The sequence below is a fragment of the Xenopus tropicalis genome, chromosome 3 (assembly GCF_000004195.4).
Source record: "Xenopus tropicalis strain Nigerian chromosome 3, UCB_Xtro_10.0, whole genome shotgun sequence".
Taxonomy (NCBI): domain Eukaryota; kingdom Metazoa; phylum Chordata; class Amphibia; order Anura; family Pipidae; genus Xenopus; species Xenopus tropicalis.
Genome location: NC_030679.2, coordinates 49,962,715 through 50,222,998, shown reverse-complemented (window position 1 = coordinate 50,222,998; position 260,284 = coordinate 49,962,715). Strand labels below are relative to the sequence as shown.

Below are 260,284 nucleotides of genomic sequence, written 5' to 3'. Positions count from 1 at the left end.
TTCAACCTTTTTTGGGCAAAGGCACACTTGTTTCATGAAAAAAATCACGAGGCACACCACCATTAGAAAATGTTAAAAAATTTAACTCTGTGCCCAGCAGCAGTGCCCCCCTAGTACATTGGTGCCCAGCAGCAGTGCCCCCTAGTACATTGGTGCCAAGAGCAGTGCCCCCCTAGTACATTGGTGCCCAGCAGCAGTGCCCCCCTAGTACATTGGTGCCCAGCAGCAGTGCCCCCCTAGTACATTGGTGCCAAGAGCAGTGCCCCCCTAGTACATTGGTGCCCTGCCTACGGCACACCAGGCAACATCTCGCGGCACACTAGTGTGCCGCGGAACAGTGGTTGAAAAACGCTGATCTAGGTGATCCACGGAACAGCGGCTCCGAAATGGGGTCAATCTCTGGTGCTTGGAGATGGATAACCTTAGCTTCATGCCAATGTTGTTAATTGGGAAGGAAGATTAATATATAAGAAGGCCAGTATTTTTTAGCAGAAAAAGGGGGGCAACCCTAATTTTGCTGTACGTGAAAAGTATGTGTTTATGTTTATAGCTCTCCAGGACACTTATCAGGTGAACTGATAAAAAAACAATGTCAATATTACCACATTTCTTTGACCATGGCTCAGCAAAAACAACACAGTTTTGCAATGCGGACATTATTTGTAAAATGTGCTAAAAGCAAGGGGACTAAAATACAAACTGTATCCTAAAATATAGCGGGTACTCTGAAAGAATGTCAGACCAAAATTAACATCTATTGGTAGATGGAAACTATTTAGGATCTGTACCACGCCTTGGTACAGGGAAACACTCCTTTTCCCTTCCAAACTGGCCTGGCAAGTTACAACTGTCTGTAACTTCCAGATAAGCATGCGCTACATGGTGGGCCCCTGTAGGTATGAGGAAAGGGGCTTCCACATTTACATGCTTTACAGATGCTCAGTACCTTGGGTACAAGCAGTTCTTTAAAACAACAATTGACTGTTGGATGTCAAAATGGTACAAGAAGTGTCCAGTCCCAAAAGTACAAGGCCCTCACAGTGGTGCTTCTTCAGGGATCTGCTGTCTATGATCCTGACCACTTAAAGGGATACTGTCATGATTTTCATGGTATACTTTTTATTTCTAAATTACACTGTTTACATACCAAATAATTCACTCTACCATTTAAAATGTTATTTTTGAACCAACAAATGTATTTTTTTAGTTGTAATATTGGTGTGTAGGCAGCCATCTCAGTGCATTGTACCAGAGTCGTAGCTTTCAGAAAGAGCCAGTGCTACACATTAGAACTGCTTTCAGGCATGCTATTGTTTCTCCTACTCCCATGTAACTGAAGGAGCCCCAAGCTGGACTTGGACTCTTACTATTGAGAGTTATTCTGATATCTACTGGGAGCGGCTATCTTGCTCCCTTCCTATTGTTTTGCTCATCGGCTTATTCCTTATTGCTTTTCTCATTGGAGCCTCTGACTGCTTTGCTAACTACCCTTAGCCTTCAGCAAGTGGGTTCCAAAGAGACAGAAACAAATACTAATCATAGCAAATAAGACTTCATCAGCTAAAAAACGATTGCTCTGTGAGGCTACAATTTAATTGTTATGCTTAATTTTTGTTACTTAACTGCCTATTTAGTACCTCACCAATTCATATTCCAGTCTCTCATTCAAAACACTGCCTAGTTGCTAGGGTAAATAAGATCCTAGCAACTAGATAGCTGCTGAATGCTAAATAACTGCAAATTGTCTCAGAATATCAATGTCTACATCTACCAAACATTTCTTTTAAAACAGATAACAACCCCTTTATGTACCCCTACAGTGGCTGGCATGAAACACTGCAAATATAATTTTTTGATGGACTTTAATATTTTACAATAATGATTACATAACATTAGTTCATGTTTATTGCCGTTTATTGTATAAACATTTGTCACAGTAAATGAAAAAAACATCTCTTCAGCATACTTTTATAAAAAGCAGGCATTTATTTCAATATTGAAATGTTAAACATTTTGAAATGCTAGAAAGTTTTTGCAATTATTTTAGTACATAAAGGGGAGAATTCAGTTAATGTAATGTGAAAGCAAACAATTAGGTTCATAAAAATCAATCCCCTAAAACTTGTATGTTGCCCTTCTTTCCAGTTTTTCTCAATCTCATATTGTCTTCAGTAACTTCTTTCCTGAGGTCACTATCAGAACTTTCGTCTGAACTGGTTTCTTCTTCATCTTCACTGGAATCAGAACTGCTCAGTTCTACCAGAGCCACATTCTATGAATGGATTGAATTTGTATTTTGGTCAGTATGAATAAGGTAGAAATTATATATCTGTCACTACTAGAAACTACCAGAAAACATTACTAGAAAACAAATTTCTCATTGCCAACAGCCAAGGTCACTATAACTATAAAATAAAGGCACATATTTGGGCCATGACTGATTGCACACTTTTGTTTTCTACTTTTTTCCCTCATATTTTTCTTTCATGGCTGTTTAGCTAGCTGTACCACCTAATTAGGATAAAAAGAAAAGGCAAAATAGTGAAATTAATATAAAATGGTATGAATACTTTGCATCTGTTAGTACTAGCTTTTCCAGTGTACTATTCTTTAACAACCTTACCATTTCAATTATCTTCTCTTCCTTCTCATCCACGTGTTCAATGTCAAAAGTGCCAACTGGAGAAGATTCTATTTCCTTACTAAGACTTTCATTGGCCTTAGCCAGCTGAGGTAGGAAGTTCTGTACTCTGTCCAGAACTGAAAAGTAAGCAGCAACATCTGTAACCCTTACAGAGTAACATCTGGTTGTAAGAATACTAAGCATTATAAATCCAATGAATTAATGGAGTAATCTAGTGCCTGGCCAGCAGTACTGGATTAGACTTTGAAATGAGTCTACCCAGTCCTCAGACACCCTTAACAGTATAGGGAGATAGAGTAAACATCATGAAATAACAATTCTTCCTTTGCCAGCCCCTGACCAACAAATATAAAATTGTGCCATATAAGAAATGAGACTTAAAAACTATCTGCAACTGAACAAGTCAGTACTGTGAATGAGGCCTTAAGTGCTGCAAATTAAAACAAAATGTTCAGGTCTTTACAGCAGAACATGTTGTAATCATGATTTAACCATTTGAGCTGAATCTATTATAAATCCATTCATTCAGGCTGCCAGTATAACGCAGACCAACCACTCTTGACCAAGACAGCAGCTTTTTGGCCTACGTATGGAACCAAAATGATGGCTTTCCCTATCTAGTTGAACCTCCTGTTTGCCAAGGACCAGGATGTAATAACCCACCTATGTGAATGAATACCAGGCCAAACAAGGGGATCAGCCTGATTAGGCCCACAACCTAGAGAGGATATTATATATGAGAACATGGACATACCTTTTCTAAGTGCAATAGACAGCTTAACTGTTTCAGGTATACAGTTAATGCCCTGAAAACTGACCCCTGGCACTGCATTAGACATGAAATAACTGCACATATTGGCCCCATAATTGCTAGATGTAGCATAGAGCTTCAATAAATATTAAATAGTACAACAACCCTATTAAACTAAGAGCAAGCATTTGCCAATTTCTATAAGCTAAACATTCAGATTGTAATGTCCTTTTAACCATTATTATTTGTTTTTTTACCAGTGTAAACAGATTTTTATACATACTTGCAACAAAAGTTGTGTGTTTATTGAAAGGGGCAGAGAACTAATGTTTTAGTCTTTGTCTAAGTGTGCGCATATATATAATTAATATTATGCATATACTGGTAGGCACTGGCAATTCTATATATCTAAAGAAACAATCTGAATGTTACTTACTGCTGCTTCTAGGCATTCTGGTGATTGGTGAATTGGATCCTTGTTTATTGCTGTATTTCGGATTTATCAGAAGCTGATTGTAAAAGCCTAAACAAAAGGGAACAAACTATTACAACTATGAACTCGAAAAAAATAAATGCATATCCAACACTTTTCCACTAACAGAATGCTACCTGTAGTAATACATTGCAACATACAACTCTGGGCAGAAGAAAACTGCAATGCATTCTCTTTGATATCTAATATTTCCATTGGTTTACCATTTTTGAAGCATTAAATCCGTGGTGCCCAGAAAATGAAAAGTAGAAGTATTGCATCAGGATGTATTACACTGAAGTGTGACATTGCCAGTTTGCCATGGAAACTGCTACTTTTGATCTAATGGTACTGCTTTTGGACAGTACAAGGCTGCTGTATTGTACGGGTCACTAGCTGCATATCAGGCACCCCTGCTATAAGTTCTGGTATACAAACACTGAACCTACTTGCCTGATTGTCCCCATTATATTCATTGTTAAAACCTGGTTCTACTAAAATGATTATGTTGTACAAAATCTGAGCCCTTGAACAGCCTGGGTTTACTGCTATACAACCCTGGTATAGGGCTACTGTTACACAGTTAAGAAAAGGGTTTTCATTAAATGTTTCTCTCATACAAAGAAATAGACATATGTAACCAGAATTCTTATCACGGACTGATGCATATTTGATAGCATTCAACAAATTTCTACAAAGTGTTAAATACATTTATATATTTTTTATTTATATTTTAATACCGCATTTTTATTTTATCAATTAGAGAAACATAATTACTGTCAAATATAGATAATCACCCTGAATACTTTCTTTGTATCTACACTGTAGGTAGGTAGTGGTATAACCAATCATAAAAAAGCCATGTCCTGGAAATACATTATAGGTTACCCGTGAATACCGTCAGATAGGAAATACATGTACAGATGTATGTATGTATGTATGTATGTATATCTTTATTTATAAAGTGCTACTTATGTACGCAGTGCTGTACAGTAGAATCTTTATCAGACAGACATTTCCCATCCTGTACGATTAAATAAATGATTGATCGCCATACTATGAAAACTGTCAGTATGATATTTCCAAGCACATACACGGTCCAAAAATCATTCAAAAAGTTTTGTATGATATCGGTGCATGTATGGCCTGCTTAACCCATGGGTTTTCATCCAAATTAAAATAGTTCCATGCGTAGCAAGACATATTGAGAAGTCCTCAAAGCACAGCAAAAGACAAGGTATGATCTGCAGTTCCTGTTTTCTAAGATCTGCCCTACTACCAACACGTTAAAATGCAGACGTGACAATTAGCAACTCCCTGCAAGCAGTACATTTGGAAGGAAAGGCTACTTTTAACGCAGTTTTTGAGGCTGCCACCGTTACCTCCGCCACCACCGATATTAAGAAGCTCCTTTGAGTGCCCCTCCTCGACATTTCTACCCTCCGCTTTCTCCATCTACACGAGGAGAGGGTTCTAACAGCGTCCAACCGATCCAAGACAAACCTCAAGGCTTCCAGACCCACAATACTGACGTCACTGTGTAAACTCTCGACGCCCATTTTAGTTATTGGCAATTATCGTTAGGTTGAATAAATATGTTCCTGAATCTATAGATTTTAATATACGATATGCATCCTCCGTAATACCAATAACAATCGGTGCTGTTTATCGCAACTACGTGGTTGCATTTTTTCTGTGTTACATTTATGGTCAAATATTGCCAGTTTCTAGTATGGGTACCGGAAATACAATCAATCGCTTACTTTGGGTTACTACTTCCTACAAATGACTGCTGAACTGTATTGCAATTACTAGAGGAAAACTTGTTTAGGCGCCCTCTACTGGACATAATAGCAACACGTGCTGCAGACTTTTATACAGTAAATATTGACATATCGCTTGTTACCATTTCTGTGACTAATCTCCAATTAGAGAGCCTAGTTTAGTGTATAATTCTCGCCTACGTTGCTATTATTATATGACATGGGCGAAAGACAGCCTGGCCATTTCAGCTCGATTACATTTTGGCACTTGCAAGCATTACATTTATCCCTTATTTTGCCGGAAGGACGAATAACAGAAATGCCCCGCCCACCTGGGATGATAATTTGACTAAGGCGTGGGTAGGGGGCTTGACGTCAGGCCACATCAGCATTTGTGCCAGGCCTACTGGAGTGAGTTTGGCGCTTGCGCAGTAATTGCAGACGCTCCGCTGCTTAGAGACCGGGCAGAGAGGGATGAGAATATCGAGGGAAGCAACGCTATGGCTGGGGTATGCCCCTACTTGGGCAGGTAGGTGGGGAGGTTTCATTTATTGTGCGAGAGTCCTATGCGGGCTCTTCATTTTGTGTTTGGAGGGTGAGTTTTGTCACCTGTCTTCTGGCTGAGTTGTCCCGGTCCCGGGTGGGGGACCTGTGTATTAATTACATCATAGGCAACGTCATCCATGAGTAGAGAGAACCGTGACATCTGCTTGGTGTTGGGGTTAAGGAAGTCCTGCTGTGGGGGAATGAAAACAAATCCGTAGGGTTGAATACCGCCTGACTAACAGGGGAAACATTGTCAGCTCCAGGAAACAGCGTATTGTGGGGCTCTGTCCTTAGGAAATACATGATGTCTGATAGATACAGAGGCGAGGGAAACTACTTCTCTAGCGATGTTCTACTTATCCTTAAGGCAAAAGCTAGGGCCACACCTGTTGGTGATAGGGTAATGACAGCTAACTGGACAGAATAGTACTGCTTTAGGGAGCAGGTGTTTTTAAGGAAAAGGCATTCAGTTTGGTAAGGATACACGTCTCTAAATGACAGTGGCATAACTAGATGTTACTGCCCCACAGCAAATTTAATTTAGGGTCACAAAAAGCCAAGTTAACCTATAATATCAATATATATTAAAATGATTCATTAAAGGAGAAGGAAAGATAAAAAACATTCTGGGGTGCCCCAAATGTTAGGCACCCCCAGTGACTTTAATCGCTTACCTTTTACCCTGGGCTGGTGCCCCTTTTGGGAGAAAACCACACCTGCCCGGGTGCAGCTGGGTAGGCAGAAGAGGCACCTGCCTAGGGTGCAACGATTGGGGGGCGCCAGGCAGGACCCTCTCCTGCCTTCCCCCATTCTGCGCTCCCTTGTCGTTGCTCCCGCCGCCTGTCATTACGTGGTGGGGGCAATGACCACCCCACCCGCTCCTGCATCCAGGGTAAAAGGTAAGCAAATAAAGTCACTGGGGGTGCATAACATTTTGGCACCCCCTCAGTGATTTAGCCTTTCCTTCTCCTTTAACTGGTGCCTCGCTAGGTCCTCTACAGTACTGGGCTTCCTGCAGCTGTAGGCTCTGCTTCCTCTGTAGTTACACCCCTGGTGAAAATAGTACATCTTCTGTGATGGCATTTTATAACCATAAGCATTTAACATGTTCTATAAAGTAGTTGTGGAATTTGATCCCCATTTTGGTCCGATTCTCATGTAGAGTAAAGACCCAATACAAAGGTTGGATTTTTTTAGTGTTAAAAGTTACAGTAAAAAGGTCGCAAATATTTCTAGATTTACTTTGCAACAAAATGGCTAAAATCCAAATCCGACAATTCGCCACCTTAAACTTGCTGAGATCATGTAGTAGTCAATGGCGTATGTCCCTTCCCTTTGATCCTTCGAAACTGCAGAGGGGATTTTTGACTTTTTTTTTTTTTTGCGACAATTTGAAAAAGTAGATGTTTCAATGCGTCAAGTTGAAAAATTTTCCCTTGCAGACCTTTTCAGTTCATACTTTTAAGTAAATGTTAGACATTTGTGGAATGCGATTGTTTGAAGTTTGAAAAAGAAAAGAAAAAACGTTACGATTTAAATAAATGTTCAAATGTTAGGAACTATAAAGTATCTGGATTCAGTATTTTGTGGATTTTTTTTCTTGTTTTATATAAATCCCATTTTTCATCTGCAGTGAATTTTACATTTTAACTTCCTAGACTTCCCCATTTTCCAACCTACAGAAAAGGGCTTATTAAATATAGAAGACACTGTGCAAAACCTCTGCAAAGTAGTGGCCCTTTAAACTTCTGCATGGGTGTGCATCCTTTCATTAAGATATCAAAACTGTGCCCAGTTGGCATGGTAGTTAACTTGGTGACAGGCTTCACGGAGCACTTCAGGGAGTCTGGTTATTAGCAGGGTTTTGCGGCTCTTCTTCTTTAATTGCTTCTTAGGCACAAAACAAAGCTAAAGATTTAGGCATTTTGCCCTTGGTTTATCCCTGTTATGCTTTTAACTTATACAAAAAATGCTTTTTGTTTGTATTGTTCAATTATATTATTAGTACAGGTATCTGACCCCTTATCCCGAAACCCATTATCCAGAAAGTTCAGAATTATGGAAAGGTCATCTCCTATAGACTCCATTTTAATCAAATAATTCACATTTTTAAAAATAATTTCCCTTTTCTCTGTAGTAATAAAACAGTAACTTGTACTTAATCCCAACTAAGGTATAAATAATCCTTATTGGAGCCAAAACAATCCTATTGGGTTTAATTACTGTTCAAATAATTTTGTTTAGCAGCCTTAAGGTAGGAGATCTGAATTATGGAAATACCCATTATCCGGAAAACCCCAGGTCCCGAGCATTCTGGACAACTGGTCCCATACCTTTAATATTATTTTCTTGATTGCTTATAGTTATACCATTGCAATGTTGTATTGGTAGTCAGCTGCTATTCACGTCTCTGATAACAGAAGTGCAAAGGAGAATAACAGAAACGTGTAAGGCATTATGGGAATCTAAATCTTGGGTTGAGGAGAGTTGCTTTCTGATGCAGTTTGAGTTTAGAGAAGAGGGGCCCTTGACAATGCTGGTACAGGTATAGGATCCCTTATCAGGAAACCCGTTATCCAGAAAGCTCCGAATTACGGAGAGCCTGTCTCCCATAGACCCCATTTTAATCAAATAGTTCAGAATTTTAAAACTGATTTCCTTTTTCTCTGTAGAAATAAAACAGCACCTTGTACTTGATCCCAACTAAGATATAAATAATCCTTATCAGGGCCGCCATCAGAAATCACAGGGCCCCTCACAATAAAGTTTTCTGGGCCCCCCCTCCTCCCACACCCCCAATGGCCCCTCCCCCAGTGACCCCTCCCATCAATACAAAGGACATAAAACTTTGGTAGCCAGGGCCCCCTAAAACATTGGTGTCCAGGAGTTACGTTTTGCATTGGTGCCAGGGCAGGTACCCCCTAAATCATTGCTAGCCAGCCCAGGGCCCCCTAAAACTCAGGTAGCCAGGCCCCCCCTAAACAGGCCCCCCCCAAAGCATCCTCCAGCTTCCCCCAGGCCCCCCCAAAGCATCCTCCAGCTTCCCCCAGGGCCCCCCCCCCCCAAAACATCCTCCAGCTTCCCCCAGGCCCCCCACCAAAACATCCTCCAGCTTCCCCCAGGGCCCCCCCCAAAGCATTTTCCAGCTTCCAACAGGGCCCCCCCCAAAGCATTCTCCAGCTTCCCCCAGGGCCCCCCCCAAAGCATTTTCCAGCTTCCCCCAGGGCCCCCCCAAAACATTCTCCAGCTTCCCCCAGGGCCCCCCCCAAAGCATTCTCCAGCTTCCCCCAGGGCCGCCCCCAAAGCATTCTCCAGCTTCCCCCAGGGCCCCCCCCAAAGCATTCTCCAGCTTCCCCCAGGGCCCCCCCCAAAGCATTTTCCAGCTTCCAACAGGGCCCCCCCCAAAGCATTTTCCAGCTTCCAACAGGGCCCCCCCCCAAAGCATTCTCCAGCTTCCCCCAGGGCCCCCCCACAAAGCATTCATGTTCCACTGACCAGGAGAGATCAGGCAAAAGTCTATAGACTGTATCATCACTGGCTCTTTTATAGAAGGCCAAAACTATCCTGACAGATAATATGGCCAAACGTATCTGGACTTGTGTCAGCACAAGAGGTATGGTGTTTTATGGACAGTCACCCACAAGTCTGCTGCCTGCTGCCTGCTTCCGCGGTGTCCTCCGCTGTGTGCCGCGGCTCCCCGCTACTTCTGCGCTTTTATATGGTTGCGCCCTGTGCGTGTGACGTCAGCACGCACGGGCGCAACCTTATAAAAGCGGAGAAGTAGCGGCACAAAGCGGAGGACGCCGCCGGAGGAAGCGAGGGCCCGGGCTTGATTAAAGGGGGCCCGAGCTCAGAAAACTTTAGCGCGGCCGGGCCCCCTTTAAAGCCAAAAACGTCCGGGCCCGGGACGATTGTCCCCCCTGTGCCCCCCTGATGGCGGCCCTGATCCTTATTATAGCCAAAACAATCCTATTGGGTTTAATTACTGTTTTATTGATTTTTTTAGTAGACTTAAGGTATGAAGATCCAAAGTACAGAAAGACCCCTTATCCGGAATACCCTCGGTCTCGAGCATTCTGGATAACGGGTCCTATACCTGTACAAGAATAGAGCAGCACTTACTACTTTCGCCTCTCTTAAAACATGGCTTGTATTCTAGAAGTCTAAAACCAACCACGTCCTGATGCGATTTGTATCTAATGATACGTAGTCATAGGCACACATGCTGTTTTTTTTTATTTCATTTGCACACCATGGCCAGCTTGCTGCACCTGAGCCACTTGAAAATATTAGTGAGTGCTTTCTAATGGATTTTGCCATATTATACATAGGCTGGTTCAAAGTGGAGGGTCAGCGTTTTAAACTGAGCTGCTGTCTCATTTTTTTAAAAATTTTTTACGGACAATGTTTTACCCAAATTTATATATTGGGTGTAAGTTTGACTGCCATGATAAAAATACTTAGGCTGATCAGCTTAAAATTAACTTTTTGTATGACATAAACTTTGGTATTTTGTGTGTTTTAATTTAGCTAGCTTCCAGCATCTCTCCAGTGTTGATTTCAGCAGCTATTTAATTGCTAAAGTCTAATTTATACTAGCAATCAGACAGTGGTTTAAATGTGAGACTGGAAGGGGAATAGGAAAGGGCCTGCATAGAAAACTAAAAAAAACAAAAGTAACAAAACAGTTGGAGCTTCAAATAGCAATAGTTTTTTGACTGCTGGTGTCTGTGATTCCCAACAATAAGATAGCTTTCTTAAATAGCTGGAAAGAGGCAGAAAAGAAAGGCAAATAATTTAAAACATCAAAATAGTAAATGTTGATTTATAGGTGAACATCCTCTTTAAAAGGTTTTCTGGTTCTGACCTTTTTAATCACCGTATGATAATTGTAACACGTTAAATGAATATATTTATATGTTTCCTGGCAATTTACCAATAATAAGTTACTTCTAGACCATTTCACCTATAGACTTTGTGGCTTTAATTTAGTCATAACGAAGGACCTAAAGAATTGGGTTACATTGCTCTGTGTACTGTGGATGCAATCACAGTAATTATTAATAATTATAGTTTGTTATGGTCAAAAGGTTAAAAAACACCTTCAATTGTTAACTGACAGTAGGGTTTTTAGCTTTTGCTAAGCAGGTTGGTTGTGTTTAGTAATGTTAATAATATTTTAAGTATCTTTAATAATCTAACATCGACACCAGGAGCTGACAGATTGGAATGTGCATTATCTGGGAAGAGTATCTTGTGGTCAAACCAGTTTTATTCTGTTTATGTATGCTCAAGGTAAAAGGATACTAAAACAATTTGCAGAACAAAGATTAGTTAAAAGGTGACTTATACCACATTTCCCTTTTCTTCATTTATTTTATTTAATTTTGTCTTACTTTTTAAGATGCTTAGGGCCTGATTCACTAAAGTGCGATTTAACGTGCGCTATTTATAGCGTGCGTTAAAATTTTTACCGCGTCTTAATTTTGGCGATTTTTCGCACGATTCACTATAAGCATACTCGCGCTTTTTTACTCGCGATATTGCATGCGTTATTTAACTCGCGAAGACTATTTCAATGCGGTATTTGCTGGTACATGTGCTAAATTACGCCCGCGAATAGTCACCGCATATGAATGGTAGCTTAGAAATAGTGTATAAAAATTGTCGCCGCAAATAAATGGTGTATATAAATATTAGCCACATATAAATGGTAGCATATAAATGGTATCATATAAATAGTAGATGCTTATAAATAGTAGCCACTAGTGATGAGCAAATGTGTTCTGGTTATCTTTAGTGAAAATTAGCAAATCTTTCGAAAGATCCACGAAACGGCAAAAATGTTGTGCGGGCAAAAAAATTGTTGCTGTGACTATTATTTTTTGACGCTTGTATAAATTTTTGTATGTGCGGTGAATTTTTGCGTAATAAATAACACTGTAAGTCCATATTTTATTGCAAAAAATCATTTACTGTACTTTTGTATAATTTTTCGCCTGCCTGTAGTAGGTGTTAATTTTCGCATAGCCGAATGCGATATTTAGCGCGCAAAAGTTATAGTGAATCATGCGATCATATTCTTTTCAGCACGGAAATGAACGTATGCGGTAAAACTAGCGCGAGAAATACCGCATGCGAAAATGCGACTTATCGCATGCGGTAATGCTGTAGTGAATCGCGCGCTAATTGTCGCGTCTTTTTTACCGCAAAAAAGCGTGCGATAAACTTTAGTGAATCAGGCCCTTAGAATCTTGCAGCTATTACTAAAAAAGGTTTATTTTGTATTTTTATCTACATTTTCCTTACTGATGAAAAACAGATAAAATAGCCTTTAGCCCTACAGATACTCTGATGAAAGCTGTGGACCTAGTGTTACCTGCAACCCCCCTCCACTAACTCCCATTATTACAAACTTTAAATGCATTTTATTATGTCTAACTAAATAAAATTTAATGTTTGTGTAGCTGTAGTGTAATATGAGGGAAATGCGTGTAGTTTGTATTGAAATTTTGGAGCCATAATTAGGTGAAAGCCCCCATTTCCTTTCACATTTGTGAACTATTGTCTCTGCATGGAGCTTATTATAATAGTACCCAGTGCACGCCCGAGGTCTGAGGTTAGCAATTACATATGTTTTAGCTCTGCTGTGCTATAAGAGACACAACTGATTGTGTTGGAGGAAATAAATATGCTCTTTTCTCTTTCGCAATATTAGTAACAGCTATAAAGTGCAGCCACTAAAACTGAACTTTGCATTGTATAGGATAAGGACTTTGACAGCTAAGAAGGTGATAAGCCTAAGAACCATTCAGAACTGAGGCTTGCATTTGCAAGCCCTCATTCCTGTTTCTGATCATTACTGGTTGTACCTGTGTTTCCGGAGCTGCTACTTATTGGCCTTTTACTTTTATTACTTGACAAGGTTTGTGGGAGACAGTCTGTGGGCAAGATGTGTAAAGTGACAAACAAGCTTTGTTGATTGTTTCAGGCATGGATATACCTTCTTGTTTCTTTTCTTCATGTAGTTTCGAGTTGGGTACACTTGTGTACCTTCACCTGCAGTAAAAATACTTGGTAAGGATACAATATAATTTACTGTATTTGGACAAATGTAGTGAGACTAATATTTTTACATTCATGTTTAAATCATTGAAAGTTCCTCCTCCATCAAGCCTTTCTCAATGTTTTCTTATAGCAACATGCATTTTTTATATAAGTAATATACAAAATAACCTGTAACTTATATATCTTGTAATAAACTGATCTTAGCAATGACTAAGGAGATTCTTAGTAGCTTCTCAAATTCTTCTGTTTTGCTTTAAGGGGTTAATTTGAGTATGTGTATTTGAGAATTATGAATGGGTATAGTTTCCTTAAGGAGAAATAACACAGATTTGAAATTAGTAGCAGTTTACAGGATATTGCGGTCTCTACAATGAATGCACATTTTTATTGGCAGTAACAATCCTAATAATGTGTCTGAAGCAAGCACTACAGTTCTACACCTGCAGGGTACAAAGCATTGGATTTGAAAGTTAATTAAGCTAGCCCTTTAATATTGCTGTATTGATGTAATTATCTAACATATTTTGCATTAGAGAATCATCAGGTATTGGATTCAGCTACCACCTTGCATTTTATGCTAGGTTCAAGCTTAGGTTAAACCATAGTGTATTTGTTTTTAATCTATTAAAACCACAGAGTTTCATTTGGCACATCATACTGTTCCATAGACATTTATTTGGCGCATCATAGTGTTTCATAGACTCACATCACATCTGTTTATGAATATTCAATGTTGTTATACTATAGGAAAAAGTGCCCCAGTTTAGGCAAGTCATATAATAGCCCCTCTAGTCTGTGCCAGGTGATATGCAACAAATCCTAACTGAATGGGAAGACATCTTAGAGAAGTAACTGCATTTGATCACTGCCATAAATGCTACAAAAAACTGTGATGCCATAAGCGTTTTCTAACCTTTCTAGCTTTGCCACCCAGCTGGTATTTTAATGGCCCAGGAGCTAAAACACCTGCTAAGGCCGGGCCTGTATTTTAAATTTACTGGCAATTTAGTTGAGCCCCTGGCCTGCCCCCTTACGTTCCAGATATAACCCGTTCACACACCATTGCTCTGCCCCTTTTACTTCACAACTCATCCCCTTTCTTTGCTGCCTCTCTTCTGGTTGGTAACAAATTTGATAGATATCTGAGCAATTTTTGGCTAGATGACAGAAAGGCATGCAACATATGGCCATTAATGTATGCCTATGTATGGCCAGCTTAACATGGACAAATGTGAGGCACACATTGCAGAGCAAAATATGTTTCTTTTGCTTGTTGATTACAGGCTGTTATTATTTTGCTGCCCTGAACAAGACTTTTACATAGGTCAACAAAGTCTGTTAAAGCAAAGTTAGTCACACTTTGTTTTAAGTAAATATTTTCAAAGCCTTTCTTCTTAAAAAAAAAAAAAACAAATGATTTCCAATTGCTAAACATACTGTTCAACTTGGTGGCACTTAATGCATAAGCTTTTATAAACAGGGGGCCCTCTGATGTGCTTTTTGAATAAAAATAATTTGGTGTCTTTACCTTTTGGGCTTGTTTATCAATTTTCGAGTTTGTTTTTCTAAACCAAATAAAGTCGCAGATTAAACGATTGCTTATTTAATAATAAGGAAGACTTGCTCGAATAAAAAACTTGAATATCTCAAATATCTCAAATTTTTCGAGTTTATGAGTTGGAAAATATGGCTTGACTTTTCCTATGACAACTGCCATTGACATCTATAGAAACTTGCAAGCTTTTACATGGTGAATTTTTACATTTTTTTTGGGGGGTTTTTGCTCTTAATAAATACCAGACATTTGAGTTTTGGAACCATAACTTGAATTCAAGTTTTTTTAAGTGCAAAAAAAACTCAAATTTGATAAATCACCTCCTTTGCAATTCTTTTTACACTTTCTTCGATTGCATGCATTCCATTAAGAAACCATTTCAGTGGACATAATAGAACACTTTTTACAGAAACTCGTAGGACTGGGCACTGTGCAGAAGCGCTCAGTTCTGTTGGCTTTGTGCCATGTTCTGCTGGATGGTGCTTCATGATAGAAAGTAAGGAGGCTTACCACAAGGTTATGCCCATGCTACTGGGGACAAGAAATCTTCTATATTTTAATTGTGACTTGCTTGAGTTTTCTTGCTAACAATATATTTTTTGGATCTTACAGGACCTTTCTTTACAGTATTCCTCCAGCTCTGAGAGCACAGCTAAGAGAAAATGACAGTCAACCATGGAGAACCGTGTAGAGGACTTTCAGATGAAAGCCCTGTCAACTGGAAAGTTAACGCAATTCAATCAGACAAGTTCTTATCTCTTCTTTTGAGCATGGTTCCTGTTGTGTGCCAGAAGGGCCAAGAAGAGAGAATAAAGAAGGTCAATGGAATGACACCCATTGGTTATGGCTTTAATATTCGAACTGACCAGCACTTGGAATACCATAATTTCTCAGAACCCAGTTACCATGGAAATGGCCCCCATTGCTCCAGCCTTTGCAGTACAAATTATGACTTTGATGGTTATGATTACTGTGATGGAATTGATGCATCTGAAACTGATGCTATGCTGCAGGACAGCAGGACATCTGCCGATGGAGATAAAGATGCCCCTGTTGAGGGAAGCAAAAAACAGACTAAAGAGTCTAGCATTGCCATGGCATTGCAGATACTTCTGCCATTTTTGCTGGCTGGCTTTGGAACTGTGTCAGCTGGCATGGTGTTGGACATTGTTCAGGTTGGTTTCAGATTATCATATGTTTGTTTACATGTTAACTCTAGTGCAGGGAAGATGTATTTTGTAATGGATGAATAATGTAATATCCAACTACTTCCCATTGAACATTTGGTCAAACATTAACAAAATTTGACTCTACAGACAGATTGTAAAATCACCCTGATTGCTCAGATGAATGTGCAGCACATTCCAGATTGGCGTTCATGGTTTTCTGTTGCAGCCAATGAGATTTGGTACACAAGATTTGATTTTGGGGTCAACAGATGACAACAGAGCATGATCAAAAATATTCTGAATTTTACATTGTATAACATTTACACATGCACAGATGACTTAAGTCAATAAACTGATATTACAGGGGTTGGTGTATGGCATAGTATAATGCTATACCTAATTTTTGTAAGTAGCCAACATTTTCCCAGTTAGTCCTTCATTACTAAGCATTGTAGTTTAGGGCTACTGCACACAGGACTATTATTAAATCAAGAACACTCAACTTTGTTTCTAGGTGCCAGTCAGCAGAACAATGGAAAGGTAGCAGTTGATATCAGAATAGCATTCAATAGTAAAAAATACAAGTCTGGCTTGGGACTCCTCCAGTTACATGGGAGTAGGAGATACAATAGGTTACCTGAAAACAGTTCTAATGTGTAGCACTGTCTCCTTCTGAAAATTTAGAATCAGGCACAATGCAGAGATTGCTCTCTACACACCAACATTACAACTAATAAAAAAACAAACAAACATTTTTTGGTTTAAAACAAAATTTTAAATTGTAGAGTGAATTATTTGCTATGTAAACAGTGTCATTTAGAAATTAAAAGTATGCCATAAAAATCATGACAGAAAACCTTTAAGGATTTTTTTCATATTGGAGGGTTTTTTGCAGGATTTATTTTCATATACTGATTTCATCTTTAGGTTATTTTTCAACGACAAAACAGTGCCAGATAAGATTATGCTGCAGCATAATACTAAAGGAAACTTGTAAAAAGTTAAACCTTGTAAACTTTTAGCAAGTTGGAGGCGTGTGCTCGTTCCCCATTTATTAATACAAAACCCCCCCCACAAATGTAGAATCTCAAGAGACGGCAATTTAGTGTCAGCAAAGTAGTTTCTATGTTGTTGGCAGTTAAAGGGTTAATAGAAACACACCTATTTTCCAAGTCTGTGAGACAAAAAAGGATCCATTTCTTATCAAGGCAGCAGTTAAAAAAAATGGATAAATTAGCAATTAATAAAAATAAAACATCTTATTTATGAATTTTTCAACAGCACTGGGAAGTATTCAAAAATCTTACAGAAGTGTTTATCCTGGTTCCTGCACTACTTGGTCTAAAGGGAAACTTAGAAATGACATTAGCATCCAGGCTTTCAACTGCAGTGAGTATGACTCTAAGAAATGTATTTAAGCAAGTCTATTCAAGTTTCGCATTACAAATAACTTAAACCTAACTTTATAACATCGGTGTAAGCAAACTTGGCAGCAGGCTGTGTTGTGTTCTTTCTGTCACTGTATATAAAAAATAAATGATCGTGAATAGAATTTGACTATCACTGGGGCACTTGCCCTCCAGCTCTAGATATAAGTTTCCTCATAAATGTAATCTCCATTATTTCTTGCCTAGCTTCCATAGACTTTTTAAGACTCCAGCACGACACACTGTCATTTTGACCAATACCAACGCTGTTTTTGCTGTTAGGGGCATTTTGACCGCTGTTGTTTTTTGCTATCTGCTTCACATAGTGATATATTGGAAACATGCTGCCTAAGATTAATGTTGTGGTGACAGACAGACTAGCAAATATTTGTTTTATGTAGAAGCCCCCTGTTACCTCCACATTCATTTTAGACAATTTTTCCCATGTATCACTATAACAGAGGTTTTGCTATCTGTTTACAGCAGGGTTTTTTAAAGGGGAACTCCACCCAAGCACAAGTTAAGCTTTTTGAAAAGTAAATATAATTTTAAGCAACTTTGCAATACGCATCAATTAAAGAAAATCTGCAACCTTTTTCAAGATTTTTAATATAATAATATTGTTTGGAACAGTTACTTAAGCCTGGTTTCCTGTTCCCCTGATGATCTGGCTGACTGCTTTGAGACTCAAATAAATGTAACAGTAGTCGACTGTCCGCAACCTGCCTTCAGCCTACATCCTGAAGTAGTTCTGAATTTCCTGCATGCTGTCTGTAAGCTGTGGAGAAGATGTGAAAATTTATAACATCAATGTTTCAGTCCCTGAAGAAAGCGGCTCGCAAAGCACCATGGTCAGCCAGAGAATGGATAAAACTCGAACTTTATTTACATTCTTAAAAACCCAGAACGCCTGACGCGTTTCGTGCGTGCCCGCACTTAATCATAGGCATACATTCTGAGACAGTAACATGGTATATAAAGCCTATCAATTAATGACAAATTTTTTCTTTTTTTCTCCTCTTAACTTTATGTGTATAAAAATGAAACAGAACGAAATAAAGAAAGATAGACTAACATGACATATACAATTCTCTGGCAACATCACTTTGAGGGAACATAACAATTAATATCAAATATAGAATTCAAACCATGTGGTTGGCGCGTGCCCAATGTAAATATCCATTTTACTTCCCTCTGCAAAAGTTTCGTCCACAGATTCCCACCTTGTTCATCTGGAAACACCCTGTCAATAACCTGAATCTGCAGCAAAGCAACATTACTATTGCAACAGTCGATAAAGTGCCTAGAAACTGGACTATTACTTTTTTTTGCAACAATATGTGCAATATGCTCCCGCATCCTATGTTTAAGTGGACGAATAGTACAGCCCACATACTGAAGGGAACAATTCATACAAGTCAACAAATAAACCACATGGTGTGTGTTGCAGTTAGCATAAAAGCGCATATCAAAAGAACACTTGGTCACAGTGCTTTCAAAAGTAGTGGAACGCTTGACATATGTGCACGTAATGCATCTCCGCGCACCACAGGGATATGTCCCCTTAATATTAAGCCATGTGGCTTTAGCTTTCGCTGATTTCAGAACTGTTGGAGATAAATAATTGCCCAAAGTGGGGGCTCTACGTGAAACAAATTTACAACCATCCACTACCACAGGGGCTAATTGGGGGTCATTGAGGAGAACTGGTAACAAATTTTGAATAATCTTTTTGATTCTATAAAATTGCCCACTATATGTAGACACAAAGATGGGAACATCTCTTTTGCCCTCCATTATAAAGGGTCCCCCCTGAACTCCACTGGCCATTTCCCCAGATCTTTTATGCAACAGAAGCTGCCTGTCCATATTAAGCGCTCTCTCAAAGGCTGGTAAAAGGTGTTTCATAGTGTAACCCTGATTAAGAAAACGATCCCTTAACTGACAGGATTGCTTAACGAAACTGGCCTCAGTACTGCAATTCCTCCTTAATCGACAAAACTGTCCTAAGGGAATCCCTTTGAACAAATGTCCTGGATGACATGAGTCAGCCCTCAAAAGGGAATTCCCCGCACAAGGCTTCCTATAGACATCAGTTTCAATAAACCCGCCGTGACACCTTAATTCAAGGTCCAAAAAAGTGATCCGAGTTTTACAATACTCGCTTGTGAATTTTAAATTTAAATCATTCATATTCAAAAATTCCACAAATTGTGAAAAAGCTAAATCAGTACCCCTCCATACAAAAAGGAGGTCATCCACAAACCTCCTATATAACACCACGTGCTGTAATAAAGGTGCCTCACCACCAAAGATGCGGGATTCCTCCCACCAACCCATGTACAGGTTGGCATAGGTGGGCGCAAATTTAGCACCCATTGAGGTCCCGCATCTCTGGAGGTAAAAGACACCCTCAGATTTAAAAAAATTGTGCGTCAATAAATATAAAACAGCATCCAAAATGAAGTCCTTAAGAACGCTATCATATGAACTATAATTATCCAAGTGGTAAGAGAGAGCCTGCAAACCTTTGTCATGGGGGATGCAGGAGTAAAGAGAAGTGACATCTATCGTGCCCCAAGAAAAACCATCCTGCCACTCAAAATCACCTAAAGTCTGCAAAATATGTTTTGTGTCACGAACATATGAAGTCAAACGTAACACTAAAGGCTGCAACAAAATGTCTATAAATTCAGATAGTCTTTCATTTAGGGACATGATCCCCGAAGTCGGAGTTCCCCTTTAAACATTGTGTATTGTGCTTTGTTTCTTGGCTGGTTTCAGGCTGCTGTCTGGGCATGCCCCTTTCAAGCAAGATGAACTAAGATTATTTTTTTTTTCATATTTTTGGATGTATTAAATGAGGGAAAAACAGCACGTCAAAAGGAATGCAAATATTCTTTAAGGGTGTGGGACATTATCTGCTCACAGTGTGCCTTCCTTGGATACCTACATGTGTGGGTGCAAAATAACACACTTATGCAAAACTCTAAGGAAAAAATGTGGGATTCACAGCACTGTTCTAAAAAATATCTTAATTCCATTTTCTAAAGTGTGCACGGCAAAAAAACCTTTTGCTTACTCCAAGAAATTAGAATATGTGGGCCCCTTTAGTGACTGACCCCCATTGCCTTTGTTAATACTGTATGTCTTAACATTCCCTGTCCGTTTTAGTACCATAACACCATTGCTTTCTAATTTTAGTTTTCATTTAGCATATTTCCCAGAATTTCAGCCTAGTTGTTGCTATACAATTTTCTAAGCTAAGTTTGCATAGAAATATTTGTATTTATTTATATGTAGTGAACTGTAGTTTCCATGTCTTAGCTGCCATCAAACCACAATATCTTCTATTTTTATAAAAGCAAGTTAAATTTATATCCCTGATTCGGCTATACATTACAATTAGTTCCTGGTTAATTACATATTGCACTAATCTTGACCCATTCATCCACTGGAATGTGACCACCGCTGTTTATTTACTTTTTTCACACATAATAAGCACATGAATGTTTCTTTGTTTCTTACGCTGCTTATATATAAATATATATTTGCTATTTTTCTATGATCATTTTGCAACTTGTGTATGTTTGTTACTGGTACAGGAATAACGTTCAGTTTGCAATTCTATTCCTAAGCTAAACATCCTATTCCCAAATTCTGTTAACAATACATATGAAATAGTGTACCTGTGTTTGGGCAACAGACCCTTATTAAATGACTATTATACTGATCAGATAATTGGTTAAAAGTTTGTTTGTAAAAGCCAAGCAAGGATTCTAGTTTTGCATAATATCTGAAGGGAAATGTTGCGCTAACATTTTTAAAAGATATATCAACAAAGCATCAGATAAATAATGTTCTGGCCTGATTAACATCAAAATATATGATATGCTAAATATTTATGAAAACATAAAAATTAAAGTAAACTTCACCAATGGTTACAATGTATTTTTAAAAGTTATCTTTTTAGTTTCTAAGCAGGGCTGTTCTACCCAGTTATACCTGTTCTTGAGAGTACTGTTAAATTTAAATATTTAAATGTTTGCTATTTCTTGTTGCATAGGTTAATGTTGGAAAGATGGACTCACCTATTGAGAAGTGGAACCTAATTATTGGTAACTTAGCTTTAAAGCAGGTAATTATTAGAAATTTACATTTTAAGCATTGTAGGTCACATGGGGTCCCCATTGCTCAGTATGGGAGCAAAATTAAAAAAAAATCAGCCGTATATAAATAAAGTTTTTGGTTTTTTTTTTTTACTGTAAGTTTGTGGATGTTGAAAACAATGTTAAGGCTTTGATTTTTGAGCAAATAAGGTAACCAGCACTATTCTAAACGTTATTCAGCAAGGTGTGATTTGCTTAATTCATTTATTAATATGAGTTTAAACAATACGTGTGAGAGCTATAAATTGTTGCTCGTAACTGGCATGACGTTGCTATAGCAAGTATTCTTCAATTTTTCATGCTTGATAGCTGGAACATGCTGTGCTAGCAGCATCTATAGACGAGAATTTATTGTTGTTCATCAGGACAATCAAGTATTAAATAAATAATATAAATTACATATTGCCATATACAATTCAGAATAGAGCTAGGTAAAATACAGTAAAAAAAAAAAAAAAGCTGTGTAGTTTTAAGTTTTATATTGATCATGATATTCCTTAAAGCAGTGATCCCCAACCAGTGGCTCCTGAGCAACATGTTGCTCACCAACCCCTTGAATGTTGCTCTCAGTGCCCCCAAACCAGGTAGTTATTTTTGAATTCCTGACTTGGAGGCAAGTTTTGGTTGAATTAAAACAAGATATATACTACCAAATAAAGCTCCTGTAAGCTGATAGGGTGCATAGAGGCTGCCTAATAGCCAATCACAGCCCTTATTTGGCTCCTCCATGAACTTTTATGGTGCTTGTGTTGCTCTCCAAGTCTTTTTACATTTGACTGTGGCTCACGAGTAAGAAAGGTTGGGGACCCCTGCCTTAAAGGATTGAGACTGAAAATTGATATTATGTATGTAGAACAGTCATGCTTGTATTACAAATTTGATAAATTATGTTGATTTTCCTGAAATCAAGTTAAACAGAAATACATTTATTATTACTTTATCAAGTGAAAACTTTAATAATACTGTTGTGTCTTCTAGGTACAAGCAACAGTAGTTGGCTTTTTAGCAGCTGTGGCTGCTGTTATATTGGGCTGGATCCCAGAGGGCAAATACCAGTTAGATCATGCAGTCCTTCTGTGCTCCAGTAGTGTAGCTACAGCTTTTATTGCATCTCTTCTGCAAGGTATGATCATTTATTCAATACCACATTCATATTTTCTGTCAGAGTCTCTGAATTGCAGTTAGGTTTCTAGTATGTTCTTTTCCAAGCTGGTAAGAATAATTTCTGTTTCTCATCTGTGATTTGGCATTTATGTAGAAAGCTTGATAAATATTTACTATATAAATAATAAATAGACAGAATTTGTATATGTTAACATATTCTAGGTCATTTATTTACAATTGCATTTAAGAAATTAAAATAAGTTATATGGAACAGGGGATTGTAAACAGGTCACCTAATTTTTAGTTCAGAAGCAGAGATAAATCAGATCCATGATTTTGGAATTCAGTCACATTTGAAATGCTTCACAAAAAATATTGCCAAAATTAATAACGCATATTTACAAAACACCAACATGTTCTTCAGCGTTGCTTAATAAGTGGGTGTATAAATTAAACATACAAGAAAACATACAAAACAACCAATAACCTCCACAAAAGGTAAAGCGGGCCCTGTCCAAAAGAGTTTACAATCTAAATATCCTCATGTATGTTTGGATTTAAGCACAGCCGAACCTTATCTTTGAGAAATATGCCCCACTCAGAATCTTCAAGAAAAAATCATTTTGGTTTTGTCCCCATTCCTGGGTTTGGCGTGTCCTTCTTTACTAAAGTTAATGCTTGGTAAAACTAAGTAAGTATTTTGCCATTCTGATAATCTGGCGGCCAGTTTCCCAGGAACAGTCACCAGATTGCAACTCCAAAATATTCCTTTCTAGCCACATACCATTCATGTGTACAGTGTAGTTCTCAGCTGCCCTAGTTCTCAGCAAAATAGTGATTAACATGCTTGTCTCCCTTCTTTCTGTTTACTTTAAACTATCAGTTTGTGACTGCTGACGTGTCTAGTAATGCATACTGTGTAATTGCAATGCTTCTTGTAACCCACCTTCATTGCCAGTGACCTCAGCCTACCTCACCTTAATCATAGTCTTTTGCAAAAGATTTACAGATTAACTGTGATATGCACAACGTGGTGGGCAGTCATGGATCGCAGATGTGGGTCTGGCACACCACTTGTTGCCTTAAATCACTACTCTATACTGTATAGCACAACAGTTTAAGAGCTTGTCCATTAGACAATAGACATATTTGTAAGAAAGTAGGTTAAAAAAATCAGATTATGACAAATTTTATCAAATAAAAAAAATACCTCAAACAAAGTGAAAATGTAAAAAAAACTCAAAAATCTTGAATTGAAAAAATGACTTGAATTTTGCATAGGACAGCTTCCATTGACATCTACATAAACTTGCAAGCATTTAGATGCCAAAGTTTAAAATTCAAGTTTTTGAACCATAAATCAAATATATTGGGAGTTTTAGTGTCAAAAAATTTAAATAATGGAAAAAATTTAGTGGAAAGCACCTGAAAGAATGGTACTGTATAATGTTAGGATGTTCTTTGTATACTTAATTTATGATGTTCCAAAACCCCCTTATCTGTAATATCCCAATAATAGATGCTGTTCCAACAAATGTATATATTATGTACATCTTTATTGAGAGCCACAAACAATGACGCATGATGAAGATAGCCAATAAAACTATTCTTTCACAGAGAAATCGCCTCAAAATACATACTAGAAAACAATCAAGCAATTACACATATTTTATTTACACATTTATGTTTTGGCTTAAATGACATGGACATGAACAGATATATCTAGCAAGTGTGGGAAGTATGAACCTCAGAGCTCAAACACAGCACTGCACCTGGTTGCAGTACTATATGAAACTGTTATTGTAACTATGAATGAAAGATAAATCACAGTTTAGCCCTTAGTGTAGGAAAAGGGGGGTCATTTTGTCAAAAGAGAAGACTTGATACTTATAGTCAAGGTAGCCATAACTGTGACGGTGTGTGGCCAGGGTAAGGAGAAAAAACACAATCCATAAATCTTTTCATAATGTTGCTTCCCCAAGGATGCAAGCTGTACTGTAAGTGCAAAATACAAAAAAGGAAGTCACGATTCAGTAGGTGCAAAAAACTACCTCCATGCAGGTTTATTGGAGTAATCAGTGAGAAGGATACATACGTTTCGGGATTCAGGAATTTAAATTCTGTTCACCTGGCGTGGGTGTTAGGGAATGCTACATTGAAAAAGGGAACGAGAGGTTCCCGAAACGTCGGTATCCTTCTCACTGATTACTCCAATAAACCTGCATGGAGAAAGTTTTTTGCTCCTACTGAATCGTGAGTGACTTCTTTTTTTGTATTTTGCACTTAATATGTCTATAGCTGGAAGTCACAGCTTTTAGGAATACGCACTCCAAGTTAACTTTACTATAGACTCTATTTTGGATAGCACAACCAATTTTTTCTTTTTGCAAGCTGTATTTTAGTTTCTCTGTTCATTACACTTGCTACTATTTCATCGATTTATGGAGAAATGTAATTGTTTATGAAATATTTAAAAGTTAAATATCCAGCACAGAAAGTGAATCTCTAACATAATATAGTAAAATGTATTTATTTTTCTAATAATTCTGACTTATGGATGGTGAAGATTTCATGCACAACAAATGTTTCTTGTAGCGAAATAGCACTTATATATATATATATATACAGTAAACACCAACTTTTTTTTCTTTTGCTCCTCTCCCATGAATTCAGGCATAATTATGGTTGGAGTCATTGTAGGATCCAAAAAGACTGGAATAAACCCAGACAATGTTGCTACACCTATAGCAGCCAGCTTTGGGGATCTGATCACTCTGGCTATATTGGCTTGGATAAGTCAGGGACTTTACAATTGCCTCGGTAAGCACACTTCATATATTGCTTGTAAAAACCTGTGGTTGGTATACGAAAAGGAAGCATGTGTGGTATAAATTCATTGCACTATTGGAGCTACACCTCCTGATCCTAATCATATACTGGTGTATTAATAACATTCCTTTTTTCTCCTGATGTGTGGTAATTTTGGAATATTTTAATAAGTCTATTTGGCATTTGTAGAAAAAAATACCCTTCCCTTTAAAGTGTACTTTATGCGCTTGGAGCTTTGAAGTATTAATTTTTAAACCACTGAAAAATTTGCACCCATATATATTTAAAGTTGGTTACAATTGGTTTTCATTATGCAAAAGAGAACCCCTTCAATATGAAGATGCAAGTGCTGGTGTGCTCTGTCCTTTGTGCACCATTTTCTTGAATCCACCGATTGGGCAAGGCAAGTGTGGTATTCTCCAGTTGCTAGAGAAGAACAGGAGATCCTACCCGCACACCCTTAGCTCTCCAAAAAATTACCGCTCGGTGCACACTGCTTGGAGGGATCGGTACCCTCCCGAATTCCAATAGCCACAAAAAAAGCACTAGCACTCAAAGCTGCAAAAATGGGACAAGCCCTATAAAAACCTTTAATGCGGAGGTGCAACGTTTCGGGGCACAACAACCCCTTTATCAAGCAGGGGTTGATAAAGGGGTTGTTGTGCCCCGAAACGTTGCACCTCCGCATTAAAGGTTTTTATAGGGCTTGTCCCATTTTTGAAGCTTTGAGTGCCAGTGCTTTTTTTGTGGGTATTCTCCAGTTGCACCTTTATATATCCTGTAGAGGGCAAAGTGTAAAGTAACCTTGGCCATAGTTGAACTTTAAATTGCCTTAAATGGATGCTAAGTCCTGTGCATTTGTCAACAGGTGCTCTAGTTTCACCTACGCAAGTACTGGCTTTAATTTTGGACTGTATTTTGCTTGATAATCATAAAAAACCATTGGGCAGCTGTGTGCATTGAAGTTTACTGGAGCAATGTCCATGCTCAAGTGAAAATGTTCCCTCAACATATACTAAAATATTTTAAGCCATCTCCTTGATCTGCCTTAGTCACACATATCTGAGCCCAACTAAAATTGAATTACTGGAAGTGTACAAGCCACTTGTTGTAGTTTATATATGCCACCAGAGAACCATATTTTCCCAGACAGTAATTTGCTCTTAATGTTGGATCTGGAAAACATCTGTTTTTTTTTTTTTTTGTTTTAAGTGCATTATCTAAATGCAAGTAAAGCCCACATGTTGCTAAAAAAGTTGAGTGCAACATTCCAGTACAGTTGCTAGTCTAACATAAAGGTACTTTTATACACCAACAGTCCATTTATTTCTTCAGGTGTGATCTGATTGCCCAGTGACAGATGTTTTTGGGGCTAGAACCGCAAATTTGTGCATTATGTGACAGTTGTTTTCAATTCATGTGAAAGCACATGTTGTAGGCCTGTATCGTAGGCAATAGCTGAAAGTCAGAGCCTCATCAGCAATCATGGGGCTCCATACTAAGTTAGTAGGGTCTTCCCCAAAGGGGGCCCCAAATACTAGACTGTTGGATATTTGGCCCCCCGGCTGGATCAGGGTACGGATCCAGTGTGCATGGTTTCCCATTCACAATCTGCGAATTGCACTTTTATGTCTCTTGTGGCCCCACCTGCCACAGGATCCTTGAGTGGTGTTTCTTGGTGAACCATACTCCCACTTCAAAGAGCAGTAGTGTAATTCTAAAGGGAGCAGATGCTGCTACTGCTGAGGGGCCCAGCGGGGCACTTAAAAGTCTTATTGTATAAGTTTACTGGGGCCCTTAATTATTTTGTTGTGGTCCTAGTAACCTCTGGTAATGCTACTAGCAGATAGCTTATGTTATGTTCACTCACCCCTGGTAGAACAGATTTAGCTGCAATTATTAACCCCTTCACAACCATTTACAGTTCATTTCATTGGTAGCATTCACTGATGGTCAGCATTCAACTAGAGGAGCAAGCCTAGCTTCCAGCTAAGATATTTTTCTCTTCCTCTTGTTTCATTTGTGTTTTGTCGTAGCCATAAGGATCTCAACCCCTCTTTACAGGTATCTATCAAAGTTGACGAGACTGTTCGCCACAAAATTAAACAAACACTTTACTTTAAAGTCAATGCGCCAATTATGAATTGAGAATGTAGTTTGTAAAACCAGCTTCTTTTTTCCTTTGCACCACACAGGCTTTGTTATTTTTTTATAGATGATTATTGTAGGACCACTCTAAATGAGAATATACAGAGAGCAAGGAGGAAAATCTGCTTTAGAATAATTTGCCTTTATTTCAACATTAAATTCTCCATGTTTTCACTTTTAAATACTTTGGTGGACTCCATGAAGCTGGCGTATATTGTCAGTGTATACAAATTGCAGGATATTATTTTATGCCAGCAGTGACAGCAGCTATAGTATTGTCCTAGCCTAATCTATTAACTTCAGTGGAAGGTTATTAGCCAGTTATGTGGAACACTTTATTTTTACTACTGCAAACATTATTGGACTTTGCTTTTGATAAGCACTTCCATTTAATAAAACAAAAAAGTCAGTGTCTCCACATACAACTGTGTTCTAACATGAAGCCATTTATTCACCCAGAGCTGTAGGACTGTCTTGAAGGGTATTACAGGATCTCTCAGTAGACCACATAGCTCATTTCTATAAATATACAAGGAATTTTTTTCTGGTGATAATTTGTGCTAGATTAATTGGATAATTAAAACATAATTAGAGATTACTAGGTAAAACTCATCTATAACAAGCTGCAATTTGTGCAAGTCTTTTTTTAAACTTATAAATGAAGAGACTGAAATTGCCAAAATATGTTTACTTTAATTTGTATTATTCTAAAAGTGTGACGGCGACTGTTGTGGTAGACCACAAACAAACCTTTTTCAGGGACCTTGTATATAAATATTTTACAAATATTCATTAAAATTTCTGTTGTAATTTGAAGCATGCTTTTGACTTGAAGAGGATGCATTTTCCATATTCTTTTTTAAAATATAGCATGTTCAATTTCTGCAGCATTGTTTTTATACCACAATCCATGTGTTACATGTTCTGACTCTTAAGAACATGGTTGGGAAGATGTTCTTCCTTCTTTCCTAGGTCACATAGAGAGCTGTGTATCTACCTTAGTTCTAACAACACATCATGAAGCAACAGCTCAACTCATGAGAATAGATTAACAAGCTTGATTCCTCTAGGTTATACATTTCATCTAATTGCCTCCACATATCTAATTAGCTTTCCCTGCTTGCAGTAAATAAAGTCACAAAATGCTTGGCAGATGATCACTTTCCCACAAGTCTCCATCTCTGGAGGACGTTCGTAGCACTTCATTTTTTTCACTTAATGTTTTATCCATGCATTTTTATGGTCTTAATTAAAACATGTTATGCATCACTCATGCACTTGTGTCTTGATCCATTCAAAACTTTAATTGGGAAACTCGACAAGATTTCAGTTGGAAAAAGGCAACAGTCCATTACCATCAAAAATGTGTGTGTATATATATATATATATAATGTCTGCAGAAAATCGGCACTCACCACTCCATAAACATTGGCCGGGTGCTGACCAAGAAATACAAAGCACAGATGTAGAAAGCACTCACGGCAATAGGTATATAAACAGTCCGCTATTCAAGCATCGCATCTACGCGTTTCGGGTCGAAACGCGTAGATGCGATGATTGAATAAACGGACTGTTTATATACCTATTGCCGTGAGTGCTTTCTACATATATGTATATAATAATATACACACACACAAAACTACCTGTATGTTTTGAGTCTGTAGCCCTGGAGCAACTGTTAGAGGGATTCTGCCATCGGAAATTAGCCTAGCAGGACCTTCCACAACCTCAGTGTGAAGAACTATTTGTGTTTCTTCATGAGTCTAAAGGGTCTGCCTCTTGTTTTCTGTCTGTCTATAATGCCATCTAATGTACTTATGAGGAGTAATCATGTCACCTCGCAAACACCTTTTCTACAGGGAAAACTACCCCTACCTTTTACTATGTGTTCCCTGTCCCACGTTCATCAGCCTAGCTTACAGACCTAATCCAATTTCAAAAGTATTTATGTCTGTTCTTTACATTTTATTGCTGATTTTCGCTGCACAGTATTGCATGTTATGGTGCATGTCTTGTTCTACCCTCATCTATATTCTTTGTTCTAGGTTCTTACTCATTTGTATCCCTATTAGTCGGGGCTTTCTTCTTAGCAATGACCCCAGTATGGATTGTTATAGCCTCTAAACATCCAGCCACAAGAACTGTTCTTCGTTCTGGATGGGAGCCGGTCATTACTGCAATGCTTATTAGCAGGTTTGTTTTATTATGCAATTTTATGTTCTTAGAAAATCAAATCAAAGCATCTTGTTGGCTGCTATGAGCAAAATCACTAGTAATGTTTTAATCCACTTTTTGCACAGCATGATAAATATACCCTCTAGGTGTAATGTTATAATAGAGTGTATCATTGCCATAATTTCTGTACATAGTGTCAACAGGTTATGCGGAGCTTTTTACAATAGTGTTTTATGTCCCCCTAGTTTGGTGCTGTCCAACTTCTGTTGTGCCGAGGGCTGGAATTTCTCTAGCATACATAGTGGAGGGCTGCTAATTGAAGCCAGTTTTGACCCTCCCCCCCTTTTAAACCACACTCACTTCAGACCACACCCATGTTATCACAATGGTGGTAGCGCAGCAAATTTCCTAATGCTTGGTCCTCACTGTGGGTATATCAACCATCATTCATATGTGAAAGAATTATATTATGTCATATTAAGACACACCCTTAAATCCATATGCCTTACATGTTTAAACAATAAAGGGGGGGATTACAGCCTGAACCTGAGGTGTGAACCATGCAGGGGGCCGGTTAATCTCAGTACTGATACCATTTAAAGCTTACACAAAGGTAAGGCATCAAAGCAGCCAGGTGGGGGGCCACACAGAGGGGGGTCGCGGGCCGCCAGTTGGACAGCACTGCCCTAGTTGATCAGCCAGCATAGGGTTTTTTTTTTTCTAACAATATAGAACTGGAATCAAATCTCCATATGTTTTACTTAATGTTAGAAAAACTGTGTAAAGTGTGTTTTAATGCCTTTTGTTTTGATGCTTTATGCATAAAGAAAACTATACCCCCAGAACGAATATTTAACCAACATATTAGATTTTGTTAAGTGACCTATTAAAGAAGCTTGCCAAATTGGAATATATATATATATATATATATATATATATATATATATATATATATATATATATATATATATATATATATATATATATATGTTGCAAGAAGACAGGCACTCACGTATAAGTAGGTCCAAGGGAGCCTGGGTGCAGTCCCAAAATAATAGATGGAGTAGCTGTAGAGAGTCCGCACTCACAGGTCTTACAGAAAATGTATAGGTGTTTATTCAAATCAACATCTAACGTTTCGGCTGCATCCACAGCCTTTCTCAAAGACAGTCTTTGAGAAAGGCTGTGGATGCAGCCGAAACGTTAGATGTTGATTTGAATAAACACCTCTACATTTTCTGTAAGACCTGTGAGTGCGGACTCATATATATCAGTAAATATTGCCCTTTTACATCCTTTCCCATGATCCACCATTTGTGATGGACTGTGTGCTCCCTCAGAGATCACATGACCAGAAATAATACTGCTCTAACTGTAACAGGAAGTAGTGTGAAAAAAAAGTCAGAACTCTGTCCATTAATTGGCTGATGGGGCCTAGCATGTATGTGTGCCTATGATCCTATGATCCCAGGAGGGATTCCTAAAATGGCAATTTTCTATTTAGCATTACCCAATAGCACATACTACTAAATCTAATTTAGATGAAGCAGGGTTTTACATATGAGCTTGTTTATGCATTATATTTATATAGAGACCTACATTGTTTGAGGGTATAGTTTTCCTTTAAAGTGTGTTTTATATTTCATTTCTTCTTATTACTGTTAATTTGGTATTAGAACAATAACTGCAATTGATACTGTTTTTCTTTGCAGTAAGAAGACAGCAATATTTTTAGTTCAGGTCTGTTGTTGTCTTCTCCCAAAGGCAGTTGCAGTGATCTGTACTGCAGGAAAGCAGCATGCATATTTGTTGATCACATAAAGGGAATCTAAACCCCCCCAAAAAACATTGCAGTTTAGCCTGTGGTGCTGGCCAACAATGATGTTTGAAATAGGCACTTTACTAAAGCAAGCAGGAGTTTGTCTCTCTATTTAGGGTTGGAATAAAATTAGGTGTATGCTCTCAGGGAAGTAATGTATTCCCTAAAGCTGTAAAATGTCATGGCATCTTGAGTGAATGTGGTGGCCAGTACCAGAACATCTTTGCTCTGTTTAAGCTTTAGCTCCCCACCCACTATTTATTGACTGAATAATGATGTACTCTTACGGAGCAGGAATATTGCCATCTTCAGTAGACATTTTAACTATTACATATGTCCCACAATGTAATCTTTTTTTAATAAAGCAAACCTGTTTTCACCCTTAATATTTGTATTAAAATAAAAAGTAGAATAAAAGTTTATTGCTAAATCACATTGCAGGGCTCGCACACACCACATGGTTCATATACAGTGGCTTGCAAAAGTATTCGGCCCCCTTGAACTTTTCCACATTTTGTCACATTACAGCCACAAACAGGAATAAATTTTATTGGAATTCCACGTGAAAGACCAATACAAAGTGGTGTACACGTGAGAAGTGGAACGAAAATCATACATGATTCCAAACATTTTTTACAAATAAATAACTGCAAAGTGGGGTGTGCGTAATTATTCAGCCCCCTTTGGTCTGAGTGCAGTCAGTTGCCCATAGACATTGCCTGATGAGTGCTAATGACTAAATAGAGTGCACCTGTGTGTGTAATCTAATGTCAGTACAAATACAGCTGCTCTGTGACGGCCTCAGAGGTTGTCTAAGAGAATATTGGGAGCGACAACACCTTGAAGTCCAAAGAACACACCAGACAGGTCAGGGATAAAGTTATTGAGAAATTTAAAGCAGGCTTAGGCTACAAAAAGATTTCCAAAGCCTTGAACATCCCACGGAGCACTGTTCAAGCGATCATTCAGAAATGGAAGGAGTATGGCACAACTGTAAACCTACCAAGACAAGGCCGTCCACCTAAACTCACAGGCCGAACAAGGAGAGCGCTGATCAGAAATGCAGCCAAGAGGCCCATGGTGACTCTGGGGGAGCTGCAGAGATCTACAGCTCAGGTGGGGGAATCTGTCCATAGGACAACTATTAGTCGTGCACTGCACAAAGTTGGCCTTTATGGAAGAGTGGCAAGAAGAAAGCCATTGTTAACAGAAAACCATAAGAATTCCCGTTTGCAGTTTGCCACAAGCCATGTGGGGGACACAGCAAACATGTGGAAGAAGGTGCTCTGGTCAGATGAAACCAAAATGGAACTTTTTGGCCAAAATGCAAAACGCTATGTGTGGCGGAAAACTAACACTGCACATCACTCTGAACACACCATCCCCACTGCCAAATATGGTGGTGGCAGCATCATGCTCTGGGGCTGCTTCTCTTCAGCAGGGACAGGGAAGCTGGTCAGAGTTGATGGGAAGTTGGATGGAGCCAAATACAGGGCAATCTTGGAAGAAAACCTCTTTGAGTCTGCAAAAGACTTGAGACTGGGGCGTAGGTTCACCTTCCAGCAGGACAACGACCCTAAACATAAAGCCAGGGCAACAATGGAATGGTTTAAAACAAAACATATCCATGTGTTAGAATGTCCCAGTCAAAGTCCAGATCTAAATCCAATCGAGAATCTGTGGCAAGATCTGAAAACTGCTGTTCACAAACGCTGTCCATCTAATCTGACTGAGTTGGAGCTGTTTTGCAAAGAAGAATGGGCAAGGATTTCAGTCTTTAGATGTGCAAAGCTGGTAGAGACATACCCTTAAAGACTGGCAGCTGTAATTGCAGCAAAAGGTGGTTCTACTAAGTATTGACTCAGGGGGCTGAATAATTACGCACACCCCACTTTGCAGTTATTTATTTGTAAAAACTGTTTAGAATCATGTATGATTTTCGTTCCACTTCTCACATGTACACCACTTTGTATTCGTCTTTCACGTGGAATTCCAATAAAATTTATTCATGTTTGTGGCTGTAATGTGACAAAATGTGGAAAAGTTCAAGGGGGCCGAATACTTTTGCAAGCCACTGTAGATGGGTCTTCTGTCAGTCATTCAATATCATACAATTAGTTTGTTACCAGCTTAGCAATATGTTTGGGAAAAAGTTTTCCTCTGGATACATTATACATTGCATTTCATTCATTTTTGTCTTTTTGCGCATCATCATCTGCTCAGAATTATGTGAGCTATGGGTTTCAGTTGCATTGCTCTTTCTCTGTACTCACTCACTCACTCTCTTTCTCTGTACTCACTCTTTATTAGCTTTTGTTAATAGCATACACTACCCAGATTATCAGCTTTGATTAAAAATAGTATAGTTGCCACTGCAAGACACCCCTTTGAACTTATTCTTTTCAGTACCTATTTTATATTTTAGTATGGTATTCCTAGCTAATTAAGCAAAAAGCCCAAAGAAAAGTGAGTTTGTAGGAGGCAGACTACAAAGGAAGTTTAAACCTTGATGCATTACTGTGACAAAGCTGTGGAAATCCCTGAAGAACTAGCATTCATTTGAACTTGTAGAATTGTATATCAGGTCTTTAAATAAATCATTAGATACCTGTGGCACACTGCTCAATTAAACGCCTTTTGTGTTTTTTTCCAGCATTGGTGGCCTTATACTAGACACTACCGTATCTGATCCAAATCTTGTTGGGATTGTTGTCTATACTCCAGTAATAAATGGTAAGGATGCAAAAATACTTTTATTAAGCCTATTGCCACTTTGATTGCTAGCATGCTGTGTAAAGGTCAAAGTAGTATGAGTAATATAGAAACATGCAGAAGTATTCATTTGCTCACCTTAGCCTCTATTATTAATGACATGCCTACCCTGATACAGATATAGTTGTTTGCTTTTCAGCTCATTCAGTATGTATTCTTACATTTATACAAATGTTTCGCTTTAAACAGAATGTAACAATAAGTTTATTAACATTTAATCAGCCCCAGAGCACTCTTGATTACTCTGTTTACAGCCTGTAGTCCCAGAGAATGTAAATATCGTATACAGAAAGGAATCTGTGACACTTGTTGTTACATCCTTTCCTTCCAATTACTCTGAGATCCACATATGCATGTAAAGTTACTCTCTTTTATCTTCTATGTGGGCCTTACATAACTGGAAGTTAAAGAAATTTACATCCTGCTGTGATTTTAATAAAAGTTAAACTTTTTCATTGGGTGTAGTCTTTCCTTTTAGTGTGCATCTAAATCGTATATCTTAAAGGGCTACTATGCTTTTAGATTTACCTATTCAAATAAATATAGTTTAAAACCCCATCGGAAGCCTCTCAAATTTGCTGCAGAGGGCAAGACTTCAAAATGGCAGTCGGACCAGTCCCTGGATCAACTTGTTCTAAGAACTATCTCCCATAACCCTGTATTCCTAGTAATATATCACCAAGTCACTGTAAAAAATAATTTCCAAATATTTAAACAGAACCTCCTTTGTTCTAAACGGAGTGGGTGCCCTCGTGTCAATTGTAAGGACCTATTGCTAAATAAAACATTAGAGAGGTTATTATATGATCCCCTTATATATTATATAAGGAAAGACTAATAAAGAGTTAATCTCAAGCTGCAGGCATATACCTTCAGTTCTCTCAGTAGTGCCCTTAGGTCTCCCCATATTTCTCTTGTTCAGATGATCAGAAGCCTCTTAGAAAAAAAAAACCCACTGAGCTCTGTAAAGTTCTCCTAATGCCTCATGCCTCGCTCCTGCACCAAGACCGGTGTACATGCTTAGTTTGTAAGATTATGAGGAAGCTTCCTGCTGATTGGCTCAGATCACACATTCCTAAGGGGGGGAGGGAGTTCTTAGCATTCTTGAGGGAGGGGGAAGCAGGAGAGAGGAGAGAGCTGCGTGTCTCTGATTTGTTGTCTCTCTGTTTTCTTCTGCCAAAGAAAGACAACAAACAAATCCTGTTTCTTTGACAGAGAACTCAGTGCACTGTTTTTTGTGAGTGCTTATGGCTGTATTTACATAGACCTTTATGATAAAGCTTACTTAGTTTTTACCTTTCCTTCTCCTTTAAGAGCCTCCAGTGTAAACAAACCTACCTTGGCCAGTCTTTCTTCATAACTAAGACTTTCCATACCCCTTACCAACTTAGTTGTCCTTCTCTGGACCCTCTCTGATTCAATAATGTCCCGTTTGAGACCAAAACTGAACAGCATATTCTAGATGGGGCCTTACCAGTGCTCTGTAAAGTGGAAGAATAACCCCCTCATCATGGGAATCTATGCCCCTTCTAATACAGCTCAAAACCTTGTTTGCCCTTGCAGCTGCTGCCTGGCATTGCTTGCTACAGCCAAGTTTATTATCTATATGGACTTTGCCACTTACCCGCCCAGATTGCAGTTTGTCAAGATCCTGCTGCAAGGATGCCACATCTTGTATGGCATTAATTGGGCTGCAGAGTTTTGTGTCATCTGCAAACACTGATACTTTACTTATAATACCCTTCCCTAAGTCATTTATGAACAAGTTAACAAAAGTGGACCCAGTACAGAACCCTGAGGGACCCCACTGAGAACCTTACTCCAAGTAGAGAATGTACCATTAACAACCTCCGTTATGTTAATTCTTTCTTGTGAAGTTTTTAATAAAAACACATAAAAACCCTCTGTACCTGATCCTGTAGCCAGTTTCCTATCCATGTTCAAAGGACTTCAGTAAGACCAATAGTAGGGAACGGTATCAAGTGCTTGGCAAAATCCAAATAGATCACATCAACTCCACCTCCACTGTCCAGCTTCTTACTAACCTCGTCATAAAAAGCATTTCAATTTGTCTGACATGACCTGTCCTTCATAAAGGAAGTAGAAGTGGGGAAGAAGATGTGTTTGATCATGTCATGGTGGGACAGATCTTGATTGCTGCTTAGGTTAGGAAGCGAGATTTCTGGTTCCCAGAAACCATTGTAATTGACTTCTCTCCTGAACGAGATGCATTTAAAACATTACCCAATATGAAGATCTGTCCTCCAGTGAAGAGCTCTCTAGATTCAGAGAGGTTTCTGACGCAGAGCAATGATTGCTTTGAGTCTACGAGTATATTTTTTTTATGCTTAGAAGAAGTTTCAGGGCTCACTAAAATTATCTAAAGGCATCTTAAATCATAAAGCTGTTGTTCCTGCCAATGTGGCCGTTAAACAGAAGATAAAGTCACAGTAGTGAAATCTTGAAACTGCCTTTTTATAAGACGTGTTTTAGCCTCTTCCGATTTCATTCAGTTAAGTTTAAGAGCTGACCAATGTCCTTCAGTAGCCTAATATCTTTTGTAGTTTGGCAGGAAGGCAGAACTATGCAGCAGAACTTCTGAGTGAGCATGATTTTATATCTATTCCTGCATATGCTTTCCTGGAGCAGCAGAAAAAAATGATATACCAGGCATGACCAGGAGGTGGCAGCAAAGTATAATCAAAATCTGTACTTGCATTTACTGAGTATATTTTAAACATGGCAAGAGAACCTGGCACAGAATTACAGTGGTTTCTTTGTATAAACCTATATCAGAGGTAACACAGCTGGCAACTTTTACTACACAATTTATAATTATTCCAGTAGAGGGCAGCTCTTGCTTTTTTATATAATTCATACTTGGTGTAAAAAGTAGTCATAAATCCTCCAAAACAATTCCAGCTGTAATGGGCAGCACTCCTTGAAATATGTGTTAAAATGATGTTTATTTTGCCAGCAACAACTGAAACTGCATAGCAACTCTGAGAAGTTGGACATGTACAGTGAAACAAGTGCGCAGTGTTTCAAGACTGAGAAGGAACTAAGACAGATACTGCAGTTGCATTTCTGATAAATCTGCTCTGTTTATTGATTTATTAGGGCGCACATAAAATTCACTTATCTTAAGGAATTTATTTTCTAGAACACAGCCTTTTGCGTCATTGGGTGCCGTTTCTTTGTCTACCGGCAAATGGATATGAAAAGATGTGCAATACAGCTGTGCAGTAGCACAAGGGAAGAACAAATGGGATAGCTAAAAACAGGACCTGTAGGGCAATAATAACTTGGAACCAAGCAGTGGGAAAGTTAAAAAACCTTTTAGCCATACCTGAGGTTTCATGACCAAAATCATGAGTCATATATTGCATTACAATCTCCTGGTTGTATATTGTGACCTGAAAAGCAGCACAGCAGAGCATGAATGAGCACATTCCTTGTCCCAGACACATCTGCTTTATGATATAAGTCTGTGCCTTGCTGCAGTTATACACATTCTGGCAATTTCATGCAAATGAAGACAGCTTCACTTATCCACTGGCATGTCTAAGCTCATTGCGACTGCTTCGACCCATTTAATAAAGTGATTCATGTGAAATCTTGTTATTCAGGCAAGGTCAAACTGACCGCATCGGTAGTGAAGACAGAGTTTAAATTTCTCTCTGCATCTGTGTGTATCTGCTTTGTTGTTCTGTTTGTTATTCTACGGGGCCCAAATAACCCACTAACATCCTCTCAAAGTTAAATATCGGGCAGGGTGGAATGTCTTCAGTGAATCCCTGCCGTGTACAGCCTACCAGAGGCACAGGGTGATAAAGTGATTTTCCCACGATCGCAAACAATTGACACAAGAATCCTGGATCAGAACCATGTGAGAGCCAGTGAGCCCCTGATTCTTACTCTGCTCATTATTCTCAGTGATCCCTCTCTCTGGAGATGCTATGTGGATGGCTAGGCTGAAACATGGAGCTCATGGCATTTCGTTATCATTATTACAGTGTGCAGTGAACATTTCTGTCACTTCTTCACTGACCATAACCTCTTTGTGTACCGGATATTCAATATAAATATTCCATGCTATAATATTTTATGTCCTTTGGCACTGGAAAATGAGCATAAGTATTTCATTTTGAGTTTTATTAGGTTATATGTCTGCAGTTTTCTGTTTGGCCAAATTTGAAAATAAATGGTGTTCACTGTACTTTGTTTTAAGTAGCTGGTTAAAAACCACATTTGCATGTGTTACCGGTAAATAGCAATGAAAACCGCAAAGCCCTCAACAATGAGAGGGTTGTTTGCCTGCTACTGGCCTATTACCTGTGAAAGCTCAAATGCAGAATATAGATTTAGCCTCAGACTCCTCACAGACTGGGGGCCACTCTAGCAGTTAATTTATTCATAAAATACTTGTACTTTGTAAATATAAATTATTATTATTTTTTAAAGGTTTTATTCTACAATGTTTTATAAAATATCAAGTGTTATTATTGTTACTGATTGGTGCCATATAGACATCTATGTGGATGACCAAGCTGAGCAGTGCCATTTCAGGGCAATGCTTTATTTAAAAGTCTTATTTGCAGCGCAGAGTAGCTTTTGGCACACTTCTTCTGTGGCCCAAATAATTATCAGTTGCTGGAAGAGTGATACAGGCATTCAACTGCAGAAAACTTCTACTACTCCTTCCCAAAAAATCCAACCTAAAAAAATGTATATGCACTTTTAAAGATTATAGCATATGCCTGTTGTATTCTGATTGAACTATGTTTTTTTTTTGTTTTGTTTTTTTATTATATAAAGGTACCAAAATAAATCCCTTTGGATGCTTGGAATATGAATGTCTGTCCCATGCCTAACTTTACCATTCAGTTGGGCTTATGTAGAAAAGGACTGTAAACACTGTCAGAACTTCCAATATAAATATTATTGAAAGCCTGTAAGTGCTTCAGTTTCAGTCTGAATATACCGACTGGCCAGGGGGCAGGCCTAAGAGGGGGTGGTCTATGGGTGGAGCCACATCATCAAGGTGGAGTAGGTATGACATTAAGGGCTGGAGTCTTGCCCTTGAGAATTGAATTGTGAGGGGATTTGATGAATTCATGGATGCAAAGAGTTGAGAATGTGGCAGGGTGGGCTGAGGGCAATCTGAGGTGGGCCTGTGGCAAAAGAACTAGCTATTACAAATTTTCCAGGAATGTACTTTACCCGTAAGTTTGTAACCGGCCCCAGCCAATTTTACCTGCTGGGCTGGCCAGGTGTCCAACCCTCTATGGTAAGCATAGGGACTTTAAGTCCTATCATTAATCTCTTTTCAGTGGAACAAAATGAGGGAGGAGCTGCATTACATGTTCAAAAAGTTGGATGGGCTTGACTGGTCAACTGGACCAAACTTGTATGGGATGATCAGATATTCCAGACTTTTTTAAAATAAACCCACTTTATTTTGTCTAGAAATAATCTGGATCATTGCAAGTGATCAGTCACATCTATGTGCAAATATATATGCTATATATATATATATATATATATATATATGTGTGTGTGTGTATATATAATACATATATAGCAGTGCTGTCCAACTGGCGACCCCCCTCTGTGTGGCCCCCCACCTGTCTGGCTGCTTTGATGTCTTACTCTTGTGTAAGCTTTGAATGGTATCAGGCTTTACTGCGGTCTTTGGCAGGCTGCCAACCTATAGGCTAGCCACTATCTAGTCTCAGTACTAACATATGACCTATATGGAAAGGGACAAAGAGCTTAATATGAAAACAACTTAGAAAAATGTAGCTTTTAGTATCAAAAAGAGGGCATATGCATTCTTCTGTACATCTATAAAAATCTGCCTTGCTTTGTGGATTAAAGAAAAGATGAGTCAAATGTCTTTTGAAATCCACTTGCATAAAATAACCAGTGGCCTTTCATATTAATGCACAGAAGATATAAACTGTAATGAGCAGCCAAACAGTTGAACGCTAATTTAGAACGACCAGAATGAAATAGAATAATATGTTGCTATGTTTTCAAAGCCAAAATGGGGAAAAAGTTCTTAGGCATAGTGAAAACCAAGAGTGTGCAAATTATCATAGCAATGTCACATTGTATTTATACTGCCAAACTAAGTGGAGTTTTGTGCACTTGAGCAATGATCAGTTTGTTATTGGCATCATTTGGAATCTTGTAGCTCTTACACAAAAGGGGATGCAACTTCCCTTTGCCAGCATTGTACCTTGATTTCCTGGGTAAAAAGGTTGATGTATACCTTTTGTTAGGGTTTATTTTAAAGAAAATCTAAAGCTTAACTAAAGGAGTAGAGCAGGAATGTTGTACATTATGGTTTAGGTTCTGTACCAGCCCAAGGCACCACAGCCCTTTGGCAGGGAAGATCTGTGCCCCCAAAGATGCCCCAGTAGCTCCCCATCTTCTTTTCTGCTGATTCCCTGCACATGCCCTGTGCTGCTGTCACTTACTGAGCTGAGGGACCGACTCATAATATACTATATATATAGAATATAAGTGTCACAATATCAATAATACAGAATATTAGTACATGACATCTCTGAACCCAGTGCAGTTAGCATCAGAATTGAATAATCAGCCTTGATAATTTGAGAAGACCCCTAAGCTTAGCTTTTCAGAGCTCACTAAGCATGTGAGTGTCACTGACATTCCTAACAACATCCAAGATGGGGAGCTCCTGTGACCACTTTAAAGGCCTTGATCATTATTATTATAGAGGTACCAAGCATTTAGGCTGGTGCAATAAATTAAATTTTTTAGGCCAGATTTTGGTCGGGTAGGTCTATCAGGGGTGCCCATACACAGACAGGCTGCCAAACCGGTCTGAAGGACCTGAATTGGCAGCTGAAATCTGCCCATGTATAGCCACCTTAAAGGAGACATATCCTATAAAAATTATGAATGTATCAGTGAATTATACTCCTCTAGATATAGAAGGATTGTGCTTAAAAAAGTTGTGTTTTTGACTGATTTATTGAGAAATTCCACAAAAACCCCACTAGTCCCGCCCATCTGTTCCACTTCCTGCTGGCTGAATTCTCTGGATGAGCTGGGGAGCCGGTGGCCCTCCGTACACTGCACTGTAGGATAGGAACCAATCAGCAGCTAGGCTGACCTGATAGGGAACTGAAGCCTGTCTTTGCTTGTGTGAGTGCAGGGCTGTGATTGGCTATCCCCCTCCTACTGTGCTTCTGGCAGGGACCGTTAGGACACGCCCACTCTCCATTTCACACTGGACAGAGAAGTGATACGATCTATAGGGAGCTGCAATAAAGGGGCCATTTTTACAGAGAGGATTCATTCATAATTGCCTACAAAATTAGCGTTTTTCCCATTTATCCAATATGTCTCCTTTAACTATAATGTATGGATGCTGATGATAGTGGCTCCCTAAAGCAACATTAACTGTAGCACATGCTGGTATTCATTATTATATGTCTACACTTTTTTGACATTATGATATTATTATTTAGTTCTAAAGAAAACTTATTGAAAGGAATTAGCCAGCCATTTATATTTACGTTATCTTACTTATTCTTTTTGTTGTCTTCTTCTCCAGGTATTGGTGGTAATTTGGTGGCCATTCAGGCAAGCAGAATATCGACATATTTGCATTTACATAGCATCCCTGGGGAGCTACCAGAAGACGCCAAGGGTTGCTACCACCCTTGCAGGACCTTCTGTGGAACAGGTTCAATATAATTTATATATAGATATATATATATATATATTTTTTTTTTTTTATCATAGACTCATTCTGTAAATGACTTTCACAGATCCCTTTTTAATTAGGATATCTGATATTGTCTGTGAGAATACTCGTCTTGGTGCTTAAGTTCCAAGAATAATTTTTAAAAAGTTTTAAACAGATGATAAAATCCCCTGGCTTCATCTCTCTGCTGCATTTTCAGCTTCTGTGAGGATCTGTGTTTCTATAGCAACCACATATAGATTCCGTTTTAGTGTGCACTGAATAAAATGGTGATGATGCATCATTCTAAGGACACAGAAAAAGTTGGTGAAAATAACTTGTGTGTCAAAAACACGTGTTTTACAAAAATCTGCTAATTTGGTTATCTGGTTTGTTCGCAGCATTTAGCTAGAGCCTTAGTAGCCTTCATCGCTGTAGCCCTTGCATAGACCTGCCCAGTTCTATCTTTAATATTATTTGTTCCTTGCCAGAGCCAAACAAAGTCATATAAGCTGGGGAAATTTACTAAAAACATGCCCGTTGATTGAGTCTTAGCAGCCCTGGTTGGTTATTTATTTATTTTTACTTTCAATATGCATTGGGGATGCACCAAATCCCAGACAAGTTTAGTATTCAGCCTAATTTGAGCTTTTCTTGGGAAGGATTCTGCCAAATCCAACTGCCTACTGATCTGAATCTAAACCCTTAAGATTACGTTCCCTTAAGATCACATGATAAAGAAATTAGGAAACAATTTTCCTCCTTCCTTCCCTTAATTTGCATGTGGAAATTAGGTATGACTGTGAGCCAGTGCTACCCCATTACAGACATATGGACATATGTTTTTTGATATCAGTGCACTGCCCAGCAGTTCACTTTTATGGGAAAAGTACTATCTGTGTAAATAGAATTGCACATTGCTCCATCTCTATTTTAATGTTGTCCATGGAAATCCAGATTATTCAATTATTAGTGATACACCAAACCCAGTTTTTCGGGTTCAGCCGAACTCCTGAATCCATTGTAAGGGATTTGGCCATATACCGAATCTGAATTTGGATTTGGAAGGGTTAGATGAAAAATTTTCCACTTCCGTGTTGATGCAGACATTTAACCCTTCCAAATCCTAATTAGCATATGCTAATTCAGAGTAGGTTCGGCCAGGACCGTGGATTCGGCCGAATCCAAACCCTGCCAAAAAAGGCTGAATACAAAACCAAATCCTGAATTCGGTGCATCCCTATCAATTATAGATTCTCATTAAGTTTCAGAGAAGCAAGAAGCATGTTTCCATATATTTGTGTATATATATCAAATTTTATGAATATTGTTGCGCTTATGTATAATTCTTTGTTTCCAATATGCCAGAAGTGGGTTAAAGAAATATTCTTAAAAACAATCAGGTCTCTAACATGTGTTTTGCTTTGCAGGAGTTAACAATAAATCGGCTCAAGTTCTACTGTCACTAGTGATCCCGGGTCATTTAATTTTCCTGTATACCATCTATTTAATGAAGAGTGGTCACACATCCCTGACACCCATCTTTATAGCTGTTTATTTAGTAGCAGCTTTGCTACAGGTAAAGGAAATTTTGCCACAGTTTATGGTCATTACAAGTCACTGTAACCAGTTCTCTTCTTTCAGCAGCAAAATTGGTTTTGTTTGTGGTTGCTTGCCATTTAATTACTTCAAACCATGTTCTACAATATTGCTAATTGGTATAATTAATGGCAGCATTTACAACTTTTTTTTTTTTGTTTGATTGGTCACATATTCATTCCACTTCTGTGAAGCATATAAGTAGCAGATGACTGACAATGAGTGTGCAGTAGATTCCTAGACAGCTGGGTCTCTCATATTCCAGCCTGTGGGGAGCATGATTCATTACTTCTCTAACTTGGTTAAAATTAAAAAAAAAAAAAAAATGCATTCATTATACTGTAATTCTGAATAGTAGATCACACTCATATTTGAAAGCAGTATCTGCCAGATTTCTAGTAAACTGGTAGCTATTATCTTAGAAAAGGCAAAGGAAGCAAGGATGCGTAGCGCATGTTAACTCTTGCCTGCAGCTGGCCAACCCTTTATATGCATGTATACCATGTCCAGCATATAATTCCTGTTTTTAATTCAAAATAAGGGTTAGGGTGAAAGTGCCAAGGAAAAGCTTTTATGCAGAAGCGCCTGCTGTGAAATGTGTTTTGTGGCACGTGGTCCTCCAACGAAATGTTCAGCTATTATGCAATTTTTGTCATCCACACAGATGACCCAATAGCAATAGCAAGTCACAAGGAGATACTTCCCGCTCGCTGACTGTGATTTATTAGGATTGCAGAATATGTTTAAAATGTTGCCAGTGGTGCCATACATGTCCAAATAGTTGAAATTGACAAGTTTATGAAAGTATGGCCCTTATAAGGGTTGTTGATTCACCAATTAGTACCTTTAAGTTCTGGTTTGTTATTTAGGCATTTCTATCAAGGTGAATTGAAATTAGAAAAATACAGGTCACTAAACAGGCAAAGTTATGTATTTTCTGTCCAAGTGCTTTACAGCAGGATTTGGACGAATCCAAAAGCCTGGGCGAACCAAATCTAAATGACTTTTGGTCACATAAAGAAGGAAATCTCTAACACATGCTGCTCATGTAGTTTAATTAACCCTTCCATGCCCCTTTTCCTTATTTGGATTAGGCTTTGGATTCAGCCATATCCTTCATGAAAAATTCAGGATTCAGCTGAATCCCAAACCAAAGGATTTTGTGTATCCCTAGCTGATTGAGCTAGTGCTCTGAGTAAAGAAATGCACTTTTGTTAAAACGTAGTAGTAGCCATAAGGCTCTGAAGTTACATGGTTCATATAACAGCTTTATACATAACCTTTCTAATGTATAAAATGTTCAATGAGCATTTTCAACCTGATCTTATGGGTCCTGTTAACTTCCCTTTACTGAATGTAGTTAGTGAGGCAGTGAAAACACAAACTTTGACACAGGAATCAAAGGAAGGACTATAACAGTCTGGCTAATTTAATGGTGAGTATACTGCTAAAAGACCAGTTTTATAATCTCTGCACAGAGCAAGGTTTCAGTCCTTTGCACCCAGTAGAAACTATAAATGCACTTTTAGTAGCTAAAGATTTGCATTTACACACAGTTTTAAATGCAAGGTAACAAGCATGAAGAATGTTGCTAGTTCTGCCTGGCCTGGCCAAGCTTGAGTTTCAACTTGAGGTATTTCTTATGCAGTTATTCTGTGCCATATACTGTACTGTGCTCTGAGGTGAGAAAAGTCAGCTATTATCTATTGAGCAGAATAAAATACTAAAATGTGGAAATTTTCAAAATGCAACATAATTAAATGCAAATATACTGTCCAACATATTATTGCTTCTTTTCCTAAACATCTTAGCAGGACTGCTAACAATAGGTGGGAGTAGGAGAAACAATAGGTTACCTGAAAGCAGTTCTAATGTGTAGCGCTGGCTCTTTCTGAAATCTCAGACTCAGGGACAATGCACTGAGATGGCTGCCTACACACCAATATTACAGCTAAAAAAATACTTTTGTTGGTTTAAAGGAGAAGGAAAGTAATTTTGGCATTTTACTGCTAATAGATTTGCCACATTAGTGCCACCTAGAACAATATATTTATTCTGCAGAAACCATTAACATACCCGAGTAAACAGCTTTAGAGGCTTTCTCCTTTTGCTTAAGATAACAGCTACCATTTTAGGTAGCTTCCTTCCTGCAGTCTCTAGCCATTATAGCTGAGATCACACATTCCTAAGGGAGGGGGGAGCAGGAGAGAGGAGAGAACTGTGCAGACTCTGGCCCCAGGAATTAAGGCTGTTTCTGAGAGAGGAAGTCCGACACTGGGACATCATGTTTGCAAAAAACGAGACAAAAAACCCTGTGTTTCTTTTGATAGAGGACTCAGTGCAGCATTACTGTAAGTGCTTATGGTTGTATTTACTTAGACCTTTCTGATAAAGCTTACTTAGTTTTTACCTTTCCTTCTCCTTTAAGAATAAAATTTTAAATGGTAGAGGGAATTATTTGATATGTAAACAGTTTAATTTAGAAATAAAAAGTATACCATAAAAATCATGGCAGTATCCCTTTAGGGTTTCAGGCAGGTATTGTTCTCCTGGCATTAGCCAAACCCAGACTTTTCTGGCAGACTGCCAAGTGGTGAAATGCCACTTATCACTCCTGAAAAGCAACATTGCCCCCTAGGCTACTTGTACCCCCTTGCAGAGCCGCCCCCCCCCCCCAAATACCCACTTGCACTTGCACAGCCTTCACTTGCTCTCCACAGTTCCTCCTATTGCCAGAACTGGGGACTGGGCAGGCAGGAGATTCAAACAGCTGTCAAAAATATATGCTGCCCCCAGATCTTTGCCGCCCTATGCCTGAGCCTTTGTGGCCTGCAGAGATGGTCTATGTAGCAGTATAAATGCCAACGGTAACTCCCTAAAAATACCATTAGTGCTAATATTTCTTCTGCAGACAGTTTGGAACTTAGCAGTGGGTGTTGCAACTGATGTCATTTTAGGCAGAGTATCCATATACTTTTGGCTGTGTAGTGTATGTTTAAATACATTTTATAGATGTATTCTTTATCTTTGATTAATTTTCCCATAAATAATTTTTATTGCTTGGCCAAAACACATTAGCATATCTATTTATGGCTCCCATGGTCACTACTATGTTTTGTTTTGTTTTTTTAAATATAAAAGTAAAGGTATTTTACTTTTATACTATTTTCCAGTATACATTCAAACATGTAAATGAAGTTGAAATGAACTGGCCTTTGACTCTTGCTCAGCTTTCAGTAGCAATTTTTAATTTTCCATTGAAAATTGTGTTTTCTTTCTTTTAAAACCTGTTTTTGGGTAAAGGAACCCTTTAAGAAGTTTTAAAGCAAACAGAAAACCTATGCCCTTTCACTGAAATGATAAAGCTTTCAAATAAATTATATTTGGATTTTGACAGTTTTCTAAATGCATTTCTCTTTAAAAGGTACTTCTTAACAAGATTTATTATGTGGCTGCTGTACTCTCCTCAGATGCCCTCTATTACACTGTCCCCAGAACTGCTTAGCAAAGGGGCTGCTAGGTCAGCAGTCCACTGCCAAAGGATATCCTTTTATGTTGCTCTGATTTCCCATTAACCTGGTGCCAGTGGTTTCCAAGGACTGATGGATGTGTCTTTGCAGTGTGTGAGAAGAGGAGGCTAGCATGGGCTACTCTCCAGAAATAACAGCAATTGGAAATAGTGCTTAGGTGAGGTCAGGCAGAGGGATTGATAGTATAATGACTAGAGTCAAGGTATATTGATCCCAACTGGGTTAGATTGGTCTGGTACATAAAAAAAAAAGATCTATTTAATAAAAATAGACGTGTAAATGTTTTCTCGGTTGGTTAATACAGTTTCTATATTTTAAGCTTAGAAGAGGGGCGGAGGGGGTTCTAATTACACAAGAAATAGGTATGGACCTTACTAAAAATATCCCCTTATCCACTCGTCACTAACTGCATGGTGTTACTTATCCTTTAGTTTCATTGAAATGTACTTCTCCTCAGGTGTGTGCAGTGTGGAGGGGTGAAATATATGGCAGCTGTGCTTTTCTGCTTTGTACTTTCAGTTATTTCTGTGTGGTAGGAGGGCGTTGCATTGTAACGTAACTTACTTTTCAGAGAATTTAGTTTGATTATGTGTCAGGATTCCTTTTCTGTTAGAATTTTGGTTTTAAAAGGACAAAATGTAATTAAACTCTTTATGGCATGACTATTCCTTTTGAAGTGTCATTGTACTGATGAGTTATTGATTTTTGAAAACAGAGAAAAATAGTTTTTTATTGGTGAAGAAAAGAAGGATTTCCCCTTGTTGGGGCAAGACGACATATCCTGGTAGGGGCTCTGATTGTGACATAGCTGATTTTGACACAAGCTTTTATCACATGCTGCCACAGAGGTCACAGGGTGGGGGGACACAATTTTAGGACAACAGGTACCCTTTATGAATTTTTAAAGGACAAGGAAATGCCACCTAAATTGTTTTTGAAAAGTGCTCCTCACCTCCCAAATTGCATCAACCTCCCTCCCAGAGCAGGAGTGTGACGTGGCTGCCAACCCCACTGCTTTGCATTTTAAGCCCAGGTACAGGGCACTGGCTAGCCTTTGGGGAAAGGTTAGATGTCGTTAAGGAGGTGGATGGTCTGTGCCACTTTTTCAAACCAGAAATTAGCATATTTCCTAATCTTTTAAACTTAGATCATTCAATGAAAACTGTTCCAATCTGTCTGCCAGTGAAATAGAAATCTTCTTGCCTCTTCCGTGTACGGTGTCGCTCAATTATCTTGCAAGTTATGGAAAATAAATGGTTGAACATTTCACAGTCAGTGGATTCTACTGAATAACTTTGTTTGGCTTGAAAAATGTGTGTTTAATGAGATGAAACCAATGCCTTTTGGGTCCATAATATCAGAAATATGTCATATAAACCCCATTATACTTCACTGAATGAAGTGACCTCATACATCCCCACACTATACACACAGGGACATTTTATATTACGAGTTTATTATAAATTTAGAAATATAAGAAAAGAAAGCAATTGTATCCCATGATTTATTGTAAGCCTTTCCTGGTTATGGTCCATTCAGCTGCATACTTGGGTCACTTATTGCAGTGAATGACTTCTAAGTGTCACTTGCGGGAATCTGTAATCCGTTACTTTCCATCTATTGTTTAACTGCTTCCAGATAAGGGATCTTTTTGTAATTTAAATCGCCATACTTTGTCTACTAAATAATAACTTAAAGGAGAAGGGAAATTACTGGGGGGGAGGGTTGCCAAAATCTTAAGCAACCCCCAGTGATTGTAATCACTTACCTGTAACTACCAGCTGTCGCTGCATCAGCACGGGGTGTATGCAATGGTATCATCAAAAGGAGAAGGAAGGAAGAGGGTGGCTGGCCTGCAATAACCCCTGGCCAAAGGGGTTTCAGGTAATTGATTACAATCAACATTCGACACCCGGTGTTAAAATAGGAAGCCATTTTGATTGGCTCACTGTTAAGGTGGAAATACTCTCTAAGATCCGCTTGTTTGTTATTTATCAAAATAAAACAGCAGATATAGGTGCTGTCAATTTTGGGACTGCATCAACAAGCCGATGTGGTCCCTCATCCAATGGAAAAACCAAACCTGCCCAATTGTGAGATCTTGCCGATTTCAGGCCAGGTGTTGGTTGGGGAGGCCCATCATTGGTGCCCATACACGGGCAGATAAGCTGCAGAATCAGTCTAAAGGCCCGTGTATGGCCACCTTTAGACTGCCAAGTTATTATGTTGCTCAGTGCAGTAGGTGATTTTAAGAAAGTCATACGTTTTATTAGCACTGAAGAGCAATAACTGAAATTGCTGTAGCCACACGATACAAGAAGTGAGGGCCGCTTGAACAATTTTAGTCAAATCCTTCATAGCCACAGGAAACCTCTCTGGCATCTGCTCTTGACAAACGACTAATTCAGATAATGAATGTTTCATGCAGATCTAACAGAGTGGTAAATGTGAATATATATATATATTTATATTAAGGTAGAAGTCTAAATAAAAAAGCAAATATGTGTGAAATATCTACACTGATTTATAAAGTATTTCCATCTTTTTATATCGTTTATTTCTGTTACTAAATCATTTTTCATCTAAACGAGTCTCAGGTAATATACAGTAACTTATTATGCTGTGGGAGGGTGGATAAACTGAGAGCGTTATTTGGACTAGGCTGAATGAGGGCTTCTTCACAGAAAGTAAATTAATGAGCCTTTGACCCAAAGTATGCTATGCATGTTTGCTTCAGCTTGTCACCCTTCTGCATAAAGCAAGCTCTGTGTCCATATAATCCAGGATGTTTCCAGAGAGTCCATGTTTGCAATAGTGTGCGCTCTACTGAACGTTCCGATTGTCATGTATAAGTAGCCAAGTCTCACACACATTGCCGTTCTGTTTCATTGCCTCCGCAGGTATTTGCTCTGCTATGGATTGCAGACTGGATGGTACATCACATCTGGAGGAAAGGAAAAGATCCCGACAGTTTCTCCATTCCTTACCTTACAGCACTGGGGGATCTGCTGGGCACAGCATTGCTTGCTGTCAGTTTCCATATCCTTTGGCTTATTGGGGACAGAGATGGAGATGTTGGAGACTGATGAATGTAGTGCCAAACTGACGACCTCCTTCCTGACAGTGACCAAATCTGCCAGAGCCAAACATAATCACATAAGAATGAGTGAAGCTCATCTACTTAGCACAAACAAACATAAGGATCCATGGCTAAATGTTCTTTTTAAAAGGGAAGATTGAAATGCACAAATTCCACACTTGCTTGTACAGCTTATTAAATATTGGATAGGACACAATGAATTTAGCTGATTGTCTTTAAAACTATAATTAATATTCACCTTACATTAAAGAAAAAAAAAAGTATATTTCTGGCTAAAATATTACAATAAGGGTAAATATTATCATGGGGACAAATGGAGGTAATTAAATTTTCACTTAATTTAATGTTAACTTATGTTAGACATTTGTATGTTTCATTTTTTCCATGAGCGGTTCATTCCTATTTGCATTGTTTGCACGATGCTGCATTTTATGGTGAGTTATAGCAGCACCTATGTGAATTGGAAAGCAGTTGGTTTCACTTTGAAGTTGTAAGTGCTGCAAAAGTATATTATTTAACTAAGATCTCTTTGCCCTAAAGCCCTCTAAACGAACAAACCAGCATGCCCAATACAGTCAACCAAATAGGCAGGCTATCAGTCTTTGCTGGCCAGCTTAACTTAATACCTGGCCAATATAAGACACTGCAAACTGGCTAGCAGTATACGTGTAAATCTGGTGTAAAGTCACCATAACCAGTTTGATTCTTTGGGGCACTTGCAGAGTATCTGACAGATTGGACCACAGGTGAACACTATGCTTTTCCTTCAAATTTTTGTAAAATAGGTGACTTGCCAATAAAGTGTTCTTAGGTTCTGCTCATTATGTACTATATATTTTTTTTTTTTTACTGTGACGTAATAAAGGGGTAGTTCAACATAAAATTCAGTTTTAGTATAACATAGTAATGTTCTGAGACCATTTGCAAAAGGTATTTTGTTCAGAAGGTCGCCAGTTTGGAATCTTAGTCATTATATAGTTGTTAGGATACAATTTATACTAGTGACCAAGTAGAAGTTTGAATGACTCACTGGAAAATGAACATAGAAAGTAACAGTAATAAAATGGTAACCTTACAAGGCACAACAGTTTTTTGACTGCAGTGATCAGTTACCCCTATAACTAGATAGCACTTAAAGTTGCAAAGATTCAAAACTGGAAGGCAAATAATTAAAAACCAAAACAAAAGATATAAACCAATTAAAGAAACTGCTAAGAATAACCCTTTTATAACATACTATCAGTTACACCAATGGTGAACTACCCCTTTAAGCAAGATTGCGCTATAAATGAAAGCTGTCCTATTGTTTCTCTGCCTTTTTTTGGAAGGAAGTTTTGTTCCTTACTGAGTCTCCTATTGCGCAAAATGTAAGACCATTATTGCTATGAGACATGTGGTGGACATATAGCAGCCAAGGGTTAAATCCTGTATGTTCTTTTGATGTTGTTTCACAGCATAATCAGTTGTGAAGGTATGATCATGAATGTGTGTCTGATACGGTACGGTACAATCCATAGAAATATTCCTTTTATTTCTATATAGGCAGTTTTCAGTTTAGTGTTCCCAAAAGTGTGACACCAGTATTAAAGCTACAGGCAGTCAGGCAGTTTTATATCACCCTGCCTGTTTTGGTTTCTATCATGCTTGTCTGTTGTTGTACCTCAGGCTTGGGTCAGTGGGAATGAATAACAAACTCAGGCACCTGTATTCATAGTGGTAGGTAAGTTTCTCTTTTCTGTGCATATATAGGGGTCTGTGTTCCTCATTACAAGGGCCAATTGGGATGATAATATGCACAGACCTAGCTCTAGGCTTCAGGTGGATATTTAGAACAGTGTTGCTCAGATTGTGTGGTCTGCCTGCCAATTTGGTGAGACTGAAATGGCTTCATTGAACCTTTATACTTGGCTCCAGCTGTGTCTACATCTATACAGAGCCTATTTAAAGTGTTCAGTTGATCTGCATATGACTGTTTCTATGTTGTGTTTCTATGTTGTTTTTAATAAATGGGGTTATTCTCAGTGTTGACTGTGCTAATCATAAGTGCCCTTGATAGAAAAAACAAGTGAGATGGCCTAATCTAGAAAACACAATATAACAAGGGGCCTAAAACATGCCCTTTAAAATGTAGCTTTACACTTTTACAAAAGGCCAAAACACAATGTTAGAGCCATAATGGACCAAGCAAAGCACTGAAGTCTGTTTTGAACTGCCAATAAAGATAATAACATTCATTACTGGTCTACTGCATGCGTCTTCTTTTTTTTGTTTTTTCTTTTGCCCTTTTCAGTGCTGAATGTGAGTCGATAAAAGTCTTTGTACATGGTCAGTGTAGATGAACAGAACGCACATTTATAAATGGTAAGTTAACTTTTTTTTAAAAAGTTGTATGTTTGCATCACTAATATATACATATTTTGTAGCAAGCATTGTTATTAGTATGATAAGTAATCCTACTGGGCCAAAAGAACATCACAGCAGTGAATGGTTTCATGATCTCTGAACACTAACACACAAATCAATAAGCTACTGAGTCATAACTGCACATTGTCCTGCTAATGAATTCTCAATGAGAGATAAAACATTTGTAATATCTCTTCACATTGGATCATGAATGTGATCCCTGTATTTATATATTTATGTGTTTATTTCATTAAAATAAGAATCTTGAAGATTTTGGTGTATTAAAAAAAATTGTTTCTGCTATTAATTTTCAATAAGATTTAAACCAATACCAGTTCAAGCTCAACCTCCTGGCTGTGCGTTCCACAGCTTCACAATATGACTCATTTACAGTCACAGGTGCATGGCAAAGAAATAAAAAACTGACACACTTTAATGCTATTCAAAAAGACTTTTGTGCCTGTACGTGTTTCTATAAACATTGCTTTAGCATGCTCTGATGAGTAACACAATAGTGCCCATATGGATGCCATGGAACCATTGAATTGCCATCTGCCTGGGCTTGCCACTAATATCACGGTTCCTTAACAGGTTGCAAAAGACTTGTGACAATTAAAAAACAATCTAATGCATGTAATAATGCCAAGTCCTGTACTTTCCAGGAATTACTGGACATATGTAGTATACAAAACAGGAGCACTTTTCATTGGCTTTTTTTTTTTTTTTTTTTTTTTTTTTTTGTAACTTAAAATTTTTATTGAGTTTTAAGGGGTACAGAAAGGAAGAAGGGAGAGGGTTAGCAGGTTCAGCTTTAGTTTGGTTTAAAACAGTGTACAGCAATACCGTAACTTAGGATGATATTAACATAGTGTCTGTTGTCAGGGCGGACTTGTTGCCCATAGTTGAGGGCAGGTGTTGGTGGGGGAGCGGGGGGAGTGGGTAGGGGAAGGATTGAGGTGAGGGGTTGGGTAGGGGTGGGGGAAGAGAGGGGATGGGGGGGTAAGGGGGTAGTGGGGGATAGGAGGGGAGGGTGGAAGGGATTACGTAAGCCTAAAGAATTGGTATGAGGGGGGGAAAAACAGTAACTTACAGCCTTGGTAGTTTTTGCTTTGATTGATGGGTGCGGTTATCTACAACATGAGTTCTGCATAGTGATAAGTATTTAATTGGCAAGACCCCTGAACTCCCAAATAGACCAGACCTTTAGGAAGTTAGCAGATTTGTTTTGGAGGAATGCTATCCTGTCTTCGAATCGTCTATTACTGTTTACTCTGGTAATTACTTCTGCTATGGTAGGTGGGTCTATGGATTTCCATTTAGCTGCCAGAGCTATACGAGTCATTGTTAGGACTTGGTTGGCTAAGGCCTGGGAGTATTTGGAAAGTTCGGGAAAGGGTCTTCCCAACAGATAGGTAAGTGGGTCTTTTGGTAAGACCTGAGCAGTTAGGTTGGTTAGTAAGTCTGCTATATTATTCCAGAGGGGTTGTATCTTGGGGCATGTCCAAAAGATGTGAAGTGGTGTTCCCACCTCGCCGCAGAGTCTCCAACAGGTGTTAGGGTGGTCCGGGAATAGGGCATGGAGTTTATCCGGGGTGTAGTACCAAAACATTAATGTTTTATAGATGCTTTCTTTCTGTCTGACACACGTGACTATTTTCCTGGAGTTAGTCCAGATTGCCTCCCAGTCCTCTGTGGTTGGTGGAGTTGGTAGGCAGTTGGCCCACTTGGTCATGTATTTATGTTTAGGCTGGTCTTCTGGGGTTGGGTCTGTTAGCATCTTGTAGATTCTTGAGATTAGGCCTTTTTGTGGTAGGCCTAGGAATGCCAATGATTCGAAAGGCGTAGGTAGTGTTGATTTAGTTTGCTGGATGTAAGGTTGGAGGAAGTGCCTTAATTGGAAATATTCGAACTGTCTCAGTTGGACGCTTGGGGTCTTCCGTGTTAGGTCCATGAATGGTAATAGAGAGTGTGTGGGGTTATTAATTAAGTCTTTAATGGTATGTTGGCCAGTCTGTTGCCATCTGCTGTAGAAGTCAGGTTGTAGTCCTGGTGCGAAATCCGGGTTGTTTAGGTATATTGTATTTAATGGGTAGGTTGATTTTAGTTTGAGTTTGTGCTTGTAGTTATTCCATATGTTTAAGGTATGTCGCGTGGTTTGAAGGAGGCTTGTTGTCGGCGTCGTGGGTTTATTGGAGGACCATATTCGGGAGTTGAGGTGTCCTCCTGGGGACATTTGATTTTCAATGTGGCCCCATATAGTGGGGGGTTTCCAGTGGGACCAGGCCAGTAATTGGCGGAGATGGGCAGCGTCATAGTACTTCTGTAGGAGTGGGACTCCCAATCCGCCACGTTTTATGGAAGTCGTCAGGGTTGCTTTTCCTATTCTGTGTTGTTTGTTGCCCCATATAAACTTATGGAACAAGGTTTGTATGTCCTTAAATGTTTTGGTAGAGATGGGTATGGGTAGTGTTTCAAACAGATATAAGAACTTTGGGAGAATGTTCATTTTAAGTGCAGCTATCTTTCCAAACCATGAGAGTGAGGGTGTCAGCCAGCGCTTTAGAGCTATTTTAGTTTGGTTGAGTAGCGGGGTGAAGTTGTAGTCGTACAGTTTATCGTATGTTGAGGAAATTTTTGTTCCCCGATAAGTGATGAAGTTGAATTTCCAGTTGTATTTGAATTTGGCTTGTAAGATCTCAAGGATAGGACTTGACAGGTTGACTGGGAGAGCTTCGGTTTTGCTGAGATTAATCTTGTATCCTGAGAGAGTACCATATTCATTCAGAATTTTATGCAGGGAGGGTAATGTTGTCAGGGGGTTAGTTATTGTTAGTAGCACATCATCAGCAAACAGAAAGATTTTATATTGGTTGTTGAAAACCTTAACCCCTGTGACGTCTGGATTGTTTCTAATTACAGCCGCCAGTGGCTCAATACTAAGCGCATATAGTAATGGGGAGAGGGGACAGCCTTGTCTTGTTCCATTTGATATTGAGATGGGTTTTTGAATTTGGCCTGGGAGTTTTAAGTATGTGGAAGGGTTACTGTATAAGCTATTGAGTGCTGTTAGGTAGGGGCCGGATAGGTTCAAATGCTGTAGTAAAGCAAACAAAAAAGGCCAGCTCAGGCGGTCAAATGCTTTTTCAGCATCTAGTCCTAAGAGGAGCATCTGTTGCTTTTGATTTTTGGCTATTTCTATGAGGTTAATTACTCTTCTAGTATTATCTCCTGCCTGTCGGCCAAGAATAAATCCCACTTGGTCTTTATGGATCATATGAGGCAGAATAGGGGCAAGGCGATTTGCAAGAATTTTTGAGAAGAGTTTTAGGTCTGAGTTTAGTAAGGCTATCGGTCTATAGTTTGTGCATAGTGTTATATCTTTCCCCTCTTTGGGAAGCAGAGTCAGGTATGAGGTCAGAGTGGTATTAGGGATGGGTGTCCCCTGAAGATAGCTATTGAATAATTTTGTGAGGTATGGTAGTAGGATATGTAAGTAGGTCTTATAGTACTTATATGGAAGGCCGTCAGGCCCTGGGGTTTTGGCATTAGGCATCGATTTGATTGTTGCTACAATTTCTTCTGTGGTAATTGGGCAGTTGAGTGTTTGCAGGTTTGAGTCAGTAAATTTTGGGAGGTTTGCTTCCTTTAAAAACTTGGTTAGTGGATCTGGTTCCGAATCCTTATGTGGAGGTAGGCTAAGACGGAGGTTATAGAGTTTATGGTAATAGTCATGAAATAGTTGCCCTATTTGATTGGGGTTATAAGTTAGTTGGCCTGAGGGGGACTGAATGGTTGTTATTCTGGTGGTTGTTTTCTGGTCCTTTAATTTTTTTGCTAATAGTGTATGTTGTTTGTCCCCTTTTTCGTAAAATAATTGTTTTGTCCAGATTATAGCTTTTTCGGCCTCTTTGTATTTTAATGCTTTCAGCTTTCTCCGTAGTCTTATGATTTGGGACAGCACTGTTTCAGAGTGATCTGTGATGTAAGTTTGTTCTAAGGTTTGGAGCTGCTTATGTGTATCTCTATGTAGGGCTAGAGTTTGGGATTTTTTGCTCGCTGTCATTGCTATGAAGTGGCCTCTTATGGTGGCTTTATGTGCCTCCCAGAGAGTTGATAAGTTCTGTACAGAGCCTACGTTCAGGAGGAAGTATTCTTTTAAGGCCTGTTCGATTTGCTTAACCGAGTCTGGATCGTGGAGAATTGTCTCATTGAGACGCCAGTGCGGTTCTCTAAGGGGGGGAGTAGAGAGCTGTATTTGTAGGGTTATGGGTGCATGGCCTGACCATGTGATTGAATGGATATCAGAGGTGAAGCTTAAATGTAAGCATGGGTATGAGATATAAAGTAGTCTATGCGCGTGTGAATTTTGTGGGGATTGGAGTAGAATGTGAATTGTTTCTCACGTGGGTGGTTAATGCGCCATGAATCATATAGCGAATTCTGCCTCATAAGTTTTCGGAAGCATGTGGAGGTAGTATGTGAGGAGCGATCCAGGGATTGATGGGAGCGGTCCATTGTCTGTGAATGGGTCATATTGAAGTCCCCTCCTATAATTAGGTAGGAGTGGAAATGGGGTGTTAACTTGTCCAAAGTTTTGCGTAGGAATGAGCTTTGGCGTTTATTGGGAGAATAGATGTTAAGTAAGCTAATTGGTGTCCCTTGGTATGAAGCTAGTAGTAATAGGTAGTGGCCTTCTGGGTCAGGGAAGGCTTGGTTTACTATTAGGGGGCAATCCTTGTGAATTAGTATTGCCACTCCGGCCTTTTTATGGGTGCTAGAAGCGTAGTAGCTAATGGGAAAATATTTGGAGCTTAATTTGTATGGTTTGTTTGCATCAAAATGGGTCTCTTGAATGAAAGCAATATCTGCTTTCAGAGATTTCAGCTCCTTTAGGGTCAGATATCTTTTGGTGATGGTATTTAACCCCTTGACATTTAGTGATATAAGCTTAATCATACTATGGGCCGTGGGGTATTGAAGCTTATCTGAAAGAGGGGGGTTAGTCCTCCGGGCAATTGGAGACCTTTAGCAGAAAGGTAAGGCATATGGAGTGTTTTAGTAGGTAGACTGGTCCTACGGAGTAAAGCAGTACAAATAACATTTCTTATCAAAAACACATGAGTTAAGCAGTTGCAGAAAGTGCATATTAAGGCTGAAATAAGGAGAACTAGAAACATATATAACATATATAACTGTAAAAAATACTCAGTTGAGTGAAATATAGAGAGGTTGCCCTTAGGGCAGCAAGATTGTCTGTGTGGTTGTATCTTCAGCTCAAATGAAATAATCATTTATGAGCCTGGTAAGAGCATTCAGCTCTGTATTTTGGAAGGTGAGGGACTGGTGGGTTCAGCACAGACCGATCGAGCATCTCACCTAAGGACCTTTAGAGAGCGTATAGATAAGAAGTTGACCATTGTAGGTATTTGGAATGGGTTGCGGTTGCCTCTATTAGCCTGATATGGGTGGAGAGGGGCTCAGTGCAAGCCGGGGTTCCCGTATGATGGCCGGAATCTTAGTCCATTGAGGGGTTGGAGCCGGTTTCTGGGGAGAGTTTTGAGTCAGTGGTGGCCGGTTTCCCGGCTGTAGCCCCAGGGCTGTTAATAGCTTGCCCCCTTTAGCGGGGTTGAGTAGGGTGTGGGTTGTGCCCCGGTAGTTGACGATTAGCTTAAATGGGAATCCCCAACGATATGGGATTTTTCGTTCCCTTAGTTTTTCTGTGACATGTTTAAGTTCCCGTCTTTTAGCCAGTGTGACAGGTGATAAATCTGCAAAGATTTGTATTTTGTAGTATGGAAATCTACGGCGGGCATAGGCCGTGTCGCTGACAGTAGCTTCTCTTTGCCCTCGTAGTAGTGGAAGCGTACAATTATATCTCTGGGTGGTTTGTTATCTGGCGGCTTTGAGGCTAGAGATCGGTGAGCCCTGTCCATGCGCCATAAGTCTATGGGAGCGGTTGGGCATATATGGGTAAAAAGGTCAAGGAGGAATTTTGGGATATCGGGGTTCCCGATTGTTTCGGGTATGCCTCGGAGCCTTAGATTTTGTCTCCTTGACCTGTTTTCCAAATCCTCGCATGTGTCCCTTATGTGCGCCATTTCCTCCCTTAGGGTGTAGTTTTCATCTTCTAGCATTGCTAGTCGTTGTGCAATATCATCAGTGAATGTTTCTAGCTTGTCTGTGCGCTCCCCTAAGTCATTTAGGTCTCTTTGTATGTCTTTGAAAGCGGTAGTGACCGCTAGTGAGACTGTCTGTGTAATGGTGGCCTGTAACGTGTCTTGTAATTGTGAGAGCTGTTGGGCCAAAATATGGGCCGTTACAGGTTGTAAAAGCTCTGGATCTGTGTCTGGTGAGTCAGACTGACCTGTGCTTAGTTGCGGTGGGCTGTCTGGATCCAGCGGTAGAGAAGATGGGGAGGCACTTGGTGATGTAGCTCTTTGCTGCACTGCGTGTTCGGCGGCGCCATCTTGTGAGGAGGCCTGCTGGCCATATGCTTGCGATCTTTGCAGGTATGGAGATAGCGTGGGTGTTAGTTCTTTGGGTTTTCTCTTACCCATTTTTGCAGCGGGTCCTTCTCTCTGTCTTATCGACCCGAGCTAATGCAGAAAGAACGCCTTATGGCTTTTGTTCGGGTGACTTTGGTCCTTTATGGTGCGGAGCTCTTAGTCAGTGCGTGCGTTCTCCATCCAGGTCGGCCACGCCCCCCTTTTCATTGGCTTTTAAGTGCTGTCTAGTGATTGTTTTTATGCAAAAGAGATGCAAACACTTTAAGCAAGAAGCAGCAATAAAACAAGAATATGATTGCTACTCCAAGTACAATGCTTAAAAAAAGCTACAGAATTTATAGGGTTAACCGACAACACAGGAATTGTATAGAAACTGCCTATACAGTAATACACGCACTGATATTATAGTACGAAATGTGGGTGTATAGTAGGAGATATAATTATAGCATGTATAGCCACCTATAAACTAGCCATACACAGGATGATAAGAGGTGCCTCTTCAGACAGAATCCGCTTATCAGCCCATGTTTAGGCTCTCGGGAGGTCCTGCCCAATCGATATCTGGCCAAAAATGTAATTGATTTCAATCACTCAGATTTGAAACTCCCGGTAAGAACCATATCAGCACACTGAGGCAGCCCCTGGGCCGCCATCGCCCTGTGAAATCTTTGGTTAAAGGGGCCCAGTCGCATTGCAAAAGTTATGCAAATTACATATACAGTATACATTACATATAAACTTACACATAAACTTCCGCAATTTATGTAACTTCTGCAAAAATTGCCTAGAAAACTGTAACTTGCCTATTGCAAGTAAGCTTTGCAGAGAAGCTTTGCAGGGACAAACTCCAATGACCACCAATGAAATGAACTTAAGGTAGATTTCACTACCCCCAGTGAACTGACTAACTTATTAGCACATTACTTATTCATTTTAACTATTTATGTGAACTGCATATTATAGAGTAACATCAGCTGTTTATAGTGGGATCCATTTACTGAATTATATCATTTGCTTCAAAACTTAAGCGGGATCATTTTTTTTTTCCGTATAAATGAATTTATTTGAATTTTTTAAAATAAAAAAAAGAGAAATGTTAGCATTTTGGTCAATGTGCCCCTAATTATTTTTACTGTTTTTATCAACTACTTGTGCTAGTTATTGAGCCTCAGAGAAATATCACTGGGCCCCTAATCTTTGGCAGTTTATGTAACATATGCAAAAACTTACATTACTTCCATATTGATCAATGACAGTGCAGAGCAGAGCAGGGCAGGTAGGTGGAACGGGGGTTAAACATAAAGCAAACTCCACTGATCCCCAATGAACTGACTGAATTATTAGCGCATTAATTTTGGAACTCTTTATATGAACTGCTTATAATGCACACAGAAAGGGTGTGGCTAAAATTTTGGTACTGGTTTCTGATGGCGGCCCTGTGCAGCCATCTTGTGATGGATCCGCCAAGGCCCCAGTTATGATCTGGATATTACCATGAATGCCCAGCTAAGGGGTTGCTTAAAAGAAAGTTGTTAAAAAACCTGGTACTAGCCGTCTTAAAAGTAATATCTTAGAAACCACTACTGAAAATTATGTGCTCCGAAGAACACTGAATTAGCTTACATCAATTATATTTTTGAGTTTACATGCCCTTTAACCTTGCACAAATACAAGCTTGATCTATATTACTCTGTATTCAAGTAAGTTCTTCCAAAGCAGTTGGTTAAAAGCAAAGTATTGCATATTTAGTTGTATGATTTAATGCCTTTTTCATCCAGAATCATACTATAAATGTTGATTTTTATGAAAATCACTGGGGGGCTTAAAGCTTAGTACATACTGGCAAATCTTACATTTCAGCCTGGAATCCAAGTGGGCTGATCACTTAAGCTAGGCTACACCCACCTGGTCAGTACTGTGATTGATATTCCAGCAGTTGCCAGAATGACTAAAGGTGGCCATACACAGTAAGATCCGCTCACTTGCCGAAGTCACCAAGCGAGCGGATTTTCTCCCGATATCCCCACCTCTGGGTGGGTGATATTGGGCTAATTCGAATTAGAACAAAGAGTATGGGCGCTGTCGGTTCAACTGAAAAATCAAACCTGCCCGATCGAGATCTGCCTGATTTCAGGCCAGATGTCAGTCGGGCAGGCCTGTCTTCCATGCCCATACACAGGCCGATAAGCTGCCAAATCAGTCTAAAGGACCATTATCAGTGGAAAGGCTTTTCAGGGAGATTAGTCACCTGCGGTAGCAGAAATTTATTGCGGCAACTAATCTCCCCATGGGACATTAGCCTAACACATTGAATCATGCAGGACTGGCACAGTTCTACATCCAAAGATACAAGGGCCAATAGGAGAAATTGCAGTATGTTATCATCGAAGCACAGTTGCATGCCATAAACTGCCTTTGGCCACAGTGCGTGGGATCACATGGAGATAAATCAGGCAGCTGCTAACATTTTGATTCTTTTTTTGTTAAGTGATACATAATCACAGGTCTCTTACACACATTAATTACACTCATTTGCATTTTTATCGGAGCCTATGATTAAATATAGTTCACAAATTACACTAATTATTAACCACAGAATAATATCGACTAGGTTAGACCTGCATCAAACAACATTTTTATGTTCACTTCTATAGCATTAATTAATATAAAGTGTAGAAGTCTGAAATTATGAATCATATGGGTAATGCTTTGGCAGTGGAGAGGAAATAAAATGGGCCACTTTAAACTACAAATAACCAATGCAAATGAATACAAATACAACCCAATTTAATCTCTGCTCTTGTTTAAATAGTTCTGTAATACATATTTTCAATATACTGTGGTTTTGGTTGCACCTGAGGGCCAAGGGCACACAGCATTTGCTCTGCTGCTCTCCCTTTGTTTTTTCTGCAGGTTAAGAAGTGGATGCACTCCCTTTCACAGCTCCCTTTATCTGCACTGAAAAGTACAGGCTGTTTGCGTGCAGGCACATGGAATGCAGGTGGGCCCAAATAACACAAAAGCAGGCATTTTTAGGTAAAACTGTTCTGTGTGCCTGCATTGAAGCAGAAACTGTACTTTTCAGTGCAGATAAAAAGGAGCTGGGAAAGGAAGCGGATCCACTTCTCTGAGCAGAGCCAATACTCTGTGTGCCCTTGGCAGGCCTGGACCACTAAATAGAGACTGCCTATGACATCTTACAGCAGCCCCTCTGGCAATTGCCAGAATCCAAAGACTGCCAGGCCAGGCCTAGCCCTTGGCCTTGGGTTTGTTATCTCTACCATTCTGATAAATGTATTTATTTAAAGACTTAATCTGGCCATGCACGCACCAATGATATTGTACGAAACCTCATTTCGTACGATATTCGGTGCGTATATGGCAACTCGGCAAGGCGGTGGGTTAAAAGATTTTGTTTGGGCGCCATTGAAGGCACCCCAGCAAAATCTATGGTCAGGGCTGAATCAGCAGAAGGAGGTAGAATTCCTAATGTTTCTACCTCCATATCTGACGATTCAGCCCTGAACGTCAGTGGAGGATTGGAACGACCTTTTGTGCGACCAAGATGTGTGTGTAGACATCATATAGGGCAGTGCTGTCCAACTGGCGGCCCGTGGCCCCCCACCTGTCTGGCTGCTTTGATGGCTTACCTTTGTGTAAGCTTTATTAAATGGTATCTGTACTGGCCCCCTGCATGGTTAACACCTCAGATTCAGGCTGTAATCCACCTGTATTGTTTAAAAATGTAATCCCCTGTGTTGTTCACTCCTTTTAATCCCTGCATTGTTCACCCCCTGCAGTGTTCACACCTCAGGCTCTGGCTGTAATCACCAATATTGTTCCCCTGTTCACACCTCAGTAGAAACCCACAAATAAACCCTGCACACTATAAAAAGAACATATACTGTGGTGGTACTGCAATTAAAACGTTTTTTAATATATAGTTATTGTGCAGACTGTAGGAGCAGTGCCAGCATTGCATCACTGTAGGCTGCCTGTGTGTGCCATACACACAGGCAGAATAGGACAGGCAGAGTATGACACACACACAGGCAGGGTAGGGCAGGCAGAGTATGGCACACACAGGCAGGGTAGGGCAGGCAGAGTATGGCACACACAGGCAGGGTAGGGAAGGCAGAGTATGGCACACACAGGCAGGGTAGGGAAGGCAGAGTATGGCACACACAGGCAGGGTAGGGAAGGCAGAGTATGGCAGGTTTTTTCTGTACTACCACCATTAATATGGCTATGGTCATGCAATAATATGGGTGTGGTTTCAAGTGGGTGTGGTTTTAAAAAGGGGAGTGGTCAAAACTAGCTTCCATTATCGGCCCTCCACCACGGAGGCCAGAAAAATTCCGGCCCTTGGTACCACAGAAGTTGGACAGCACTGATATAGGGTAATGGAGGACACCTGACACTGCAGGGCTTTGCTGCAAATTAGTGTTTAATAGTGTGTTACACTACATGTTTCGGGCAAAGCCCTTTTTCAAGATGTGTGTGTGTGGCCACCTTTACCTACAAAAGCAGGCACAAACACTATATGAACCTTCAAAAATAAATGCAATTGAATTTTATTGTACAAAGACATACATGATTCCTAGACAACCAAAAGGAACATGTGTAGTTTGCATGCGCGATGCATGAAACTATTGGAGAAATGATCTGTGGCTGTGTCTGACTGAGTCACTTATTCACATTTATTAAGACTAATGTTTTTAGTATCATAACATGTTTTTTTACTTTTTTGCTACCAACATGTTACTAAAACCAATCTTATTCAATAAGTGTCCCTTTATAATGGAAATGCTCCATAAAATCTGCTTCTGTCTAGCTAACACCAACACCCTTGTCACGGATTATGCTTTACAGTGTCTCTCTTATTTTTCCCATCAGCTTAACTGCATACCTGCAATCTCAATACCAAAAGAATTGAATTGTTTTCTGGATAGAACACTGGAATAAAATACATCTGAGGACGTGACGTCACTTTTAAAAGGCCTGAAGAGTTGCTCATAAATGATGCAGTTTGCTCAGACAAACAAGACATGCATATCACTTTGTGCTACAACAAACCCAAGGTGATACCATATAAAATAAATGAAATGGGGAGATCAATATAAACAGCATATATTTACTAAAGTGCGTGAAAAGGCATCTTCTGATATATATACTCTAGATAATTTTTTCTACCAGACCTGGCAGTAATTGCTAATATTTCATATGAAACTGAGCAACCAGCCATAAAATACAATTTTACCTTGAGGAGAGAAATGTTACAGCACTACTTCTCTGATAGAATCATAAAATATATGATAAATGACTCATGTCTATGGCTATCTCTATCAGCTACCACAAACTTGTGGACTCTGTGCCCTTGTGTCTTTATATGGTCGTGGGCCTCCTCAGAGACTTCCAACAGTTCCATGCTCACTCTGTGCCTGTATGAGTCAGTATTTAGTAAATCAACCTGACTGATTATGAAAAGGATGTTCAGATGTGGGAACATAAAGTACTTTATCTGTGCATTTGCTTTAGTGGAGAAACTTCTTTGAGCACAGTAACTGGACTTAAACTTAACAGTATATTCAATGTAATACACACATTGTAATTAATCTGTTGTCATGTACAAGTTGCACACCATATAATATTCAGTATACAGTCTGCACTATTAGAGCATCATTTATATAGTTTGAGGCAATTCTGTGATGTCAGCTTGAGGCTAAGTGCTGTAAGTATGAAATGCATCAGGCTGTGTCCTGATTCTTTCTCTTTCAGTTTAAGGCTTAGGAGATATCAATAAAGAATGTAATTTTAATTTTTAATTTCAAGTTACTGGGACTCCTGTGTTCAGCTGTCCATCTTTGGCTTTAGAAAATACTTCCTCTGATGACTCACTGTGATATCTGGGACAAATCTGTCTCCATTTTTCAATCTAGGAGACAGTCTTGCTTTATTTTATATGCATCAATGTATGTTTAAATCTCTTTGGGCCAAAAGTTTCTATTTTTGGCTACAGAAAGCCAAGGTCCTATGGGGTTCAGCAGTGGGTGGTTTCCTCATTGGAGTATAAGATGGCACATAGCAGAAGTGACAGGTAGGACTGTAATACAATGTGCTGCACAGCAGCCTGCTTTGTATAGTGATCCTCTGGCCTCCGATCAGGCCTGGACTGGCAAGCTGTGGATTGTGGCAAATGCCAGGGGGGCTGTAATAATATATAGACAGTAATTATTTATTGGGCTGAGCCTATGCTCTATATAAAAATATGGTTATCATTCCTGAGGTCAAAAGTAACCAATCACTAAACACAGCAAAAATGTTGTCTGTATTGTCTTCACTGCCTAAGACCAGTTTTCAGACCCTTAAGGAGCAGTATACCAACTTTTTTCAACATGAGCTTAGGGGGCAGATGACCCTTATGATTAACATGAGTACAATGAATAAGGAACATCATTTTTTACATACACAATCAGGGACAGTCTGCACACTCATGGGTGACAGAGTTGTATACTGGTAATCTGATGATCTACCTCACAAAGACCAAACATGGCGTAGCTTCAGATTCCCAGTTTGCCCTGTTTAACGCAAGAAATACCAAGAACCAATGATTTTTTGTGATTAAAACAATAGCCAAAAAGTGTTTCAGCACAAGCCCTATTCATTGCACTCATGTTAAAAAGGGATACTTTTTAACATCTTTTTTTCATCTTTAAGGACCATGGCACGTAAACTATATTCTCTGATGGTGTCTTCCAGCTAGCAAAGATGTGGCCCAAATATGTCCATGCGGCCTGTCACTTTTATTAATGGAATCCACCTATCGTGACAGGTAAATTATTGTTCCCAAAAACACTTCATTAAAGATACAGCTCACTATAAACTGATTTTTAAGATAAAAGTGCCTGAAATCTCAGGCCAATCAGATTGAATGTACTTTGGAGACATGCAGATGGTGAAATTACTCCATGCAGGTATTTCTTTTCCCAGAGTGGCTGCTCCTGGTTGCATGTATTGATTGAGGTCAGGACTGACCCCCCAGATCATTATGTGATTAAGTGCGATGTAGGTAAAAAGCACTGAGCAACTCCTAACTTTCATCCCCAATTTCAGCTATGTGACCTCTAAAAACAATTTCAATCTCTTTTTACTGGAAATGGTAAAAGCCTGTGATTTAGCAGACATACAGAAATTTCAGATGAAGTCACTTCTTTAAACTTCATAGCAGTAGCAGTGTCTCTCAAGGCAAAATTGTGATTTAAGAGGAAAGTCTTGCATATTTTTCTTCTAAAGCTTTAACAAAAGTCACATGAATCACTGTGTCAGGTACTGTTTAGGTTCGTACTGCAAGTAGCTAACAGCAATGTGCAAATTATAGGTCCCATGATAAATGTCTCTTCTAGACAGACACATTTCCTTATCCTTGTACCAGTTTGCATTGCAAAAGTACTTTAAATTAAGGTTATTGAGTTCAGGGATTTTCAGCTTAAAGCCTGTGGGGCCATACGTGAATCTGCAGGAAATGTGTAGGGCACCCAGCTTGCACAAAATTTCTTGAAGGCTGCCATGAACTAAACCCTAAAAATGAAATGGTTAGAAATGCCATATTTTATATACTGATCTTATTGCACCGGCCTAAAGGTTTAGCATCTTGATAGTAGTAATGCTCCAAGAATTCAAATTTGTCACTGGAACTCCCCATCATTTTGTTAGAAGTGTCAGTGACATTGCACGTGCTCAGTGTGCTCTGAGCAGCTGTTGTAAAGCTAAGCTTTGTGGTCTTCACAAAATATCAAGCAGAAAATGAGACATATCTGTCATAAAGGATGTTGCTTCAGGGTGGATTATTACATGTTGATGCAAATTGCACTGGTTTCAGAGCTGTATTATTTACTTATCAGCTGTGTAGTGTGACTTTTATGTTCTATATCAGGGGCCCCCAACCTTTCTTACCCGTGAGCCACAGTCAAATGTAAAAAGACTTGAAGAGCAACACAAGCACCATAAAAGTTCTTGGAGGAGCCAAATAAGGACTAAGATTGGCTATTAGGCAGCCTCTATGCACATTATCAGCTTACAGGAGGCTTTATTTGGTAGTAAATCTTGTTTTTATTCAACCAAAACTTGCCACCAAGTCAAGAATTCAAAAAAAACTACCTGGTTTGGGGGCACTGAGAGCAACATCCAAGGGGTTGGTGAGCAACATGTTGTTCACTGTGGATCACTGTTCCATATATACAGTATATTGTGAGTTGACCCCTGAGCTCAGCAAGTGACAGCAGCACAGAGCGTGAAAAAGAAGATGGGGAGCTACTGGGGCATATTTTTAAGCACAGGTCTTCCCTCCAGACAAAAGCCCCCATCCACTGCCATGTTCTCTTCTTATCTGTTTGGCAACACTGAGCTTGTTGGTGCATGTGCAGTAGAAGGTAATCCTGGAGTATATATAACTGTGAATTGGCCAGCTTTAGTTCTCCTTTAAAACTTAGATAAACCTTATTAGGGCTCTGGCACATGGGGAGATTAGTTGCCCGTGAAAAATCTCCCTTGTCACGGGCGACTAATCTCCCAAACTACCATCCCACCGGCGAAAATGTAAGTCGCCGGTGAGATGGCACACGCTGCACAGGCGATTTTGGCAAATTGCCGAAGTTGCCTCGCGAGGCATTTTCGGCGACTTCTCCCCGTGTGCCAGAGCCCTTAGGGTGTCTGTGAAACCAGAGAATGCACTAGATTTAAAAGCCATGGGTTCACATCTGGATGATCAAGGTGTGATATATCCCGTCATATTCAGCCTCATATATCACTGGATTGTTACAGGACAATATAACCTAGGTGTACAATAAAGCATCCCTTATATTTCATTTAGTCTTAAATATCCCATAAATGCAATTAATAACCAAATATAGCTCTGTAGTACCAAGGATTTAAACTTAGAGCACTTTATATCCTATTAGAGCAATTAAGTAGTAGTTCAATGGAGTATATATACCAGCTGTACAATTCAGAGCAAATATAGGCACTGTGCTGGAGCTCATATATTTGGTATATTTTAAGTATACAATTTAAAGCCCATAGGGCTGATTCACTAAAGTGCGATAATTTTTTATCACACTTTTTTTGTGTTAAAATAGACGCGATGATTAGCGCGCAATTCACTACAGTATTATCGCGTGTGTTAAGTTGCATATCACATGCGTTAATTTTCGCGCAACCGCATGCAGTAGTTTTAACGCATGCGTTAATTAGCGCACAGAAAAGAATACTAACGCATGATTCACAAACAGTAAGGCGCGCTAAATATCGCATTAGGCTATGCGAAAATTAACACCTACTTCAGGCAGGCGATAATTATAGAAAAGTACAGTTAATGAGCTTTTGGCAATAAAATATGGACTTTGCAGTGTTATTTATTGAAGTATGTGTTTCCCCTAGAGCAGGGATCCCCAACCTTTGATACCCGTGAGCCACATTCAAATGGAAAAAGTATCGGGGAGCAACACAAGCATGGAAAAAGAGAGTGCCAGAGTGCCAACATAAGCTATAATTGGCTATTTGGTAGCCCCTATGTTCACTGGCAGCCTACAGAAGGCTCTGTTTGGCATTATACTTGATCACTTGCTCTGAGGCCACAGGGAGCAACATCCAAGGGGTTGGTGAGCAACACGTTGCTCACAAACCACTGGTTGGGGATCACTGCCCTAGAGTGATGCAGCCGCCAGTTTGCAGCGAAATGGTCATTTTTAATACAGTAATTTTCCGCAAGTATTGGCGTGTATGGCTAACATGGCGTGCGTTTATTCGCACGACTATTTATATGCGGCTACAAGTGATGAAATGTTTTGCCAGGCATGGATTCGCAGCAAATTTTTGGATGTGCGGCAAATTTTTCCGTGCCGAATTTTTTCAACAATCTGCCAATGGCAAAACGCATGAAAAAATTCGCCACGCAAAAATTCACAGCACGTCCAAAAATTGACATCTACTATTTATATGCTACCATTTATATGTGGCTAGTATTTATATACACTATTTATATGCGGCGACTATACGCGGGCGTTATTTAGCACATGTACCGTCAAATACCGCACGAAAATAGTCTTAGCGAGTTAAATAACGCATGCAATATCGCGCGTAAATTAGCGCAAGTATGCTTATAGTGAATCGTGCAATAAGTCGCGAAAATTTAGATGCGATAAAATTTTTAACGCATGCTATAAATAGCGCACGTTTTATCGCACTTTAGTGAATCAGCCCTCATGCATACAATGGAAAGCACACTATATCCCAGTTGTGCAGTTAGGATCCCATATATTCTTGAGTACAATGGGAAAAGCATTAATCACCTGAATAATTCAGGGCCCCTGTGGTTTGTAGTACAGTGGATAGCAACATATATCCTGGTAGTCCAATAAGAGGACATAAGGCCTGTAGTATAGTGGAGAGCACCATAAGTGGCAGTAGTATAATTCATATTTATGTGGCCTGTAGAACAACAAAGATCTCTATATACCACTACTAAGCAGTGCAGAGATTATATTCTGGTAGTACAAATTAAGGACCACATAGAGGGGCAACTCTTGCTTTTTAATGCAGAAATTCTTGTGTCATTTTAAAGGGGAACTCCACTCGAACACAATTTACACTTTTTGAAAAGAATTTTAAGCAGATTTGCAAAATACATCAATTACAAAAATATGCAGCCTTTTCGTGATGGTTTGGAACAACTAGCTAAGCCTTGCAGGGCCACACCTGCTGTGAAGCAAGGTAAGAACTTTGCAGCAGTGAGCAGCCAGTTATCAGCAATAGCAAAAAGCTGCCTCTGCTAACTTTTAGAGACAATTTTCTGTTTTCTGGATATGTGATAATAAGTAACATCACAGTGCAATGCATTGTGGGTTATGTAGTTCCTGCATGCTGTCTGTAAGCTGTGGATGTTACAATTTGTCACATCAATGTGACAGTCCCAGGATTTCAAATGATGCAGAAAGAGAAGAACTGCTTTGCAGCTGGATTTCAGCATTTCAAAATTGTATTTATTCATACTTTATGAACAGATTACAGTGATGACATATAAAGGGATTGTGTTTTGAGGGGCTCTTTAACAAATTTTGGTTCAGAAACCGGATTTCTCCATTAATCTAAATGATGAATAAACAAAACAAGTCTGCGGCCTGAAACACAGAAGCACAGTAGCACAGTATAATATTGCATGCTGAAGTAGACAGGTATATTTTTTCTGATCTAGCTAATGTTGTACTCATAGGTTTTGTCCTTGTTTTCCTTAAACGACACTCCATTGCTCACCCTGGCACTGCCAGATCCCTCAGGGTGCCTGGTTCATAATGCATAGGTCTAGCATACGCTTGCTCCCCTCTGTGTTTGCATGGAAATACCCAGGATTCTGCAATGCAGCAGGAGCAGAAAGGTTAAAGTTTCACAGTAAATACTAAAAACATCATACAATGTAAAATCTCTAATTTGCACTTTTACAAAGTTTTTTTTCCCAAACAGCGTTTCTGAGGTTAAGGAAGGAGTCCTATCTGAGCTTCCCTGGAACTAGTCCTTTCTTTATGGTGATTAGCACGACTTTATTGATGGATGCCCTTTGCAAGGGAGTCATGTGAAATTGTAGCAGATATATCACTAAGAAACATTCACAGGAAATCTATGCCACTCTGTTGTCTGGATAACTTGGAGAACAGGGCATGTGAATTCAGTTGACAGCTGGATGACTCTGATAAAGGATTGATTATGTGTGTGTGTGACCAGCATTTTGTGATAAGGACCCACCAATTAATCACACCAATGCTTGTTTATTTTACTCAGATAAGGTTTTAACTCCTCATATCCACATGAGGATATTTGTTAATTTGGATGGAAAAGCTGATTCCCATGTGACCTTCATGAAAATGTTACCATACAGCATACATCCAGCAGGGTGTATGCGGAACAAAATGGATTTTTTTTTTTTGAAACCTTGTATACTGTTAGATAGATTAAATTACACTTATTTTGTGCAAATGTATTCACTTTAGTTTTTTAATGCGGGGGAGACATTACTGGGGGTATTCAGGCTCCTGATATCAGTTTTTCATGACAGTAAAGAAAAAAGATGTAGTGTGACAGAGCTTATGAATTTCATGACCTGGATGGGGACAGGCCCAAATATTGAGTTTCTAATTCTAAAGGATAAGGAAAGCAAATATGACTGTTGCCTTAAAGAACCAGGAAAACTAAAAATCACTTTGTTAGGCACCCCCCAACCCCCCACAGTTTGTTAGGCACCCCAATGAGCAATGCCACTAACCACTAGCAATGGGCCAGTGCACTTCTTCTTCTTCAGTGTGTTTCTTTGCCAAGTTTTGGGCTGTAATCATAAGAAGTTTAAATTCTTGAAAGTCAGAATGTACTGCACATGAGATCAGCCCAAGCCTGTGCAAGGAACACATGGGAGCAGAAGAACCATGGCTGCAACAAACTCCCCTGCAAAGTACCATTTCATTTTAATAGGAGAGGTACACTGGCCTATGGTAGTAGTTGTTCTACTCACTAGGCACTGTACCCATCAGTTATTTTTGGTTTCTTTATCCATTAAAGCAACACTGTTATGAAAAAGGATTTACTTACACCTGACACAGCACAGGTTTAAGCTATGCTCACCCTTCTCCAGTGTAGGCAACAAAATATCAAAAAATACCATCTTACTGGTGTTAGCGTGAATAGTAAGACCTGTGAATCGTGTAAATTATGGAAATTGCATTCTCCTGCATTTTCTGGCACTTATGCTATTCAAATATTAATTATATTCTGACTTTTTGTCTCCTAAACTCCTGCACTGTTGAAGATTAAGCATAAGCAAATAAATAAAATGTTGCATATGTGCCATCTCCCTACAGGAGGGTGTGCCATCACCCTATAGAAGGAGTTGAAGCATTATTGTCTGAATGATTGCCTATTATTTTAAACCCTGTGGCCTTTAAATATAATAAAAAGTAAAGGGTACTAGCATTATATAGCAAAAGAAACAGTATGGACTGTAAATTACAGTTGAATAATTTCTCAAGCAAGGACTGTGAGATTCACTGCACCACCAAGCACCAAAGCTTGTATTTCCAGCAGAGATAAAAAGTTAAATATTCTAAAACACCTAAAAGGGGTTTCGCCTCCTAATTGTAATATTATTGTATCAATAGTGCATCCAAATGTGACGTCATTTATAGTGTGCATCCTCAGTTTTATACCGCTAAATTGGGTCTAAGGGAGATAAATACCCACTGGGGATGACTTCCCATATTCAATAAGCCTTATTACATATGCACAACATTCTTATGCACCCACTCTGAATGTGCCACACTACGCAAAGCAACCCTGTCAGGAAACCCTACCTAGTATTGTGCCACAATATCATTAGTCTAAGGGAGGATATTCAGGCTATGTTTGGTGGTCTAGCCGGCTGAGCCAGAGATACTGCAAAGAGAGAAGACTCAACAGAGAAAACGCCTGCATGTGACTAGAAGCCCAATGAAGATCTTGGAAGCCCTTAGTTCCTTAAAAAACATTATTTTAACACAATTATGAACCAGATATTTGCAAAAAAAAAAAAAAAAAAAAAAAAAAGAATAAAGAAGAAAGAATTATTAAAAAAATATGGTTAATAAAGGAATACTAATATTCTTTTCAGTGTATTATGTGACAAGATGTCAGCACAGCAATGTATTTTTCTGTTCACATTATAGAAATGGATTTTCTTGAAGTTTAGAGTTTTGCCTGACCTACATAGTGGCAGACTCCCAGGAACATTGTATTACAAAGTAATCCCAGAAGCCCTTGCAGCGCTCCCTGCACGAGTGGTAATTTTTTGCAATTGCAGGATCCCAGGTAACAAAGCTCTGCGGAATCTCACGCTGTGCAGACAAATGGATCTTGCTTCATTATTTTTCTTCCTTATGGAGACTACCGGGAAATAAAAAGTTCATTTCCAGCTCACAATTTCATTGCTATCAAAAGCATAGAATGTCATTGCACTCGATGATTTGCTTTGTGTATCACTGTCATTTGAAACTCAACAGGCGACCATTATAAATTTTTACCAAAATAAAACATGAATATATTAAGTTTTGCAAGAGGTTTTAATAGGATAAGCATTATGATCATTGCAAGGAAGATTTTATGGGTTATTTTATTTGCTTTTTTATTTGCAACTGACTTTCAAAGCTTGCTACAGCTATACATATTATCAACAAATACTCGTAGATCCATCAATAATTTGCTTACCTTTAATTAGTGGAGAAACTACCTTGGTAGTATGCCCGCCCCTCAGACCCCACAGGCACCATCAAGATGCTGGGGTTGAGGTGCAAGGGTGGCCAATTTTTTTGTCACCGATACGATTTTTTCGCAAATTGTCTCGACTTTTTCGTATTGAGCGCTCGTAAACGGCGGGCAAACCTTTCCGACTTTGCATGATTTTGGAAGCCTCCCATAGGACTCAATGGCACTCTGCAGCTCCAACCTGGCCCAAGGAAAGTCTCCCATAGGGCTCAATGGCACTCTGCAGCTCCAACCTGGCCCAAGGAAAGTCACCCATAGGGCTCAATGGCACTCTGCAGCTCCAACCTGGCCCAAGGAAAGTCTCCCATAGGGCTCAATGGCACTCTGCAGCTCCAACCTGGCCCAAGGAAAGTCACCCATAGGGCTCAATGGCACTCTGCAGCTCCAACCCGGCCCAAGGAAAGTCTCCCATAGGGCTCAATGGCACTCTGCAGCTCCAACCCGGCCCAAGGAAAGTCTCCCATAGGGCTCAATGGCACTCTGCAGCTCCAACCCGGCCCAAGGAAAGTCTCCCATAGGGCTCAATGGCACTCTGCAGCTCCAACCTGGCCCAAGGAAAGTCACCCATAGGGCTCAATGGCACTCTGCAGCTCCAACCCGGCCCAAGGAAAGTCTCCCATAGGGCTCAATGGCACTCTGCAGCTCCAACCCGGCCCAAGGAAAGTCTCCCATAGGGCTCAATGGCACTCTGCAGCTCCAACCCGGCCCAAGGAAAGTCTCCCATAGGGCTCAATGGCACTCTGCAGCTCCAACCTGGCCCAAGGAAAGTCACCCATAGGGCTCAATGGCACTCTGCAGCTCCAACCTGGCCCAAGGAAAGTCTCCCATAGGGCTCAATGGCACTCTGCAGCTCCAACCTGGCCCAAGGAAAGTCACCCATAGGGCTCAATGGCACTCTGCAGCTCCAACCCGGCCCAAGGAAAGTCTCCCATAGGACTCAATGGCACTCTGCAGCTCCAACCTGGCCCAAGGAAAGTCTCCCATAGGGCTCAATGGCACTCTGCAACTCCAACCCGGCCCAAGGAAAGTCTCCCATAAGGCTCAATGGCACTCTGCAGCTCCAACCTGGCCCAAGGAAAGTCACGATACTGAAGCTTGAATGAATCCGAAACTTTCGTACTCGGCGCGACAGTACTATTATTTAGCAACGGTGACGAAAAAGTCGCAACAATTCGCAAAAAAGTCGTGACGGCGACGAAAAAAATCGCAAAAATACCGAAAAAATACCGAAAAAAAAAACACATTCGGACGCCTTTCGGACGTTCGTGGATTAGTAAATGTCCCCCTAAGGGTAGTGTCTAGTGATGAGCCAAATTTTTCACCAGACATGGATTTGCAGCGAATTTTTGCATTTCGCCACTGGCTGATTGTCTAGTGAAACAGGCGCAAAATTTTGCCATTGAAGAATTAGCCGTGTGAAATAATAAAGTCACGTGACAATTTTTTGGGCACACAAGACAATTTTCCATATTTTGCAAATTTTTCCAGATTTGCAAATCTTTTCAAAGTTTTGCACATTTTTCAGCAAAGCGAAAAGGGACAGATTCGCTCATCACTAGTAATGTCCCACAAAGAGATTAGTTGCCATGATAAAGCTCTGTTTTTTTCTGTATTTTTACGTTTCCCTTTTTCCCCTTCCCTTTCCCTCCGGTTCATGTTACCAAAAAATTTTCTGTTGTAAACAGTAAATCTCCGTATTTGTATTGTCCTAATACTAAATTTTGATGCAATGTTGAAAAACTTAAATACTCTGTTGCAATAAAGGGAATCACTGGCAGGAAGGCCTATGCATCGTTTTCGTTTCCCGAAGTTGCGTGAAGTTGACTGCAGGAGGACACGTTGCACAGCTTCGGAAAGTTGAAGCAATGCATAGGCCTTTCCATCGCCGATTCCCTTTATTGACAGTGAAGAGGCTTTTCAGGGAGATTAGTCGCCCAAGGTAGCAGAGATGTGTCACGGGCGACTTATCTCCCCATGGGACATCAACCTTACAGGTCTATAATTGCCAGGTTGAACCTATACACCAATTTTTGAGTATTAGAATGACATGATGTTTTAACCATTTTGCAGGTACCATACGAGATGAGAAAAAGTCCTAGGCCAAAGTCTCACCTGGCATACAGTCCACTTCTCCCCTCCTGCATTTTGTAGTGGATCTGCTCTTATTGGCAGTTCCATGTAGCTGCACTGACAGGCACAGGATCAGTCTGAGTGCAGATACACAGGGTGAAGACTGGGCTGAAAAATATGAAAATAAGCATTTTTCAAAGCTGTGTCTTTTAATGCAGCTACACAGAGCTGTGGATGAGAGTAGATGTGCTTCTCTGCACCTGCCTACAAAATGCAGCAGAGAGAAGCGGACTGACTTTGGCCTTAAAAAACAAAATAATAGGCAAAACTCAAAGTACTCATGGGTGTATTCCATTAGGGATTGTCCACATTGACTCTGCTTACATATTTACACACCACGTTGTGTTAGCCACTGCCAATTTTCTTGGATGAGGCCTCCTGTATTACTACTATGTTATTCCTAAGATAATGGCTTCTCAGTTGTGTATAATGAAGAAAATGAAACCATTAAGCACATCTGGCTTTGAGTCCTCTGAGACTACAATATTAACATTTTTCATTGGACACATGCTCAACCCGTGTTGTATGTAAAAATAGTCTGTCATTGTTTGCAACATTCACTACTTCTGGAAAAATATTAACACAATAGGGCTCATTTATGTCCTTGCAGCAAGTTGTGCCTAAAACTAATTTCATTAAAGGTACTTGTGTCAAAATACACTTTGCATTTCCCCCTATAGTTGCGCTAAGGGGCCTGCACAAGTTATATGGGACCCCCATGAACAAAAGTGCGCAGTACCAACATTAACATGTAATATAAAAAGCTAATGTTATTCTATAATAAGCAGTTTTTATAAAGCGTTCTATTGATTAAAGTGCTAATAAGTCATTCTGTTTATTGGGAGTCAGTGGAATTTTCCCGAAGATTAACCCCTTCCCACCTTCCTGCCCCTGCTCTGCTCTGCCATTGCTTGATGATCACATAGGATTTTGCATAAGTTATGTGAACTGCATAAGTTTGGGGGCCCAATGATATTGCTGTGGGGGCCAATAACTAGTCAGTATTAGTTCATAAACCAGTAACAATTATGAATTATTTGAAAGTTTTTGAATAAGTTACTCGTTGCGTAACTGTAGGGGCCCAATAATGTTGCTGTGGGGCCCAGTAACTGGCCATTCCCCTGCTGGGGAAAGATACTCATATAATTTAGTAAATGGCCCCCAATATAAACATCCAATGTTACTCTATAATAAGCAGTTCAAATAAATAGTTAAAATGAATAATTCATGTATAATAAGTCAGTCAGTTCTTTGGGGGCAGTGAAATTTAAGTTTTTTAATTCATTGGTGGTCAGTGGAGTTTTTCCCTGCAAAGTTTCTCTGATATGTCTTTTGCTTGCTATGCAAGTTACTTACGTTTCTAGGCAGTTTTTGCTGAAGTTACGGAAATTGCTTAAGGTTATACCTACTTTATGCAATCTGAGTAACTTTCGCAATGCGACCGGGCCCCGTTACAGAAGAAGAATTCACGGGGTCTACCCCCTCTGCCCCCCTAATAGTGGCCCTGGCCTGGTCAGGAGTTGGCGGAGGTTTTGGGGTTCCCTCAGAACCCCGTATCAGCACACTTTCCCCTAAAGAACTGGGTGCAGATGTAATTTGCGTGCCAAAACAGAAATGATGCCAGGTAGATTTTAAAAGCTTTTGTGTCTGTGCCCGATTTGCAACAATGAGCATGTGCAGTTACATCCATTTTGGCAAATCTGAAGCAAGTATGGTAGGCCGAGCACAATTATGCAATGAGAATCACATCATTGCAGACATTGGAATTCTGGGAAATAATGCTTCAGCATGACAATGCCCTGTGCTAATTATAACGATGAATATCAGCAAAACAGCAATGCCGAGCAATGTAATGGCGATAGAAGAATATGAAAAACACTCAAATTATCATTAATGTAAAACTGTAGAAAATGTGCTTGGCATAATAGAATAAACCTTGGTAAAGCAATTGGAGGAATTTTACTTTGAAAGCAAAATAGGGTTACTTTGTGTTACTGCACAAATCTGCCCATTCCTAGTACATGAGCTACAATGTGTGTATAGCTTCCCTTTAACAAATATATTGCCAGTGTTACTTCTCATCCAATATGAAATTATATAAAGACAGCTAAATCCATGTTTAGATAATTATTCCTTGCATGATCGATTTCTACCTGAATAGTTCTGCCGCCGTGTACTCAATACATAATTAACATGCTCTCCAGAGTATTTGAAAGAGAATGTCTGCTGTATTGTTGTTTTACTAAAGCAAAATATCTACAGAATATTATTTTGGACAGCATCCTGTTGTTATTAGGATTACGCCTTAGTAAATGACTCACAAAGCCCCAGAACCTGACATTGTTCCAGACAGAACTCCAAGTTGCCTAAGATCGACATCACTTTTTCCGGATGTAATTCCCATTGAGTGGAATGGAGTGACAAATGAAACAATCACTTTGAAGAGTTTACATATTAGTACATTTCTCTCTGGTATCTACATACCCAGAGCCTCAAAGACAAATGTTTTGGGTTTTAGTTATGCACATCTGTTCTTTATTGTTATGGGGGATTTATTGTGAATCAGCAGCATACAATAGGTTAGGCCTTTGAAGTCATTCTAAGCATTTCATTGCTGCCTAACCTGTTCCTTGCACATATCCTGCAGGAAGGATTAAGGAATAAGCAATTATATAGTATACCAAGTTCTATTTTACAGTAGCATTTATTATTATACAAGTATGGGATCTGTTATCTAGAAACCTATTATGCAGAAAGCTTCAAATTACAGGAAGGCCATCTCCCAAAGAGTCCATTTTAAACAAATGATTATTTTTGAAAATGATTTCCTTTTTGCCTGTAATAATAAAACAGTACCTTGTACTTGATCCTATCTAACATATAATAAATCCTTAGCAGAGGCAAAACAATCCTACTGGGTTTAATTCACGTTTAAGTCATTTTTAGTAGACAATGTAAAGAGCACAGAAAGAGTACAGAAAGACCTCTTATCTGGAAAACCCCAGGTCTGGAACACTTTGGATACAACTTTGCACTGTAGGTAGTGCTTTACTTACAAGCAAAAGTGATATTCCCACACCCAGAAGAATAAAGATAGCATTCCACAACAGGTTCAAATGCCAAGTACGGGCAGAGATGCCTTGCCCCAAAACCCCCAGGCACCTGAGGTAGTCTAGCTGTAGTCTGAAACAATCTTGTTATATTTTGTAGGAAACAGGATCTTGGCGACAGGAAACCATGATAAATATTTAGAAAAAACTGTAGTGCAAACAAGGTTCATATATCAGGGCTTACATTCCAAATATTTACTCGTTATACTCCTGAATTACAGTAAATAATAATCATTTAGAGACCAGGGAGATGAGTCACTTTTGTGCAAGTTAAAAAAATTGGTTTCCTATGGAGCAGTTTAGAAAGGTTGAACATGATGGATTTATCTTTTTTCATCTTGATTTACGTTACATGTGCATGTGCATGCTAGAGCTGTAAATTGCTGAAAAATGGAAACTGTGAGGTGCTTGTGCATTTCTTTTGTAGATTCATAAAATATCTGTTTGCTTAATGCAATAAGGTTGCCCAGATATTTCTTGTAAATCAGCTTGCACTGGTGGTTTAACTGATCAAATCACTAAAAATCTGGCTTCCCAATTACCAGGCATTTGGCATGTATGGACTTATTAGTCAGCCTTGTGACTTCTCCTGGTCCTGCAGCTGGGGACACTGAAACATTTTTATGTGTGCCCTATCATCTGTCTATCTACTTGATCTATAGGGACAGGCAGGGAAAGCATGTGGGCCACACAAAGAATTTTTTTCTTCCCATTCTTGTGTGAGTTTCTTCCTAAAAAGGCAGGTTCATTGGTTCCTGACCACAATGTGAATGAGTTAGGGACTTAGATTGTAAGCTCCACTGGAGCAGGGACTAATGTTACTGATGTATAATCCCTGCACTAAGGAACATGTCAACTATATATAAATAATAATATTTTATCAGAGACACCAATTACTGAATTCAATGTGCTCAACCATCATTCATAAACACTTACCTCTAAATAAAATTACTAATAGAGTTACCTCTAAATAAAATTACCAAAGGTTAATATAAAAAAATGTAATATTCCATTGACTCAAAAGAATAGCAGAAAATCATTGGTGAGAACAATAAAATGATGGAATCTTCTTCCAGAGCAAACCATGTTGTGTATTCCTTTATTCTAAGAAAGGCTTAGATATATTTTCCATTAAGGATGTTCAGGGAAACAATAAATAATGTAAAAACAGAGAATACATACACAGAAAACATACCACTTAGGAATCAGGAAGGAAATTTTGACTTATTGATTCTGAACGAGCAAGTGCTTCAGGCAGGATTTCTTTTTGTCTTCTGGATCAATAGTCCCAAAGAAGAGCTGAAGTCAGTCAACTGTAGGTAGGCAATAAAGTCTGCTTGCCTATAGTTATGTGATGTTAGTAGAACTGCACTTAAAGGGGTAGTGCACTCCCTTATTCATCATGAGTGCAATGATTAGTGCTTGTGCTCAACATACTTTTTGTCTATTGTGTTAATAATGAAAAATTGATTTTTTTTTTGTTCTTTTTTAAGCCAAACGGGGAAATTGAAGGTACTCCATGTTTGCTCTTAGATTACCAGTGCACAAATAACGAACTCCTGCTAATAAAACAGTCACAATAATTGGGGAAGAGACAGGGTTGTATACTGATAATGTAATTTTCTGCAAGTATCAAACATAGAGTAGCTTCAGTTTCTCTATGATTAAAGGAGGCCATACACGTTTATTCATTTTATTCTTTTTCCGACGAACATTCCAATATCAAACATATATTTAAATGCAACAATCTAAAACTTGCAGACTGAAGCTCCGTAGGATAAAGCCATAAAAATAACAATTCAGAGGATGTTCTGAACATGAAATAGTTGGCAGACACCAATTGTACAAAAGTGACTTCCATTGTAGGTCCCCCAAGGCTATCGTCAGATACACAATACATGCACAGATTTTATCTTTATCTGACTGAAATTTTCTAACCTGTGCGACTAAACTGCAGATCGCAATAGTACGAACATGATCTGGACAATACTTCAAAGCTTAAAATCAGTGCGTGTATGGCCAGATTGGAAAAATATATGGTCAGCATATGCTGTTTTCATTGGACTTAAGTTGAACAAGGGGGTACATTGCCTCTTTAAGTAGTGAGAAAATGTACTAATCATTGCCACCAAAACTAAGTGGTAAATGCTTTGCCCATATGCACTTTTAGTAATAACATTTAGTACATAATTGAGTAATTGCATATTTGCTCTCAAAATTGTTCTAAATTTTTTTAAAATATGCAGAAAACAAAGGCCAAAATGGGGGCCAATCATAATACAGAGTTTGATTGCATTAAATACTGGCTCTTTTGGTTTTTCAAGTACTTCAGACGTGTTTTACATCTGATTGCACACATTATAGCTTTTAATGAAAGCAATCAATGTTAAGTTGAAATTTTTTTGGTTTATCTACCACAAAAGTTACAGTTAGAGGTTAATTTATGAAAATTCAGAATCATATTTGTTCCACGTTTGAGAAAAAATGAGGTAAAAATTGGTTTGGAAATATGAGTTTTTAAACTGGAATAGTGCCAAATTATTAGAAGAGAATTAAAACAGCCAAATTCAAATAAAAAAAGAAAGAAAGAAAAACTTGGCTTATAGCTGCGTGTTCCTTTAGAAGTCAGTGGGAAGTGTCTCTGTGGATTTCAAGCAAGCTGATGTGTAAGTTCAAGTTTATGGCAGTTGTGATTTTATAGTCTCACTGACGATGAATAATACAATGCAATTTTCATCACGTGAGATTTGGCCCTATGGTTTCCCCACAAACTCTAAAAATTAGAAATTTCCTTCCCAGACTCAAATAGCAAATGCTTAAATATTGTCCTTGCAGTCAAATATGGCTGAGCTGATGTTCAGTAAAAACTCTCTGGTGGAATGCTAGATCCTGACAGTGTGATATCCTGTTATATACATTGTAATATGTACATGGTGTTACACAGAATTATTATTTTGCAGAATTTGAGAATACAGTTATGGGACCTAGGAGTTTCTGGATATGGGGGTCTTTATGTAATATCGATCTTTATACCTTAAGTATACTAAAAAAAATCATTTCAACAGTAAGTAAACCCAATAGAATTGTTTTGTCTCTAAAGGTGCCCATACACGTGAACCTACAGGTGGGCGATATCGGGGAAAATGTAGGCTAATTCAATCGTTTGGTCCTGGGGCCAAACGATCGAATTATAATGACGGCAGTCGGTTTGGGGACTGCATCAACAAGCCGATGCAGTCCCCAATCCGACTAAATATTTTAACCTGCCTGATCGATATCTGGCCATGGAGCAAGTTAGTCGCCTGTAACAGATCTGTGCTACCGTGGGTGACTAACTGCTCCAAAATGCCTTTCCACCGGCTACAATAGGGGGCAGATTTATCAAATGTGCGTTTAGTATTTAAAAACTCACCCACATTCTATGCATCTTATGTGATTTATAGAAGTGTATTTATCAGTGAGTGAAAGTAAGTACTCATCAACTGATAAATACACTTCTTCAAATCCCATAGGAATAAATAGAACGTGGGTGAGTTTTTATGTATTAAGATCTAAACTCACATTTTGATAAATCTGCCCCTAGGAGTCGCTGGTGGAAAGGCCTATGCATTGCTATGGCTTTCCAAAGTCGACAAAGTTTTCTCCTGCAGGCAACTTCAGAAAGCCGAAGTGAAGTGGATAGTCGCCTGCTGTAGCAGAGATCTATTGTGGAACTATTGCGGAACTATACTAACGTTTCTTTCTTCTCATTTGGTTTTTCATGCCGTTTAAAATTTTGCCCAGTGCTGTAACATTATTTCAGATTAATTAGTTTGACTGTGCATTATTTTGCATGTTTCTGTGTAGGAGCTTTCCAGACATCCATACAACTCTTGCACCACATCGACATGGGCATGGAACATGCTTTCAGTGATTTCTTTTATTATCTTTGCTCCCTTGCATTTTGGACCTTTTACTAATGTTTGCTTGTAACAGGATGTTTTGTATGCCTGGCCTTCTTGAGGTTTCAGCGATACTGTGCATTGCCTCTGGATCTTTTGTGCTATCTGTTCCCTGAAAACATTTTTCTAGACTTCTGCTTCAACATCACCAGTCAATGTACATATTTCTAGAAGTCACATATTAACAGTGGACTCACACTAAAAGGAAGCTTCTTTTAAGGTGGACGATACATCATATGGGGAAGTGGATTTTATCAGAGTTTTCTCTACTACTATATGTTTCACAGGACAAGTAAGGAGCAATATTGAGGTAAAGGGACTCCACTGCCAATATACTGTATGCGTTTAGCTTAAACATGAGAGATTTTGAATAGAGGTGCTGGTAGTACTGGAGATTGCATTATGTAGGGTGAGATACTAGAGGTTCTTTGCTTGGCACAGGAATTAGCAGCCCTAGACATTGCATGTTATAAAACTACAATTTGCATTGTGTGCTTATAACTGCAGTAGTTTCTACAAATATTTTTTTTTTTATATATATTATATCAGGAATATTTTATCATGTGGGACTAAGGAGAAATTATCACTGTAACCCCATAAAGAAACTTTTGTCTTTCTCTTTAAAGGAGAAGGTAAAGGGTAAGTACAGTATGCTTTATCAGAAAAGTAAATACAGCCATAAGCACAAAAGAAACAGGATTTCTTGTCTTCCTTTATGTAAACATGTTCTTTGGTATCAGACTTCCTCTCTCAGAAAAATCCTTCTTTCCCGGCCTGAGTCTGCAGCTCTCTCCTCTGAATTTCCAGCAGCTAGTGCTGCATCGTGGAAGCTACTGAGACCAAATTAAAATGGCATAGGGAGTTAAGCAAACAGAGGGAGCTTTTAGGATGTTAACTGCGTAATGTTAAAGCTTTCTCTAGAATAAATATATTGTTTTATCTTGCACTAATTTGGCGAATCTATTGACAATAAATTGCAAAAATGCCTTTCCTTCTCCTTTAAAGAGACGCTGATCTATGAAACACTGTAAAAGCGACATTGAATGCTATGGTGCCACTTCTTTGGGGCCTCAGGAAAACAAGACACCTGATGGCACAACAGAGAATTAGACTCTTGGGAGGAACAAGACAGAAAGAGACGGGAGCATATGAAATGCATCTATATTTGAAAGTCAGTCCATATATATCTGTAGGTTCTTCCCCATGTTGATTTGGTGAATAGTCAGATGAAGAAATGAAGAAAACCCTGGCTTTCTAATATCTATTATCTTTCTTGCCTACTAATAAAATTGGCATCAAACCTTATTTTTACAGTCCAGGCTGGTAAAACAGTATTTCATTAAAGCAAAACTTCATGGGAAAACATGTTTTTTTCAAAACACATCAGTTAATAGAGCTTCTCCAGCAGAATCCTGCACTGAAATCTATTTTTCAAAAACACACAAAGATTTTTTTATATTTAATTTTGAAATATCCCATAGGCCTAGTCGTGTTCTTTATTTCCCAGGGTGCCACAGCCATGTGACCTGTGCTCTGATAAACTTCAGTCACACTTTTCTGCTGAGCTGCAAGTAGAAGTGATATCTCCCCCCTCCCAGCAGCCGATCAGCAGAACAATGGGAAGGGAGCAAGATAGCAGCTCCCAGTAGATATCAGAATAGCACTCAATAGTAAGAAATCAAAGTCCGGCTTGGGACTCCTCCAGTTACATGGGAGTAGGAGAAACAATAGGTTACCTGAAAGCAGTTCTAATGTGTAGCGCTGGCTTCTTCTGAAAGCTCAGACTCAGGTACAAGGCACTGAGATGGCTGCCTACACACCAATATTACAACTAAAAAATACATTTGTTGATTCTAGAATAAAAGTTTAAATGGAAGAGTGAATTATTTGCTATGTAAAAAAAAAAAGTACACCATAAAAATCATGACAATATCCCTTTAATCTTTAAAGGGGTCCTTTAACCAAAAATTGATCTTCCCATAGTGAAAGAGACTGTAATTTTAAGCTTTAAGTTTCCAGTGTACATTAAGTAGGGAGATTTTAATGGTTTTAAAGTTACTTGAAATTCTAATTGCTATTACATTAATATACATCTGACTATTTCTGTACTCCTGGCACTGATTTATGAAACGGCGCATTGTAAGGCCGCTGAATACAAGATCTGCAGGAGAGCTGGCTTCTGTTTTGAGAAACAGGATGTCAGTTTAATCAGAGGATCAGAAAGTCATTTCAGCAATACACAGCGCAATAGATAGAATCTAACTTTTTCATAAAATATTTTTGATGGACTCCTTCCTTGAATAGTCATTCCTTCAGCCTTTTAATCATAGGTTTTATTAATGTTTTCAAATCTATCCAGATAATGTTAAGAATTGTCTCTCCAACCAACATAAAATGGGGCAATTTTTGCATCATTACTGTCTATGTTTAATCCACGAATGGTAAAGCTAAAGGATCATGGTGACCATACCAGCAATTTGGTTGATGTCCACAGTTCCCAGTCACCTCAAAGTGGTATATTTTTTGGTATTTTTAATTGATCCTTGACAGCAGTTTTTACCAAACTAAAGTTTTTTTGGGTTCTAACTTTGCTTAGGGGTGGATCTACCTCTGGCAGATGTGTAAATGAGAGAAGCACCCTACCACTTAAACACATATTTAGACTAAATGAATGGACCAGGACTATTTGGCCTATATGGATGGGTAATCTAAGTGGATAGGTCATTAGTCAGATATTGATATACGATAACCTTAAGTGGACTACTTAGTGCCTCACTGCAGCCTGCACTTGTGCTCCACACAGTTGTGACACCTCAGAACATCTTTCTCATGCCGGACCAAAAGAATGAATGTGCTGCAGGCTTATTTAACCTGCAGCTTATTCCGACTTTAAGATGTTGTATTAATCAAACCCCAGCACCTTGTGCTGTATTGCACAGCACTGTGATATCCATCCCAGTGTGTATTTGTTGAGTATTCTTCCCAAGGCTTTGCTTTTAGAGACCATGATGGCAACGGAAAGAGAAAATATTTAATTATGCTTAAAGGAGAAGGAAAGGTAAAAACTAACTAAGCTTTATCATAAAGGTCTACATATATAAATACAGCCATAAGCACTCACAGAAACGCTGCACTGAGTCCTCTATCAAAAGAAACACACAATTTCTTGTCCCCTTTTTTTCCTTCCTGTGCCAGGGTCTGCTCAGCTTTCTCATCTCTTCCCTCTCCTGCTCCCCCTCCCTCAAGAATGCTAAGAACTCCCTCCCCCCCCCTTAGGAATGTGTGATCTGAGCCAATCAGCAGGAAGCTTTCTCATAGTCTTACAAACTGAGCATGTACTGTACACTGGTCTCGGTGCAGGAGCAAGGCATTATGGGAATTTTGTTTACACAGCTCAGCATTTTTTTTTCCTATGAGGCTTCTGATGATCTTAACAGGTGAAATATGGGGAAACTTAAAGGAGAAGGAAAGGCTAGTAAAGAGTTAATCTAAAGCTGCAGGCATACCTTCAGTTCTCTCAATAGTGCCCTTAAGTCTCCCCATATTTCACCTGTTCAGAAGATCAGAAGCCAAACAGGAAGAAAATCGCTGAGCTGGGTAGAGAAGATTCCCATAATGCAACACTCCTGCACAGACACTGCGACCAGATCTTCAGTTAGTGCTCCCCCTAGCATCCAGTTGCCATGGCGATGCAGTGGAGGACGCAGCAGGAGCAGTGAACGGCTTGAAGTTGGTGTGCGCAGCCGGCAGGTGCGGCGGGGGGGGGGTTGGGGTGCTATTAAGCAGGTCTCTGCCACCTGGTTTTAGGAATGTACTTGTTGTACTTAGCTGGCAACAATGAAACTATACAGTAGTATCATACTAATACAATGCCGCTTTAATTGCCATAGAAAGCACCAGAGTTAGCACTCACTGCATAAGTAATGGATTTATTTTCATTTGTTCTGTACAGTTTAATACATTTTCAATAAATTATCTTTTGGCCATTCCAGTAGGTTGCAGTCTCCTTCAACCCTTTGCAGCTTGGTTTGCATGTGAAACATTGCGCTGCAATGCAATGCAGGTACCTGGATCAAACAGAAGTATGAGAGAAAAGTATGTACAAAATGGACATCTGCCGACCCAAAAGCTCCCAAAGGGATTGCAAATTGTTGTTGATCATTACCTAAACTTATTACAATAACGCTATTAACTGAAGACATACAATTGTGAACAGCATTCAAAAAAGGAGCAGAGCAATAAAAGGGAACATCCAAGACATTTGTTGACTGACCAGCAGGAAAACAAATCTTACTAAGCATGACATAACTAACTATACACATCTCTCATTAGCACTGATGCCAAAGGGCATCACAATCACTACCTAAAAACAATAAGCTTAGTATTAAGCTGTATTTGAAATGAATTAGGCCTTAGCCACACTCAGGGGCCATTTTGTCCCATGGGAATGGTATAAAACATTTACAGCATATAAGTCCACACAATGTAGCATTTATTCCAAAGACTGGTTGCAGAGATGGCATACAATGGAATAAACCATATATTCTTGCATAAATAAGGCTTTTTGGAAACTGGAACGGAGCATTGCTGGGACATATGTTGTGTCTTTAGTGATGATTCCTTTTTTTGTCTTTGCCGGGATTATACACACCAAGCCTTGAGCAAGTGGACTGCAAATTGTGAAAATAGACTTCTAGAAACACTGCAGATTTGCATATAGATTTTAAAGATGCATGGTTAATTACAAAAAAATGATGGTGCTCAGTTAATAGAGAACATACTTCTTACCCTTAATGGCAATTACCTTGTAGACCAAACAAATGTATTGAGCTTGTTGTTTGTATCAATGAATGTTTAAGTCCATGTTTCGGCGCTGTCCTTAACAGATTTCCGTGCGTTTTTGTTTTTGCAATGCGTCCAGTCCTGTTTAGCTGGATTTCATACAGCAGTTAATATTGGGCGCGGATCTGCACAAGGCTGTATTGTGTAGCATGTTGCATTAACCATACACCCAAAAGTAAAATCAATAAAAACATTATGGAAATGTGAATGGAAGGGCAATTGATTAATACAATTTCGACATGGAAATTTTAGTCCTTTTATAAATATTTAACCGTAATTTGTTCAAAATACTTTCTACATTTATTAGCCTGTCTCTCCCTATGTCATATCTTCTCTTGTAGAGTAAAATATAATAGGTATCTTTTTATCCAGTATAAAAGCACACGCCTAGGGATTCCAAGATGAATTTGCCAACAAAAAACTTTACTTCTTAAATAATTCCATTTACCCTGATGAATCATTTGTTCGCTGAAAAGACATGACCATGGTTCAATGAAAATATCCTAATATTTGGCTTTTCTTTTTAAAAATATGTACATATTATATACATAAATATGTATATACACGCACACACACAGATATTTATACACATACACATATAAATACATGTATGTATATAGCGACATAGACTTTATCATACTTGAGACATTGCTTAAATAACTATAAATAATTTATAGACCATTTATACAGAGAGAAAAAGGCGCCATGGAAATTGAGAGCAGTGTCGTAGCAGTTTGCGTTTTCTCCAAACTAGCTTTAATTCCTCTTATCCTATAAAGAGAGATGTCCTTCTTTATGAAGAAATTTAAATAATTTTTTGTTTGTGCTGCTCGCAGCCCAAACCTAGTTACCCCTGTTACCCATTAATTTACAAAAAAAGAAGTATCCACATAATAACAAAAAAAACTCCCTTAAATGGAAATAGCAATGGTTCTCATTCTAATTTCAAGTAGGATGGCATTGAGTAATTAAACATTAGATAATCAAGTTTGTAGACTTCATAGAGTTGCATTTGATGCTCTGAGCTGATGTTCTGGAAGAACTCTGCTGTCATTTCATCAGTAGTTCTCGTAGACTTTGCAAAAGTGGGGAATTTCAGGTAGTCACCAACTCCTGCCAGATGCAATACATAATTAGAATCTTCCTCTAGGGTTTCATATTTTCCAATAAGATCATAGTGGATGTGACATGGGTGACAGAGAGAAAACACAGTCTGCCAGTGCTCATTAAAAGGCTCTTCCTTTTGGGTGTGGGGGTCAATAAGGTAAGCCACAAACTCTTCAAACTTTACGTCATTGCCATTATGCAGTGCCTCCTGGGTGGCATTTTTCCTCTGTCGCCTTACTATTTTAGTGCCATAGCGTTTGTGAAAGGAAGTGTTGTATTTTTGGGTGAATTTATTTCTGTAGGCTGAAACCAATCTTTCAAAAGGTTCACGGACAAAGAGGAACTTCATGTAATTTTTCAGTCTGTGGTTGATTTCTGGTATACTGTACTGGTTAAGGGTTTTCAAGTTGGACGATACATGGGCCACATTGGCTGGTATTTCCATGGGATCACTGTATTTGCCTCTTCCAGTGAGGACCATCATGACCCTCTTCCAGTTTGTACACGCTACTTTTGGCACATAGCAATAGATCATTTCATGATCTTCATCCACCACTAAATGCTTCAGATCATTTGGTGTCAACACACGGCGTTTCCTGCTCATCACACTGTTTGCCCGGCACAAGTCTGTCACCTGGTCTCGCCTCATCTGGTGCAGAATGGCATTGCTGGAAAGGTCCAACTGTAAGAAAGGTACAAACAAAAGGTTTTGATTATTTTGATGCTTGCAAAAAACATGTTAAATAAACTCAGTGCAAGATAGTCATTTTGAAAATGTATTTGAAAATATTATTTGATGCATTTATATATGCGGAGTTCATTCTAAGAGAAATGTATGTGCAGTAGAGTAACTGTATACGATTGCATATGGGATCTGGCAACCGTGAAACAAAAAGGAGAATCTAGAATCCATGTCACCAGACATGGATGTTCTGAAGCAATGTGGTTAGAAAAAGTTTCAATTCCTTTAAAGTTACGCTCCTTTCTAATTAAAAAATGTAATGAAGAGAGGCATTGATTGTCCAAGGAAAGATGATCAAGCACCTTGAACACGAACTGCCAGAGGCAAAAGTTATAGCTGCTAAAAGTGAAAGAACCACTCTATTCCTTGTTCAGCTGCTCCACCTCAGTACATGCATGCCATACAGAACAGAACAGGGCCGGAACTAGGGTTTGGCAGAAGGGGCACCTTCCTAGGGCACAACAGTCAGGGGGAGCTAGGCAGGTACCTCTATTGCCAATGCCTAGTCTGGGATCTCTTACCCCCACAGCTGATTTCCCAGCGATCCCCACCTGCATGGTATCTGCGCACCGTGCTCCCCCTCTACGGAGTCCCCACATGTGTTTGTGCACGCGTGGGGGAAAAAAGAGGGGGAAGCGGTGGGGGAACAGTGGCTGGTCGGGAGGCTAATTTTGTCCGCCTCTGGTACAGAATACATAGTGGGTAAACTCCTAGCAGCTTTCTGAAGAAAAACTATGAAGGAAAAACGAAGCTGATAATATTTGGAATGGAATTTGTACAGAAGCAATGAAAATCTGTGCATGACCAGCCAAGTGTTCAAGACAAGGAGAACGGAGTGCTAGATTTGCTGTACAGACTTCAATCCTTAACATGGACACACTACAAATTACTAAAGCGCAGGAAGGATACCAATATGAATTTTGCCCAGAGAGTGCCAGTTAACCAGCCTTGGCACAAGCAGCGCACACAAGCTTATAATGAAATCATTTTTATGGAAGTGCAATAAATGTAAAGCTGCTGATTTCACTTGCTTAACGCAGCAACCCACTCTGCTTCCTGCTGTGAAGCCATTAATATTTAACTTGCTATCAAGCAATAGCAACATAGAGATTCAGTCACATTTTATTTCTTGTAGTCATTAATGTACATGTGTGCCTCTCTATCTCTGTGCGTGTGTATATAATTATTAATAACATGTATTTATAAAATGCCAACATATGTACATTAAACATACAAGAAAACATGCCAAACAACCAATAACAAGAGGTAAAAAGGGTCCTGCCCAAAAGAGCTAACAATCTAAAAATATATGTTATTAAAAAAATGATATTAAGACCTTCAAGGACAAAAAACACTAACTCAGTGAAAGACCTTACAAAAGATAAAACAGGGATCAAATGAACATGCACTTAATATAATACAAGCTGAAGCTTTATTAACCCCTTAGTTGACATACAGCTTTCAAGTAAATATTATTTTCCGTATTTTCCAGTTTTGAATTAAGATTTTTTTTTCAATTTGCACTCTGCCTTCCTGCCTACTTGAATTGACACCAGTCTCTGCACACCATTTCAGATATAGAGGCCTGTAAGTGTCTCCGTGAATACAGCTCTGCCTGCATTCTGCAGAGTTGTATTCATGAGGGGCAGGAAGGGGGTGGGGTGGCATATAGGCATTCCCATTGGTGCCTCCTTTCTGTCCTCTTACTTGTGCATCATTTAGACACACAAGTTAGATAGTGGCAATGAGGCTCTGTTCAACTTTTTTATTTTTGTAAATTAGTATTTGCTAATTCAGCAACTATAAATTTGATCACTGATTTAAAATAAATAAATAAAATTCTGTTCAACACAGGCTAACTATTATCTGCTATGTAAATATGTGTCCTATACCCTAATTTAATCTTGAAGGGTGCCCTATTGCTAACACAGTACACATTATTTATATTAACTGCAGTAGTGTTTCTGAAGCAAATATATAATTTTACATTCAAGGTAAAAGCACAATACATTTAAATGCATACACTTTGATTGGGGGTTACTGGTCTTGTAACCATTGTTCAGGTCTATGCCCATATTAATTTACTTTATTTATTTGGGAAAAACCCTCATACAGTTTATCGCTAGACATTTAGCGGTATTTTTATTATGCTATGTAAAAAGTGGAGTAAAACATTTCCGGTGATGTAGCTTATAACAGCCAATCACATGCTTTGCTTTGGTTTTCTGACTGTTCAAATCTAATTGCCGATTGGTTGCCCTGGGCAACATCACCGGTAATGCTTCACTCCACCTTTTACACAGCATGATAAATATACCCCTAAGAGATGCTTGATCCAATAATAGATAGAAAAAAATATACTGGAATCCAGGTTCAAATCTTCTTCTTTAGGAAATGCAGACCATTTAAAACATTACATCTCAATTATGGCACACATTTTCCCCAGCCGTCCGATACTAACCAGTGCAGAGCTTTACATTTTCCAAATCAGTAAGGCCATTTGCACATATTTTATCATTTAAGATACCCATATGCGGAGATCAAAATACACTTTGATCTGTCATAAAAATAGTCATTTTATAGGAAGCCACATAAGTAGCTGGGTCTGCTCATCAAAGGGCACGAGATCTAGTGTTCCGGGAACTTTTCTTTACACTAGCAAAAGACTTTGATCCTATCAAAGAAATTGATTTTTTTCTCTAAATGTAGCATTACCAGCATTATCAGTTGGCTTATCTTATCTATGCAAAAACAATTTTCGTTGATTGTGAAGACGTCATTGTTTTAGCTAATTATGGTATTCTTTGGTAAAGAGGGTGATTAACAAACCCTGTGACTGTGTTCCCCTTGGCAGAGCACGTGTGGCTGGTGAAAGATACGTTAGGACGCAATGACACTGATATCAGCGCAATGCTTTGATGATACGCCAGCTGCGTTTAAGTAAGAATTGGAATGTGGAATGTTATGGGAGAACTTGCTAAAAATATAGAGTAAACAACAAGCATTGCCCTCAGCTAGATTTACAGCTTGAAACACATTACAGGATGGCTGGAGTGCCTCCCATAAAGCAAAATAGAAAGTAGTCTACAACCTCCAGCCATAGGTCGAATCATCCCTGCCTATAATAATATCTGTCAGATGGCACAGAAAGAAAGGTTGGTCTACAGGAGGCAGCCACATGTTTCACAAACTACTTGCCGGCATTACTGCAATGAAAACGTGACATTACGCTTCCAGACTTTTCCAGGGATTTTCAGGATGGCACTAATGTATAAACACATTATATATATATATTTTGTGAGGTTTTGGTCAACCCAAAAGGAGCTCAAGGTTAACTCAAGGACAATACCGATGTAAGAAAGCACATTTACAATGAAATCTGTTAGTTTAAAGACTTGAAATGAAAAGTAAAAATACATTCTTTTTACACTTAGAGGCCCATTTAATTCTCCTTTTTGATTAAATTCACTTTCTGATTCAGATTAGTACTTACCTGCAAACAGTTCCCCTACTCAAGGGGAAGGTAATATCCATGCCATTCACTATGAATAAGTGTGTTTGCAGATGTTTTTAATCCATATTCCCCAGCTCACAGAGCAATATTTCTATTTAACAACACTATACTATAAGAACAGGTTTACAGTTTCACAGCGATTATGTTTACTGATGTTATATCTGATGCCTATTTGTTCACAACATATTAAATACAAATCCAGCTAAATATTCTGATCCTGTTTCATATGCGGTGTGCCAGAAACATCTGGTAAAATTATTTTTATTTCTAGAGTGTGAAAATGACTAAAGTAGCCAACTCACCAGTCTAAAGACAAGGGATCTGTTTTCAAGGTGTCCAGCCTTTTTTTAGGACCACAAATTATGTGTTCTGGTGGTGGAGGACTACAGAATTATCTGTTTAATGCTTGCAGCAGTGCTGGAACACATTGCTATACATGTAGAGGAGCTACAGTATCATTTGGCAAGGTGCATTATATTTAACACGAGATGGGTTAACCGGGAAACCTGGCTTGATACAAAGCAGATTTGAAATCGTCTTGGAGAATATGTAGCTCTCTTGCAAGTATAAAGAGTTATTTGACTGGCTTGACTGTAGTAAAAACCTATCTATATTTCAATAGCTACAATTCAATAGTATGATAGTGATAGTGATTTTAGCCTACATGGCATGCTTTTGGTTTTAGGTACTCTCAAACCCTATGACAAAAGAAGAATAACATCTGCTTATTATTTTCTGTGTCCATGCATAGGGCAACAGCCCATACCTTTTTATTTGTTATTCCCTAAATTATCAACACCCTACCTTGCTCCCCCAATTCTGGGCTTTTTTGTCCTATGTACCTGCACAATCCTGCTTCAGGGGACCGTAGGTTCCCAAACTTCATGCCAAAATAACAATGTGATCTTGCATTAGATGTCCCATTGATGTAATCGGACCAGCTAGATTTAAAATGTTTGGCCCTGGGAGGTCAGGGTAGGAAGTGTTTTTGTAGCCCAACACATTAATACAGACTAAATCAGCAACTGTTATTTGGAGTGCTGTTTAATTGGTTTATACAAGGTCCCACATCCCAAGGAACACACACAGGAATTTAACGCAGATTCCAGTTAGTTCATTGAGACACAGTTTCTTCTTTGTACTGATATTCAGTGTCTGGAATAAATCACTTAATTGGGTAATTTATGTTTAACCTTGATTTACTGTATTGAATATGCAGTGAATTCTTGGCACATATAGCAATACATAGAAATTCATTTTCTTAATTTAACTATTCAAGGTGGCCAGAGTTCATTTGGTAAACAGTATTCAACCAAAATCTTATTTTTTAATACAGGTATGGGACCCGTTATCCGGAAACCCATTATCCAGAAAGTTCAGAATTACGGAAAGACTCCCATAGACTCCATTATAAGCAATAATTTTGATTTTTAAAATGATTTCCTTTTTCTCTGTAATAATAAAGCAGAACCTTGTACTTTATCCCAACTAAGATATAATTACCCCATATTGGAGGCAAAACAATCCTATTGGGTTTATTCAATATTTAAATGATTTTTACCAGACTTAAGGTGTGGAGATTCAAATTACGGAAAGATCCCTTATCCGGAAAACCCCAGGTCCCGAGCATTTTGGATAACAGGTCCTATACCTGTACATATATTTGGGGGCCCATTTATCAAAGTCCGAATTTCGAACTTATAAAAAGTACGATATAAAAAAATCGGAATCGGATTAAGTCCGATATTTTCTGATGTGCGCTAAAAGTACGAAAATTTGGGATCGTGGTCGTACAAAAATATCGTGGTACGATCCGAACTTCCCCTAACTAACTTCTAAATACTAACTAATTTTTAATTGTATTATAACCTCTTCAGACTGCAGACTGCCCGATGGCACATGGTATGAACAGGGCTGACCTACGCTAATAGGCGGATTTTCATTAAGGTTAGGGGAGGCTAAGCTTCCCAAAACCCGCTTGGAACCTAAAAATTCTGCACTACTCTGGAGCTTTTAACAATGCAGAAATCTTTTTGTCACCTGGCATCTATAATATCCTGATCACTCAATCCTAAATTAACTCTTTCTCCCCTGAAAAAGCTCATTGTGCTTTTCTGTTGTTGATTTTTGCACTTACTATTTGTTCTAACTTTTGTCATTGTTTTGTTCATTTCTAGTTAGTTACAGTGGAGCCCTCATTAGACTGCATAGCTGGGAAACAAACCAATGTTGTGTATCAGTGCCAGTGTTATAGTGCCAGGGCCTGAATATCCATCTTTACCCTCTGCATCTCACTGCATATAATGTGCTGGTTTTGTAAATATAGACTGCATCTCACTGCATATAATGTGCTGGTTTTGTAAATATAGACTGCATCTCACTGCATATAATGTGCTGGTTTTGTAAATATAGACTGCATTTCACTCTATATAATGTGCCTGGGATGTCAGTACCCACTGCCTTTCGAGCTATAAAACTAACTAAAACACATTTAAGCTAACTGATCCCAAACACAAATGGACGGAGAACCCCTCACAGAAGTGCATGTATGATTTACATACTAAGCATTTTAGGGTGAATAAAGCACTCCCACACACACTTTTGCACAGTATCCCTGGAAGTCAGTGGGAACCGCAAGAGGTAGTTGGGAGGTTCATTTGTACGCCAGCAGTCTCACATTAGCTGTAGGTAAGTCTATGTATGGCCCATCTTTAGACTCCCCAAACAAAAAAGTCACCCTCCGCTTATACCTACGCCTTTTGCTGCTGCAGTGTGCAGATTTTTTTAAAAAAAATTAAGCATAAAATAAGAGGCTACAACACTACCCTTACCGTAAACATTGTTGTAACATAAAAACCTGTTACTATGATAATAGTGCCCAATAGGAGCAAGTTAGGGTGATTAGCTGTAAGGCTGTAGCAGTAAATAAGCATAGTATATAGAACATGATGCTGAAGGACATGCGTAGGTTCTTCCACTGGCTATAAAAATATAAGGTTAAAGACAGCTAATGTAATATTTTTGCCAGTAGAAAGGCTTTCTCCTCAGGATGTCATTAGCAAAGTCAAACAATAAAATGTGTTGCCATATTTACTGTAGGCAGATACATTTCCATTGGCTGCAGCTTTATACAGAATCCTGATGCTGAAATATTGCATCAGATTATTATATTATATCAGAATAATCATTTAATATTTATTTTTCAGCTAAAAGCCAAATTGAGGCCCAATCAAATAACCCCCCTGGGTCTACAATGACTCCTTGCATACTGATAATTCAGACATCTGCTCAGAATCAGTGAATACAGTACCTGTATTCATAGAGGAAGCTCCTGGGTTCAACGCAGGCACCTTACCAACAATGCCTGGACAACCTACTCACTATTCTCTGAAAAGAAACCCTTTAGATACATGTAAAGGTGGCAATACACTATACAATCTACCTGCTTGGCAAGGTCACCTAACAAGCTGACATCTCCACCGATATGCCCACCTAAGGTGGACAATATCAGAGTAATACAATCTTTTGGCATTTGGGCCAATCTGATTACAATGACAGGAATAGGACCTGTCGGAGCCAGATATTGGTTGGGTAAGCCCATAAGGGGTCCCCATACATGGGCAGATAACTGCCAAATTGCTCTAAAGGACTATAAATCTACCTGTGTATGGCCACCTTAACACAGGGCAGCATTACACATCATCAGCTTAATGACAACAGAGGGCTGACTCACGACAGCAACTCACACTTGTGCAAATCAACACCATTCATTAGAGGTACTTGTGACCAAAGCCACTTCTTGAACTATTAGATTGTTGTGCTGTATCCATCTCGCCTACTGTTGCAAATTGTACAAGAGAGTGTCTAATGATGGTGGGGAACCGTTGAGCTACTGCCACATTGAAGGTAGTATTAATTCCAGGTTTTCCAGAGCAGCATGCATTTACGTACTGAATCACATGCAATTTTAAAATTGAGTACCATAAATGATGCAATCACGATTACGGTTTAGGTACAATCACAGCTGCACTTTAACGCATTGGACACAGTTGAATCAGGTGCATCTGCAATTACACCCAAGTTATGGGCAAATACAAAACATGGTGATTTGCAGTTTGCAAAAGGGTGTTACATGCCATGGTAAGTCCTTCCTCCCAAATTCTTACTGATCTATAAATGAATTGGTGGGGCATTCCCATAGCAAAGAATAGCTCCAAACATTATGAGAATAGTTATTATTCTGTTTACAGTTAAATGATGAAAAATCAGCCCATATCTAGCTAATAAATGTCACACCAAACTCATAGCAAAGATGACATTTCAAAAGGTGCTACCAAACAGCAAAACCTGAGTATCAGTTTTAGATGTGATGTCTGATGTAATTATTTCAGTGGGATGCAAAACCTTGGGGGTTTTATGAGGACTGTGAGACAGAGAAATGGGCTCAGTGAGGCCAATTATGAAGAATCCTTTATATCTATTTTCCTATAACTAAGGCTATTAATCTAATGATTACCACAGTGTTTAATGTATTGTAACACTGTGTTCTTTTGTGACTGAAGGGATTTCTATATCTCTTTTGAAAAAAAAAAGCCCTTGTACTGTCAGTGCCGTCTCAATAGGCCTAAAAAGTAAAAAAGGAATAATAGGTACAAAGGATGAGGGATAAGAAAAAAAAGGTTATAATTGCAGTTATTGGGTTAGATGAGGTGGCGCACACATGACAAGCAAGAGGGGCGCCCAGACTCTGCAGGTGCTGAGATTCTTGGATCAGCTCTCACACAATAGACAACCATTCATTTTCATTATGAAACAGCAAATTTTATATCCACAGGCAGTTCTCCTAATAAGCCACTGTTTTTTTTGTCTGTTAGAGCACAGCAGGTTAGTAATCTCTGTCCAAGCAAGGAAAATATCACCTGAACTGCTATAGTAAAAAGCCATGATCGAAACAGCATTAATGTACAAATCAGTTGGGTTTACACCTCTCTTTTGGGAGAGTTTGGAGTTTTCAATAGGAAAAATATTTACTGTACATAATTGCAGTGCTATCATCTGAGCTTCGGCACAGACATTCAATAGGGACCAAAAGACCAAAGCTCTAACTGACAGGATGGAAATCAAGTTGGAAAATCTTCAAACGAGTATATGCTGTTTAACTAGATTGAAAAACAAACAAAAGAATCTAATTGGTGGGAAAACAGATAATATCAGGAAAGCATGGAAGGAAATATTTAGTGGAGGAGAGAGGAATGTGAGGTGAGTGCATCGTGGGAGTCACAGACAAACAGAGGCAAGGGAATGAGCTTGGGGATGGCAATTATTTGGGCCACACATGTCTAAACACTAAAACAGATCATGACAAGGAGCTACAAGAAGTGAAAACACAAATGGCTTCTTCCATGTAGGTAAAGGTGTGGTTTACTGTTTAGGCAGTTATAAAGCGGCCTATTCATAGCAACTTTGCTATTGGTCTTTATTATGTATTTTTTATAGTTTTTAAATGATTTGCCTTCTTCTGCCTCTTTTCAGTTTTTCATATAGGGGTCACTGACCCAGGCAGCCAATAACTATTGCTCTGTAAGCCTAAAATATATTGTTACTTTGTATTACTTATCTTTCTATCTCTCCTATTCTTTTTCCAGACTCTGATTCAAACCATTGCTTGGTTTACTGTCGACATCATACTGAAATGTTAATTTGAAGAGGAACAACCCCTTTAAAAACAACATGCACTATTACATTCCTTTATTCTTACTGCTGTTTGAAAAAAATTAGGTAACAAATATTTATCATCTATGAAAATTAATCTTTTTTATATTAAATGTACTTCAGTTTTTGGTATCCATATTCACTTACCCACAAATATAAAGAGTAGGATATCTCTAAATCAATATCACTTAGAAAACACTGATTGCCTGACCTACTCCTCTGATAAAAAAAGGGCATAATGGCCATTATTGAATATATTTGCATGCAATTCTGCCTCATTCTTTAAATGCTAGCATAAATCAGCAATTTAATTAAAAGGTCTGTCACAGAGAAATACAGTAGACGATAAGAAAGCTGTCTATCTTCCCCAGTGCTGTCATGCACATTTCTGGAGGTCATCCCCTGCTCAGGAAAAAAAATTATGACAATGTTGTAAGAATGCCAGCAGTACAGGGAAAATGTGCCAACCAAGAGACATTTAAAAGGGAGCCGTTGCATAAAGATGAGGTAGTTTTATATTTAGACCCTGCGGGTTGTATACAGATCGGCAAGCATGGACGCAGCAAAGACAACTTAAACTCCTTGAAGGTATGATCAGCATTCTGAGAAGCCAGTGACCCATTCCACCCAGGCTCAATCCTCCATGCACACAGAAACATGACTTGAGATTTCAAAAGCAAAGCTTGCCTTATGGGGAAATCTAGTGCTATTGCCAAGAGGCTGCCAATTGGATTGCGTCATTTTGACATATATATACACACATAGAACTCCTTTGTGACTTATAATGTCACTATATATTACAACTGGGGGTACACCACACGACTCATGTTGCATGGAAGGAAACATTTTGAGATCGGTATCAAATTATTAAAGGTTACACTTGTTTTGTTCCAAATTGAAATTCCTGTATTTCACAAATGTATTTATCCCCAAAGTGATATATAAGGGCATCTAAAGTCACGTCTAATTCCCAAGGCTTTTGTAAAATAATTCATTTTGTAATCTGTCACATTTTTTGACTAAAGTAGTACTTATACACCACTTACAAACCACTTTTAATAGAGCCTAGTAGAGATATGTGATAGGTAAATGTCAGAATGCTTTTGCACCAACTTTCCTTATATGAGCATACCAGTTGGAGATGGATGCGGGGAGCTGAAATTCTATAACTGATGGAGCACAACTCATCCTTGTCCACACACAGTAAATACTGTTGGCATAGCAGTGCCAAGCAAACAGTGACATAAAGGTTGCAATAGTTTTATTCATGTATGTCACTTGATATGTTTAACATTTGCTGTTTTCAGAGAGCTCATTATTTCTTTTGGTAGATATTTTAAAAACAAACATAATCAAAATCAGTTAATGCTAGAACACTTGGGTCAATACTGCACTTAAGGGTAACTGTATTGAATATACACAATTTAAATGGCTCTTATTCATAATTCATGTCAAACCTAAAATATACTTATGAATTACAGCTATTCATACCTCTCATATTCAGTCCATCCAAGCAAAGGGTCAGTTTCAGTCTACAAACTGCCAAGGATTGACTGAGCTAGCACTTTTTCTATTCTCTAGACATTTAAAAAAATGACCCCGTTTCAGTAATGCCAATGCTTGGCGCTGGGATGTCAAAAACTAAGTCGCGCATTTATAACTACCCACGCTTTCCCATGGGTATAAGAAATCAGCGAATGCCTTGTCATGCAATGGAACATATAGAATATAATGGTAAATTAATTTCAAAACATGGCTGCCATGTGCACATACCCTAAATTGCCAAGAGCTTAGTTCTTAACCTATTACTTTATGTACATCTCTGAAAGTACTTACTACAGGCAAGAGGTATGAGAATACAAACAGTTATGCTGAAACCAATTCAAGTTGAAGAGATAAAGAACATTCTCCATCTTAGTGCGACTAATCTTACTGTTGTCGGATCTGCATGGTTGCTACTACAACACTGAAATGGTCACTGAAACCCTGTTATCTTTAAAAGACTTCAGAATTAAAAGTCTTAAGTAAATTATACACTTACATTTTCCACAAGGTCAAAGTCAAGCTGACATTTGTAACTGATGCTATCTGATTCCTGTGTCTCATAAGAGACAGAGAAGAGATAGGCAAAAGATTATACTTGGAGGATGCCAAAACCCAAATGGAAAGACGCACAAAGCACAAAGAATATTTATAGGGGCTTTTAACCATTTCAGAATGGCTAAGCACTGGACAGTCAAAAGCAGCAAAGCAGTGATTGGAAATCACTACCAAATCACTATTAACAGTCATTTTAATCAAATCACTGGCAAAATTTGGGATTCAAGTGTTTACATTTCATTATTTGTAAGGGACAATGGACAAAGGGATTAAGAAGATAACATGAAAATAGTATTTAGGCAGACACCTATAATACAGTAAAAACTGTTTTTCAGTTGTGTGTCTCTTGTTTTAGCTACAAAGTTATTAATGTGTCACCAGAAATTACATTTAATTTTCTTAACCTGTTACTTAAAAATGTTCTATCACCCCCCAACAAGATCCGTTAAACTTCTGGCTATTTCCTTATACAGGGTAGAATATTCAGGGCTGGCATCATAGGAGCCACAGGATTGACTGGGAAAAGAAGTTATCTACATACCCCCTAATAGTGCCAATGATATATGTATAGCTGGCAAACTGACAGAGAAATGAAACTCAGAGAAATGAAACTCGGGAACTGAAGCTGTTTTGATTAAAAGGGTGTCAAGGCTAAGAATAAAATTGATAAATGTATGCCTTGATATTTAAAGAGAAGTAAAAGAAGAAAATAATCAAGACATCTCATCTGTAGCCAACAGAAGCAAATACCGTTCACTTTGAATATGAAATGAATGATATTTTTATTAGATTTCCTAAGGGCTGCAAAAGAGTGAATAGTATATGGAGCCATCACATCATGAAGTTTTCTTTACAAATATTGACCAGCTGGTGCTCTTGCAACCCTAATACAATGCTACAGATTACGTATGTGAAATGAAGATTGTGTTCTTTGTAAAGGTGGCCATACACGGGCCGACTATAGCTGCCGATATCGGTCCCTTGGACCGATTCGGCAGCTAATCAGCCCGTGTATGGGCAGGGCAGAGCGGCCTGGCCGACCGATATCTGGCCTGAAATTGGCCAGATCTCGATTGGCCAGGTTAGAAAATCCGGTCGGATCGGGGACCGCATCGGCTCGTTGATGCGGTCCCCGATCCGACTGCCCCATTGCCGCCCACATAATCCGATCGTTTGGCCCCAGGGCCAAACGATCGGATTATTTTTTTTTTTACCTAAATGCTCCCCGATATCGCCCACCCGTAGGTGGGGATATCGGGGGAAGATCCGCTCGCTTGGCGACATCGCCAAGCGAGCGGATCTGCTCATGTATGGCCACCTTTATGGAAAAAAAATCCATATTACTAACACAAATAAAAGTCAGGAGAGGACTGTATCAACACACAGATGTGGTCAAACCTGCCCGACAGATGTCTGGCCAATTTTTACCTAGATATCTGATAGGGAGGCAGTCAGAGTGGCTCTACAACCAAGCAGATAACCTGCTGACTCAGTCTGAAGGGCCGAAGTGGCATATTAAATCTGCCTGTGTATGGCCATCTTAGATCATGAATGCCAAACTCACACCCAAGAGCTATCTATCGATCTACTGAATCATAAGCCTTGCTGGATACAACAAATAACAATAACAAATCGTAACTTTACAGAATTTTCTTACACCCGTTACGGCCCTTGGACCCAGGTGATTAATAGATATACAGAAGTCAGCATTACTGAGCAACAATCATGTGACCCACAAGAGCACCTCTGGGTCCATGAAATTGCCATTACAATCAATGGTATCCATGTCTAGGCTACAAAACAGCTGTATCTATGCTATATGCACGGATCTAGGGTAAAATCACAAATGTGTGTATGAGAATGTCTTTGAGTATAGATATGCTAAAAGGGATGCAAAACTGAAATGACATTAACACTATTCATAGGTACTTGTGTCCCCCAGAACACCAATGCACCATAAAGTTGCCATGAACATATGCCTCATTATGGGTAGAATAACATGGTAAATCAGCCTAGTTTGTAAATGTATCATTGTGAGCATTGGCCTATGACTATATGTCTATAATTTTGTCACAGCACATTTGTGAATGTGTGTGTGTTAGCACATGTTTCATACAATTATAACACATGTTAAATCTGATTACTGTATGAAAATATTGTAAGCTCTACAGGGCAGGGACCATATTCTGTTTGTCTCTTACTCTTAGCACTTAATCTTTATGTAACTGTTCTTTGTATATTTGTATGTATTATTGTATTGACCCATGTCACTTCTCTTTATGTATTGCTCTTCTGTGCAGCACTATGTATACACATACATGCATATATTAAGAAAAAGCAGCATTTTAAAAAAGGCTTTTGCTCTGTAAAAGGTAGAGGCTTATTCTAAGATTTTCATTTACAGCAAAGGCTTATTTAATCTAAGAGCGCTGCTTACACATATAGCCAGGTTGCCAGCTCCAAGTTGTTAAAATTGACTGCTACATTTTGAGCAAAATTAGTTTTTTTTATAAATGTATGGTTAATAATCCTTATCCATGAAGGTTTGACAGTAGCTGGAAAACACTATTAAGAGACACTAAGGCTTCAGGTGGATATTTTAACACACAGCCTTTTGCCTGACACATGCAAATAATGTTGTGGTTGGAGAAGGCAGAGGCCTGTGTAATCATCTGCTGATGTTTGGATTTGCCTGGCTCTCTCACAGCTGGTTAGAACTTTGAATTTAGTATGGTTTGGGGGCTGTTTACCTGGGTAATTGCCAGAGTAAGGACAAATGCCCTTTAACATCTACTAATATATCGGTCACAGAGATAATATTCGTGAAATATGAACATTTATTTTTTTATTACATTTAAGATACTTTTATCTCACAAGTGAGTTCCTTCAACCTGACATTTTTTCTCTGGCTGCACAAAACTCATGCTGTGAGCATCTGTTTGATAACCAAAACAAATGGTTATTCTTGTATATATCAGGCCAAAGGGGAATGTTACATGTTTCTCTGGTCTAATAGGCCAGGGATTTAAAAAGGTGATTGTGGAATTTTTGCAGCATGAAAAAGTTATGGAAAGGAAGCACACTCAAATAATTTTGTATTACAAAACTCATAAGGACGACATAAGAAAAACTGCTTTTGGAACAGATTTACTGGGAGCAGTTTATAGTCATGATAGTTCCCCTTTAAATCTCTTCAAACATTTAGAGGTTTCATCTCCCTTTATGTCAGAGGTACTTTTACTGTCACTGAAGGAATAGTTTACATCATTAACACATTTATTTCTCTGGCACAGTATAACTGGGATAACATATTGCTAAATAACACATCCATCAGTCAACACTGGGCTTCTGTTTTGCTTTTCTCACATGGGGAAAAGCAAATCTGCTTGGAGAATGCTATTTTTTATGTATCATTGGTACAAAGGATAGCGGGGCAATGCTAGAGCTCACACTTCTCTGCTACTCTCATTACTTGGCCCTGTTAACTAATGACGAGAAATCTGACGCACTCTGTGCATGACCATTATATGAGACAAGATCATGTAAGTGCAAGAAAATCCTTACATATCAGGGCTCAATACATACAGAATCCAACCAGTAACTGCAAGTAAAAAAATTGCCAACCAAGAAGGGACAATTGTAGTTTATCCGTAGGTTGCCTATCCCTGCTGTAAAGACTGAAGGTTGGAGAATGATTTGCACCTTACTATACAATCTAAGTAATTTAAAACCTCTTCTTTCTGGAAAAAAAAATACATCTATGCCCAATGAACCTAATCATCTGTAAAGTCAGGAGATAAAAAATTAATTTCCTGTGAGGACAAAAGAACAAGAACATTCTGGCTGATGTATCAATAAGTGGATAATACGATAACTTCAAATTACATCAAGGACATGATATGTCTTGATGGGAATTTATTCCTGTGAATTTAAGATTCTGAAGCCTTTATTCAGGTTGATATAATACCTGTTTATTTATACTGTGGTTAAGGCAAGAGTACACAGGCTGGTTGTGTGCAGGAACTGTATTACAGATGCAGAGAATGTAAGAATGGCCCCAGTGCTTAAGTACATTGCTGGAAGGCTTGGGTAGGGTAATAACATGCCTAAATCTTTGGGTGCATACTAGCATGTTGGGGTAAGGAAAGAAGATCCCCAAAGTCTTTAGTGCAATCTGCCAAATAATCGTAAGACAAAAATGCCCCAAAGCTTTGGGTGCATGCATTATAAGAAATGTTGGGCTAATGTAAGAACACCCCTAAAGCTTTTGGGTGCATACTAGTATATTTTCAGAAGCAGAAATACATGAACTTCTTCTCAACTAACAGATCTTTCCCAATTCGTTGCTATATTTGTGTGATGACCAACAGCATTGCCATCTCTACTATCACTCCCACTCTACACTTCTTAAAGTAAGTTTGTGGGTCCACAAAGACTTGGAGTACGATGGAGCTTGTTAGCTCCCTCTGTGTTTGTGTCAGACAAGTTTCTTTAAGATACATGCACACAAATCAAAGCAGTCAATCAAAACAAAATGTCAATAAGAAAAAAAATATAGTCTTATGATCTGCAAAAAAAGAAATTTTTAGAAAGTTTTAACTCTACATGTTAAGAAGCTTTTGTAAATGATCATTTTAGCCAAAAATCAGTTGCTAATCCCTATTCTCACTCTATAACCTATAGGTGTTAAAAGAGGTGTCTCAATGCAATAGTTTTGGTCTAATAAAGCATGGATCCCCAACCTTTTATACCCGTGAGCCACATTTCAATGGAAAAAGTGTTGTGAGCAACACAAGCATGAAAAAGCTTCCTTGGGGTGTCAGTAAAAGCTATAATTGGCTACTTAATAGCCCCTATGTGTACTGGCAGCCTACAGAAGGCTCTGTTTGGAAGTACAACTGGGTTTTATACAGTCAAAACTTGCCCCCTTACCAGAAATTCAATAATAAGCCCCTGCTTTGAGGCCACTGGGAGCAACATCCAAGGGGTTGGGGAGCAACAGGTTGCTCACGAGCCACTGGTTGGGGAACACTGTAATAAAGCATATTCTATATGGTATGTGTGGCACATAATGACCCCTTTTAGAGCACTTTTCAGGTGGCGCAAGGCCCAAAGAGAAAGTCTGCCTTTTTATATTGCTATTTAAATATTGGCAACTATAGGATTGTAAACAACACGGTTATTTGCTGTGTGAATCACGCCTGTTGTACAAATATTGATCCTGGTGCCTTGAATGGACAGAAGATGCTTCATCATTAGAAATTCATGGATTTTAATTCCAGTTCTAAGCTACATTTGTTCAGTGCCTTATTTGGACAGAAAAACATTTACTTTTAAAGCTAGGGATAAATAATCTCTGCCAGAATGCCTTATCTAAACAAAACCTTCATTATCCCTCTAATTGGAATATTTGCTAAAAGCATGGTGCCAGTAAGCAAGATGCAAATTGGTATTTACTCTCATTCAGTAAGTACAGCTATTTAGTAAGAGACCTTCATATTACTACTATACCTACTTTATCATACCCACAATAGAAAGATAGCAAATCAAGGTTCTGTGGCAAGACTGATGGCTGGACATGGTAAAAGTAAAAAATACTGGGAGACATGGTCCCCATGGTTAAACTTCTGTAGACTCCAAAAATAGACAAATACCACTATCGTGGATGTTTATACAAATTGAATATTTCTAGACAGGGAAACCATACAGCTCTCTCTTTAAAAGTAAGCTTTATAGTATTAATCAAGATGCAATTTACTGTGAAATGATATTTCTATGATATAAAAAACTCTATACCCCCCTCCCCCTTTCTTTTTCTGTACCCCCCCCCCCCTTATTAAAAAGTTATAAATAAAGATAAAAAAAAAAAAAAAAAAAAAAGACTGATGGCTGGACATGGTACATCGAAAAAATATTTTTGGGTTGAAATTTGGCCAAAGATACATTTTCTTAAAAAAGCATATTACCACTCACAGTAGTGAGAAAACAGTGGAAATGCAGAGAAAAGTGTGGTTAGAAGGCAAATTCAGATCAATATAGTAACCTACAACTAACCCAGCAGCTAAAAGGAACAGGCAAGTAAAAACGTATCGCCAGTTGGTTACTATGGGTTATTGGACCTGCACCTGACTTTGCCTATGTTGCTTCCTAAGCCCCCCCCCCCCCAGCCTGCTTCTCGTAAAAGGACACTTGTATATGTGATGCTACTCAGCATCAGTATATTGTCTTTTAGGCTCTATGCCCAAACATCTAACATTTAACAAAGCTGTCAACCAACACCATGTCATGAGGGAGATAATGATCTACTCCAGGCCTTTTTGAGACCTTATTCCATTTTAGTATGAAGAGGCATTTAAGCCTAAAAAAATAGGACTGTGTTATTATCTCCTCATGACATGAGGTTGGTTGACAGTTTTGCAACAGTTTTGTCATCCCCCGAAAGCTTGCGCCACTCGTTTTTGCAATAAATGTGTTAAAGGCATTACCGGCATATTGGTGTGCTTTTTCCAACATTTGTAATTAATGTATAGTGAAAAATTGATGTTTCATTATGACAGGTTTTTGGATAGAGGATCCCTTTTAATTCCTATGCAAATTGCCACATACATACAAATGAATGCCGATAGATATATTAGTTCATACATTTGACTTACCAGAATAGAACTGAAATTATACCAAATGGAAAATTACTTTAGTGACTGTCTAATTAGTATTTATAAAATGGTAAGATCTGCAAGTTGGATCTAAGGTTGCCAATTGTTTGGTTTTAACCCAAACAAGCTAAAAGGATTGAGGAGACCGCCTCATACGTATGCAAATAAGTCATAACAGGATACAGTTCATTTTTTTATTGGCCTCCTTGGGTTACACTGTCTGGGTTTTAGCCGTGTAAAACCACAACAATAATCTGGCCAATAACCACCTCTGATGTCATTGCCCCACCCCCACAAGGCACAAACATGCTCCAAAATGTCATAACCCAATCCCCATATGTCACTACTCTGCTCCCTTTTTTGCAGACGACAAAGGTCTCAACCATAGTTGGAGTCCGATATGGGTCATGTCTGTGTAGGGCAAACTCTCTGTAGGAAGATTTATAATAAATTCCCTGTTTTGGAGGGTTGGTGGCTGGACTGCCCATTCTATATGACTTGAGTAAAACAAGAGATCTGAAAACTATTTGATGGTTTGAAATTACTTAGTGACCATGACCAGCCACCAGCATTTGAGTTCACTTTACAGTCAACAGGTCTCATGATGCCAGTGGAAGCAGACAAAACTGACTCACAGTTATGTTGAAGCAAGAGGAAGAAAAGCCAGGCAGAATAAGGAAAACATAACTATATTTCAGGCTGTTGCCACTGTATATCTTTAAAAGAGGATGTGCTAACATACTGTACATAGATGGATGATTTAAAGCATATGTAAATACTGTTGCTTAAAATGCTGCTGGACTACAACCCCCACATTTCCCGTATTATCAATGGTTAAAGTATGCTGGGAGCTGTAGTCCAGCCACAACAGAGATGGATTCTTGAAACATTTATCCAGATTTGCAGGCCAGTGGCCTAATTGATGCATTCTCCAATAAGAATCCTGTTTCCATTATGTACACCTGACGTCGGTTACAGTATTAAAACAGTAACCAGGTGTTTCTAGCATGGAGCACCTAATACTAGTGTTTGCCCTTTTGAATTTTGATTATAGCTTATATCTAGTTATACTTATTTTAGATATGGGTACCTGGTAAGCAGGATTCTTATTGGTGAAGATAATAGGTAAATATGTGTTTATAACTCCTTTTAACCCATTCTGTGTTAGCAATTGTCTCACTGATCTATGCTGTGTGTTGCCCTGTACATGCGTGTGCCGTATAGATGAAAGATCCATCGGCAATTGTACAATCTATGGTGCCAGTGCTCTTCTTTTATGCCATACATTCCATCTTGTATAAAGGGTTAAATACATTCTTGCTACTGTTCTATCCTACAGTACTTATACAGGAATCTACATGCTGAATCTTTGACTGAGCAACTAAATACTATATTATTTTAGGATACATTTTATTCTGCCATGTAATCTTTTAAATCCCTTTAGTCCTTAATTGATTTTAACACTCCAACATGATTTTACATGATAAGCTTTAATTAAACTCACAGTTTAAAGCAGCATTTTTGTATGCATTGGGCTGATTTCATGCCTAGAATGTAGAGGTGGGTTTGCCAGTGTCAAAAATGTAGGGATTATGGCTAACTTCCAGATATCATCACAAACCAATTTCGATAATGAAACCAGCATGCTCTTTCTAGCACCCACAACTCTATAATACAGTATGCATACCTCAGCTTTATGCCAGAGAGATGTTACATACAAGTAGAGGACCTGTTATCCAGAATGCTCGGGAACCAGGGCTTTCTGGATAAGGGATCTTTCCATAATTTTGATCTTCATGCCTTACATATACTAAAAAATCATTTTAACACAATAAGATTGTTTTGCCTCCAATAAGGATTAATTATATCTTAGTTGGGATCAAATACAAGGTACTGTTTTATTATTACAGAGAAAAAGGAAATCATTTTTAGAATTAGAATTATTTTCTTATAATGGAGTCTATGGGAGATGGCCCTTCCATAATTCGGAACTTGGATAACGGATTTCCAGATGAGGGACATACATATAATATAACCTGTGGCTGCTAGCACATAGTAGTTTGCTTAAATTCATAGCTCCTTTCTTCTGTGTATTAGAGACTGATTGTCTCTGATAACATTCTCTTATTGATTATGTTTTAGCTCAGTTCGCATTATATATTTACATGCACAAGTGCTGGAGAAAAAGGAAATGCGAACAAGTGAAAAATCCTGGAGAAGTGAGGTAGTACATCTTTCATGTATTGTTGTTTGGATTGATATAATCCCGCTGTGCATAAAGGAAGTGAAATGCTATGATAAGTATTAACATTTTCAGCACAATTACATTTCTCTCTGAGCCCCATCAAATCATGCCTAAGGCTCTTTATGCCTTCTGGCATTAGAGACAACTGTAAAGGGACTGGAATCAAGGGTTTTTTCGATAAATACAAAGCAGAGAATTAGTATGCACACAATGTCTGTTACATTTGTACAATAACTAATATAACATTGAGTCTCTAAAACAAACAGAAGAAAAAAAGGAAGCCTTTGGCTTACAAGCTCTAAATGTAAGCCCGCTATTGCATAGAGCAGCCGCATAGATATATGGCTTCTGCTGTTAATTTAATCTGAAAATCTAATTAATCCTGCTTTTTTTCTAAATTCAAATTATCAGACACTGACTGGTGAGGTCTGGATTTGTTTTTGTTAAACAGTTTCTCCATGTTCTTTATTAACTCTGTTATTAATTACGTTATGTTGACAGATCTGCCTTTGGTTTTCTAACTGTTGAAATCTAATAGCTGATTGGTTGCCCTGGACAACATCACCGGTAATGCTTTACTTTTTACACAGCATGATAAATATACCCATAAGTCCCTAATTGTGGCTTCACCACTGCCCTTCAAACTCCTTATGTGGCTTTAGCTGCCGATGTTTACAGTGACAGTGTGGAATCACTGATGACCCCAAACTAGTGAGCACATGATGCAGAATGAGACCACTCTAACTATGATTATGTCCATTGTGGATGAAACACGTCAGGTGGTTTTAATGTTTTGATATGGAATAAAAGTTTTTAAATACTGTCTGGTGTGCAAGCCTTTTAGAAACGAAAGTGGTAATATCCACCACTGGCTACTGGTTTGGGGCATTGGCATCTGGACCACTACAAGGATTGGTTGTTACTGCCTGTGCTGAGCTGCTTTTGCTGTTTGTGGACATTTAGTGCTCTCCTTCTCAGTTGGCATGGCACTCTCAGCTTATTGCACCCAAGTATACAGAGTGAATTCTGCTTGGGATTACTAATTACTAGTTGCATTCCTTCTTTAAACATCGGACGGAGGATATAAATACCTGGGTCATGAGCTATCTGGAGTAAGTCTGAAAAAGCTCTGTCTGAGCCGCATCTTTTGATTAGTAGATAGTATAACTACTGTTAACAGAAACATAGAAGAAACATATAAACTAAAAAACAAGGCAAGCATAGTCAGTTCCTAAAGGTGCCCATACACGTGAAGATCCACTCGCTTGGCGAGGTCACCAAGCAAGCGGATCTTCTCCCGATATCCCAACCTATGGGTGGGCGATATTGGGGAAAATGTAGGCTAATTCGATCGTTTGGTGGCAATGGGACAATCGGTTCGGGGACCGCATCAATGAGCCGATGCGGTCCCCGATCCGACTAAATCTTTTAACCTGCCCGATCGATATCTGCCCAATTTCAGGCCAGAAATCAGTGGGGCATGCCCTACGTTCCTGCCCCTACATGGTCCGATAAGCTGCCAAATCGGTCCAAGGGACCGATATCAGCAGCTACAATTGGCCGTGTATGGCCACTTTTAGGCAGTGAAGGGGTTGCAGGAGATAATTACTGAATTATGATCCCCTCACCAAAAATACCTTTATTCTTATACTCTGCTTTTAGTTTTAGTTTGCAAAGATTTTCTACCCTAATTATTGGTTTCCAAGGGACATTGCATTAAAGTGACCTGGCTAAGGTCATATTTAACTGAAATGGGAATCATTTGAGAATTTCTGTGCTTTTAAGCGAGAATAATCTACTATATAATCCACATTATACACATAGTCAAACATCATTAACAACACGGCAAGATCCTGGAATTTAATAAATGCTTGAGTTTCCATCATTTATCTTGGGAGCAATATTATTTCTATTTAAGTTTTATGAAGGCAGTGAGTAATATTCTAAAACCTAATGGGCCAGTACTGAAGAAAACATTAAGCTATACCCAGACATATACTGTGTCTGTAGGCGAGAAAGAAACTTAAAAACTAAAACAAATATAATTTAATTATGTTATAAATAAACAAAAATAATTGGTCAGGGAGTATGGAAACAACTAAGTGAAATGATAAAGGGCATTATCTGTTGACAGTTAGTTGTAAACTGGCAAAGAAAAGAGGATAGTCTTATTAAGCTAATTGACCAGTTCTTATTTGTCTAGTACTTCAGTAATGCCTGCTGCTATATACCCTGCGACTGTATAATAAATCAAATAGACAAGGAGGCACAGAGGGAGGGCTCTATAATGTTCCTCAAACCTTGAGCGCAGCACGTCTGACCTTGCTCCTAGATTGAATTGCAGCACTTGTCAATGGAAATGAAAGATTATGAAATCACTGGCGGCCCCAGCCTAAATCACATATAGCGCTTTTGTTTTTCTAACTCTGAATCCTATGTAAGACAACATGCTCTTAACAAAATGGCATCATTTGTACCAAATAATTAACACTGATTTGCAAGCTGCTAACCTATTTTCTCATTTTTAAGTTCTATGAATATTTATAGCACTTAAACGGTCTCATTTTAAAGTCCTATGAATATTTATAGCAATTAAACAAAACAAATTAATAAATAAATATATTATATAGTCTACATTAGGTCTATCCAGTAAGCCCATAGTTGTTATTAGAGTGGACATTATTCCTTTCAGTCAGGTGCCACACAGGTAATGGGTGCAGTCAGTCTTCCATGGTATTGATACAAATAAAGCCCAGCTCACACCGTACTTAAAACTACTCAAATATTTATTATGACATTTCCCTGTTGCTTAGGGTACCTTCTTCAAGTAAAAAATGTGTTGAAGAATGTGGCCTAAGTGACACTGAAATGTCACAATAAATATTTGAGCGGTTTTAACTCTAAGGGTTTGCCCAGGGTTTGACTTGTATTTCTGTCCAGTGACACAACATGCAATAGTGTCACGTTTTACCAATAATCACCTACAATGTACGTCTCATTAAGAATCAATTGATTTGTGAATGTGCATGTTATTCATGCATGTTGGGTCAGACTAATAAAAAAAAAAGCACAACAGAATAGAAAAAAGTTTTCCCTACTAAAGGTGGGCATTCATGTTCACATTTTAGTTTTCTTCTGTTAAATGTTTGGTTATTGGTTGAAAGTTTAAATGCAATGATATAAAACTAATGTTCAGACTGTAGGATAAAGCTAAATGTTCTGAACATGAAATAGTTGGCAGACACCAGTCGTAGGAAAGCGACTTTCACTGTAGTTCCCCCAAGGATACAATACATGTGTAGATTTTATCGTTATCCGGCCACATGTATATACTGCAAAGAATGGTACCATTTGTACCTATATCTCTGTAAATTATCTTTGTTGGTAAGATTAACACGTTAGTAAGGGTTGTGCTTATTACATATTATGCTGTATCTCATAGTGCTAAGTAGTGAGAGCTACTCGTTTCTAACCTATGACTCATGGCAGTTGTATATGTTGCTTCTGAACCCTGTACATATGAGTTATGTTTCTTACTGGAAACCATATCTGATTGCAGCATATACATGTAAAGCAGCTGTATTTGTTCTTCAGGTTTGTTAACTGATTCATCTGTAAAAAATGTCCAGCTAAAGGGGGCCATCCTGCTTCCAGGAACCTCTTGGGAAATACAAAAAAAATTCAGTAAACCAATGGTTTAGAGTAGAATTCTGTAACCTTTGCCTTCTTGCTGTCAGCATCGAAGACCAAGGTGTCTGGTTACTAAAGATCATTAATAATGAGTACAAATCATTAGCCATTAATACTGCAATTTGTTTTGCGCCAGAACTAATGCAGCACCCACGTTTACTAAAACACAATACAGATTTTTTTCTGCTCTAGATCATATTATTCACACAAGCATAAAAGCTTAGGCCATTGTACATTTTGCCCTGTTTTATTTTGCTTTTTTTTGTGCCAACTTAGATTAACTCCAGGTCCCCCAGTATAAAACTTTTTTTGTTGCCAAAATATAATTATTATAAAACCCAACGTTAATACATAGTTTATATCTATTATTATTATTAATTTGTATTAATAAAGTAATTATTTGCATATGTATTGAAATTAATTATGGTCATGTTAAAAACTAGACAATTCTTTGCCATTATATCACGTCAGACAATGAATGGGGGCAAAAATGGGCATTCATTTCAGCATAACTAGGTGATTATTTGGCACACTACTCATATAATCTAATATCATCTCTTTTGAATATTAGTAAACTGGCTATAGTTCAAAATCTACTAGGGGTGCTAGGGCCAGAATGGATCACACAGAGCTGCAGTTGCCCTGAATGCAGTGATGCTTGTATCTGGCAGTGCTGTATTCATGAGGGGAATGCAGGGAAACGCATGTAGGCATATCTTCTTAACTGGGGTTGCCACCTGACCTGGCTGGTAAGAATGATGCTTGATGCCAATGTTATTAATCAGGAGAAAGGGCAAGAATATAGAAATGCTAGTATTTTTTTTTTCAAGAAAAGTTAATAACTCTACCCCTACTCAATCAGATATGCAAGTTAGGGAGCATCGGCAGGAACAGGGTGCAGGGAGCCCTGTACTTACTGTACACAATAAGGTAAGGACAAAGCTGACTTGCACCTACCTGCAGTGCCATTGGATTTTTATCTGGTGGGAGGTACAGAGAATAACCATCAAGAGGTTAGATATTGCACCCCATAGTGTTCTTGTTGCGCTTGCATTAATAAATGACCCTTTATGACTCTCTAGGCAAAACCTGAAAGCTCATGTTATAAAATGATTAATTTCAGGTTACTTTTTGCAAGGACTGCCTTTCATTTCTCCATTCAGTCACTCTGTGAGAACACCAGCTATAATTAGGCCTAGTTGCTGTACACCAAATTAATTCCAACAGGGTAACAAAGCAGCTAGGAGGAAATGCAGTTATTATGCATGTCAGTAAGGTGTAAATGGATGTTCAAGTTCTATATAATTACTTGGTGAATATATTATTTTGCAGCGTTGGAGAACATGTTCATAACCTTTGGCATAAATATGGCCTGTGGTAACTAACATCTTGTCAAAAAGGTTCTATTATAGTAATATATAACTGGGACTCTTTATAAATGTTAACATAGTAACATAACAAGTTAAGTTAAAAAAAAGACACACGTCAACCAAGGTCAACCTTTTATGCTTATATAACCTGCCCAGCTGCTAGTTGATCCAGAGGAAGGCAAAACACCCCATCTGAAACCTCTCTAATTTGCCGCAGAGGGGGAAAAATTTCTTTCTGATTCCAAGATGGCAATTGGACCAGTCCCTGGATCAACTTATACTATGAGCTATCGCCCATAACCCTGTATTCCCTCACTTGTACTGAGAGCTATCCCCCATACCCCTGTATTCCCTCACTTGTACTGAGAGCTATCTCCCATAACCCTGTATTCCCTCACTTGTACTGAGAGCTATCCCCCATACCTCTGTATTCCCTCACTTGTACTAAGAGCTATCTCCCATAACCCTGTATTCCCTCACTTGTACTAAGAGCTATCTCCCATACCCCTGTATTCCCTCACTTGTACTGAGAGCTATCTCCCCTACCCCTGTATTCCCTCACTTGTACTAAGAGCTATCTCCCCTACCCCTGTATTCCCTCACTTGTACTGAGAGCTATCCCCCATACCCCTGTATTCCCTCACTTGTACTGAGAGCTATCCCCCATAACCCTGTATTCCCTCACTTGTACTAAGAGCTATCTCCCATAACCCTGTATTCCCTCACTTGTACTAAGAGCTATCTCCCATACCCCTGTATTCCCTCACTTGTACTAAGAGCTATCTCCCATAACCCTGTATTCCCTCACTTGTACTAAGAGCTATCTCCCATAACCCTGTATTCCCTCACTTGTACTGAGAGCTATCTCCCATACCCCTGTATTCCCTCACTTTTACTGAGAGCAATCTCCCATACCCCTGTATTCCCTCACTTGTACTGAGAGCTATCTCCCCTACCCCTGTATTCCCTCACTTGTACTGAGAGCTATCTCCCATAACCCTGTATTCCCTCACTTGTACTAAGAGCTATGTCCCATAACCCTGTATTCCCTCACTTGCTAAAAAGCCATCCAACCCCTTCTTGACGCTAACTAATGTATCAGCCAGTATGACTGTTTCAAGGAGAGAATTCCACAACTGCACAGTAAAAAACTCTTTCTGAATATTTAGATGGAACCTCTCTTCTTCTAGTCAGAATGGGTGCCCTGTTGTTAGTTGGAAGGACCTACTGGTAAATAAAGCATTAGAGAGGTTATTATAAGGTCCCCTTATATATTTATACATAGTTATCATGTAACCTCTTAAGCGCCTCTTCTCCAGTGTAAACAGACCCAACTTGGCCAGTTTTTCCCCATAACTGAGACTTTCCATACCCTTTACCAACTTAGTTGCCCTTCTCTGGACCCTCTATAACTCAATAATATCCAGTTTGAGTACTGCAGACCAAAAACTGCACAACATATTCTAGATGGGGCCTTACCAGCGCTCTGTAAAGTGGAGGAATGACCCACTTTCCTGCAAATCTATGCCCCTTTAAATGCAGTTCAAAATCTTGTTTGCCCTTGCAACTGCTGCTTGGCATTGCTTGCTACAGTTTATTATCTACGAGGACTTCCATGATGGATTTGCTTGGGCAGTTCCATTATGTGGCTTGCATAGTTTTACATCCCAGGTGCATGACCTTAAATTTATGGACATTAAATCTCATCTGCCACTTAGCCGCCCAGATTACCAGTTGGTCAAAATCCTGCTGCAAAGATGCCACATCTTAAATGAAATTACTTGGGCTGCAGAGTTTTGTGTCATCTGCAAACACTGATACATTACTTATAATACCCTCCCCTAAGTCATTTATGAACAAATTAAACAAAAGTGGACCCAGTACAGAACCCTGAGGGACCCCACTGAGAACCTTACTCCAAGTAGAGAATGTACCATTAACAACCACCCTCTGTAAAAAAAAGTATTCAAATGAATTCATACCCAAATTAATAGTAAAAAAAATAAATGGGAAATTATAAATGTATTAAATGCTGGCACACAAATCTAAATGACTGGCATTGTTACACTGTACTGTACATAAAAGGGACTGTAGACCCTCCGTAGAACTCTCCAGAACCTATTAGGTAGGCAGCCCAATCTTTTTCACAGATGGAAGAGTATTCTAGAACAAGAATCCTTTTTACCAGCATCATTTCAGGAATCTTAATGCAATTTACAATAGGGATATAGGCTGTGCAGTATTAGCATGCAGACATAACAGACATAACACTATCAAATATCAGAAGGGCAGGTACTGTCCTGTTTATGTGTTAGGTTTCTTTAACATTTGGTAGCCCGCTGGCTACGGAGAATTCAGATAGAGGATAATGTACCCCATAATGTAATTCATAAGACTATTCACAGACACAGTTGCAGAGGAGTTTTATGACCATATAAAATCACAAGACTCCAGGCTTAGTGCTTTTATAAAGGATCCATTGCTCCTTGGTAGCTTTTAATTGCCTTTTAAATCAGTGTGGGGGTACAGTATACTTTATAATCTACGAATTAAAAAAGGATTGTCACACATTTTTTTTGTACCATACCCCACTCTCCTAAATACCTCAAACTTTCTTAAATCCCTCTGCCCCACCTCAGACTTTGCAGCAGGTCCCCAGCACAACTACCAGAATCTTCACTCTAATCTACTCTCAGCAGTCATTGCCATCTTCCCCCAACACTGGCACTATCCCCCCTACTACCCCACGGACCTTGAAATCTGAACAACTTTCTCTCCTATTGGTTCATTATCCAGCACACCTTAAATGTCATGCTGAGCTCTCATCACCTCTTCCTTCAGATAATTATAATGCTGTTTTGAAAGTGTTTGTGTTATCACCAACCAGGTGTCTCTGCTCCACATGGGGCCCCAATTACTGAGCACCCCATAATCTGTGGATCCAGTCAAGTAACAATATCAGCAGGGAACTCCCAAGGCACAATTTCTGTAAGGTCCCTGGGACAAAGCAAAACCACTCAAAAAGGGTCCTCCACCAGGAATCAAATGCAGAAAAGAACTTATTTCAAATACATTTGTGTTATTAGAAGTTCAAATTATGTACAGTATTAGCAGGTCTTGCTTTGTTTGTCAGGGACCCTTAGCCCTCCCACAGCTTCAATGTTCTGTGCTGCTGAGTGAAATGCATTATTTTATTTGTTGTGACACAAGTGATATAACTAAGCATTGCTTAGAAACATATATCTTACAGAATATTCATTGGTCTTTTCTATTATAAGGATATCATTTAAACAAGAAATTATCAATACAATGCATGGTAACATGCATCTTGTATATTAGAAAAGTTCTGTTAATACTTGAATGCATATTTTTATTTCTATTGTGACAAACAGGGGTCATTACAGTAATAAATACAAATACATAAAAGGACAGGTATGGGACCATTATTTAGAATGCTCAGGACCTAGGGTTTTCTAGATAAGGGATCTTTTCATAATTTGTATCTCCAAACCTCAAAACTATTTAAAAATGAAGTAAACATTTAAACCAATAGGGTTGTTTTGCCTCCAATAAGGATTAATTATATCTTATTTGGGATCAAGTACAAGGTACTGTTTTATTATTACAGAGAAAGGAAAACCATTTTTAAAAATTAGCATTATTTGCTTAAAGGAGAAGGAAAGGCTAATAAAGAGTTAATCTCAAGCTGCAGGCATACCTACAGTTGTCTCAATAGTGCCCTTAAGTCTCCCCATATTTCACCTGTTCAGAAGATCTGAAGCCAAACAGGAAGAAAAAACGCTGAGCTGTGTAAAGTTCCCATAATGCCTCGCTCCTGCACAGACACCCAGACCAAGTGAACATGCTCAGTTAGTAAGACTATGAGGAAGCTTCCTGCTGATTGGCTCAGATCCACATTCCTAAGGGGGGGAGTGAGTTCTTAGCATTCTTGAGGGAGGGGGGAGCAGGAAAGAGCAGAAAGCAAAGAGCTGCCTGTCTCTGGCAGAGGAAAACAGACACAACAAATCTTTTGACAGACAACTCAGTGTAACATTTCTGTGAATGCTTATGGCTGTATTTACATAGACCTTTCTGATAAAGCTTACTTAGTTTTTACCTTTCCTTCCCTTTAAAATGGTGTCTATGGGAGATGGCATTCCTGTAATTCAGAGCTTTCTGGATAATGGGTTTCCAGATAATGAATCACAGTTACATTAAGAATTAAAAGCTAAGTGTCAGAGAGACAAGGGGAAGTAGGTCCTTGCCCTGTAGAGCTTACAATCTAAGTGGTACTTTTGTCCTTGGCAGGTAGGTGTTCTGAATGTGACATTTCCTTTCAATAACACCTCTTCAGGCATAAATAGCATACGTTTATAAAGCCAAGAATGATGTTAAGCAAAACAGCTGAATATTTCTGCAGGGTCAAGGAAATAAACACCATTATATCATTTATCAATAGTACATGTGTGTAAACATATTAATAATATTACAATACAGAGCAGAATCCTATGCACATATATTTCAGTGAAACATAAACAATATTCTTGAAAAAATTTGACATCAGTTTTAAAACGACATTTTTATGTACTATCTGTACTAGAAGTAAATAGACAGGACCATAAAACTGAATGAAATCATTCACTTATATTTAGTGAGAGCCAAATAAATAGGCCAAGAAGGAGTTCCTGTAATAAAAACACTTTATCCGTGGCCTCCAATATTCTTATATTCTACAACAGGGGATACATTATTCCCTATATTTTTTATGGGACCACAGTCTTCTGCAAGTGGTACTTTATATGAATGGAGTTAAGCACCAATCTGGTATAACTAAAGAATGTGGTCAATTATGTCTAGAGCTGTAGCAGATTTGACTCCAGGTGACCACTCCACCTTCATGTTGTACAATATGTAGGTTTCAGACCATGTCAGCATCCGTGTGTTTATGGAAGGGTCATGGGATGCTAATTACCAGTGTTCTGTGGAGCTGTCTATCCAAGTGTCACATGTCCCTTGCAGCTAAAAGCACCCTAGTGACATTAATGTTGAAGGAATATGTGTATGCCCCAGTGCTACATTCACCCAAATGACATGTCTTGTACAGAAAGCTGCAGCCGTATTCTGAATTAAATCATTAAATGCGTTAAAATAACATTACGGGATAATTGATAATTGAAATTATATACACTTAAAATGCTGTAATTGAGTGATTGCATTAAATTGCCAGTCAACTCAAATGTAAAATCGTTTATTTATAGTAAATGATTTGCTGACTCTTTTAAGACAAAGCATAAGCAACTAAAAGGAAACTGTGATTTTTTTTTAATTTTTATTGTCTTTATCTGCTTGTTTAATTGAGAATTCAATAAAAACAATTTGAAAAGAAAGTAAAGGGCTGAAGCACATGCAGCATTTTGGTTAATGACAGTGACACTGAATGATCCCCATTTACATGAATGTGAGCTCCACTGCTGACCTGCAAACGAGATAATCTCCTATACCAGTGATCCCCAACCAGTGGCTCGGGGGCAACATGGTGCTCACCAACCCCTTGGATGTTGCTCTCAGTGTCCCCAAACCAGGTAGGTATTTTTGAATTCCTGAGTTGGTGGCAAGTTTTGGTTGAATAAAACCAAGATTTCCTACCAAATAAAGCCCCCTGTAAGCTGATAGTGTGCATAGAGGCTGCCTAATAGCCAATCACAGCCCTTATTTGCCACTTCCATAAACTTTTATGGTGCTTGTGTTGCTCTCCAGTCTTTTTACATTTGACTGTGGCTCATAAGTAAAAAAGTTTGGCGTCCCCTGTCCTATACCATATTCCATGTCAGACTGGCCCACCAGGATACCAGGAAAACTCCCGGTGGTCCCAGGTGTCAGTGGGCCCTCCTGTTCACCCAACCAAATGCCTTGTATGCCTATACCATGGCCATTACTCAATTCTATATGAGAAGAAACAGAAGAAATAGAGGAAATGATAGATAATAGTATGTAATTAAGAATTTAAAGAATTATGCCATCTCTCTCGATCTATACCTATACTTACCTATACTAGTTTAAGCCACATCAGTCCCACTGGACCCTGTATACCCATAGGGCCTTGCAACTTGGGCCAGCTTACTGTTAAGGAACTTGATACATAGGATACTTCTATCTCTCTGAACATGGTGTTTGAATCTCTATAAACATGTTTTCAAAGACATGACATAAATTACAGTAAGGTGTTCAGCCACAATCCATCAACATTTTTTACCCAGGATCATCACAGCCAAATTTACATTGCCATGACAAATTTTTAGGTAAAAATGAACACAGACAGTTGTTTGGCTAACAGCCTTTCAGCAAATCTATGTTTCTTTTTTTGCAGCATATGCCTCAATGAATATATGAAACTATTTTGGGGCAAATAAAATGCAAGCTTTGTAAATATCAACCAAATAAAGTCAGGGAATGCAATGTCAGGATCAGACCAAGTAAATGATAAAGTGGAATCCACCTTTTTTTTTGCTTTATCACTGTTCTCTAGTGTGTCATTTCTAGTAAAATTGTCTGTACTTTATGAACAAATTAGCAGTGACCCATTGGCCTATCCACGCTGTCCTTTGTGTATTAGCCAGAACTGCCTTAAGGAGCCTTAGGTGTCTTGTTCCAGCTGTCTGTTTGCGTGGCAGTCCCTTACAGAGAATCCCACAGAGAGCCGCATAGGGAATCTCTCAGCTGGAGGGCTCATTTCAATCCACAAGTGGACACAGCAGCAAATCAGTATATTTATCAGTACATTTGCACAAATGTTATATTTATAGGATATTTATCATTACATTTAAGGAGTTCCTGTGAGTTTGTACTAGCAGCCGATTTTATGCTCAATTGGTGTCATTCTGAAGAAATTTGCTGGTGTTATAGTAGGAGCTATAAAATAATAATATGTCACTTTGACATGTTATTCCTCCCTTATGTACAACTGTGTATGATGAGCTACGTTTTCTCACTGTTTAAACACCGCAATAAGATAACTGCTGTACAGAGCCCCCTTCAGGAGCCACTTTACTGCAGCCAAACAAGCAGAGCAGCAGAGGTACTTGGTGGTAAATGTGACAGTGAATATTGGCTCTGTCAGGCAAGATGAGCAAGTAAAGAAGTGAGGTACTTCACAGTCCAGCTTATTGCTGGGAGCCTCCCAGGAACAATTCTATCAAGATCATGGTGGTTCAGTCTCCAGAACCACCTGTAGCAGCAGGTTCCAGGGCTACACTGTGCATACAGCCTTCACTGCGGGTGATATCAGGCTCTGATAAACAGGTCTGGACTGGGATTCAAAATAGGCCCTGGCATTTCAAATACACAGAGGCCCAAACAGCCCCCACCAGCCCAATAAATAGTGACTGTCTATGGCATCTTATAGCAGCCCCTCTGGCATTTGCCAGAATTCACAGATTCAGCCAGTCTGGGCCTGCTGATAAGAGTCAGTTAATAATATCAATAGTATCTTTAGCCTATGATGAGAGCTGTGGCCTCACTAGGTGACAGAAATATCTGTTTAGTGTAAAGAAAGTTATGCAGTAAGCAGTGGAGTTTGCCTTGGTCTAGTTAACACATCACAACTTATAAAAATTTATTAACAGCAAATGGTCTAGTGCAGTTAGAATGCTGAAATCAAATCTGATTGGTTGCTATAAATAATCATGGAGGGACATACTTTAAATTAAAACCAAGAAACCAGCAGCCCTCCAGTTATTATTAAACAACTGTACAACTTCCACCACCTCCAACAATATTTGGGTTCACCAATATATAAGGGGCCACAATTTTCCTACCTCGTCTTAAGTTTTATAGATTGTGGCTATATTCATCTAGGCGTTTTGGTAATACTACTTTTGCAATCTCTGAATCTATTTATGCTATGTGTGTGTGTTGGTAATACAGGTATAGGATCCGTTATCTGGAAATAATAATAATCCGGAATAAAAGGTCCCATACCGGAGTTACTTTTGCAATCTCTGAATCTATTTATGCTACGTGTGTGTTGGTAATACAGGTATAGGATCTGTTATCTGGAAATAATAATAATAATCCGGAATAATAGGTCCCATACCGGAATTACTTTTGCAATCTCTGAATCTATTTATGCTGTGTAAGTGTTGGTAATACTACTTTTGCAATCTCTGAATCCGTTTATGCTCTGTGCAACCCAGTATGGGAGCTTTCACTGTCATAACAACCCTTTTTGTAAATGCAGGTGTAACTTATTTATTTGATGCCTGCAACAGAGAAAATGTCATTACTTCATAAATAAATTAGAGAAATCTATATAATCAATAAACCTGCATGTTGCTAAAATGCTGAGAAAGCTGGAGGGTTAGCATTATAAAAGCTCTCTTTTCAAAAGAAAAACACAGTCATAGTAACCACCGTTAAAATAATGTCATATAATATGTAGCTCTTAAAAATGGCAGAATTGGTGGCCATGAAACCTGCTTTTTGGTGTTTGTAAATACATTTTACAAAGTGGCTTAGGGTGGATGGCAGGTCCTATTAAGATGGTACATGGACCACTCTGAAAGTAAAGTTTTCCTTATGTATAAATATTTCTAACCACCCGACCCTCCTTCAGATATGTTACTGGTTGGTTTAGGTTAGGACTGGGTCAGAAAATGACATCATTCTGTAAATTATTTTTTCCTTAACATGCTCATCATAAATCAATCCCTTGACTTGTTGGTTGGGGCCCCTGATCTCATAACAAGGATACAGATATAGGAAATCATCATTGTATAAGCCATTCATCAATTGTTTTATGAATATATAAGGGAGCAAATAAGTGTTTAACTCTAAATATTATCCTATTTGACCTTCAGGTCTATCTAGAAGAGCAAATAAAGCATATTGCTAGACCTTATCCTAAATAGCCTTCAGGTTCCCCCATGGGGGTAGCCCCACATTTTGGGAACCACTGACCTAAAGCAAATCAGTGGAATTATCCAACAGCAAATATCCAGAACAAACTAACCATTGTCACTAAGGCCAGTGTCACCATAGATATAATATAATATAAAGGTGCTTCATATTTCTATTCACATTGCACCACAAATGTTTGGCAAAAAGAAAACCAAACAAATGCTCCATTTCTTAGTCTCAAACTGTGATGTTTATTTTAAAGTGTAGAAAAAGACATATTAATCAATCTCTACATAACCCACAGTTGGCAGAGGTTTAAATAAAATAAATACAGTCCACCTACTAAATGTAGGAAGCCAGTCTAACAAAGAACAACATTCTATCGGGTTACTTTAGAAATCACCCAAGGGTGATGTATTGGGTAACATGAATTTAGTAAAAAATAATCTATCTGCTCATATAACAGTGTTTTATTAACCCAGGTTGACAGGAATCATGAAATGAAATACAGAGCACAAAATCTTCCGCACTGAACACCAGGTAATTAGTATAAACTTGGGGCATGCCGAGAGCTGTCTTGCTAGTCAGTTAGGGTTTTGCTGTTGGTGTAGGCTCAAATTATAGAGTAATTACACTGACAGAAAAAAGGTTTTACAAAAACTGCCAATTGACTCTAACACCTAGTGAAAGCAAGGCATGACTATGGAAACACTGTAATGTTAACACATTTTAACTAAGGTATAAGCAAACTTGGGAATCCAAGGCCTATAGCACAGGTTGAGGTGTTGTGCCTATTGGCTTTTTCATGCTCAAAAGCCCTTCAATCTCTCTCCTGTCTCCATCCAGGAGGTGAATAGTGTAAAACATCCAGTGCAGGTGATTTTAATGTCATTTTTGCCCCCCAAAAATTTGAAAACATGTCATTTTAAAACACATGGCAAATTTGCACCTGGGCAATATCTCATGACAACCAGATGATTGCTTTCAATGTTTAACCTGCAGCTGGCTGAGAAAAGCTAATCAATTGCCCAGTGTTTATAAATGAGTCCCATTGTATTTCTCTTTTTATCATTTTTATGTCTATAAACTTTGGATGAGCCACAATTTGGGGCCTTGGGTCACCATGCTGATATTTTGGGCCAAAACAAACCACCACAAAAGTTCAAGGATGCTGTTAAAGGTATATCTGCCCATCTTATTAGATTTGTATTCTAATCATATTCTAAAGCATTGGTGATCTGATGTATGCTGAAATGCTTTTGCAATAGTGTGAAACAGAACTTGCTGCAAGTATACATGGCAATATTCACGTTGTTGTTAAGTTGATGCAGCATTTACTATCTGGTCAATGCAGGTACAGGGCTTCCTTACTTTGGGGCTTGCTGTGAATTTTGCCTCATGAACCAAAGCAGTAATTCTGCACCCATGAAAGCTACTAGCAATCACCTTTTAAATAATTAATATGGTTAACAACCTAAATTTGAGGGAGATCATTATTAATACAGTACAGGAAAGATCAATATCAGGTTTTAATACAGCTGCCAGATGAACAGGATAGAGTTGTTTGATTGACTAAAAGCAGTGTAACAGAAAAACAACACAAAGGACAACTTGCTACACAGAATGGAATTGGCACACATGGGTGATGAAGTATGAGATGTTATATTTATGGCACAAAGAAGGCAAGCTCAGAATACCTTTCTGAAAATGTAAGAGCAGTGAGTTTCAAAAATCTAAGGAAACAACAATTTTACCAGTGGACAATGCCATGCAGTGCCCTGGGGCAAATAGCCAACATATCACTTAAAATCAGCTTCTTAAAATACATGATGACATAATTGAGAAATACATAGATCTCTAAAGTGCTCCAATGCCTTGCCGTTTCCTCCACAAACTGTAAAACCACCAGTGTAAGGACAAACTGTCCCTAGAAGATGTTCCCTGCTGAGCTCTCATTCATTAAGGCAGACCATGCCAAGGCTAGGGTGTGCCAACAATATCAAACAATGTCAGCCAAAAACACGGCCCAGAACATGACACGCACTTCTGTACCTGCTCAGAAGCAAAGATGTTCTATGTAACAATATCTTTACTTCATCTTGTAAAAACTAGGGTCAAATGAATTATATTGTAGCATAACAAAAAGGGGCCTCGTGCCTGAATGAAATCGCTAGCAATTCAGCATCAGACTACAACATGGTGTTCCTTCAGGGCATGAGCTGCAACCAACTTCAAGCCACTTTTAAGATCTGTTGATATTAGACCTACTTTCAATAATTTTTATAGGGCCACAGATAATGACAGAAACTTGACCTATCCTTCTTAGTTCTCCCAATACCATCAATTAATTCAGATGAGCTCCTAAAAATATCGCTGGCTGTTATAATTGTCTGCAGGGTTTTAAGCAGAAACAAAGCACTGCATTAAAAATACAGGTTGTATAAAGAGAACATAAGGAATGGTTTAAGGGTAAGTAGTCCAGGCCTCCTCTTATTCTAAAGGCTTTTTCAGCTTGACAGATTTAAGGAAAGCATTTTTAGGGATGGCCCAAGTTGATAGAGCAGAGCTCCGGCCGAGCAGCCCTCAGGCCCAAGGTTAACTGTAGGATCTGTAGATCCGCAGCAAGTGGGTAATCATTGGCAGCTGCAACTGATCATTCTCCTCTTGAGTCCACAAATCACTCTTATCATGGAAATTTTATTTACCTATAGTTATGGTTTGTACAAACACATACAGTAAGTTTTGTTAATGCCTCCAAGATCCATTTTCAGTCATTCAGTCTGATGATTGCTAAAGCTGTCAAACAAGATGGATCTATACTCCTTCCCACCTACACCTGTAACAAAAAGCCTCTTCACAATAAATTGAGATGGCTGGATTGCATATCGCTGGATTAGAATTTTTTTGTGTGTGTGTGTGTTTCAAAGTCAGAAAAGTATCCAGAAGCCTTTTTGCTATATACTGTATTTATTCCTATCCAGTAATAGCATTAAGCTCAGAATTGTAAGTCGTCTAGTAATCATAATGATAATAGTAAAAGTACAAAGAGTATGCAAACCTTTGTTTATATTAATTCCTTTATTGCCATGTTATGTTTATTCATTGTGGTGCTACTCTGTGATGTCTAATAATGCAAGTGCTTGATTGCCAATAAAGTCAGCTTGCCTTGGTGCTGGAAAATGAAACCATGAAACAAAGCAAAGTACTGCAACGGGAACAGTTATAATTATGCAAAAATAATTTGAATGTTTCAGCCACTACTTTGTGATCTTCATCAGGCAGAGATGAGCACCAGAGGGAACACAGGGGTATGAGCAGTACCTAATCCATTAATTGCAGCTACACCAGGTTCATGGAACCCAACCTTCCACTTCATGGGACGCAGCCACAGTTGGGCTGGTTGAATGCTTCGTTAGCAGTTTATTATGTACTTTGGGCTTTTTCCCCTGTGCAAACTTAGGTATTCCAGTGCCTTTAGTCTCTGCTGTATATGCCCTTGTGTTTATGCCATCCTTAAACAGGCTACACATAAGACATATTTTCAGCTTGATACATTTCCTTTAATGTTGACAATTTGTTCATTTGTACACTTTGTTGCTATTGCATCTGCTTCTGAATATTTCAAACTGTTTATTGATACAATAACACTGACTTATGGGATCTGTAGTTTAGAGATATAGATCATTCCTACTGTACAGTACATCTGTTATCTGTTTCTATGGCAACCGGGAGAACATTTGTTTCTATTTTGTTTTACTTTTTGTTGTGTTTTCTATTTCTGTTTGTGTGTGTGTTTTAACATTAAAGTGCAAAAAAACCCTATCTGCTGAGAAGGAAATTATACTTTTGTTTTGTATGTTATTTTTAGGTGTTAGGTGCAGGGGTGTAGCCATGGCAACCAGCTGGTTTACATGCCACATGGGGGTATTTTCCTGCTGTTTGCTGGGGAATCAAACTGTTTTGTCAGTTTGTGTACATATTCCTGATGCAGGGTGTATTTTTGTTACTGAATGGTAGAATTTTTTCAATAATTGTGTTATATACATTTTTGATAAATTTACAAGACCTGAGAGTCCAGTGCCTTAGTTGCTTTATTCTATTTACCTACAAGCACCTGGGCATTTGCTCATTATGGTCAAATGGTGTGCACCTGCATATATAATATATATATATATAGAGAGAGAGAGAGAGAGAGAGAGAGAGAGAGAGAGAGAGAGAGTGAGAGAGAGAGAGAGAGAGAGAGAGAGAGAGAGAGATTTACATTTAGTTTATCATTACCAAATCATTACTATGTGAGCTGGTGCAGACTTAGATGACCCAAGTGATCCTTACCTATACTTAAACTAATCTAATGACAGCAAATTTGACAACAGAGACTTGCCCTTTACTAATGTTAGCCGCTTAATGTGAGTTTAAATACAAGAAAAATACAATAGTCACCAGATTTTGTGGTCTGCTCAGCTGGCCGTGTTGGCTTTTATTCCATTCCATTGCCAGCTATAATTTGCACTCATTTTGATACACCTCCAAATATAACTCTTGTTTTAATGTGGTGCAAAATGATATTTCACAAGTGCAAGGGTTTTGTGCTTGCCTTTAAAACTAGCTCTAAATCACCCTCTTGCTGTGCTTTCCATTGCCCAGAAACCTACACTGCATTGTAGAATAGGAGCAGAGCAGCAGAATACCATACAATTGCTATATGACTAAAGCACTAAAAATTATTTATGGCAAAATTAAAAAAAAGTATTATAAACCTAAAAAAAAATACTGTGGATGCTCTAACATAGCTATGTGCCTGATTTGTTATTGCAGCCAGCAGTCTACAATAAGTTACATTAAGTCAATGCTTGTGATTGAATCTTTGGCATCTATTGGGGTTCTGGCCACATAAAACACAGATGTTTTAAAGCAGTATTTCCTTCCCTAAGAAGCAGGGGTTGTGTTTCACACTGGTAATTGTGCATTAAGTATTGGCTCAGGTTTGTTCCCAAAGTATCCCCTATATCTCCAGACCTGCAAAAGCAACTGTTGAATGAATATTATATTAGTACATAGACCCCAGTGAGTAGATCACATACACAAATCCTACTCTGAGCTTTCTTTTCAAGCATGATACAAGCATTTCTCAAGGGCAACATATTCAGTAGGACTAGGCTCTACAGCACAAATGGTAGTGTGGCCATAATTCACACTTCTCCTTTTATCAGACACACAAATAATATACACAATATAGACAAACAGTTGTTTAAAACTATACATGCATTGTTCGTAGTTGTTATGTATTTAATTTACTATATGGTAACCAGACATAAAGTCTAGAACAGAAACAAGTTTGAAACTGTAGAATACTCTGGCACTACTCTGGCACTGTAGACTTGCAAAAAGCCATAGAATTCACAGATTTTCTCTAGTTCTGTGGGTAAAACCACAGAATTCCATTCTATGACACTGCACAGTGTTCTGATAAAAATATTCCTATGCACCTTTAGAACCTCAGAGATAAAATATGTACTAAACATCTCTCTCCCATTAATCTTAACTTATGGCTTTCAAAGAGTCAGAGATGGCCACAATGGATCACTGTTTTAGCTCTGTCACTATGGTAATGGACCATAGGAAGCAAACTAACAAATTTGCTCTGTTTGCCTGTTACTCTGCAACTCTGTGCTCCTCTAGCTATGGACAGGAGAGGATAAAGACTGTCTTTATATTGCTCCAAGCTCGCCTGGATACCAAGAGTTCATTGAAGCCAAGGCAGACACACTTCGCCTATTAAATTAAAGTTTCCACATATGGAATCTGTAAATGTAAGTGTACATGCAGGCTCTCAAGTTAACTGTTGAATTATAATGGGCTATTGAGTACTTTAGACCACTCAATTACATGGAATTATGATAATATATAACACTAATATGAATATTATTCACTTTTCCTGAACCAAGTCCAGAAACAGAATTATTCTTATGATAACCATAAGAGCTAATGTAAAAAATAATATGCACGCTCTTAATTTTTACAAGGGAAAATAATATTCTTTTAGGAACGGAATGTGTTTAACTTGGTCTACGACTACAACTCATTTTCTAAGGAAAGAAAAGAAAGAATATTTTACTCAGAGTTAGTTAACATTTCACATTTTGTTTGGTATTCAAATCTTTAGCTAAAAGGTTTAATAAGGTGAACCCTCTATTCCATAGCATTTATACTGCTATTTCCTTTACTATTTCTAGGATTTTTCTTTATTTTCTATTTCTAAATAACCATTACCTAAGTAGACTCTATGCCACTGCTGTCAAGGACCTGACACTCATGCGCCATAGATTCACTGTCTCTAGGTTTCATTTTTATTGCAGCCTATGGGAAAAGGCATTGCACAGCTAAAGGACCTTTGGCAGGGCTGTGATCTTTGTCGTTTTTCATCATGTAACATATTTATTAACTGAACTTTCCTAGTATGTGTATACCAAACATTTATTACTTTGCTAAGTGAGACCATGTGAACTGCAAATGTGCTGCTCTATAGAAACAGTTGTATTTTATTATTTCAGATTTCCTGCACAATATTGGTAAAACCACAGTGGTCTACTGAATACAATGCTAACGTTTTTTGCCTCGTTTCATTTGATTTTAACATTCCCCCATTTTATAAGACTAAAGGGAATGCATGCGTAAAACATATTTTAGGAATAACAAGACATAAAGAATGTATTATTTTATTTGTTTATGTATTATTTGTTTATTATCATTTGCTAATAGTGATATTTAATATGTAAATCAAGTCATTTTCTAGATGCAATCATTTGGTTTTCTTATTAATGTTCAAAAGTTAAATTTTCTTTAATTACCCTAGATATAAAGCACTCTGTAGATGCAGTTTTGAAAATAAATGGCAAAAAAAATGTGTTTTTTTTCCATGAAAATTCATATTTTTGCGCCAGAAAATATTAATTAGGAATACAAATATGAACATTAGTAAATGCCCCCTTTAGAGCTGGTTTACATTTTTGTCCCTTCCTTTCAGAATGATGGCTTAAGGGAGAAGTTAAAGAAACCTCTTCCTTTTTTCTTTATTTAAGAATATTATAACTTCTGGTATATGACCTGTTATTCAAAATTCTCAGGACCTGGGGTTTTCTGGATAAGAGGTCTTTATGTAATTAGGATCACCATACTTAAAGCCTATTAAAAAATTATTTGAACATTGAATAAACTCAGTAAGACTGTTTTGCCACTATAAGGATTCTTGCAGCTTAGTTACATAGAAAAAAGGAAATAATTTTTTTGAAAAATTGCATTATTTGATTAAAATGGAGTCTATGGGTGATGGCTTTCTTGTAATTTGGAGCTTTCTGGATAATGGATCCTTCACGTGTACATTTATATGTAGCCTCTTTATTTTTCTTTCTATAAGAACACTATAACTACATTTAAATGTTAGCTCTTCTATACCTCTTAAAATAGCTCTTGCTGTTTAACCTTTCTGAAGTGCTTGTATATTGTGCAGTACAACCGGGAGAGACAAAGTGCAGCCATATTAATACCTGTACATACACATAAGAATGAATGAGGCCCCACATGCTAGAATTGCCAATTAACAGAAGATCGAGAGATAACTGAACATGCACAGAGCAGCCACTCAGCTGGTATCATAGCACATACACAGATTAGCCGATATGTATAAGCTCTTTAGTGATCACAAGCCATTCCTTTACCCCACCACGTAGTAGGTTGTACTATATGGGCAAGCAATTTATTTCATATGTGAAGCAATCAACAAACCAGCTTCAGAAACAGGTTCATTGTGTTTTTTGTTGAAGATGCCCCTTTTGGCCACCATTACATATTGCTATGAGGGTTGCCTGGCCCCACAGTAATTAGAGAGATAATGCTGATACTGTTATTGTTCACAATCCCATAGAAATTAAATTGTAAAGTTACTGTCCCTTCAGAAAGAAATAGAAAATTCTCAATAAGCTACTCCTACAGCGAAACAAAAACATTATTTTATATGCATGAATGTATGTATGAATAGGATTGGCAGAGTGTTCAGACATCAGCATGCCAAACGTTTATTTCACTTGGCCATGGTTCAATCTGGATTAAAAAATTTACAGAACACAAAGACTTGTTCCCCCATGTTGACCTGTCACAAATCGTTTAAGTATTTGCCAAGTTATTATTTCATAAACATTGCCTTGAAGGGCCTGCTGTGGCAACAGTGACTTGCTTATTTGAGCAAAGGATATTTTACACAGCAGGACTTGAAATATGGAAAAGCCGAAAAGGAATGGTCTGTTTCGCAGTATTCGCAGGAAAGGTAGTTACAGCAGCTGCTGGCGGCTTGCTTCATTTGTTTAGATTTCCCTTTGATGTATTAATAGACCCTGAAATAGGAGAAACACCGGAGCCAGGCAGCATTGTTTCACTTCAGTTCTCTCACACACACAAGCACAGTGCCGACATGTCTGTGCAGCTTTAGGTCCCTGGGATTGAAAATTAGAACCCAATGGAAAATGAGGGTGTCTGTGATGTCATTACCTAGCAATGTCACACAGATGCCTAAACGATCAATGTAGGTTCCGTATGTAATATGCCGTGTGTTTATGAGAGGAAAGGATTGTAGACATAATGTTTTTTTCCAATGAAAAAGAGGCATGAGTAGAGAAAGGGAATGTGTATGCTGAATAATGCCTTAGGGTACAGTGAGTGAGTTGTTTTTTTTTTTTTTAACTCCACAGGCTTTTGATATGGGTAAAAACCTGACACCTCAGGGTTTCTCTTTAGGCTGGAAGATCGGTGAGACAGAATGACTGTGTATCTGATGCCCCAAAAAGGAATTCTTTTGCCCTAAGTACTGCATGGGATCCTTTGTATAATATCATCATTTTAATACAATCCTGCACTGTATAATCTACCTAATACACCTAAAATATTGGACAGAGCAAAAAAAGTGTTTCTGATGTCAATAAATTTTGATTTTCAGGGAATCTTCTCCTTTACAGAACAGTGACATGAACACAATTACTATTTTCTGTTAGCGAATATTTTTCCACGCTGAAAGGCAGTTTTTGGGCAGGACTACATGTCTATCAATGGGTGATAGTTAGGTTCACCATTTAATAGATACTTCTAAATATCCCAAAGGAATGAATAGAAAGTGGGTCAATTTTTCTGTGGTAAACTCTAATCTCACATTTTGATAAATCTACCTCAAGTGTTAAGGTGGCCATACACTTTGAGATCTGTTTTTTTGGTGTGGTTAATATCTGATTAATTTGATTGTTTGGCCCTAGGGTCAACCAATCAAATCACAAAAACATCACTAGGAAGGGCATTCCACAACCTCACTGCCCTCACCATGAAAAACCACCTACGCTGCTTCAAATGGAAGCTCCGTTCCTCTAATCTAAAGGGCTGACCTCTAGTGCGCTGATAGTTTTTATGGGAAAAAAGAACACCCCCAACCTAGACAGTCTAACCTCAAAGCTTACTAGCTGATAAGGTCTCCAATCCGATGGGAAAATCAAACCTGCCTAATTGATACTTGCCTAATTTTTGCCCAGATATGAGTCTGGGAGGCCCGTCAAGGGCAGATAAGCTTCCGAATTGGTATGATGGACAAATAAATCAGCAGCTTAAATCTGCCCATGTATGGCCACCATTTGAGGGGACCTATCCTCAAAAATGCCCGTGGAAAAAGCAGAGCTGACAAAAAGAGGTAGAGGGCACCAGACTCGCCAACTGTTATTCTTCCAACCATGTAGAATTGTTTGGGGTCCCCAGCCTCTCATTATGGCCCTGTTCATGGTATATAAGGCAATGCTTTTTCTTTATGAACTGTTTAGGAAAATGGCTGGAACAGTGTCATTGTGAGCTGCCATTTTAGCAACATTTTCTTACTTTTTTTCCACACTGCCCATTTTTATGTTACAGAATTATCCATTTCTATTGTCCCAAGCCAGTTATAATGGCTATAACATTTACAGACATATGTGAAACTCCATTTCATTTAATGATACTGGTGCTCTTCAGTTTGGGCACATAAACATTATACAATCTGTAGGGGAGGTGGATACCAGTGAGTCTGCACATGACAAGTTGGCAGATCTGCTACTGCATCAGGAGTAAGAGCAACTAATAAAAGTTCCATTGTGACTATTATGCACTTCATGCGCCGGTAAGTCACAGTAAGCAGACATGATGACACATGTGCCCTAACAGCTAAACAACCCATTGGGAGGCAGTTGCCCTGTGATTATCCAGAGAAACAAGTCAAACTTGAGAACCCATTTGTTAGACTTCACACGGTCAGTAGGGAATGGCTAGAATAATAAATTAGAGATGAGCTACATATTGAGGACATAGCCCCTTTATGCATTGCACAGACTGGTTCACAGAGCACCACAGTCTTCTCTATTATCTTTGATTGGTTTTATACAGCATAGCCAATAGGGCTCCAAGTTCATAAACATATGACTGGCTGTGTACACTTCAAGGGTATGATGAAAGGAAAGCCCTAATAATTACTAGAATGCCCTTAGTCTTTCTGTATCTGCATATATTACTACATTTATAACACTTATATTCTGAACTTCAAGCATTCTTAAGCCACATAAGTAATATCTTGTGTAAAATAAACACTTATAGGAAATAGAAATGACAAGAAAATGCCTTTTTTGGCTACAGGAATGAGGAACATGTTAACCCTGCAGGAAAAAAACTGTACTCCAATTACATCCTTGGAGCAATAAACCTGGTCACATCTCGTTACACAGACATTGCCCTGAGCTTACTGCTTAATTGTCTTTTGAATCCATTTCATTGATTGTTTCGCTCATGAACTTGTTGCAAGCAGTGGCGATTCTGTAAAATATATTAACTACTTTGCTGCTGTGGCATTGTAAGGGAAGAGAATATAATATGAGCTGTGGGTATTAGAAATTCAGTGGAATTCTATGAAACTTTTCTTTCTATTCTAGCTCACCTATCTGAGACCCTGGGCTGATGCTCCTGTTCCCTGAAAACTGCCCTGGGCTGGGGTACTTCTGCAGGAGAACCATGTTCGAGTCAGTCTTTCTGGTGGCCCAGATGCACATGCCCAGTAGAGTGTAAGTTTAGCATTTTGCTTTTAACGTTAGACTTTTGCCTACTGTGCACCTGGACCAGAACTTAGAGAAGATACAGAAGGAAGACGGTGACATGATGGTCCCAGCATCGTACCATAGGCCAGTTTAGTTTTCAGCAAACAGGAGCACCAGCCCAGGGTCACAGGTAAGCCATTATAATTACTTAACATTTTGGCACCCCTTTGTTTTCCCCCCACCAATGAATAAAAGCTGGCGGATAATATCACTTTTTGGTTGCACCTTTGTTAGGTCCCTGCCATTTTGGTGTCTTTGCGAGGACCATAAGGATAATTCACCCCTATTGCTCTTGCAGAGTCATTGAAAGGTACAAGAATCTGGGCAGAATATGACTATCCATGAGCATGTTACCTTGAAATGAAAAATGAAAAGTTTACTTGGATTTCTTGGTTCAAAGAGAGATACATTTGTTAATATCATCTTAAAAAATCAGTTAAAGGCAAACAGTCCTTTACAATTTTTAACATGGTACTATCCAAAGATTAAAGGCATGTGTACGTCCACAAGTGCAATGAGCATAGTGCAATTTTAAGATCAATTTCCATAATGCAGTGTTTTTCTTTTATGTCATTGTGGTCGCAAAGGGGTGATGTTCTTAACACAATTGCACTTGTCTCTTACACAATTATATCCCTTTCTCCATAATTAAGGCAACTACATCTTAGGTTTAAAGGGGACCTGTCACCTTAAGAAATAATTCCAAATTGTTTTCTATTGTGTTTGTCAAGCAAAATAAACTTTACTTACACTATATAAATTATTTTAAGCTTATTTTCTTCAGCCATGGAATTCACAATCGCAGCAAGCAGGCCGGCTCCATTTTGTGGACACTGTTATCAAGGCAAGCATTGCATCCTGCCAAAATCTTGTTTCTGTGCCAGTATGGGGGGACCTGATACCCATGTCCATGCACTGGTTACACAATTAACATAGTAACATAACAATACTATGTTACTATGTTACATCACCTACCAACTACCACCTGGTCTAGAGGTAACAGCAGCTTTAGGGTTTAGCAGCACTCATTAAAGAATGGAAGGCAGGAAGGTGCAGGAAGGTATGAGCCGCAGCGAGCACAACTATATGCAAGTGCAAGGACCACATTTTGATGCAGGTACCCTTAATGAAAGTGGTTTTATGTGCAACTGACTGCTACTTGCAAAATAAAATGGCTACAATTTAACTTACATTAGATAACCAAAATCTCTCAGCATTACCTCATTTATCTCATTTAATTTTGATACCTCCAGAAAATTAAATATAATATAGATTATTTTATTTAATATATTGGAAAGTATTTTGTTCTGGGAAGACTAATCAATTTAAAAAAATAGGGAAAATATAGGAATACAATAGATCAACTTTGCAAATGTTTTCTTTCTCTAAGGTAGGCACTGTATAAAACTTGTCTGCATTTATATCCAAATATCTATTTATCTCATAAGTGTTACCAAAAATTCTCTCCCTGAATATTATAGAACTCATATTTTTAAAGATTGCTTTTCCCTGTATTTCTCTAATGCTAATGAGAACAGAGTGTATTTGCTACTAGCCCCCAACAGTAGATTTCCATAAGGGTTTTTTGATGTGCTTTATTTCTAATGAGCTATATGGTACAGATGTCCCCATGAATAGCTGGAATGGATGTCACTATGAATAATTTATAACCCTGGGTGTTCTGCAGTATTCTATGCAGCCATTTTGTACAGCCGTGATGCAGGATGCCCTGGGGCTCTATGCAGGCTATTCATTAAAATGCTTTGTGGTTTAGCACTGCCTCATAAATAGATCTGAAATGAAATAATTTCCTACATAACTAAAATAAGGCGAATGAGAAATGTTGTTACAAAGTAAGGTTTGGTGTCCTTCACACTGCAGGTTTATATTCATATTTACTTTTCACCATTTCTCAGACTTGTAAGGAAGTGTTCCTGTAATAACTTTATTCCATGTGTGAGATGTCTGAGGACAATATTTGCTTGGATTTATTTAAAGAAAAGGGCCCGTTGCGGGCTGCACCTCCTTCATACCCATCTTACACTTCAGAATGAAGTATAAGGCAGGGGCGGGAAGGGAGGACACCTATGTGCCTTACCCTGCTCACCCCTCACTAATATAGCACTGACTAAAGTAATCAGCACTGTGTTAGTGAAGGAGCCACATGTGCAAAGGCCTATAGCTATTTGTACCATTTTTATTGCACATTGCACACTGCATCGCAAATGAAGCCTATTGTGTTCATTTAACAATGATCTCTGTATGTTGGATGTCCAACCTGTGGCTTACCATCCGGTATGCAATGACATCCTCCTGACTGTCAAAGCTGTCAAAAGTTACAGTTTGGACATCTTTTAGTTTTTTTCTTATTATATATAATATGTATATTGGGGCCCTTCCTTTCAAACTTAGTATAATATAATTTATTGATCTTTTTTCCAATCACACAAGCATACAAAATGTACGTGACCCAACATATCAACATAACAATGAGAGTAGATCAATTAGGAATTCGTTTTTTTCCCTTAAACAATAAGATGGTAAGCGTTTACACTTACCCTATTTGTATTAATGCATAAGGAGCTTTTATAACTCTTGTTCTAGATGCAAAATCTCCACAAACGCATGCAGAATAAAAAAAAGGAAATTGTCAAAATACATATTATCTGAAGAAGCAATACTTTGTGCATATTTAATTTACTACCTATTTAAGCAAACCTTTGTATATATTCTGCCTACATAGTATATGGCATCAACAGAAGAAATTAGTATTTCAGGTAGAAGATCAGAGACTCTTGTATCCTTTTCTAAAGACAGATAGAATGTCAGCCGGAAAGCATGACTCGGAAGTACCCACAAATATGCTCCCCAACTCAAGTGAATGCCGTAACATAACTCAGTCTAAGGGGCATATTTACTAATCCACGAACGTCCGAAAAGCGTCCAAATGCGTTTTTTTCGTAATGATTGGTACTTTGCGACTTTTTCGCGCTCTCAATATCTTTTTCGAGCTCTCAATACGAAAGTTGCGACAATTCGCGAAAGTCGTAATGGCTATGAAAAAGTCGCGACAATTCACGACAGTCATAATGGCAATGAAAAAGTCGCGACAATTCACGAAAGTCATAATGGCAATGAAAAAGTTGCGACAATTCCCGCAAGTCGTAACGGTTAAGAAAAAGTCGCGACAATTTACGGAAAAGTCGTAACAGCGACGAAAAATCACAAAAAATACGAAAAAGTCGCAAAATGCTCGTTTTCCAATCCGAATTTTTCTCATTCGGATTCGTGGATTAGTAAATCAGCCCCTAAGTCTAGGGGGAAATATTTTAACAAAAACAAAGATTACTCCAGGTCTGTTAAACTTTAGAGACCAATGAGATGTTTTCTTCCAAACAGCAGGCCAGTAAAAGCTACTTGCTGATTAGTTGGTATAGATTACTAGACCTGCTGCAAGTAAACCTTGCACACTATTGTCAGGCTCATTGTACCTATAATACAGACAGTAGGCCCTGTTTCTGTAAATAGACTGTTTGCAAATCCTTTCCACAAACATGGTTATTATTTTTTGTTTTTAAACAATGATCCAAATAATCTGGTTGGGAACCTTAGAAAGTCTTAAACAACTGAATTCAAAGTCCAAGTTAAGCCAGGAATACCTTATTAATGGGGAGAGAAGCAGATTAAGACATTTTTTCTACTAAGCAATGTTGTTATTCAATTATTAAGAGTTTGCTTAATGTTTATCCACTCAGATCTCATTATTTGATACATTTTTCTGTGTGTCTCTAAGGCAGTTTTCCCAGGCAGATGGCTTAATTAGAGATTTGCAGCATGGAAAGCTGTAGTAAGCTTCATGAATTTTTTCGGCTTTGAACATTTTCTGAAAGGAAATTATTATTTCATCAAATGCAAAACTTTGCCCATTCCATTACAAAATGTTTAAATGAGTGTTGTTCACAGCCCACCTCTCTAATTCCCTTTTTGAAGACTGGTTCTTTGGTTATTAAATATGGATGCGTTCGTCATATTAAGGAAAATTTTAAAAAGCACTGAGATACTACGGCACAACTTGCTTTGCCTTACGTTGGCTGCACACAGATCTACAATGTGATTTTTTTGATAATTTCCAGTATCATTGTGCATTGTCAGGCACACAAATTATATATTGTTAAAATTGTATGGCAGCCTACAGTTGTCTCCCAAGGGACAATTGTACTTTTAGGGCTCTGGCACACGGGGAGATTAGTCGCCCGCGGCAAAACTCCCTGTTCGCGGGCGACTAATCTCCCCAAGTTGCCTACCCCTGCCATCCCACTGGCGAACATGCAAGGTTCCGGCGGGATGGCAGACGCGGCGGGGCGATTTCAGGAAATCACCGAAAAAGACTCGCGATTTGCGCGAAATTGCGCTGCTGCGTCTGCCATCCCGCCGGCGACTTACATGTTCGCCGGTGGGATGGCAGGGGTAGGCAACTCAGGGAGATTAGTCGCCCATGAACAGGGAGTTTTGCCGCGGGCGACTAATCTCCCCGTGTGCCAGAGCCCTTATAATATAGATAAATAATATAGATAAACCCTTCTTTAAAACTGGGTATTCTATCTACAGTCAGTAGTTTGTGTAGCTAAAGCAAAAGAAGCCCCTAAGAACTGTATCACATCCCAGCCCACTCTTTCCTTACCTTTACCCTCTCACTCAGAAGACATTTCACATATATTTGAAAACACTCATTTGGTGTATTGTAATGAGCTGACAGATTGTCGTCATTCCTCTTATATTTTTATATTCAGCGTATAACTATTTAAGGGTAATTACACTGTATGCAACCCAAAAGGCAATTAAAAAAATAAAAAGCTAAAAAATGGAGGAAAAGCAATTTACCTGTGAATGAATTATTGGCTTTATTCAGCTAAAGTGCTCTTTGTAATAGTTTTCCTAACAATAAATTGTGTGGGTGAATTTGTATCTGCAATAGTGATGGCACTGAGTTAACAACATTCTTTTTGTTTCTGCCAGTGATTTTGTTTTTAGCAGTCTGACCCCATTTTAACCAGAGTAAGAAATATAATTATAAAAGGATAATGCATTTTTCTCTTTCCCCGTTGTAAATACAGATGGAGTATAGGCTATCCCAAATTATTTTTCTGGGATGTCCCAGACAGTCCAGTTTTCTCAGCTTTATTCCTACAGATCAATCTCATTAAATGGTTAAAAATATTTAGAATTCTTTTCCATAAGCATCCCAAAAGATTAATTTCAGGCATTTGAATCCAATCAACCCATAAGGGTACACTCAGGGGCCCATTTACTAACGTTCATATTTTTTTTCCATGAATTGCGGTTTTTAGCTGTAAAAATAAAAACTCGGAAAATTCATGATTTATTAAGCATAAAACCCATTAAAAAAGGACAAAACTACATCATTTAAAGCTGTTAAGCTCATGTAGAAGTCAATGGGAGATGTCCTTGGCAAATTGTAATAATCTTTATTTAATTTAGGGTTTTAGAGGTTTTCTTGTTTGTAAGTGCAAGAAAATTCTTATGAAAATGAAAAAAATGGAGGTTTTTGTGTTCGCTTTGTTTTTGTTCCAGATTTTAATTTGTTCAGTTTGGATCTTTTAATACCTAACTACACATTTGTGAGTTTAGTGGAACATTGTTTTTTTGTGGTTTCAAAGACCTCTAAAACCATAAATGTTGCTAAATGGGCCTCCCCATGTAGGTTTGCTAAACGGAGTGGAGATCGGCCCAAAAATGTATGCTTTCCTACGCTGAGGCTGCCTGTCAGTGCAACTAGACACAGCTGTGTATAGAAACAGATCTGCTTCTCTCCGCCAGCCTACAAAATGCAGGTGGAGAGAATTGGATCATACACTTAAGTGTGCCCTTGCCATACAAATCTATTTTAGATAATCTGGGATATTATGCAGTCATTTGGTAGTAAGAGCGAGCCATCTATAGCCGAGGGCCACCTGCTTCACAAGGCACAGCCACAGACTTAGAATAACTGCAAAGTGGCATTCACCAGCCAAGTCTTTTATTTATTCTTTCATACTAAAAATAACAGTCAACTGCAGATCAGAAAACAACAGTGCTTGAAAAACCAGCAACTTATGTAATTTTATAATTATATACTGGGAAAGTATATGGAAAATGAAAAGTATACTTTCTTTAGAAGTAGTGTTTGAAGTAGTGTCCACTCTCATCAGTAACAGCTAGTATTGTTCTTTTCCCATAAGCCTTAACCCTAAGCTTCACTTTTTGTGTAAGTATAAGTTTCTAAAGGCAGACAAAGATCATTTCCAGTGGTCATAAATAAAATGTATTGCTGTCTATAGACTATATTTTAAATTAGCTTAAAACATGGTGGAATTTGGATAGACCGCTCTCTCTCTTGTTTTTTAATTATTTATCTTTTTATCTGCCAGGCTCAATTACCCCTATTTAAAAATGGGATAGATACAGGTTAATAATTTTAATTGCTAAGAATATGATATTCAGTTACATACTATATTTAACATGTAAACAAGAAGGTGTACTAACTCTGTATTGGGTGGGGCCTAAACATGAAGGTGTACTAACTCTGTATTGGGTGGGGCCTAAACATGAAGGTGTACTAACTCTGTATTGGGTGGGGTTTAAACATGAAGGTGTACTAACTCTGTATTGGGTGGGGCCTAAACATGAAGGTGTACTAACTCTGTATTGGGTGGGGCCTAAACATGAAGGTGTACTAACTCTGTATTGGGTGGGGCCTAAACATGAAGGTGTACTAACTCTGTATTGGGTGGGGCCTAAACATGAAGGTGTACTAACTCTGTATTGGGTGGGGCCTAAACATGAAGGTGTACGAACTCTGTATTGGGTGGGGTTTAAACATGAAGGTGTACTAACTCTGTATTGGGTGGGGCCTAAACATGAAGGTGTACTAACTCTGTATTGGGTGGGGCCTAAACATGAAGGTGTACTAACTCTGTATTGGGTGGGGTTTAAACATGAAGGTGTACTAACTCTGTATTGGGTGGGGCCTGAACATGAAGGTGTACTAACTCTGTATTGGGTGGGGCCTGAACATGAAGGTGTACTAACTCTGTATTGGGTGGGGCCTAAACATGAAGGTGTATTAACTCTGTATTGGGTGGGGTTTAAACATGAAGGTGTACTAACTCTGTATTGGGTGGGGCCTAAACATGAAGGTGTACTAACTCTGTATTGGGTGGGGCCTAAACATGAAGGTGTACTAACTCTGTATTGGGTGGGGCCTAAACATGAAGGTGTACTAACTCTGTATTGGGTGGGGCCTAAACATGAAGGTGTACTAACTCTGTATTGGGTGGGGCCTAAACATGAAGGTGTACTAACTCTGTATTGGGTGGGGCCTAAACATGAAGGTGTACGAACTCTGTATTGGGTGGGGCCTAAACATAAAGGTGTACTAACTCTGTATTGGGTGGGGGCCTAAACATGAAGGTGTACTAACTCTGTATTGGGTGGGGTTTAATCATGAAGGTGTACTAACTCTGTATTGGGTGGGGCCTAAACATGAAGGTGTGTAGGTGCAACACTCCCGGTGCAACCCTGGAAGAAATACATTCTTGTGTGTGGTGTTAATCCCATAGTTGTATCTGCACACCCTGCAATTACACGGAATTCATCAGAGCGGAATGAGTTGGCACACTGACACTACATGCTAGTTGCAAGGAGCAAGTATAGTTGCAAGTACCTTTGTTAGTAGCAGTTAAGCATGTATGAAATTGCACATGATTTTACACGTTGTACTTGTACTTGCATTTGTAAATGAGACGTCTTGTAAATCCCCATAAATATAACTATTTTATTAGGTATAATTATACTGAATCTATTATTCAGAGTGCTGGGGACCTGGGGTTTTTGGGAAAAGGGTTTGTTCCATAATATGAATACCTTAAGTCTGCTAACAAATCATTTAATTATTAAATAAACCCAATAGGATTGTTTTGCCTCCAATAAGGGGTAATTATACCTTAGTTGGGATCAAGTACAGGTACTGTTTTATTACTACAGAGAAAAAGGAATCATTTTTATTGTGAATTGTTTGATTAAAATGAGCTCTATGGGAGATGGTATTCCTGTAATTAGAAGCTTTCTGGATAACAGATCTCCTGATTTCCTGACCCTATTCCGGTATAGTGCTTAAAAATTAGGTGAAATCTTTTCGAAGTATGACGGATTTGATATATACTCATTCAAAGTTCTACTGCTGAAATGTAAACTGTGCCATGTGATGGTTTGCAGTACCTCACAGATTTTTGGCTTTGCTCTCTTAAAATAGCGTCTGCGAAACTGCAGAAAATATAATCAAAGTAAACCAGGTTTCTGCATTAAAAAATCACATTGGCAGGAGAACAAAGCCGCATTCTTTCTTAGCGATGAGTAAAACGGAAGGAGATAGTCTAAGGATTACATCATTATCTGCCTGTACAGAAAACTCAGCATGCATCCCGCGCAATGCTTCACTTATTATAACCATTACATCCCTTTTTGTTCTTACTTTTCATGGGCCTCCTGAAGTGCAGGAAACAAGCCTTAAATTAGTTTTAAAAGGCTTCATAGCACACTAAAAACTTACTGATATTAAGTACCTGTAGTTCCAGTGGACAACTTGGTGACTTAAAGGGATATTGTCCTAACCAATGACAAGCCTTCTTGCTTGGTTTTTGCCACTGGAATTGCTACTGTGTTCCAGCTACTTAGTGAATGGCTGCCATGTGTGACACATACATACACACACTTGTGATTGTGATATACATCCTAATATAAGTGATATTTAGCAGATTCTGCTGAAATTGACATAAAGGATATAGAGAGTATATTCTTATAGTGACCGGACAGAGTTTTCTCTGGCAAAGCATCCAACAAAAAACAGGAAGGGATATTTCACATTTAAATTTGTTTGAGACTGGGGCGGGGGGACCCCTGAGGCAGCAGCCCCAGAGCGCCCCTGTTACCCCAGTCTGACACGTTGTGCTGGAAATCCGGGTATGATAAGGAATAATCTGGCTAAATAGAAATTCCAAAAATTATTTTCAGAATCAGTTCTGGTTTTAGTACTTCCATTATTATTATTTACTTTCCAGACCCCTAATAAAAAAAACTTAAAAGAAAACATCTTCAGTTTCATCCATCCATACAGAACCTCACGTGTACATTTCCTTTTTTTTCTAAACATTTTATTGAAGTTTTGCAATAAACATGCAGGATGAATAATGCCAAATTATTTAAATATAGGTTGTACAACAATAGTCACATTCAACAGTTTGTCCTTCAAAAAGATAAGAAATGAAGAAAATAGAATGCTTACAGAGAAACAAAATAAGTAATTTAAATAGAGAAAAACAAAAACAAATTAACTAACTATGCCCAGTGGATAAACTATAAAAAGAAAAGAAAAGTTTCCTATAGAGCAAAATCAAGGATAATTTTGCTTATATGTTCGTGAATTATTGAAATAAATCTATATATGCAGCATTTTATAAATCTGATCCTTATTACTTATATCTATAGCATTAAAGAAAAATGACCATGTATTTTTAAAAGGGATTCTGGATTTAGGTTCTCTTGTTTTTGCTTTGATGGCCTCTTGCCAGCTAAGCTGATTAAGATAAGAAATAATTTCTGTTATAGGAGGGGTTTTCTCTTTTACCCAATAATAAAATAATGCTTTTTTAGAGGCAGCCATAAACAAAAATAATAATTTATCAAGTTTTTGTGCTAAGGAGACTGGTAAAAAGCTTGATAACACCTCGTCTTTTTTAAGGTGTAATAGAGTGAAACTAGGAGATAACTTTATATTTAAATTCAACCTGTGGTTCAAGAATCTTTCCACCATGTTCCAGAAGTTACCAATATTCAGACAAGCCTATAGGTAGTGGAATAAATTAGCACCAGTTTCGTTACATTTGGGGCAAAAACAGTTTGTTTTAAAGCACTTATTACGAACAAAAAGTTTTCCATATCCTAGATGGACAAGTTTGAATTGCTGAATCCTCCAGCTTTCAGCAAAAATCAGATTGTTGAATTCATGCATAGACTTAACCAATTGCGAAGGGGATATAAAGTGTTGTAGATAAACAGGCCACTTAGCAGACACATTCTCTAAGGGATGTGTGTACATTTCCTATGACTAAGAATGAATGAATTCTTCATGGCCTGCTGGCAATGTGTTTTCTAGGGGAATAAGTCTGGGGCCCCAGCTAGTGCCTGAGCATGTCGTGCCACACTGCAGTGCAATTATAATGTAAGGTCTACCCCAGGCTTAAATCACCGCCTAATTGTGCAGCTCCTACACAGGGGAAATAGCAACCCTCAAACCTCCTTAACTTGTACTCGGCTGGAAAACAAAGAGGCAGAAGCTCACAGCCTACCTCTACAGGGACGGATTCCAGTTTGTATACAAAACGTCCCTTAGAAATATTTGCTACAACAGTAACTTATCCCTCTCTTTGGATAATGCCTATCACACAATTCATCAATGGGGCCCTGCATACAGCTGGCAAATAAAAATACATTCTATATATTTTAACATCTTTTTTTAATGTTAAATATATTATAAAGTGTTACCTTAAAGTGAAAAAGGAGCATTCCAACAAATACACATACAGCAAATTTCCATACTGTAACAAAAACCTACGTTATTTCAAAATGACTCATTTATTTGCACAGGGAAAATACCACACAACTAAACAGACCAATGACACAATGGAGGTCAAAGACGCGATGTATTAAATAATGCCATGTCTGATGTTTTTCATTTACCCTTAGCATTAAAATGCCACAAACAAAATTTCAGAAAACACCCTATAGTGACCCACTTGCAGCAAAGCTGAAGCGGAGACACAACAATGGTGTAAGTTCAGGCCTTACAGCAGCCCCTCTGGCATTTACCAGAACCTACAGATTGCCAGTCCAGGCCTGTGAAACCTGCTTTTCCTGAGTGAGACTCATATATCAGTGAGGGATCCCTGAGAGCTCCTTAATCTGAAAAGCAACCACTAACATACAGTACTGCCACTATCTGGCACATTAAAAGATTTTGTCATCTTGCCCCACTCTGCTTACTATCTGTAACCTCTGCTGGGCCACCATGTGCAGCACCCCGGCCGCCCCATCCCCAAAGACCACTCTGTTACAATTTGAAATGATTTAGTAACATTAAAATATAGGTAATTAGTATTATAAATTAATATAATACACACCAAATTATTTAGTATATCAGTCTGGTGTAAATGCTTTCCTTTGTTATGTCTATTCCCTCTGCTCGTTCTTATGCTGAACTACATATTTTTATGGGTGGAATGTAGACTGCATTACAGTGTATTAACAATGGTATGCTTATTTTTGCTTGACAGAATAAAATGCCTGATATGTCTGTTTATTATATGACATGGGAAAATTCTGACATAATGCTGAGAATAGCCCCAAACAGAAAAGGTTTAAGATTAACATTAAATTCCTACCTGAAGCTAAATATTTCTGTAATCTCTTAAAAAAAGCGCTCAGATTTCTTATTATTAAAAGTATGTTTGAAACACAGCTAATCACAAAATGGCCCAAGGCTGACAGGAGTAGAGCCTGAACCTCTAAAAGGCCCTTGTAAAAGTGAAGCAGACTGATTTATCCGCTGTACTATCAAAATATGATAGAAGGCTGAATCACTCTAATGGTAAATTTATAGTATCCCAGATAAGAATACTGTAGCATTGGGTTGCTTTGAAACTAGGCCGAGGCTAAACACTTCTGGCTAAATATTATTCAAAGCATTTTTGTAAATGCATATTGTCTGTTAATTAAAAAAATATTTATTAAACCCCCAAAAAAAGAACTAGACCCCCAAAAACATGTATGGCCACCAGAAAGGCCCATGGAAGAAGAAACCTTTTATAATGAAAATGATGATAATGAAATGATGACTTGATATCATCCCTGCTGCTAAATTTCCCCACTCACTACCGTTTCAGCTTGGACCATGCGCAGATGCTCCAGCTGAAGGCTTGCTGCACTGCTAGACTTTCATAATTATCTATGGGTCAAAAAATGTATTAATTCAGACAGAGTTTTTCCATCTTTGTTAAAGTCAAAGGCCATCCCAAATAGTTAGGATAACTGCGACCCAAAAATAACATAAATCAATTTCTCCCAAAGCTACGTTATTTAAACAATAATTACATTCTATCTTTAAATGTAATGAACTCTATTTTATTATGACATTAGAATTAAAATGAGCGGTCTTTCACTCTAGTGATTTAACACCTGGTTTCTTCTCCGTACCTTGGTTATTGGACCAAACTCTAACTATGTGCACACAAAAATTTGCTATGCAACTGCAACATGTTGATAAACTGACAATCTAGCACATTCTGTATGGGATATAGATCATATGAAGTAGTTGTATAATTGAACTAATGACTTCAATAAAGAGAGCGGAGGCAGCACCATATAATGCCGACCACAAAAGATGTGAAAAATATGGGAGAACAGACAGTCAGAAGATTATCTATTCTTTTGTGGTGCTTTCACTTTGACACATGCATCCTATTATTTGTCAATTCTATTATGCTCTGTCTTTGTCACTGTCGTCCCTGAATCATTTGCTTAGAAGGAAGACAAAAGATGTGACAAACAATGTCTCCAACTGCAAAAATCCTCCTCTCACATCAAACAGGAGTCTTCTGCGGGGTCAGCGGAAAAAGCCACCTTTCAGTTTATAAATTGTAAGTATGAAGATGGAATTCAGAAGGTTTGTGTTTTACTATAGAAGAGCACACACTTCATGTAAATAATTTACTTCAAAGCAGCAATACTTCGGATGATTCGGCAGCTGAACCCTGTATTTGTACAGGCTTTTTTCTTTAATAATTCTGTATGATTAGGCCATGGAGGTGGCAAAGATAGCATTGATCAATCTTGAACAAAAACATCTGATCAAATGGAAGAGGGAGCTATGACCCTTCCTTCTGGATCAACAGCTAATATACACTATATGGCCAAAAGAACATTAACACAATATATGGCCAAATGTATCTGGTCACCCATTACCAAATTGCATGCTCTAAGCTGAAAGTCTCACTGTTCCAAGTTCCAAACTGTCTTTGGAAACAACATCATTACAAGAACTATTTGTTGTGTGCATGTTTTTTTTATTGGTGTTGACATCCTAATATGACCATGTGCAATGCTAAGTGTCAGCTGGAGAGACAGCTGATAGATGAGAAAAACACTCCCTTCTTAAATGCGTCACTAAGAGTGTAAAGTTTGGTGGAGAAGGACTAATACTCTGGGGCATTTTATGGTTTGCCAATTGGGCCTTTGATCCAGTGAAAGCAAGTTTTAAATGCACCAGGGTACAATGAAACTGCTGACAATTCCATTCCTACTTTGGAGCAACAATTTGAAGAAGGTCCTTTTCAGCTGCAGCACAATAATGCCCCCATGTGCAGATCAAGGTCTGTATAAAATGGGCTTGCTAAGGTGGGAGTAGAAGCACCTGACTGGCATGCACAGATCCAAGACCTCAACCCAACTAAACACCTGTGGGATCAAAGACCTCAACCCAGCAAACCACCTGTAGGATGAACTGGAATGCCAACTGTGATCCAGGCCTCATGCCCAACACTCGCGCACAACCAAACTAACTAGTAATCATGTGGCTGAATGGGAGTGAATTCCATCAACACTGTTCCATCATCTAGTCTAGTGGAAGCCTTCCAGAAAAGTAGTAGAGGCTGTTAAAGCAACTTTATTGTAAAGTTAGATGATTGACCTCAAGGCTGAAACTAGGGGTAGTCTGAAGAGGCATGTGTCTAGATCACAATGATGGGGGGTGCTAGGCACGTACCTCTTTTGCCTACCCTTGGCCCTTGTCCCTCCACTACCAGCAGGTTCCGTTCACTGCTCCCATTACTTTCTTTCCCTCCATCTCCTTTGGTAAGCTTGGTGCACAGAAAATCAGGCAGAGAGGTCAAAATTGACTAACTATTCAACCAAATTTGTGTATGTATGGTTTAAAGGAGTAGCTCACATTAAGAGTGAAGACACACGGGTTAATTAGTTCCAAGTTTTAAGTAAGTTTGTCACTGAAACTAATTAAAGCAACTTTTCTGCCATAGGATAGAATAGAAGTGTGACTAATCGCTCGCAAGGTTTCGCTTGCGCAGATTAGTTGCCGCCACTTTTTTTCACGCCAACTAACCGCTCCGTGTCTTTGCCCTAAAAAGGAAAATGAAGATACCGTAGTATGACAATTTGCAGTTGATCTTTCTTTTTTTTCCCTTGTTTTTTCAGTTGTACAACTTTTTCGCTGCTTTCCTATTCCGAATATAAGTAATAAATGACTGATCGGAATAATCTAAGAAAGATAAGTGACAAAAAGTACTAATACCAAGGTATATAGCCCCAGATCTAGTCTGTACGTAGTTGCCACAGCCAGTAATCCTAGCAACGAGCCAGTAATTTATATTTCACTGTTAGACTGCATTAAAATCTTATTATACATTAGGCAGTGAATTCCAGAAAAAAATTTGTATCCAACTCATCTCTAAGAATAGAACATTTTGATCGACCTTTACTTACACTGTAACAGCTGCATCCTGCAATTCACCCACACCAAGAAAAACAATAAATGGCTGCACTTTTTAGACAAATATAAAGACACAATTTTAGATACAAGCCAAGTGTATGACATCCTTTGTACATAGTGTACTGAACCAACAATAGATGTGGAGACTGTCTATGTATAAACTCCTTCAGGCAATGTTAAATTCATGAATTCTTCTGCCTCTATACCTCAATATGCCAGCCAATGTATTTATTTCTTTTTTGTTGGTAGGAAAATATTGACTGTTTTAATACTGTGTTTTCTATTTCTGTTTGTGGGCTGAATCCTAAGGCTAGCCTATAGCAATCAGAGCTGGTACTTTATAAAGCATCAAAAAGTTTTTGGATCCATAGTGGATCTATAGTAAAAAATGAAACTTGCTTACAGGGTTTTGAGCTCTTTTCACTTCATTCATAAAAGTCAAACTAGGTAACAGTTTGCCACAAGGATACAAGTATATTTCTAAGGGGAGTGTTTACTAGCGTTAGAAATACATAACGCCAGTGTTGTTGCCCATAGCAACCAATCAGATCTCTACTTTTGTTTTCTAGCTTGAAGATGTCCGGCAGCACAGAATACAAGAGCCCTAATACCCAATAACTAGGGAGAGGGGGACAAAGAAATCCATCAGTACAGTACAGGGTGGGAGATATTAGCAGAATATAAAACAGTACAGATAGGAGATCCTTTATCTGGAAACCATTATCCAGAAAGATACGGGAAAGTCATGTCCCATAGACTCTATCTTAAGCAAATAATTCTAATTTGATTCTAATAATGATTTCCTATTTCTCCGTAATAATAAAACAGTACCTTGTACTTGATCCCAACAAAGATATAATTAATCCTTATTAAAGGCAACAACATCTATTGGGTTTAATTAATGTATAAGTGATTTTTTTAGTAGTATTAAAATATGGCGATCCAAATTACAGAAAGATCTTTTATCCAGAAATCCCCAGATCCCAAGCATTTTGGATAACAGGTCCCATACCTGTAGAGTTACGGTTGTTTAGTGAAAAAGATAAACCTTCAGAATGAATTACCAACTGAAAACTTATTTAATGTGACCCTAACAAGGAATAGTGCCAGCTTTAAATATGTATATATCAGTCAATATTGTTTGTTTTCATCCTTTCCCTTGATCCACCATTTTGTGATGTTCTGTGTGTCGCTCTTTGATCACTTAACAGGAAATAATACAGCTCTAACTGTAACAAGATGTGCAGAAATAAATACAAAACCCTGTCCATCCACTGACCGATGTAACCCAGCAGGTACGTTTACCCTTGGTTTGTGTGTGAGCACAGTGCCTCATATGAGCCAGAAGGGGTGGAGCTTTGCACTAAAAAAATATATTTTTATATTTAATTATCCAGTGGTAAATACTACTAGCAATGTATATTTTTCATGAAAAGAGGTTACTTATATGAAACAGGGATTTACATGAGCTGTTTATGTGATACATATTTCTAGAGACCTGAAATATTTAGGAGTACAGTTTCCCTTTACAATATTAAAGGGATACTCACGTTGTTGCTGTTATTTTACACTTCTAGGCCCAAGTTACTATGGAGTGCACAAAGCTGTGAAATTCTCTACAGGAGCATTCAGGAACACAACTTCATAAAGTAAATCAGACAAGGCATTGTTGACTGTTAGAAATGAGAAAATATTTTGGGTCTGTATAATATTGTGGCAAAATATGTAAATTGTAAATCCACACTAGAATTTCGTCATGTGTCCTGTTCTGCAATAAAAAGTGGTCTATTGTGAAGAAAAATGCATATTATTGTGTATTGCAGTACTGTGCTTGACAAACTGTATTATACATCATTTTACCAAGATTTCCTATCATTCACATGATTCAGAAACCAACTAACTTGCCTGTTACCAGAGTATTGCAAAGCAGGAACACAAACCACCAAGCCACCATACTGTAGAGCCAAATAGCAGGTAGCCAGAAGCAGGTTCCTATTTTAAAGATCAGGAATTAATCATATTAAAAGTATAATCTTCTTCTCTACAAGCAAATCTTTCACGTAAGAGCCACATTACAGCAATTACATTTTAAACTATCTTAATTTCAATTTCTTTGCAGAAATGCTTGCTTATACTGCATTTTTTTAAATGGTAGAAAACACACATTCATAAAGCAGCAGCTTGTATATTTGTTCCACTTCCTCGATAATTGCTTTATTAAAAAAATTTCCTATGTGACATTACCTTTCCATATCCTGTCTGCAATAAAAATAACAAATCTAAGAAACACTTGGGCCTTGTATAAGAGGTGCATGTAAATATTCTTGGTAATGATCTGTATGTAATGAACTTGCCTTTGCTTGGTAAACCAAATCCAAATTAAGGTATCATGTTAGGGGATATCTGCCAAATTACTGTTGCTGCATAAGTGTAATAGTATCTTATTTTATCACTCTGATACTTTGTATCAGTTACATTTGTCCATGGCTATTGTATCTAATACCCAGAGTTGGCATCTAGCAAAAGTGTAAATGTGAGGTAGGGGCAATCAGGTGATAATGTAAGAAAAGAGGTCAAGTAAACAATTGCATCATTTACCGGGAACCAATTTGAAAACAAATGTCTCACTGGCAGCTCTGGGCTCCTAGAGTTATTGCACACTCTGTGATTCATTACATTATCCTAATGCATATACACTATATACACAACAGTGCAGAAAAAGCTTTTCGATTAAAAATCTTGTATTTAGTATCCATATTCTTTGAATTGTTAATCCCGTAATAGCTAGACAACTAGAAGACAACTAGAAGTTAATATATGAAAACAATAAATCCCTTACAATATTCAAAAAGACCATGCAAACAAAGAATGGCAAAAATAATCTCACACACCTGTATATAGGAAAATGTATGTGGACACCCCTTTCAGGGTAAGACTTGCGGACTGGGCAGGCAGGACACTTGGGAAAAAAATGGTGGGCCCCGGCCCAGAACCGATCCCTTCTGGGCACTCCAGAGCCTACAGGTCAGTCTCTTCCAACGCACCTAAGTATGCATGCTATATGGGCTATACTTTTGGTTTTAAAATGATAAGTTGGACAGACAGGTATCCACATACTTTTGGCCATATAGTGTATTACCTATCAGATACATTATTTATGACAGGTTATTTCATCATACACAAAAACCATCCATAGTATTCTTTCAATTCTATGCTGCCCAATTCCATTTACATTAAACAAGTGTACAATATGTGCCAAAACATGGATGTCCTAATCTTCCTGTGTCCTCACCCGGCTCAAATGCCAAAGAACATGCATTAGCATAAGTACTGCAGATAAGAATATGCTTTCCTGTTTTCTCTCCAAGAATAGGATTTAGGCTTCTATAGAAGCTCAGCAGGCAGCACAATCATTAATATGTAAAATAAATTTGTAGGAGTTTTGTCATTGATTATTCATTGGTGTAGGTAAGTGATAGTGAGATGTGAGATTTAATTTTTCTTTGATTTACATAAATAAACAATAAATATTCTGGGATCATATAAATCATTATCCACAGGAACTCTCTTTCCATAAACATGCAGGGAAAGTTAATGCCTGTCAGACCTTTCCTAGGGTGCACTGCTTCTACAAAGCTTTTTCTGTCTTCCTAGCAAGGCTTACAGCTTTCTTATCTTGACTAAGAAACTATTTGCTTACTGGAAACTAGCAGGGGAAACTGTTTTTCCAAGAGTTCCTATACAATTCCTCAATGGATAATTTTCATATTGGCTTTAGTGGCCGACATAAATTCCTGTGCAGGCCCCATCAACATTTCCTCCCTGGGGACAATTCTAGTTTTAGACAGATGGCCCTATTCACCAACTGACTTTACCTAATAAGAGAGATTTTACTTTCAACGGAAGTCACAATTTTCTTTAATAAGGGCGAGAGAATTTTCAACACCTCAAACAAGTGTTATGAATAAGACCAGTGTCTTTGTCTATGCTGTTGCTTGTTAGAAATTATTACGTTTTCTCAAAACAAACTATTAAAATATATAATAATCCAAGAAAACAAAACATTTTGCAGTTCATGAAAATTAGCTTGTTATTTAACCAACCATTAGAAAATTTGAGCAAGTTAAATACAAGTTATAAGCTCCACTTCCATTGTCTTTATAATATTAAAATAGCAGCCAGGAAAAAATAAAAATGAGAAATATCCACTTTTTAAATCATAATGATTCCAAACCTACTTATGGCAATACAAGTCTCATCCATGTCCTCCATCTGGGGTAACACGTATAGTATGGTATGGTATATTCCTAGTATAGGCATATACTACCTGTTTAGATCAGGTAAAAATAGCACCACTGGTACCACAGCCCATATATGGACCTGACCTTAGCTACTAGCTTTTGTTGGACATCAGTATTGTGGGTTAAGCTAAACAGTAAATTTGACTGGATGATTTTTTTTCTACCACCTGAACTGCCTCCCCTAATTCAATATGATACAATATGTTTGTTCTTTTGAAGTCATCTAAGAAACTGTGTTGCATTTATTTTTTAATCATCTTTAGTCTGACTTCATTTTAGAAAAAGCAGCATTTAAATTAGGAAAGATTGTGCCATATTTTCTAAATGATTCATCAAAAAGTACAATCATGAAAAAAGATAATAGCAAAACAGTTTAGATTACAATGTAATAACCCCTGAGATATGAACAACACAGCCAGAGAGGGAAAAAAGCACATTCATACTCTTTGCTTATCATTTACTTTCCCCTTTGTTCTATAAACTGGTTGCAGGATGCAAGTAACCTGACTTTTTTTTAACAAGAGGATACTGCTGATTGATCTCCTGTCTAAAGCCAACATCAACCTTAAGTTAGAGACCATAGTAACATAGTAAGTTGGGTTTCAAAAAACCATACGTCCATCAAGTTCAACCATAATGCCTATATATAACCTGCGTAACTTCTAGTTGATCCAGAGGAAGGCAAAAAACCCCATCTAAAGCCTCTCTAATTTGCCACGGAGGGGAAAAAATTCCTTCCTGACTCCAAGATGGCAATCGGACCAGTCCCTGGATCAACTAGTACTGAGAGCTATCTCCCATAACCCTGTATTCCCTCACTTGTACTGAGAGCTATCTCCCATACCCCTGTATCCCCTCACTTGTACTAAGAGCTATCTCCCCTACCCCTGTATTCCCTCACTTGTACTAAGAGCTATCTCCCATAACCCTGTATTCCCTCACTTGTACTGAGAGCTATCTCCCCTACCCCTGTATTCCCTCACTTGTACTGAGAGCTATCTCCCATAACCCTGTATTCCCTCACTTGTACTGAGAGCTATCTCCCATACCCCTGTATTCTCTCACTTGTACTGAGAGCTATCTCCCATAACCCTGTATTCCCTCACTTGTACTGAGAGCTATCTCCCATAACCCTGTATTCCCTCACTTGTACTGAGAGCTATCTCCCCTACCCCTGTATTCCCTCACTTGTACTAAGAGCTATCTCCCATAACCCTGTATTCCCTCACTTGTACTGAGAGCTATCTCCCATAACCCTGTATTCCCTCACTTGTACTGAGAGCTATCTCCCATAACCCTGTATTCCCTCACTTGTACTGAGAGCTATCTCCCCTACCCCTGTATTCCCTCACTTGTACTGAGAGCTATCTCCCATAACCCTGTATTCCCTCACTTGTACTGAGAGCTATCTGCCATAACCCTGAATTCCCTCACATGCTAAGAAGCCATCCAGCCCCTTCTTAAAGTTATATAATGTATCAGCCAACACGACTGATTCGGGGAGGGAATTCCACAACTTCACAGCTCTCACAGTAAAAAATCCTTTCTGAATATTTAAAACGAACCTCCCTTCTTCTAAACGGAGTGGGTGCCCTCATGTGTGTTGGAAGGACATGAGACTTTCCATACCCTTTACCAGCTTAGTTGCCCTTCTCTGGACCATCTCTAATTCAATAATGTCCCGTTTAAGTCATTTATGAACAAGTTAAACAGAAGTGGACCCAGTACAGAACCCTGAGGGACCCCACTGAGAACCTTACTCCAAGTAGAGAATGTACCATTAACAACCACCCTCTGTACCCGATCCTGTAGCCAGTTTTCTATCCATGTGCAAACAACTTCACTAAGACCAATAGACCTTAGTTTAGAAAGCAGTCGTTTGTGGGGAACGGTATCAAATGCTTTGGCAAAATCCAAATAGATTATATCTACTGCATCCCCACTGTCCAGCTTCTAACTTCATAAAGCCATGCTGATTACTGCTCATAATGGCATTCTCCAGTACATAATTTTGTATGTGATCCCTTAACAAGCTTTCAAATAACTTGCCCACCATGGATGTCAAACTTACAGGCCTATAATTGCCAGGCTGAGATCTTACTCCCTTTTTAAATATAGGAATGACATTCACCTTCTTCCAATCCCTAGGTACCATACCTGATGAAAGGGAGTCGGAGAATATCAGAAACAAGGGCCACTGCAATTCTGCCCCTAGCTCTCTCAGTACCCGAGGGTGTATTCCATCTGGCCCCGGTGCCTTGTTTACATTTATCTTGTGTAACCCTTTAAGCACCATATCCTGTGCCAACCACTGTGTAGTTGGAGCTGAGGCAACAGTGCAGCTATTGGGTGGGACTTGGCCCACTGGCTCCTCTACTGTATACACAGAAGAAAAGAACTGGTTAAGCATATCTGCCTTTTCTGTATCCACTGTAACCATATTGTTACTATAACTCAGTGCTGTCCAACTGGCGGCCCGCGGGCCGCATGCGGCCCGCGACCCCCCTCTGTGTGGCCCCCCACCTGTCTGGCTGCTTTGATGGCTTACTCTTGTGTAAGCTTTAAATGGTATCAGTACTGTGATTAACTGGCCCCCTGCATGGTTCTCACCTCAGATTCAGGCTGTAATCAGGCTGTATTGTTTAAATATGTAATGCCCTGTGTTTTTCACACCTTTTAATACCTGCATTGTTCAACCCCTGCAGTATTCACACCTCAGGCTCAGGCTGTAATCACCCCCATTGTTCCCTTGTTCACACCTCAGGAGCAGTAGAAACCCACAAATAAACCCTGCACACTACAAAAAGAACATATACTGAGGTGGTACTGCAATTAAAACATTTTTTAATATATAGTTTTTGTGCAGACTGTAGGAGCAGTGCCAGCATTGTGTCACTGTAGGCTGCCTGTGTGTGCCATACACACAGGCAGCATAGGGCAAGCAGAGTATGGCACACACAGGCAGGGTAGGGAAGGCAGAGTATGGCACACACAGGCAGAGTAGGGCAGGCAGAGTATGGCACACACAGGCCAAGTTTGGCACAAACCAGCCAAGAATGGCACACACAGTGAATGTATGGCACACGCAGGCAGGGTAGGGAAGGCAGAATATGGCACACAGGCAGGGTAGGGCAGGCAGAGTATGGCACACACAGGCCAAGTATGGCACAAACCAGCCAAGAATGGCACACACAGTGAAAGTATGGCACGCAGGCAGGGTAGGGCAGGCAGAGTATGGCACACACAGGCAGGGTAGGGAAGGCAGAGTATGGCACACACAAAGGCAGGGTAGGGCAGGCAGAGTATGGCACACAGGCAGGGTAGGGAAGGCAGAGTATGGCACACACAAAGGCAGGGTAGGGAAGGCAGAGTATGGCACACACACAGGCATGGTAGGGAAGGCAGAGTGTGGCAGGTTTTTGCTGTACTACAACCATTAATATGGGTATGGTCATGTGATAACATGGGTGTGGTTTCAAGTGGGTGCGGTTTTAAAAAGGGGAGTGGTCAAAACTGGCTTCCATTATCGGCCCTCCACCACGTAGGTCGGAAAAATTCCGGCCCTCGGTACAACAGAAGTTGGACAGCACTGCTATAACTCAATGGGGCGACACCCTCAACCATATTCATATGTGCTTTGATTTCACTTTGGTCTGATGCTCAATTTTTTATTCCATATGTCTAAGTTATTCTTGTTCACTAATTTCATTAATAAAGCTTCAGTGCAGCATACTGGCATATAAACAATTCTATTCAAGAAGCCTTATTTCTATGCATAGTTCCATATATCCATATGAGTAGAAACTGCCATGGTGGCTCTGATGAGGAAACCTGAGACAAACACAACTGAAACAGTTCATAGTGCTGGGCATATAATCATAAAAATTGCAGGAATAAATGATTTACTGATCAATATCTTTTTGATCTCTGAGAGCACTTTTGCCTTATACAGCAAATAAAAAATCTGCAATTCATCACTATTATTTCCCTTTACTGTTTGATCAACGTATCCCTTTTGTCATGTTACAACAATGTGGAAGCCATCTGCGCATAAGATTTGTTTGTTTCATCTTTCTTGGTGAACATATATTGGGTTCTAGAATACATGGATTGTCTTTAAAATGCTCAAATATGCATCTCAGTTGTGCTTTCCAGATTTTATCACCAACTTGCCCACCCTGTACCTCCTGCACATTCACAGTATGGTATGCTCCAAATAGCTGTACACACAGGGATGGGGGAAATTTGCAAGGTGCAAATAGGGAGGCAAGAAGAGGAAAGAAAAGATGACAATGATAGGGGAGAGTGCAGGATAAGTATTGGGGGGGGCATTTTGGTAAATGGGCTGGTCTTTTCTGGTAGCTCTACACTGCATAGGCACTTTATAGGCACTGAATGTATGTATAGGCACTGCATAGGCACTGTATAGGCACTGAATGTATGTATAGGCACTGAATGTATGTATAGGCACTGAATGACCCATATTTACCAAGGTAATAGTTTTTCTATAAATTAGACTTCCCAACAGCATTAACTCTACTATTGCATTCTATCTGGTGTGGCAATCCAACTATTCAGCAGCAACATTGGATGACGTAGAGTCTTTCTATTTGAAAAACAACTTGCCAGGTGACTTGTTAGCATGGGAGCTAATTGCTGCCTTCCCAAGTAAAAAACACTACCAGAACATAGGAAGCCAAAGCCCATAGGAATAGAAAATACAACGTACGTTCTGGTGGGAAACTTGCTAAAAATGAAGGGTTACCCTTTATGGAAGGCTACTGTTATACCTCCCTACACAAGCACATGTTTTTAAGTGAAAACCACAATACTGTATTTACAAATACATTTGGGGGAAAGGCAGGTGCCAACATTCCCAAAAATATAACTGTAAATTTGGTCTCTTTTTAAAGGTTCTAGAAAAGATCTGACGAATGTGGATGGATAAGTGTAAGATACACTTCCTGGACAAAAGGCAATGAAGAATTTGAAGAATATGGGACTCTATTCTTGTTATTATCAGTGGAGGAAATAAAAACTCACCAATTCAGCCAGCAAGTAAACTATAAATGATGTTAAATATTCCACTGAAACAGCAATTTCTTTGGTAAATCCACTGATGGCCACTACCAGTCATATTCACTGATTACTCCCATACAACAGAGCAGTTTAAAAAGTTTAACTGAACCAACCCAATTTCTAATTGCCTGGCATGCTGAATGTTCTATAACCCTTCACTACTAATTATACAAAAGCATGATTTATTTGTGTACAAGAACATAAATAAGAATAAGGTTTTCTATTTTCCATTAGATCAATGGCCCAGTTTGACACATGTCTCAGGTCATAAGCCAACCAGAAAAATCACACTTCTGCCAACTATTTGATGCAATTAGTTCATGAATGGGTAAGGCAAAACTCCAATAATATTTGGCCAGCCACTAATTCTCTTTTGGCCCATGTGTTGCTACTTTATCAGAGCACTGTGACCAGTGGTCAGTGTTCTTATATGAAATATGTGTTTTATTTTCTAAGCACATCTTTATAGTTTATGTGAATGAAAGGACTGTTAAACAGATTATTTTCCAAATTACTTGAAAAGTAGAGGTACAGTAACAAGGCCAGAACAATGAGCATATCCCATGTGACCTGGGCCCCCAAGGGACATAGTATAATGTCTAAAATGTACTTGGGACATAGGCAACTCTTGTCATGCATGCACAGACAATATATCTTTGCCACTCATTACATTTGGTTAAACTCAGACAGAAGGCAGGGTAATATTTCAACTGTTAAACAGTACTGCTGCTGTTGGGCCCATGCTGTGTGGTGATACCACCACGTGGTCTCCTGCTGGAGCATTAGTTATCAGTCATTAGGGGAAATATATAGCTTGGAATGCCTGAACAAGACAAGACTAAGAATGAATTATTCAGGGGCCCACCAAGAGGCATTCACCACCTCAAAAGGTCACAATGAACAAGACTTCTCAAAACATTGATCTGCATAAACTCTAGAGAGATCATTCCATTTGCCTTTGTTTGCAATAGCTGTACATTGAATGTAGTGATAGAATGAAGTGTTTGTGAGAGAGGGTTCCATGCAAGGCCATTGTGGGTTCACATTCTGAGCACTAACCTGTGTTGGATTGTATAGCTCTTGCAGCGGGCTCCTGGAACCCTTCCGACAGCAAATGCCCATTCCAAATGGATTTCTGTGCATAACTGGAAGAAGACAAAATATTAAATTAGTGAAAACAAACAATGCAGTTGTATTATTACTGTTATAAAATAACTTGAACCTTCAAATGTTAGAAGATAACAGCATGTAGGTACAAATAAAAATACTTCTTTTGTGTGATTTTGTCAAAGTTTTTGTCAAAAATAAAACATGCCCAAAAGAGGGTAGGCTGCTCGCATTAAATTTATCTAAACCCTTGCCTGCTCCTAAGCAAGGAGGAGCACTACCCTTAACCTATAGAATCAGTTGCCTCAGGTGCAGGTAATAAGAGTATAAAGTTAAGAAGGCACCACACTTAAATTGGAACTAATGCAAAAAGGTGATTTAGTGAAAAAATCCAACCGGTCACTTCTATAATCAGAGCTGCAATTACTGCAGTGAATGGACCCTAAAGAAGCTTTCATCTTCACATCCCATTATTTGAATGAGTTCTAAAATGTGCCTGGAAGTTCTGCTGTATATATGACCTTACATGTACCAGATGTCTTATGTTTGTGGGTAGAAAGTGAAAACATATAGAGTAGCCTCCAGCTCAATCACACAAAATGTGTCCTCATATAAATCTCTTAACAAAATTATAGGAAAATCGCAGAATAAAAGATTGCAGAATAAAAGTATTAAAGCTGCATTGATTCAAAGGCTGAGCCTGGGAAAAGGCAATATGTACCCTGAAAATGAGGTTATATCAATAACCTATATTTTTTATTCCGTTTAAACCAGACACAACATGGCTTTTCCTTACCAGCACTATCTTAGTCATCTCGCTCTTATCTAACCTGGCTACATTGACAATCACATGAAAAAGAGCCAAAAGCCAGGTGTACACGGAGCAAACAGAATGCTCAGTAATGGATGCTCTTACATTACATTAGCAGCTGGGCAGATGAGGAAATGTACTATTAAGTATTGTTACTTGCCCACTTTAACCCTTCATAATATGTTGTAGTACAGCAATATTTGGGAGGGGCTGCTGGTGCATCAATGTTGTGGAAGGTTGAGGCTCCCTGTATGATTCCTAATTACAATATGTCTCAATTACATGAACTGATCTCTCCCCGTTAATCTATACAGGATTTTATACAGGTTTGGGGCAGCCTATAGGAATCCGCGGAATGCAAGGCTTGCCAGGTAAGGGACCTTGCTTTGCATCCTATATAGAAACAAAAAGTGACTATTGCTAGAATTAGTGTATGTTTTAAGTTGCTGGATTACAGTGCATGAAATAAAACTGTAATTAGTAGATAGAAATTAAACTGAAATGGATGGGAATAACAGGACTGAAGAGAAACATTTAGTGCAGGAAATTGCATAATATAGAAATGAAAATTGCGGTTTTACTGTAATTCACATGATAAATCTAATTAGGAAATGACTGTGTTGCCACCAGATATCAGCTGTGTCATTTGCAACATGTAGCCTTGAAAACCTATAACCGTTATTTCATCTAAACCCCACAGCAGCTGTGCCTGCTGTCCAGCAAAACGTTTCTTTTTGTAAAACCTATTGAAAAGAGATTTACTACTTTATAGCTAAAAGCACATTATACACCCCTTTTCAACATGAGCTGAATAGGACTTGTGTTGAATTTATGTTTTGCCTATTGTTTTAATTAAGAAAATCCTATGTTTTTTCTTATTTCTAGCACTAAAGAAGAAAATGAAATATTTTTCACTTTAGTATTTTATGTCTCCTGGTTCTGAAGAGCAGAGGAGGAGCTGATAAAACCAATTACCAGTGCACTAAGAAGCCCTATGATAATGAGCTACTCAAAGGCTGTAGCTTAGGGAAAGGAGGGGTTTGTTTGTTTAAAGGCAGATAAAATATTCTAAACAAATCCACCTGTTTATAATGGGAGAGCTGAGAGTACATTCAGCAGAAAAAAAAAATATTTTCAATAGGGATGCACTGAACCCACTTTTTTGGGTTCGGCCGAACCTCCGAACCCACCCAGCAGGATTTGGCCTAATCCCGAACCGAATCCTAATAAGCATATGGAAGGGGTTAAAAAAAATTCACTGCCTATTTAACCCTTTCCGGATTCTAATTAGCATATGATAATTAGGATTAGCATTATGCTAATTAGGATTTGGTTCGGCCGGGACCGCAGATCCGACCAAAACCAAATTCTTAAAAAAACGCTGGGATTCAGCCAAATCCTAACTGAATCTGGGATTCGGTGCATGCCTAATTTTCAAATAGTGCTTTATACAGAAATAGCAAAAAATAAGGATTTTTAAAATTAAAAGAATAAGCAGAATACATTTTCACACAAATTCAATTTATGTGCCCCTTTTAGTAAGATATGGATGTCTGGAGTTAGGAAGGAATGATGCCCTTTATGAACACATAGGAAAGCAATCCAGTTTTCATAGGGTGGTTCGTTGGGGGAAGTGTTGGTGACAGACTTGTCTTTCAGTCACAACTGGGCAGATTGCAGATGGCAGCTGACCATATAAAAGCAGAAGGCCATAGAAGGCATTTTGTCCTGTGCCAGGGGCATACCATACTGCATCATACTTTTCTACATGTGACAGGTGCTTGGTGGCATAAGGGGTATCATTATGGATTGTGGATTAGGAAAATAAACTTGCCCACAGTACATGCACCAGAACAAGAATGATTCATTGCCCCATGCTTATTCAGTTACTACCATTTCCTATCATCCTACTAAGCCACACACTGGCAGCTAAAAAAAGCTAAAGGACTGGCATAAGAAAAACACTTGGGTAGGTGTGCCCTTAATTATCTTGCTGCGTTACACAAGGTGCTTTTGAAAATGTTGCTCAGCGCCAACCTAAATAAGCAGGGCCTGGCCGCCTGGGGACCATGGAATCAAGCCCTAGAGTGCCACCTTTAGGACTATTCCTATCATCTCTTTCTCATTTCCACCACAGAGCCAGGTAGCAGCTACACCATTTATCATGCTTTTATTAGTTGTGGCAGTGGGCCCAAGACATTGGGTGTCTGGTGAGCCCTGAGAGGTTCAGTCTGACACTTTACATTAAACTGTTTTACTGAAAATAGGAGCATAACATTAGCAAATGAAATGAAACAATCGTTTATCTTTAATAAAGCCCCATTAGCAAATCATCAAGTATAACTAGAAACTTATTTTACTACTGTTCTGATCTCTTTAATTAGAATTTACTCAAGACTCCACATTTTGTATTTATTTCCTCATTACATTTTTTTATTTTGGGTAATTGCCTCATTTGTACCGAGGCTGTAATTATTACATGTTGATGAACAAAAGAAAAAGTTTGAAGTGTAATCTAGCACTACAATTTTCTATGGATGAACTGTTTCCTTGGAGATGATGCAAAAAAAAAAAAAAAAATCACAGCCTTGCAATGTTTAAGAAAGTGTGGATTTCCTAATTATTAAGAAAGAAATATCTATAAAATATGAACATTACAATTATTATTTTAAATATGGCAATGTGCTTAAAATAACTTAATGTTCATGTTCTCTACTTCGTTTTTTATTGAACGAAGAAGTAGCACTCTCTAAACTAGCAACTGTAGCATGGTACATGGTGCTGGTAAATACGTTTAATTGAAAAAGCATAGTACCCTACTCAAATGGAATCAAAATTTATTAAGAAAAATCCAACGTTTCGAACACCAGCTGTGCTCTTTCTCAAGGATAACAAACTGTAACCAACACAAACTGCTAAATACCCATGTGTGAATGGCACCAAAAAACCTCTGGTTGTCATACCAACCACTGTAAATATATATATATATATATATATATATATATATATATACACAGTATATACATACAGCCTCATTGAAATCCCACCTAATTGTTTAAAATTAAGTGGTAAGCATAACTTTTCCTTTTTTGCTATAGTCTATACGGGAGCAGTGGCCAGCTCCATGTTGTAGCTCCCACCCTTCCCAGCTACAGTCAGGTGACCCCAGTGGAGCCAATAAAAAGGGCAACCATTTGGGGGTTTTAAACTTGAAAGCAAGTACGTTGGATGTAAAACTCAGTCCCTTTGTTAAATGTAAACTGAAGAAGTAGAATTCTTAATGAATCAGATAAAAGTGAGTGTAGGACTGGCCAGACCAGGGATGACTTTGACATAGTTGGCCAGCTTGAATATATAAATCAATATGTGGACAAGCAAAAAGCAAAACACAATTTGGCTCATATACAAGCAGAAATGCAGGGTGCCAAATGCCAAAACAGGAGCAATCACCCCATGAACACAGCACTGCCTGCTCTTGCCTTTTGTGCCCCTTAGTGCTCTTGTACTTGTGCCCCAATTTGATGTAAATGCTCTATAATCTGTATTTGCATCCATATTACCCTCCATTTTGCTAAATAATGTACTTTTTAAGAGAAACCTCACTTTATGTACAGTTATGCCCTCTACGGATATTATGGATGTTACTACTTACAAAGCATTCTAATGTTGCAGACATTAGCTTAATTACATAAGGATATTAGATTTCACTGGGAAGTTATGTAATTTGTATACAATTACTCACATGGGCAGACATGGAGTTGAGGAGGGGCCCAAGCACTGCTGAAAGAGTTAGCATCTATTCAGATAAAAAAGTGCATATACTGTAATTCTTTGTTTCAACCATTGCTGTTGCAATTCTGCAAAATTTTAAGGTTGGACGTTAATGTCCTTTGTGCTTTTTTTCCTCCATGCAGTCCTTTATATGCTGAAATCCCAGAGCAAATACCCTCTGCCCAAGTGTGAAACTAGCCCCAGTCACAAATCTATGTGAATCCCAATATTCTTGTGCTCTCCAGTAAGCTACACTAAATAATATCTATAATAAGGCACCTGTTCCAATTACAGGACTTTCTCTCTGGCACATACTGTCACAGTTTCCAACATGAATTTGCGCCTGAAGTTATTATTCTGAAGTGTAAAAATCAGTGTTACCTTATTAGCCATAAGGATACTTGTAGATATTGCAGATGGGAAATGGTAGAAAACCTGCAGTGTGTATTCCACTATAAAGCTACATTAGAACTCTCTATCTTGTACAACATGAGATGATTGAGGTGCTTAAAAAGATACAGTTTGGCAGCTGTGACCCTATGGTGCACGAGCATCTGCACAGATCAAGTTCTCACCGTTGGCTGTTTCTGTTTTCCATCTTATTCTTCATTTGCCTGATTTCAATCTTTTTCTTTTTGTTCTTCACATCAGGAAATGCCATACAACAGGAACTCAGAGATTCAGGGCAGACATTTCAACAGATTGAGGCTGCACTAAAAGGCAGCATTGATTTTTAGATACCATTACTTCTAGATGTACAGAGTGTGCTATTTTAGGACAATAGAATATGAATGGCATCCGGCTTTTATCCTGAGATGCTATGCCGCCTGCTTCCAATGTTCTACAAAGGCATTTGGGGCTATCAGGCTTGTAAATATTTTATAGTGTTTTTATTTACTGTTTATATAAAATGGCAAGGTGCTTATCTACAATGAATTTAAGTGCTGTGAGATGTTTCAAATACTTACAATAATACATATTATTTAATGTTAATGCAAATGCTTTGACATGCCATTCTGGTATTTGTCTTTATTAATGCCGTTGCACTTGTGTTCCATTTCTTTTATCTTCAGTGGCAAAATTAAGAAGGTACATTTAAATGAACCATCACAGGTCCCTGATAATATGAGTCTCTGAAATAATGTGCTGCAGTTGGAATGCTGAAGAGAAACTTGTTAATGTGCTGCAACTGGCAAAGATATTTTACAGCAAGATTGAGAGGTAGGGTTGCCACTTTTTTACTATTACAACAGACTTTGATGGGAGGGAACCGGTGGGGTGTCAGGAGCAGAGAAATGGGTGGAGTGGGCAGGGAGGTGTGCGGAGTGGAGTCAGGGATTACAATAAATTTGTAATTCCAACTCCAGCCCTCTCTGGTGATTTACCAGATGGGCCAGTCAAATACCATATGGATGATAACCCTATTGAGAAGGCATTTGCCCTAAGCCACAGAGGGGTCCATTGACAAGAAAATGCCTTGATAAATGTGGAAATGACAGGGTTAAACAATAAAGGTGTGCTAGACTCCTACTAATAATAAGCGATTGTGTGCTTTCAAACAACATCTCATTAAAATATGTACCGTTGTATACTGGGGTAATGTACTTCAAGTAATTCATTTATTGATTTGCTGATTGAAAGCAAACATCTGATTGGTTGCTCAGATTTAGTAGACCAGAAGTAAACATTGGACTCCTTAGCCTCATATCTACACAACAGATGTCCTACATATAGGGAAGAGTTCACCACAAATCACCAGAGGGATTTTTGCCAGTATTTAAAAATGGTGCATGATGCCAATGTTATCAATAGGAAAAAACCCAACAAAAAAAACCCAGGAAGGCCAGTATTTTTATTTTTCAGAAAAGGTGGCAACCCTACTTGCAAAGGTTTTTTTTTAAAAAAAAAATACTTTTTGCTGATTGCATTAAACTTAAAAAACTAAGCCACTGCAAAGTACATATTAGTGTTAATATGCCTTTAAGAAATACATTTATAATGCAACTGTATTTTTGTTACTTCAATAACATATTTTGCATTATATATAATTTCTGCATAACTTTCTAAACTGTACAATAATAGCTATAATTTCATGTGACAGGTGTCACGCTGTAACAATCTATCTCAGTAAGGCATGCTTCATAAATATTTATTTATTGGAGCACTGACAATAAACTTCTCCACACAGAGAGGCTCTTTATGGACCATTGGCTTTAACAGGCAATGAGGGATTCAAGTGATACAGAATGCATCTTATCGCATTATATCACTTACTAAATATAGTCACTTTTATGAAAAACTCTGGTTTAGCAGCATGAAACCTACTGGAAGATATTATTCCAAAAACATGTCGCAAAACTGGAACTAATTTATTTCAGTTCACATAATTCAGGCAAAAGAAAAAGCACTTGGACTGCAATTTCAACAATTATTAATAGCTATTATTGTACAGGCAACGTGAAGCCACTTGAGTGAGTAGGGATACAAGACTCTCAAGCTTGGCATCATTCAGGACCACCCAACAAAGCCCACTATATACCCAATAATCAGCGAGTCCACTGAATGTATTATAAAAATGCCAAAGGCCCATATGTTGAGCCAGCCATGTGGCTAGAGAAAGAGTCAAGTTGGTGACTGTTTAGCAGAGCTACTTGAATGGACATGAATGGACACTTATTAAACATAAATAAGCTACAGGGAAACATTGTATTCTTTTTATGAAATAACAGACTGACACAGAAAAATCTTCATGTATTCATTGTGTTGCACTAGAGGCATAGTTGGCAAGCAATAGGGTTTTTCTTGTCTTTCTCTGGAATAATACTATTACTAATACTAACTAATACTATCACAGGAGAGCAAAGGTCTTTTTCAGCTATACAACAATGTTACAGTCCTTCAGCTGTATTATCCCTGCAGTGATTGAAACTCACATGGCAAAACAGAAAAGGGATACAGAACCAGTAACCTGGTCCTATAATTATAGTGCTAACAGTTCAACTCAACAGACTGGCATAGGTTTTCAACAAGTTTCCTTTCAGAATTAATCTAGAGGTGTCCTAATTTTTTGAGTAGAAGCCCCCTTCATCAGATTTCACTTAGTTCTAGGAATGCACCAAAATCAGTCAACTTGCAGATTTTGGGATTCAGTCAAATCTTTTACAAAACATTTGGTTGAATCCCAAAATGAATTACATGTACATTAAAGAATCACATGATTTTAAGTGTTTGTATATGTTTTGTCGGGTACTTGGATTGGCCCAATCCAAATCCTGCTAAAAAAAAAAAAAAAGCTTGGATTCAGGCGAATCAAATACCTAATCATGGGATCTGGTTCATCCTTACTTTAAGCCATAACAAAATTAGATATATGTATGCATTAGTTACCAGGTGACCAAGTGTGACAGCCCCACAGTTAAGGAACCTCTGCATAAGACCATTATGTGGAACTGGATGTTAAATAACCTGCCACAAATTAATACTGCAAACAGCCCTGGTGAAAACAAGGCAATGTCACCTAGTACAGTTCACTGAAAACTTCACAGAGAGGCATACTATGCAGAGGTTACAATACATTAAAACACTTCATCTTTGTTTCATTCATTTTAGTAGTTACCCAAAGGATCCTTTTTCAGTATCCCACACAATATCCTATAACCTTTGCTTGACTAATACAGGCCTCTGCTGAGCACAGAGAAGGGCTTACGCATAACAACTGCTACACCTCCACAGCGCAACCAGACATGCCACAGCAGGGACTCTGTATGGCAGGGATATTAAAGGCATGCCCTTTAGCTTATGCAAACTACAATTCTTAGAATGATTAGTTAGAAACTATGAAGAATGTATCCGGGAGACCATGTGTAGAATAGAGATGGCAGATAATAAGGAACAAAACTGAGACAGGCAGAAATGGGAGACTGAGAGTGGACAGAGTCTATCTGAGATAAAGAAAGATAATTTATTTATAACCCTATATTTATACAGTGACATGTTATGCAATGCTTTAATGAGACTGTTCATCATGGCACTAGAGGGAGACAAGTGGATGAGAGATGCCGCTAGATTTATAAGTGAGAATATTATAAGCAGGTATACTGATTACGGTCACTTTTTATTCACGAGTGAGTTTGACACCTGATAAAACAATATAACAGCTAACTTACCATCAAACGAATAAAACCAAATTCCTTATTTATAACTCCATCTGGCATACAACATGACAGACCTACTAAAATCTGTTTCTTTCCTTTCTTGCAGGGCTGGAAAATTTTCTAGCAGAAGTTCTGTGAAATCCAGTCAAATCCCACCATTGCTCCTGGATGAGTCAGTTCCACACCTTATGGATGTCTAATGCATTAAAGCTGATTTTCTGGGCCCAGCCCCTTTTGCTTAGAATAGGAAAACACACAGGGGATGCACAGAGAGATGAAAAGCTTAGGAAATGAGTCAAACATTCATATGAATATTTTAGCATTCAGAGGAGGAGGCAGCATTCAAATGGGGAATTATACTTGTTGTTTGAAAATGGGAAGATCAAGGAAATGTTAGTATGTTGATATGTCACTTAGATCATCCCCAAACACAGTGCTATCAAAGGCCGAATGCAATAAGATATGATAATGACTGGGATACAATTTTTGTAAATATGGAATGCAAATAATGTTTGTCCTTTTAATCTCTCATTTATATCTCCTTACAAAGAGTAAACTGGGGGAGCTTACTGCACACACAGAACATTCATTCTCTGCATATACATATCTATATTCATATTCACTCTGTTGCTTACTTTGCCTAGAATTATTTATATAGGTATGGTATAGGTATATACTGTAGGTATGGGATCCATTATCTGGAAACCTGTTATCCAGAAAGTTCTAAATTACAGGAAACCTATCTGCCATAGACTCCATTATAAGCAAATAATTGAAATGTTTTGAAAAGATTTTCTTTTTCTCTGTAATAATAACGCAGTACCTTGTACTCGATCCCAACTAAGATATAATTAATCCTTATTGGAGGAAATTGAATAATTAATCCTATTAAAACCCCAGGTCCCGAGCATTCTGTATTCTGTAACAGGTCCCATGCCTGTATAGGCAAAGGTAAAGCTTGAGTTTCTATGAGAATCACAGAATGGCTGCTTTAGTTTTAAATGCAAAGAATACATGCAACAAGATAGTATCTATGTAAAAGAAATAGAAGGTAGGTACGTCATAAAAAAACATGAATTTCTTGTGACACAGCACATATTTTCAGTATTACATAGCTATTGGACCTAGGGTTGCCAGGGAAAAAAATGAATCCTTCCTGTATCTATTATCTTCGTCCTCTAAATTAAATTTATAATGGCCAGGCCTGTCAAATACTGATGTAAATGGCAATGTAAAAAAATAAAATAAAAGGCACAAAAGTTTCCATAAGCTCGATTAAGCTATAGCAACTAATTCACTGTTTTAGTTTAAACAGGTGACCAGTAATAGCTATTTATTGATCAGTTCCTATGGGTAACTAGACCTGTTACATATACTTTCAATATGTCTCACACTTTATAGGAATGGAGCTTACTAGGAGTCTGTAGCACTGCCCCTGAATTCTAGAATGGATAGAGATTTGTAAAAAGTTTTCAACTGTTGTTTTGAAGGCTTCCAAATGTTTACCCCTTTGTGCATTCTCCAGTCATCCATAGGCTCAGTAACCGAACACATGCTGAATGCATCTTCTTGCCATCTAACACTGCTTTACACATTGGTATTTTGAAAGATTAAATACTGTGATCCTGATTTACAGTCTCATGGGTTTTCATGGGCGTGCCATTCATATTCACTCTGGCTCTTACAAGCAAGTGGAACAGAATAAAAGATTCCCTTTGCATTAGAGCTCTAAAGTTGGACTAAAATTCAAAGAGTCTTGAAACAAAAATTTAGCACACAACACAACCAACAACTCTCAACATTACAGCTGTAGCTTAGTTTATTGTGAGCATTACTTAATAAAAGATACTGTAACGGATAAATTGATAAACCAAATTTATGACATGATCTGCACCAAATATTATGACATCCAGAACAGGAAGGTAACTCTATGCAGTTAACAGTGATATAAGAATACATGCATGATAAATATTCCTTTGACAACTATTGTGTAGCTAAATAATATATGTATAATATGTAACATATTATTTGCTAAATGATATAAAAGAACGGAGTGTCAAGTATCCTACTTCTCACACTTCTCACAATATTAATTTACATTTTCTGGGGATAGTATAGCATAACTGGTCTAGCAGACAGAATGAAATGGGGCATACTCTCTGGAGTAGGATCCAAGAATACCAATGCCGCCCATTACTTGCTGCAGAATAAGAATCTTTTACAGCTATCTGTACTTTCTAAAGAACTTTCCGTGCATTCCCCAGAACTCAGTGGAAGTGATGTGCAGTAACTCCCCTGGCTTTCTAGCAGCCAACCCTAGTAACATTTTCCAGTTTGTGTAGAGCTTTCCTTGTAATATTTTGGCAGACAGAGCAGGTTCTTCCAGAGAGAAGTGATGTACCAGTCAAGTTGGCTGCACCTCTGCCATTTTACAAGGTATCAGATGGGCTATCAAAGGAGAATTCTACCATTAGGGAAACTTACAGTATAGAGGAATGTGGGAAAATAATTGACCCCTCCTTTACTCATACAATTTGAGTCTCTAGTCTTATAGAAACAATACTTAAATATTGTCAACCCCAGTGCTTCTACTTTTTCACATTAAGAGAAAAAGCACATAAAGTTATATGTTTCTGGCTCCCAATTGAGGGCAAAGCTATACAGACAGATTATGAAGCTGTCCCCTGAGTGTAAAGGCTTTCACAGAATCCAGTATCCAGATTAAGTCTCCTGCATCCAGACTGTATTGCACGCACAGTCAGCCAGAATTCATAAAAACTAATGCACATTGCTGTATCAGCTTTTTTTTTTAGCATCTTCAGCATCACAACTAACACTGGTGAGCCAGCAATCAGATGGCACTCTCACTTCCATGGCAAGATTCAAAAGTCAAGATGAATGCTATCTGCCTGAGATACCCAGAATCAGACAAAATATCCATACCGCTGCACATTCTCTTGGCACGTTTTCTGTAAAACTGTAGAATTACAGATATGGTTTTCTAATTTACTTTTCTGTCTAAAGTTGGCATTATGACAAATTTCAGTTGCTGGATATTAATGCACAGCTGGGAAAGAATCATGTATCCATGCATATGTACTAAAGTCACTTTTTCTTTCAAAAGATCAATTTTGGAGGGCCATTTCAAATCACTGTGTTGTGTCTGTTGCCTACTTTATTTACTTTATATTAGGCTACTGCTTTTTTTTTTTTGTTACTGTCTGCGCAAGGGATTTGCCCGTTGAAATATTTGAAACACAATAGAGCATACTTATCTTTTTGTATCCGTTTGTCTGTACCCTTATGTACAGAGCTGCAGAATATGTTGCAGCTTTATAAATGTATGCAAAGTGTAAAGAAATACACAAATCACCATGTAGCCTCCTGTGCTTAGGAGGTAAAGAAGAAATGTACATAAATATATATATATATGATGGGCATATCTACTGACCCATATCTATTTTCCGCCCAACTCCTGGCAGTAGTAATCTTTCAGTATACAGGAACTTGAGAATTCAATGAGCCTAGTATCTGCCCTATAAATGATAGCCTTTTTCTCAGGTTTAGCAAAATGGTTTAGCTGGATGATTTGGCTGTCGCCCAGAGCCCAGCACAAAGGGATCTTATTTTATCGCTGACATTAAGCAATGTCTTGTGCATGAGCAGCACTATCTTAGAAGGAACCAAGGAGGTGCTATGTTTAACTGTCATTTCACAGTGCTCTGGCAATGCCGTGACTCCATTTCTCAGGAGCATGCAAAGCAAAATGAATTAGTGTTTGGTATTTAGCCTTGACATAGCCCTGTAATCATGGCCTAAACTCTTAAATGTAGATCTGTCAAATCAGGTAATTGTTTTAGTCCCCCGGGACACTGCATAATTCACCTCTGTTAAATTATTAGTTCTGTTTATTTATTATTGCTACACAATTCACAATGTTAAAATAATACATTCACTTTTCTCTTAAGGTTAAATTATAGAAATGGAGCAAACTACTTTGCAACATCACATGGCTCACAAAATGCGTAGGTTCCACCATGGCACTGCAACTATTGACATCAATAAATCACTATCTGTACAAGATTACAAGAATATAAACTCATAAAATTTGCATTTTGACCCCATACACACACACACATATATATATATATAATGTTTATATGTAAATGATAAGAACTGCTGCATTCCTTCTGAGAAAATGTGTATACCATATGCCATAAACCCTTTAGTATGCAGGGGAAACAAATGTCCATATGACAACAAGTATAGCTTGTTTATTATCGTATAAACAGGAAAGTCAAAAATGTTTAGATTTAATTTAACCCTTAATTCAGCTATGTGTTCTGACTGCAAATATTTAAAAAAACTGCTGACTAATAATATTGGGAATTGCTGTGAAAATCTTCCAGGACTATATCAGAACTCAGGCTAGCAGATTTGTAGCTCTGGCCATGGATAAGACTCATTTTGTATTGACAGGCTGCCTGCTACTAAGCACGTTGATCCAAGGATGGATTTTCTTATGGATGATTAAACTGTATGGATTTAAAGGGGAGCTGGAAACGTAAGATCTTGTGATTCCATATGAAGCTGACAATGCCCTTGTAGAGATTATGAGGCAACTAGATTTGATGTGCAACTGCAATCCAGTGGAGTAGAATAGCAGTTCATTCTGAGCAATGAACAGTGATTACTTGATTATAAAGGACAGCCTGATTGTTTCAGGTCTGATTGTTTCTACCCTGAGTACTAAATATCAAGCCATAAGACCATCAGGCCCTAAAAGTAAGGCTGAGGTTCCAGAGGTGTCAGCCTTAAATCTTATCTGGTAGTCAGGCACAGGTCAGGCAGGCAGCTGACAAGTAACTAATATAGCATTGATTTTAGCACAGTTCTTATGATATTTCATTCACTAGGGGGTGATTCCTCACACTCATTCACCATTTACCTTTACCAAGTAAATAAATACATATAAGGATCTGTATGTTCTATTTTCATGTGCATGAGGGAATTGCCCCTGAGCTGCGGCAATTTGACCAATGGTTTCCTTATTTGTTAATCCCATATTTCTCACATTAGCCCTACCAACTGCTATAACACAACTTTTTCCATGTGAAAAGAACTGCGTTGTTAACACCAAAAGACGTGCTGCATTTCCTCATCTGCTTCTTTTCATACTAATTCTTAAAAGTGCAGGTTACAACATTACAGATAAAGTAAGCACATGGCCAGTACCACTGGCTTAGACATACTGTATGTACACATAATAGAATTCATCTTTATCCCTTTGAATGGAAATAGGCAAGAGACATTGGCCATGTAGGCACACAGGGGCTTTCTAGTAGCAGCGAGAAAGTAGCTGTGTCAGCTGTTACCCAACTACAAGCCCATCATACTCATATGAGTGGTGATTCAGCATGTACAGTACCATAAACACTGCACTGAATCTGGTTCAACTTGTGTATAAAAGCTAATATGTATGATAAACAGAATTTACACTAAGGAAACTGAACTGTAATCCACTGGAAAGAATATTTAAGAAAACAGCCTTGTAACTGTGGATAACTTTTTTCCATTATCACTACCTGAATACTACTGAATGCTACCTGAATTCTGAGTTCATGTACCTCATAAACTCTTTCTTATTGATGTGTATTTATATGTACTTTCTCTATTTGGTTTTTCTTAAATGTCCCTCAGAGTTATAGAAAATAGACATTTCAAAGTGCAGTTTTTCCAGTGAGTGCTAAATCACTAGTGCCTGGCTATTTCTTGTGCCATACTGGAAGACAAAAATGGGAGTTCCAAATTGTAATAAATTGTGTATTTTAGCTAAGAACATATACAGTGGTGTGAAAAACTATTTGCCCCCTTCCTGATTTCTTATTCTTTTGCATGTTTGTCACACTTAAATGTTTCTGCTCATCAAAAACCGTTAACTATTAGTCAAAGATAACATAATTGAACACAAAATGCAGTTTTTAAATGAAGGTTTACGTTATTAAGGGAGAAAAAAAACTCCAAATCTACATGGCCCTGTGTGAAAAAGTGATTGCCCCCCTTGTTAAAAAATAACTTAACTGTGGTTTATCAATTTCAATTTTCAATTTCAATATCAATTTCTGTAGTCACCCCCAGGCCTGATTACTGCCACACCTGTTTCAATCAAGAAATCACTTAAATAGGAGCTACCTGACACAGAGAAGTAGACCAAAAGCACCTCAAAAGCTAGACATCATGCCAAGATCCAAAGAAATTCAGGAACAAATGAGAACAAAAGTAATTGAGATCTATCAGTCTGGTAAAGGTTATAAAGCCATTTCTAAAGCTTTGGGACTCCAGCGAACCACAGTGAGAGCCATTATCCACAAATGGCAAAAACATGGAACAGTGGTGAACCTTCCCAGGAGTGGCCGGCCGACCAAAATTACCCCAAGAGCGCAGAGACAACTCATCCGAGAGGCCACAAAAGACCCCAGGACAACATCTAAAGAACTGCAGGCCTCACTTGCCTCAATTAAGGTCAGTGTTCACGACTCCACCATAAGAAAGAGACTGGGCAAAAATGGCCTGCATGGCAGATTTCCAAAGCGCAAACCACTTTTAAGCAAAAAGAACATTATGGCTCGTCTCAATTTTGCTAAAAAACATCTCAATGATTGCCAAGATCAATATCTTGTGGACAGACGAGACAAAAGTTGAACTTTTTGGAAGGTGTGTGTCCCGTTACATCTGGCATAAAAGTAACACAGCATTTCAGAAAAAGAACATCATACCAACAGTAAAATATGGTGGCGGTAGTGTGATGGTCTGGGGTTGTTTTGCTGCTTCAGGGCCTGGAAGGCTTGCTGTGATAGATGGAACCATGAATTCTACTGTCTACCAAAAAATCCTGAAGGAGAATGTCCGGCCATCTGTTCGTCAACTCAAGCTGAAGCGATCTTGGGTGCTGCAGCAGGACAATGACCCAAAACACACCAGCAAATCCACCTCTGAATGGCTGAAGAAAAACAAAATGAAGACTTTGGAGTGGCCTAGTCAAAGTCCTGACCTGAATCCTATTGAGATGTTGTGGCATGACCTTAAAAAGGCGGTTCATGCTAGAAAACCCTCAAATAAAGCTGAATTACAACAATTCTGCAAAGATGAGTGGGCCAAAATTCCTCCAGAGCGCTGTAAAAGACTCGTTGCAAGTTATCGCAAACGCTTGATTGCAGTTATTTCTGCTAAGGGTGGCCCAACCAGTTATTAGGTTCAGGGGGCAATTACTTTTTCACACAGGGCCATGTAGGTTTGGATTTTTTTCTCCCTAAATAATAAAAACCCTCATTTAAAAACTGCATTTTGTGTTTACTTGTGTTATCTTTGACTAATAGTTAAATGTGTTTGATGAGCAGAAACATTTTGTGTGACAAACATGCAAAAGAATAAGAAATCAGGAAGGGGGCAAATAGTTTTTCACACCACTGTATATTTCTGACCAGCATGAATGGTCATTTGTACTATATCCAATAAAGTAAACAGCCCTACATTTACTATTCAACATGCGTTTATTGAATGGGCTTGTACTGAACATTTGCCTGTTGATTTAAGGCTAAGGGACAGGGTTCAATACTGTAATCTAATTATCTACCTCACAAGAACCAAACATTAATCGCTTTTTAATTTTCCTGTTTGCCTTGTTTAGCTCAAGAAATAACAAAATCATAATTTTTTTTATATTTATAACACAAGGCAAAAAGTACATTCAGTACAAGCCCTATTCAATAAGCTCATGTTAAACAAGGGGGTATACTGCCCTTTTAATATTACAGCCTAGTGTATAAATATGGCATTATTTGCAAAGTGTCAGGCCTATGTTCAGTACTTGTTTTATCTCTCTGCTGGATGACTTTTCCTGAGCAACACACCTAGCATCATTCAGTTTTGGAATACACTATATAGCCAAAACTATGTGGACAGCCCTTCTAATTATTGGGTATTTAAGCCACAACTTTTATTGCCTAAGCAGGTATCAATACATCATACAATTTTTGATAAATCCTACTTTGTGGCAACAGTTTGGTTAATAACCCTGTGCACCAAGTGGGGTCTTACCAACAATGTTCTAGCAGAAAGCCTTCTTAGAAGTAGAGGGTAAAGGCTGAGTAAGCAGGAAAGACAGGACCAATTTCATATTAACACCTGTAATTTCAGAATGAGATATTGAACAGGCAAGTGTCTACCTACTCAGGCCTTTGGTGGCCCCTGTACATGCAAAAAATGTATGTCATGTATCTCTCTAACCATACATTTTAGTAAAATGTCCCTAACAATCATAGAACAAGTTATTAGTCATAGAAAAAGCTTCAATTGCAGCCGGTATTTAGAACCCTAATTCTTTGAAATGCCAGTCCTGTAACTGCAATACGTATAAACAGGCATTTTTTTTTATTGAAGCAAGGAAATTAGGAGGATATATAAAAACAAATTATCCCTTCCAATATTCAGAAAGGCCAGACACAAACACATAATGCCAAAAATAATCTTACTCTCCTGAAAGGAAGAGGTCATGAAAACAAAATTCATGGATAAATGACGATAATCTGCTTTATAAACACACTTAGAATGAAAGTAGATAATTCCCCCATTAATGCACTCTTCTGTCTGTTGGAGAAAGCTGGGAATATTCATTTAGCAACAGATGCACACTGGTTTCCCCATATAATTGGTATATATCACAAAGGGTATTTTCATGGTTTCCCATTTCTACTCACTGATAATCTATACCCTATTTTGTTTGCCTTAGTCTCTGCTGAGGCTTTATAGATCAATGTTAGTGATGCATGGCAACCATCAATGATCCTTAAATAGCTGTAAAGCTTAATTACAAATACAAATATAACAAATGATAGTAGCACAGATTTTACTGCACATGCCTACATCTGCTAAGATGAGAAGTTGGCAGCGAGTAGCTTTCAAGCCTACAAATAAATGCTGCAGTGCAGGAAGCAAGAGCGGATGTGCGGGAAAGCATGCTGATGAGCTCGGATGGAAATGAGGGCTCCGGACAAACACAGCTATGAGGACACTCACCAGCTACACTTGTAATCAAAGCCCCTGTATGTCTGTGCATAAAAACTCACGATAGACTTAATTTGCACTATTTGCAATCAAATGAAATGGTGGGTCAGTGCGGTGGTTGCTAACTGAAGTGTCAAAAACCATTCCTGTGAGAATATAAATGCAATGTGATTATGCTACTTATTAGTATATGTGGAAAGGAGTGACATGTAGGTAATGTCTAAGCAACCAAACGGCTGCACAACTGCTTAGTTCTTAGTATTGCTGCCTTACATTCTTAAAGCCCAGAGTTCAATTCTAGCCTGGCCATAATTTGCAATAAGTTGATAGGCTTTCCTCATGACTGTGTAGTTTTTTTCCCCAAGTACTCTGCTTTCCTCCCCCGCATTCCAAAAATGTACAGGAAGGTTCAAATTGACCACTGTATCTGCAGAGGACACTATGGCTAAATTTGACACAAATGGACACTTCAGATTCTACATACTGAATGCTCATCATAATTCCCCCAGTTATTTCTTTGTTATTGCCCATAGAGGATTTTTTTTGGTTATGTCTATCATTTTTGACCTTTTCTTTTTTTCATTCTTCTTCTGCTAATATGTTTGCAATTAAAAGTAAAGTAAACAAAAAAAAAAAATAGTTCACCATAGTATGTGTGAAAGTAATAGGGACTATATATATTGTAAGCTCCACTGGGGCAGGGACTGAAACATTAAAAAATTGCTGTGTAAACATATCAGCATTATACAGACAATTATAATTGGCTGCTGCCTGAACATATACCTACAGCATCTGTAATGTATGGTAGACGTGTGTCTTAAAACATTATTGGCTGCACATAAGACTGCATTGCCCACAGCATTTGCAGTACTCTGTCTTTAATAGGAACTACTATGGGATCCTCAGGCAACTGAGGCTTTAAGCACACTAACCTATTATTGCTTTAGAGCATATATTCACCATCTAGTAACTACTATGGCTGCTTCCAGTCTTAAGCAAAAATAATAAATAATGTTCACTGGGCAGAAAATCCAATGCCAGATTAATATACTTCACAATAATGTAGCATACATATTTTCCAATTATAAATTATAACTTGAAATTACTGTGTCATAATGAAATAATCCTATATGTTATTAAGAAATGTGAAGCATTTACTGTAGTTGGGAGAACTATTTTCTTTCTTGGCTCTTCTAGCAAGCGGTTGGTAAGAATCCAGCTCATTATCAAATGCAGGGAATGAACAAAATACACCCCAATATCAATAGGGTTTATCATCAAATTGTTTTCCAGTAAATTTAAATATTAATAATATAGAATGTAGCATGTTCTGTGCACTGAACTTCCCTTATCATCATAATTATTTTTATATAAAGGAAAAGAAGCTGCATTATTATTTTTGCACAGAACTATTGTTTTCTGACTTTTGAGAAAGACCACCTCTTGTGGTCAAAACTAAATATAGAGATGGACAGATGAATTTTACAGTTGAATCTGCAGGAGCCGGGTCTTAAAAAACGTAGCTGAATCTCAATGCTTATTGAAGTCATTTTCACACAGTCAAAAGTAGCTGCAGAATAAAAAACATTGTTTCTCTAGCCATGCCAGTTTAATGAGCCCCAAGTCAGTTTTCATTTTTTACAAGCCATAGGTGCAGTGAGAAGGTCTCTTTCTATAGACTGAGGCACTCCAGACTCTCTGCCTCCACATTCACTTCAGCCGTCACTCTTACAGTTAGCAATGGTGAATGGATTAGCCTTAATTTTATTGGATATTTTCTTTTTTTTACAATGTGCTACAAGACACAACAGTCCTAAAAAATACCTGTGGGCATTGATAGCAAATAGTAAATGCAGACAGAGCACAGCATGCTGGCACTTCCCAGATATATTTTTTATAACCCTGCTGCCTATGCTGTAAAATAATTGACTAGCTTGCTATTTCATTCGATATCCACTAGCCCGCTCCCCATCACACGAACACATCATGTGCAGAGAGCACATCTGAATGCAACCTGTTATGGATTTTATTTCTATTCCATTAAAAACTCATCCTCTGCACCAATTAAAATACATGCCTCCGGCTGGCAAGCCAATAAAAAATGAAAACCCAAGTGATGCATAAAACATTTTGCATAAATGTGGCTATATACAGTAATGCTTGCTATTCTGGTGCTGGTACAGCACACAGAGTCTTTGCTAAACCTTTCTATTCTGTACAGCCTCATATTCACTGTGAAGATATGTGAGTGCCAACTTGGATAAAAATGCGTGAGAACCAACATTTGATACTTGCAGAACACACTAATCATATGTAAGGGATTCCTTTTGCTTGAAATTTTAAGCAAACGTTACAGAGCAGCATCAATACATGTGGGTAATTTCTATGGTTTGATACTGAGCAAAATCTAAAGCTTCATGTCATCACTGTATTCTTGTGGCCATGCAGTCATAAATAACAATCCCCATGTGCTTTACAGATGATAGGCTTTCATAGATGAAGGGGAAAAAAACAGCATACAATTCTTGGGGGACAATAATCACTATGTATAAAAAGGGATAAACCTGGAACTAGCAATGTAATACCACAATTACTAAGAAGAAAGAAAAAAAAAACGATCCAATTTGATTGCACCTTGATATTAAAGGGGGCATTTGTTCACTATAAATGGATCACTAGTCTTCTTAAGATTGTATAATCATGTCAGCTTTATACAGATAATTAAAATTGGCTGCTGTCTGAAAATTACAATGGCAGCTACAATGTAGGTTGCCTTGAGTTGTTATAGGCTCCACATCAGACTGAGACTGCTAAAATCATGTTAATTTGCACCATTTATAGCGAATAAGTGTCCCTTGAGGTATAAGGGCTTAGGAAAATATGAGTATCTTTCTTTTTCTTTCATGGCATTTGTATATAGGGAGTTAAATGATTTGCCCAAGAACAAAATTAAGGGCAAATGCAATATTTTGTTGGTTTTATTTGTTTAATATATAAAGGCCAGTTCATGTATAAAAATTACCTGCTATCAAACAAGTTTCTCTTATTGCTTTGTAGCAAATCTACCACATTTTATGCCCTATGACTAAAAATGCACCGACAGGCACAGCATCGGCCAAAATCCCCCTTGTGTGGTCACTGACAGGCCGAAGCTATACAGGATGAAAGTAGGTTTGCCACCTTTTATTTCTGGCCATACTGGCCAAAGACATAACAGGGAGGGACTGGGAGGAGATTGGGCAGAGTTGTGATATTTTGGGGCGGAATCATGATGTTTCAGGGGCCAGCTGGGTCATGAAGGCACTGTACCGCTTGTGATTTGATGAGTAGTCAGGGCTTGGGTGGGCAGAGAATGGGATTCAGGGCAGGTCAGAGGTGGGTCGGGGCAAAACAACTAAGGATTACAAATTTACCAGTAAATTTGTAATAATGGCCCCAGCCTTGGCTGGTACTTTACTGACTAGGCCAGTTATTATAAGTATTTTGCATCCCAGCATGACTATTATACCTGCAATGGACTAACAATCTTTTCAATTGAGTAGCTACTGACCAACCACACTTTTGGCCCTCTTCCCTTCACAAGTATTATGGAATTTGCTATCGTTCCATTTTCTTTCATCTAGCTTTAGTTACTTCTGCATAAGTCCCTTCAGAATTCCATGACCTGAATGAGATCACTTGGCCCGTGGCTATGTACTTCCATAGGATCACTAAACTCGCATAGGAATAAATTATTTTAGGGTATTTGTTATCCACCCCAAATAAAATGGAGAACAATATAATCTAGCTAATATTAGCTCCTTCAGCTTGAACTAATAATGTGGAATGTTGGCTTTTTGTTTAGTTCTTTTATATTTACTCTATATAGCAGTAAAGGTAGAATCACTGTGCTAGGAAAAAACATTTACAATACAGAAGCTATAAACTAAAATATGAAACAAGCACAGGTTAACAATCTACAAATCATTTTTTATATTGGGGGTCATTTATGGACACTGGGCAAATTTGCACCAGAGCAGTCACCCATGGCAACAAATAAGAAGTCTGCTTTCATTGTTATACCCGCAGCTGGCTGGAAAAATGTAATCACTGATTGGTTTATAAAAGAGCTCTAATGTCTTTAAAAATATTTATGGAAGGGCAACCAGAAGAGAAATGGGCATCCCCATATTCTCCTTAGTTTGTAAAGGCAAGTAAGACTGAATTTTCAAACTGACTACAGGAAACGTGTCCCATCTGGGGTTAACTGTTTGACCGTATGGCTTTATGAAACCCAGCTCTGTACCATGCACCTGTTACAGCTCCATTTAGTTGAAACATGTCTCTTCTTTGTTTGAAACATGACCTTTCACTTATATTTCTCAAATGTTACTATATGTATATGTATAAATAAAAATTAGCACATAGTGGCAAAAATATAATTAAGTGAAACATATATAGCAAAGGAGATTGACAGTGATATAGGAGAATGTTGTGATTTATAAGTTCCTTTGTAGGAAGATCTGGGCAACCTTGTGATTTAGCAGCAGCCTAAAGCTGACCAAATAGAGCAAGACTGTAGCCCAATTTCAGAATCCTATCAGCCAGTTGGTTAAAGGGATTATAAACCCAGCCGTGATGCCGTCCCACTGCGCCCCCTAGCTTTGCTGTAGAAGTTGTCAAGAAATGTAATTATAGATGCAATAAAATTTACCAATGAGCATTCTACTGACTAAAAACCTCATTATAAGTGCAAGAGAAGTGACCAATGTAAACACTGATTCCCAGCACTGTCAGGCATCTCTCTGTTATCTTACATATATATAGATTACCATATCATTTTTTTCCTTCATTATATGACACTGGAATCAGATATGGGGATAAAAGACAGGTTTGATCAGTGCTGGGAAACTTAAAATGGCAAATTTCTATTTAGAATTACCCAATAGCACATACTACTAAAAAGTATATTTTTATGAAAATGGTTTATTTAGAGAAGAATAATCAGGGCTTTACATATAAGCTGCTTTATAAAGACCAAAATTGTTTGGGGGTATAGTTTTACTTTAAAGATCACATAAAAGAATTCTGTCGCTACTTACGGAATTAGAGTACATTTACAGCTCCCTAAATTCAAGTGGTTTCATCAGGCAGTGTGAAGTGGGTCATTTTGTGTCATATTGAAAACACTGCCTGTAGGATGCATGTAAAAGGCTGACATTTCCATCATATTCATTTGGATGGAGCCCTGGAGCCCTACAGATTTCTTTTGCTGCATTTTATTCCTTGGCCACTATCGCAATCAAGCTAAAAATGCCTGTTCAACCTAATATGTCAAAATGATGCAAATCATATTCTTTGGTGTGAAATTTGTTTTTTGCAGTTATATATCCCTTAGAAATAAAAACGCAAAACAGCTCAATTCAACTATTTTCTGCTAAGGGGCTTTTTCAATGGAAGATGAATAATAAATCTGACACTAAAAAAACTCTGTAACACATTAGCTGCAAAGTAATAAAGACACATCATTTGGCTCCTCAACTACAAATACCAGCACCTATTGGATTTAAAAAGCCTCTAGAGCAGTGGTTCTCAGACATTTTAATCTCAAGCTGACATTTGGTCATGGCACCCATTACTTAATAATAAGAGGGCACATGTACGTCTGCAAGTGCAGTGAGGAAAATGCAATTTCAAGTGCAATCACTATTGTTTTCCCCATAATGCAGCATTCCACCCCCCCCCTAGAATTCCTGTGCCATTGCAGCCACAAAGGGGCAATACTCTTGATGCAAATGTCCTGCACCTCGCACAACAATCTGGTTTACCATAATTAACACAGTTAATACTCCTCAGTTTAGAAACTGCTGCTGTAGACAAACACAGGGTGTCCATTGTTGACATAAGAATATGAATTTATTTTTCATATGCCTTGCCGTTAAATGGTTAAGAGTACAAAAAAGGTATCTCCAAAACAGCAATCATCAAGAGAGATTATATAACATACTCCACAGCAAACAAACAAGAGACTAACCCAAACCATGCATCTGCCTTTGATGAACCTAGGCCAACAATTCATATTCCATCCTGCCTCAAATAATGCTCAGCTGCTTGAAACCCACTGATAGCTCTCAACAGTAATACTATAGCTACAAAGGCTCAGACATCAAAAGAAGGAATGCGGATGGCTGCACAAGCAAGCTATGACAATAATGCAAAGCAAGCTTTGAACCATATCCAGATAAGTCATTCGAGACAAGGAATCCTATCAATCCAATGATTTAAAGAGGAACCGTGATGCTAAAGTATCATCCAATGGATACACACCGGTTTGGCGGATGCTAGAACATACAGAACCTTCAAAAAAGCCTTTACGCTGCCTACATTTCAGTCCATGTAACACATTCTTTATTATGGCTGCTCTGCAACGCACATCTTTCAGATGTACAATGGGAAATATATAGGGGATTATTTGGAACACAACACAGTGAGTGCATTACAGCCCTAACTGATCCTCAGTTTGAGATCTATAAGATATATAAGAAAAAGTAAATCTGAGGATCAGTTAGGGCATGGATCCCCAACCTTTGATACCCATGAGCCACATTCAAATGAAAAAAAAACAAAGGCTTGGCGAGCAACATGTTCCTCATGAGCCACTGGTTGGGGATCACTGAGTTAGGGTGACTATTTATTAAATCACAATAGTCATTAGATTGAAAGCCATACGTTTTCTGACCACTATGTGGTATTGATCAGGGGCACAAACATCAAGGAAAATAGGCAGGCATCCTTTCAAGCATCTTTAAATGTCTGATTGTAGTGTGTCCTTGCAATAGAGAGGGAGCTTCCTTGCTCAAAATATCTTGAGGGACCGCTAAAGGTGAAAATGTAAAGCTAGATTCTGACTGAGGGATGTCTTTTACTAAGATGTAGATTTATTATTAGTTAAAGGTCAGGTTGTGCATATAAATGTAAGAAAATACAAGAGTGATTTGTTTTTAAGTCCATTATAGAACAAAACATTAGTGAAAAAAAGATTGGTAGTAGGTTTATTTAAAACACCTTGGGTCTCTGTTACACTGACACCAGGTATTCCAGATGAAAGTTGAAAGATTAGTTAGATACTTATCGGTATCATTTATCATTCTTGACATTGAAGGCCACTCCTTATCTTAGGAGATTGAAATATAGAGTTATCTACTGCAAAACAAACCTTTGTAATGTTTTTATGTTATGTGAGTGCATTACATTACAAGTAAACATGGTGATGTACATTAGATACTTGCATTTGGTTGGGCACTTGCTTGTGAGCAATTGATTTTCAGGTGGAACACTGAAAATCTAATCTAGCTAAGCAAGTGGTTTTCAAGAAGTTTAATTGGGGGATAGGCTGGTGTTTTGGTCACATCATAGTTTTTCTTTGTACCTTACAACCTCAAATGTGTTACAGAGATAGTATTTCTGTGTTTGACACTGGGTCAGACTGCAGACCATAGTTGAGCCAAATCTCATTTGGGGTCCAGTGTGGGTCCAGGTCTACTTGACTGGAGCCCTGCAGGTCTCAGAAGGTCATTGGAAACCCATAATTTGACATCTAATGTAATTTAGGTAATTTTTAGTTTTACTTTTTCTTATATATCTTATAGATCTCAAACTGAGGATCAGTTAGGGCAGGGATCCCCAACCTTTTATACCCATGAGCCACATTCAAATGAAGAAAGTTTGAGAGAGCAACACAAGCATGTATATTACACTGACACCAGGTATTCCAGATGAAAGTTGAAAGATTATTTAGAAACTTATCGGTGCTCATTTATCGCAGAATATTCTTTACATTGAAGGCAACGCCTTATCTTATCTTATCTTTAAGAGTGAATTATAAAATTAGTTATCTTTTGCAAAACAAACCTTGGTAGTGTTTTTATGTTATGTATCTCTTATGTAACACAAAAGCATACTGTAAAACTCTTGACTCCATTACAAGTTTAATGAAATCATAAATAAAATAGGAAAGTATGAGATGCATGGACAGGTGTGGATAACACGGGCATTCCCTTTGCACAGTGGGGGAACAATGTGCGCTCATTCACCTCCTAAAGCATTGGCTGGTTGCATCACTTTTGGCTATGCAAGTAAAAATGCAGACAGATGTAACCCAAAGGCAAACTTTACTTGTTCTTGGTTAATTTATTGTGACATTTTTAACATGCATCATTCCTGATTATTTCCCTTCCTCTGTTATTCCTTGAGAAATTGTGCTGGCATATTCATTTTAATACCAATGGTCAGGACAAAAAAAAATTATATTGTATTTCTCATATACAATAGAAGGCTTTTAAATCAATAACACATATGCTGATTTGATCTTGTTTGTTGAGTTGGTTGCAATCTTAAAAATCTAGAATGTAAATTCTATTATGAAGCACTACAATGGTTTCATTGGTGGTGGGATAGTATGTGCCATACAAATATTTTAGCCATGCACTCCATATTTGTATCAAATAGTAAGCAAATAATGACACACATAATTCCACTGTGATTCTCAGCAACCCCCAACATATATTGGCACAGCAGCTTACAGAATATACTAGAACTGTGACTCCCAGCACCCCCAGCATATACAGTGGAGGAAATAATTATTTGACCCCTCACTGATTTTGTAAGTTTGTCCAATGACAAAGAAATGAAAAGTCTCAGAACAGTATCATTTCAATGGTAGGTTTATTTTAACAGTGGCAGATAGCACATCAAAAGGAAAATCGAAAAAATAACTTTAAATAAAAGATAGCAACTGATTTGCATTTCATTGAGTGAAATAAGTTTTTGAACCCTCTAACAAAAAAAGACTTAATACTTAGTGGAAAAACCCTTGTTTGCAAGCACAGAGGTCAAACGTTTCTTGTAATTGATGACCAAGTTTGCGCACATTTTAGGAGGAATGTTGGTCCACTCCTCTTTGCAGATCATCTCTAAATCCCTAAGGTTTCGAGGCTGTCTCTGTGCAACTCTGAGCTTGAGCTCCCTCCATAGGTTTTCTATTGGATTAAGGTCCGGAGACTGACTAGGCCACTCCATGACCTTAATGTGCTTCTTCTTGAGCCACTCCTTTGTTGCCTTTGCTGTATGTTTTGGGTCATTGTCGTGCTGGAACACCCATCCACGACCCATTTTCACTTTCCTGGCAGAGGGAAGGAGGTTGTCGTTCAGGATTTCACGATACATGGCTCCGTCCATTTTCCCGTTAATGCGAATAAGTTGTCCTGTGCCCTTAGCAGAAAAACACCCCCAAAGCAAAATGTTTCCACCCCCATGCTTGATGGTGGGGACGGTGTTTTGGGGGTCATAGGCAGCATTTTTCTTCCTCCAAACACAGCGAGTTGAGTTAATGCCAAAGAGCTCTATTTTGGTCTCATCAGACCACAGCACCTTCTCCCAGTCACTCACAGAATCATTCAGGTGTTCATTGGCAAACTTCAGACGGGCCAGCCCATGTGCCTTCTTGAGCAGGGGGACCTTGCGAGCCCTGCAGGATTTTAATCCATTGCGGTGTAATGTGTTTCCAATGGTTTTCTTGGTGACTGTGGTCCCTGCTAATTTGAGGTCATTAACTAACTCCTCCCGTGTAGTTCTAGGATGCTTTTTCACCTTTCTCAGAATCATTGACACCCCACGAGGTGAGAGCTTGCGTGGAGCCCCAGAGCGAGGTCGATTGATGGTCATTTTGTGCTCCTTCCATTTTCGAACAATCGCACCAACAGTTGTCACCTTCTCTCCCAGCTTCTTGCTAATAGTTTTGTAGCCCATTCCAGCCTTGTGCAGGTCTACAATTTTGTCTCTGACATCCTTGGACAGCTCTTTGGTCTTTCCCATGTTGGAGAGTTTGGAGTCTGCTTGATTGATTGATTCTGTGGACAGGTGTCTTTTATACAGGTGACTAGTTAAGACAGGTGTCCTTAATGAGGTTGACTAATTGAGTAGAAGTGTCTAACCACTCTGTGGGAGCCAGAACTCTTAATGGTTGGTAGGGGTTCAAAAACTTGTTTCACTCAATGAAATGCAAATCAGTTGCTATCTTTTATTTAAAGTTATTTTTTCGATTTTCCTTTTGATGTGCTATCTGCCACTGTTAAAATAAACCTACCATTGAAATGATACTGTTCTGAGACTTTTCATTTCTTTGTCATTGGACAAACTTACAAAATCAGTGAGGGGTCAAATAATTATTTCCTCCACTGTATTAGCTTTGTGACTCAAATCATGCCCATAAATGATAATATAGGGCTTATTTAATAACGATAGTAATATAAGTGCAAAAAACAGGGGACAATGTACTTTTTTTGGCCACAATGTACCTTGTTATCCCTTTTGCACCCAACTTTGATGGACACAAAACTTTGCACTTTCTGTAAGCGCCTAAGTTGAGCACTGGCAGGTTCAAGTAAGGGGCAGTACATGGGTAGCTTATTTGCATGGCATTAATAAGATGCAATATTACCCCTGTGGGTACAAAGAATATTGGGGTAAGTCTAGTTGCTAAGTGTATGACAGGGGAGGAGGGTGACATTTTTGGTTAGGAAGACTGCAGATAAAAAGCCTTTTACTGGAGAACTTATAACTATATATGAACATATAGCAGTTGATTTATTTTTAGGGAAGGTAAGTCTCACTAAAGCTTCCTTATTCACCCCCTATTTTGTATGGCAACATGTGAGCACTGTGATTCCATATATATCACAGCATAAAATGATTATGATCTCCCAGCGACCCTAAGGGGCTGATTTACTAAGACACGAATTCGAATTGGAAAAATTCCGATTGGAAAACGAACATTTTGCGACTTTTTCGGCGCCTTTACGACTTTTCGGAAATTGTCGCGACTTTTTTGTTACCAATACGATTTGCGCAAAAAAACGCGAGTTTATCGTAGCCATTACGATTCGCTCGTATCTTGTTGCGACTTTTTAGTATTGAGCACTCGTAAGCGGCGGGCGAAACTTTCAGACTTAGCATGATTTTGGAAGCCTCCCATAGGACTCAATGGCACCCTGCAGCTCCAACCTGGCCCAAGAAAAGTCACCATACTGAAGCTTGAATGAATCTGAACGCTACGAAAAAAATCGCAACATTTTGCGCAACTTTTGGAATGGCTACGAAAAAGGCGCAACTTTTCGCTTAAGTTTTAACGCTACGAAAAAATCGGCAGATTTTGCGCAACATTCGGAATGGTAACGAAAAAGTCGCGATAATTTTCCGAAAAATCGCCAAATACCGATCATTACGAAAAAAACGCAATCGGACGCATTCGGCCCGTTCGTGGGTAAGTAAATGTGCCCCTTAATATAGCACAGCATTGTGACTCCTGCATAACCCAGTTAAAAACTGTAACTCCAAGCATACCGCAGCAGTCATATCCTGACTATAGTGAGTGTCTTTAATCATACATTGATACTATTATACAATCTGGCTTAGCTTTCTGAGATACTTTCTACAGAGATATTGCCAGAGAAACCAGTGAGGTAACAATGTCTCAGGACCTACTAGAGACTGTCTCTGGCAAAAGCTGCTTCTATGGTTGCTGGCTGGGAGCCCTGACAATTCTAGATCTCTAGAGTAAGAGGGAGGATTAGATGAGGCAGGAAAGTACCCATAAATCACAGAAATTAAGAAATAATTTGTTATAAGAAAATAAAAAGGATAATCCTGTGATCACAGCATCCCTTTATAAATTACTTTATACTGTAGTTAAAGCAGTGAAAAAGAAAACCCTGCTCTCCATAGTTTTCTATGAATGAGATGATGGTTTAGTGTGATACAGTTTCCATGAGAGTTAGAAAGCATTATTTCATCACTTACACAATATGACTCACCCTAATGGAACAGGAAAAAAATCTCCAGTGACACACAGTTTGGCTTTAAAATATTTTACAACAGCTGTAATCAAGGAAATATTTACTAGTTACTCATGCTCTACTTTCTAGTTTCAGCAAGAACAATGGAAGACATTCTAGCCTTATGTAGTAACATGGTATAAATCTCACCCGTGAAACCAGGTCTAGACTGGGATTCAGAATGACCTGGCATTTCCAGTAAACAGAGGCCCAAACAGCCCCCACCAGCCCAATAAAGTGACTAAAATTGGTTATTTGGGCAACATCTTATAAGAAGAAAGTGAGGAACTTAAAAAATTAAGTACAGGTATGGGATCCCTTATCCGGAAACCCGTTATCCAGAAAGTTCCGAATTACAGAAAGGCCATCCCCCATAGTTACATAGTTACATAGTTACATAGTTACATAGGGTTGAAAAAAGACCAGTGTCCATCAAGTTCAACCCATCCAAGTAAACCCAGCACACCCAACCCACACCTACCAATCTATACACTCACATACATAAACTATAAATACAACCACTAGTACTAACTGTAGATATTAGTATCACAATAGCCTTGGATATTCTGATTGATCAAGAACTCATCCAGGCCCCTCTTAAAGGCATTAACAGAATCTGCCATTACCACATCACTAGGAAGGGCATTCCACAACCTCACTGCCCTCACCGTGAAAAACCACCTACGCTGCTTCAAATGGAAGCTCCTTTCCTCTAATCTAAAGGGGTGACCTCTGGTGCGTTGATTGTTTTTATGGGAAAAAAGAACATCCCCCAACTGCCTATAATCCCCTCTAATGTACTTGTACAGAGTAATCATGTCCCCTCGCAAGCGCCTCTTTTCCAGAGAAAACAACCCCAACCTCGACAGTCTCACCTCATAGCTTAAATCTTCCATCCCCTTAACCAGTTTAGTTGCACGTCTCTGCACTTTCTCCAGCTCATTAATATCCTTCTTAAGGACTGGAGCCCAAAACTGCACCGCATACTCAAGGTGAGGCCTTACCAGGGACCTATAAAGGGGCAAAATTATGTTCTCATCCCTTGAGTCAATGCCCTTTTTTATACAAGACAGCACTTTATTTGCTTTAGTAGCCACAGAATGACACTGCCTGGCATTAGACAACTTGTTATCAACAAAAACCCCTAGATCCTTCTCCATTAAGGAAACCCCCAACACACTACCATTCAGTAGATAGTTTGCGTTTATATTATTTCTACCAAAGTGCATAACTTTGCACTTATCAACATTGAACCTCATTTTCCAGTTTGCTGCCCAGTTATCTAATTTTGTCAAATCGCTCTGCAAAGCAGCAGCATCCTGCATGGAACTTATAGTTTTGCACAATTTAGTGTCATCAGCAAAAATAGAAACAGTACTGTCTATGCCCACCTCCAGGTCATTAATAAACAAGTTAAAAAGCAAAGGCCCAAGGACTAACCACACTGGTCCAATTAGAAAATGTTCCATTTACAACCACTCTTTGTACTCTATCCTTCAGCCAGTTCTCTATCCAATTACAAATATTATGTTCTAGGCCAATATTCCTTAATTTGATCATTAACCTTCTGTGAGGTACTGTATCAAACGCTTTAGCAAAGTCCAAGTAGATGACATCAACTGCCATTCCAGCATCAAGGTTCCTGCTCACCTCCTCATAAAAGGCGACTAAATTAGTCTGGCAAGATCTGTTACGCATAAAACCATGCTGGCACAAACTAATAGTATTGTGAACTGCAATGTATTCAAGTACCCTATCCCTTATTACCCCTTCCAAAAGTTTTCCTACTACTGATGTCAGACTAACAGGCCTATAGTTTTCAGGCTGAGAACGGGATCCCTTTTTAAATAACGGCACCACATTAGCAATCCGCCAGTCTCTTGGCACCATGCCAGACCTCAATGAATCCTGAAAAATTATGTGAAGAGGTTTGGCAATCACAGCGCTCAGCTCATATAATACCCTGGGATGAATCCCATCCGGCCCTGGACCTTTGTTTACCTTTACATGTTCAAGTCTCTTTTGAATTTCCTCCCGAGTGACCCATGCGCCAGTAGCTAAATTACTAGAACTGGGCATATTACAAGGGAAGCCTTCATTATCTGGCTCCTCAGATGTATAGACAGATGAAAAATAAGAGTTCAAAATGTCAGCTTTTTCCCCGTTCTCATCAACCAACTTACCCCCCCCATGATAATAAAGTTCCCACCCCTTATTGCTTCATTTTTTTACTATTCACATAATTAAAAAATAATTTAGGATTCTTTTTACTCCTAGCAGCAATATCCCTTTCCATTTCTATTTTAGCTTGCTTGATAGCTTTTTTGCATGCTTTATTTGCTTCCTTGTACCTGATGAAAGTTTCTGCTGTCCCAGCTAACTTGAATGCCCTAAAAGCACGTTTTTTATTACCAACCTCTACAATAACACTTTTATTCAGCCATAAAGGTTTTGCTTTGCGATGCCTCTCCTTGCTTACAAGAGGGATATACTGTTGTGTATACCTACAAAGCAATGTTTTAAAGATGTTCCATTTTCCTTCTGTGTCTAACCCCATGAAAAGCCTTTCCCAGTTGACACATTGCAGAGATGCCCTTATACTGGCAAAGTCTGCACGTCTAAAATTAAGCGTATTAGTTACTCCCTTATAGCGCTGTCTCTGCAGCATTATCTCAAAGGAGACCATGTTGTGATCACTGTTCCCCAAATGCTCACCCACACAAATGTTAGAGATGAGTTCATTATTATTAGAAATCACCAGGTCCAAAATAGCGTCATTCCTAGTGGGTTCTTGAACCGCCTGAAATAAAAAGTTGTCATTTAGCATATTTACAAACCTACTAGCTTTTTCTGACTTAGCCACCCCATTACTCCAGTCAATGTCCGGATAATTAAAGTCCCCCATAACAACAACTTGACCCAGTTTTGAAGCCTCCTCCATTTGCAACAATAGCTGGGCCTCATCCCCCTCATCTATACGGGGTGGTTTAGACTCCGTTTAGACTCCATTATAAGCAAATAATTCTAATTTTAAAAATGATTTCCTTTTTCCCTGTAATAATAAAACAGTACCTTGTACTTGATCCCAACTAAGATATAATTAATCATTATTGGAGGCAAAACAACCCTATTGAGTTTATTAAACAGTTAATTTTTTTTTTGTAGAGTTAACAAATGGAGATCCAAATTATGGAAAGATCCCTTATCCGGAAAACCCCAAGTCCCAAGCATTCTTTATAATAGGTCCCATACCTGTACTGTATAACAAGCAGGGCCAGAGTTCTTTTCCGTGTGCAGAGAGGCCATCCTCCTCTTCCACCCCTCCCTGTCGCCCCCAGGATCGCAAAATTGCATGGTAATCTCAGTATGATACAGTCAGTTGTAGGGAAGGTTTATGTCCCATTTTATCAGTAAAAGGGGCAACTTCCCAACTGCCCAGGCTGTGCTTTAAAACCCAATGGGTAGGACAGCCACCTTTTGGAAAAAAAAAACTACTGGCCTTCCAATATTTTTTTTTTTACTTCCCTTTTAACAACTGTGACATCAAGCATCATTTTTATAGGCCAGGCCAATACAATGACAGCCAGGTGGCAATCCTACCAGTGAGTGGGCTCTAGCCTATAGGGTATTCCATGGAAATTTGTGAAACTGCATTTCCTTCCCAGGATTCCCGTTGCTTTGCATGCATAGTAGCAGAGGGTCTTAAAATGCTTTTTACTACAATACTTATTCCCCTATCATCTAAGTTTAAGGTAATTGTATACACTTTGTAACCTTAATTCCCTTTGTCAGGGGCTTCTCCAAAAGCAACTAAACAAATTCAGTTTTTCTATTTTTATTAGAATGTTACAGTGTGTATTTAAAAGCATGTCATGTATAAAAGATGAAAGAAGGATGAAATACATATCATTCTTAACAAATCCCTCACAAATTTCATTTAACCTGGAAAATCAGAATAAACTACAAACTGAATATGGCTCTTTTTGACATTTTAATTAAACTTCTCTTCAAAGTCACATACCATAATCCATAAATATTGTAATGCTTATAGTAATATGTCCCCTTTTCTTAATAATACACATTAAGAAATATATATATATAATATATATATATATGCTTTTATGTTGTACCTAAATTCTGCAATTTGTTTAACACTCAGAGAAATGTTCCTTGAACACTGGTAAGCACATCATACAGAAACCTGGATATCTACATGAATAGAGATATGATTTCATAATAATGACTATTCTTCCTGATGAGTGACAGGTAGCCCAGGGGAAGGCAGATAAGTAGGCACCTGCTGAATTATCCCTTCTTCAGTTAAATACCAACCCTGGATGCAAATATAATGACTACAATTATATACTAAAACTTTAGTTCTAGAAGTTTTTCCTGAAAACACCAGACCACTAAGGGGAGGCATGAATTCCAAAATTCCAAAGACCTCTGGCATAGGGATGTAGCGAACCTCAAAAAAAAAAGTTTGCGAACGCGTTCGCGAACTTACGCCAAAAAGTGCGAATATTCGCAAACTTTGCGAACCCCATAGACTTCAATGGGAAGGCGAACTTTAAAACCTAGAAAAGCCATTTCTGGCCAGAAAACTGATTTAAAAGTTGTTTAAAGGGTGCCACGACCTGGACAGTGGCATGCAGGAGGGGGATCAAGGGCAAAAATTTCTCTGAAAAATACTTTGTTGACACAGCGTTGCGTAAAACCGCAAAGGCAGCTGGCAGACCTAGCGGAAATACGCTGTGTTTTTTGCTATTTCGCACTATTAGCACCATGGAAATGGGATTTGCTGAAAAACGCCATGTGTGGCTTGTGTGGCGTTTTTAGGCTGAGAAAAAACGCAGTGGAAAAATGCCACACGAACCCAAATTGCGAACATACGCGAAAAGTTTGCGAACTTCCGAACTTGCGAACACCCGATGTTCGCGCGAATTAGTTCGCCGGCGAACAGTTCATTACATCTCTACTCTGGCACAGAACTTATGCCCCTTTCATAAATGCATCTTTGCAATAGTCTGTTCAGTAGTTTTATTTATTGTGTTTCCCTATGTGTCCATTCTGATGGGTTCAATAGGAGAAATTGTTCTATCAGTGAGTCTAGTGCCCCATCACTGTTGAAGAGTTTCAGTAGTAAAATGCTTAGCTGATGCTGGATTGGGTATGCCTCATTTACTGACATTAGCTAACGCTAAATTGAAATTCCCTATATTTCTCCTCACCTTGCAGGTGACAGCAATGCATAAAATTCAGGGGTAAAACTTCAACCTGTTTGTAAATTTTGCATTTTCCCCTACTTACCAAGTACCAACATATAGTAGTTACCATTTCCTACCTAAAAGGGATTCCCATGCTCCCTGCCAATACCATACCATTACCTCACAAAACCAACAAATGGGAGATTAATCTTCTCTTTGGAAAAAGAGTGGGAGGAGACATGCAGGAGACATTCCTTCAGCTAATACTATGCTTTCAGAACCACTGATTTAATAGCGTAGAGACTGCCATAAATACTGAGCCATGTACCCAACTGGCCCTGAATTTACAGTGCGACTAAATTTATAGCTTTGTCTATGCTCTTAAACTAGCATATGAACACCTTCTATGTTAAGAAAGCTTTTAGAGAATGTAAATAGTGGAAGGCTTTATGCTTTATGGAAGATATTGGCCCATGTTGCTTGCTTTACCATATTTACTGTGCTAAATAGAGAGAGTATAAAATAGGGTTTTAAAGGGCACTGAATGTATTACTATAAAGTAGGGGAAATTGTATCACTTTTACTTCCCCACACTGTATTGAATTCATAAGCAAAAACAGAATGGCTGTCCTAATCCACTTAAAAGGAACCATTTGCTAATGCATGACAAAGAAACACATGATTTTCTGTCGGCTCTCACACAAGCTAAAATGCGGTACAGTGACCTAAATGCTGTCCTTTTCTCTATGAGTGAGGATTACCTCCTTTTTAGGAGGAACAAGGACACACAAAGCTAACTGCAAAACTTCCATCTGCTTATCATTTTCTATAAATGCACTTTATGGGGTAAATGGATATGTTTACATTATACTATGAAACCCATTTCAATTGTGTTTTAGTCTCTATATTAGCAGATCAAGAAAGGCCACAAAATACAATTCATGATCAATTCAGCCTTGATGGGAAGCTAAATCCATAACTATAACTGATCCCTATAAAAGTGCATAGACCTAGTGAACTTCTGCTAATACACCAGCTTAATGCCAGACATCTAAAATGATACATAAATCTTCCTGATCCCCATGCATTTCCTTTGCTGGCAGGCAAACAGCTAGAAAATGAGAGAGCTGATGCCATATCAGCAAAAGCTGTTTTGTGCATATTTACTGCCCTGGGTAGGGGTGGAATGCAGCTACATGGCAGAGGTTTGCAGCTGGTACGTCACTAGAAATAAGCCCCGGCTCCATGTTTGAGGCACACAGGCATTTAAACAATGAAGCAATAAGGCAATGCTGCTTACCTGCAAGCTGGGAAAAGCCTTCCAGATTGGAAGCTATGTCCCCCCACTTTATTTTTAAATCATGATGCCCATTTCAGGATGATTTAGCACTTGTGTAGAGCTGTACACTATCTACTATAATGCTCCATACTCCACCCTGGACTTAGGAAGCACTTGGAGGCCCCAAAGCAGGAGAAGAAGTGAGTAAGGGGTGCAAAGTGACTGAGGTGTGGCAGAATGGTCAGTATGGCCGTAATTCAGTATATCATAAAGAGTTCAACCTTCTTGAGGGGTTTAGTTTTCCTCTAAGTGAGAAAATACAAACAGGGTATTACTATGAGTATGCATTGATGATGTTCTGTGTATTGACACAACTTGAAACCATCCCTCCACAAACATACAGTAGTACAATGGTTAATAAGAAAGACACTGAGTCAAGAGCAAAATAATGAAAAACATAAGGCTTATAAATTGAATAAGTAATTACATGATCAGATCTACTTATGTATAACTACAATTTGATACGGGTCATGAAATCGTAGTTGAAATTCAAAGTAAGCCTGAGGCTGAATGCATGTGAGTTAGGGTGGGTAGTGATGTTACTCATCAGGCTCCACTGACCTCTACATATGACATCATTATTTCATGTAATCCAAACATGCAGAATTAATAGAGCCCCTACATGTAAAAATTTGTACAGCATTGCTCAAATGTATGTTTAGTTACATCACAGCAAAATGAGGGCAAAGGGTTTAATTTTGGGTGGGTAAGTAACCTATAAGAATAAATAGGCAACAGTGCTACATATGGATTCTATTATCAACATATATTATTTAATTTGAACAGATGACTAATATCAGTTTCCTAGGAAAGCCTTGCAAACCATCCATAATTTTTATAGGGTTGGTTGACAAAAAATCCTTGTTGTCTTAGGACCCCTGGTACATTGATTGGCCATGTGCAGTACCAAGGATGATAAGATTTTTGATGAAGATAAATAGGTAATGTCGGATATTTATAGTTTGGTTACTGTACATTTTTCAAACAATATTAGATCATTAAAGCCAAAGGTACATAAACAGATGATCCAATACACCCTTTTTATGACACACCTTCTAAACAACTTCTAAACCGACACTGTTATATGTAAACCTTTGATAAAGCCCTGCACCTGGCTCCCTCCCCAGTCAGTGTCAGTGGTATATTCCCTTTTCCAACCTTAGTTCAACAATTAGGACTTGTACTAAATATACATTTTGTTACATGTTTTTATTAGGTAATATATATGGTTTTTGTTATTTCTTGCACTAAATAAGGCAAGATGTGAAACTGAACGTAGATCAAGACAAATCAGTCTACAGGGAAGTCCCTATATAACAAGCTGCTCCTTATCTGACAGTCTAACTAGGGATGCAACTGGAGAAAGGAAGTGGTTTGAGAGCTTCTCAGTGGACCGCTGATTGTGATTTTATTTTTAGTTTCAGATTTTACCCTCTTTAGTAATAAATTGTAATAAATTACAAGAAACATGCAGATTTCATCATTACAAAACAAATTAAAAAGTATGATCAGGAAAAGCCAAATTCAATTCTATATTCAATTAATTTATGTTGGAATTGGGGGCATAACTGCCACTTTTAATTAACAATTAATATTGCCAAAACCCCCCAAAATAGTAGTCTTCCTATATTAGTTAACAGTGGGAATGCTGCTGGCACACTGGTGGGCAGGATCTTCATTGGAGTGTCCTCCGGCATCTGTAGATAAGTTTGGCTCATCAATTTTTAAGGGGTTTAAAGTGCAGTTTGAGTGTCTCATGTAAACTTGTCGTCATCTTTAAACGTATGCCTAAAATAAAGCATTAGGCTCAGGAAGAAAACAGCAGCTGTATTTAAATAAAACATTTCCCTGATGTATATGGAACAGTAATAGTAGGAGTACAGAACGCATATTTTCAGTTGTATCTCTAAACAACACAACATACGGTGTTCAGGGAAACTGGATTTGATGCAGGTTTCAGCAGGATGCGACAACATTGATATGCCAGGTAAGGTGTGATGAGAAGGCTAATTAGGCATTCTGACATTCTGAAAAGGAAGCTGTCATCTCTATGAGAGAAGGGTTTAGGGCATTTGAGATTGTGGTGCTTTGTAAATAAAGTTATACATACATACATACATACATGTGTACAATAACATTATTTACAGGATATAATGATGCACCCTTTTTTTTGTTGGGGATGCAATGTTATTCTTAATCTATTTATATTTTAGCTACTACATGATTTTTCACAACCAAAAAATTCTGTTAACTGAATTATGTGGTTATACTATATACAGGTTTGGCTGCTGTCAATTTGGGTCATCACCACACATTAATTATGATATATTTGGTTCCTCAATTCAGAAGTTCTATAAAATGCAAAAAAGGCAACATTATGGTTAATAATTGTTCATTTGTAGGTGTGTATACCCCCTTTCTGTATTCTGGAGCATAAAGAAAGTGCTACATATATAATAATGTATACATGGTTGCTCAATTGTCTTGGAAATTGTCATAACTAGACAATTTGTGCCCTCAGTGACAACAAACAGACAACTGACTTTCGTATTATGGAGTCAAGGGGAAAGAAAGCACTGAAATAATGTGCTCTTTCACTGACTCCCACCAGCCATAGAGTTGTGCCTCAGCACAGGGAATCATCAAAAGCAAAGCTGTCAGCTACATTCCTGCTGGGTAAGTGAAGTTATTTCCTCCTACATGGGATGGCAGACTTGTGTAAGGGTTTGTCATCTGCATGACAGGAAGAGCGCATTTCTTGGGGATTCTGCCATTGATTTTTTTTCACAGCAATAATCTCTGTAACAGTCTACAAACACCATTATTCACGCTTCGTGCAGTCTCTTAAAAACACATAAATAATGGACCCGATAAAAAACAGAAAACTAGGTCAAGTAGTGTAAGAGCAGTTATAAAATAGATGCACAGCAAATGCAGAGGCGACCAATTTATATCAACGTAATATTTTCATGTATTCATGAAATGTCAATACATTCCATAATCCCATAGTCGTGGCTGTGGTTCTGAAAGAAAAGATCTTTGGGTGGGGGAGGTCAGTAACTAGTGATGGGAGAAATGATTCAGCAGGCATGGATTCACAGCAAATTTCCGCGTTTTACCATTGGCGGATTGTTTCGCGAAACAGGCAGCAAAATTTGCTGCGTCAAATTTGCCAGCTCGACAAATAATTGTTGCCTGTGTCAAAAAAAATTGTTGCATGCATCATACAATGTATGGGTTGTGAAGCCCCACTGTGTACACCCTGTAAAGGCATTGCTGCCATACAGGTATGGGACCTGTTATCCAGTTTTCTTGTGGCCTGAGCCTTTCTAGATAAGGGCTTTTCTGGATCATCATACTTGGTAAGATTTTTCACAAACCCTCTCTAAATGCTTTTTTGCCCATCAGCAAAATAATTCTATATGATTTCTTTCTTGAAATACATGGCATATTTCAGAGCATAAAACAAATAGAATTTTAATTACAAGGCACCTGCCTACCATACCATTTAGAGTAAAAATAACAAGCAGTGTATTTTTATAATTATAAGGGTAATCTAGAAGGAACAGCTGAAATTATCTCTCGAGTGCATGCTGGAGAAGTATCAGATGTGAGGAGAAAATACAAAATTGCGGTATATATAAATACTGGTTGTGGGATAAGTAGGCAGAGAGCTATGCTACAGAATTGGAAGATCCCTCACATGGCTCAATGAAAAGTATAGGAGCAATTTCATGGACATTTCTATTGAAATAGCAAACATGATGGATTTTTTTTCTTTATAGCTGATAATTCTGTATTCAGGCTATTATATAAATAAGGGTTTTTGAAGCGGTTATGTATTTGTTAGCACTGAAAATTGTAACCGCTACTTTTTCTATGAACATTTTTGAAATGGCTGTGATCTTTAGCTCTCTGCACCAAGAACCGATACAATAAATATGGCAAAAAATATGTTGTTTACAATATATACTCTTTAGTATCTGATTATGGGGCATATGTAAAAAGTAAATCTACCACATAGTTTGGGAAAACAATTAAATGAAATGTGTATGGTAAAAATATCTTTCTCTTGGTGGCTGCTTTAAAATAAGCAGACAACAGAGCAAAATACCATTATTAACATTAACCTTTATTAATCATTCATCATTTCTCTTCAACACATTCTTTTAAAGTGATATACAGTCTTTCTTGTTTATACTGACCTTTAAATCACCATACTAACTTATTGAGTAAATACATGTAATAAAAACGCAGGTCGGTGGTCTATGGGGCCTTTGTTGTTCAGGTGCTGGGCTGGTTCTATGTACCTGATCAGTTTGGCCACCTCACAGGAACAATAACTATCACATAACAAACACAGCAAGCCAGTGCTGAAAGAAACAGATTTGAAAAGCAAGCAGGTAATCTGAATTCCTAACTTGATGACTGATGTATGAGTGGAGACACCTAAGGCCCATTCATAGCTAGGAATGCCCAACCGTGCATAAATGTTAATAAAAATTGTGTAACTGATCTGCCTTTTTACAGAGCTGTTAAGATAAGCGCAGAATGAAATGAAAGAACAAACCAGGCTACTGTCAAGTGCTCTTGTAGAACACAACATAAACTTTTAATATATTCATTGTAACACTTGGTCAAATGGCTTTTGATAAAAAAACATTCAGTTTTCCCTAAATCTCTTAGTTATACTACAGCAGTGCTTGAAAAACAAAGGTGAATGTAAAACAGATTTTAAATATACTGCAAATTGTTTCAAACAGGTTTTGTTTGTTGGGCTCTTAAGATAACATACTGTAGGTCAGGGGTGGGAAAAAGGTAGGTCGTTTTGCTACCAGCAGTAGATTTTGAACTGGCGATAAGTAGATAGAAGCAGCCTCACAACCAACAACACAACAAAGTTAAGTTACCCTTTGGGGAATTTCCAATTCAGATTTATAAAGGTAAATAAAAACTATTTAAAACCTTGAGCCCCTCCAGAAGACTCCTTCCCAACTCCCAAACCACACCAACCCACACCTCCATTACTGTCCAATTTGCTGAAATTGCAAAACCAGAATAACGCAGTGAGGTGTGGTGGGCATGATTTCTCACTGCTTGAGGTCCTCTTCCCAGCGATCACCGACCAAGAGCATGAGTGTGCTTAATGTAACCCTTGAGGTAGTAGCACAAACTTCACTAAATGCAGACCCCCAATGGTAAAGTTTGGGCACTCCTACAACAGGTTTCTAAGATATCCCAGTGTTGTTTAGGCCAAGAATGCTGTTGTACCAATTTCATATAAGAATACGTTTTTGTACTATTCCAAAGCTTTCCATTATATGAATGAATAATTACAGCTGCCGATGTTCCATCATGCGAATTATAGAATGACACAGCTCATTTGCAAACATCTGTTTATAAATATTAAAGGAAACAGAACTCCAGTCTGATAATTATGTTGAAGAACCAAAACGATTCCTGCATGCAGCTGTATATATAAAGGTCTATATATAAATAAAGAAATGTCTGACCATGGCATAAAAAATATTGTTTGAAAAGAGATATGCTTCATTTCCATACATTCTGGTGTCAAACGGGTAATACTTTGTTTGGATCTACAAGATGTATTTTAAGTCTAGTGGGTATCATTACCTTGAAACATGTGCCTAGAAATAAATAGCAAGCATGATTTAAATCTATCTTGGGACTCTTCCTTTTCATCTGTGAAGTTATGCTTAGATGAAAATTATACAGTATGATTTTGCATTCTTTTATTTTTGTTTTTGTGGTAATATTGGTTTTCTATAGTGGACCTGCATGAAGTTTGTAATATGAAGCAATTATATAGAAGTGCATCAATTACCAGGTATTCTTAAAGGGGTAGTTCAGCTTCATACCAACTGAATGTTTTCAGTTCACATACTATGGCACCTTTAATTACGTTTTCAATTACTTTTTTACTTTTTGCCTTTCTTAATATTTATTTTTTAACAACAATTTCTTTAGTTTTCCACTAGTAGAGCAAGGACCATCAAAATCCCAGGGAATACATAGGTTGGGTTTATTTTAATGGATTGTAATAATGTTAATATTTTTTAACTTTTGTATTGGTGCAGATTTATATTTTGCAAATACATGGGTCGGGCCAAACAATGATCTTGGCCTAAATTTATCTAATGCTTCTCACTGGGCTCTGCCTCTGGCTTTTTTTTTTTTTTAATAAACGTACGTAACCCCCTTTCCCTTTTGGTGATGTCAGACATGGGTGGGAAGGGCTGGGGTTTACAAGGAATGTCTGCACTGAGGGTTGGGATGGGGTTAGCGACAGCTATGGGTTAAAATTTTTCGATCTGCGTCACTGTATTGTACGTATGTATGTATAACTTTATTTAAATTAAGTTTTCTAATAGTGTCTTAATAAGCTGGGTGTTGCAGCTTGATACATTGGTTGCTGATATTTTGAATTGCCAGCAACAAATACATTTTACATAATTTTGTTACTGTTTAGACAACTGATTGAGCTTGGCCAAAAGCCAAAGAGGCCCAAGGCAGTCCCCCTCCTTTCCATCTATCTCCAGCCCGTCACCTAATCCCACTTTCCTGTTCCCTTGTCATCCTGCATAAGAATATGCAGAAGAGTTAGAGAAGAGCAGCAGAGTCAAGTGTCTAGGGTCCTAGCTTCACCCATCATTGCACTTTAATCGCGGGCGACTAATCTCCCCGCAATGCCATCCCACCGGAATGTAAATCAGAATGTAAACATTTATCCAGTGGGATGGCATTGCGGGTAATTAGTCGCCCGCAACAAATGAGATTTGTCGCGGGGCGACTAATCTCTCCGTGTACCCCTGCCCTTAAGCCTCTGTTGCCTAACTCTATTTTCGGCTCTGATTGGGTTCTAAGCTTTCTGAGCTGCTATCAGGACACTTAGGAGAAAAGGCAAAGGAAAATTAAATAACATGTGAATTATGAAATTCTCTATTTTAGTGGGAAGAAATGGAGACAATGACTGGGTTTGATTTCTGTGCCAACTTTGCCTGCTTTGTCACTTAATCATTCAGAATCTTGAGCACCAGACTTGGAATATCCAAATAACAGTAAGTAGTAGAGCAGTGGAAGTCCCTTATGTTTGACAAAAATCCTAAAAATGCGGGGGTTAGGATAGAAAGCAATTTTAATAAAAACATAATGCAGCTAATTCAATACGCTGAGTTCGCAAATGTATACATTTTGTTAATGAATTAGTACATAAAGTGAGACACAGTTGCAAAGAGCTATAGGAGGATCTATCTAAGTATAAATGACTTTAATGGAGCAGGAAAAGATTGTTCCTCCACCCAGTGTTATTTGAATTGCACATAGTGTTGTGTCAGTGTGCTCATTCCCCAAAATCAGTAGAGATGTAGCGAACTGTTCGCCGGCGAACTAATTCGCGCGAACATCGGGTGTTCGCGAACGCGCAAGTTCACGAACTTTTCGCGTATGTTCGCAATTTGGGTTCACCTCGTTTTTTTCGCTGCGTTTTTTCTCTGCGTTTTTTCTCAGCCTAAAAAAACGCCGCACAACCACACATGGCGTTTTTCAGCCTAGTACTGGTGTAAGCAAATCCCGTTTCCATGGTGCCAATAGCGCGAAATAGCAAAAAACGCAGCGTATTTCCGCTAGGTCTGCCCGTTTTTACACAACGTTTTTTCAACAAAGTATTTTTTAGATAAATTTTTGCCCTTGATCCCCCTCCTGCATGCCCCTGTCCAGGTCGTGGCACCCTTTAAACAAATTTAAAATCAGTTTTCTGGCCAGAAATGGCCTTTCTAGGTTTTAAAGTTCGCCTTCCCATTGAAGTCTATGGGGTTCGCAAAGTTCGCGAATATTCGCGCTTTTTGGCGTAAGTTCGCGAACGCGTTCGCGACCTTTTTTTATTTAGGTTCGCTACATCCCTAAATATCAGTCAGATTCTCTCATGCATTGCTCCTAATGATGCATGCAGTGTAACTGAACTGTTACATACTTCATACAAAACTAAATAATAAAGAACACAAAGAGGGATAAAAAATGCATTATAGAAATATTTTGCCTAACTGTACGTGTTTTTCCTAAATATACTGCAGAATTCACCTTCTGGTTTATTTACCATAATATTCGCTTTCTGGTTTTATGAAACATTACCAGTTACAGCTAATATGGTACAGGTATTGGATGTGTTGTCCAGAATGGTCGGGACCTGGGGTCTTCTAGATAAGGGATCTTTCTGTAATTTGGATCTCCATGCTTTAAGTTTACTAAAAAATAATTTAAACATTAAATAAACCCAATAGGGCTGTTCTGCCTCCAGTAAGGATTAATTATATCTTAGTTGGGATCAAGTACAGGGTTCTGTTTTTTAATTACAGAGAAAAAGGAAACCATTTCTAAAAATTAGAATCATTAGTTTAAAATAGAGTCAATGAGAGATGGCCTTTCCATAATTCAGAACTTTCCAGATAATGGACGCTATACCTGTATTCATAAAGTGTAATACCCACCTATATGCATAAAGTATAGTTTTATTCTACAGAATAGGGACAAAAGTACAGATGATGCAACCTTTATTAATTCACTTAGCTTGGGTGGCTTAACATTTCCCACAGAGTAACTATATTAATCATTATCACACTTTTTCCCATAGAAATAGATGGTATGACATGTTGTGACATGAAGCACCATCAAAACAAACTTGTTCCATGTGCACACACACCTGCATCTCCATTGTTACTCCCTACCTATGTATTTAAACAGATGCTAATAGTTCCATCTTAGGGTCTGTTATTCTTTTTTCAAGATTGAATTTTGACGGGATTCATTTTCCCCCTGCAATAATGGGATTATTCTGTGATCACAATTTTTTTCAAAGAGAATCAAAAAAAATATATAAATCCTGACACTTAAAACCTGGCAAATGCGCAATTTAGTATTCTTGCTGAATTTACTATATGGGGTATGCATCTGCAGATACTGGAGAATTTAATCAAACATGGTGGCGTGGCTTGTCCGACATATTAGCAACAACTTCCCCCCCCCGGCCCCCAATGGTTTCCAGTCTTTAGTTCTCCTTTAAAGGGTGATCCAACTGTCTTTTTCTAAATAAAAGGAAGGAAAAAATACAACCAAATTGTATTTATCCTTATATATAAATATGGAAAATCTTTCAAAATGACTGAAGTAGATTTTGGTATAAACCAAATGCCACACTAGAAATAGAAAAATAATACTCTAACCATTCCACGAAAGGTATAGTAATAATGTATTCTCTTGTCTGAAGGCACCATCCAAGCCAATCACATAAAAAACCCAGCAAAATGCAGAACAAGCTTCTCATACATTATAGCAGGCTTTTCCTCCAGCCTTAACCTTTGGCTTTTCTATAGAAATATATTCTGGTATTACAGTTTTACATTTTTTTGCCATTTGTTGTCAGAATAAAGTGACCTCTTCTGTGTTTTTATTTCTTGATTCAAAATGTCATATTTAGCTTTGCCTCCCCTTAGCCTCTTTCATTACATAATAATTTTCAATGTCTGTGGCTGTACAGGTAATGACGCAGTGTAGATGCACTCACTTCAATCTCCCACTGTGGAAACAGTAATTTAGAGTGGAGAAAGTGTTAACTGCTGCATTATATCACAGCATGATCAATTCCTTTACGTTCACTTGTTTTGTTTTTTTTTTTTGAGCATGAAAAATTGGCCAGAATTAATTTACTAGACTATACCAGCTCCTGGAATCTATAAATCCCATTTGACTAGCAACATGGCTGCCAAGACAAGAAACATTAACAAAAATACTGACATATGTAACACCCCAGGACTGGAGCTGCACATTTAGAGAGATTCCAAATGAATTTAGTATTGCCAAATAATCTCTTCAAAACACAAAGAAGCAGAAAATATCCATTTTATTTTGTATGAAGAACAACATTATTGTCCCCTAAACCCCAATGTTTCCCTGTAATCATGTCCTTTTCAGTAGACAATACTTTGACATTTCTGTACAAATCATGATTTATGATGTCTGTGTTACAGGATTAATGATAATAAATGTCTTCTGTTTTCCAGGGCAAGTTTGGAACAGTGTATTCTTCCTTCTATGCCAGCCTTTTGGACATTGATTTGACAACCAAGCCATACAGTAATTTAAAGGAGAACTAACATTCTCCTACTTATTCAAAGATTAATATTTTCTTATGCAATAATTATTTTAGAAAAAATGTTTTGCTTTTGACTCTTAACTGTGGATATTTTCATCCTACTGTTCCTAATAGTTCACGGCTCCTTCTCAGCCCTGCACCCCTCAGCACTCCCTTGTGTGCTAAAGGGGTTGTTCACCTTAAAATTAAATTAGTATGACATGGAGCTTGATATTCTGAGACAATTTGCAATTGGTCTTCACTTTTCTATTCTATGGTTTAGCATTTTGTTCAGCAGCTCTCCACTTTGGAATTTCAGCATATTTCTGTTGCTAGGGTCCAAATAACCCTAGCAACCAGGCAGTGGTTTCAACTAGAGACTGGAAAATGAATAGGAGAGGAACTGAATAGAAATAAGTAATAAAAAGTAACAATAATGATAACATTGTAGCTTTACAGAGCAATTATTTTTGGTCTGAGCTGAAAATTGCTGCAACAGCCCCCCCCCCTCTCCCCCACAAAATCCATGCTGAAGCTGCAAAATATAAAAGTGGTGGGAGGCATCATTAAGGCCACCTCAGGGCAGCCAGAGGCACAGAATCGCCCCTGCCTGTAAGTAAATTACAATTCGTCTTTTATTTGTAGTAATAAACACTTTGGATGAGGCCATTTTGGATCCGATCAAATGTTCCTAAACTTATGTGAAACAACAACGATCAATGCACCAGAGGTCACTCCTTTAGATTAGAGGAACAGAGCTTCCATATGAAGCAGCGTAGGGGGTTTTTCACGGTGAGGGCAGTGAGGTTGTGGAATGCCCTTCCTAGTGATATGGTAATGGCAGATTCTGTTAATGCCTGTTAAGGCCTGGATGAGTTCTTGAACAAGCATAATATCCAAGGCTATTGTGATACTAATATCTACAGTTAGTGTTAGTGGTTGTATATATACAGTAGTTTATGTATGTGAGTGTATAGATTGGTAGGTGTGGGTTGTGTGTGCTGGGTTTACTTGGATGGGTTGAACTTGATGGACTTGATGGACTCTTGTCTTTTTTCAACCATATGTAACTATGTAAGTATTAATGGTGTTTGTGGGGCATTAAAAAAGGGGCACATTTCTGGTATGGAACATTTCTTTGCCTATGGAAAAAATGCACCCTATTCACAGCTCCCAGAGGAAATTGTAAGCCATGCCTCTGATCCACCGCACTCACAGTCACAACAGATATGCCCTTTTTCTAGCTCAAGAATCAGGACTGTCCTGTTTAAAAGTTGGGGGAGATGCACCTTAAAAACTAGATTAATAAATGTTTGCTTCCCTCTCTCTCTATCAGGGCAGGAAGAGGCTTCAGCCTAGGGTGCAACAATTAGGGGGCGCCAGGCAAGTTCCTCCCCTGCCTACCCTTGTCATTGCATGGCCCGCTCCTGCTATATATTATATACATACACTTCAAAATACAATGCTTCCATGTGTCTATCATACCCATATGTCTATGAAGATTTTCATTCATCCAGGTCATGGTATATCTAGTATAAATAAATTTGAAGCAACTGGACTGGTTACTAAACAAGTCCAGTTGCTTCAAATTTATTTATACTAGATCTATCATACCCAGTTCACTTGCAGACTAAAACGCTCAGATTTTACACAACAATGTTTCATTTTCAGTTCTTTTCATAGGAGAGTAGCAATGATATTTTTTTTAAAGTTAAAATCAGGAAATATAAATATTACATAAATTGCATTGCTATTTTAATAGGTGCATGCGAGACACTTATTACCAGCAGCACTTATTCTCCAAGGGCCTTGCAATAACAGAGCAATTAAATAAGATTCTGCTAAACTTTGTTAGTATATCTGAACATGGCAAACAGTGGTGCTATTCATGTGCTGGTTAGAAACACTACTGTGCTTTATGGCTCTGCTTGCCCAAGCTAGCCTGTTTTTTACACCAGAGGCTGAAACCTAGTGTATTGAAAAAAATAAAATAAAAAAACATCATCTAAACAGGCCTAGAATGAACCAATAGCATTGTTATTATTAATACCTATGAAACCCAAATAATGAGCTGGAGACACATTTATGGGAATTTGAGCACTAGACACAGCAATGAATGTCCCTGAACATGAAAGTCTAAAGTGTCCTTCCCCGGCTAACCTTCTACGGAATTTGCCTCACAACAAGGTTACGGTCACAGCTGTTAATAAGGCCGTGGTGCAGACTGCAGTGATCATGGAAGATTCCATTTTGGCAGCAGAACATGAATAACATTAATTAATGCAATTGGTCATGCATTGTTGAACACAATGCAGGATACATTTTAAAACTATGGCAAGGTGGTACTTTGAGAGGTCTTCTGCTGACTCTCCATAGACTGTGTTTGGCAGTGCCTAATGGTTATATGTTACAGCCCCATATAACAGTACATTACAAAAGGGCAAGGTTTCTTCAGGAAGTATTAGAATGCTGTAACTTGCCTTGTCTGCAGTGATGACATTGTTTCTCCCTGTGAAAATTTGTAGTATAAGGTTAATGGCATGCAGGCCCTAATATATACACAGGCACATTACCCAGTCTGAGAACCTCTCTCTGCACTTCTCTCTGTAATGCTGATTCCCATTCCCATAATCAAGAGCATTTTGCTGTTTTCTGTAGGACTGCTAAATTTTAATTATAAGTTAATTCCATATGGAAGCACATTTTGAAGCTTTGAAACTTGTACATGGAAAACTTCCTAAACCCTGACAGAGGTTAAACTGTTTGACACTGTGTATCTGTCATTACTATCACAGATGGTTATCTGTCATTTAAGGATCTCAGTGGCGGGGGCTCTAATGTGAAGACAAATAATGACGCCATCCATGATGAGAGCTTTATTTAGTTGTAGCAAGCTAGCTGTAGTATTCATTTAATCACAAAAATGTAGGAAAAGTGTCCCTTCCATAGATGATGTGTATCTCTATACCCAACTACCAGTCTCTCACATATTGCATTTGAAAATGGCTCATTTCAAGGAAACAGGAGTCAGGTCTCTTCAGATGGAATACTGTGTCAGAAGTCAGACAGTAATCAGAAAAGGCACATGTTTTTATAGCAGTCATAAAGCATACAGATTGTTGAACCACAACTTCCAGAATCACAATTGGGTCACAGGTTGGGAATGTATTTCTATATAGATCCACCCATTGGGATTATAGTCCAAAAATTGAGGCTTTAATGTAAAGGGCTCCCCAAATATGTGAACTCAAAGAATTCCTGGATCTTGGCCTGGGAGATATTGGATATTCTGTATGAAGTGATTCAGTTATCTTAAGATGTTTTCGTGTCTCTCTGGAGGTGCATTTAGTTATCCTCTGATTACTGTCTGCCTGCTCCTGTGTTTCTGCACACACCCTTGTATTCAGTAGTTTTCAGTGGTCAGTCAACACTCTATAGATACAACAAAGCCTAAAGGGCAATTATATTAATTATCTCTATATCACTCTATACTTAAAATACAGGAAGGAATATCATTGGTGAATCTGACCATTAGTCCCCTGTGTTTTGTTCCCATGTGACAAGGGTGAAGTGATTTTCTTTCACTATAATGGGAAGCAGCTACCAGAGGTTGGGAATTTTAATCACCATGGTTTTCCCCCAAACATGTCCAGTGTGTCACTGCCCTGCTGCAATCTTCCTATTATTATAAAAATTCTCAGATATAGTTGTTTTCTCTAATGGAGAAACCCAGATGCAGCTCAGTGTTTGTTACAAAAAACATAAGTACAAGAATGACGGATTCCTTTTTCATTTAGATTTGCAAAGGATTGCAGGATTATGGGATATGTGATATCTGGTTTTAGGACAGTAATCCAAGCAAAATTTGTGTTAAAGATTTCCTTAAAGGAACACAGACATTAATACACAGACACATTTGTAGATTGTAAGCTCTTTTGGGCAGGGCTCTCTTCACCTCTTGCATCGGTTATTAATTGCTTTATATGTTACTCTGTATGTTCAATGTATGAAACCCACTTATTGTACAGCGCTGTAGAATATGTTGGCGCATTATAAATAAATGTTAATAATAATTATAGTTATGCTATGAAGCAACTTTTGTACTTCTCATTATCTTTTTAAAGCTAATGTCCCGTGGAATGTCTATACCGCAATAGATCTCTGTGAGAGCTTAATACATAAAAACTGATCCACATTCTACTTATTCCTATGGGATTTTTAGAAGTGTATTTATCAATTTTTAAAAAGCCTATTTATCAAATTAAAATCTCATAGGAATGAATAGAACATGGGTGAGTTTTTATGTATTAAGCACTAAACTCACATTCAGTGGAAAGGCCTATGCATCTCTTCGGCTTCCCGAAGTCACGTGAAGTTTCCTCCTGCAGGCAACTTAGTGTGACTTCAGAAAGCCAATGTGATGGGTAGGCCTTTCCACCTGCGACAACTATTGTTGCTGATGGAAAGGCATTTCGGAGCAGTTAGTTACCCACGGTAGCAGAGATCTCTTGCAGGTGACTAACTCGCTCCGTGGGACAGTAGCTTAAAGAAACAGTACCTGACAGCAGGAAGCATGATATGTCAATATGCTAATACAGATGGAAAAAAGAATAGCATAAAAATAGCTTGGCATTACAAAGTTGTATTTGCGACAGTTACTGGGAGTGGGTGCCAAAATACATAAGGCTATTGAAACCATAAGGGTACTTATCATTTATAAATACCGGCATCTGGCTAAATGATGTTGCACAGCTATACCTGACTTATAAAGCTTAGTTTTAATTATGGAGGATTTTTTTATGGGCCAGTTTCCATGCCATTAAAACTGCTCTTTTTTCTTATGTATGCTTCCCCATTTGTATTTATTTATAGATTCTGCAACTTGCCTCTAGGTGGAGCATGTAGTAAAAGTCATCAACAGAGACATTTCTACTAATGTCCTTGGAAAACAGTATTTGTATTCTGACCATTTAGATAATGTACAGAGTAGATTGCTTCTGAAGCCTCCTAGAATAGCTTGGCAATACGGGTAGGATTTTTGGCATCAGATGTTGTTGGGTGTGACAATACTGTGGGAGGCTTTATTTGTTTATATGGGCCCAGTGTTCTTGTTAGCATGGTCCACTACACCAGGGGGTCCAAGCAACCTATGGGCTAACAGCTGCTGACCCCTGAGGGGCCTGTTAACTCAGGTGTAGTGCCTATTATTTAATGATTGCAGCCCTGACTGCAAGTATCCTAACAGATACAGTGAATATGCACACTAATTTGCACCCATTTTAGTGTGCCAATGCTTCAAATATGGTTGGACTATATGGTAGAAAATGCAATACGTGACTTGACTTTTGTGTTTACAGTCAGCTAAGCAAGCCTATCCCATCTCAAAAAAAATGAACAGCTTTTCATTAGAATAAGAGGAGAATACTATTGTTTTATTTGTTAATGTGATAGGGCCTAAGGCTGTTAGCTCCACTACAACAAGCACTGCACTCTATAGATAAAGGATAATAAATAATAATTCTTACTTATAAACTAAATATGTTAAATGAAGGATAAACCAAACAACATACAAAAATGTACATGTCTCCCTAAGGACTACATTCAACTTCTTTTCACTTGACAAGTATTGTTTTTCTATGATTTGCTATTCCAGAACCCACATTACTGCAATTTGCCCAAAGCAATGTTATGCCATGAATTCAGGCAGTGTCTGTCTGGGTTTATATTGTTGTAAGTGTCAATCTCTTTCCTTAAAAGCCCCCTGATGCTAAAGTCAGAGTTGTTCTAATATGAAAGAGCCCATTGTAATAATCACACATACACGTGAAAATAACCGGAGACCTGAATGACCTGTAGCGCATATGATATCTTCCTGCCTTTTTCTAAGCCCTTATATCGACTGCAAGGGACAGGTACAGTCTAAGATTATTTTGGCAGGGCATTAATAGTGTCAACAAAACTGATGTGTGATGAGGGATGCCAGGAGCAGAAAGGTCTTGTCAGTAGAGTCCTGGAGTGGGGTTTGCTATTTTGACTTATTGATGCAGGTATGAATGCATGTTTACCCCTTTTTTAATATCCTCTGCCCACAAATGATGCCACTTTCTGTCTATGATGATATCAATTTCAATTATTAACACCCACAGTTTTGTGGATAGAGGCCTAAAAACATTTGGGGTAAGGTCCAGTAAATACTAATGATACAGAATTTCTCTCTTTGCCTCTCTGCTTAAAACAAACAGCACACAATAGTTCATGCACCTTATGTAATATAAATATGTATGTTTTTTCTTAATATTAAAACCATTACAAACAAATAAAATGTGCGCTTCAGTGGCCCTTTTTCAGCAAAACAGCATTTTTGTTTGCTAGTCTTCTAAGAATGGGGTGAAACAAGATCTTATTTAAACAGCCTGTGCATATGTCTGAACTAGTGAGGCAGGGAAGCTGCATCCCATATGCAGACATCTTCTTCTGTCTGAACAGCTGGTGTTCACTTGCTGGCAGCGCACTGTGGTTCTGCATGCAGGCTGCAAATTACATTAAGATGTGTAAAAAAAGGCCACAAATGGCATCCAATAAATATTAATACCAATTACAATACAATGAGCGCGGCAGATGCACATCCACAGAGAACACAGGAATCTCTGTCCAGGCCTAAACACGTGCTCATCTGTGAACAATTATAAGCCACTTAGATAAATGAATGTAATATTTTATTACGTGCCGGCTAGCTGATTTCTGCTTACTCAGGAGTGAAGGCACTGATATATGGAATCCTGCAACCTCTACCATACATATACATATAATTCTTGCTTTGTTTTTTATTTCTTCATGCATGCTAGCCAAGGTGTACATACACTGTAGTGGACTAGACATACACACCACTAGATGCATCATTTTCTAAGGCTCTACTTTATTTTAATTAATGCTACACAGATTTATTCTTGTGATCTCTCAGAAAAACACCCTGTTGTACTTTTCAATACCCTTAGCTCATGGCACACATAGGAATTTCAGGCAACTTGCATGTTTATCCCAAGTGTAATAAACAGAGCCAGAACACCATTATTCATCTGCCATTGCTGGGTATGAGAATCATAGAAGTTTTCAGTTGAACCGTTTGCAGAAAATGCACTAAAATACCAGCACTGCCATTGGCAAGCAATTACCAAAGGCTGCAAAGAGAATAATTGGAAGTGTTTTAGTGGTTTAGGCAAAATACCCAGAACTGATACATGAGCAGGGCCCACATGGGACATTTCATCTGGCTCAATTTTTCCTTCAGGAAAAACTGTAATGATAAAATATAACCAGTTTCTTTTTATCACTTCCTATTATAGCCGATGGTGATGACAGAAAACTCCAGCAGAAGTGGTTTCCTTGCTTGCTTAAAATTGCTGACATGCCCTCTTTCTCTTGGGAGTCAGTGAAGTCTGACAATGACCTAAGTTGCAGAGAAGCCGGGGTAAAGTGCTGTGCGGTGATGTAGGAGAACTGCGCTTACTCAAGGGAAGTTGAAGGGATGCAGAGGGAGAGAGCTCTATATGCAGACAGGTTTCTCATTGGAGAACTCACCGGCACATTCAATTAACTACTGGGCTGCCAACAGAGACGAACACATTTAATGCTGATGCACTAAAAAGTTGCCAAAAAAAAAAAATTGTAAAAAAAATAACACTCAAATTAACGCAATATTTTAAAGTAATTTATTTTAAAAATATTCATTGCTTAACAATCTGACTTTATGGGGCTTGAGATAAAATAATACACAAAGCCAAGGGGTTAGTACTGCTACCTTGCAGAACTGGGGTTCTGGGTATCGTTCTTGCCAGGCCAAGGAGTTGGTATGTTCTTTTTATACTTGTTTGGGTTTCCTCCCACAATATCTACAAAGAGTTCATATGTTTTCTCTGTACTTGTTTGACTTTCCTCCCACACTATCAAAACATACAGGCAGGTCAATTGGCTCTTAAGTAACTTGACCCCCCTGAGTGTGAATGTGAAAGGAGACTTTGCTTGTAAGCTCTGTTGTGGCAGGGACTAAAGTGATCGTTATATAATCTCTGTGTAACACGGTGTAAAAGAAGACATAAGTTGCGTAATTTATGTGCAAAATGCAATTTCAAGTGCAAGATTGTAAGCTCTACAGGGCAGGGACCTCCATCCTCTTGTGTCTTTGACTCTTAACTTATTGCAACTGTATTTTGTATTTATTTGTGCTTATTGTAATACTTTGTATTTATCTATTTTAATACCCCTGTTTATATTAATGTATTCTACTGTACAGCACTGCGTACATAAGTAGCGCTTTATAAATAAAGTTATACATACATACATACAAATCACAGTTTTTTTTGCCAAAATGTTGCATTTTACCCCCCACAATTTCAGCATAATTGTGGTCATAATTATGGCTCGTGTTAAAACTGGGTGCAAAGTTAGTTTTCAAGTGTCGTAATTTCTGTCCCATGGCATTAAGATGATGTCTGCACCCTATTATTTATGCCTGAAATTGCATTTTGCATTCATAAATGACCCCTATAGTTTTTTTGCAAAGCTGTATTGAGCACTGTGGTAAATGACCACTATAGTAATATAAATTAAGGAAGGAAACAATACAAGCCTGAGGGGCTCTGTACAGAGGTTCAGTATATCCTTGTCTTGGGCACTGCACCACTGTCATGCTGTCTTATCTCATAGTCTGAAAAACCCGTTAGAACCAAATTTCTAAGATAACAACAATTTGCTTTTATTATTCTAATTGTAATAATTTGATCAAAGCTAAATACTTACAATGTAGTACATCATACTACTAAACTACTAAATAAATAAGAATAGGTGAAAAATGCAAAACACTTTCCATAAATAAGCAGTCTGTATCTAAGGTATAGTTTCCCTTTAATGCCTGATTTCACCCATCACTGGCTTTTACTCAACAACTAACATGTTACACTTCAGTGCACCCATCTACGCTTTCTTTTTACTGCAGTCTATGTACGTTCTTTGTATTTGAGCCTGCTCTGTATTTGTAGCATAAATAAATCTCTGTGTATCCAGCAAACCTGCACCCATACACACCGAAGTGTGAAAGAAATAATGTATCCTCTAGTACCAAGATTGCTGTTACCATAGAGATGAGTTTTAAAATGGTTAAAGAATACAAGTGACAAGATATATAATTATTACTTTAGGTAGAGGATACTCTACTCTATGCAATTACCCGTAAGCAGAAATAATATCCAAGTGCCCTTCTGTGACTCCATAGAATACACAGCACAAGTTCCTGATATAACTGTCTGTGCCTGGTTTTGTAAACCACTGAGGTTCATAAAGCAGCTGAAGATAAAGGAGAATGAAGCAAGTTGAACATTAAAGGGGTTATTCACCTCTAAATTAACTTTTAATATGATGTAGATATTGATATTCTGAGGCAATTTGCAATTTGTCATTTTTTATTTTTTGTGGATTTTCAGATATTTAGTTTATTTGTTCAGCAGTTGGAATTTTAGTACCTATCTGGTTGCTCGGGTCTTGTTTACCTTAGTAACCAGGCAGTGGGTTAAATGAAAGACTGGAATATGAATCGAAGAGGGGATGAGTAGGAAGATACGTAATAAAAAGTAACAATAATACATTTGTGCAGAGAGCAATAGTTTTTTTGTTTGTTGGGGTCAGTGATCCCCATGTTAAAGCTGGAAAAATGTAGAAGAGGCAAATAGTTTGAAACTATAAAAAATAAATAATGAAGACCAATTTCAAAAGGAAAAGGACATTCTAGGGGGTTCAAGTGATACAATGGTTTTGACTGTTAACCATGAATTACATGTGACCAAGGCCAGACCAATGTTGTAGCTGAACTAGTTGCATGTGTGCACTTTAATTTACATCGAGAAGCATTGTACGTATATTTTATTGTTGCATTTAGTTGCACACATTTACAGCTAGTGAAAACACAAAGTCTAAGGTTTATGACTAATAAACATTTTTATCATTCTTTAAAATATTTTGTGACAGCATGATTATCAGGTATTCTATCATGAAAGTGAAGTTCAAGGAAGGATAAATTAGAATTAACACAAATTAACTTTATATAACCATTAACCATGTTCAACCATATAACCCCTAGCCACTAACAAAACATTGCTGTTGATAACACTGATCTGTTGTGTGTTCACTGTTGCTTTATGCATTTCCTCCATCTGTACCTTAGGGGGGGAAAAAAGATCGCAATTTTTGTATTGATGAAAGAATCCACATCCCAAGCCTTCTGCTTCTCCCTTGAGTCCCTCGGGGCATGTATATATAGAGTGGTTATTTAGGTAATGCACTGAATGCAGCTACATAGGTAGAGCCTTAATCCTCCCATGCAGTGATTTGATCCTGGCTGAGGGTATGAATAAGGATGTACAATATCAATACAATTAAGATTCTCATCCTTTTATCATCCTCCAAAAATGTGTTAGCATAACAAAACAAATTAAAATTAGCAAGTGGAATTCATCCAGAATCCAAAGTGTCTCAGCCTAAATATGGTATGTTAGATGAAGAAGCCTATGTCATAAAGAAAGAGTTTTATAAAAATGATAAACGGATCACTGTGGTGAATGGCTTTTGTCATTAGATTCTTAGCAATAGAAACACAGAATGTCATCAACTTTTGACAAAAGTTGTGTTAAGGTCTACATTGGCAGCCCCAACATTTTTTTTACCTGTGAACCACATTTAAATGCAAAAAGAGTTTGGAAGCAACACAAGCATGAAAAATGTTCCTGGGTTACTAAATAAGGGATGTGTTTGGGTATTTGGTAGAACTAAATATGTAGTGGCAGCCTACAGGACACTCTGTTTCACAGTACACTTTTTTTTTATGAAATGTGCCTCTAAGCCAGAAATTCATAAATAAGCACCTACCTTGAGGCCACTGGGAGCAACATCCAAGGGGCTGGTGAGCAACATGTTGCTCCTGAGCCACTGGTTGGGGACCACTGGTCTAGAATAAAACTGGTGCAAGGATGCACAAAAAAATATCCTGACACCAAATCAGTGTAGAGGAGTTTAAACATTCTGTGGTGAAGAATTCCTCTGCAAATAGCTAGTGTGTAACTATACTTCAGCTGGTTTTGGAAAGTGTTATCCATGAGACTTCCAAGGGAACACACACAACTCACATGCCTGTGACCAATGCAATGTGTCCACTGGTTGCCTATAAGGCTAGTGTTGATGTAGCCGACTCCTAACCAGAGAACACAGTAAGATTAGTTGCTATCACCAATAGTTGTTTAGAAATAGGCTTCATTGTTTTTTTTATGGGGCAAAATTGATGTCTTACCACATAAGACATAAGGAAACCCAATTCTATCCAGCTATTAATCTCACATTGATATAATTAGTGGTCTATTTGTTAGAAATAGGTATACCAAAGGTATGCAATCAGATATGATCTTGTTACAAGAATGTCTCATCAACAAGCCAAGACATAATGAGCAAGCAGTTTATCTTATATTTTTATACACATATGGTCTGTATCCCAAAAAAGAGATTAGTAACTGCTACTTGCTTTGCAAGAGGACTGCAGACAGTTCATTATGCCCTCACACTAATCAATAAAACCTAATTCTAGCTAGCTACAGTGGCAGCTATTAATCTCCCTGCGTGACAACAGATTGTTTACCATTGAGACAGAATCAGTCCTGCCCTGCAGAACTGCACTCTCCTGGTTTCAATCTACAGACGCACTTTCAGCATAAAGTGTTTCAATGCTACTGTTGGACAGGAAATCAAGGGTAATTTTCATAAGGAAAACATTTGTCATCACAAAAGTAAACATAGATGCAAATATAATTTGATTTCACTGGTACTGTGGCAATTATTGTTATTAAATAATTATTTATTTCTCCAGCATATTGCTACTTTTTGTGTAGGTTGCTCTCTTCTGAGTACATGGATTTAAACACATATATTAGCCCCTCTGAGATGTGAGTACACAGCACAGCAGCTCGGCTGCTGATCAGCATGTTGTGCTCATTACTATCAGTGTTACATGTCCTTTCACTTTCAGAGATGCACAATGCCCTTTGTGTTGCCTTTGACAGCTGTCTGATGAAATCCCGTCTACTGACTCACAATAATAGCAAGACCATTGCAGAGTATGTGAGGAGAATCCAATGCTATTCAGAGATATGCTTTTTAGCGGTGCACATTTGCTCAGGCCACACTCTGAAAAGAGTCATTCAGACCTAAACAATTTGAAATGCAGTTTCCTTTGGAAATATCGAGTGTGAGCAATGCTAGCTTTTTCCCAGGTTCCAAATCTCAATCTCTTATTAATTGAAGGCCAGATCGTGACCGCTAGAATTCTACTTCTTCCATGTTGAAGTGGGACATTACTTTATGAGGCATATTTATTATAGCGTGTAAGCTAATATCACCGGTGATGTTGCCCATAGCAACCAATAGGCAATTGGATTTGAACAGTCACATACAATTTAGAAAACAAAAGCAAAGATCTCATTGGTTGCTATGGGCAACATCACCAGTGATGTTGGCTTACACACTATAATAAGTATTCCTTTTAAGAATAGGAACACTACAGATTAGATGTATAGAGTAAATCAATATTTCATAAAACTCTCCAACTAGACTAAATTTCCATAGGCAGCCCATATGTAATTCAGCACTGTCCTGTGGAAATGGGACCATGGGAGGTAAGTTTTTTGGCAGGGCATAGTGATGTGAAACATTACGCTTGCGTAGAACAAGACTGGTGCTATCCGGATACAGTAGTGTAACAAAATAGAAAGTGAGCAGACTCTGGGGAGTCTGGAGTCTGATTTATTATATTATCTTTCTCTTTATATTTCAATGCTTGGGGAGCCCAGACACCTCACATTATGCCCCTGTCTCCTGAGGCGCTTAGAGAAGAAAGAAAGTTCAAAGTCATTTGTACTACCCTATAAATACCTCCCTTCCCTGAGCCGAATTCCCCCTTATAAAGATTGTCCCTCCCATGCCCTGCCCATTTTTTCATCCACTTCACCAATTTCTCCACCCACTCGTGCCCGTCCCTACATTACAATACCTTATATTCCCCCACCCAAAGGCCGTAATTTAATGACAAAAAAAGGTGGCAAACCTAGTAATAAATGGCTTGTATAAGTGCGACATTTCCCTCCATTTTGGCATGACTGCACTTGCGGCTGAGTTTTATAAATGACTCCTACAATCTCTGATGTAACTGTATACGTTTATATTTTTTTGTATTTAAATGCACTGTTGTTCTCCTGCTGTTTAATACACAAATTTATCAGTGAAATAAACAACCATTTATTGGCTCAAAATTTAAACAAACAATTCAAGAAACAAAACCATACTATACCAAACAGTGGAAAGGTAAATCCCAGTGCCTCATGGTACCCACTCTCCTAACGCGTTTCACACCACTGGGTGCTTCATCAACCTCCTCTGATGAAGCACCCAGTGGTGCAAAACACGTTAGGAGAGTGAGTACCATGAGGCACAGGGATTTACCTTTCCAGCTGCTATTAACATACTTTAAGTAACATACAAAGTTGTACACGTACTAACCATATAAATACATACGTACAACACCCCACTGACTCTACAGTAAATGCAGCTTTGTACTAAGTAACTGAGATGGAACTTGTTTATTAGACACAGCCGAGCCGTGAGGTATTCGGATGTGTACAAATATGTTCAGCATAACATTACCAGCAAATATCATTATTACCAGCACTTCAGTGGAGAGAAATGAACCCAGTGTTGACCCTTGAAAATAAAATCAGCAAGAAGAAATTACGCCACCATTGCAAATAGAAAATGAATAATAGGTAATCTGAGGCACAGAAATATTTGCATGATATCACCAAATACAAGAAAACACGTCTCTGCCTTAGACTCGAGGGAATCCATACTGTCAGATGTTAGAAGCGGCTACATTTAATTTCTTCAGGGAGGAAAATGTGCACAAGTTTGTTGGTTAAACCTTGCAATGATTTCTGTGTTTGCTTGCTTGTATTGCATCAAGAATATCTGACCTTACAGATCTGGAGTTCTAGTTTTTATTGAAGTTATCCACTTCAGGGTCTTCCACCTCCTGAAATGTTACAATGCAAGTGACGGGCCAAGTTTTATTGGTACCCAGGTTGCACACCCTCTCTAGTTCTACCTCAGTATAGTGCTATCCAGGGCCAGAACTAGGGGCAGGTATAGGTCAGGATAGGTGGGAAGGCCAGGCTGCATTTGCACTGGAAACTGGGTGGTAAATTGAAATAACTGTCAATATCTCCTTCATGTCCAGTCCCCAGTACTTCCAGTCAGGAAAGGAGTAGCTTTTTGTGCATTTATACACTCAGATCTAGCCCTCGGTAGGTAATAGAAGGTTCTGCCTTGAGAACTGTAATTGGAGGGGACCCAGGTCTCTGCCTCACAATTTCTTTTTTTTAAGCAATTTCTTTTTATTTAAGCAGCAGCAGCATGCTCTATCTATGGCATCTCATGGAAGGCAGCTACTCACGTGTGCCAGCATTTTTACTTTGAATCCCTGTCCAACAGTCACAAAGTGGGAGCACAGATACATGTTGTGTAAAAAGTGGAGTAAAACATTTCCGGTGATGTTGCTTATAGCAGCCAATCAGATGCTTTGCTTTGGTTTTCTAGCTGTTGAAATCTATTTGCTGATTGTTTGCCCTGGGCAACATTACCGGTAATGCTTCACTCCACTTTTTACACAGCATGATAAATATACCCCTTAGTAGGAGCTAGTAGGAGAAACAAGCTCCCAGGAGAAGTCATGGAGCATGAGGCAGGAACAGAGCTTGGTGTGTTATGGGGGCAGGGGTTCAACACACCCAGCTCCAGCGGCTTTGGAAAAATAAAACCTCATTGTATTATGCTCAAGGAAATGGATGTGTTATATTAAAAATGTACAGCACCCATTTCTCAAGTTCTAAAAATCGGAATAATACCTAAAATGCCCAGAAAGGTTATTGAAGATAATAAGTGGCCTGAACTGAACCAACTTAGGGCAATTCTCACATGGTGAACCTAATGTAATATTTATGAGCTTGCTACTCTGATGCCCTTAAATAGAAACACACAATAACAGACAATTATAGGCACTCTACTTTTTCCAGAGCACTTTGCAACATGTAGAAAGATATTATTTTAGAAATACCTGTAGAATGCAGTTCATAGCATGCTTTATTTTCTGTAGTGGCACAGCAAAAACCTGGTAATAGAGCAGTGCACAGCTCCAACACAGTAGGAGTTAATGATGCTCTGCTATGATTACCCCAAATTGCTCCTGATTTTCTCCAAGCGCTACTGATGATTGCAGTCTCCCTCAATGATTGCAGCATAATGGCAGTTTAGATCACATTAGGGATATTAGGACATGTCAATTTGAATGCATCAGTCTTTGCTTGATCTTAAAAATAATCCAGGCAAAAGTATATTATCTTTCTGTTGTAAGGACAATCACACCAAATTGTCAGTCACCTTTATTATTTTTATTTTATTGCAGATACAACAGCATTTATAAATCATCAATTAACAGGATTATGTCTCATTATTTGCCCAGCAGTCTAATACTTTATATTCTAGTAAGCATATGCAGCTAATTACAGAGTGGGTCAAATGCAACAGCCAAATGAACAATATCAATGAATTCTACTGAAACTTCAAGCAGTACATAGAGGCCATAAAAATGGCAGCAACTATTCCATATACTTGGCTATTCCAGCCCTCTAATTTTACACACTATAGCTACATTGTGCCTATTGTGAATTGGACTGGGTGAGGTTTGCAAAGGCTGTGTGCTCTCTTCGATTCTCCTAAAAGACAAGCTTCAAAGTTAATTGGGGTAAGATTTGTAGTGGAAACTAATTTTCTGTCCTAAATATGCTTGATAGTATATCTAAATGGTTGAATCTCCATAATTTTCATATGTGTGTAAGTGGGCACAGATAGAGCAATGGACAGAAAATGCCCTAAAACCACTGCTATGTACTGCACGTTGAATTGTTAAATACTACATGAATTTTGCCTCGTAGGTGAATAATGATCAACAGACTTTCCGGACAGAAGTAGCAGTTTCCAGTTTATTTTTATTATTTCTTGAATTGAATCATATGATATACAAGCGCTTTCATTATTATTTGCCCATATGTTCTTCTGTGGATTTATGGGTTAGAATGGCAACTAAAGCAGTGGGATAAAAATCTTCTGGTGGTTATTGGCAGAATTGCTGCTCCATTGGTCACATGAGAACGATATCATGGCGATAGCACCAGGGTCTGTTGGGTGATTTTCGGCTCAAAGAATGTTGTGTTGTGAAAAAATGCTGGTGCTTTCAGAAGATTACTATAGTGGATAATAGAGGGCTGCTAAAATATGCAACAATAAAAGTGCTTCTGTGCGTATATGTCAACATTTGTGAATCAAATTATCATTATACTTCCACATACACATAATTAATATATAACTGTAAGTGAGATACTGGTGTCCCAACACATGTTGTCTCATCATCTACATTAAATGACATAGCACTCTCCACACTTCCCATGTATCTGAAGCTATGTTACCACATTGTTCTGCAACACTTTTGGTTTATTACAGCCTCTTGAAATTTGGATTGTGGCATCTTGCTATAAAAAGAACCTTCAAACATTTCTTAAAAGTGCACTATTTGCAATTAAAATTGGCCTTGCAATAACTAACAAAGAATATTACATTTGCACATTTTTTTTCAACTTTTATTATATTTCCCCCTTTATGTCTTACTTGCAAAACATTAAATATGAAAGTCTGTAGCAAGAGTATAGTGTTCCATCTAACATAATGTATGCTAATCTCTAAGGCTGCTCAGGGCAGTTTGCATATTATAAATCGCATTGCGAGCTTAATCACTTGTCTGTGGCTACCTTGGATATATTCATTATACAGTCTCCTTGAACACAAAGAGCCACTCGAAGTCCCAGCAACACTAGGCTGCCAATTTCTGTCACTAGCGAAAGGCAAGCACTGGAGAAAATCCTGAAAACTGATTGATTACACAGTGATAGAATTAGTACAGCCTCTGCCATGCTATTTGGTCTCAGTGTCAGAATGATGCTGCAGGAGATGCCAAAGTGAGGTACCCCAGTCAATTTTCATCTTCTTATTCATTTTGAACTACAATAACCTGCTTCAGATCACTTTTTCTTGTCTGCATCTTATCCTCTAGACCAGTGGTTCTCAACCTTTCTAATGCCTCAACCCTTTAATACAGTTCCTCATGTTGTGGTGACCCCCCAACCATAAAATTATTCCTAAAACCATCGGAAATGTGTGTTTTCCGATGGTCTAAGGCGACCCCTGTAAAAGGGTCGTTCGACCCCCAGGTTGAGAACTGCTGCTCTAGACTGAAGCACACTGGTAGCTGCAGTCCCAACAATATCAGGGTTGGACTTATAAAGCAACGCTGCGTGATAAACCTTTTCTCAGCTCTAGGGCCAGGGGCTCAACTTTAACCAGCAGCAGAAGTACTCTGTAAGTTTGATATCCCGTTTGGTACATTTAAATGGATTCTCTGCCCACAATTCCCTGCACGGGAATATGAAAAGTCATAAAGAACTTAAACAGATTTAAGAGTAATGAATCTTTGGTGTAATATTTTCATCAGGGGTTGGAAAATTGTGTGCTGAGTGGGGAAGGGTGCTTGGGGCAACAAACCAAAAATGCTCAGTTTTTGTATTGCACTGCTGTTAGTTTTGTGGAAATATTCTGTTAAATATTAGGAAAAGAGAGAGGAATCATTTTCTTAAGCACAGAATAGAGCAGCTTTTCAAAAGCACATAGGGAATGCTTGTTTTCCCCTGACAATATTTTCCAGGACCTGATGTCACTCGCTCATTCATAAAAGCTCGCCTGTGCTGTGCTATTTCTTAAAAGAGCCATTTCGTTGATGCTGACCATTTAGACAGAGCTGAAGAATAAATGGATTGTAAGGAGTCTTTTATGGGCTGCTGAATGTAAAGATTCTGAGTACCCTGCATGGTGCAAGCCATGCTCCACTGCTCCATGCGCCAGGCAGAGTCTGTGATTCTTTTAAGTTACACACTTAATGCTACTTGCTTAGTCTTACACCTGCCAAGTTGATAAAGCCTCTTAAATATAGAGAGGTAAGTTACACCAGCTAGGATTATGCGTGATTTATGGTATTCCGGAAATCCAAAGGGATATTTATGTTGTTCAGCAGAAAAGTGTCTCTAGCCATAAACAAAAGCATAAATAAACAAATACTCCTACCCATCAGGAATATATCATCCTGCTATGGGTCTTTCTGTATATTCTAGATCCCACCTCGAAGTACCATTTGTGAGACATTTGCGATTTAACCTTGTTCTTTCACACAGTGGGGTACAATGGCTCCCCTTTTGTTCATTTGTCCTAGATAACCACATTATTTGTTGCAATGTCACCTTAACATGCCATTTATTTCCACACCTGGCTGCTATTGTTATTGTTGCAAGCCACTTGACTAGCTCTGGATTTACGAGTATTTGATTTTGGGTATGGTATCTTTGTCTTGGTATCTTGCTGAATTTGTATATTTCTGTATGCATGCAAATGGATGGTGATCTATTTTTGCATGTATATACAGTATATCTGTGCATGTACATTAGTTAAACAATGCCAAAGAGGTCCTTAGTAAAGACTATGCCGTGGGCCCAACTTCTACCTTACAGCATTAAAATGAAACAACAGCTATCCTGCAATTTATCCCAAAGGACCCTAAATAAAGCTTTCTGTCCCAAATGTCAATGTATTAGCCAGACTGGTTAGTTTGCCCTTGTGTTTGTGTCTAGATGAATGCTTGCTTGTATGTTTGTGTTGATATATGTCTGTATTTCAGTGAATATTTTGTTATCATGTTATTTGTTATGTTATGACAATGCATTCAGCACTCATAAGGGCAGATTAATCAAAATGTGAAATAAGAGCTCACTACAGAAAAACTAATCCACTTTTTAATTATTCCTATTGGATCTTTTTAGAAGCATATTAATTTATGGGTGAAAGTTAAAGTTCATCATTTCATAAATACTCTTCTAAAAATCCCATGGGAATGAATAGAAAGTGGGTGAGTTTTTCGGTGGTGAGCTCTGATCCCATATTAGATAAATCTACCCCTTAAAGTCCAGCGACAACCCCAACTCAATATACTTCTCCATATGTAATTCCTTCTAACGTACCCCTTGCTGAATTTCCCCACAAACAAATTCACTTTGCATTAAGTAACCTACATTATTCATCAGTGGTTTAACAAATACGTTTCAAAATTCTCGAAACACAATCTAATTGCCTTGTTTAGAAGTGCAAATCTCAGAGAATTGTCAGGGGAATTGTCTTCTAACCCTTTGCAAATATGCCCCTATGTTGGAAAAATTTCTGATTAAGTGAAATCCTGCTGAAAAGTCACTTCACTGACTTGGTTCCAAAACTGATTTTATGCCAGATAACTGGCAAAGTGCTTTTTCCTGAAAGCAGATCACACTTTTGTGCAGCTTGGAGACACACTAAAAATAAAATAAAAATATAATAAAATGTACCTACAGTTATTAACAGGGGACAGTTACATTAATCTGCTTTTCTTGTTTGGCGATAGAATAGATGCAGGTGAGTCGGCTAAAACCTCACATTATAATGGTGTGCTTTTTAGGATTCATTCCTGCCCAGGCGCCACTGACCTAATATTTTGCATTTATGCAACCTTGTTTCCTTAGGTCACACGGCTGAGTTGTGCGATGTGGAAAATGAAGTTGACATACACTCAGACATACTCACGTACATATACATGGAAAAAGACTTATGTATACATTTATGGTGACAGGCGTATTTCATAAAATGAAGCCAGTCAGTGCAAACTCAACACACCCACTGAAAACACTGGTGAGAATTTATTTGGGTAAAATAAATATACATGAAGATTGAATAAGTTTTGTTTGAAGACAGCACCCATTTAAATAGCCGTATCCACCTAATTTAAACGTAGAAACTCAGCACAGGGGCATAGTATAACTACTTTCTGTGTCAATTCAATTCCAATGGGCTTTATAAAAAAGAAAATCCTTCCTGACTCCAAAATGCCAACTGGATTCAAGCCTTTCATCAACAGGCACTAAGCGTTAATTCCAGTAGTTTTGTAATTTCTGCTTTGCTAGAAAGGCATCTGACCCTTTCTTTACATTATCTAATGCGGTGATCTCCAAGCAATGGTTTGTGAGCAACATGTTGCTCACCAACCCCTTGGATGTTGCTCCCAGGGGCATCAAAGCAGGTGTTAATTTTTTATTTCCTGGCTTGGAGGCAAGTTTTGGTTGCAAAAAAACCTGGCATAATACCAAACAGAGCCTTCTTTAGGCTGCCAGTCCACATAGGGACTACCAAACAGCCACTTATAGCTCTTATTTGCACCCCCAGCAACATGCTTGTGTTGCTCCCCAACACCTTTTCCATTTGAATGTGCCTCACGGGTATAAAAGGTTGGGGATCCCTTATCTAATGTATTTGTCAGTACTAACACATCAGGGGAGAGAATATTTGTCAGTATCTCTTTAATTTAAAAATACCATGCTACTTTCACCAAATTTGCTCCTAAGCCTCTAAAAACAGCACAAAGGCAGTTTAAAAACAGAAGCACAAAGAAGTCCGCTAGTCTGCATTAAAAGCGAGTGAAGGTATAAAGCATCTGGCTAAGTTCATCACCGGCACACAGGATCTTGCTTTTTCCTCATTTCATTCAGGGCTGCCAAGCTATTCTGACTTCTGCTTAAAAGCCCATCAAGTTTAGACACCAGAGAATTTCTGCCGGCTTGCACCCAGACAAGAGCTGTGAGGAAACTGGGACATAGACTCAGCAGTACAAAGAATTCTCACACTTGGCATCTAACATTCTTGAAATTACTTGCCCCGTGGCCTTAGAAAACAGGCCTTGTTTCAGACACTAGCTTTCTTCAGCTCTCCCTGCCGGAGCACTGCAAACCTGTGTATATTTTCATTTCACTAAGAGTAGGAATAGCAATGCTAAGAAAACACGCACAAATTCTTCACATCCCTACTTGGAATATTTCAAGGCAGCTTTTGTTGCCTTTGTGATGAAAAAGCAGTACAGTGATATCCCCACGATTGGATGTGTGTCTGGCACGGTACGAAAATATTATACTATACATGTAGGCAAAATGATAAAAACTAAATTACAGCTCTATCAAAATGTCACATCTCTAAAGAATGCAAACTGTTCCCAGGGTCCTCTGTCCCTTCATAGCTCACCAGTTATTTTTCATTTTCTAGATACATGCCTAAGCTACAAATGCGCTACTTATCTAACAAGCGTTTCAGCACACAGAAAGTCTGCCACCCCTGCTGACTTGCCCAGAGGAACCAATGTAAGTGTCTGAGCTCTTTATGCAACTTAACTAAGCTTGAATGGGGCAGGGCACCTTCACAAAATGTATTGACTTCAATAATAAGCACAACAGAGTTTCTATTTTTTGTACTGTTTTTACACATTTTTTGTTTAAAAATGAATTTGTTTCTTTTATTGCCTTCTTATGTTTCCCAGTACTAGTAAGCCTGGTCAACTTCCTACTGAGCATGCCTAAGGTGCTGGGCACGTGCCTCTTCTGCCTATCCCTAATTCTGTACTAGTTCTGTCCAGCCTGCATTCCCCTAGGTTTGGCCTTTATCTAAAACTGGCCATACATGGTCAGATGTAAGCTGACAATTCTGCCCTTTTAGAACGAGTCCACAGCCTATCTATCCATGTATGGGGCCTGTTAGATGCCCTATGTGATATTATCCAAAATCATCCAAACATCTATAGGACAAGTTTAAAAAATTCCATGTAAAAATAAAAAATTCCACTGGGATGAGGAACATATCAACAAGCTGATTTGGCTCCCCTAAATAGGCCTGCTTTGTTGCCTATTAAGGGTTGCCACCTCTTCAGTGTTGACCACAACAATTCAGTTGTTCTTGTTTTGTTCTCAACTGCCTATTTGGGTTTCAGCCGTTAGAAACCTAAATTAAAGTATCAAATTGAAAAGGCCAGAGACCAGGTTTAATGAGTTGCTACAAAATACATGAGGAGACAGCAAAACAAATTATTTATTGAAACACAAATTCAATACAAAGAACAAATACAGACCCAAATCTCTGGCACTTTATCAAAGGTTTACTAATTCCAAACAGCACCCAAATTGTTTATTCTGGAAGTTAAATTAAATACTGGGATACTGGCTAGACACTGTAATTATTTGCTCTTGTTCAAAAGCTATTAAAATGCAGGAGAAAAGTGTACACATTTGTCTTACTGAACACAACATTTGTATGATTTTGCATAGACAGATGCCCTCTGTAACCAAAGAGCTGGCCCTGTGATCTCACCTACATTCCCTCAGGGTGATTGGCTTTCTTCCACATCTATCACATTGTACAAAATGTCTTCCCTTGTGACAAGGGTGCACCACCACCTAGTGCCACTCTATACAGGGCACCAACAGCAAGCTCAGAGGGTAACCGAACAACTAAATGGGCCATTGTGGAAGGTCTGTGCACTGACTGTCAACTGTTTTCAGGTCATTTTTTACCTCCTTTTCACTTGAAGTAGCTGGCACTGCTGAGCAAAAGTGGCCATTTAGGATGTGACCCCAAAAAAAAGATTGCTCTCTATAAATGTTTTCAAAATGCTGTAAATCATCTTTAATCTGTGCTTTACTAGCTGCTGTTGAATAACAGCTGTAAGTGAATTCTGGGATTTGTAGTCCAACAACAGGATCGCTGCTGCAAAAATCAGTTTGACCATAATCTACCTGTAGTCTGTTCTCTGCTTTTAGCTTTGAGAATCTAACCAACCTGTCCATTAATTCACCCCCTGTACAAGATATACTGTAAACTGCCAAAGGTATATTTATTTATCAATATGTCTGCCATGCCATGCTGACGTATTGGAGAGGAGTACAGTGTTTTGTTTAAAGAAATTCAGCTTTTAAAAAGTGACTAAGAAATATATCCCATTAGCTTCAGATCCAAAAGAGAAATTTAGCAGAAAACCCAGCACATTGTGGTATATGTCTGTATATACTGGGCACAGACATGTCAAGAGCAAATAGAATTCTTTCTTCCTGCTGGATACACCCTTTCCATCCTTAAGTAATGCAGAGTAATGGAAAAGGCACAGGAGAATGTTAAGGCAGCAGAAAGAAGGGATTGTTCCTATCTCTGGAACAGGGATCCACAGATGATTCCTCAGTCACTATATAAAAATCTCTCTGAACCGCCTAAGCCTGCTAAGCAAAAAATAGTTTTTTACCATTATTAAACATTGTAGTATTATGTAGAGACCACTATTCTGAGACAATTTGCCATTGGTCTTCATTTTATATAATCTGTGCTTTTTTAATTATTTAACTTTTTTGATCAGCATCTCTCCAGTTTGGAATTTTAGCAGCTATCTAGTTACTAGGGTCCAAATTACCCTAGCAAACAGGCAGTGGTTGGAATAAGAAACTGGAATATGAATAGAGAGGGACCAAACAGAAAAATAAATAATAAAAAGTAACAATAATAATAAAATTGTAGCCTCAAAAAGCAATTGCTTTTTGGCTGCTGGGGACAGTGGCCCCAATTTGAAAGCTGGAAATTGTCAGAACAACATGACAAATATATCAAAACCTATAAAAAATTAAAAATAAAGACCAGTTGAAGAGGTGCTAAGAATTGGCCATTTTATAATATACTAAAGGTTAATATCTGCTATTATCAGTTATGATCAACAAGGATTTCCATAACAAGGTAAAATGTCACAAGCCTTGTGCCTTTATAAGGGTGAGGGTACCCTTTCATATTTCTTGTTATTCTGTTATTCTTCTTTTTCACAGGACTGTTAATCACAGAACATGCAAGGCTTTGTGGGAACTGAAGAGCTGACTACTGACATAACTCATTTATCAACAATGCAAGACAGAAAACAACTTGAATGGACGGACAATCCATTTAAGTAAGTACTAAATTGGGCAGCTACATGGTAGCCCAGTTTGGTACTAACAATAATATTGGTTGATATAGAGTTTACTGTGAAGAATCATGTGCCAAGTAGCGCTTTATAAATAAAGATATACATACAGATATACATACATGGGCCACAGTATGCAGTCATTCAGGGCAACAAGAGCTCAATTCATAATGTTTAGATGAAAGCAGGTGGGAAAACTATGTCACCCAGTGCCCAAAATCCAAATGTCTGCTGCTACAATAAAAATATGCAGTAGAATTGCATTTCTTGTTATTGGTAGCAAACAAAATATTGCTTATTAAATTGATTTTACAGTATGATTTATAATATCATCCCACATGTACCACAACCACCTCATCCTGATTGCAGAATGCTTTCCCCAAATCATCTATGCTACTAAATGTTTAATGTAGGAGAATGAGAATAAGTTGCATTCAATTATAATAGTTATAATGTTTATCTAGCAGAATCATACATACAATTTCTTATTTTTAACTTCAGTAGAACACACTAGAATGTCATGCACTACTGGGTGCCAAAAGGGAATTAGGAGGCTATCATTCATAAAAAGCCTTGCACACTGTATATGTAATGGCCTCCTTCTCCATCAGGTTCCTGGATTTGTGATCAGCTCAGCTTGCTTGAAAAGATTATGGTAAATCAAGAGTTTCCTTCTTTGTATGGGCTTAACAATGAAATAAATGTCTCCCACAGTTTGGCTTTAAGAACATCTTTTGATATGAAGATTCGTAAGGACAGCGCGTTTGAGCCCCGGATAATAACTGTTCGTCTGAGCATGGGGTCAAAGTGAAGCCAAGCAGAGGTGGATTATTTCGGAAGCTGAGTCCATCCTTCTGTAGATAGGCTTATACTGCTTCGTATCTTAACCTTTATCCAATGAGGTCTTACAAGTGCATGAGAAAATGTGTTCTTGCAGCCTCAATGTTCCATAACACTTTCTAATGGGATACTCTCCTTGGGTGTTTGGCTTTAAAGTCAGCTGTAACAAAAGGTAGGATCTTAAAGCTGCCAATTCTTATTCAGTCCTTGTAGTTTGAAAACATGGTCTTCTTGGATACTGAACTACGCTTTATCTCACAGGGCTCATCTTCAAAGTACAATATGAAGCATCAGTATAAAAGAATGTACTGTAAATCTATAAAACATCCTTGCTCAGGCTAAGAGACATGTGATAGCACCACTTTGCAGTCTGTTGGTTTAATAAACTTGTCAAAGGCCTGCCCTAAACCCTTCAGTTCTATAAACAAGAATAATATATATTAATTGGATTCTTCAAACATAAAAGGCATCCTAAAATTAGCACTGAATAGATGGACCATATAATAAAATGGCTATTTGTCACTGTATAAAGATATGCTAAATATGTTTGGAGATTAATATCTTCCATTCCTTTCCATAGAGAGTTCCAAAACCCAATTGCTTTCTACTGTTTGCATTACAAATGGCACCTGATCACTGCCCACCATTTACAGAGTGTGTGCCGTTTTGAGCTAGACCTTGCTGTAAAACACTGTTGATGTCACAAAACTCTAGTTAAAAAAGGGATTTGTGCAATGCATACCTTTTATGTCAGACCAAATTTGTCAGTGGATTATAATGACAGCTATTCTTCTGTTCACCATAGAAAAAGGGAAAAGCTGCACTCCTTCTCTAAAAAAAGTCCTTCATTACATTAAATGTAAAAACATGAGTGGCTACTGTGAAGCAAACAGCCTATGATGAAGGGTTCTTCCCGAAAAGCATCAGGCTGTTTGCTCTACAGTAGCCACTCATGTTTTTACATTTAATGTAATAAAGGACTTTTCTTTTTAGAGAAGGAGTGCGTCTTTTTCCCTTTTTGTTATGGCGTTATAGCAGCGGAGCACTGCGTGAATAAGGCCAGCACCCATCTCTATCTTCTTCCCTGGACATTGTGAAGACACATAGGATGGGGTAAGTCTGTGCAGAGATATATATTTTTTTTTATTGCTTTTCTTATTCTGCTGTTCAGCTTAACCAGAGGTGGCAGACTGAGTTGCTCCTTTAAAGTGCATACAATAGAATGACTTCAGTTACTGTTCATTTAATAAACACGAGGCCTACTTATATACATGGTTAGTACTGACATCAAAGAACATTAACAGCAACATAACAAAATGTTATAGGAGAGGATAATCATTGAGGAGAGAGGAAAAAAAACACCATGAATTATTCACTTATAGTCATAAAAAGGGGTAGGACCAAGATATGCATTAAAAAAAGGGCAGATCAGCATATTTGTTCTTTTTAATTACCTTGAGGCCAAAGTTTGAAATAAAATGCCACTTCCCTGTTAATTAACTGTATACGAAAGCCATTTGTTTAGCCATTAACCAACAAAACCACTTGTATTGAACTGGAAAACAAACAAAGACTTTAAGTCTTAGGAATTATAAAGTGTTGGCATTTTTAAGAACTGCTCTCAGCTCTGTATTTTTATGAAATATTAATTACACTGTGGGATACTTTGATCCTACTGCTATATGCTGCCACACACTGATCCTGAAGAGAGAAAGAAGTTGGGGAAAGTCGGCACTGTCACATCACAGCACTTAAGTCACAGGATCTGAGCACCTGGGAGCAGCTGGATAGATTTCCCTTAGAGAGTGAGCATTGAGAATTTCTGTTTTAAGTGGTTCTCAAGGCCAGAATAAAGGGAATATGTATGAAAACAAACACAAATGTAAATATAACAGCAACAAAAGTTAAGTTATGGGGACTTTCCTTAAGGTATAAGTTACAGTAGTTTCCCTCCAGAGGTGAGCTGCTTGCTTGAAACAAAATGGAATCTTTAACACAAACTGGAAAAAGGTAACAACTTATAGTGAAAGTATTACTCCCTATGTGTTTACGGAAGTTATACCGCTCTTTTCTAGACTATACTGAGCAGTGATAGTTTTGGTCTGTCTTGGAGTGCTACAATAGGCTCATTTACTAGCATGGACCAGTACAGTTGACAAACAGCACTTAAACTTAAAGTAGAACTAAAGGCATAATCACTGGAGGGACAAAATGTTATTATATAAACCATGGGGCTCTTCCTCCTGTAACCAGAAAACTGCACCAGCCCGATGCAATTCTGTTGCAATGTTTTTCCTCAGAAAGAAGCAGAGTGTAGGGCAGAGCATGGAACTATAGTAAAAGAGGCCCCTAGTAGCCTAGTAGCTACATTTTCATATCTGAATGCTAAATAGGGTGGGAGCAGGAGTTTGTGCTTATATGCTGCCCTGGGCACCCCATTATTAATTGAGTGTGCTGTGGTTTCTGGGATTGTGAAAAGGGGTGTGACCTAAGGTTTTCAGTGCCACATACACTAATGGTCCATTCCTTGTTAGGGTGGTAGCCCTCATCATTAAATATAATGGGCAGCCATTCTAACAAGAGTGTCAAACCCTACAGCTCTACTCACTGACATGGCAGAGAGGAGCTTCTGTTCTATTTCTATAGGTCTGCATTATGCACAGTTACCAAGGTCACAATGGGACTGACATTTAGATTGCCATGCTGTTCCAGAAGGTAAAGACCCTCATTTCCAAACTGTCATTTAAGCACTGGGATATACTTGTATCAGTAAAAATAAAAACAGCAGAACCCAATAAAAAGAAGAAGAAAGTAAAATAGTGACAGCTTTTCAAGAAACTATCACTACAGTGTGCTGAAAGAGACAGATGGTAATTGGGTCCCAGAAGTCTAGTAAAAAGAAAGTATGTCTGAATTCAGTGTGAATAATACAATATAATCTGAATTGCAAGTAATTATGCACCTCCTCCACCCTGCTAGCTTTGCCTGCCTGGCATGCCCATTTATATAACGGGAACCATGGCACAATATCAATCTGTTCAATGCAGAATTCACACCTGACCAGTTTCATTACTGTGCATTTCGAATTTATTAAATTTGCCACACCAGATTGCCTGTAATAAGAAGAATCAGGCCGTCCTTACTAAATGTGACAACGCCACTGCAAATTTCATTAAGCAAACATAATTATGTTTTGTGATAACACAACTAATTATTCATTCTGTTGGCCTCCTAGCAGACTTTCGAGGGTGGATGTGCCCTGTAGCAATTACAGCCAATGCTGCTTTGGGCACATCCCCAGTAGCCTGAGGCAGAGGAGATATTGATTATTTCCACTCTGCAACATGAACGTTACTTGCCAACTAACAGGCAATGCACAATCACTACAGATGCTCATGACTGAATTCTGGTATTTGTAAAAAGGTTCAGTATCTCAGAATTTCCTTGTATTGTGCTACTTTGCAGAATTTGCAGATTAAAAATAATACACACATACAGCAACGGGCTGGAAGCTCCCAAACAGCTACTATGTCATGAGGGTCAAAATGTAATACCTGTGGCTGTCATTGCTAGTATGCTCTATCATATGACCCCTACAGTGAGACAGACACATGATACCTTTACTGCCAGACTCTACAGGGTGGCTTAAAAAAGGACCCACGGTCAAGGATCACATGTCACAAGGGCCAATGATTGGCCCTGGTAAAATAACTGGGATGGTTAATTGTTCTGTGGAATGAATGTCACCTTTAGTTGCTCTGGCATACACTTGAAACAAGAGAATTACTACAGGCTACATTAACCAAAGTTTTTTTCAAGGATGTTAGACTTGTGGCACACTACAGATTATAGGAACTACAAATACTTCACATTTTAATTGCTTTTTAAAATATTTTGCTTATTGTTATAATTACAGTTTGAAGCTTCTTTTATTACAATGTATTGTTTGTTAGTGAGAGTATTGAGTCATTGGATTCCCAAATGGTCCTTTTTAAAGAGGTAGAAGGACCTAAAATTATTTGATCGCTGTGCTGGGCTGGCAAAAACAGCTGCTTCATCCCTCCAAGGCCTAGCACAGTCCAGGAAGAAGGACTTCATATTATGCAGGCCTCCCACATGGTAAATGACCTACTGAGCCACTTATTTTCAGGGGATGTCTTATTTTTCCATGAAGAAGAATACAGTACACATTTTTTCCATCGTTTGGGCGAGATTTATCGCCCAGCCCTAGGTGGGTGTCTTATTTTCGGGGGGTGCCTTATTTTCCAAGGGGGGTGAAAAATCGGGGGGGTGCCTTACTTTCGGAGGATGTCCTATTTTCGGGGAAACAGGGTAGTAACCTAGCAGAATTGCTACTTTTATGTTTAGTTCAAAGTGTGTCTTTTAGTTGTAGGCATTATATCTACTGTACCCGCATGTATCTTGGTTGGATTCACAGCTGCATTTCATGCTGGCATGACCAGGGTATATTTAATACATAGGCTGTCTTTATTAAGGTGTGGCAGAATTTTTTATTTAATACCAGGAATTATGTAAAACGGATTATAACCATTAAATTTAAAATTGTTATTCTGTTTTTACCTGAAATATATGTACCAAAGGGTTTGTGCATGAGGTTAGCTCTGGAAAAATCTGCCCATCTCTTTAAGTAACATATGATTTACCCCCCTAAAGCTGATGGTCTAGGGCAATGATCCCCAACCAGTGGCTTGTGAGAATGTTGCTCACCAACCCCTTGGATGTTGCTCTCAGTGCCCCAAAGCAGGTAGTTATTTTTGAATTCCTGACTTGGTGGCAAGTTTTGGTTGTATAAAAACAAGATTTACTACCAAATAAAGCCTCCTGTAAGCTGATAGTGTGCATAGAGGCTACCTAATAGCCAATCTTAGTCCTTATTTGGCACCTCCATAAACTTTTATGATGCTACCGTTGCTCTCCAGGTCTTTTTACATTTGACTGTGGCTCATGATTAAGAAAAGTTGGGGACCCCTGATTATAGTATTAATAGTACCCCCTCTCCAACCCCTTTACCACCCACCACAAACTAGCAGCAGGCAGGTGCAAGTGGGCAGGAGAGGGTATGGGTTCCCGTCAGTAGGCACTGTGCGCTCTGGCACTCAGGGCTGGACCTCACATCATTTAAGGTGAATTTATCCTGAAGTTGCTGGTTTTGGTGGAACAATTATAAAGAAAAAAATAACCAAATGGGCAAATTTAAAAACAATACGAGGAAACTACTCCATAATAAAAATGCAGAAAAGAACACTAGAATAATATTTGCGTTTTTATTAATGTGAAAAAAAATTCAGTCTGCAGGAGTAACTCCATTAGCAATTGAATCAAGCATGGGAAAAAAACCAGAGAATCTTTCAGCGTTGCTCCAGTACAGCATAGGATAAGCAATTCTTTGCCCCATCTTGTATGGGAAGTTTAAGTAGAAGCCATCCAACCTACCATTATGCTTTTCCAGACTGTAGGAGGAAGCCATACAAGCATAGAGAGAACCCATATGAATCGACTATAAGCAGCACACTGCATTTATGATTTTTGGCTGCTTAGCAGTTTTACAGCTGTTCTGCTATAAATACGAACCAAACCCATTTGTGGCCGCTATTTCTCTTTAAAGTTTACTCAGATATCCCCGTGGTATCTTAAACCTCCCCGTAACCCTTTGCACACTCACTGGATGCTAGTAACACAAGTCCTTATTGTGCTAAATAATCTGTATTTCCTAGATCAGGTCACTGATCACCTACTTTGTTATTCTGACAGTCAGTAGGTGCACCAATGTTAAGTGTGCAGATAAGTCACAGGGAAGCAGCAGGACTCAACCTGTCATTTGGCAGTAGCCATTCGTTTTCACATACAATGAAAATTGTAATAAAGTAACGCTACACTGCCCTTTATTAATGTCTGGAATATATAAAAATACATTCATTCTGCTGGTGCTGAAGGCTAACAAACCATGAAAAGCATAGTACAGCGTCTCCCAGGGGCTTGCAGATAGAAGAAATGTTTTATGGCAGTTACAGATAGCTACTAGCATATTTCCACAAATAAATGGAACACAGCAATAAGCCACAGATCTCCACTCCTTACATGCAATGCATGATCTAAAGGGGCTGATTTATTTAAATCTAAAAAACCTTCTATACTTTTCTTGATTCATCACACGTAGGAGAAATTCTAAGCTCCATTTCTCAACCATGGGGGGCACAGTTTCCTTAGCATGCACAAATTTGCCACGCATCCACTATTTTTGGATTCAGCTGAACCCCAAATCTTTTGCAAAGGATTCAGCCGAATACCAAACCGGATGCATCACGTGATTTTAAAGGTTCGGAAGGGTTGAAGAAAAGGCTTCAACTTCCACGTTTATGCGACAAAGTCACATGATTTTAAGGCTTCAGATTTGGTTTGGCCAGGAGCGTAGATTTGGCCGACTCCCAAACTGAATCCTGGATTCGGTGTATCCCTAGAAAAGGGATACATTTTGGTGAAAAAAGTTGGAATTTTAAAATAAAAGTGCAATGTGCTTTATTAAATGATTTCTGGTTAAAAACTTGGTCTGGGATGACACACACACAAATATATATATATATATATATATATATATATATATATATATAAAGAGTGAGCCATGCCTAGCCCCACTAGGCAGGTCCTCTATATCAGTGGTCCTCAACCTTTTTTGCACCATGGACCAGTTTCAAGCAAGGCAATTTTTCCAAGGACCGGGGTTGTGGGGTTGGCACAGCCAATGCATAGTATATAATTGAATTATTACATATATGATGTAAATGTAATTATTATTGCACTTTATTTTATTATTATTATTATTATTATTATTATTATTATTATTATTATTATTATTATTATATTATAAAATATAATACAGCTCATCATAATGCAAACTCAGTGGGGGACCTGAGCTTGTTTCCCTGCAACTAGATGTGCCCAGCACCCTTGCTTTCCTTACTCCCACCTAAGGGTTGACATCCTCTGATGCTTAGTATGGAACTTTAAGTACAGTACTTTGGCCCTTGTCGCAATCAGTAGAAAGCTTCCAGGGCTTCACATTGCTGTTGTCATGGCTGTGGAACACATTGGAGAATTGAGATATCAGGTATGTAGGACCAGAGGTGGCCCAGTTCAGCACAGCCCACGGCCCGGCACTGGTCCCCGGCCCGGTGGTTGGGGACCCCTGCTCTATATGGTAAACACAATATCTCTGTGTAAAGGTACAACTGCCCGCTGCATAGAATAGCCACTACACTGTGTGCAGAGCATTCACCACACTAACGTCATTCTTCCTACTGCCACTTCTGCAAAATAAGCTTGTGTCAGGTTTGTGGGTCTTAAGCAAAGAGTGTAATTGTTGTGGAGTAGAACTGCACTTTAAGGAAAAGCAACCCAATAGGTGCTCAGCCTAGTGTCAGAGCTTATTTAATTAGTTTGGATGCCATTTAACATTAGGCAGATAACAGATATATCCAGACTACCTAACACAATGGGCAGAGTTAAAAAATGCTATTTTACATGCTATTTTAAAGGCACCACTATAAAACTCATTCTGGTGTCATTAGCCAATTATCACAGGTTTGGCTCTAGAGCCAAGCTCTAATATCTGCCAAGTCAGTAGCTTTGAGTTTCTATTACTGTAGGTACCAGAGCTGCTACATTGTATAAGATCAATACCACAATCTGAATCCCTTTGCTGAACTGCAGCTCTTAGAATAATTTAGTAGTCAAGGAATTGATAGTAGAAGGAGGAGAAAATGAAGCTTCAGGTGCTTAACAACCTACACACAATCAACCAGTTACATGCATTTACTTTCTTTTGGACACCCCTATGCCACACATCAATGTTTAAATGAATCTAACTATGTAGATGCAGATCGCAAGCAAAAAAGTATATTATCATTATAAGTTACTAAGGGAACTGGCTTACTGGGTGTCAGACTGAAGTAACAAGCTCAATAAATATCTTCTGCAAACAGCCTGCAAGTTCTGTCGCAAGGGGAAGAGAACTTTCAAAGCCACAGTAAAACAGTGTTCCATTGCTTAATCCTTCCTTTCATTTGTTGCATATTCTAAGGCAGCATTAAACATGTTACAGATCTGCCCAGACACAGTACATATTCTCTTATCCCTGTGATTGCTTCTCGCAGAGGCAGGCGAAGCTCAAAAAATTCACTTAATCTTCTCCAAGCTGCATTATACAGACTAGTGCAAATGTAATATTCACATTATTTCTTTATATTGGCTTTTCTATTAGGCACTATAGCTGCTGGCTAGAGATATATATATAATAACTGAGCAACCCTCTTTATTATTCATGGGTTCATAATGGAGAACAATCTGCTACCAAGGCTGGCAGCAACAAGGGTTAAAGTCTTGTGCACATTTTAAACAGCTTTTCAACCCAAACTGTGAATAGGCTCTTAATCAGCAATACAAAACCATAGTATTCGTATACATCCCAGCACAGAACCATTTCAATTCCTGACACTGATTAATGCAATTAAATAACATACTGGAACCCCGCATTTAAATCTAAACAAAGATCAGAAGAGCATGGCAAAGGCAGATAATGAACTTTCATGGAGGGAGAAGTCCGACAGACACTGAAACAGCAGCTACATCAGCGAGTTACGCTCTCTGGAGCCCAAAAGGAATTCAGAACAAGAAATCTAATTTACAAGTGTATCAATGGGCCTTTATTTCAGGAATGTTAACATTATAAGCCAGAAATCAAACCATTTCATTTTGGAGGTTTTTGGAAGGATTTCACGAAACACCTGGCATAGACATTTACCATTTAATCTCTGAAATGAAACAAATGTATGTTTAACTATCTGCTCTGCAAGTATTAAACAACCAACCTTAATATTCATAATATTTTCTTAAAGATGTTTTTTAGCTCATTTAACTTCTATTAGGAAAGAACAATTCGGTGGATGACCAATGGAGAACCGCCGCTATCTACTCCCATCAGATCTCAGTATACAGAAAAGCAAGTGGCAAAGTGAAAAACCTTTAACAGATAAAAGTCATTTAATGGTTGAATTGTTGAAGAGTTTAGAGCACCCCAGCCATGCCTTGGCTAACAGAGTGAAAGAGTGGCATAATGGGATAGATAAACTTATTACACACATGAGAGATACGAGGTTCTATATGTGACACCTGCAGACAGCCCCTCCACTTACAATACACACATATACATTTAAGATGAAAATCTCTTCTCTAGAGGGGGGGCAACTTCCTAGTCATAGCTGAACTACAACTGCCAGTTCAGTGGTTTATTTCACTTAATCTATATAAAAAATAAGAGCCCAAACATGCAGCTATCAGACCAGTGCCCAAGTCACATAGTAGAGAAACTCTCTGAAGCTTCTTTCGCAATGCTTCAAAAAAAAGTTTAAGCAGAAAATCTGCCAAATGACACTGAGAATTAATTCCAACATCCAACGCCTGTTTTCTGTAATTCAAGGGCTGCCCCAGCAGATAGATCCACTTCTCTCAGTGATTCTATTCTGCCTGGCGCTCCAGCCAGCTTGCAAGTAGATGGGGTTGGCATGCAATAGTCTGCCTTACCTGGGTGCAACATACTTTGGAAATAGAAGATGACCAGGACGAAGGATCCCAAACATGTGACCAGCACCATCCTGCAGATCCTATTCATCCTCATTACCTCCAGTAGGGCTTGCTTCATGCTGTGGCTGTGTCCAGCTGCTGGGCAGGCAGGTAATGTGCAGAATGAGGCTGCAGCCTGTCTGGCTGGGTGTCTGCTCCTGTAGGGTGGGGATGCCGCACTACAAACTTACTGTATATTGTATGTGTGCAGGGAAACATCAACAGCAGCAGGCACAATCCCTGCACAGAGCCATCTATACCAACAGCTGGTGGCTTTACTGTGTATTAGGATGCACTTGCCTTTATGGGAGCTTGAGGCTGCTCTGTGTTTAATTCCCCAGATCCAGCTGTCTGTGTGTAGGATGATGTGCTCGGCACTTGGCAGTGCTGTGGTACCCAGATGGGGCACTTTGCCGGAACCTATTCTGATGCTCTAATCGGATGTGATGCTCTGACGCTGTGTTACTATATGTTGTGCTGTGTGTGTGCCGTATGCGATCTAAGCTTGCGTGTTGGGTCTGGGGTGCTCTGGGCGGCTGCCTGTATGTAAATAGTGCATCTAAGGAGCCCAGCTAGAGGGGAGTGATGGTGACTCAGTAGCTAGAGGAGGATGGTAATGATGTGGATGAGAGCAGTCGCCCGTCTGGCAGCGCACACCGGCCACAGCTACTCTGACAGTGGGAGGGATGCAGGAGGCTCGGGATGACGCCGGGCAGCACCACTGGCTCCTCCTGCTTTTGTTTACTGCCACTTTAAATGGATCGTGAAATTCAGCACTGCCATCTGCCGGCAGTTTGAAGTATTGCACCCAAGGGGTTTCCAGTGCTCGGACAGGGCTCGCTAGTGCTACTAAAGCGCTGGTCTCTCGCTACAGTCTCGTCTATGGATTTGTTCTATTAAGGGCTAAAAACACAGCAGCGCTGCGAGTATAAGCACCACTAATGGTGTATCGGCTTCCATTTCATTTTTAAAAAGTGTAAACCTCAACATTGAGCCTCATAACAGAAAATGTATTAATAATCAACACGTCCATATACAGTGATTTTTTACAGTTTTTTTTAAAGTCATTTGTAAATAAAGTTTCAATGGAAAGCAGTATCTTTCTGCACTCTGGGTTCTGACTCCTCACTTTCTCAGAATGCCTTACGTGCTCCTGTTATCTGATGGCTTCTGCTACATGGTCTCTGCAGTCAGAACAACCAGTAAAGAGAATAGCAAGGCACATACAAATACTGCAGAAAATAGCAATTTACAAAAAACTTTTTTTCATATTTGGGCAATATATTATTGTATTTTCTTGGTTTTAAAGTTTGTTTTAGAAAACCCGCAAAGTGAAAATGTCCCCAACCCAATAGCACAGGTGCAAATACACTAGGCCTTGCTCCCCAAAGCATTTATTACATGCAAGGCTGATGGTGTACCCATGACTTCTCAAGCGCCTGCCTGTCCGCCTCAGATGGGCTCGGGAGATTTCTCATTTGGGGGAACATTGCCTCTATTATATCGATAAAATTATTATTTCGTTTTTTATTTATTTAATATTATAGATAAAAAAAAACCCAACTATTGAACTGTAATTGTCCCTCACACATACAGTAAAGTCACTGAAGCTGAATACAAATACATTATTCTTTTCCCTCTGCCATTGTATCCATAGTTTAACTAATATGGGCAGAAAATAGGTACCAACATGACCTATGGGTAGAAGAGACAAAAGCCTAATATTCTTTTCTACATTTAAAGGGGTGGTTCACCCTTAAGTAAACTTTTAGTATTTTATAGAATGGCCAATTCTAAGCAACTTTTCAGTTGGTCTTCATTATTTATTTGTTATAGTTTTGTGATTGTTTGCCTTCTTCTCTCCTCTTTGCAGTTTATAAAAAAAACTATTGTTCTTTGAGGCTACAGTTTTATTGTTGTTACATTTTATAGCTTATTTTTTATTCAGGCCCTCCCCTATTCACATACCAGTCTCTTTTTCAAACGACTCCCTGGTTGCTGAGGTAATTTGGACCCTAGCAACCAGATACTCACTAAAACTCCAAACTGGAGAACTCCTGAACTTAAAATGAAATAACTAAAAAACTACAAATAATAAAAAATGAAAACCAATTGCAAATTGTTTCGCAATATCATTCTTTACATCATACTAAAAGTTAGCTCAAATGGGAACAACCCCTTTAACCAAGGCTCCTATCAAAGTCAATAACTTTCTTTTCAACATACAGTATAAGCATTAACCCAGTGGTGCTCAAAGTAATTGTTAAAACAGTGGATAGTGTAATAATACTAAATGTTAATGGTTTATATTTATCTGGGACCTTATGTGCACTGCAAAATTCAGTCCAAATGAACCTACTGGCAGTGCTGTATATCAGACAGATTGCTTCCTGTGAGCGTGCCACATCCATATAATACACTGAAGGCCAGGCTGCACAGGGTCATTGTCTTCACTGTATTCACAGACTTTTTCATACTGTTGCACAGACTCTTCACTTCACTTTAAAGACTTAAGTGTTAACAGTCCTAATGTATCATTATACATACAAGCAATTATAATATATATCATTCTTTAGTGATAAAATCCCATTAAGCTGAGAGACTATCTATTTTATCTCTGGCTCTATACAGAAAAAAAGAAATGTCTGCTCACTGAATGGCTCTCATACAACACATCCCTTACATAATGGGCCCTATATATAAAGATCTCAAGTAGGAACATTTCCATCATTGCGATGGTTTCCATTGATGTAGGAATTGTCTATTTATAAAACTTTAGAAAGATTGCATCAAAGGTAATAAGAAAGTAAGGCATCTGTGGGATTAAAGAAGTATAATGTAACAGGTAGATGACTATATTCTACAAAGAGGCAATGTTAAAAATAGGAGAAATTTGGCTGATTTTCTTAGATAGATGCTTTATATCCAACAAATGTATTCATTGTAGAACTCTTCTACCAACCAGAAGAAAGAAAAATGACAAGCAGGTAGGTCAGCTAACATTACATTAAACTGGTAGGTTTGTTGATAGGAAAATCAAACTGTAAGCTCTGCAGTAAATTGGTCATTGATTGCTATGTGTTGCAAGAGGAAATTTGGGATTACATTACCACTTTAGTGCCCACTCAGTAAGCTGCCTATCTGTGCGCACATATATGACATAAAGCTAGCTGATGTCAAGGACGGTTATCAGGTCATGTGAAAAATCAGGGACACATATGCAAAGTCCAGCTAGAAGGGCCACACTGATTGTAAATTAATGTACATGCAATCAATGAAGCCCAGCATTCTGTATGTTGCATTAGAAATGTCTCTAATTTCCCAACTCATCTACAGCAGAAAACTATTCGCCACCTTTGCGCTATGCCATTTGAGCATTTTTACCAATCTGTTGTTACCCTAAGGGAACTGCCACACAGGGCGGATTCTTGGCCTGAGGGTTTTGGACCAAAGTTCAACACTCCAGTAAGTTGGAATAAAGCCAATTTACTAGGCATCTGTCCCTGATTTTTTAGTCGAGTTGGAAACCTTAAACTTTTGCCTAAACTTTAGCTTGATCACCCTTGTAAAGGCCAGATGCAATTCAATGAAAAAACATCTCACTGTTTATCACATAAAAACTCTGTTAAAGTCTATGGGAAGAAAAACATAGAATTAGGAAAAAGTGTTTCCTCCTCAAATTGAATCTCATCCAAAAGTTTTCACATGAAAATAAAAATAATGTTTTTTCATTGAATTGAATCTGGCCCATTGTAAGATAATATCAGTTTTTTATGTTTTAAAGGGTATTGATTATTTGTCTTTCTATTCTGCCTTTCTCAAGCCTAAGATTTAAAATTCTATTTGGTTGGCTAGTCAGTGACTGCCTGCAACAAGAAAGCAGTTATGTAATGAGGCTGTTCATCACTCAGCTCATCATTCAATCCACAGCCTTGTTGCTACAGCCAGTGGGGCTTTAGAAACCACATAACTAAATGGCATTCCCAATGAAAGAGCAGCAGAACATATATTTAGTGACTCATAAAATGCATACACAGAAACAAAGCCCAGTTACAAATTGTTGCCAGCCATACTGGATTTTTTAAGAGTCAATCCTATTAATACCTCCAACTGGGGTGGAGCAGGTAAAATGAAATGGGGTAACATTTTGTGGTTGGTGTGTACCAGTGCATGCTGTGGATGTAGCCAAAAATCATCAAATTTATTTTCTCTGTAACATACTAAGTTCTATATCTAGGGTGATAATACCTTTTTAATGTCTCTTTATCTCTTATCAGTGTTCCACCCAAAAACCTTTTTGCATAGTGAAAGTATAATTCCAAGCAACTTCTCATTATACATCAGTAAGGGTGAAGACACACAGAGCTACTTTGTCATCGGGGCACACTAAGGCCGCCCCCATTCGCGCCCCTGCGCATTAACACGTTCATTTGAACTTACATACGGAGTAGTGGGGAGAGGTGTCCCTATTGCTCCATATGTGAGCAAAATTTCAGTGTGGTTTGGGCAGCATGCCGCCTAGGCCTGGGCCTTGCCACAAATCTGGACCTGTACTTAGTAGCAACTACTTTTTCTAGTAGCAGCTACTTTTTCAAGGCTACTAAATGCCAGAAAATACCCTGCCATAGATAATACTGAGATTTGCCTTTAGGCAAAGACACACAGGGCTACTAGTAGCAGCTACTTGTCATGGCTACTAAAACACAATGCTGATCATTTACTGATAATTGTCTCTATGTGTGTTTTAGCAGAGGCAATTCTCAGTATTATCTATGGCAGGATATTTTTGGCATTTAGTAGCCTTGAAAAAGTAGCTGCTACTAGTAGCTCAGTGTGTCTTCACCCCAAGACATTTATTTGTAAATGTAATTGTATGTATGTATAACTTTATTTATAAAGCGCCACAAGGGTACGCAGCGCTGTACAGTCTTACAGAATACAAAATTACACACAGGGAGGATGAGTGATATAATAAATAAATACAATAAATACATATATGTATATATATATATATATATATATATATATATAAGTGCCATGTGGTATGAGACACAGTAGGAAGGAGGTCCCTGCCCCGTAGAGCTTACAATCTGAGTGTAATTGATATTGGAAAAAGTATATGTTTATCCCTTTCTGTATTCTGGGTCTGACTTTAAAAAAAAAAAACATTAATTTCCTTTTTCTTTTGATCAGCTTGAATCAGTTGCCTTGCAGCATCATTTAAAACAGACAGACACTGCTCAATAGCAATTACATTTATATATAACTTTAAAACCATTGAAAAGGTTTAATTAATGTATATTGGAATGTTTCTTAGAATTGCATTCTCTTTCATTCTTAACAGTTTTTGGGTAGAGGACAAATAGTTTGCCATGGAAGCAGGCCTGTTACCTGCACTTGTATTAGTTTTCTCCAATCTAGTAACAGCACAATGTGGCATGACATCAAATAAAGGTTAATATCTATTCTGAGCAAATCCATTACCTATAAATGACAGCATACGTGGCGCTTGCTGTGCTGTATGACTAAAGGGACAGTAGACCAGAGGTTAATAGCCATTTTTCATCAGTCCGGTTCTAGCTATGCGGCTTTTTTCACATACATGCCAGAGTTCTGAGAAAAAGAAGTAAGTGATTTATTTTAAAGCCAGCCATTATGATAGCTTGCTTATGTAGCTGATATTGATCTGTTTATGGGTTTGAAAAATTGTGCTTTGGTGTGTAATCATGGCTGAACTAGTAAAGTCAATTATTTATTAGCCCCTTTTTATTGCTTGACCTACGGCTGCGGCAGCCATTGTGTGAGACCTTTGATGTGTGGATGAAGCATCTTTTGATCCATTGTGTAGCAGATCTGGTTCCATTTCATACGTGTTACCTTTCATAGCTTTAGCTGAATACCCAGGAGCTAAAATTCTGTTTGTGGACATCTTTCTAAAGCATGATTACTTCTAAAGGGTTTTTTTGGGTTTAGCACCTTATAACCTCTTAATATAAAGCATTTTAGTCTATTATGGTCCTCCAGTTATTTTTGTAGCAGGGACACAAATGAATATTCAGCTCAGCATTTGCGCTGAGTGGCCTGCAAGCTGGTTCCAGAAGGAGTGTATAGACCTAGTGCCCGTTTTTGGCAACAATTTGGAAATGTAAGTGTTACTGTTATTAGGAAACAGGGATGCAATTTTGTGTTTTGCGCATTAGGAAATAATGTCAGTATATCCCACCCCCTACAACCACTAGAGATTTACCAGAAGCTTTATTGCGCAGCCTCTGGGCTGTTCAAGGAGCTGGTAAAAGGGCTTGCATTTGTGTTAACTGCCCAGTTAGCTCCAGACCCAGACACTTATCTTTTGCCTCCCTTTGCAGTACAATGCATACTCGCAATTAAGTGTGTTGAATGCAGGAGAAGTTATCACATGTTCCATAGAAGGGCATCAGTGTGTTCTTGCCATCTAAGTCAGACAATTAACATTGGTAAGGAAAGGCGATTACTGAGCTGGGTGCACTAGGGCTGACAGGCAGAGGGTGCCCTGCAGAGCAACCTTTGAGCTACTTCCACCTTCAGGCTGGCAGTAATTCCACGGAACAGTAGACTTACACCCAGAGAATCATGCACTAACATATTTATAACACAGAGTGTCGGAAATAGTGATGAGCGAATCTGTTCCGTTTCGCTTCGCCGAAAAATTTGCGAATCGTTCAAAAGATCCGCGAAACGGTGAAAAATTTGCGAAACCGCGAAAATGTTGTGTGACCAAAAAAATTGTCGCCCGCGGCTATTATTTTGTCGCACAGCTATTATTTTGTTGCGCGGCTATTATTTATTCGCGCGGCTATAGTTTCGTCGCCCGCGGCTATTTTTTCGGCGCGCGGCTATTATTTCGTCACCCGCGGCTATTATTTAGTCGCACAGCTATTATTTTGGCGCGCGGCTATTCTTTTGACGCCGGCGACAATTGTTGGACGTGCCGCGAATTTTTCCTCAGTGAATTTTTTCAGCCGTTTTGTGAAACAATCCGCCAATGGCGAAACGCGGAAATTCGCCGCGAATCCATGCCTGGCGAAACATTTTGCCCATCACTAGTCGGAAATAATAAAATCCCCACTTTGACACACTTTTAAATCAATTGCACCTAATTCGTCAAGATGTGCAACCAACATTACGTTAATATTTACATATTGGATGCAATTTCAGTGGGCACAACAGTGCTTTCCTGCAATGACACTATAATTGTTGGAGAAACATTGTGTTGTGGTTAAAATACATGGTGAATTGTATTTAAATTGATTTGATAGTGGTAGTTGTTGGTATCCTTTTTAAATGCCGCAGTCAAAGCAAGCAATATGGCTGCTCCCACGCATACAATCCACGCAATTTCTCTTCAATAATGATGAAGGTATGCAAGCAATGAAATCCTAGGTATATATAGCAGCCAATATCACAAGCACATTTAGATGCACTTTCTCCCACTAAATGAGAGAAACCACTGTTGCCATATATAGCAGTAAAAATAACGTGTTGCTCCTCTGAAAGTGTCAATTACATTTACAGACAGAACGAGCAGTGCTGATTTTGAGGAAACCATGGCTTGTGGAGTTGGTGGGTCTGGAATGTGAATTTTATCCCAAAATAAACCCTGCAATTGTCACTGGATTAGATTTTATGCTGTTTATGTCTAGTTACAGGAAACACAACAGGCATGGGTCCTCACACTGTAAGTATTGTAATAGAGATCCAATCTTATAACACAAGCCAGTCATCTAATCCCTACTACAGACAGATCTGTATGGTATTATTATATTATACACACATTCTTTATTACTCAAGAGCATCTGGTACTGAAAAAGTTACTACTGGTACTAGGATATAAGAATCACTGAGCCTCAGCTCTGCTGTAACACAATGAGGCTGCACAGTGACACATTTACACAGTTGTTGCCTGGAAATAATAAGTGGCACCCAGGATATTGCTGTATGGTTTCATCTTAACACTAAAGTTCGAGTCAGCAATAATGCATGGTTGAGCAGAATGTGCCCTGTGCCAAAAACAGGCCAATCACTTTCATGTTTGCATACTATTTGTTCTCTTCAAATAAATATTTTGGGGAATACAGCTATGCTTTCCCTTCTTGAGGGATGTTAACCTAATTTTTTAATGCAAAAAATAATGAATAATCACCAAGAGAAAATAACTTTCCAAAGCTGTATAAAAATAGATTTGTTTGTACACTGCATAAAACATGATATTTAAGGGCTGTCGGAGCACCTTTTAAAAAGAATTATTTTCCATGACTTTATGTTCGGTTTCCTGCTAAATGCTTGTGGTTGCTGAAAGCCACTTTCCCTTGGAGCAAATGTCACCATCAAATGCATCAAAATAGAAACAAAATTAACAAGTGCCATAGGGTTTCTCTTAGCCACAAGAGACAAGGGTGAAACACAGAACGTTTCCATATTTTTTCTCAGCTGCATTTTCAGCATCCATAGTCTACTTTTCTTTTTAGTATAAAACAAAGACATTGTTACATTTTCCTAATTTAGGGATAAGAGGATTAAAAGGGGAGACCAACCTAGAACCACTGTTCATTGAACAAGTCATTTAGCATTAAGCCTCTGAAGTCATCAGCCATACATTACAGTATTGATTTGGATGATATTTACAATTTATTAGAACTCAATATTTTGTTTTGCCAAGCCAAGCTTATCTTACAGGGCACTCTGGAGTTATCACTGAGCTCCTTTAAAAGTCATAAGTGGTGTTTGGATATCATCAAGTTTTTCAAATCCTCTGCCAATGTAAAACCTCAATAAGTTCAAAATAGGAGGAGATTTTGAGTTTTACCATCAACAAACTGCGTGCTCCTTCATTATTATTCTCAGATGACTTTTTAGACTGTAAGAAGATTGCGGTGCCTTTATTTTGCAGATGAACGTTTTATGTAGACAATTTTTAGCACAATTTTATGAGGACATGCAGTGTGCTATTAAGTAAAATTATTATCTGGGAATTTTCACAATGTCACAACTGTAGTTTACAATGGCCACACCACAATATGGAACAATATACACCATACTGGTAAATAGGAGGGGCTTCACACACACACCTATCTTTAGCTAAGATTACCAAAATCAGAGACAGCCTTTCTATTTGTATTTTCAAGGTGTTGCCAGTTTTCCACATGATCTGATAACCTTAATCCAAGGGCAATAACAGACGAGGAGATTAGTCACCTGCAACAAATATCTAATCTCTCACAAAGGCCTTCCCACGGGGAAAATGTATGCATTGCTTCAGCTTTCCAAAGTCACACAAACTTTCATTGTGAGTCATCTTTTGGCGGCTTTGGAAAGCCAAAGCAATTCATATGTTTTCCTGCCAGCAATTTACATTTTCGCTGGTGGGAAGGCATTTGAAGGAGATTAGTCACCCATGGTAGAGAAGATTTCTTGTAAGCGCCTAACCTCCTCATCTGTCATAGCTCAAAGCTAGTAATTCTTGTCCTGTGGGCCAGAAATAGGGATGAATAAAATTTTTTGCTACTTTTCGTTGCCGAAAAATGAACATGGTCACAAAAAAAGTCACTCTGTAACAAAAAAGCCTATTGACTTCAATGTATTACATGAATTTTTGGCGTTTCACTAATGTTTTAGTGAAGCAAAATGGGTAGATTCACTCATCACTAACCAAACTTGGGTCCCCATATTGTTAAAGGTACGTCTCCCTGAAAACCCGTAATAAAATAAAATGTCCTGCTTCAATAGACAGTAGTAATCAAAATAAGGAATATCGCTGATTTTAAATCAATTCTTGGACCACATGACTTATTTGGGTCCCCTAATAAAAAAAAAAAGTTTAAGAAACCTTTCTAAGCCAACTTCCAACTTAAAAGAAGTTTTCTGGCATCAGTGTAGGTGGAAATTGCAGCAATGCTGATATGGCTATGATACTGACACCAGAAACTCCATCAGACTACCATACATTAGGTGCAAGTCAGCTGCATGGATAGACGCAACAATCAAATGGAGTCTTGGCAGTTACTTCCAGGTCTTCATACACCTAGAGTTTGGCACATTGCACCATATTTAGCAAAGTGGAAGCAAATCATTTTACATTTGTACAATTGTCTGGGAGCTCTATTATTTCTATTATTTTCTAGTACCAGACTCCTCACTAGCACTTTGTCCACCATCCTGATGTTTGCTTAAAAATGAATTAAATTATTAATATCTAATAAATGGGTCAATGCACAAACAGCAAAACACAAGAGCAAAGCCCAAAGTGTACTTTGTACCTTGGCCTAAAGGATTTAGCTGGTTTCATCCTGAGGTGCAACTCTGTGATTCGTAGGGTCCGATTTATCAAAATGCGAGATAAGAGCTCACCACAGAAAAATTCTACTTCTTCCTATCCATTTGTATTAGGTTTTTAGGAGCATATTTATCAAAATGGTGAAAGTTCAAACTAAGAGTTCATCATTTTAGAAATATACTTTAAAAACCCCATAGTAATGAATTGTGAATTATTCTATGGTGACCTCTAATCTCACATTTTGATAAATCCACCCCTTAGAATGGAGTGCAAACTAAATCCTTAAATTAGGATGTTGGTATTCATAATATAACTTCTAATATGGTTATATTAATGCACTGTAAGACTGCCATGATGGAGTCTGGTAATATGGCTTAGAAACACAGACACACATTTATTTCTGATAAACAATAAAGTCTGGACAGAAGAAAACTTTGTGTTTAGCTGCCTGGATGTACGGTAAATGATTTCCCTTGGATATTGATAAGAGCCCTGTACTAATTTGGTATGCATAGTGTAAGCTTTGCTGGTTCCTGCTTCGAAATGTAACATTATTAACCTCTTGCTACTTCCTACCGCAAACTGCACAAAGCGTCCTCACACCTCCATTTATTCCTAATATAGGCAATAGGACTATTTTTAAACTTTCATGAACATATTTTAAGAAATCCATATAAATCTGTGTTCTTTTTCATTGCATTGAGCACAAGCATAGCCCTTGTTTAGCATTTTGGAGACTAAACACTTGCTTTAATTTAGTGGCTGAATTTATGTACAATCCCACAATTATTTATTGCAGGAATTCCAAAGTTTATAAAGTAGTTGTGGGTAAGCACACCTACTCCTAAAGGTATTACATACTCCCACCCATCAACTGCCACATGCATTTTCTTAAAATAATGAATAGATTAAAAAAAAAAAAAAAAACATATATATTAGATATAAATCCATTATTAAACAAAAACTAAAAACACCAGGGGCAGAATGAAGAAGAGTAGAGTGCCAAAGTGAGGGAACATAAGAAATATATTGCCAGTCGCAGAGTTGCTTTACATTCTACAAAATAGTACACATGATTGGTTATACTGTAAGTATAGGTATGGGACCTGTTATCCAGAATGCTTGGGAGCTGGGGTTTTCCAGGTAAGGAAATTTGGATCTCCACACCTTAAGTCTACTAAAAATCATTTCAAAATGATATAAACCCAATAGGATTGTTTTGCCTCCACTAAAGATTATTACATATTAGTTGGGAGAAAGTACAAGGTACAAAGTAAAATGGAGTCTATGGGAAATGACCTTGCCGTAATTCTGAGCTTTCTGGATAATGGGTTTCCAGGTAACAAACCACATAGCTGTATTCACAAATGCTAAAGTGAATGTCTACCACAAAATCATTTTTGCATTATGAAGGAAAATGTAATTCTAAGCAACATTGCATACTATGTTTGTTAGAAATTTTCAATGGTTTTAAAGTTATAAGTTGTAAATATGTTGCCATTTATAGCAGTATCTGTCTGGCTTTGACTCTTAAAACAATGTAGCAGCCAGCTCATTCACAAACCTGGACAAGAACTGAGTTCTGCTCAGTTGGGTGGGTTGGTGCCGACCTCGCCACATCATCTGAGGGTTTTGGGTGTGTTCGGGTTGAACGCTTCTGCTTACCCTCCCTGGCGGCATCCTCCTCCAGCTCTCTAATTTATAGGCATGTGCCCAGCATGCCTCGCCCCTTTTGTTACATCATTGCAAATATATATAAAAGTAGTGCCTAATTTGCAAAGCATAAGAGCATAATAATTGTATTGATTAAACGGGATGTATCCCTATGCTTTGCGCCACCAAGCTTCTGAAAGTAGGCATATTATATCAATATTTACAAATGAGAATTTTGCTAATCTCTCTTACTCGAACTATACCAGTCATCTTGTTTTTATGTAACATACTGATCATTACACTGTAATAATCGGAAGGACGGATATAGCACTGTTTCGGTGTCTGGTGATAAAAATGTTTAATGTCTCAATTGGGGATCATATAATAGAAGACGGCAGCATTCTCATTGGAAGATCCTCATACATCAGTTGGGCCACTCTTGAGAGTTTTGAAAAAATACTGAACAATGGAGTTTTAAAAGGGATATAAAACTTCTATAAAATGCTGGCACTTCCATTTTACTTGGGCACCCAAGCTCTTCAAATCAGCCCCCTTGTTTACAATAGTATGCATCCCTACTAGTACAATGTCAGTCATTTAACTGTTATTCAACATAGGGACAGTAATGCTGATTTTGCACTCCCCAATACTGAACTGTAAAAATATATTAAGAGGCTGTTGATAGTGCTACTTAGTCCTGTTTGGTGCTAAAAATACATATTACATGACTTCACAGACAATCTCATTAAAACAGCTTAGCTAGGAATCTCTATTTCTAACCCTTTTGGATTCACTGGGCTACAGGTTGGTGGAGATTTGGGGACAAGTTTTATTTAGCAATATTAATATTATTTTATAGTCCAGCAACTAAAAGTGGTATAACTCTGCTATGCAAGGTTTATATCCCCTTTAATAAAAAGACAGAGAGAACAAATTACAAGGTCGATTACATTAAGGGTATGGTTAACCATTAAAGAAATTTTGTAACAGAAAGAATATACTATTCAAAAATGTTTGAAATCATGTATTCTACTGTATATTACCAGAATGCTAAAAATATATTATAAAAGCAATAAATGCTTTCAATGTGCATTAAATAACATTAAAGAGATATAGTGTTTGCTTCCATTTATCTATATAGACAGATAAGCTGTTAGTACTAATGGCATGTCATTGTTTAATGCCATTCTGCACTTTCTATTTATCTTTTATGTGACTGGGAACTGTTTCTCACCTTGATAATAATAATACCGTTATGGGATCTCTTATCTGGAAAATTATTTTCCTGGCCACTCCGTGTCAGCACTTACCAGGATAGCTCTCACTTGTTTGTCCTTGATCCATGTGTGGTTTGGTAGCAGGTGCTTGTCCCCCCACCTGTGTGCCTTACTGGGCTTGCTTACAAAGCGTCCAACGGCAGTGGTGTGTGGCCCCTACACTCCTCTTTATTTTTAAAGATGGGAGAGGGAGGTGGAAGGTTAGCTAAGCATCAGGATACACAGACTTGGTTAGCGGCCTGAGCCTTATGGCCCCTATTCTGGGGTATCATTTTTTTTTTTTTTAAATGGAGGATTCCATGTTTCAGAGCCAGCTGCCTTCCTCACAAGTCTTTTGCAAGGTAATTTCCAAAAAAAGGGTGCCTTTCAAGCCAGTACATAGAGGTAATGCTCAGGATTCAAGCTTGATTTCCAGAGTCTCTTAATGTTGGGGGAAAATTGTTAAGTTTGCATGTATGTCTATTTTCTGAGCTGTGCAAATGCAATGCCTGTTGGAGTACACACCAGTTGCAGGTAATTAGGTATTTTAGGCTAGGGAACTGGTGTCTGCAATATGTTATGTAACCTGGTTCAGCCAGTGTGTACATTGGGATATGTGCGATCCTGGAATAGGCAGCATAACACTTGGCTGATTCTTCATGGGACGACTTACTGGAACAAGTAAACTGAATGTGCATCTTATAACACTACACTGGTTCTCATGCTGGTTAATATACCATCTATACTGAATGTTTATGTTAAAATATTTCAGTGGTTCTTATGGGCAGTATACCATCTATACTGAATGTTCATGTTAATATACCTCTGGTATACCTCTGGTTCTCAGGGGTAATGTAACCCTTTCTTGGCTGTAACTAAGCCAACAGCACGGCTAGATAGGCCTAGAGCATGGGGTACACGCGACTCAGTCCTTCAGGATGGGCCTTCGCTATGTGGAAGTAACCAAACGGAGCTATGGTGTAGTGCAACTACAACCCACTGTAGCTGTGTGCAGTGCAGAATAACAAATGGGCGCCAGAAGGTTCTTGCAGTTTAACAGTAGAACTGGTTTATTTTCAGCAACAAGCAACTTGCAGGGTTATGCAATATACTCACACATCAGTTAGCATAGCAGTCTCTGAGGACAGCACAGAGAGGGTGCACACCCGCTCCTCCCAACTCCCCTTGAGCCTGGGCAGGATCAGTGCCACCGGTTCAGTTGCTCACTCTGTGGAACAGTCAGCTGGATACCACTCTCCTCAGGCCCCACGGCAACTTTGGATCAGGGTTCAAACTACCTGCCTCCTAGGTCTAAACCATGGCCCTACACTAAGGCAACAGTGCCTGTCTGGAAGGGTACTCCCACAGCTACTTTCCTCTGAGCCAAACTGCTCGTGCTCTCTTCCCTCACTATCTCACTTTCCTAGAAAGTGCTCCACAAAACTTGCTATCTAACTGGTCCTCATTCACGGGTTCCCTGTCCCCGACTTCACCAGAGTGGCTGACACACTCTGGGGCACATGGCTTTACTGGGGCCTAGTTCCTTTGCCTCCAGCACAGTGCTCCTTCCCCTGTGAACGCAGGCAGCTAAAGAGACAGACCCACCCCCTGCTAAGCACTATATCAGAGTGCCAAGGGAGTGGTCTCCCTGTTAACCAATAATCACACATATGAACTCAAAACTGATACATGGGTCTTTGCCCAGTAACAGCACAAAACCAGGAAGCTGCAGGGTTTAAAGTCATAGGGACTAGTTAACCCTATGGATCCCTACAGTAACATACTATTTATATTGAATGAATATGTTATATGAATGAATATCTCAGTGGTTCTCATGCTGGTTAATATACCATTTATACTGCATATATAGGTTAAAACAGTGGTTCCCAACCTTTTTTGCACCAAGGACCGGTTCCAAACAAGACAATTGTTTCAAGGACCGGAGGCTGGACGGGCATTTCAGGAGCATAATAAAGCACAATAAACTAGTCAGTGTGTAGTATTTAATTATTACACATATAATGTAAATGTAATTATTTATGCACTTTATATTATTATTACAATGTAATATATAAATTTTCATGCCTGTAGTGATGCGGGGTGCACCTAGCACAGGGCAAATATCTATTTACCTAGCTAGCCCTTGCAGATTGTGCGGGTTATTTGCCTAGCTAACCTTAACAGAGCATGCAAACAGTTAAGCTGATGGGAGGATGTAAAGATGTCACAGTGGGACAATATCCCCCCCCCGTATGATGCATATGAAGCAGGCCACTTCTGATGCTGTTGCATATCACAATGTATGGTGTGTAACTGTGTAATCCGTTGAGCGTTTATTGCATCATGCATGTTGTTACTGTGCGCGATGTGTGATTCACATCATTATGGGCGCAGCGTGTGAGCAGTGTCATCATTCACGCGGCACGTTCATTAACTGTTTAAATTATTCTATAGTAAATTTAAGATATGGATATCAAAATTATGGAAAAATTCCTTATCCACAAAACCCCAGGCCCTGAGCATTCTGGATAACAGGTCCCATACCTGTACTTACATTTACACTTCAGCACAAGTGCAATGAATACAGCTTGTGCTGAACATACTTTTTGCCTGTTGTCTTAATAATAAAAAATGCAATAGTTTTTATTAATCCTGGAGCTAAACAGGGAAACTTGTAGATAATACAGTTACCAGTAAACTCTTACTTCATCCCTTTGTTGTGACTGTTTTGTTTTACAGATAAGCCACAGTACATTATGCAGGGGGAATATTTGTGCATGGGTAATCTGATTAACTTCCTCAAGAGGACCAAACATGGAGTAGCTTCCATTTCCCTGTTTGTCTTGTTCAGCTCAAACAAATAACAAAAATCATAGAAATGTTTGGTTTTTAATACAACAGGCAAATCATAAACTGTATTTCTAATAAACTTTGTGCCTGTATAGATGAAAAATCCTTTGCTGGTACTCATGTGACTCTTTTCACCCCTTTTCAACCATCAACAACTTGTGTAATATCAAGAATTCTAATATACTCTTAGCATCAGAACGAGTGGCCCACAGGACAAAGCACTTCACACTTCATCTGAATATTAACTGCACTTAACAGACCCCTGGGCTTATTTAACAGGAATGAGATTGGTTAACTGATGCAGGATAAATTGAAACATTAACAATTTCATCTATTAAAACATATAAAGTATGAGCCTCTAATGTGACAGAAAACAACACAACATTATTCTAACCCGTGCAATAACTCACATGGATTTATAATGTAAGGTCAGTACCCCTTTCCACAGACTGTACCAGATTTAATGAAAAGTGAAAGGAGTTGGCGTCTGTTTTCCATTAATAAAAAGGGGAGTTCGTGCTAGAAGTCATTTCACTTTCTATATTTATTTTACTTTCTATTCTGCCTCTATGTAACCTGAAATCTGGTTAGGCTATAGCCTAGGGGCCCAGTGCAAAAAGGGGCCCATACCATTTTACTCCCAAATTTGTTTTTTTTTTTAAATGGTATGCTGATGCAGGACCTGGCAGCAGCCAGGTTAAATCGAACAAATTGCGTGTATGTGTGCTGTGCATTACCCTGTATGCCTGCCCTGGCTGTGGCCCCTCACTTCACATTGCGTTTGGGTGTGGGGCGCATCAGTGATGTCACTAGTGCCCGCCAGATGCAAACATGATGCCTTGTCAATCATTCAGGGGGCATAAGTGCAGTGACTATGCATCGTGTTCACATCTGACGCCTGCCAGTGATGCGCTACTCGCCCAAACGTGATGCGAAGTAGCTAAGTGAGGGGGCACTGCCATGAGGCGAGTTGAGACACTAGCCGTAGGTGGCAGCGCCAGACAAGTTACCAGCGGTGGCAAACAGCCGCTCCTGGTAACTTAAAGAGTCAATATTCTAATTTTTAAATCAGAATTTCAGCTCTCTGCACTAGCGATGCGCCTCCCACCTCGCATCAACTTGGCATCTCCAGAGGCCAGGACTCCTGAGGCCATGTTGCCTTTAGGACATGCCCACCCCTTAGGGACCTGAGAAGATATATAAGGTGCTCCAATAAAGGGGCCATTTTTACAGATAGTATAAGTGAAAACCAGCACCATATATTACTTTAAATTGAAGGCAGGGGCGCTGCTGCCATGGACAGTAATATGTATATAATAGCATATACTCTAAAGCAGTGCTGTTTATCTTTTGTGGTACTGAGGGCCGGAATTTTTCTGGCCTTCATGGTGGAGGGCCGATAATGGACGCAAGTTTTGACCACTTCCCTTTTTTTAAACCACACCCACTTCAAATCACACCCATGGTATCACAAGAGCTTTTAAGACCATATCCACATTAATGGTGGTGGCACAGAAAACCCCTAAATGGTTAGTGTAGGGATATCACCCTTTATTCATATGTGAAAGAATTATATTATGTCATATTAAGACACACCTTTAAATTCATATGCCTCCTCCTCCCCTGTGGATAGCACAGCAACCCCCTGCAAAAAATTACACACCTGAGGGACCATATAATGACTATTTTCAAATGCTAACAGACTTCCAGAACAAACCCATGCCAGGTTCACCTCCCACAGGCACCATACGGCAGGCAATGTATGGCACACACAGGCAGCATAGGGCAGGCAGAGTATGGCACACACAGGCAGCATAGGGCAGGCAGAGTATGGCATGCACAGGCAGCATAGGGCAGGCAGGGTATGGCACACACAGGCAGCATAGGGCAGCCAGAGTATGGCAGACACAGGCAGCATAGGGCAGGCAGAGTATAGCACACACAGGCAGCATAGGGCAGGCAATGTATGGCACACACAGACAGCATAGGGCTGGCAGAGTATGGCGCACACACAGGCAACATAGGGCAGGCAGTGTATGGCACACACAGGCAGCATAGGGCAGGCAGAGTATGGCACACACAGGCAGCATAGGGCAGGCAGAGTACTGCCTGTGTGTGCCATACTCTGCCTGCCCTACGCTGCCTGTGTGTGCCATTCACATAGGCAGCACAGGGCAGGTAGTACATACAGTGACACAATTCTGGCACTGCTCCTACAGTCTGGGGTGTGAACAGGTGAACAACATGGGTGATTACAGTCTGAGCCTGAGGTGTGAATAATGCAGGGGGTGAACAATTCAGGGATTAAAAGGTGTGAACAGTACAGGGGATTATATGTTTAAACATATGTTTAAAGCAGATGATACACAAAGGCATAATTTTATGTTTTCTCTCTTTATAGTCTACTAGGGCACTGCAGCTTCTTTTCTATAAATGAACACTGACACTGACACTGACACTTTCATATAGAAACCTTAGTTTTTAACTTACATAGCACATTTTCATGGTTTTGCTTTTTCAGATCAATTTCATTTTTCTGTTTCTTAATCATTTTCCTGTATAAGAGAAGACAATAAAAATAAGATAATAAATCCCTATGCTCACTGAGAATTCATACTGTATGTATCGTAGAAGACAAATTGATAACCCACAGAGAATTGCTTTCATCATTTATCTGCATTAAACCAGTAAAAACTGTATGTTCATTGATGTGTGTTATTGGTATATGGATATTTTCAACAAAGGCCTGAATAAAAACTATACATAAGATAATATTGCATAAATGCAGAGGAAGAAGTTCAACTATGTCTTCAATTTTGACATCCATTCAGTGTAGAAGACTGTAAATCTGTATTACACAATATATTAACATGCACTAATGGAATATATCTATATGCAGAGAGATATGGAATAAACTCTTCTGTTTTATTTCAGTACATGATGTGACAACTCACCAGGCACCGTAGAATAGGGATAGTATTTCTGTTGCACCCAGGAGTCCACACACTACAAGGACTTTTATCCATGGCATTTGTACATTATTAACATTTTCAGCTGCAGAAAGCGTAAAAGAATTAATAAAAAAAACTCTAACTAAAATTTGTTTCAAATGACAATATTGGACAATTGATGTTGTAAATGGTTCAATGCGAAATATCCCACTGGACTATTATGGTGCAATAGAAGACTGACTTTTAGGGGGCCATTTACTAATGGTCAGATTTGGCCTTTTCAATGCTAGAAGTTGCAGAAAAATAAGTCACAATTTTTTCAAGATTTACTAAGCAGGTAAAAATCCAAATCCCACCATTTGCCACCTAAAACTTGACAACAGTATGTTGTTATGGATGTTTTATGTTTTTTTTCCTCTAAACGCTTACATTTTGCACTGCTGAGCCAT

General features: G+C 38.5%; 3 protein-coding genes across 6 annotated transcripts; 1 reads left to right on the top strand and 2 right to left on the bottom strand.

Moving 5' to 3' along the window:
- Positions 1–1,845: 1,845 nt before the first annotated feature.
- On the bottom strand, positions 1,846–5,427 carry c12orf45 (chromosome 12 open reading frame 45). Its single transcript, XM_002938071.5, has 4 exons — positions 5,250–5,427; positions 3,832–3,918; positions 2,624–2,760; positions 1,846–2,272 (listed from the first exon to the last, which is right to left on the bottom strand). The coding sequence occupies exons 1-4, from the start codon at positions 5,320–5,322 to the stop codon at positions 2,108–2,110; spliced, it is 462 nt and encodes a 153-aa protein (XP_002938117.2). The 5' UTR covers positions 5,323–5,427; the 3' UTR covers positions 1,846–2,107.
- A 567-nt stretch (positions 5,428–5,994) lies between these two features.
- Positions 5,995–52,600, top strand: slc41a2 (solute carrier family 41 member 2). Of its 3 annotated transcripts, XM_031897567.1 has the most exons (12): positions 5,995–6,159; positions 13,205–13,253; positions 15,412–15,974; positions 17,250–17,357; positions 21,462–21,533; positions 22,543–22,687; positions 25,342–25,488; positions 29,691–29,838; positions 34,293–34,372; positions 42,006–42,137; positions 43,568–43,716; positions 50,167–52,600. In XM_031897567.1, the coding sequence occupies exons 3-12, from the start codon at positions 15,462–15,464 to the stop codon at positions 50,350–50,352; spliced, it is 1,680 nt and encodes a 559-aa protein (XP_031753427.1). In that variant the 5' UTR covers positions 5,995–6,159; positions 13,205–13,253; positions 15,412–15,461; the 3' UTR covers positions 50,353–52,600.
- A 34,099-nt stretch (positions 52,601–86,699) lies between these two features.
- Positions 86,700–241,510, bottom strand: chst11 (carbohydrate (chondroitin 4) sulfotransferase 11). Of its 2 annotated transcripts, none has more exons than XM_012958471.3 (3): positions 240,778–241,510; positions 159,858–159,943; positions 86,700–89,421 (listed from the first exon to the last, which is right to left on the bottom strand). In XM_012958471.3, exons 1-3 carry the CDS (start codon positions 240,893–240,895, stop codon positions 88,567–88,569), a joined length of 1,059 nt encoding a protein of 352 aa, XP_012813925.1. In that variant the 5' UTR covers positions 240,896–241,510; the 3' UTR covers positions 86,700–88,566.
- Positions 241,511–260,284: the final 18,774 nt, after the last annotated feature.

Coding starts and splice junctions, on each gene's coding strand:
- slc41a2 (XM_031897567.1), top strand. CDS start 15,462: ATGACAGTCAACCATGGAGAACCGTGTAGAGGACTTTCAGATGAAAGC. Junction 17,358..21,461: donor CATCCAGGCTTTCAACTGCA/GTGAGTATGACT, acceptor CTTGTTGCATAG/GTTAATGTTGGAAAGATGGA. Junction 29,839..34,292: donor ACTGCAATGCTTATTAGCAG/GTTTGTTTTATT, acceptor GTTTTTTTCCAG/CATTGGTGGCCTTATACTAG.
- c12orf45 (XM_002938071.5), bottom strand. CDS start 5,322: ATGGAGAAAGCGGAGGGTAGAAATGTCGAGGAGGGGCACTCAAAGGAG. Junction 3,919..5,249: donor TAATATCGGTGGTGGCGGAG/GTAACGGTGGCA, acceptor CCTTTTGTTTAG/GCTTTTACAATCAGCTTCTG. Junction 2,761..3,831: donor CAGAATGCCTAGAAGCAGCA/GTAAGTAACATT, acceptor CTTACTTTTCAG/TTCTGGACAGAGTACAGAAC.
- chst11 (XM_012958471.3), bottom strand. CDS start 240,895: ATGAAGCAAGCCCTACTGGAGGTAATGAGGATGAATAGGATCTGCAGG. Junction 159,944..240,777: donor CCAAAGTATGTTGCACCCAG/GTAAGGCAGACT, acceptor GTCTTCTTCCAG/TTATGCACAGAAATCCATTT. Junction 89,422..159,857: donor AGCTATACAATCCAACACAG/GTTAGTGCTCAG, acceptor CCTTTCTTACAG/TTGGACCTTTCCAGCAATGC.